The sequence below is a fragment of the Ursus maritimus genome, unplaced genomic scaffold (genome assembly GCF_017311325.1).
Source record: "Ursus maritimus isolate PB19 unplaced genomic scaffold, ASM1731132v1 scaffold_2, whole genome shotgun sequence".
NCBI classification, from domain to species: domain Eukaryota; kingdom Metazoa; phylum Chordata; class Mammalia; order Carnivora; family Ursidae; genus Ursus; species Ursus maritimus.
In genome coordinates, this window is record NW_024424452.1 from 15580870 (window position 1) to 15869227 (window position 288358).

General features: G+C 42.0%; 10 protein-coding genes, 1 long non-coding RNA gene, 2 other non-coding genes and 2 pseudogenes across 21 annotated transcripts in view; 7 read left to right on the forward strand and 8 right to left on the reverse strand.

The window, feature by feature from the left end:
* The first annotated feature begins 38897 nt into the window (after positions 1–38897).
* On the forward strand, positions 38898–40459 carry LOC103670184 (annotated as a pseudogene).
* Positions 40460–62562: 22103 nt separating this feature from the next.
* LOC103670243 lies at positions 62563–65768 on the forward strand (annotated as a pseudogene).
* Positions 65769–66812: 1044 nt separating this feature from the next.
* On the reverse strand, positions 66813–83122 carry LOC103670185. Of its 2 annotated transcripts, XR_570513.2 has the most exons (4): positions 82848–83122; positions 81172–81285; positions 79101–79360; positions 66813–66851 (listed from the first exon to the last, which is right to left on the reverse strand). It is a non-coding gene; the product is annotated as an uncharacterized LOC103670185 (long non-coding RNA). The 2 variants fall into 2 exon arrangements; XR_570514.2 differs by lacking the exon at positions 82848–83122 and having other exon boundaries at positions 81172–81659.
* Positions 73871–74807, forward strand: NUPR2 (nuclear protein 2, transcriptional regulator). Its single transcript, XM_040635010.1, has 2 exons — positions 73871–74247; positions 74580–74807. The coding sequence occupies exon 1, from the start codon at positions 73942–73944 to the stop codon at positions 74239–74241; it is 300 nt and encodes a 99-aa protein (XP_040490944.1). The 5' UTR covers positions 73871–73941; the 3' UTR covers positions 74242–74247; positions 74580–74807.
* A 99-nt stretch (positions 83123–83221) lies between the features above and the next one.
* Positions 83222–87117, forward strand: CHCHD2 (coiled-coil-helix-coiled-coil-helix domain containing 2). The gene is made up of 4 exons (XM_040635009.1): positions 83222–83380; positions 84972–85221; positions 85958–86117; positions 86817–87117. Exons 1-4 carry the CDS (start codon positions 83331–83333, stop codon positions 86825–86827), a joined length of 471 nt encoding a protein of 156 aa, XP_040490943.1. The 5' UTR covers positions 83222–83330; the 3' UTR covers positions 86828–87117.
* Positions 87118–90277: 3160 nt separating this feature from the next.
* PHKG1 (phosphorylase kinase catalytic subunit gamma 1) lies at positions 90278–99040 on the forward strand. The gene is made up of 10 exons (XM_008698596.2): positions 90278–90428; positions 92615–92728; positions 93234–93412; positions 93862–93916; positions 96407–96472; positions 96729–96892; positions 97256–97346; positions 97463–97616; positions 97792–97917; positions 98274–99040. The coding sequence occupies exons 2-10, from the start codon at positions 92646–92648 to the stop codon at positions 98517–98519; spliced, it is 1164 nt and encodes a 387-aa protein (XP_008696818.1). The 5' UTR covers positions 90278–90428; positions 92615–92645; the 3' UTR covers positions 98520–99040.
* SUMF2 (sulfatase modifying factor 2) lies at positions 98906–109811 on the reverse strand. Its single transcript, XM_008698595.2, has 9 exons — positions 109668–109811; positions 108004–108160; positions 105166–105280; positions 104714–104758; positions 104199–104349; positions 103304–103359; positions 101339–101423; positions 101024–101168; positions 98906–99767 (listed from the first exon to the last, which is right to left on the reverse strand). The coding sequence occupies exons 1-9, from the start codon at positions 109729–109731 to the stop codon at positions 99683–99685; spliced, it is 903 nt and encodes a 300-aa protein (XP_008696817.1). The 5' UTR covers positions 109732–109811; the 3' UTR covers positions 98906–99682.
* A 258-nt stretch (positions 109812–110069) lies between these two features.
* CCT6A (chaperonin containing TCP1 subunit 6A) lies at positions 110070–120413 on the reverse strand. Its single transcript, XM_040635011.1, has 14 exons — positions 120176–120413; positions 119670–119733; positions 117987–118121; positions 117039–117212; positions 116436–116539; positions 115721–115831; positions 115276–115435; positions 115110–115192; positions 114093–114189; positions 113629–113776; positions 113082–113215; positions 112233–112335; positions 111342–111414; positions 110070–111047 (listed from the first exon to the last, which is right to left on the reverse strand). Exons 1-14 carry the CDS (start codon positions 120310–120312, stop codon positions 110975–110977), a joined length of 1596 nt encoding a protein of 531 aa, XP_040490945.1. The 5' UTR covers positions 120313–120413; the 3' UTR covers positions 110070–110974.
* Positions 113446–113585, reverse strand: LOC121104087. Its single transcript, XR_005836465.1, has one exon. It is a non-coding gene; the product is annotated as a small nucleolar RNA SNORA15 (small nucleolar RNA).
* On the reverse strand, positions 117310–117443 carry LOC121104091. The gene has a single exon (XR_005836469.1). It is a non-coding gene; the product is annotated as a small nucleolar RNA SNORA22 (small nucleolar RNA).
* A 125-nt stretch (positions 120414–120538) lies between the features above and the next one.
* PSPH (phosphoserine phosphatase) lies at positions 120539–166383 on the forward strand. 7 transcript variants are annotated; one of them, XM_040635012.1, is made up of 8 exons: positions 120539–120717; positions 150515–150643; positions 153528–153660; positions 160383–160541; positions 161237–161371; positions 162032–162177; positions 163563–163711; positions 165900–166383. In XM_040635012.1, exons 4-8 carry the CDS (start codon positions 160402–160404, stop codon positions 166005–166007), a joined length of 678 nt encoding a protein of 225 aa, XP_040490946.1. In that variant the 5' UTR covers positions 120539–120717; positions 150515–150643; positions 153528–153660; positions 160383–160401; the 3' UTR covers positions 166008–166383. The 7 variants fall into 7 exon arrangements, with proteins under 7 accessions (XP_040490946.1, XP_008696822.1, XP_008696824.1 ...); XM_008698600.2 differs by lacking the exon at positions 120539–120717 and adding an exon at positions 134255–134289; XM_008698602.2 differs by lacking the exon at positions 120539–120717 and adding an exon at positions 153829–153965 and having other exon boundaries at positions 150373–150643.
* Positions 166384–171984: 5601 nt separating this feature from the next.
* Positions 171985–207671, reverse strand: NIPSNAP2 (nipsnap homolog 2). Its single transcript, XM_040635014.1, has 10 exons — positions 207494–207671; positions 191908–192047; positions 191780–191825; positions 188724–188818; positions 188312–188382; positions 187369–187509; positions 186422–186453; positions 180059–180153; positions 174602–174685; positions 171985–173153 (listed from the first exon to the last, which is right to left on the reverse strand). The coding sequence occupies exons 1-10, from the start codon at positions 207583–207585 to the stop codon at positions 173089–173091; spliced, it is 861 nt and encodes a 286-aa protein (XP_040490948.1). The 5' UTR covers positions 207586–207671; the 3' UTR covers positions 171985–173088.
* A 2598-nt stretch (positions 207672–210269) lies between these two features.
* MRPS17 (mitochondrial ribosomal protein S17) lies at positions 210270–213862 on the reverse strand. Of its 2 annotated transcripts, none has more exons than XM_008698606.2 (3): positions 213713–213862; positions 213043–213182; positions 210270–211227 (listed from the first exon to the last, which is right to left on the reverse strand). In XM_008698606.2, exons 2-3 carry the CDS (start codon positions 213163–213165, stop codon positions 210958–210960), a joined length of 393 nt encoding a protein of 130 aa, XP_008696828.1. In that variant the 5' UTR covers positions 213166–213182; positions 213713–213862; the 3' UTR covers positions 210270–210957. The 2 variants fall into 2 exon arrangements, with proteins under 2 accessions (XP_008696828.1, XP_040490950.1); XM_040635016.1 differs by lacking the exon at positions 213713–213862 and adding an exon at positions 213429–213673.
* Positions 213863–232034: 18172 nt separating this feature from the next.
* Positions 232035–271014, reverse strand: ZNF713 (zinc finger protein 713). Its single transcript, XM_040636556.1, has 6 exons — positions 270945–271014; positions 270499–270819; positions 262529–262617; positions 244180–244306; positions 243752–243844; positions 232035–233496 (listed from the first exon to the last, which is right to left on the reverse strand). Exons 1-6 carry the CDS (start codon positions 271012–271014, stop codon positions 232430–232432), a joined length of 1767 nt encoding a protein of 588 aa, XP_040492490.1. The 3' UTR covers positions 232035–232429.
* SEPTIN14 (septin 14) overlaps positions 270808–288358 on the forward strand; it is a 108250-nt gene continuing 90699 nt past the window's right edge. The window contains exons 1-2 of the mRNA XM_040635015.1: positions 270808–271062; positions 286409–286470. The gene's annotated coding sequence lies outside the window, so the exon portion shown is untranslated. The remainder of the gene's footprint in view (positions 271063–286408; positions 286471–288358) is intronic.

The window sequence follows — 288358 nt, forward strand, 5'->3', positions numbered from 1 at the left end:
GGTTTCAGCTTAGGTCATGATCACATGGGTCATGGGATGGAGCCTTGTGACAGGGTCCCACTCAGTGCAGATCCCGGGGCCACGATAGAGCCCCTCCACGGTAGAGCCCCAGGACCATGAGGCCCCCTAGCGGGCTCTGTGCTCAGTGGGGAATCTGCTTGAAGATTCTCTTCCTCTGCCCCTCCCCCTGCTCGCTCTCAAATAAATAAATAAATCTTTTAAAAAAGGATGAATGGATAAAGAAAATGTGATACTATACATACAATGGATTATTATTCAGCCAGAAAACTAAAGGAAATCCTATCATTTGAAATAACACTGATGAATCTTGAAGACATTACCATAAGTGAAATAAGTCAGACAGAGAAAGACAAATACTTTACAATCTCACTTGTTTGTGAAATCTAAAAAACCCAAACTCAGAAACAGACAGTAGATTGGTGATTGACAGGGGCTGGAGGATGGGGGAAATGGGGAGATGTTGGTCGAAGGGTACAAACTTCCAATTATAAGATGAATAAGTTCTGGGGGTCGAAGGTACAGCATGGTGAATGTACTTAATAATACTGTATTATATGCTTGAAAGTTCCTAGGAGAATAAATCTTAAACGTTCTCACCACACACACACAAAAGGTAATTACATGAGGTGATGGATGTGTTCATTGTAAACTTTTATTGTGGTAATCATCTCACAACACATGTGTATATCAAATCATCATGTTGTATACTCTACACTTACACGATGTTAATGTCGATTATTTCTTAATAAAGCTAGAGGTCATTCTCCTGCAACCCACCTCCTTCTACATTCCTTTCCTGATTTGGTGAGATCCGTTGATCATCTGGCTTCTTTCACTCATCATTATGTCTGTGCAGTTTATCTACGCTATTGTACATAGCCTTTGTTATTTTTCATTGCTGTCCATTATATGAATAACCACTATTTTACTTTAATACCTTATTCTTTTGTTTCAATTTTTTATTTAAATTCTAGTTAGTTAACATATAGTGTAATAGTAGTTTCAAGAATAGAATGTAGTGATTCATCACTTATATATAACATCCAGTGCTCATCATAACAAGTACTCTCCTTAATACCCATCACCCAGTTAGCTCATCCCCCCACCCACCTCCCTCCATCAACCCTCAGTTTGTTCTCTGTGGTTTGCTTCCCTCTCTCTCTCTCTTTTTTTTTTTTTACCCCTTCCCATATGTTCATCTGTTTTGTTTCTTAAATTCCACATATGAGTGAAATCATATGGTGTCTTTCTCTGACTGACTTCTTTCGCTTAGTATAATACACTGTAGTTCCATCCACGTCATTGCAAATGGCAAGATTTCATTCTTCTTAATCGCTGAGTAATACTCCAGTGTGTGTGTGTGTGTGTGTGTGCGTGTGCGTGTGTGTGTGTGTGTGTGCGCGTACGCGCATGTGTGTGTACGCACCACATCTTCTTCATCCATTCATCAGTTGATGAACATTTGGGCTCTTCCCATAATCTGGCTACTATGGTAAGGCTGCTATAAACATCAGGGTGCATGTATCCCTTTGAATCAGCATTTTTGTATCCTTTGGGTAAATACCTAGGAATGCAGTTGCTGTATCATAGGGTAGTTCTATTTTTAACTTTTTGAGGAACCTCCATATTGTTTTGCTGAGTGGCTGTGCTAGTTTGCATTCCCACCAACAGTGTAAGAGCGTTCCCCTTTCTCCACATCCTCACCAGCGTCTGTTGTTTCCTGAGTTGTTAATTTTAGCCATTCTAATAGGTTTGAGGTGGTATCTCATTGTGGTTTAGATTTGTATTTCCCTGACGATGAGCGATGCTGAGCATATTTTCATGTGTCTCTTGGCCTTCTGGATGTCTTGTTTGAAAAAAATATCTATTCATGTCTTCTGCCCATTTCTTGACTGGATCATTTGTTTTTTGGATGTTGAGTTTGATAAGTTCTTTATAGACTTTTGGATATTAGCCCTTTATTAGATACGTCATTTGCAAATATCTTCTCCCATTCCAGAGGCTGCCTTTTAGTTTTGTCTGTGTCCTTCGCTGTGCAGAAGTTTTTTATCTTGATGAAGTCCCCATAGTGCATTTTTGCTTTTGTTTCCTTTGCCTCTAGAGACGTGTCTAGTAAAAAGTAGCTATGGCCAAAGTCACAAAGGTTGCTGCCTGTGTTCTCCTCTAGGATTTTTATGGTTTCAGGCCTCACATTTAGGTATTTAATCCATTTTGAATTTATTTTTGTGTACGGTGTGAGAAAGTGGTCCAGTTTCATTCTTCTGCATGTTGCTGTCCAGTTTTCCCAGCACCATTTGTTGAAAAGACTATCTTTTATCCATTGGATATTCCTTCCTGCTTTGTCAAAGATTAATTCACCATGTAGCCATGCGTCCATTTCTGGGTTTTCTATTTTGTTCCATTGTTCTATGTGTCTCTTTTTATGCCAATACCAGACTGTCTTGAGACCACAGCTTTGTAGTATAGCTTGAAGTCTGGAATCGTGATGCTTCCTGTTTGCTTTTCTTTTTCAGGATTGCTTTGACTATTTGGGGTCTTTTCTGGTTCCATACAAATTTTAGGATTGTTTGTTCTAGCTCTGTGAAAAAATGCTGGTGGTATTTTGACAGGGGTTGTATTAAATGTGTAGATTGCTTTGGGTAGTATAGACGTTTTAACTGTTTGTTCTTCCAATCCATGAGCATGAATATTTTTCCATTTCTTTGTGTCTTCTTCAATTTCTTTTCAGTGTACAATTCTGTTACCATCTTTGGTTAGGTTTATTCTTAGGTATGTTATTATTTTAGGTGCTGTTGTAAATGGGATTAATCCTGATTCTTTGGTTTCTTTTTCTGCTGCTTCATTATTGGTGTACAGAAATGCAACAGATTTCTGTATGCTGATTTTATATCCTGAGACTTTGCTGAATTCATGTATTAGTTCTAGCAATTTTTTGGTGGAGTCTCTCGGGTTTCCTACATAGAGTATCATGTCATCTGCGAATAGTGAAAGTTTGACTTCTCCCTTGCCGATTTAGATGCCTTTTATTTCTTTTTGTTGTCTGATTGCTTACGCTAAGTCTTCCAGTACTATGTTAAATAATAATGGTGGACATCCCCGTCTTGTTCTTGACCATAACCGAAATTTTATCTATCCATTCTCTCCACTGTTGATAGACATTGATCCTGTTTTAGCTGTTACGAATTAAGTTGCTATGAACATTCAGTAAACGTCTTTTGGTGGACATAAGCACTCATTTCTATTGGGAATACATCCAGGAGTGGGATTAGAGTCAGACAGTATTAGTACAAACTGCCTCTGTCAATTCAGATCTTCCACAATGCAGATCCCAAGGGAGAATGAGATGTGCAAGACATTTACAGGGGGCAATGCCTGGGAAGGATAAAGGAGAGAGGGAGCAAGAGCAGACATGGGGAACCTCCAAACCACAAACAGGTCTGACCACTGCAAAATCTCTGCAGTCTCAGCCAGGCTGACAGGGAGCCCAGTGTACAGACTGTCCATCATAGGCACTGTCTGCAAGGCAGCATGGCCTGGAACTAGCACTTCTGTCATGCACAATCACTAACTGGGAGCATCCTGGAAAAGGCATGGCCTCAGCATGAATACTGGGGTGGACCCAAAGGTGTGGCAGCCGGAGGCTATTGGCTGACTAGCCCCTTGCAGCGGGCTGTCTTGAAGGGAGATCTGAGGGGTGTTATCACCAGGGCCATCACACTACCAAACAGTTTTCCAAAGTGGTTATACCAATTTAAACTCCCACTAACAATGTATGAGATTTCCTTATACTCTACATCCTCACCAACACTTGGCAGTATAAATTGTCTGTCTTATTGGATTATAGAAGTTCTTTATATATTTTGGATACAAATCCTTTGTCAATATGTGTATTGCAGATATCTTCTCCCACACTGTGGCTTGCCTCTTCCCTCTCTTAGTGGTCTTTTTGCTGAACAATAGAAGAGACTTTGAATTCCTCACATACATTCCACTGCCTCTCACCTTGGAGATTTCAAACTCCTACTTATTCACAGCTTACATATCTCTTTCTTCTGGAAGGCTTTCCCAATTCTGTTGTAATAGTGAGGACTCTGGGGAGCCTGGGTGGCTCAGTCAGTTGGGTGTCTCCTTTTGGCTCAGGTCATGATCCCAGGGGCCTGGGATCCAGCCCGCATGGGGCTCCCGGCTCAGTGGGGAGCCTGCTTCTCCCTCTGCCTTTGCCATCCCCCCTCCCTTTGTGCTCTCTGACTCTATCTTTCTGTCAAATACATAAATAAAATCTGTAATAGTGAGCACTCTGGTAACACACACCAAGTTCACCAGGCCAGGGACTCAAACCCCATCAGGACTCTCTCTGTCCATCTCCTACCTCTCTGTGCTGATTTTGTCCTCTCAGGACAGCTTTGTGCATTCAGAAGCAAAAGTAACCACTGTAGTTCCTCCATCTTGCATCTTTGTTTTCTCCTGCCTATCATCACTTCAATCCAATTTTTAAAATCCTGATGAAAAATTCCAGGTTGACCAGCCTTAGGTAGAAAGAGTGCTGGGATGGCAGCCCTGCACACCCATAGGAGATCCTACGAAGGAGCAGTCCTCCCAAAGAACAAAAAGTGCTAGTCCCAGAAGCAGGAAGAGGTCACTGCACAGATAAAGCAGGAGGCTAATCCATTCATTTACCCCACAAATATTTATTGAGCACCTACTATGTGTCGGAACAACCGCAAGAGTTGGAGCCATAGTGGAGAAGACGAGCAACGGCCCTTACCTCACAGAGTTCACGTGGTGGGAGAAGCTAGGTGAGGCTGTCCCTGTTGGGGGTTCACAGAGGAGAGCCCCTGTTGTTGTAGACAAGAAACCACTCCGCTCCCAGACAGACAAAGCTGTTCATCAGCCTTTCTGCAGTACCAACGGGGAGCTAAGGTCTTCCACTGGTGGGCACAACTCTGGGAGGTTGATTTCCAATTCAAGAACGTAAACGTCAAAATGTATGCACAGATGGAAACTTCATACATTGCTGGTGGGGAATGTAAAATGGTGCAGTCACTTGGAAAACAATCTGGCAATTCCTCAAAATGTTAAACACAGAATTACCATATGACCCAGCAATTCTACTTCTAGGTCTCTATCTAAAGGAATTGAAAACATGTGATCACACAAAAACTTATACATGAGTGTTCATAGGAGCATTATTCCTAATGGCCAAAGATGTCCATTAACTGACAAATGGATAATACAATGTAGTATATGCATAGGTTTCAATATTACTACTCAGCCATAGAAGGGAACTAAATACTGATACATGTTACAACATGGGTGAACATATTTAGGGAAAGAAGACATAAAAGGCTACCTATTGTATGATTCCCTTTAAATGAACTGTCCAGAAGAGGCAAACCCCTAGAGAGAGAAAGTAGCTGAGTGGCAACCAGGGGCTGGGGTGATGGAAAATGTGGAGTGCCTGCTAATGGGTACGACGGAGTTTCTTTTTGGGGTAATTTAATGTTCTGGAATTCACTAGTGGTGGTGGAAGCACAACTATATGAATATGTTAAAACCACTTTAAGGGGCGCCTGGGTGGCACAGCGGTTAAGCGCCTGCCTTCGGCTCAGGGCGTGATCCCGGCGTTCTGGGATCGAGCCCCACATCAGGCTCTTCAGCTATGAGCCTGCTTCTTCCTCTCCCGCTCCTGCTTGTGTTCCCTCTCTCACTGGCTGTCTCTATCTCTGTCAAATAAATAAATAAAATCTTAAAAAAAAAAAAAAAACACTTTAAAAGGGTGTATTTTTCTGGTATGTGAATTATATCTCAATAAAGCTGTTTAAAAAGTGCGCAAAGCGTTTCCGCATTGTGCTTGCTCACTTAATGTCGGTCTCCACGAACTGCAAATTCCATGAGGCCAGTGGTTGGGTTTTTTCTACTCCCAGTAGTTGGTGCAGTGCCTGGCACAGTATTTGGCCTCATTCAGGACACCTCCCACTCTGTGCTCCCAAAGACTCTCTCCTCATTCCCTTTCATTGGAGGGACAGATTTAGTCTGGCGGGGGTCTCTGGTCTAGCTCATCGCCTTGGTTTCTGGGGCCAGCATCCACGGCCACACACCCCCGGGCCACTGCAGCTACCACTCCCTCCATTCCGCAGGCCGGTTTTAAGGTCTATCTTTCATCAGCACCTGGGGATGGGCCTTTCCTCTGCCAAGCTTGGCTATGTGATGAAGTTTTTTTTCTGACAACGTTTTATCCAGTATTTCTGTATTAGTATTTTTGTATTTTCTGTGTTGGCTTAATCTACCATGCCAGAACCAGAAATCTGAAAAATGTGTCCATAAGCTTGTTCATGACCTCAGACTTGCTTTGCTGAGTTAGAATGCTATGCTCGACATTTTTTGTTTGGAGAAAGGTCACAGCAAGGATCTAGCAGGACAGTATTGGAAGCAGCTGGCCAGATATCTTTCTACCGCAGAATCTGTGAAAGCCCAGGTCTCCCAGGGCCCTTCAGGAAAACACCACTCAAAGTAAATGTCCTAGCAAGAGAGGATGGATGTGTCATTTTCTCATTCAAGGGATAGTGGATTCTGATATCATCTCATAACTATCAGTATAGAGGAAATGCTCATTTTTAAATACTGATGAGGAGTGGACCAGGACACATCCTATGTATACAGGTGACTTGCTGATCCACCAGGTGAAGAGGCCATCCACTGAGTGAATGCTAGATACTGTGTCAGCCTCTTGATATGGTATATTTAAACTTCACAAGATCCGGGGCGCCTGGGTGGCTCAGCCGTTAAGTGTCTACTTTTGGCTCAGGTCATGACCCCAGGGTCCTGGGGTTGAGCCCTGCATTGGGCTCCCTGCTCGGTGGGGAGCCTGCTTCTCCCTCTCCCACTCCCCCTGCTGGTGTTCCCTCTCTCGCTGTGTCTCTCTCTGTCAAATAAATAAAATCCTAAAAAAAAAAAAAAAATCTTAAAAAAAATAATAAACTTCACAAGATCTGTATAAGGTAAGTATCATTATCCCCAGTTTTCAGAAGAAAAGTAAGTCTCAGAGGATTAAGTAAGTTGCCCAATTACGTAAGAGGTAGAGCCTCACCCTGGGTGTCATATGGAAGGGTTGAATCACTACATTGTACACAGGAAACTCATATTACACTGTATGCTAACTGGAATTAAAAAAAAAAGAGGTAGAACTTCAATGAGAACCCAGACCTGTCTGATTCAAGTGCTCTCCCTCTTTCCACCTATGTGGCTTCCCTCTGGGAAACCATCTCTCCATTTAACTTGGATGCTCTTCTTGTTCCTAGGGGATTACTCACCACCTCCCCCCTTCCGTTCTACTCTATCAGTATAACTAAGTTCCAGGGTCTTGTTCTTGCATCAAGGTGAAAACAGATTATTTCCCTGTGGTCTGCAGTAGGCTGAACCCAGGATTAAATCCTGAAGTCTGCTGAGATTTCATCTGCATACTGCCATCCCACATAGTACCCTGGGGCAGCCTGAGGACCCTTTGATATGTCTTCCAGGAGGTCCTTTCCTCCCAAGATCCATGAACCCCAGCACAGGTATCCTGACTGACAGCCTAAGCTTGGTCCCAGAGCTCCAGCAGGAACTCTGCAGCCTGTGACTCCCCCCACTAGGCCTCATGTCCCTGTCATCCTGTTGTAAGTTCTTTCCATGTATTAACTCATTTAATCCTGACAACAACTACGGTTTACAGATAAGGAAACTGAGAGAGGCCAAACATCACATAGCTAATAAGTTGCAGAACTGGCATTCAAGCCCCAGCAGTCTGGCTCCCAGATCCACGCTTTTAGCTCCTGTGCTATGATCTAATACGCACAGAGAATTTGGATTTTTTCCCTTAGTATTTACCATTATATAACATAATATGCATTATACTTTTAAAAAAAAAAAAAACCTCTTTTATGTTTGTCTCTCCCATTAAAATACAAACCTCACAAGGGTAGAGATCTTTGTCTGCTTTGTTCACTGCTGTATCAACGTCTAGATCAGTATCTAGAACAGACCTGACCAGGGCACCTGGGTGATTCAGTCGGCTACCTATCTGACTCTTGATTTGGCTCAGGTCATGATCTCAGGGTTGTGAGATGGGCTCCCTGCTCAGCAGGGAGTCTGATTCTTCCTCCCCTTCTGCCCCTCCACCCCACTCGTGTTCTCTCTATCGCTCTCTCTCTCTTCCAAAAGCAGAAAATAAAAATTTTTTAAAGAATAAATAAATTAATTAAATTTAAAAAATAAAACAGACCTGGCCAGAGCAGGTATCTACCTGGTAAATACATTTTGAATGAATGAACGTGCACTGTAAAAATGTTAACCATTGGTATCTTGCACAAGCAATAGGCTCACAGCAAATATCTTTTCCCAAATAAAAGAGAAGTCCTCCCCACAGGGATTACATTTTTTTTTTTACCACCCCAGAACCAAAGGCAAAACTCAGAAGTTTTTACAAGAGTGTTTGTCCTCTCTGCCTTCACCACACCTCTCTCAAGTCCTGTTTTCCTGAGGATGTCAGTGTCCATGTGATGGCCATGCAATTCCCCTGACTCATCGTCCCATATCCTCCTCACCTCTGATCATCTTTACTTCCATTCCATTGAAGCTGCCCATAGGAGTGGCCCTTGTGATCCTTTTGAATGGCTACATTTCTGAATTCTTAAGATCTAGTATTCTGCATTTTGTACTTACCCTCCATGGCAGATTGCATTTTCCAAGATGGCTGCAACGAGATTTCCCCATGCCACATGTTCTTCTTCACTGCGATGTTGACCCTGCTCCGCTCGGGGTGAGGTCTGTGTTCCCTTGAGTCCAAGAGGGTCTGTGACTGTGGCAGAAGTGACCCTCTGTACCTTCGGAGGTGATAATCCTTCTGCATGGTCTTCTTGGGATGTTTGTTCTCTGAACCCAGCAGCCATGCTGCGAGGAAGCCCAGGCCACACAGAGAGGCTGCATTTAGATCTGCCAGCCAACAGCCCCAGGTCTCTGCTGACAGTCAGCATTAGTCACCAGACATGGGACTGTCGAAGGCTTTGCGATAACTCCAGCCCCAACCATAGCAACAGCACAAGGAACCCAAGCGAAAACCACCTACCTGAATCCAGTCAACAACCAGAACCATGGGGGGAAAGAAAAGAGGATTTTTTTTAAGCCTCTGAAACTTGAGGGTTACAGATTATGCATCAAGAGTAACCGAAACACACTCTTCTCCTTCTAGTTCTCTAGTTCTCTTACTCACCAAACCTAGTCTCTCACTGGAGACCCGCTGTGACCTACTCGATGTTTTCCCCATAGTCCCAGCAGGAGATAGGTTGGGGCATCTTCCTGCTCTTCATGGCCATTTCCAGACCATTTTTCATCCTGCTGGGCTACATAAATGTCTCTGCATTCTCCCGCAGTCTATCACCAAGAATATTCAATCCATGTGACTGCAGCAAGCCCTGGTTTTATAGGGTTCTCTCCCTAAGGATTTCTGAGAGTTTCTGAGGAGGCTCATATGCCCCCCTACAGAGGAGAGTTAATTTGCCCACAGTCCATATCCCAGCCAGCAGCGAAGCCGTCTGCCGGCTGTCCCTGGCTGTCCCTGGCTGTCCCTGCACGCCACCCTTTGTCTTCTTGCGTGCGCTTTCCCCACTCTATGAGGACAAGGACACTTTCGAGCTGATCAATGTGTGTGCTTTCTGTTTAAAGCAAAACACATAATAAATAAACTTCTGGCAAGATGCTGAATTCCTAGTGGTACCATGTGTTAAAAGCAGTTGTCTTCAAACACAATTCCTATGAAATTTTATCATTTGTTTATTTATAAACTTCCTAATTAGAGACTTCCCGAGATACTCTATGAACTCCTCACCAATTCACAGGAAGCGCAAGAATAAATAATTCAAAAATCATCAACAAAAGGCTCTATTGTCTTTAATAATTTTGATGGTGATCTTTCCTTGCTGGTACAGAAAATACTTTTTAGAAGGAATGAAGCCTCTTCTAGCAACCTTTTGGCCATGAATTGCACACAGTCCAAGATAAACCTCTTTCATATTAGAAATACATTTCACAAAAGCATGTCGAATAAAGGCGCATCTTAAGCGTCAGAGGAATTGGTCTAGAATAAGGGCAGTGCTGTGTAGGTTAAGAGCGTAGGTTGCAGCTCTGCTTTTTTTTCTCGCTGCTTACGCCTGGAAAGGTACTTAACTTGGGGGATCCCCACCTGGGGATCTTCATCTGTAAAATGGGGATGGCAGTAGTTGCTGCCTTGGAGGGTTTGAGGAGGGTTAAATACATGGTACCTGGCACATAGTAGGTGCTCAATACACGTTGACTATTATTATCTTAATCCCGGTCTCTATGGAGAAAAGAAAAACGCAGCATTCCGTGAACTTAAGTTTTTTTTTTTCCAAAAGCAATGCCTTAAAATAAACTGCTATTTGAAGACGAAGATTATCATATTGGGTAAATGCTATCCCAAACTGAACTGATCTGTGTTCCAATAACTACATGAAACACATCACATTGTGTAGTTACTTAAAGAACATTTAATAACCGAATGTTAAAAGCAGATTCCTGGGCGTTGCTGTATACCCGATTCCCAGCAGAGCAGAAGCCTAGGAATGTGTATTTTTTAAAAAGAGTTTATATATTTATTTGACAGAGACAGCGAGAGAGGGAACACAAGCAAGGAGAGTGGGAGAGGGAGAAGCAGGCTTCCCGCTGAGCAGGGAGCCCAATGCGGCTCGATCCCAGGACCCTGGGATCATGACCTGAGCCGAAGGAAGACGCTTAATGGCTGAGCCACCCGGGCGCCCCAGGAATGTGTATTTTTGGTCAAGCCTCTGGTGATCCTTAGGATCAGGCAAATTCAGGCAGTAACATGGATTGAAGGGTTGGTGAGTGCATGACTTTCCTGGGGAGGGGAATTAGTAAGCCCCACCTTGAGTATTCTCTAGGTTAAATGCTGTTGGTCATAGAGCCATTGTTTTCCAATTCTAATGTTGCTTAAGAATCCCCTGGAGAGTTGCTAAAAATTCAGATTGTGGTCCTACTTTAAGAGATTCAGATTCCGAGATTCAGGTGGCACTTGGGAATCTGCATTTTTTTAACCAGCCCTTCCCCTCTCAAAGACTCTAGGGTGAGTCTTTGAGAAGCAAAGATTTATTTATTTATTTGAGAGAGAGAGAGAGGGCACTGGAGAGCGAGAACTAGTAGCGGAGGAGGGAGCGAGGGGAGGGGCAGGAGGAAAGGAAAAGAGAGAAAATCCCCAGACTCCTCCTCTGAGCACAGATCCCACGACCCGAGATCAAAAGGAAGAGTCAGCGTCCAATCGACCGAGCCACTCAGGCGCCCCAGAGAAGCAGTTTTGACGTTCGTCATTCATATGCTAGAGAAAAGCCAGACATATTTTTTTTTTCAGAAAGGTCTGACTTTCCTATGTAATTTGAATATCTCAGCTTTCATCAACTTGTACGTACAAATAAGGTCGCAATAAAATTATAACTGGATCTTGTGAATTGTGAACACCGGATGATTACGCAAGAATCAGTTTCCTTCTCCTTGTATATCTGGACATGTCCGAAGAAGTGCTTTCGTGTATGTATGTGTTGTCTTTTCGTTCTCCAGACTGATGGTTCAAATTTCAGCCTCACCACTTGCGAGCCGTGGGCAAGTTGTTACTTATCTGTTGCTGCATTACACAATTATCCCAAAACTTAGTGGTTTAACGCAGCAATAATCATTTTATTATTTCTCATGGTTTCTGTGGTTGGGAGTTTCGGAAGGGCTTGGTTGGCTCGGTGTCTTTCATGTGGTTGCAATCAGACAGTGCTTGGAACTGGAACAGCAGGGAATGGAGCAGCTGGGGCTCGCTGGGTATCTCTCCGTCCCTCTTCACGTAGTTTGGGGACCTCTCTACATGGTCACTGCATGTGGGTTAGTTTGAGCTTCCTCACAGCATGGTGGCCTCATGACAGCCAGACTGCTTCCACGGCAGCGCAAAGCTGCAGGATAGGTGTTTCTGTGAACATTACAAAATGCATCTCCTTTCTGACCTAGCCTTGGAAGTCACTTTGCCTCATTTCTGCTGCATTCTATAGGTTACAAGAGATTCAGAAGACTGCTCAGATTCAAGTGGAGGGGAACACACCCCGTCTTTCAATGGTAGGAGGACCAAAGGCACATTGCAGAATAACCTGTGGGTTAGGAGACATTGCTGTGGTGGCCATCTTTGGAACACGCCATCTGCCACATGCCCTGTCCAAGGCTGAGTTGTAGAAGAAAGATGATAATAATATCTACTTAACAGGGTTGTGAGGGGGCGCCTGCGTGGCTCAGTGAGTGAAAGCACCAACTCTTGATTTCGGCTCAGGTCATGATCTCAGGGTCCTGGGATTGAGCCCCATGCCAGGCTCCCTGCTCAGCGGGGAGTCTGCTTCTCCCTCTCCCCCTTCCCCTCCCTCATGTGCGTGCTCCCTCCCTATCTCAAATAAACAAATAAAATCTTAAAAAAAAAAATAGGGATGTGAGGACGAAGTGAACAAATACATGGAAAGCACTTAGAATGGTATCTGACATGCTGTTATCATCACCATTACCATCGTCACTCACTGAACGATGAACCATGCAGCCAGGGCCCCCAGGGGCCCTTGGAAGTGCCTCTCTAAGGCCTAGTACACCACTGCCTCTGGCCCCTGTTTCCCTGAATCCCCCTCACTGTCTGCATATCTTCCACCATTGCTAGCGTCATGCTGGCTGAGCCAAGACTGCAGCCACTGGTCCCCACACCTTCTCAGAGGTGCCAGCGCCTAGTCCCCCACACCAACTGGCTGCAATTTCCTGCTGCCACTGCCTCAGCTTAAGTATTGCCACCAATCCCAAACTCCAGCAGGCAGCCCAACAGAGTCATCTTTGAGTTGACCTGCCTGCCCACCCCCCTCCGTCTCCTGCTGTCACCCCACCCCCGAGGGGCAAATGCCTGCTGACTCCCCCAGCCACAAATGCCCATGAAAAGAAAGTAACAGAATCAAATAAACAAACAACTCCCTCCCCCAGTACTGTGCTCACTTGTGCAGGCTGGGACACTATTATTTGGGGCCCAAACTGATGGAGAGTAGTAAAACTGTTTTCTTAACTGACAGACATGGTCGTTCTCCCTGGAGCAAAAACACTTCAAGGAGTGTTTCCTATGTCCACCTGCTCCTTCCTCTTTAGCCCGGCCCCACGTAAACACCTAGATGTCACACCACGTACCAATAGGAATGTGATAGTTTCCATAGCCTGCTTCCACTGATCCCAACAAGCCCTTCCTACAAATCTGTCTAGTTCTAAATCGTGAACGAGACTGAAGTTCATTTTTCCCCAGGGTCCCCCCTATATAAGTCAGCAGATGCAGAGGGATACTTGGGAGGAAGGGAGCCATTTAGGCCCAGACACGGAACACACTGAAGTACCAGCTCTGCCTCCCAGGATACTCTGTCACACCTACCAGGACCCCCTGAACCACTTGCTTGTTCAGAAAATAGGGGAAATGCTCCATGGATTTAGGAAAGAGTTTTCAGGATTTTCTTGACTTCCAGTACAGTGGGGAAATTGTTACCCTGGATGGATGAGATGGCTGCTGGAGGAACAGCAGGGGTTTTGGAGGAGGTGAGGAGGGGTATGAAGACATCAACAGGAGTCAGACTTGGTCCTGGGGAGGGAGGAGCCACAGCTCAGGCTGAAGGAGTAGTTCTCACAAGTGCCTCTATGGGCACTGGGGTCCACACCTTGCACTTTGGTCGTGGGGCTCAGAGAAGGCTGGAGTGTCAGGTGGCGCAGGGGATTTAGCCCCACTGCAGTGGACAGCTGGTTCTCTCCCAGGTACGCAGGATCTAAACTGCTCCTACACTGGGCAATCTCCTACCTAAGGAGGCAGAGCTCACCTCCCACTGAAAGAGCTGAAAACACTAGACGCTTGCTTTTCCCAGGTTTGCTGGAAGTGGGGTACAGGGAGACCCACAGGCCTCGTGTTTGGGAGAGTGGATGCATGACAGCATCTCCATCTAGTTTCTTCTGGAGGTGATGGTGACAGGCTTCTAGCATCAGTAGGGACAGGCCAGCTGTCCTGCCAGGGCATCATGGAGAGGGGTTTCTTCACTGTAATAGCCCCCAGATAGGACCTGGACTTCTGTTGCAATCTCTAGAGCTTCCCACCGTGTTTTCCCTGGCCATTCAGGAATTTTGAAAACTATCCAATATCCAATATTGTTTTAATAACAAGTTTCTTTTCTTTTTAAATTAGCCTGAGTTGGGGCGCCTGGGTGGTGCAGTTGGTGAAGCTGTCAACTCTTGATTTCAGCTCAGATCACGATCTCAGGGTCCTGGGGTCCAGCTTCAAGCCCTGAGTCGGGCTCTGCACTTCGCAGGGAGTCTGCCTGAGGATTCTCTCTCCCTCTGCCCTCCTCTTCTGTCTCTCAAATAAATACAAATAAATCTGAAAAAAAAAAATTAGCCCGAGTTGATCGTGATGCTTGCCCATAAGGCTTTGACCAATACTGGCACTTTTAAACATTTTTTAACTCCAGAGGCTTCAGAGCACAGACCTCTCAGCAGGGATACCAGTGTCTACAAGGATGCCACTAGCTCAGCAGGGGCAGGCCTACCAAGGGGCTGTGGACATCAACAGAGGAGGCCAGAGCGGGGGCTGGGGGAGAACACAGCGGATGCCCTGGGGTAGCAAACCTACCAGTTTGCAGGAATACCTGTACGACACCCTAGGAGACTCCCCTTAATGGTGGAAGGATGATTCTATGATAGCAGGTGAGGGTAAGACCCAGAGATGTTTGGGACATTCATGACTATCGATGTGACCTTCCATCAGTCCACAGGCTGATGCGGCCCCAGGAAATCCACTACTTCACAACAACCTCCACGATACACTAGAGAACCCATCAACCAGGCCCTGGCCACAGATTGTAGCCTCAAAACAGGGCTCGCTAGAATGCCTGGGGCTGAGAAAGAAAGAATTCTGGAATTTGTTGTTTGTCTACGTTTTTAACTGAGGTATATTCATCTGGTTTTTGTAAAAGCAAAAAAGAAAAATCCTCTTTTAATGCCTTTGCCTGTAGCAGGTGGTAGAGGAAGGTGATATGAAGAGAGGGAGAAAGGGGCAGAAAAGAAGGAAAATAGAAGAAAAGGAAAGAGGGGAGAGTTTAAAGCCAACAGTATCGCTTTCAAACTCCCCTGGAGAATTTATTTTTTTTTAAAGATTTTATGTATTTATTTGACAGAGAGAGACAGCGAGAGAGGGAACACAAGCAGGGGGAGTGGGAGAGAGAAGCAGGCTCCCCGCCGAGCAGAGAGCCCGATGTGGGGCTCGATCCCAGGACCCTGGGATCATGACCTGAGCCGAAGCCAGATGCTCAACAACTGAGCCACCCAGGTGCCCCAAGAGAGTGAGGATTCTTGCCCATCTTGGGTGATGTGTTGGTTATTTACAGCTGCACAACAACCCCCACCTCAGAATCTTCAATGCCTTAGAACAACAATACTTATCCTCTCACAGTTTTTCTCAGCCGGCAGTCAGGCTTCCAGGAATCCACAGCCTCGCTGCGTCCTCCTTCTCAGGGCTCTTACAAGGCTGCGTCTCGTTGTCAGCCAAGGCTGCAGTCTTATCTGAAGGCTTGACTACAGAAGGGTCTGCCTCAAAGCTCCCTTACATGGTTTTGGCAGGACTCACTTCCTCACTGGTTGTTGGACTAAGGGCCTCCATTCTCTGATGGCTGCCGTCCCTATGGCAGCTTGTTTTATCAGAGTGAGCAAGCAGAAAGAGCGAGAGAGGGTGCCAGCCTGCTAGTGAGAGGGAAGTCCCAATCTTTTGTAACCTGTCATGGAAGTGATATCCCATCACCTTTGTGTATTTCATTCCTTAGAGGCAAGTCACCAGGTCCATTCCACACCTAAGAGGAAGGCATTAGGGGCGCCTGGGTGGCTCAGTCGGTTGGGCGGCTGACTTCAGCTCAGGTCATGGTCCTGGGGTCTTGGGATCGAGCCCCGTGTCGGGCACCCTGCTCAGTGAGGAGTCTCCTTCTCCCTCTCCCCCTCCTCTGCCCTTCCCACAGCTTGTGCACGCTCGCTCTCTCTGTCTTAAATAAATAAATAAATAAATAAATAAATAAATAAAATCTTAAAAAAAAGAAAAAAGAGGAAGGCATTATACAAAGGAGTGAATACCAAGAGGCAAGATTTTTGGGAACCTTGTCAGAAGCTGCCTGCAACAGACATATATAGTAGGTAAGAAAGGGGTCAGAATCATGGAAATGTAGAATTTTCTGATTGAAACGAAGAGGCCTTGTAAATCTAGGCATCCACATGCTGCCTGAATTCCTGATATACCTCCCTGCCAAGGAGCTTTTCATTCTACATCTGCACAATGATGTGGTCAGAAGTGGTATCCTTGTTATACTTGGCTAGAAACCACTTGCCTGTAACATTCATCCATCCATGCCCATGCCGGCACCCTCTAACCTGTGAGAATGGTGGAAAGGTCAGGAGATTCTGTTCTCTTTAAATGATGGTCAACTGCTTTGATGAATGCTGAAAAGTAAATTGTAAATAAAGATTTGGTCTAGGGGTGCCTGGGTGGCTCACAGTGAAGTGTCTGACTCTTGATCTCAGCTCAGGTCTTGATCTCAGGATTGTGAGTTCAAGCCCTGCATTGGGCTCCATATAGGGCGTGGATCCTACTTATTTTTGGTCTAAATTTTAAAGTAACCTGGAACATGCAGAATGTTTCTGCAGCTATTAGTTTACATATTTTGACATATAAAACACAAAAGATCTCTCTAAGAAGCTGAACAAATCAGCAAGTTTTAAAGAAAAAAAGTAGTGGGAGTATCTAGCAATACCAAAACCAAAGTCAGCAGTTAAAAATTCCAGAACCAAGAAAATAAACAGATCAAACAAAAGAGAAGGCCCTAGTGCTTTAATCCTTTGACATTAGGGATATTTTTCCTATGGAATTCTGAATTTGGCAAGAAATGTGAACTGTGGCCTCATGATTGGCAGACAGCATTGCAGAGCTCACAGCATGCTCTCTGTGAAACTGTTACAGCCAAGGTTGTGGCATCGTGTTCGACCACTCACTTACTCCCAAGACCTAGCTCAAATGGCTATTTGTAAATGTCAACTCTAGTCTCAAAAGACAATTTAGGTTATCAGAAAGCAATAAAGCTAGGATGGAAAGAAGGTGGGAGGGAGGGAAGAAAGGATGGAGGGAAGGAAGGAAGGAGGAAGGAAGGAAGGAAGGAAGGAAGGAAGGAAGGAAGGAAGGGAGGGAGGGAGGGAGATCTTTTCCCTCGAATGCCCCCGCTTTATTTTGGGTGATTACAAGATTACAGAAACACACATAAGGCCTACCTTGAGGACCACAGAACTATTTTGGATGGGTGCTTATTGCAAAACAAATCTCACTAATTAACTCATAAAACAGCCAAGATGAAAAGATTTTAGGGAATATGTGTTTTCACCCCAAATTTTGAAAATGAGGAAATTGGGTTCCAAGGAGGCTGAGTAACTCACCAAGTAATTGGAGAAGAATGACACTTAGATCAGCTATTCCCACTAGGGGTCCAATATAGAACAGCTAAAGCCAACTCGGCAATGTCTCCATCTCAGGGGAACAGCTCGTCCTTTGCCTTTTGCACCCACTCCAGCAAGAAGTATTTCTCAACATTGTGTTTATGCAAACTCTTGAGCAGCAGAAACTCCTGAGCTAAGAGGCGCTCCACTCTGTGTGCAATTGAGGGCAAAGGCTGGGATGACTTGGCCCTGCTCCAAAGTCCTTCCCCAGAGGCCTGAGGTGACAGAAAAAGCACGTGTATTTTTCCTAGTGAGGTGAATAAGGACCAGCTCATCAAGGAGGAGTGAAAGTTACTTTATTCTTGAAGTAAATTCAAACCGGAGGAGAGCATTGACTGTTCCCACTTGGTATGAGACTTTACAACTGGTCAACTGTCAGGGAACAGGTGGGCTAGGGGAGAAACCTGAAAAGATACTTGATGTCTATGCTAGTGGAGATGGAAGTAACTCGTCTTTTCTTCTCTTCTTTCCTTTTCTTTCTTCTCCTTCCTTCCTTTCTTCCTTCCTTCCTTCCTTTCCTTCTTTGAAGTTTCAGAGGTAGAGTTTAGTGATTCATCAGTTGCAACGTCTGCTTTTCTATATGCTTTCTCTGAGCCCATTAAACTTAGCTTTTATTTTTCATTATTATTTTTTAAATTTCAGAATAAGCATCCTGCATTTTCCCAAGAAGCTCTACTCTTTCTTTTTTAGTGAATATTTCTTTTACTTTTTTGTTTTAAAGATTTTTCTGTCTATTTTAGAGAGAGCGAGCACAAGGGAGAGGGGCAGAGGGAAAGGGAGAGAGAAAACCTTAAGCAGACTCTGCACTGAGCGTGGAGCCTGACTCAGGGCTTGATCCCAGGACCCTCAAGATCATGACCTGAGCCTAAGCCAAGAGTTGGATGCTCGTCCAGCTAAGTCACCCAGGTGCCCCTGAAACGTAGCTTTTAATTCCAAATGGAAAGTAAACAACATGGAAATACAAGACAGCACATTGAAAAGACCCAGGAGTCAAAGGAGGAAAGGATGAGAACAGAGATGTTTCATGAAATTGGATGCTAAGAGATAAGGAAAGGAAAAAATGGAGCGTGAAGAAAAAAGCAACATTTTGAAAGTTGAGCAGGTATTTTTTTCAGAAATAGTGTTTATTGGACTCTTCTCCATTAAAATATTGCCCATGGAAATAAAATTAACATCTTTTTCCTTTGCTTCCCAGAATACCAAAAAAGGAGGGGAAAGGAAGACAGGGGAGGAAGTGGAGAGAAAATGACTTGGGTGAGAACTGGGGAAATCCCCAAGAAAGTTGGGGGCAGGTCCATGCTTTTGTTTGTCTGCTCTCCCCTCCAATTCTATAATTAGCACAAGAAAGGATTCCGAGCCCTACTTTGGCTTATCTCATATAGTCCTAAATCCATGCCTGTTCCTTAAGTATTTAGTTAGGAAGGAAAGCTGTGAGCTAGTAAAATCTGCTCCCCCACCACCTCTGGTATTTTCCCCACGGAAATAGGACACAATAAAGTCAGACAATGCAAGCATTCACTCCAGGGCAGCCAGGGATGCCTGTGTTCTGGTGAACCAGAATGAAGCTTAACTAAATACGCTGGAGAGCACCTTAAGCAAAGTGGAAAGAGAAAATGATTTTCCACTTCTAGATCTAGTAAAATGCATTAGCAATACCTTTTGGGTCTAAGAAAATCCAATGAGTTACAAATGATCAGTTTCATTATGGCCTAATGAGATCACAGTCGAAGTACGTTAATGACAATTAAAGTTAATGAAAAAAGTGCCTACATAGTTTGTTTTCTTTAAAGTTGTGTCTTTTTTTAGCCCCACTTTTTGAGGTATGATTGACATATAAAAAGCTGTGTGTATTTAATGCATACCACTCAATGAGTTTAGAAGTCAAATCATGTTCTTTTGGGATCATATGGTAATTAGAATGCTTAAACATTTTAAACATACAGAAATACGTGGATCACTTAAAAGGCAGTGCGTGATAATACAAAGTATCTAAATTTAGCTGTTTTGTAAAGAGCTCTCTTTGATTAGAAGGCGTTTAAAAGGCACTAAATAGGAGTACTCTAGGCCAGAAATGATAGCAAGATTGAGACAGTGGCCGTGGGCTGAAGGAGAGGGGAGGCAGACAGGAGAGATGGTCTGGAGGTACAACCAAATAAGACTTGGAGAGCAAGCAGATTTAGTGGGGAGCATGAAAGAAGAGCCAAAGAAGCCTCTCAAGTCCCCGGGTTAGATGGCCAGTATGACACGTGGCATCAGTCACTGAGCTGGCAGGTGAAAGACGAGGAATGCATGCCACCATGCAGCCAGTCCACACGCTCTAACCAAGTGCCCGCAGAGGGCCTTGTGTTCTCCAGATTGCTGCCAGATTGCTGCCAGATTGCTGCCAGGTTAGGGACAACTCACTCACCCCGGCTGCTGATCTTCACCGTTACAAAATGAAGCTTGTTTTCATACTCTGATAACATCATTGTGTTTAACAGTTGGTGTAGATATTCAGAAGCCCTCAGATAACGTGCACAGTAAATGAATTTTATGAGTAGACAAATTAAATAAAATGAACTCTGTGAAGCCAAGAATGATGCCTTTTGCACATCCCATTTGGTAATCCCTCACTCTGCATACTACGCCACTTAACAAGCATGCAGGAAGAGCAGTCCTCGGTGGGGTGGGAGGGAGGGATGACGTGGGGGACAGGAGACTAAGGAGGTGGCAAGGAACAGAGGGACACAGCCACAGTGACACCCTCCTCTGCCTTGTCTCCAGTCTTGTACCCTTCCTTTCTATAATCCAATAATTTAAAAATGGTTTCCCAAGTGTATAATATTTGCTTCATTCAAAGACAGAATAGATACTCCATGTTTGATTTACTGAGAAGAAAAGCAATTAAAATACCATTTGGAAACTTTTAAAAAACATAACATAACAAAGAAACTGAGAAAAAGCTGAATCCAAAGTTATTAGAGAAAGTAAAAACAATTTTAAGGAACTTAGTGTTTATACAACTCAGTCTGGTTGGTTTCTTGTCCTTCTCTCTTTCCCATTTCTTTCTCCCTAAATGTGGGTTTCATTGACAAACTTGGGAAAAGAGATGTTGGGGGAACATTTGTTACTTAGGAACCCACTGCTGCCCAAGGGCTGCCTTGAGTCATAACCAATACACTTCAGCTGGGAGCCGGTAACAATGATTTCTCTTTGTGTGAACTCTTGAGCAATACATACTCCTGAGCTAAAAGGCAGTCCACTCAGTTTGCAATTGGATACAGCAGAGACCATTGTCTCCAATATCAAAGGAATGAATGAAGATATTGGTTTGAGAAGCCAGTGATTTCCCAAGAAGCCTCCACAGCCTGACCCCACTGGGCCTTCACAGGCACTGAATGTGAAGAGGAAGGGATCTGGGCTGGGTCATGCTTTCTCAGAGGTCCTGCTCAAAACTTGGCCTGGAATGATCAAAGGAAATTGATGTGGTAGCTCTTCACCGTTGTCCTGCTCCCTCTCTTGTCCCGCCATGTGCAATTTCTCAACAAGCAGCTAGAATGTTCTTAAAACAAAGACTAGTTACTCGACCCTCCAACAATCTCCAATATTCTTAGACTAAAAACCAAATACCTGGGGTGCCTGGGTGGCACAGTCGTTAAGCGTCTGCCTTCGGCTCAGGGCGTGATCCCGGTGTTCCAGGATCGAGCCCCACATCAGGCTCCTCCGCTGGGAGCCTGCTTCTTCCTCTCCCACTCCCCCTGCTTGTGTTCTCTCTTTCTTGCTGGCTGTCTCTGTCAAATAAATAAATAAAATCTTAAAGAAAAAAAAAAACCAAAAAACCAAAGACCTTCCTAGGGGCTCAGAAACTCTTCCTGACAGGCCCCTGTGATCTCTCAGACCTCATCTCCTGCCTCTCTCTCCTGCTCTGGCCACAGTGGTCTCTCTGCTATTTCTCAAACACACCAGGCATGCTCCTTTCTCAGGGACTCTGCACTTGCTAATCTCTGTGCTGGAAGACTCTCAGATCTTCACGTGACTCGGTTTCTCACTTCATTCAAGTCTTTGTTCAATTCACCTCCTCAGAGAGGCCTTTCTTAATCCTCCCATCTAAACAGCGCCCCCTCACTCTCTATCCCCTTGCCCTGCTTTATTTTTCTTCATAGACTTATCATATCCTAACCTTACATTGTATCTTTAGTGCTTACTGTTTGTTTACCCCCACCTTCTGGAAGAAGGAATCTTGTACTTGATGAATGATTGAATGAATGAATGATTGAATGAATAAATAAAAATGATTAATGACAACCAGCAAAAGGTTATTCCCTTTTAATTAGTTTAGATTCAATAATAGGAAATGCCATCAGATGAAATGTTTCAATGGATAGGTAGGATTTCCATATAAAGGTGGCAAATCCCAAAATCTCCTTCCTTTGATACTCATTCATTCTAAAGACATTATTGTATGCTTACTATGCGCCAACCACTATGCTAGGTTCTGAGAAGGAACAAGATGAAACTCCTGCCATATGGTGCTTATGTTCTAATTCGGGGAGGAGGACATGCAATTTAAAAAATAAATAACAAGCTAATTTTTTAATGTGATTAAGTTAGATTAGTTTCCTCTGCTCTGAGTGAACTAAGCAGGGTGATGGGATGGGAAGGAGGATAAGTGCCTTCTTTAGACAAGGTGAGAGAGAAATACTTTGTAGAACTGGTGCTTGAGCTGAGGCCTGAGAGAGGAGAAAGATCTAGCCATGGCATGGGAAGTCCATTTCATGCAGGGAAGAGCATGTGCAAAGGTTCTGTGGAGAGAAAACACTTGGTATTTATAGGAGCGGAAAAGAAACCCATGTGGCCAGAGCACAGTGAGCAAGAGGGAAGGGTTAGGAGATGGCAGGAAGAACCAGATCCAGGATTTATTTTTATTTTATTTTATTTTATTTTATTTTATTCTATTCTATTTTAAACTCAATTCTAAACCATTAAATGCTGTCAAGTGGAGGAGTGACATAATATCATTTATATTTGAAAATCACTCTATGTATCAGTTATCTATTGCTGTATAACAAACAACTCCGGGCTTAGTGGTGTAAAATAACAGCAACACTCATTATTCTTCTCACAATTCTGGAGGCTGACTGGACTCAACTAGGTGGTTCTTGCTCAAGTTCTCTTATGTAGTTGCCTGTAAATAGTGACTGTGGCTGGAGTCATCTGAAGGTTTCCTGGCTCAAGTGTCAGCTGGGACCTTAGCTGGGGCTGATAGAACACCTATAGGCAGCGTGTCCACGTGGCCCGGGCTCTCTTAAGGAATGGTAAATGAGTTGCAAGAGCAACAATCCCAGGAGAGCCAGGTGGAAGCTATCTCATCTTTTATGACCTAGGCTTGGAAGTCATGGGCATGTGACTAAGTCCATGTTCAAGGGAAAAAGAACTAGGTTCCACGTCCTGATGACACAGTGTCAAAGAATTTGCAGACATGTTTTAAACCACCACATCCTGGTTCCTGAGCGGAAAATAAATTGTATGGGGGCAACGGTGGAGGAAGGGAGGCCAGGGAAGTGTTAGTGCGGTGTCCAGGAAAAAAATGACAATGGAGTGGACATGAAAGACATGCAGAATGTGAGGCCACATTTGGAAAGCAGGACTTGGTAGTGGATTGGATGTGGGGCACGAGAAGGATGACTCTGAGGCCTCTGGTTTGAGCAACAGGGTGAGTATTGCTGCTGTTTACTCTGATGGAGAACACCGAGGGAAGAACAAGTAAATGGGAGGCAGGAGAGGAAAACCAAGGGCCAATGTCTCTATAAGACATTTGGCTTTTACGATGCATATTAAATATACAAGTGGAAATAGCAAGGAAATCCATTGAAATTTAATTTGAGTTCAAAAGATAGGTGTGCTCTTAAGGTATAAATATGCCAGTTGTTAACACATACATAGCAGCCAAAGTCAAAGGTTAGAAGACATCACCCAGCCAAAGGATGTAGACAGACAACAGGACTCATCTTAGAGATGCTACAACATTCAGGACCCTATTTGGAAAGAAAACATAGCCCAAAATTAGAAGAAAATGTCCCTACAAGTGCTGTGCACTACAGATGAATCAGAAAATAAGAGCACGAGGACAAGAAAACAACACCACAGGAGGAGATGAAAGGAAGATTACAGAACCAAGGAAGCCAAGAGAGGACCAAAATACCACCATAAAAAATCTAATCAATTAGAAACAGGAAGAGAATCAATATGATCAAAAATAAAAATTAATCTTGAGATAATCACAGTGAATTCAGAGTATAAAAGAAATAGATTTAAAGCACCCCCCCAATTATTGATTATAGATATTAGAAAGAGACAATTCAGGTTGTTAACTGGTGGCCCTGAGGTAGAGAATGTGAAAAATGAAACAAGAAAAGTTTGCAGAGATATAAAAGAATGTAATCAGCAGTCAAAGGGCACACCACATACCTGGAAAAGTTAATATAGAATGACTGGCCCAGAGCCAATCTGCCTAAGCTATTAAACTTCAAGGATAAAGAAGGCATTCCATAGGCTTTTGGACAGGAAACCATGACCTTCACATGAGAAAAATCTTCAACTAGCCCCAGAACTATGCATAGCCACAACCAGTGCCAGGTGATACTGAAGTCATAGCTTGAAGGAAGACTAGAGTCATAGCTCAAAGGAAGGGAATCTAGAATATTCCACTCATACAGATGTCATCCGAGTATAAAATCATTAAGCAGAAACTCTCAAACATGCACCAACTCAGGAAATAAAGCACATGTGAGCTAAAATGGAAACTGCCCATTATAAAGAATCATCATATTTTCATTATCCTTTTTATAACCTTAATGAATCTTGAAGAAACAAATATCACTTGTGCATAAGCCTTTATCTGAAGTTCAGAAAATCCCCCATCTTTAGTTTCATTTGCTTCTGTTATATCAAGCAAAATTAAAGCTAACATATGCATTTAAAATACATGTAAAATATGTAAAGTTATTTTTAGAAGATTTTATTTATTTTTTGTTTGTTTATTTATTTATTTATTTATTTGAGAGAGAGAGCAGGGGGGAGGATCAGAGGGAGAGGGACAAGCAGACTCCGCACCCAGCTCAGAGCCTGATGCTGGGCTCGATCTCATGACCCTGAGATCACGACCTGAGCTGAAATCAAGAGTTGAGGCTCAACTGACTGAGCCACCCAGGCACCTCTGTCAAGTTATTTTTAATCCCTTTGTCTATCTAGCTATTAAATTACATATTTGCACAGAAAGAGGTATGAAATGATTATCATGTAACGCTAAAAACAAGTTGGTTTTGGGTTTGTTTGTTTTTTTCGTGGTAGGAAATTTCATTTATTTGCTCAGCACCTATTACATACTAGATATTTTGCACATATTGGTTAATCTAATCCCATATAACTCATCAAGGTAGGAATTATAAATTCATTTTCCAGAAGAGGAAACTGAGGTCTATGGGTATTTGTTAATTTTCTAGAGTCACAGAACTAGGAAAGTTGGAGTCAGAACCTTGTCTGATGCCAAAGCCAATGTCCTTCCTACTTGGCCTGCCTCCTGCTGGTTTTATCAAGCTCAACTCCCCACCCCCACCCCCACTTGTGTGCACATGAGAGTTCACACACATATATTTCTGCAATATTCCATCTGCCCAGACCAGGAACTTGTCATGACTGCCAAAGCAATACCCATTTCCTGACCAAAGCTATTATTCAATATCTCTATGATTTGGGAAATAGCTGTTGATTTCACCCTGACAAGGGTCATACTTAGGTCTTAAGACAGGTAGTAATGACACAGCCTTCTGATCTATGTGGAAGGATATGATATTCAGATATATCCAGCCCTTCGAGATGCTCTGTTGGCAGGTGGTTGAAGTGCAAAGTACTATTGACTCATGGTCCTCTCTGTCCATTTTCATTAGTGATGATATTTTGTTCTTCTTTAGTGTTTGTTCTAAGGATGGTTCCAAAGCCCAAGGAAGCTTATCAATTTCTTGGTATTCAAATATCTCTTTCACATTGAATGTTTGTGTGAAGATAGGTACATATCACGTACTCATATATTCATTGTGTATTCATGTATATATATACAAATCAAAAAGTGAATTCTTAATGACAGGTGAAAGCAAATAGCAATAAAGGTGTAATCCATGGTTCCTAGGCCATGCTAATGCTAGCTGGAGAGGAAAAATGAGGCCACCACCATGGTCCTAGGAGAACGTTATTACTTTTGTCCTACCCACCTGTTTTCTGGGAACTCCATCTGCTATAAAATCTTGATCTGCCCAGGGCATGTGTCACATGTGTTCTTGGCTACTCCAGTGGATCTTCCTTTGATGTGGCGCAAACTTAATTATATCTCCTGGCATTGTTGGGGCCCAGTGTAGCAATGACTGCCAGGGTTATGGTCCACCTGAGGCCCTGTTGCTGCCACAATATCCACGCAAAGCCAACCCTACCTCCCCCTGTCCCTCTACAATCTAGTTTGCACAGGACAGCCAGAGTGGTGCATGTAGAACGTGAATCAGACCATGTAATTCCCCGGTTCCAAACCCTACCAAGGCACCCCACTACACACCCTAAATGGCTTGCCATGGCAGGGTCTGGTCCGTCTGCCTCTCTAACAAGTCTAACGTGACTGTGGGCTGGAGGATGGTGGATGATGAGAGGAGCAGACTGAGCAGGCCTCTCAGGATTACTTTTCCCTTGACCCTGGCCCATCACTCTTGAACCAGACATGTGTGCCATGGTTTTCTTCCCTCCTGATGAGTCTTCTATTAACAGACCCTGATAGCCCTGCACCGGTCTCCGGGATTTGCCAAGAGGTGGGTGCTGGGAAGCTTCAATACCCTCATCACCTTCAACATCCTTCACTAAAGTCATGCCGGATAAATCACCATAATCTAAGGGACAAGTCAGGTACCAACAACCTCCTCCAAACCCAACCACCTTCACCCAATTTCTGCCTCTAAGTCTTCTGAGGTGGAGACTCTGAAACTGCCACGGATGAAAACTGCTGTGGAAAAAATATGATAAAAGGACTTTGGGACCAGGGACAGAAGTCTCCAACTTCAACAGAAAAGTAAAGACGATGGCATAAGTCTTAAGCTCAGTTTTAATGTCAAAGAAGAGTCATCATGAGAGCTTTGTATGTCAAGCTAAGCAGTTCTTTTGTCCAATTAGTTAGTGGTATCTGGAGTAGGCAAACACTTCCCAGGAGATTCCAAAAATAACTATTGAGGGATACAAAGAGAATACTAGAAGTTCTATTTATATTTATTTTTACTTGGCCTATTTCATTCCTCTTTTTGTACATATTTTATACTCATAATTTTGAGTAGAACATGTATATAACTTAATGTACATACATTGTGGCTGCATGGCCAAAAACGTGTTACTGATGGGGGTGCAGGGACAAAGTACAGAGACTACTGCTATCAAAAATGGGAACCCATTTGAAGAATTTAAGCCAGGGGGTGACAAGATCAGATTTTATTTTGGTAAAATCACTCCGTCTGAAGAGTGGAGAATGAGTTAATTTGAGATGAAAATACAGGCAGAGGCTCTAGGTTTGGAGCTATCCAAATCCTCCAAGTGAGGCTTCAACTGAGGCAGTGGGGATGGGAATTGAGAGGGGGCTGAGGATAGGGACAGAGGGAACAGAGGATGAGAAATATTCAGCAGACAGAATCAGCCTGACCTGATGATCAATATATAGGACAGCAAGGGAAACAGAGAAGTTTCTTATGACTCTCAGGTGTCTGGCCTACTTGACTGAGTGGAACCAGCATCCAGGATACGGAAGCCACCCATGAGGCAGGAGATGGATACTAGAGAAACTGCCCATGTTACAGAAGTCTGCCAACAGGAACAGATTAGAAGCAAGAAGGAAAACTTCCTGCAATGTCTTCTCTGTTACCCTCTACTGATAAAGTTGAACATCATACCAGCTGGCCAAGAAAACATATTTAAAGGGCCCATCTTTACTTCTGCAGAGCAGGCATTGAAGAACGGCTTTGAGCTGAGAGGCAATAAATTACTAACAATGCATAATTCACCTTTGGCTTCTCAGGTTCTGTGAAAGACTTAGTTTCCTCTGGGTCCAAATATATGTTCCTATTCCAAGTTTTAGGATCCCATTCTTTACCAAGTGATGCCCCAACTTTTACATAATTCCCCAGTTTCACATGGGAATTTTTTTACTTTCATTTAGTGAGACTCTAAATTCTTGTTGTAATTCAGCAACCCACATACTTAAATTTGTATTCAATTTTCAAAAATAGCCCTATGGATACAAGAAATAAGGAATTCTTTTAAGGCTGTCATGGCAAGTCTTGGGTTCGAAGACCATGACTCAAGTTGAGTGCTAAAGTCTTGAGATTGTTGTTTTTCCCTCTGTAAGTGTTCAAGTGCATCCATCCCACACCACAGTCTTCCTAGTCATCATTACTGTCATAAAGGTCAAGTGCAGCAGCCACTTAGCCTCCAAGGCATTTGTTTCAGTTGGTGTTTCATCACAATAAACAACAAGCGATAGCTTGATTAACTGTGATGTCACTTCATGTCATACATTAACCACATCCCATTTTCCAGTGACAAAGAGCTCAGCATTGCACAAGGGCGAAAGCATGACCAAACTCGTCACCAAATCCCATCTTTGTGGGTCTATCACCTGGTACAACTCCTGATACCAGTTCTGTGTCTGTCAGGGTCTAATCAGGAGGCATAAACCACACAGAAGTTGAACAGGTAAAGTTTAATATAAAGAATTATTAAAACAGAGGATCAGAGTAATGAAAGACTGGCTATTAAAAAGTAAAAAGAACTTTAAAGAATATAAGAATAGCAGATATAAGGAGTAGCCACTATCCCTGGGTTGACATGGAGTGCCCAAGGGAGGGATTCCCTGCCCCCACCCCCCCCCAGGGCTGAGATCAAGACCTTTTGGAGGAGACACAGTTGTGGGTTATTGAAGGCAGAGAAGTCATTGTAGTGCAGCCCTGGTGGTGGTGCTAGAAATCTGCTCTCTGGAACTTGCTGGAAATCTATCCTTCAGGATCTTTTTTTTTTTTTTTTAAGATTTTATTTATTGGGGGGCGCCTGGGTGGCACAGCAGTTAAGCGTCTGCCTTCTGCTCAGGGCGTGATCCCGGCGATCTGGGATCAAGCCCCACATCAGGCTCTTCTGCTATGAGCCTGCTTCTTCCTCTCCCACTGCCCCTGCTTGTGTTCCCTCTCTCGCTGGCTGTCTCTATCTCTGTCAAATAAAATAAAATAAAAAAAAGATTTTATTTATTGGGACGCCTGGGTGGCTCAGTTGGTGAAGCATCTGCCTTCAGCTTGGGTCATGATCCAGGGTCCTGGGATCGAGTCTCACATCAGGCTCCTGGGATCGAGTCCCACATCAGGCTCCCTGCTCAGTGAGGAGCCTGCTTCTCCCTCTGCTTTCCACTCCCCCTGCTTGTGCTTGCTTTCTCTCGCTGACAAATAAATAAATAAAATCTAAAAAAAAAAAAATCCTTTCTCTTGCAATGTTTCTCTAGCATCCTCTACTGACCGTGTTTCATATTGTGTCAGCTGGTAAAGGAAACGTTTAAAGGACGCACCTCCATGTTCGCAGAGCAGGCCTGGAAGGGTGAATTTGGAACTTAGAGGCAATCAACTGATAACCAGTTACATGATACATCGTTTCCACCTGCCAAGGAAAGAAGGGAAGAAAGAAGAAAGGGAGGGTAGAAGAAGGAGACTCAAGGAAGCTGGGTCCTCCAGCTTTGCAGACTCAGTCTGGGAGGGACGGGAGAGAGACCATCATAACCACACAAGTTGGAGCCACTATAACTCCAAGACTGCCACCCTCCACTGGACCCTTGATGCTTCCAAGAAGCGGTCTGCATGTCTGGAGCCAGCTTTTTATCTCTCCTGTTCCTCAGACGCTTCTCTGTGTTCTTCATGTCCCTAGCCCCAGGAGTCTGCCCCTTACTTGCAGACAATAACTCCATCTCCTATTTCACAGAAGCTTGGAAACCACCACATAGAAACTTCCTCAATTTTTTGCCCCTAAATCTACCTACTATCCTTTATTTCATCTTTTCCACTTGGGCTATAAAGCAAGCATTAATCCCCCATCTGGTGGACCCCCTCTCACCTTCTCTGGGACCTCACATCAAATGCTTTCCCACTTTCCTGTATCTTTAATTCAGCCCTCTTTTTTAGTTATTTCCCATTAGCATTTAAACTACTCATGTTTCTTCCATTTTAAAAAGCCCTCCCTAAACTCAATGTGTTCCCCTGTTGCTATCCCTCTCTTTCCTCCACTTCACAGCCAAATTTCTTCATGGAGTTGTCTGTGCTTGCTGTCTCTGCTTTCTCACTTCCCATTCCCTCTTCAACCCACCCAATCAGTTCTCATCAATGATCTCCATGGGCCCGGATCCGCCAGACCCTTTCTAGAATTTACATTACTTGTTCTGTCAGAAATAGTCAGTGTCTTTGACCACCCCTGCCTTCCCAATACAATTCTTTCTTTTGGTTTCCACTATACTTGTGTGACTCTCTCCTATCTCTAGCCCCTCTTGTTTTTCTCTGTGTTTGTTAATCTACATTCTAATATATGAAGAAGAGTTTATTTGTTCTTTAGATCATGAATGTCTGTATTTTTCAATTGGTTTTAACAAGTTATTATCATTATTTACTCTGACGGTCAAATTGTCCCAGATTTGGCAAGTGGGAGCTCCTTCAAATTACCTTTTGTGTCTTTTAATTTTAAAGATTTATTTATTTATTTTAGAGAGAGAGAGCAGGAGAGTAAGTGCAAGTGAGGGGATAGACAGAGCGAGAGAATCTCAGACTCCTCACTAGGCGAGAAGCCTGTCATGGGGCTTGATCTCATGACCTTGAGATCATGACCTGAGTCGAAATCAAGAGTCAGACACCTAACTGACTGAGCCATGCAGGCACCCCTCTTCTGTGTCTTTTGACATGTTCCCATCATTACTTGAACATCTTCTTCACAACAAAAATTTTCAGGTCCATCTTACAAATTCTCTGTACAAGCCTTGTCTGAAATTAGTCATTTCTCAAGGAGCTCTGTTTTACTTTTAGTGGGGAGTAGTATTTAGAAGCTAAGATCTGAGCACTAGGCATGTTCATTACTATTAGCTGTCACTGCTCCCAGGCCTTCTTGGGACAGCACAGGGAATAACTGTATATGTACCACTCCCCAACACACACTTTTATGTCTATACTTACATCTCACTCTTAACCATTAGCCACTGCGAGGGAGGGAACAAAATAAGCAATTCCCTGAATTTCCTAAAAATAAAAATAAACCAGTGTGCAATAAGAAATATAACTAGTGCTGGTACTGACTTCAGAAAAGGTTTCCTGTTTAGGTCTCACAGGGGAAAGCCCCCATGACATCACAGGGGTTGGGAGGCCAACAGAACTTACTCCATCATAACCTGGTTCTTGCACTGAAACAACTTCATTAAGATCTGTAAGTCTCAATTATCTTGTCTCTTAAGTGTAATAATCCTCACTCTCCTTGGGTTACTGTGAGGTTAAAATAAGGGACCATGTAAAGCACATTTTATGGGAACAATTTCAAGTAGCTATTGTGAGTGTCCCCAAATCAACAAACTGTTCCGTTCTCAGGTGTGTAAGCCAGAAGCTTACAAGTCATTTACACTGCCCCTTATTGCACTTTTTGAAAAATAGCAGCCTTAATGAAAATGATCCAAAACAATGATCCAAAACCTCTGGGATGCAGTAAAAGTGGTTCTAGGAGGGAAGTTTATAGCAGTACCGGCTTACCTCAACAAGCAAGAACAATCTCAAATAAAAAACCTAACCTTATCTCTAAAGAAGCTAGTAAAAGAACAACAAATAAAACAAAACAAGCAGAAGGAAATAATAGATATTACAGCAGAAATAAATGATATACAAACTAAAAAATAATGTAACACATCAATGAAGCCAAGAGGGTTTTTTTTTTGAAAAAAACCAATAAAATTGATAAACCTCTGGTCAGACTTGTTAAGAAAAAAGGAGAAAGAACTGAAATAAATAAAATCACAAATAAGAGGGAAGAAATAACAACCAACACTACAGAAATACAAATAATCATGAGAGAATATTGCGAAAAACTATATGCCAAAAAATTGGACAACGTAGAAGAAATCAATAAATTCCTGGAACATTATAAACTGCCAAAACTGAAATAGGAAGAAGCAGAAAATTTGAACAGACCAATAACCAGCAAAGAAATTGAGTCAGTAACCAAAAACTCCCAACAAACAAAAGCCCAGGGCCAGATGGCTTCCCAGGGATATTCTATCAAACATTAAAAGAAGAGTTAATACCTGTTCTTCTAAAACTATGCCAAAAAACAGAAAAGGAAGGAAAACTTCCAAATTCATTCTATGAGGCCAGCATTACCCTGACACCAAAACCAGATAAAGATATCACTAAAAAAGAGAACTACAGGCCAATATCTGTGATGAACATAGTTGCGAAAGTTCTCAATAAAATACTGGCAAACTGGATCCAACAATACATTAAAAAAAAATCATTCACCACGATCAAGTGGGATTTATTCCTGGGTTGCAAGCATGGCTCAATATTCGCCAGTCTATATGATACATCAGATCAATAAAAGAAAGGGTAAGAACCATATGATCATTTCAATACATGCAGAAAAAGCATTTGACAAAGTACAACGACGACTCATAAAAACCCTCAACAAATAAGTCCAGAGGGAACATACCTCAACATAATAAAGGTCTCACATGAAAAACCCACAACAGATATCATACTCAATTGAGGAAAACTGAGAGCTTTTCCCCTGGGGTCAGGAAAAAGACAAGGCTGTCCATTCTTACCACTTTTATTCAACATAGTACTAGAAGTTCCAGCCACAGCAATCAGAAAACAAAAAGAAATAAAGGACATCCAAACCAGTAAGGAAGAAGTAAACATTTCACTATTTGCAGATGACATGATATTCTATATAAAAAACCCAAAGACTCCATGAAAAAATTGCCAGAACTGTAAATGAATTCACTAAGTTATAGGATACAAAATCAATGTACACAGATCTGTTACACTTCTATATGCCAATAATGAAGCAGCAGAAAGAGAAATTAAAAAAACAATCTCATTTACAATTGCATCCAAAATAATAAGATACCTAAGAATAAACCTAACCAAAGAGGTAAAAGACCTATACTCTGAAAACTATACAACAGTGATGAAAGAAACTGAAGTAGACACCGAAAAATGGAAAGACATCTCATGCTCATGGATTGGAAGAACAAATATTGCTAAAATGTCCCTACTATCCAAAGCAATCTACACATTTAATGCAACCCCTATCAAAATACCAACAGCATTTTTCACAGAAATAGAACAAACAATCCTAAAATCTGTATGGAACCACAAAATACCCTGAATAGCCAAAGCAATCTTGAAAAAGCAAAGCAAAGCTGGAAGCATAATTCCAGACTTCAAGTTATATTACAAAGCTGTAGTAATCAAAACAGTATGATACTTGCACAAAAATGGACATACAGATCAATAGAACAAAACAGAAAATCCAGATATAAACCCACAATTATATGGCCAATTCATCTTCAACAAAGCAGTTAAGAATATCTAATGGGAAAAAGACAATCTCTTCAACAAATGGTGTTGGGAAAATTGGACAGCAACATGCAAAAAAATGAAACCGGACCACTTTCTTACACCATACACAAAAATAAATTCAAAATTGATTAAAGACCTAAGTGTGAGACAAGAAACCATTAAAATCCTAGTGGGGAACACAGTCAGCAACCTCTTTGACATCAGCCATAGCAACATTTTCTAGATATGTCTTCTGAGGCAAGGAAAATAAAAGCAAAATGAACTATTGGGACTTCATCAAATAAAAAGCACAGTGAAGGAAGCAATCAATAAAACTAAAGGCAACCTACGGAATGGGAGAAGATACTTGCAAATGACATATCTGCCATAGGGTTAGTATCCAAAATATATAAAGAACTTACGCAACTCTACACCTAAAAAATGAATAATCCAATTTAAAAATGGTCAGAAGACATGACCAGACATTTCTCCAAAGAAGACATCCAGATGGCCAACAGACGCATGAAAAGATGCTCAACACCACTCATCATCAGGGACATACAAATCCAAACTACAATGAGGTATCACCTCGCATCTGTCAGAATGGCTAAAATCAACACACAAGAAACAGGTATTGGCGAGGCTGTGGCAATGGAGACTGGTGCAGCCACTCTGGAAAACAGTATGGGGGTTCCTCAGAAAGTTAAAAATAGAGCTACCTTACAATCCAGCAATTGCACTACTAGGTATTTACCCAAAGAATAAAAAAATACTAATTCAAAGGGATCAATGCACCCTGATGTTTATAGCAGCATTATCTACAGTAGCCTAATTATGTGGAACCCAAATGTCCATCAACTGATGAGTGCATAAAGAAGATGTGGTGTATATATGCAATGGAATATTACTCAGCCATACAAAAGAATGAAATCTTGACATTTGTAATGACGTGGATGGAGCTAGAGAGTATTATGCTAAGAGAAATAAGTCAGAGGGGCGCCTGGGTGGCACAGCGGTTAAGCGTCTGCCTTCAGCTCAGGGCGTGACCCCGGCGTTCTGGGATCGAGCCCCACATCAGGCTCCTCCGCTATGAGCCTGCTTCTTCCTCTCCCACTCCCCCTGCTTGTGTTCCCTCTCTCGCTGGCTGTCTCTCTCTGTCAAATAAATAAAAAATTAAAACAAAAAACAAAAAACAAAATATGCTTTAAAAAAAAAGAAATAAGTCAGAAAAAGACAAATACCGTATGATTTCACTCATATGTGGAATTTAAGAAACAAAACAAACTAGTAAAGGGGGAAAATGAAAGAGAGACAAAATAAGAAAGAGGCTCTTAATTACAGAGAACAAACTGATGGTTACCAGAGGGGAGGTGGATGGGTGGATGGGTTAAACGGTGATGGGGATTAAGGAGTCCACTTGTCGTGATGAACACAGGATGATGTATGAAAATGTTGAATTACTATATTGTACACCTGCAATTAAGATAACACTGTATGGAACTAAAACTAACTGGAAATAAAATAAAAACTTAAAAAGAAAAATATCAGCCTTTATTCGTATTGGCCTTTGGAAAAAAATGTCTAGCATAGCTAGACGGACTTCTCTGGGCTGGAGTCTGAACCATTGGTGGGTCTTCTATATTGGCTGGTGAGTCTTCTCCTATCTAACTGTGTCTTCTAGTTGTGGGTCTCCCATTGGATGGTGACTAATGGATCCAATCAAAACCCAAAGAAGGGCTGATGATGGAAATCAGAGAGAGAAGTAAAGACCCCAAGAATAATAGAGTAGCTGGCTGGGTACTAGAATTCCTTACAAGAAGTCTCCCAGTCTTCAGATTGCTCAGTTCTTGTAACCTGAAAAAGCCAAATGGAATCAGTCCCTCAAAAAGAGAGCACAGGCTTCTCCCATCGCCAAACCATTCTCCGTGTGGGGGAGGGGCACAAGGACATATCAGGAGCAAGCCAGGGTCTACACAAACAACCATGCACATACTGTAAGGGAAGTGTTATTACTCATCTTTCACAGATGGGAAAACCGAGACTCAGAAAGAATAAACAGAAGTGGTAGAATGCAGACGTATGCAGTTCATACCTTGAGTTATAAGCATAGTATCTGTTTTTATATCATTCTCCTGCACGACACTGTGAGCTAGTTGAAGTAAGGCCAGTCCTACTAAACTTTGTGTTTTCAGCTCCTGGCACAAAGCCTAGCACACAGTAGCTCCCACTAAAGGCTGAATCAATTAGTCGACAACTAATAACTCAATAACTAATTGACATGATTAATAATCATATGTCCCAGACAGATACAATATTATATAATCCCACCCAACGCATATATCCAAACTCTAATAACCCTTGGGAATCGTCCCCTGGCTCCGCTATAGCTTCTAAAGAATACTGGGATCCCATGGAGCGGTCTACAGACTCTTGGTAGAAGAAAATGCATTACCAAGAATGTCAGTCCAAGGTACTGGGACTTCCAACTTCATTTCAGGGCACTGCATGCTTAAATTACTCAGGTCATGGAATAGTCAAGCAGATTTCTTTTTACTTAAGATTATCCCTCCCTCCACTCCCCACACAAGTCCATCAAAATTGTTGTATATAATTTGAATCTGCCCCCAGTGAGAAGTATGATTTTTTTAGGTTCCAAGAAGCAAAGTGTTTCATGGTCGTCTGATGTGTTGTGTTTTGTGCCTCGTTGGCCCCAATAAATAAGCTGCTCCTTCCCGTTGGCTTAGTGCTCCTCTGTATCACAGCTGGTAGGCTCTATTCCTTCACTATGGCCAAGCCTTCCCAGAGTGTACCATTTTATATATTATAAGTCAGGAATATTTTAAACTGAGTGCCTGTTGCTATAAAGGCCCAGTAAGTACATTTATAATTTTCCTATTTTCATGACTTTTGAAGAAACCAAGACCACAAATAAAAACTTTCGTTTTGGGGCGCCTGGGTGGCACAGCGGTTAAGCGTCTGCCTTCGGCTCAGGGTGTGATCCCAGCGTCCTGGGATCGAGCCCCACATCAGGCTCCTCCGCTAGGAGCCTGCTTCTTCCTCTCCCACTCCCCCTGCTTGTGTTCCCTCTCTTGCTGGCTGTCTCTATCTCTGTCGAATAAATAAATAAAATCTTAAAAAAAAAAACAACTTTCGTTTTGTTTTGCTTTATGATCAGCTACTCTTTTTAAAACAAGATTTTATTTATCTATTTATTTATTTAGCGTGAGCCAGGGGAGGGGGAGAGGGGGAGAGAGAATCTCAAGCAGGCTCTGCACTGAGCACGCAAAGCCTGGTGAGGGGCTCCATTTCACGACCCTGAGATCATGACCTGAGACAAAACCAAGAGTCAGATGCTTAACCCACTGAGCCACCCAGGTACCCCTATGATCAGCTACTCTTAAAAATAAAAATTGATACCTCTGCATTAATTTATTACTTCATGGTTTATTAGAAAGTGTTATCCCCTATATTGGTTTATTTGGTCCTTGAAACAACCTGGGAAGTGTTATTATCTCCATTTTACAAGTGAGAAGTCAGAGGTTGAAAGACATTTTATAATTTGCCCAAGGTCACACAGCTAATAACTGGCAAAGCCAGGACTAAAAACCAGGTCTTTGAATAGCAAATAGCATTCTCTTTACATTGGAAAGAACCTTAGTGATATTTAATTCTGAGCCCAAAGAAGAAACTGTAGCTCGGAGAGGCTCAATGACCTTCTCCAGCAAATCTGTCTGGCAGATTTGCTCGCAGCAGAGAAAGAACATTCAATCTCTATTCTTTACAGTCTACCTTAAGGATCTGCCATGTTCGAAATCACACATATACCTGGAGGTATAGAAATGATTTGCATTCTTAATCATTTAGTGATTAGGCTGAGTAAACTGAAAAATACTGGCCACATTCCTTTATCACAAACCTCCAAGGGATTCTCCAAATATCTCAGCTGTGCTAAAATATTGTACTGGAGAATGTTTTAAAAACAGGCCGAAACCATTTTTAGATGGTGCTGTGATATTTTTGCGGCGCTCAAATAGTATGTACTTTTCTGTAATTTGGACAGTGAAATTGATGCTATGGGGATTTTGTGACTGCTATGCCTGGTGCCAAAGTAGATATGCCCTAAGAGAGCAAAATCCATGGACATTCAGGAAAGGAGGCACCGAAAGAAACTTCTTTAATGGAAATACAATGAGTATTATTTTGATGTATGCTATGGAAATTCAAGAAACATCATATTACTCCATTTGTTCTAAATGTTCACTGAAGCACTTACTCTGTGCCAGTCACTTTAAATGTATCAGATAAAGTCCGTTTGCCCCTCGTTGCTCGCTGTCTTGAGTCATACAACAATGTAGGATTATTGGCAGGGCTTTGGGCCATGTGGCTCCCCAGCCACCACACAGGTCAGCTTCCACAACACCCACCCCCACGGCCGGCTCCCTGGGCCAGCTGGACTTTCTCAGGAGTCACGTGGCCATAAAGCCCAGGTCCCAGACCCTCACTGAACCCAACCCCAGAGGCCATCCCCAGGACTCCAACTTTTGAGTTTGCCATTCCACTTCCTCCAGCCTCACTACAGTCTATTTGAACTGATTCGTACCCTCCCAAACAAAAGCCTTATGGGGTGGGGGAGCAGGGTAAAGACTCCTGGAGCTATAAATTGTATCCTCCACTTAGGGTTGTAAAATTGAGCAAATATAAATACAGAATGTGCAGCTAAATTTGTATGTCAGATAAACAAATAATGGGGGGGTCTTATACTAAAAATTATCTGTTGTTTATCTGAAATACAATTTAACTGGGCATCTCATATGTTACCTGGCAATCCTACTTGCACTCCCTCTTTTCCCGGCTTTACAACATAAAAGCCATCAGGAACCCTCTAAGGATGGGGAGCACAAACTCAGAACACAGAGGCTTCTTGGATGGAGAAGCAAAGAGTATAAAAATATCTCACCTTTGCTTGAGTCTCCTACGGCAGTGAGACTAAAGCACAAAGGAGTAGCTCCACGATTACCCGGCTCCCCAAAACAAGGTGATCGTTAACGGCAGGATTTTTAAAATACTGTCCCTGTGACAAGGCAAATTTGGGATTCTAACCTAGAGTAGATTCTTTTTTTTTTTTTTTTAATTTATTTATTTGACAGAGAGAGACACAGCCAGCGAGAGAGGGAACACAAGCAGGGGGAGTGCGAGAGGAAGAAGCAGGCTCCCAGTGGAGCAGGGAGCCCGATGCGGGGCTCGATCCCAGGACCCTGGGATCACGTCCTGAGCCGAAGGCAGACGCTTACGACTAAGCCTCCCAGGCACCCCTGGAACCTAGAATAGATTCTTGGCATTCACAGGTCCAGTCCTGAGACCTTCACAAATCCCCAAATTCGTGAATATTACTTCAGTCTAGTTTAGCTGAAATTTTTAAGTTATCCTTCAGACTCGTAATGATTCCTAGACATACAGCATTTGAAAGTTATAGTCTTCTGGCTAAAAAATCAGTAAATGCCTCTTAGCTTTTCCTAAATTTCAGTCACCAGATCTAGCGCTGACTTTCATTTCAGGCCATTTTTCATTAAGAAATAACGTTTTGATACTGTGCGGCTCATCCCTGAATCCGGATCTGGCCACGGCCAGCAAGTCCGGGGCTGGGGCAGGAGCCGCGATGTCTCAGGCTGTGCAGACAAATGGGACTCAACCAGTAAGCAGAACATGGGAACTCAGCTTTTATGAATTACGGTGAACACCTCAGGAGGCAATAACGGATGGGTTAGAATTTGTGGTTTCATCTCCAAGTCTACACAGTGAATTCATGTGCCCAGTTTGTGTGGATACGTTGAAGAACACCATGACTGCAAAGGAGCGTTTACGTCGTTTTTGTGCAGAATGCACTATTACAGCCCTCGGAAGTGGCAATAAAGAATGTCCTGGGGCGCCTGGGTGGTGCAGTTGGTTGAGTGTCCGGCTCTTGGTTTCGGCTCAGGTCTTCATCTCAGGGTCGTGAGATCAAGCCCCACCTCAGGCTCCTCGCTGAGCATGGAGTCTGCTTGGGATTCTCTCTCCTTCTCCCTCTGCCCCTCCCACTTGTGTTCTCTCTCTCTCTCTCTTTCTCTCTAAAATAAATAAATAAATCTTTAAAACAAAGAATATCCTACCTGTTGGAAAATGCTAGTTTCTGAAAGATCACTAAGGCCAGACCCAAACTTTGATGCACTCATCAGCAAAATTTACCCAAGTTGTGGTGAGTATGAAGTTCGTCAAGAGAGAGAACTCGCCACGATCGGCAAGCAGTCAGCGACAGCACTGGGGAAGGACTGAAGATACAGGCCATGGACAGATGACAGCAAGGCAAGAAACAACAGACTGAACATGGGAGTCGAGCAGAAGACAGGACAGCAGTGATAGTGCTCACTGTAGCAGTGCTTTGAGACACAGTAATCAGGAAGCAGAACCTAGTAGAAAACGGACCAAAGCATCTGATGATCCGCGGTGTGAGCTTGATAACAGCAATGCAAGAGTGGCCACTGATCCGGTACTTGACGGTGCAAGTGAAATTGAGTAAGTATTCAGGCCTCATTCCACACGAATAGAAAAAGGTGAGAGTGCTCAGACAAGATAATGCCCCTGTTGATCACGGATCCAAGTATCTGGCTGTGAGGTCAGCTTTTTTTTTTTTTTTTTTTTTAAAGATTTTATTTATTTATTCGACAGAGATAGAGACAGCCAGCAAGAGAGGGAACACAAGCAGGGGGAGTGGGAGAAGAAGAAGCAGGCTCATAGCAGAGGAGCCTGATGTGGGGCTCGATCCCATAATGCCGGGATCACGCCCTGAGCCGAAGGCAGACGCCCAACCGCTGTGCCACCCAGGCGCCCCTGTGAGGTCAGCTTTAGAAGAACTTGGAAGCGAAGGAAAACCAAACCAGATGAACCTTGTTACAGCCAGTGAGAAGCCGTAGTATACCATTTACACAGCAACAGCCAGTGGGCATTCACTGTATTAAATGGTTCTTTTTCTTTGCAATTGATCAGTGAGTAATATTGGAAAGGGAACAAACCCATGGAACTTTATTATGCACCCGCAAAAGAGCACAAATGAGCTTTTACTAAAACCATGTCTAGGAATGAAGTTTTTTTATAGCCTATTTCTTTCATATTAAAGATGTAATTTACTTTTATGGACAGAATCTTGGATACTTTGTTCGGTTTGCTTTCTGAGCCAGGCTCATTTATACTATTAGAATCTTTTCCCCTTTATTTAAGATTTCCTTTTTGGAAGGAACTGTAATTATTTAGTACTTTTTCTTTCCTTTTAAAAATATATCTAAGTTGTATGATTTCACAAACTATGATTCCACTTGGAGCACCCTTTTGACCCAGCAATTTTTCGTAGTTCTGTATTCTTTATTTTTTTTAAGATTTTATTTTTAAGTAATCTCTACATCCAACACGAGGGGCTTGAACTCACAACCCTGAGATCAAGGCTCACATGCTCTACCAACTGAGCCAGCCAGGTGCCCCCATAGTTCTATATTCTTAAGTGAACATTCAGTTGGCTATCCTTTTTCCTCCCCTCAAAAGTTTTCTAGGCCTACAGAATGTTAAACAATATGTATTTTGACTTTTCTTCCCAGAGTCTTATATATTTATAGTTTCCTATATAAGCTACAGTATCTTCATGAAGACTAAGGCTCAAATTTACTGTGCCTAAAAAACAATTCTCATATTATTATGATTATTTTCATGGTATTTTCTTCCATAATATCTCATTTTTTTAAAAAGGGTCTTTATGAACTTAATGTCCATTTGTCACACCATGTTATTTTTTTCCCCATTTTTTCCCTTGAATTTTGGAATTTCTGATCCTGGGAAAAAGAAAATAAACAAAATGTCAAGTTCTATGAAAACCTGGTGCACTTACAGATTTCACTGAAGAAAAAAATTAAATTGGTCTTCTGTAGTCTTCAAGTATGTATTTATTTTTTTAAAGATTTTATTTATTTGTTTGAGAGAGACAGAGTGAGTGTGCACACAGAATGAGAGGGAGAAGCAGACTCTCGCTGAGCAGGGAGCCCAATGTGGGGCTCGATCCCAGGACCCTGGGATCATGACCTGAGCCAAAGGCAGATGCTTAACTGATGGAACCACCCAGGAGCCCCTCTTCAAGTATATCTTTAAAGGGGCTTTTTTTTTTTTTTTAGCTTTACTGTCACTTCAGTTCCTTTATACGTTTGATGTTTTTTCCTATTAAAATATGGAAATATTTTGCACTTCAGTCTTGACAAAAAGTTCAAAGCTTCCCTAATTTTTTTCTTATAGGTAACCATGTAAGTTTCAAGAATAACATGGCACAGGGAACTAACAATTTGGGGGGGGGGACGTTTGCTTCTGTTTGCAAAGTGTGTTCAGCATTTTGAGTGGTTCTATCAGTTTATAAATTTGGTGCTCTGCTAATCACACCCTAGAGAAGCAAGTTAACGGAGCTTGAGCCTTGCCTTAGTGAAAGATAATTCTGTAGGATGTCAGCAAGTAAGAGTCATTTTACTCTTCTTAATTTAGTTTTATATTGAGGGACAGTGTTGGGCATTTGGCGCCAGAAAGCTTTATGAAGACAGATCAGAAATAAAATTGACTTGTGTATTATTTTTCTTCATTGTCTTGATTCCAAGTCTATATTATCACAGTATTTACAAACACTTGTTTGCATTGAGAAATTAAACCCAAAGAGATTTGTTTGTTTGTTTGTTTGTTTGTGTTTGTTTTTTGCCAGGGGTGAATAGTCCTCCGGTACCATTGCAATTAAATAACCTGTCTAGTCATTGTAAATATTTATCTGTCGTTTTTTACTGATTGGGGCCAGCCTGATGTTTTAAATCTTCAGCCCAACATGAAACCTAAAAGGCTCATTGAATTTTTTAGCATTTTATTGAAACTATTTAAAATCTGTTTTTTACAATTTTATTGGTAACCCTTGCCATGAAATTTGATGACCACCAAAAATCAAGGGAAATTTTGTATTCAATTCCTTTTCTGGTTGTAACTTTAAATTGTATAGATTATTAACACATGTCTACTGATTTATAACCCTGGTTTTGCTTAGATTTTATTGGTGACCTTAGATTCATGGCTGCATTAAATAATTAAATTCCCATTGTGATTAACTGAGAGTTTGTTTTTTGGTTTTGTCTTTTTTTTGAGAGAGAGAGAGAGAGCGAGAGATAGTGAGCATGAGTGGGGGGGAGTGGGGCAGAAGGAGAAGGAGAGAGAGAGCCCCAAGCAGGGCTTGATCTCACGACCCTGAGATCGTGACCTGAGCTGAAATCAAGATTCGGATGCTGAACCAACTGAGCCACCCCAGCACCCCCCGCCCATTGTGATTAATTGGAAATAAAATACGTTTTATCATTTCACACTGCTAGGATTACTATAATAAAAAAGACAAATAATAATTTCGTGAAGATGTGGAGGAATTGGAACACTGACATATTGCTGGTGGGGGTGCAACAGCTTTGGAAAGCAATCTGGCAGTTTTTCCAAAGGTTAAATATACAGTCACCATATGATGCAACAGTTGTACTCCTGGGTTTATACCCAAGAGAAATGAAAACATACGTCCACACAAAAGTTTGTGCATGAATGTTCATAGCAACATTTTTCATAGTAGCCCCAAAATGGAAATAAACCAAATGTCCATCAACAATGAATGAACAGGGGCACCTAGGTGGCTCAGTCAGTGAAGCCTCTGCCTTCAGCTCAGGTCATGATCCCAGGGTCCTGGGCTCGAGCCCCTATTGGGCTCCCTGCTCAGTGTGGAAGGAAGCCAATCACAAAAAACCTATCGTACAATTCCATTTGTTTGAAATGTCCAGATTAGGTAAATCTATAGAGAATGAAAGTAAGGTAGTGGTTGCCTAAGACACAGCACAGAGGAATGGGAGGCAAGAAAGGGTAGCGGGTTTCTTTATAGGATAATAAAATGGTCCCAGATTGTGGCAATGGATGTACAAGTCTGAATATTCTAAAAACCACTGAATTGTACACTTTAAATAAGTGAACTGTATGGTATGTAAATTATAGCTCACTACAGCTGTTATTAAAAAGCAAAGCAAATTTGGGGCACGTGGCTGGCTCAATCGGTTAAGCATCTGACTCCTGATTTCGGCTCAGGTCATGATCTCAGGGTTGTGAGATCAAGCCCCCAGTCGGGCTCCATACTTGGCACGGACTCTGCTTGAGATTCTCTTTCTACCTCTGCCCCTCCCCCCCGCTTGCACACTCTCTCTAAAATAAAATAAACAAATAAAATCTTTAAAAAAAATAGCAATGCAAGTTTTTATCACTGTGACCAAGTTTGAGGAGGAGTAGAGAAAAACAGAAGAGCACTAAGATATAACGCTGGGTGGCTGGTTAGCTAAGTCATTAGCTAAGTGGCTTCTGAAACTTCGCTAGTAAAACTACAACTCTGGAAGGCAGTCATGCAGAGTCAAATTATGAATGCTAAATCCATTACAAATGCCAGTAGTCTACTTTATGTGCCTTCCAATGAAAAAAATTCAAAGCCCCTAAATAGCAAGTGATGTGAAATGATAGCAGCTGGTCTTTTAAAAATAAATATTTATTTATTTGAGAGAGAGAGTGTGCATGAATTGGGGGGAGGGGCAGAGGGTGAAGCAGACACCCCACCGAGCAAGAAGCCTGAGCGGGGCTCGATCCCAGGACCCTGAGATCATGACTTGAGCCGAAGGCAGACGTTCAACTGACTGAGCCACCCAGGCGCCCCAATAGCAGCTGTTTTTTAAAGACCATTTTTTAAAATGACATCTTCTTCAATAATGATACCTAGGGGGCGCCTGGGTGGCTCAGTCGTTAAGCGTCTGCCTTCGGCTCAGGGCCTGATCCCAGCCTCCTGGGATCGAGCCGCATCAGACTCCCTGCTCCGCTGGGAAGCCTGCTTCTGCCTCTCCCACTCCCCCTGCTTGTGTTCCCTCTCTCACTGGCTGTCTCTCTCTCTGTCAAATAAATAAATAAAATCTTAAAAAAAAAAAAATAATGATACCTAGAATGTTCCATGCCAAAGAAGCTGTAATTTCACATTTGCTCAAGTATTGATTTGATTTAGCCAATACGACACCAATTTTGGATAAAGTATGCAAACAACTTAATTTCATTTCCTCATTAATCAAAACTGAGAGGGAAAAATCAATGAGATGTTATACACTGTTCGAAGAACCCCCCAAAGCACATATGTATAAGATTATCAAGGATGACAAAATAAATTTGATTCAATTTAATCGACGACGTGGAGGTCTCCTAAGCCTTAGCATCACAAACCCAACTGCATGGCTGTAGTGTTGCAAGGGCGCATCGCCAGAGAGGGGCCGATCTGACCCGAGATTTCTTTAATCTAGCTTCCTGTAGTTGGTCGGCTTGGGAAAGACAGTATTATTTTCAAAAATCACTTAAGAATTTCACAAGACTAAAACTCAACCTTGACCCCATCTTTCCTCATACCCCACATCTAGTCCATCAGGAAGGAAATCCTGTTGATCTTCAAAAAGTATCCAGGATCAGACCACTCCTCTGACCCTGGGCAGAACCACTATCGTGTCCCACCCAGACGCTGCTATGGTCTCCCTGCTTCTGCTCAAATCTTCCTGCAGTACCTTTTCTTTTCTTTTAAAGGTTTTATTTGAGAGAGAGCGCTCATGAGCGGGGGGAGGGGCAGAGGGAGAAGCAGACTCCTCGCTGAGCTGGGAGGCCCAACTGGGGGCTTGTTCCCAGGACCCCGGGATCATGACCCGAGCAAAGGCAGCCACTTCACCGAATGAGCCACCCAGGTGCCCTGCAGTCGCTTTTCAACTCAGCAGCCAGAGGATCCTTTTAAATCAGAACCCAGATTGTGTCACTTCTCTGCTCTGCTCGGAACCCTCTTGTAATTACCATCTCAAAGTCAAAGCCAAAGTCCTGGCAATGACTTCCAAGGGCTCACATGATCCGCACTGACCCATGCTTATCAACCTCCTGGCCTCCTCCCCTACTTCTCCTTCACTCTCCCTCTTCTGCTGACTACCTCCCTGAGCTTCAGACACACCAGAGAGATCCTAGGGACTTTACTCTGTTCCTTCTACCTGAAATGCTTTTCCCCCAGGTACCCCCTTGGCCGGCTCCTTCACCTCCTGCAAGCCATTGCTTAATGTCCACTTCATTAGGGCCAACCCACTCTATTTTATATTGTTTTCTGTGCCCATTCCCACTATTAATTTCTAATTGCTGCTGTAACAAATTACCATAAATAAAGTGGCTTAAAACAACACAAATTTATTATCTTACAAATTTATTATCTTCCAGAGGTCAAAAATCCAAATTAAGTCTTATAGGACTAAACTCAAGGTGTCAGCAGGGTTGCATTCTTTCTGGAGGCTCCAGAGAGAATCTGCTTCCTCGCCTTTTCCAGTTTTGAGAAGCCACCTGCATTCCTTGGCCCACGGCCCCTCCGTGTTCAAAGTCAGCACTGTGGCATCTTCAGATCTCTCTCTTACCCCTGCTTCCATTGCCATGCATATCTCCTTCTCCAACTCTGACTCTCCTACCTCCCTCTTTCCCTTAAAAGGACCCTTGGGATTGCATTAGGTTGAGCCAGATTATCTAGGATAATCTCCTCGTATTAACTCCTTAATCATATCTGCAAAGTGCCTTTTGCTATTTAAGGTAAAATACTCACAGGTCCCAGGCATTAGGACATGGGGGACATCACTGAGAAGCCATGACTTTGTCTTGCATTAATGATTCTCTTATCCTACTCAAGTTTTTCTTTCTTTCCAAAATACTTATCAACTTTAACATGCTTTACGTATCTACTAGATTTATTGTTGATCATCCCCGTGCCATAATGTAAGTTCCATGAGGACATGAATCTTTGTCTCTTTTTTGACTGATATGTCTCTAGCAACTAGAATAGCCTCTGGCATATAGTAAGTGTTCAATGAACATTTGTTGATGGAAAGGAAAGGATACTCATTTAGACAAATCAAGAACAAAAAAAAAAATCTTTATCTTTCCAAATATGTCAAATGGGAGAGGAAACCAAAGGAACCACCTTTTTGAACCAATCTGTAAACATGAGAATCTAGCAGTTCTCCAACTTCTCTCTCTGTGTACAAAAATCACCTGAGAAAATTATTTACAAATTCAGATTCTCTAGCCCCATCCTTCCCAACCCCAGATTTAGATGTATTAAATTTTGGGTGGGGCTCAAGCCAACTCCACTGGACTGAGGGCTATAATCAGTAGGTGAGCAAACATTGTTGGCTTCTCCCTGATAAACCTTCTAAAGCAGGGGTTCTTGACCTTTGCCTGCACATTGGAACTTCCTAGGGGTTTTCATAAAATACCAATACCCATAACCTATCCCCAGCAATTCTGATTTATTTGGTCTGGGTGCAGCCTGGGCATTGGGATTTTTGTTATTTAAATGAATTAATTAACATATAGTGTATTATTAATTTCAGAGGTAGAGTTTAGTGATGTATGAGTTGCATATAACACCCAGTACTCATTACAGCAAGTGCCCTCCTTAATGCCCATCACCCAGTTACCCCATCCCACCACCCCTCACCCCTCCAGGAACCCTCAGGTTGTTTCCTATAGTTAAGAGTCTTTTATAGATTTATCTCTGATTTCATCTTATTTTATTTTTTCATCACTTCCCCTATGTTCATCTGTTTTGTTTCTTAAATTCAACATATGAGTGAAATCATATTTATCTTTCTCTGACTGACTTATTTCACTTAGCATAATACCCTCTAGTTCCCTCCATGTTGTTGCAAATGGCAAGATTTAATTCTTTTTGATGGCTGAGTACTATTCCATCATGTGTGTAGTATATATATACCACATCTTTAACCATTCATTCATCAATGGACATCTGGACTCCTTCCAAACTTTGGCTGTCGTGGACATTGCTGCTATAAACACTGGGGTGCAGGTACCCCTTCGGATCACTACATCTGTATCTTTGGGGTAAATACCCAGTAGTGCAATTGCTGGGTCATAAAGTGGCTCTATTTTCAACTTTTTGAGGAACCTCCATACTGTTTTCCAGAGTGGCCTCACCAGTTTGCATTCCCACCAACAGTGTAAGAGGGCTCCCCTTTCTCCACATCCTCGCCAACACCTGTTGTTTCCTGAGTTGTTCATTTTAGCCATTCTGACTGGTGTGAGGTGGTATCTCATTGTGGTTTTGATTTGTATTTCCCTGATGCCGAGTGCTGTTGAGCATTTTTTCATGTGCCTGATGGCCATTTGTATGTTGTCTTTGGAGTAATGTCTGCTCATGTCTTCTGGATTTTTTGGTTTTGGGTTTTGCGTTTGATAAGTTCTTTACAGGTTTTGGATACTAGCCCTTTATCTGATAAGACATTTGCAAATATCTTCTATTCTGTAGGTTGTCTTTTAGTTTTGTCTACTGTTTCCTTTACTGTGCAAAGGCTTTTTATCTTGATGAAGTCCCCATAGTTCATTTTTGCTTTTGTTTCCCTTGCCTTTGGAGATCTATCTGGCAAGAAGTTGCTGCAATCAAGGGTGAAGAGGTTGCTGCCTGTGTTCTCCTCTAGGATGTTGACGGATTCCTGTCTCACATTTAGGTCTTTCATCCCTTTTGAGTTTATTTTTGTGTTGGTATAAGAAAATGGTCCAGCTTCATTCTTCTACACATGGCTGTCCAATTTCCCCAAAATCATTTGTTGAAGAGACAGTCTTTTTTCCATTGGATATTCTTTTCTGCTTTGTTGAAGATGAGTTGACCGTAGAGTTGAGGGTCCATTTCTGGGTTCTCCATTCTGTTCTATTGATCTATGTGTCTGTTTTTGTGCCAGTACCATACTGTCTTAATGACTACAGATTTGTAATACAGCTTGAAATCTGGAATTGTGATGTCACCAGCTTTGGGTTTTTTTTTGTTGTTGTTTTGTTTTTTTTGTTTTGTTTTGTTTTGTTTTTTTTTTTTTTTTTGCAACATTCCTTTGGCTATTCGGGGTCTTTTCTGGTTCCATACAAATTTTAGGGTTCTCTGTTCCATTTCTGTGAAAGGAGTTGATGGTATTTTGATAGGGATTGCATTGAATGTGTAGATTGCTTTGGGTAGCATAGACATTTTAACAATATTTGTTCTTCCAACCCATGTGCATGGAATGTTTCTCCATTTCTTTGTGTCTTCCTCAAATTCTTTCGTAAGTGTTCTATATTTTTCAGAGTACAGATCTTTTACCTCTTTGGTTAGGTTTATTCCTAGGTATCTTATGGTTTCTGGTGCAACTGTAAATGGGATAGATTCCTTGATTGCTTCATTGTTAGTGTATAGAAATGCAACAGACTTGTGTGGGCATGGGGATTTTTAAAGCTCCTACATGTTTCTAATGTGCAGCCATAGTTGAAAACCACTGTTCTGTAGTAATCAAACACACTCTGATTTTACATGGCTGTCCATGATAAAGAGTATATTTTTAAGTCTCTCTCGCGCTAGAGGAGGCCAAATAAGATTTGGACACATCAGGCAACCTTCCTCAAAAGATGGCTCATACCCCTCCCTCCTCCTTTTTCTCTTCCCCCCCTCCTGCTGTCTAGGATGCAGATCCTTCCCTCTTGAACAAGACCACAGAATGGAGTAACTGTACGGAAGAATCTCAGGCAACAAAAGCAAAAACAGACTACATCAAACTTAAAAACTTCTGTGCATCAAAAGAAACAATGAAGAGAGTGAAAAGGCAACCTACAGAATGGGAGAAGATATTTGCAAATCATGCATCTGATAAGGGATTAATATCCAGAATATATAAGGACCTCCTAAAACTCAACAATAAAAACAAAATAATTTGATTTTTAAAGGGGCCAAAGGACTTGAATAGACATTTCTCCAAAGAAGAAATACAAATGGCCAACAAACATGTGAAAAGATGCTCAACATCACTCATCGTAAAAGAAATGCAGATCAAAACTATCATGAGATATCACTTCACACATATTAGGATGGCCACTGTGAAAATAATAGGAAGCGGTAAGTGTTGGTGACAATGCAGGGAAGTTGGAACCCTGTGCGCTAGTGAGAATGAAAAATGGTGCAGCCATCATGGAAAACAGTATGGAGGTTTCTCCAAAAAGTTTGAAGAAGAATAACCCATATGGCCTAGCATTCCACTTCTGGGTATATATCCCAAATGTCCATCAACAGAAGTATAGGTAAAAAATAAAAATGAGGTATAGGGGTGCCTGGGTGGCTCAGTTGGTTACACGTCTGCCTTTGGCTCAGGTCATGATCCCAGGGTCCTGGGATGGAGTCCCACATCGGGCTCTCTGCTCAGCAGGGAGTCTGCTTCTCCCTCTCCCTCTCTCAAATAAATAAATAAAATATTTTTTAAAAATGAGGTATAGGGGCGCCTGGGTGGCTCAGTCGTTAAGCATCTGCCTTCAGCTCAGGGCATGATCCTGGCGTTCTGGGATCGAGCCCCACATCAGGCTCCTCCGCTGGAAGCCTGCTTCTTCCTCTCCCACTCCCCCTGCTTGTGTTCCCTCTCTCGCTGTCTCTCTCTGTCAAATAAATAAATAAAATCTTTAAAAAAACAAACAAACAAGGAAATTCCCTCACATGCTACAACTGGATGAACCTTGAGAACAATATGCTAAGTGAACGAAACCAGTCACAAAAGCACAAATATTTATGACTCCACTCATATAAAGCATCTAAAATAGCAAAAATCATAGAAACATTAAGTAGAAATATAACAGCAGGTGGGGTGGGGAGTAGGGAGGAGGAATTAGTGTTTAATGGGCATAGAGTTTCAGTTTTGCAGGATGAGAAAGTTCTAGTGACCTGTATATATTTAACACTAGTGAACTGTGGGGCGCCTGGGTGGCACAGTGGTTAAGCGTCTGCCTTCGGCTCAGGGCGTGATCCTGGCGTTGTGGGATTGAGCCCCGCATCAGGCTCCTCTGCTATGAGCCTGCTTCTTCCTCTCCCACTCCCCCTGCTTGTGTTCCCTCTCTCGCTGGCTGTCTCTATCTCTGTCAAATAAATAAATAAAATCTTAAAAAAAAAGAAAAAAGAAAAACACTAGTGAACTGTACACTTAAAAATGGTTAAGATGGTAAATTTAGTGTCGTGTTTTTTACCACAATAATAATCTTTTAAAAGCTTTTAATCTAGTTATCTGAATTATCCATCCCTGATGATGATTTCCTTGATTGTTGACCTTATTCTCCTGGAATTTAATGTTTTCCTTCCATGTGACACAGGCTCTTTCATCATTTTGCACCCTCAGTGCCATGCACAGCAGTTCATAGGCAAGCCCAGTCAGCTTACTCCAGATCACCTCAGCCCCCTGGGCCCCGGATTCCTGCTTGCTGGGTGAAGGAATGGGCACTCTCTGCAGCCCCCTCATTTCTCCACTTCTAGCAGCTCCTCCAGTGCCCACCTGTGAAGGCGATACTCAGCTTTCTGGACTGTGTTCCCTTTATTTTTTTTTTTTTTATTTTTGCTTCACTATCTCCTGACAAAGCTTCAATGGCTTGCTCCCTATCTGCTTCCAAATCCATCTTTTTAGCACCAAGTTCATTTCCAGATATCTTCTAGTCTTATCCAGATAGATGCCATGACCTCCAAGATAACAGCTCACCAGATAGACTCAGTATATGCACCCCAAAACAGATTTGTTTTTTCTCATCAAAACTTCTTACTCTTTCACCATCCACATCAAACCAGTCGTCACAAACCTCGTTGATTCTACCTTCTAAGAATCTGTGGGTGCCTTCTCTTCAATTCCACAGTTATCATCTGGGCTTTTGCAACGGAAATTGCTGAATTCAGTGTGTGGCAATAATTAAAATCTTAGTTAATAGTGCTTGGCTAATTTCCTGCCTTCCTCTTTCTCTCCTTCTCTCTTTCCTTCATCTTTCTCTTCCTAGCTGATCCATCAACATACTGTCACCAAAGTTATTTTCTAAAAACCAGATTTGGTTGTTACTCCAAAATCTTTAGTGGATCCCTGTGGTCTCTAAGAAAAAGTCCAATCTTAATATGACATACAAGTGTCTCCCCTACCTGGCCTGTCTACTTTCTTCACTGATGAGGGGCAGTGCCTGGTCCTAGTGAACAAAGCACACTTGAAAGTTGGACCATATCCTAAATTTGACTGCTTTAGAATCTATATGAGCTTGAGCAAATCACTCATTATCCCTAAGTCTTTTTTTTTTTTTAAGATTTTATTTATTTATTTATTTGACACAGAGAGAGAGAGACAGCCAGTAAGAGAGGGAACACAAGCAGGAGGAGTGGAAGAGGGAGAGGGAGAAGCAGGCTCCCAGCAGACCAGGGAGCCCGATGCAGGGCTCGATCCCAGGACCCTGGGATCACACCTTGAGCCAAAGGCAGACGCTTAATGACTGAGCCACCTAGGTGCCCCTCATTGTCCCTAAGTCTTAATCACCTCATCTATAAAATGGGGATAATTATGGCAGCTACCTATGGTTTTTGTGAGCATTAATGAAATATTATGCTAAATGTTATTGTGATTATCATTACTCTCTTTCCAAAACATTCCAGCCACACTTAACTCACCATGCCTTGAACAAAGTGTACCATCTTAATTGTCTAGGTCTTTCCAGGGTTGTCTTCCCTACCTGATTGGCTCCCTCCACCCCCATTCCATTTCCTCTCTGACTCTATACCTCTTCCCTACCTTTTAAAATCCAGCTTAAATATCATCTTGTCTGTGGAGCTTTCTCTCACTTTCCCATAACTTGATTCTCTCCATTAAGTTTCCCATAGCACTTGACACACACTACTATTTGACATTCTTGAGTTACTGCCCATCAATGACATGTTGCCTCACCGTGAAGACCAGGATAGAGATGAAGATAATAAAAGACATCTTGAGAAAAAAGAGGAAGTAAACAGACAGATATTAGCCCTTAAAAGTTTTAAATAGTATGTGAAAAGTTACGAAAATTCAAAGGCTTATGGGGAAAACCCAGGGAGGAAAATGTTACCAGGAAATATGATACAAGTTTACTTTTTAATTAAGTAAGGCGCTCATAGCAGATTTGAGAAGGAGCCTACATGCCAACAGGGGTTGGTTAGTAAATGATGATACATCCATAAAATAAAACACTATGTAACCATGAAAAAGATTAAGGTAAATTCTTAGGTGTTAGCGTAGGTGTCCATGATATATTAAAGTGTGAAAGTATGAAGTGAGATCCACTTTGTGTGTCTGTATCTAGAAGAATATGCCCCAAATTGTTAATAGTAATTCTTTCTTTAAATAAGAGTATGGAGCTAAAGTGTGAAGACAGATTTTTACATCTTCTTTCAAAAGTAACCATTTACTATTTTTATGATTTAAAAAATTAAGTAAACAAATAGACCACCAAATTGGCAAAAGATACATTAACTATGAATAAATGGGGGGAAATGGACAGATGACTTAGAAAAGAAATAGAGCTAATAAATGAACATAAGGAAAGATACTGATTTTTGTCAAGTAGTGATGAGGTCTTTATCTATTAAAAATAGTCCAAAAAATAACCTACTAAATTATAATACCTTATGTTGTCAAAGATGCACTAAAACGGGCACTTTCTTGTGTTTTTAATGACATTTATATTTTATATAAGCCTTCGGGGATAAAAATTAGCAATTTGTATCAAGGGCAACAAGAATGTTCTTGTCTTATGACTCACTTACTTCTGGAAATATCTCACTTTGGAGCTGATTCAACTTAAAGAAAGGTCATATGCATAAAGACAGTGAAAAACTGGAAGCAATTTGAGATAGAGTGGTTAAGTAAAATAAAGTTGTGAGAAATTAAGCAGTCTATGGTATTTATAGGCACATAGTAAGAGCTCATACATGTTAGCTACAGCTATTATTATTGTTGTTATTATTATGACAATTGTACTCAATATAAAAATTATGTATCACTAAAAATTATCATTGTCAAGTCTATGAAGAAACAATGTGTCCTACAGTCTAACTATGCAAAATCATATAATATTAAAATATTGAAAATGAATTTACAAAATGATCATGGATGTGTTAGGATACCAAAGTAAGGGTGATTCTTTTTATTTTCTTGTGTTTTCTAAACTCTTGATGATATTGTCATATATACCTGTAATTTAAAAATAAAGTTTCGCAAGTAATGAATCATGGAACTTTACATCAAAAACTAGGGATGTACTGTATGGTGACTAACATAAAATAATAAAAATTATTATAAAAATAAATAAATAAAAATAAATTTTAAAAAATTCAGCCCATTATTCATCTAGCCTCAAGCCCAAATTTTAAAAGCCCTATATATCTCCCAAAGTTAATATTATCAAAATGTTCAGAACCTAGTAAAGAGATGTTTAGAACTATTTTGAGTTTGTCACACACTCAGTTGTGACACTCATAATATAAAGAATAAAGTTACTGTCTAAGAATTACACCAGTAGGGGCGCCTGGGTGGCACGGCGGTTAAGCGTCTGCCTTCGGCTCAGGGCGTGATCCCGGCGATCTGGGATCGAGCCCCACATCAGGCTCCTCTGCTATGAGCCTGCTTCTTCCTCTCCCACTCCCCCTGCTTGTGTTCCCTCTCTCGCTGGCTGTCTCTATCTCTGTCAAATAAATAAATAAAATCTTTAAAAAAAAAAAAAAAGAATTACACCAGTAAACAGTAACACAATGAAAGGAATCTATGAAAAAAACCTAGCTTAGTACACTTTTTGAAATTTTAATGGAGGCTTGAGAAACACCTGAATCCAAATAAGGTGAGTAGAAACAAGTTGTATATGTAGATGAAAAAAGCTGTAGCTGAATTAACTTATTGAAAATTGGACAGAGACTAGCATAGTAGAGATGTGTGGGCTAGGTTAGCAGTTCAAACTTAAGAAATGCACTTACATCTTGTAAAGGAAAAATTATGACCCTCAAATGTTGACCTATATTATCTTTATGATGATGATACTTAATACATACAAATAGAAAACTAGATATAGGGATGCCGGGGTGGCTCAGTTGGTTAAGTGGCTGCCTTCAACTCAGGTCATGATATCAGGGTCCTGGGATCAAGTCCCACATCGGGCTCCTTGCTCAGCGGGGAGCCTGCTTCTCCCTCTGCCTGCTGCTCCCCCTGCTTGTACTCGCTCTGTCTCTCTCTCTGACAAATAAATCAATAAAATCTAAAAAAAACCCTAGATATACATGTGTTCTTCTTGTTTTTGTACCATTCTTTATGTATTTATTCATACATTTGATAAAAATATCACAGTTAGAAGTGAAATCATTACAATGACGTAAGTAACTGTACAGACCGACCCGAGTGTAGAGTCAAGTTGCCAAAAATCAGAACACAAGCAGCATGCAGTTCCTTAACACCCGTGTACTCTCACACTCTTGCCCACAGCCATCCATGCATGCTCCAACAATCGCAGGCACTAAGTTCAGACATAACCTAGGGAACTTTTCCCTGGCTTCTGTCAAGTCCTAGGGGTGAGAAGAGAGAAATGATCAATGAAAAGAAGCTGGTGTGGCTCAACACGTCTCTGTTCTGTCAATGACTCAGACAAGGCAAGACATGGAACACTGGGCAGTATTTCCTTATAAATGCCCATTCTTATGGTTGCTTATACAGGTATAAAACCAAAGCAGATTTTAAAATTAAATGTAATTGTACAAAATAAGTAAGATTCAAATGCATAACATTAATTTAATATGATGGATGATGTTTTCTGAAAAGGAAATTAAAATTAAACCCACGAGATACCATTTCCTACCCACTAGAATGGCTAACATTAGAAACAATGACAGGGAAGTAGAGCGACTGAAACAATTCTTGGCCAGGAAGCGGAGAAACTGAAACAATCACACATTGTTGGAAAATGTAAAACGGTAAAACACTTCGGAAAATGTGCAGTTTCTCATAAAGTCAAATATCATCTACATTATGACCCAGCAATTTCACTCCTAGGTACTTTCCAGAAAAGAAATGAAAATACATGTTTCTTGGTTTTTTTCTCTCTCCCCACCCTCCGCCATGTTCATTTGTTTTGTTTCTTAAATTCCACATATGAGTGAAATCATATGGTATTTGGCTTTCTCTGACTTATTTCGCTTAGCATTATACTCTCTAGCTCCATCCATGTCATTACAAATGGCAAGATTTCATTCTTTTGTATGGCTGAGTAATATTCCATTATATATACATTTATACACACACACACACACACACACACACACATACACACACACACACACCCCCCACATCTTCTTTATCCATTCATCAGCTGATGGATATTTGGGTTCTTTCCATAATTTGGCTATAGTAAAAAATGCTGCTATAAATACAGGCGTGCATGCATCCCTTCAAATTAGTATTTTTGTATTCTTTTTGGTGAATACCTAGTAGTGCACTTGCTGGATCATAGGGTAATTCTATTTTTAATTTTCTTTAAAATTTTTGCATAAATTTTATATTATATAATAATGGTTTTTTTTTTCTTGCAAATTCTACTTGCCCTCATCAAAAGTATATACAAAATACCTTTTTCACAATTAACAGAAGTCTAGGTAAAACTGCCTTCATAATTAAGATTAAGTACATTATACTTGCAAATATCTCAGTATACTAGCTAAATAAGGCATAAAAACCTATACGGTAGAGTGTAATCACAATTTATGATAAAATGAAGCTACCCTACTTATTAATAAGCAGGTAAGCAGGTGATTATTATTAGTTGGATTTAGATTTTAATGATAATTTAAATAAATGGTCTGGAAAAGTATATTTACTTATTATCTGATATTTGCAAAGTATAGATGCACACTTCAAAGTTTAATTCTCAAAAGACTATATTATACATTAAAGCAGTTATGTGTCTCTTAACATCCAAATTACCTTTGAGTTCCTTGAATCCCCATACTTTCTTTTTTCCTTCATTTTTAATTTTTTAATTTTTTATTTAAATTCAATTAATTAACATACAATGTATTATTGGTTTCAGAGGTACAGGTCTGTGATTCATGAGTTGTATATAATACCCAGTGCTCATTACATCACGTGCCCTCCTTAACGCTCATCACCCAGTTACCCCATCCCTTCCCCCCTTCACTCCAGCAACCCTCAGTTTGCTTCCTATGATTAAAAGTCCCTTATGGTTTGTCTCCCTCTCTGGTTTCATCTTGTTTTATTTTTTCCTCTCTTCCCCAATGATCCTCTGTCATTTTGTTTCTTAAATTCCACATATGAGTGAGATCGTATGATAATTGTTTTTCTCTGATTGACTTATTTCACTTAGCATAATACCCTCTAGTTCTATCCACGTCATCCCAAATGACAAGATTTCATGTTTTTCATGGCTGAGTAGTATTCCATTTTGTGTGTGTGTGTGTGTGTGTGTGTGTGTGTGTGTGTATCACATCTTCTGTATCCTTTCATCTATTGATGGACATCTGGGCTCTTTACATAGTGTGGCTATTGTGGGCATTGCTGCTATAAACATTGGGGTGCAGGTGCCCCTTTGGATCACTACATTTGTATCCTTTGGGTAAATACCTGTAATGCAATTGCTGGGTCATAAGGTAGCTCTATTTTCAACTTTTTGAGGAACCTCCATACTGTTTTTCAGTGTAGCTGCACCAGTTTGCATTCCCACCAACAGTGTAGGAGGGTTCCCGTTTCTCCTCATCCTTGCCAACTCCTGTTGTTTGTTGTGTTGTTAATTTTAGCCAAATAATGTATTTTTAAAATACTGTATTTTCTAAAACAAAAAAATAGTGAGAAAAGTGGGCTTATTTTTCATTTCTGCATGTCTCTATTATGTCTGGCTTAATAAAGGACAGCTGGATTTTCGTATCAGCATTCAATCTGTTGTGATATCACACTTCATGTAGCCTCTGGAAAATTCCACTCTACACTAACGAGAAAACAAGAATGAGAGGCAGATAACATCTTTAATATTGTTATCAAAATAGTTTTCACTTTGTGGATTCCCTTTGCTCACAGTTTGAAAACCACTGACCTAAGCCCTTAGACACACCTAAACTTAGATGGAGTTGGTCAAATAAAAAAATACCTGGGTTATACCTTTTTAAAAATAGTTTTATTTAGGAACAGTTAGCTGTTAAAATGTAGAGTTTGAATTCTGCTTGAACTATGGGGAATCCACACTGTGTACTTAAAGTTGTCTCTTGCAAAATGGGTTTATTAATTAATTTATTTATTTATTATTAATAATTTTTTATTATGTTATGGCAAAATGGGTTTATTATTCAGGCACTCCTACAGCATTACTTGGGACTGCTGGTCCAATACCAGAAACTTGGTCTTCCACTATTACTTGCTTTTACTTTAAATGTTATTTATTTGTTAACTTTAGAGAGGGAGAGAGAGCATGCATGGGGGGAGGGGCAAAAGGAAAAGGAGATAGAGAATCTCAAGTAGACTCCAGGCTGAGCAGGGAGCCCAACTCAGGGCTCCCTCCGACCACCCTGAGGGAGCTTACCTGAGGGCATTACCTGAGACAAAACCAAGAGTCTGATGTTTGACTGAGCCACCCAGGTGCCCCCATTGTTACTTGCTTTTTAAGCTTTGTTTAGCTCTTAAAAGAAAATCTGTTTATGGCACTATTGGCTTCAGACAAGTTATAGGTTTGATTTACAACTTTAAAAAAATCACATTTAGTTTTATGAAAAAACTGTCATACTGTCTTCCAGAATGACTATACCATTTTATATTCCCACCAGCAATGAATGAGAGTTCCTGGTGCTCCAAACCCTCACCAACACTTGGTGTTGTCAGTGTTTTGAAACGTAGCCATTCTAGTAGGCATGCAGTCATGTGTCATTGTTGTTTTAATTTGCAATTTCCTAATGATACATGATGTTGAGCATATTTTCTTTTTTTAATTTTTTTTAAAAATTAAGTAGGCGCCACACCCAGTGTGGGTCTTGAACTCATGACCTTGAGATCAAGAGTTGCATGCTCTACCAACTGAGTCAGCCAAGCACCTCTTGAACATGTCTTCATATGCATGTTTGCCATCTGTATATCTTCTTTGGTGAGGTGTCTGTTCAGATCTTTTGCCCACTTTTAAGCAGACTGTTCATTTTCTTATTGTTGAGTTTTAAAATCTCTTTGTATATTTTGGATAGCAGTCTTTTACCAAATAATCAAGTTTTGCAAAGATTTTCTTCCAGTCTGTGGCATGCTTTTTCATTCTTTCAACAGTGTCTTTCACAGAGCAGTTTTTAATTTTAATGAAGTCCAACATTAATTTTTTCTTTCATGGATCATGTTTTTGGTGTCGTATCTAAAAAGTCAATGCAAAGCCCCCGGTTACCTAGATTTTTCACCTATAGTATCTTCTAGGAGTCTTTTAGTTTTGCCAGAGGTTGGGGGAGGGAAGGACAAACACGTGCAGTAGGGGCATTTTTAGGGCAATGAAACTATTCTCTGTGATACAGTACTGATGGACACATGTCATCAGACATTTGTGAAAACACATAGACTATAGTACACAAAGAGTGACCCTTAGGGGCGCCTGGGTGGCGCAGTCCTTAAGCATCTGCCTTCGGTTCAGGGCATGATCCTGGTGTTATGGGATCGAGCCCCACGTCAGGCTCCTCCGCTATGAGCCTGCTTCTTCCTCTCCCACTCCCCCTGCTTGTGTTCCCTCTCTCGCTGGCTGTCTATCTCTGTCAAATAAATTTTTAAAAATCTTTAAAAAAAAAAGTGACCCTTAATGTAAACTATTGGACTTTAGTTAATAATAATGTGTCGATATTGGCTCATCAGTTGTTAACAAATGCATGACACTAATACAAGATGCAAATGCAGGGGAAAGAATGGGCAATATGTGGAAATCTTCTGTACTTTCCCATCAGTTTTCCAGAAGCCTAAAAGAGCTCTAAAAATAAACTCTATTAATTTTTTAAATTACAACTACCCCCAAAACTACTACCAAATAAGCAAGTATTACAAAATGAAATTAATAGGGGTGCCCGGCTGGTTCAGTTGGTGGAGCATGTACTCGGGGTTGTGGTTTGGAGCCTCACGTTGGGTGTAGGGATTACTTAAAAATAAAAAATCTTTAAGAAACGAAATTAGAGATGCCTGTGTGGGTCAGTCGTTAAGCGTCTGCCTTCGGCTCAGGTCATGATCCCAGGGTCTTGGGATCGAGTCCCGCATCAGGCTCCTTGCTCAGTGGGGAGATTGCTTCTCCCTCTGCCTGCCACTCCCCCTGCTTGTGCTCTCTCTCTCTTTCTCTGTCAAATAAATAAATAAAATCTTTTTTAAAAATAAATAAAAAATGAAATTAAATTCAAGTGAGGCTTTGTTTGTTCAAGATTATCAGAACTCCTACTTTACCAACACTGTGCACAGGCAATTCTTGAAAGCCCGATTTGAAAGGATCCACTCTTTATCTTCATGGAATTGTTCTGTTCACTTCAAGATACGATTAGGATGGTGACATATGGAAATCTTCATGAAAATGATTATTTAGTCCAGCTCATGCTGGAATTGGGAACAGAGAATTTGTTCATGAAGTATTTACTACTTCATTTGCTGTTATAAACTGTTGCCAGTGGTGTTTACAAAGCAAAAGCCTCACTCCAGAACTACTTGCAGGGACAGGTGGCATCTAGGGCACAGGTGTTGAGGTCAGCATGCCTCAGCTGTGGGTGCTGAATGGGACACATTTGTCCACCATCTTTCTCTAGCCCAGCTACTGGGAAATGATGGCTCCTCCAGCTTGATAGGGTATCATTTGCTTGTACTTGGCAAGAACCACAAATGCAGGAATGGCCATGAAAGCACAGGACGGTCCTTGTTCTTAAGGGAATCTTGAGCTTAGGTGAAGTTTTGTAAAGGGAGAATTAAATTGTTGAAAACTCACCCCAGTCTGTCCAGCCTTGGTTGACAGAAAGGATCTTCTGGTCATTTAAGAGGTGTGTTCTTTTTTGGAATAGAGATGGCTTCTTTCTGATCAGCAGCTTAGTTTTCCAAGAACACATACCCTGGGACAGGAGTTCTTGGAGAATGGGCTTGAGTTTTGCAGCAACTACAGGGGTAATGCCCCCTCTATAAATTAAGAAATGGACCATGTGGCTTAAAAACCAAGGAGTTTCTTTTAGAAAAAACCTTTCCCTAAAACCCTATCTATGTTGGAAACATGAAAAACTAGAGTTCCTGGACCTATAATATTGTGGGCCACGTTCTGGACCGTGGAGACCTCATCAAGGTAAGGCGCTGCCAAAGCACCAGCCCACTGCCTCTATGGGTCACCGTGTGTGTCTCTGGCCGTCACTTCGCCCAGGAGATGCTGTATTCCAGCTCTTCCTTATGCTCTGTATCCTGCACGACTCCTGGCAGAAGGCCTTGCGACATGGCAGGCTGCTGAGTCAATGCTGATCTACCGCAGCTCTGATTTCGGATTCCGTCAGGGCAGTTTCTGTTTCAGAAAGTAAACAGGAGAGAGTGGACCCAGCCTAGCCCTGGCCAGCTTAACAGTCTAAAGATACATGCTGTTCAAACTGTGGGTCATTCTTCTGATTTTCTGGGTCTTTCTTTGATCCCAGGGCTCTTCAGACAAAATAAATTCACTTCTCCCAAGGAACTCTCAAAAATACACTCCCTACTGAGGGTGGATCCATCTATCTTTGTCGAACGCATATCTTCAATCCCCCTCTTTTAGTCTTCCCCTCCTTAGGCTACCTCCCACCCATCTGCAGGGATAGCAAACACAGAACTCAGTGGGGCAGACAGCCAGTTTAACCGAGGGAAAGGCGCCTGTTAATACGGGGACTGGTGGGAATTGTGGCAAACTGAAAAGCATTCACATTTGAAAGTTTTTTAAAACTGTCCTGGTCAAATCAAATGCATGAACGGTACGTGCAGTGCAGTCATCAACAGCCAACACGGGATGCTTGATCTACACCGTACGGCATAAAATGCTTCCCATGAACAAATACGCCCTTCCCAACCTGGCCTCCGACAGCCTGCCCTTCAAGTCCAGCCGCTCCTACCCACGTCCCTACACTCTGCTTATGTGACAGACTTTCACGCATACTCTCCCTGTCACTTTTGCTTGTGCATTCTTTTTGTTCCCCAACATTTACCAAACACCTAATGTGTATCGGCACTACAACAGATGCTAAGGAAACGACGGTGAACAGAAGTTTCTGACTTCATGGAGTTTATAGTGTAGTGAGGAGACATATATGTTAGACAGTTACCAGCCTGTGATAAGGGATATGAGAGAAGTAGAGGGCGTGACCGAAACATACACGATGTCACAGAGAGCAGGCTTGGAAGACTTCCCAGAGGAGTAGATAGCCTCCCAGAGGCTAAGGATGAGCTAAGGAAGCAAAGGTGAGAATGAAAGGGCAAGGGTGGGGGTAGGGAGAGGGTTTCCTGGAAGGGGAGCAGTACTTCCATAGGTCCCTAAAGAAACTGGCATTCCATGTGGCTGGAAAGCACGGATGTTAGAAGGATGGCACAAGATAAACCTGGGAAGGTGAGCAAAGATGAGATATTCCCAAGCTTTGTGCCCGAAAAAAGAGTTCCGATTTTGTCTAAAGGGCAACGTGCAGCCACCAACAGGTTCTGGTCAAAGACCATTTTGATCCAAATTTGCATTTTAGAAGAATCCCTCTGGCGTCAGTGTGGAGAACAGGCTGAAGTGAGCAAGCCTGGAAGTGAGGAGGACAACTTCAGGGTTCTCATAATAAACCAGCCAGAGATGGTGGTGGCCTGGCCGGAGGAGCAATGGTGGGGTGGAAAGCATGGACCAGACCTGGGAGACAGAGTTGGTATAATTCAGATTGATTATGAGAGCATGAGGAGAAAGACAAGAGGAGGTGTTAATGATGAACTTGGAGTGCGCTGATCGTCTACTCCTCCTTTCAGCTTAATTCTCTCATTAGTCCTCATGGACCCGCTAGGCACCTTTTTACCTGCTGCCCCCAGCACTCTGTCCCACTACTGGTTTAACACAACATATTGTATGATGGTGAGAGGTTGTATGTCCTTCTTCCTTGTTGTGTTGGGCAGGGACCCTGTATCAGTCAGGGTCAAATTAGGAGATGGAAGCCACACAGTAATTTTAACAGCTAAATTGTAATGTGTAGAATTATTAACTGTAACAAGGGATTTGAGTAATGAGCAAAAAGTAAAGAGAACGCTAAAGAATATAGGATCAGCAGATATAAGGTTCACAGACCACCTCCGAGGCTGAGGTAAAACACCCAGACTGAGAACCAGACCTTGTTGGAGGGGACATGGCTGTGGGTAATTAGGATGGTACAGAAGTTGCTTGGCGCTGTGCCAATGGTAGTTGCTGGAAATCTGCCCTCCAGAATTTGCTGGAAACCTACCTTCTGAGCTGCCAAAGAAAGTCATTTCATAGAAAGGTGTCTCACTGGAGGCACCCAGCTACAAAGCCAACCAAAGGGTGTTTCAGGGAGAAACTACTGGTTCCTGGGTGCTGCTAACAACTGTGACTGTGGGAGCCACGTTTTGGAGGAGCTGCATGAGCTGCAGAACCACGGTGCTGGAAAAGCCATCTGCACTGCAGGAGCTGGGCGCTGAGGAATCCATGCAGCCTGCAGGAGCCTGCTGGAATACACCAGAGCAAGAAGGAAAGCCCCTTCCTCATGCAATCTCTCTCCAGCGCCCACAGCTGATTTCAAAGCTTAACCCTGTACCACCTGACAAAGGAAAAATTACTTTTCTATGGTCCAGCTCCATTTTTGCACAGCAAGCAATGAAGAGTGAATGTGAAAACAAGAAGCCATAAGTGTGTAAACAGCAAGACCCCTTCCTGTTGCTCATAGCTGCTGGAGTACCACAGAGGCTAGAAATCAACATGGCAAGGAAGGTTCAGAATGAAGAAGTGTATACTCAAGGCCTTTGCCCATTTTTTAAATTGGGTTGGGTTTTTGGTTATTGTTGAGTTTTATACATTTTGGATCTAAATCCCTTATCAGATATATGAGTTGCAAATATTTTCTCCCATAATGTAGTTTGTTTTTTCACTCTCTTGAGAGTGTCCTTTGATGCACAAAAGTCTTCAATTTTGATGAAGTTCAACCTAACTATTTTTTCTTTTGTTGACTGTGCTTTTAGGGTCATATCCAAGAAATCATTGCCAAACCAATGCCATCACTGGTATAACCAGCTGAGGCACCCCGAGACTTCTATTTTCTTACTGATCTTTTTTTTCTGGTGGTTCTACCCATTACTGCAAGTAGGTATTGATATGTCCAGCTATTATTGTAAAGCTATTTATTTCTCCTTCAATCCTATCATTGTTTGCTTCATATACTTTGTATCTCTGGTATTTTGTACATGTATGTTTACAATTATTGTATTTTCTTGTGAATTTATCCTTTTGTCAACATAAATGTTCTTCTTTGTCACTTGCAATAATCATTGACTTAAAGTCTATTTTGTCTGATATTAGTATAGTTACCCTAGCTCTCTTCTGGTTACTATTTTTTAAAAAGATCTTATTTATTTATTCAAGAAAGAGAGAGAGAGCACAAGCTGGGGAGAAAGGCAGAGGGAGAGCGAGAAGCAGGCTCTGCTGAGCAGGGAGCCTGATGTGGGGCTAGATTCCAGGGTCCTGGGATCATGACCTGAGCCGAAGGCAGATGCTTCCTACTGAGCCACATGGGTGCCCTTCTTCTGGTTACCATTTACATGACATCTCTTTTTCCGCCCTTTTGTTTTCAACCTATTTGTGTCTTTAGATCTAAAATGAGTATCTTGGAGGACATCTGGGTGGCATCTGACTCTTGATTTCAGTTCAGGTCATAATCTCAGGGTTGTGAGATTGAGCCCTGAGTTGGGACCATGCTGGGTGTGGAGCCTGCTTAAGAATGTCTCTCTTCCTTTTCCTCTGCCCCTCCCACCCCTGCTTTTGCTCCTTCTCTCCCTCTCTCTCTCTCTCTTTTTTAAAGATTTTATTTACTTACTTTAGAGAGCGTGCAGGGATGGGGAAGGGTAGAGGGAGATGGAGAGAGAGTCTCAGGCAGACTCTGGGCTTAGCAGGGAGCCCCATGCCAGACTCAATCTCATGACCCCAAGATCATGACCCAAGCCGAAGCCAAGAGTTGGATGCTCAATCGGCTGTGCCACCCAGGTACCCCCTCTCTAAAAAAAATATAAATAAATAAAAACAAATAAATAAAATGAGTATCTTGGGCTTTTCCTCCTGCTCCCTGCCTCCCCCACCCCCGCCCCTGTCCCGACCTCCCCACCCCATGCTCCTGTGCTGCTTTGATAGCACCGTGCTGGCTCAGAGCTCTGGCTCCTGCTAAGCCAGTGCTGCCGTCATCTCTCTGCAGCCGCAGTCACAGTCATCTACCAGCACCTCATCAGCCATGATGAGACGTTCTCCAACATCTGCAAGATCTAGGACATCACAGACAGGCTATGTCCGGAGGTGGAGGAGTCAGTAGGACAGAGGGTAACACTGATGACTGGTTCATTAGTGGATATGCCTCTGCCAAATACCCCGAGGGTGGAAGTACCACACCACAGTAATCACTGGTGTTGGTATTGTCACGAACCATCACTTGCAGGAAACCAGCTTCACAAAAGAAGCCTATAAGAAGTATATGAAGGGGCACCTGGGTGGCTCAGTTGGTTGAGCACCTACGATCCAACCCTGAGCCAGGCTCCCTGCTCAGTGGGGAGTCTGCTTCTCCCTCTCCCCCTGCCCCTCCGCCCCAGTCATGCTCTCTTTCTCAAATAAAAAAAATATTTTAGGGGCACCTGGGTGGCGCAGTTGTTAAGCATCTGCCTTCGGCTCAGGGCGTGATCCCGGCGTTATGGGATCGAGCCCCACATCAGGCTCCTCCGCTATGAGCCTGCTTCTTCCTCTCCCACTCCCCCTGCTTGTGTTCCCTCTCTAGCTAGCTGTCTCTATTTCTGTCAAATAAATAAATAAAATCTTTAAAAAAAATATTTTAAACAAAGAAGTACATAAAAGATTACATGAAGTCAATCAAAGGCAACCTTTAAGAACGGAGGCCAAAAAGACTAAGAACTTTTATGACAGGGGCTGCAGAACAAATCAAGCACATCTTTGCTAATTTCAAAAACTACCAGTTCTTCACTGGTGAAAACATGAATCCAGATGGCATGGTTGATCTGCTGGACTATTGTAAGGATGGTGTGACTCCACCTATGCTTTTCTTTTTTTTTTTCTTCAAGATTTTATTTATTTATTTGGCAGAGAGAGAGCACAAGCAGGCAGAGCAGCAGGGAGAAGGAGAAGCAGGCTCCCCACTGAGCAGGGAGCCCGATGTGGGGCTTGATCCCTGGACCCTGGAACCACGACCAGAGCCAAAGGCAGAAGCTCAACCAACTGTGCCACCCAGGCACCCCTCCATATATGATTTTCTTTAAGAATGGTTTAGAAATGGAAAAATGTCAACTACTTTGGCTATTGCTTTGGGTGTATCACCTATGGTCATAACTGGCTGCTTCTCTTCATCCACACAGCACCAGGACTTAGACGAATAGGACTGATGTCATCTTAAGCTCTTCACTAATTTGACTCTGATTTATTTGGAGCAGAGGCATTGTTTTTGAGAAAAATAAACATGTCGTGTAGGTTGTCTAAAAATAAAATTCATTTAAACTAAAAAATAAAATAAAATAATAAAATAAAATATAGGCTATAAGTGGCTCATTTAAAAATATCTATTCTGCCAGGGCGCCTGGGTGGCTCAGTTGGTTAAGCGTCTGCCTTTGGCTCACACCACGATCTTGGGGGTCCTGAGATCGAGCTCTGCATTGGGCTCCCTGCTCGGTGGGGAGCCTGCTTCTCCCTCGCATTCTCTCTCTCTCTCAAATAAATAAATAAAATCTTTTTTAAAAAATCTATTCTAAAAAATAAATTAATAAATTAAATAAAATAAATTTTAAAAATCTATTCCGCCAATCTTTGTCTTTTGATTAGGGAGCGTTGTCCATTTATGTTTAAAGTAATTGCTGAAAGGGAAGTACCTACTTTTACCATTTTGTTATTTGTTTTTGTATGTATTAGATAAAATTATACACATTATAGCTTTTTTGTTCCTCATCTCCTTTATTATGGCTTTTCTTTATGTTTATTTTTTTTTGTAGTGACACTTTTGATTCCCTCCTCCTTTCCTTTTGTATTCTATAAATATTTTCTTTGTGGTTACCATGGGGATTGCATATCAAAGTTGTAACAATCTATTTCAAATCGATACCAACTTGACTTCAATCACACACAATCAAAAACTGCACTGGATACAACTAATACTATCTGTTATTGAGATCACAAATTACATCTTTATGTATTGTATACCCTTTGACATAGATTCCTAATTATCCCCATGCATTTGTCTCTTAAATCCCGTAAAATAAGGGGCGCCTGGCTCAGTCGTTAAGCATCTGCCTTCAGCTCAGGGTGTGATCCTGGCGTTCTGGGATCGAGCCCCACATCAGGCTCCTCCGCTGGGAGTCTGCTTCTTCCTCTCCCACTCCTCCTGCTTGTGTTCTCTCTCTCGCTCGCTGGCTGTCTCTCTCTCTGTCAAAATAAATAAATAAAATCTTTAAAAAAAATCCCGTAAAATATAAAAAGTGGAGTTACAAACCAAAATTGTAACAATACTGGCTTTTATATTTGCCTATGTATTTACCATTCACACAGATCTTTAAATCTTTATATGGCTACAGGTTACTGTCTAGAATCCTTTCACTGTAACCTAGAGGGCTCTCTGGAGCATTTATTGGAAGACAGGCCTAATGGTAATGAGCCCCCTTAGCTTTTATTCATCTGGGAACGTCTTATTTTCTCCCTCATTTTTGCTGGATATAGAGTTCTCAGTTGACAGGTTTGTTTGGGGTTTTTTTCAGCACTTTAAATATATAATTCCACTCCTTTTGGGCCTCCAAAGTTCTCGCTGAGAAATTGGCTGCAAATATTTTTTTAAGATTTTAAAGTAATCTCTACACCCAATGTGAGCCTTGAACGCACAACCCCGAGATCAAGAGTCTCGTGCTCCACTGACTGAGCCAGGCACGTGCCCAGGCTGCAAATTTTACTGACGCTCTCTTGCACCTGATGAATCACTTTTCTCTCACTGCTTTCAAGATTCTTTGTCTTTTCTTGTGATAGTTTGATTATAATGTGTTTTGCTGTAGTCTCTTTGGGTTTAATCCTATTTGGAGTCATTGAGCTTCTTGGACTTGTACACCCATGTATTTCCTCAAATTTGTGAAGTTCTTGGTCATTAGTTCTTCAAATAATCTCTGCCTCTTTCTTCCTCATGTCTCCCTCTGGAACTCCTGTAATGCATATATTGGTCTGGTTGATGATACCCCACATGTTCCTTCAGCTCTGTTCACGCCTCTTCATTTCTCTCCTCAGAGAGAATCTAGTTCACTGATTCTTTGCCTGCTCAAGATCTGCTATTGAGCCCCTCTAATTTATTTTTAAATTGTTATTATATTTTTTAGCCCAAGATTTTTTTAGTTCCTTTTTATAATTCCTCTTTGTTGATATTCTCATTTTGTTCATATATAATATTCATGATTTGGGGCGCCTGGGTGGCTCAGTCATTAAGCATCTGCCTTTGGCTCAGGTCATCATCCCGGTGTTCTGGGATTGAGCCCGCATCATGCTCCCTGCTCCACGGGAAGCCTGCTTTTCCCTCTCCCACTCCCCCTGCTTGTGTTCCCTCTCTCACTGCCTCTCTCTCTGTCAAATAAATAAATAAAATCTTTAAAAAAATAATAATAATATTCATGATTTCCTTTAGCTTTTTGTGTTTTTATTTTGCTCTTTCGGGGTACTTAAAAAGTTTTTTTAAAAAAAAAGTATTTGGCGGGGCGCCTGGGTGGCACAGTGGTTAAGCGTCTGCCTTCGGCTCAGGGCGTGATCCCAGCGTGATGGGATTGAGCCCCACATCAGGCTCTTCTGCTATGAGCCTGCTTCTTCCTCTCCCACTCCCCCTGCTTGTGTTCCCTCTCTCGCTGGCTGTCTCTATCTCTGTCGAATAAATAAATAAAATCTTTTTTAAAAAATAAAAAAATAAAAATAAAAAAAGTATTTGGCTAGTAAATCTGATGCTGCGCTTTTTCAGGGATGGTTTCTGCCAATTTATTTTCTTCCTTTAAATGGTGTTCTCCTGTCCTCCTGTTTCTTTGCATGTCTTGTAATTCTGTTGATGCTGTTGAAAATTGGGCATTTGAAAGAACCCATCTCTCCTAGTCTTTGCAGATGGGTATTGCACTCAAGCATTCCTTCTCTAGTTATCTGGCTCTTCTCTAGTCCTTGAGATCAGCTCAAGGTGAAAGCTCAAGGTCTTCTCATGTCTCTTCGGAGTATGTGTCTTCCCTCAGCTTGTGGGGCTTTACTAATTCCCCTGTATACATGGCTAATTTAAAAATGTCTTAATTTTCCAGAGTCTCATCCAGCTTTTCGGGGCTCTAGATGGTCTATTGTATATCTTCACCTATAATCTCTTCCCTCAGGCATCTGCGGGTCTGTAGTCCCTCTGCAGCTTTCTTGTGCAGTGCCCACCACTTTTCCACCAGAGCTTTTGGTTAGACAAAGCAGATATAAGTCCTTCAACCTTCAGGCAGGTTAGAATGTTACAAGTAAGTTCTGCTCTCCTCTCTCTGGTTTGAAGGAGGGAATTGGGGACTGGGCAAGACCGTTGCTATGGCATGAAAGATGTGGGGCAAGAACAAGTAAAAACAGTACAAAATTTTCTACTGTTTTGAATGTGACTTTTTCTTGATTGGGTATTTACTTAAATGTTTACCAGAACTCCTATAGGATTATTTTAGCCAGTTTCTGGGTTTGGGGAGTTTTATTTATTTGTTTGTTTGTTTTAATGTCTTCTCGTGGGAACAAGAGTTTGGAGCTTCCTAGTCTACTATTTTGCTCATGTCACTTTTGGTATCTTCATTTTGCCCTTTGCTCCAATACCACTTCCCCAAAAAGAACTTCCATGTCTAAAATATCACATTCACGAAATTTTCATGCTTCATATTTCTTAATTGCACTTATCACTGAGAGATCATATATTACATATTTTTATTGTCTGCCTCTTCTAGAATATAAAATGCACGAGAGCAGGGAACTTTATCCTGAAAGTCTAAAGCAATATTGGGCACATGGTACATGTTTAGTAAATATATTTTGAATGAATGAATGAGGTTTAAACTATTATATAAATGTCACTCATTTTCATTAAGTTTTTAATGGTTTTGGTTGCTTATACATACATATATGTATTTATATAACAGGCATTTATTTTATACCTATGGTGAGCTGAGGATAGGGGTGGGGGTAAAGGTGTTTCTAATCTTATAGGGGAGCTATACAAATACGTAAGTAATGCAAATGCGTGAATGAATGGAGAAGAGAAAGAAATGTTGAATATAAGCTATAGTCAGCTCTGAGTTTGTGAATGAGTGCCACCTAAGACTCATCAGAGGGATCTCAGAGACAGTGGCAAGCTCTGCTATGGCCCAAATGCAGACACGGGGAGTCGCTCCACTGTAGGCCTTGGGCAAGCCATATGACCTGGCTGAATCTCCATTTCCCTTTCTGCTACCTTATGAGATAGTTGCAATAATTCTTTAGAAAATAATGAGATAGAGCTTTATAAACTGTGCATGGCCGTGCTAACATGAGGAATTAAAGTCTGCTCCTGGGGGCGCCTGGGTGGCACAGCGGTTAAGCGTCTGCCTTTGGCTCAGGGCGTGATCCTAGCGTTATGGGATCGAGCCCCACATCAGGTTCCTCTGCTATGAGCCTGCTTCTTCTTCTCCCACTCCCCCTGCTCGCTGGCTGTCTCTATCTCTGTCAAATAAATAAATAAAATCTTTAAAAAAAAATAAAAATAAAATAAAGTCTGCTCCTGAAGCATGATTGTTAGTTGTTTATCCCCTGGATCTGGAGTCAAACCACTCAACAAGGTACAAAGTCCGTTTTAAAATCTTACTGCAATGATCTCATCAGAATTAATTTGGAGTTCTGGGGCAAGAGAGCAAGACAGATGGTGGCACCTGCTTTTAAATATCATCTCAGAAGCTAGGAGGGCAGGAACGTTTAGCAATCTGTGAACTGACAAGTGAGGAATTTATATGAAGAGGCATAGTCAAATGGAAGAACCAACTACCTAGGGGTCAGAAGATCTCACTCCTCGCCTGGATCTGCTTTTTATTAGTTACATAAGCCCAGGGAAGTTGTTAATCTGTTTCTTCAACTGGAAAATTGGGACAGTAATATTTCACAGGGTTTTTGTGAAGACCAAGAAACATAATACATGGCCTGAAGATCGTTGGGTCTAAATCCATTCTCTGCACTGAAAGATCAAGGACTCCTTGGGGAAATGGCTGATTCCGGGTCTGGGGCATACAATGTGTAGGATGAGCCTGGATGGACATCTTGGTTTTACCAGAAAACTAGGGCATTCTCCGAGACTATTAGGTTAATGCCAATAGAACAGAGGAATCACAGGAAGGAGCTCCTACAGACCAAAGATGGAACAAGTTGAGCATTAAAAAAGAATAAAAATGAATGAAATTGATTAAACACATTAATTGTTTTAAAAAGATCCATGAGTTAGTTCATAATGATTCTCAAGAGGAAAAAAAAAATAGAGTCTATTAGAATTCTAAAGGACCCATCTTTAAAAGGGAATTAGGGGCACCTGGCTGGCTCAGTCAGAAGAGTATGTGAGTCTTGATCTCTGGTCATGGGTTCGAGCCCCACATTGGGTACAGAGATTACTTAAATAAATAAATAAGTAAATAAGCTGTATAAAAATAAAAGGGAATTAAACATTTGTTTTGCCTTCCTTGTCAAAATGTATTTCTGTGTAACCGAATGGCCTAGATTCATGAGAGAAAGAATTCTAGCAAATAAATGTGGAAGGAATGATTGAATTGGAGAATTGCATTTCATAGCCCATAATGAAATAATCGCGGGGCCCCTGGGTGGCTCAGTCGTTAAGCGTCTGCCTTCGGCTCCAGGCGTGGTCCCGGAGTCCTGGGATCGAGCCTCACATCAGGCTCCTCCACTGGGAGCCTGCTTCTTTCTCTCTCACTCTCCCTGCCTGTGTTCCCTCTCTCACTAGTTGTCTCTCTCTGTCAAATAAATAAATAAAATCTTAAAAAAAAAAAGAAGAAAACAAATAATCGCAAATGAACATAATAGCAAATAAAGCAATAAACTATAGATGAATCGTTAGATAAAAGTTTTTGTGGAACTTCACAATTTCAAGGAAAGACTGTTACCACCTGAGCTCACTGATCAGTCATAGCATCACTAGAACTGGGGGGACAATGAACTATTGTGGATATCGGGCTGTGATGCCAACACACATCACTTCCTACGAAGTTTTCTTGCCCCCCAAATTGAATCTGAGTATAAACAAGCCTCTAGATCCAACCTCAATTTACAGGAAATATGGAAGAGAGAGGAACAAGTTAAATGACACCACAAAGAAGCAGACAAATCCACAAAGTGGGACATTTTACAGAACAACTGACCCAGTTTCTACAACAAGTCAATGTCAGGGGAAAATGAAGGGACAGGAAGGCTGCCCTAGAATATGAGAGACTTCAAGCAAGTTTCATGTACAGATTTCATGTATATTCTGAATTGCATTCCGATGTCTTTTGGACAAGCAGAGAAATGTGATTCTGGACTGGGTACTAGCTAATAACAGGACTGGTTGATTTTTTTAGGTGTGAAAATAACACTGCAGTTATGTAAGAAATAAGTCCAGTTTTTTAGAGCTGTATATTGAGAAATATAGGGGTGAAATGACATCAGGTCTGCAGCAGAGGAAAACAGAAAGGGATATATAAAGCAAATGTGACAGGATCTTGATAATTGTTGAATCCGTGTGATGGGATATGGGAGTTCATTGTTCTATTCTTTGCACTTTTAAGATATCTGAATATTTTCATAACAAACTCTTCAGAGATTATTTTCTTTAAAGATCATGCGTGGGAGAGTAGTAAAAGGATAAATATTAGTTTTTCTTTTTCGCAATAGCAAATGTAAGACGTGGGTGGAAGAGAAAATCCTCTTGGTGTTTTATTAAAAACACTCTCCTGGGGGCGCCTGGGTAGCGCAGTCGTTAAAAGCGTCTGCCTTCGGCTCAGGGCGTGATCCTGGTGTTCCGGGATCGAGTCCCACATCAGGCTCCTCCGCTATGAGCCTGCTTCTTCCTCTCCCACTCCCCCTGCTGTGTTCCCTCTCTCGCTGGCTGTCTCTCTGTCACATAAATAAATAAAATCTTAAAAAAAAAAAAAACACTCTCCTGGGACTTGTTCATTTAAGGAACCACCAAAATTGCCCTCCGAGCAGGGTATGTAGGCCACGCCCCACCAGGGATATGGCTTCAGAGTACGGAAGAAAAAAAACTCAAAACGGCAACAAACTCAGCAAGATCAAATATCTGCGAAGGCCTTCTTCTTCTTTTTTTTTAAGTAGGGAATTATTTTTGATCTATTAAAAAGAAAATCCCCGAGAGGATAGCTGCAATTTTTGTGGGAAGAGAATTATCTGGGCTAGTTAAACCTCACCAAAACAAAGGCGTTCTTCGCAGTAACTCCCTGAGAGCAGCGTTTAGAGAGACAGTAATTAGGTAATTAGACCTGGGAGTCGCCGCAGAGCCCGGGGTGCCTTGGAGCGTAATGATTCCCGCCCTGCGGTGCACCTGCAGCCCTCGGAGAAGCGGGAGACCTGGGCTTTTCAGGTGCAGTCACCGGGCCTGATCCCTGTTGCCGCCCGGGCTAGCTCGAGGAAGCCCGACCCAGTGTGGACGGGCTGGCCTGACGCTCGGCTCGGGCTAATTCCCCTGCACCGCCTCCCCCTACTTCTGGCCCTCACCCCAAATTGCCGGCGTGCCAAGTTAACAAGTTAAGCGTCTCCCGACCGGAGGACGTGGACACCCGCGAATAATCCGCAATTGCGCGCCGTTCCAGGCTTTGTAGCCGGCCTTTATCATCTCTCGCTTTTCCTTTTACAATCCTTTTCCTTTTATAATCTCTCGCTTACTACACTTCATTCATACTCCGTATCGAAAACCGGGACGGTGGAAAGGAAAAAGAGCCAATGTATATATGTGTGCCCTTTCCAGCCAGAAACAGTTTTAGCATTTTGATGGACTTCCTTTCAATCTTTTATAGAGACAGATGTTTTAAAAATACGCTACTGGGATACCAGAGATATTTCTTGAAAAGCGAGTTTTTCACTTTACATCGTTATCGAGCACTTTTCTCCTATCATCAAACAGCCTAACAAAATGTTTACTGCTGATAAAAGTCCTCCGGAGGAATGCATAGCCCGTGTTCTTTAAGCTGTCCCTCACTGTCCAGACTTGGCTGGTTTTCCAGTTTTGGCCGACAGAAACAGATTGCTCAGTCGGATTCTGCCAAACGTCCCCTCGCGCCGGCGGCTCACCAGCCGGGGCAGAGGGAAGGGTCACTGTTCCTGGGACTAGAGCGCCGGGGGCTTCGCGCGGGACTCCTTCCGGGCTCTGTGACGTCATCTCTAAGCCCCGCCCCCGCTGACAGAGCCAATCGAAACGCGGGACAGGCGCCTCCAGAAGCGCGCGCGCGGGCGGAAGGCCCTGCGGCCCGGCGCAATGGACCCGGTCCTTCTCAGCGCCGCCCAGGCTCAGGTCCGGCCGCAGCCGCCCGAGGGGTGGCCGCCCGTGAGCTCCGAGGAGGAGCTCTACGACTGCCTGGATTACTACTACCTGCGCGACTTCCCGGCCTGCGGGGCCGGGCGCAGCAAGGGTCGGACGCGGCGCGAGCGGGAACTGCGCACCAACTGGCCAGTGCCCGGCGGCCACGAGCGCAAGATCGCGCAGAAGCTCCTCAACGGCCAGCGCAAGCGTCGCCAGCGCCAGCTACAGCCCCGGCCGCGCACTCGGCTCGTCTGAGCGCAGGTGCGTGCGGGCCGCAGCCGGCCAGAACCCTGGCAAGCCCCGCGAGCACCCCGGCCGCCCGGGCGACTCTCGCGTCGGCCCCCTGCGACTGCACCCGGGCGGTGTCGCCCCCTTCCGAGGCTGCTCCGCGTTGGCGAGTCGTGGCTGGACTCCCTAAACGCCCAACTTCTTTCTGGGCTGCGGTTAGAATAGTGTAAAACTTTACCTTTTGGATTTTATAGTTTATAGAGAAGAGGCTAGGAAATGCAGAAGCATCTTTTAAAAGTAGAAGTGAAGAATGTACTTCCAGTGCCTGTGCGTGGGCTAAAGAGAATAATTTATTTTTTTGTCAGTTTTCTGCAGGATACCCGAAGGCCCTGATAAAAGTATTTTCTCTGACTCCACCTGTAACTGTGGTCGTAAGGGGGAGAATCCATGGTGGTCAACATAACTTCTTTTCGACATCGCTTAAGTTTACCGCTTAGGTATCTTTTCCTTACTGATTGTTAATTAAGTAACATCCAAGTGTCCAAGTGGGTATGCCTTTTTAGGGTTTTTAATTAAAAGCAGTAAGAACGGCATTTTAACTCTTCTGGTGTTTTTTTTTCCCCCAGTTGCTATGGTAACTCGTTTCAAATCTACAAATGAACAAATAAGTTCAGCTTATGCGTAAAGATGATGAATGGGGTTGGGGGAACGAAGATAGGGATCTGCACAAGACTTCATAGATGTAGTGTGCAAGCTTAATATTTGTCAGAATAGGAATATTTTCCTTTGCAATAGTGTATACTGAACATTTGCCAAGTTCTCTGCAATGTTGATATCACAACAATTCCTTCAGGTGGACGCTATCTCCCATTTTACATAGGGGATTCGGAGGCAAAGGAGTTCAAGTCACTTTTCAGAGGTCATACAGTTAGTTACAAAGAAGACCATGTATAGCAGATACTCGAAAGCGTTCACTCCTTCCAGCATCACAGTTTTCCTCTACCGTAGGCAATACGGTACTGTTCAGAACCAAACCCCACAAACTCCCTGCCCAAGGACAAGAGTTGAATTGTGGCTTTAAAAATTATACACGATATGTCAAGGTGACTGTCCTTTCTCTTCAGCCTGCATTCCGTTAGGCCTCTGTGCCCAGTGGTGAGTCCTTGGTTAGAAGAGTGGTGTGTCCTGCTAGGAGCAACCTGAATTTTAATCCTCACTGTGACTGTTCATCGCTGTGGCAGTCAGCAAACTTCTGAGGTAACTACTTTCAAATTACACCAAGCCTCTGGTTTCTCATTTGTAAAATGGAACTGATAGTGGATTACTTTATCAAACTGTGGATTATAGATTAAATACATAAAACATATCACACAGTTAAGGGCCTCGCACATAAGAGGTACTCAATAAATAGTAACTATTTTTAAGTTTACAGAACACAATCCCTTCTCCTTCGTCTCTAGTCCAAGTGTTATAATTCTTCATTTAATATATTCATTCTTTTGAAACGTCTCAGGTGGTGTGCTATAGGAGTCCTGGCTTTGAGGACTCAGACACCTGTATGAACTTGGGCAAGCTGCTTAAACTCTTAAGTTATCTGTTCCCTTATCTATAAAATGGGTATAATACTGTACCTATTTCACTTCTTCTGAGGTGTAAATAAAATAACACACGGAAAGCTCTTAGTGCCTGGTATATGATAGGCACTCACATGATTAGTATTTGTGCTGCGGAAGCAAGCAAGGCACTTACATCATTAGTAATGTTCCCATCGCCACTCTTGGCCTTCAGGATTTTTCCTTACCCCTACTCTCCTGCTGTGTCTCAGGGACACTATGTCCAGATTAATCTTTCTGAAGGCCATTTTAAACATATAAAAACCCTCAAGGACTGCTCAAACCCTGTAGGATAAAAAGCCTAGATTCCTTATATTGTGCTGGAAATCATCTGTTAGATTTTCTTAAATTTTGTCCTGTAACTTCCAAAAACACACTGTAGTTCTTGACACAGATCTTCTGTCCTTCTGTCCTCACCATATTCGATTCTGCCTCTTGGTGCGAATCTGTGCTGTCCTACTTAGCATGCCTTTTTCCCCTTTATCACTTTAAACTTTCTAAAACAAATTCCACCTATACTTATTTTAAGTTCCACTTTCTCTCCGAATCTTTCATCCGCAGTGAATATCCATTCCTTTGAAATCCATAGAACTTCATTTAACCACCACCTAACCATTTGTGTATATAGTATTTTGTATTTTTAGATCAACAGTTAAAAATTCATTCATTGGTTCATTCTTTTTTGTCTGGTACGTGCAAGGCATCGTATTCATATAAGTATGTCTTAGTTACCCAATGGAAAAAATTACATTTAGAGTGTAAGGACCTTAGTGTCTTAAACATCTCAGTTTGTACACAATTCCCAATTCACAGTCCCAGACAGACATAAGCCATGTTAAAGCAGCACTCTGTAAGGTGTTCTAACTAGATTTTGCTCACCTTAGATACTAAAACTTTTACAGTTTAAATACAGTAACTGTAGAAATTGTGTATTAGTTACTTATTGCTGTGTAATAAATTACTCCAAAATCTAGTGGCTTAGAGCAACAAATATTATCTTAGTTTCAAGAGGTGAAGAATTCAGAAGTGGCTACAGGGTGGTTTTAGCTAGGGTCATGATGTTGGAGAAGAAATTAGGCTCCACTTTTCGAAAGAAGTGTCAATCTGTGGACCTATTTTAAACCATCATGGTATGTTTAATTAGTGTGTGTTCATTTTAGACAAATTGGAAAATATGAACAAGCAAAAAAAAAGTAAGAAATCACTATCCATTATTCTGGATGAATGGTTTAAAATAGGTCCTGTTTCTGTACGTTATAGGTATCTTAAGAGAAATATTACTTAATCTGGAAGAGTAAACATTAGAGAACCAGCAATATTTCAAACAAGAGTCACAATACTATAATCTCTTTAGTTCCTTTAGTCCCATGTTACTAATTCTTGTTTAATTTGAATGCAGCTTTTTAGTTCTGGCAATTCTTACCCATTTCAGTTTTGATCTTAAAGATACTGAATACCTGTATTTGTCCTAAAAGTCCTTTTTATGAACTTCCTTGAAGATGAAACTCATTTTGCAAGACAATAAGAACAGTTATAAATGCCAAAAACTCAGAAATGGACATTGTTAATGATCCGAGAATTCATTATGATGCAGTTGACAAGGAAACTCGGTTATCTGTGTGACACATAACACTTCAATAGCCAGAACATCCCGTGATAATGACCTTATACCTGAACGTAACATACCAAACAAGCAAGCCTAGTTAGTCAAGGAGACTTTGTTCACGATACAAATCTTGGGGAAGTTTGTTAAAACCTTAGAAAGTTTTAAAGCACCTGCCCAAACAGGATTAGGGATGGTCAAAGACCTGATAAAGGCAAAACAGATGAGCAGGCAAAGAGAAAACAACTATTTACATTTTCTTACCAAGAGCAGACCAACAATTCAAGAAAAAGAAAACTTTATCTTTTTAACAGAGAGAAAGCAGACTTTCAATCTTATACCAATGTACTTTTAAAATCCATTCATTTCCATCTTAGTCTGGCCTGACCACACCTAAAATTCCTTTCCAAGATTTCCCTTCACAAACCTACAACTTTACTTTGCATTCAGATTTTGTCCCGAGCCGTTTCTTTCCAACCAGTCTCATTTAGGACAAAATTACCTTCTTTTACCTTCAACAAAAAAATGCATTTCCATTCCTTATGATGTGGGAAACAAAGGCAGAAGAAAAATTATTAAATTTCCTTACTACCCAGGGACAAGTCCTTGAAACAGGCAGAGTGACATTCCTCTAGGGACCCAACTGCCTTGATACTGACACTTGGCTAAAGGCCAAAGACAATGCTACCCTGACCCCCACACCCCAGGATCCTATAAGTCTCCTTTAACATATAAAAATTCCTTTAGAAATTTCCTTTATCTCTAAACCCCGCAAGCATATGGCCCACCGATATACATCTGAAGGGTCTCATGACTAAGGTTTTATTAGACAGTAATGAATGACATTTTCCCAACAACAGCTAGCCCCTCAAGGTCCTGGAAACCTTGCTTCCAAAATTCCTTAGACACTTACGCTATCCCTAACCTCCTCCCAACTTGGAAGTATATAATGGGCCGCTCCTCGTGACCCGTGGCAGCTCTTTGTGCCCATGGGTCCTGTCCCCATGCTTAAATAAAATCACCTTTTTGCACCAAAGACGTCTCAAGAATTCTTTCTGCTACATCACTTGTATCTTTCTTACACATACAGAGTTGCTTTTATTTCCATCAGTCTTAATTACAGTTAGAATTTTTTCACTTTTAGAAACCTTAGTCTCCAGAGAAAACTAAGTAGTAACCAATTATGAACTGTTTCGCCAAAACTTTTTGGACGGCAATTTTACGAATCTGTTAAGTACAAAGCATGTTTACCGATAGACTCAAATATCCTTAGTTTCTTTGCAATAAGAAGTCAAAAGTGCAAACCTATATTCAGTAATCAATGATTTAGCACCTTATCCTATTTGGAAAAGACCTAGATGTCCAATGAATTTAATCCCACTAATCATCCAAGCAAAACTTTAGTTTCAGGCTACCAAAGACTTTGAAAGCTATCTTAACTACCCATGAAAAGTTTCATGAGACAAATAACCAACATTTTAGTCATCTTTTTACCAACAAATTACAACAGAGACAACATGAGGTTATTTGACCTTCGGCAAACCTCGATAGAATAAAGTTCCACGTTTAGTGCTAACTTTAAAGACGTGTTTAGCTTAAACCAACAAACTTAACTTCGTTTAAATACTGAATTATGTTCCACCTGGATCCTCCCCATTGTCAATTTTTACCTGAGACACTGGTGGAGAGATCTGGAGTAGGCGGTGTTAGACCCAGGAGGTGCTCTTCTTGCCTCTTGACAGCGAAGGGAGGAGCCATGCTTGCATGGAGGATGTATAGAAGCCAGTTACGAAGGCCACACCCAAGGTGGTGCAGAAACAGGAGGTGGGAGAAGGGGAGGCAGAAGAGGCGAAGCGCTGCCGAAGGCAGAGAAAGGGTTCCCAGTTCCAGAGCTCATCAACTCCAACAGAGGAGCAGACGCCATGTTTTCCTGCCAACAAGAGGGAATAGACAGTCCATGTAGGGCCAGAGAAGACAGGGAATTTCCCCAAAACAAAGGGAGTTTCAGCAGCTGCTTGGGAATATTCCTTTAAGTCCCCATCTCGAGGTAGAATAACCACTGTTGGCTCCATTTATAGCCATTAACCCGGGAAATGACTGAGGAAGAAGCCCCCACATCTATTAGGAGGAGGAACAGTGAGAGAGAGTCAGCGTCCTCTTTGCTAGTGAGGGCCTGTGTTTCCTCCAGCAACCTGGGTTTATTTGGAGGCCTATTTAGATAATTATCATCCAATAAGGGGGAGGGTGGTTACTAGCCAGAATGTTTGGGCAAACATTCTGCAAGAAGCGCTAGGTCGAGGTCCTGGTGTAGAGCTATGAAGGCTAGTTTGAGCAATGAAGTTACCCTAGGTTCATTCGCCCTATTTCCTGCAGAGGAGATCTGATCGATTCCACTGAGGCCATGCAGTGTTACAGGAGCTCAGTCCTTTCCTAAGTTTTGCAATCTGAATTGTTTCCAGGGGGTTAAAAGGCACCCCAAGGGAGAGTCCTTGGGAATTGAAGAAAAGAGAAGGTCCATTACCTTGAAAATCCCCCTGACCCCCACCCCCCAACTCCCAGGTGGTGTTCCACCCACAGGATATGTCAGAGGTTCCTGGTGTCAAAGTGACCCGAGGGGTTTCCCGAACAAAATCGCTATAACCACCACCGCCAATAAAGGCCCCTGTAGGAGGGATACTAGTGTCCCCCCCACTTCCCCACTGCATCCTAGGCTACAGATGGGTGCCTTCAAGGTCATGCCATAGAAGGTCATGCCTTATTTTACCTTGCCTTGAAGAACCTGCCGTTTTTAACGCATGGAGAACACTTGAAAAGTTTTACAAGGGGAAATTACCGAATTTTGTAGCTTAAGTAGTTAGTAGAGGGCACTACCAGAAAACAGTAAAGATAGAAATCCATCATGATCTAAGCGACATTCCAACACATGTAGTCCTTACAGCCAACTTCCCTAGGAAACAGTCCCCAGGTGCTGGCTCCCAGTGGAGGTCCTGTGGCCAGAAGTGGCTAGACCAGGGATGTGAAGGGGATCACATTAGATCAATCAGGAGGAAAGCTCACCTTGTAGTCTTAAGATTGGCAGCCGTCCTGGTGACTTAGGTGGCTGTCCTGTGCCCGAGACAGACAACTTTATAAGGACAGCAGTAAAAAGAGGGCATTAAGTTTCTGAGTCTTATTACCATTCTGGCCAGGGTACTAACTTCCAGGCAAAAGGCAGGCTTTCTCCTCCCCACAGAGTAGCCACGGGTTACAGGATTACAGCCTGAGCAATCACCGTGAAAGTGTTCCAATAAGACCGTACTCCTTGGGGAGCCCGGGTGGCTCAGAGGCTCAGGTCATGATCCCAGGGTCCTGGGATCAAGCCCTGCATCAAGCCCCGCATCAAGCCCCGCATTCTCCCTCTCCTTCTGCTACTCCCCCTGCTTGTGCTCTCTCGCTCCGTCAAAGAAATAAAAAAAAATTTAAATGGGGCGCCTGGGTGGCACAGCGGTTAAGCGTCTGCCTTCGGCTCAGGGCGTGATCCTGGCGTTAAGGGATCGAGCCCCACATCAGGCTCCTCCGCTATGAGCCTGCTTCTTCCTCTCCCACTCCCCCTGCTTGTGTTCCCTCTCTCGCTGGCTGTCTCTCTGTCACATAAATAAATAAAATCTTTAAAAAAAAAAAAAGAATTTAAAAATAAAAAAGACTATACTCCTTGAAGGGCCCCTGAAATGAAAGTAAAGGAAGAGGAGGAAAAGTACTCACCAAGTTTGCACCAAAGCTCAGAGTCCGGACGAAAAGACTCGGAAGCCCCACGTTCAGGCGCCAAATGATGTGGTTTTGAAATATAGTTGAGGTTTGGTGGGGTGGGGTCCAGAGCTGACAACCAAGAAAGAATTCTTGAGACATCTCTGGTGCAAAATGGTAGTATTATTAAAGCACGGGGACAGGACCGGTGGGCAGAAAGACCTGCTGCCCGGAGCAGCTTATTTATTCCTTTTTATAGTTGCATATTATATGATGTGACTTTTAAAAAAATCAGTATTCTACTGGCAGGAATTTAGGTTGTGTCCAATCTTGTACTATTACAAAATAACCTTGTACAAATAGCTAATATTCTCTCAGTGAAGGAATTAATGACTTAGCCAGGTATGACTAAAATTGTCTCTGTTCTGGATGCCTGTCTAAACTGTCTAAAGTTACGCTCAGGGGCGCCTGGGTGGCATAGCGGTTAAAGCATCTGCCTTCAGCTCAGGGCGTGATCCCGGCGTTATGGGATCGAGCCCCACATCAGGCTCCTCCGCTATGAGCCTGCTTCTTCCTCTCCCACTCCCCCTGCTGTGTTCCCTCTCTCGCTGGCTGTCTCTATCTCTGTCGAATGAATAAATAAAATCTTTAAAAAAAAAAAAAGAGTTGTTTTAAAAATAATAATAATAATAAAGTTACGCTCATTCTAGGCTTTTCTTGTGCCAGGATATCCTTTATAAGGCTCCTTTACTCTGTCCCTGTTTATTAATTATCCAAAGGGAAGTACAATGTCATACCACTTGTGAAGCTTTCATTTAGTTCTGTGAAAATAAAACTTTGTTTTTCATGAATAGTTTTTGCATTATTTACCCTTTGGTTCCCCAAACATTCTGCTGTTACTGGAAAGAATGTGTTAAACTCTGCTACCTCTCTCTGGTGGAAGGGGAAAACTTCTCTTTGACATCCAAGCAGCAATGGAAGGAACACCTCTGCTTTTTCTCCTCCATAAATCCCACCCCATCCCAAGGACCTTCCTATGAAACGCTCCATGAAATGCCACAAGCCAACTTTTCCCCTACTGTAGAGGTTCTAAAACATTACTGTTACAAACATGCCACACCAAGTCACTAAAACACACACCCTTGGGGCCTTCACAATTGCTGTTCCCTCTGTCTGGCATGCTCTTACCCTTAATAAATATTTGGTTTCAGTGCTTCCTCAAGGAGTCTATTCAAATGCTGCCTCTTCAAAAAGTCCTGCCCTCTCCAGCCTCTAACTTCCCATCTCATCTACCCGGCTTTTGTTTCCTGTCGCCACTACCTGATTTATGTAGACGTTTATGTCTCCCCCTCCTTGAATTTAAATTCCACGAAGGTAGAGTCTTGTTTTATTTGGTGCTGTGTCTATCTCCAGAACCTAGCCAGCACTTGAAAATCATCCAGAACACTTTTAATTACCAGTGAATGAATACTATCCCAATTATGGGCACAAATTCTATGACACATATGAAAAGGGTGTGAAAATGTATAGTAATAAATGTAAGGCATTATTACAATCTCAACTTTTGTTGCCTGAATCCAGATAATAGAAATACAAACAGCATCAACTCAGCCCTGTCGACCCTGCCTAAAGTATTCGGTTTCCTTCGTTCAGTTCACATTATGTGCCCATACTGTGCCTCCAAAAATGTTTACCTAAACAAATAACTTAATGCAGAGAAAAGTTAACATGTCTCAGGTCCAGTGGCTGTCGCGCCAGATATCGGCCTCACTCTCAAGGTTGGATTTGTCTACCACGTTAATAATACAAACGTTTGAAGGAAGAGCGACAGTCCTCGTGGCCTAGGACGCAAACAGCAAGCAGCTCTGACTCAGGCTAGACTGGGAGAACAAAGCTCGTGGGGCTAAGTTCAAGCACTTCCGGTCTCCTGAATGAGCCTGGCGCCGAGCTCATGACGCAACCGCGTACGGCCCGGCGCCGCCGTGACGTCCTGCTCTTCCAGTGACCTTCAGAGCCCGCGGAGACGTCGGCGAACGAGCGGCCTCTGCCTGTGCGTTGATTGGCCACGAGCCGAGGCCAACCCCGCCCCCTGTTTTCCGCTCTCTAGGTCTGCAGAAGCCGCTGGGGTCTCGGCCGGATCTCGAAGCTCTAGACGCCGAGCTACGCTGCAAGTAGTCATGCCGCGTGGAAGCCGGAGCCGCACCTCCCGCATGGCCCCTCCGGCCAGGTGAGGCCACCGCGGGGGTTTGGGGCCCTGCCGGCGCCGTGACGCAGACGGAGGCCGCGCTAGGCCTCCCCGGGCGGAGGCAGGTGGAGGCCACGGGCGGGGGCGTCCGAAGGCCGGTGTGGCGTGGGCCAGCCTCCGCCCGCGGCAGGCTGGTTGTAAATGGGCTTTAGATTTCCCGTTAGCAGCAAACTTTCTAATTTCGAATGCCCATTAAAATATTTTAGAGCTCATTTAAAAATGTTTTTTTTTTAAGTTTACTTACGTAATCTCTACCAACATGGGGCTGGAACTCACGACCCCAAGATGAAGACGTCCACGCTCCTCCTCCGACTGAGCCAGCCAGGCGCTCCTAGAGCGCATGAAACGGTCATATTCTAGAAAGAAGTGGGTTATTAAGTGTAAACCGGTGGAAACGCCAAAAGTCGCCAAAAAAAAAAGAAAAAAATCCTAGTGTCATAGAAAAGTAATATAATCGGGAAAATGATCTCATTTCAATAAACTGGATAATCTTTGAGCACGAGCAGTGAGCGTTCCAGGGGCTCGGCCCAGTTGGGGACGCAGTTACTGAAGCCTCACGTGCACATGACGTTTTCTAGTTCATAAAATGCTTTAAAATTACACTGCTAATTACACTTTAACCTTAACACCAGTAACTTTAGGGATAGATATTATTCCTGTTTCCCAGAAATAAGGAAATGGAGACTCAGAATAAGTGACTTGCCCAAGGTCACGCTACCAGTAAGTAGGAAAGCCAGGTCTGACCCGAGTTTTCCAATGACCAGTTTAGGACGTTTAGCACAATACTACATTGCTTCTCTGGAGGAAGGTGGATTGTGTTCAAACAGTATGCTAGGAGTGCAAGAAAGTGGTTCACTTAACAGGAAAAAGCTGCTCTCCAGAGGACAGAAAACCACATTTTTGTGAAGTGATCCCAGATGCCATCTGATTGGAAGCAAAGTCATAAACTTCTGACCTAGCCTTATTTGGGGGAATAGCACCCAAGGAAACAGTCTAAAAATGGCCAGAGGGAACATAACGTGAAGATTTTTATTTTATTTTTTTAAGATTCTGTTTATTTGACAGAGCACAAGCAGAGGGGAGCGGCAGGCAGAGGGAGAGGGAGAAGCAGGTTTCCGCGGAGCAAGGAATCCAATGCAGGGGTTCGTCCCAGGACTCTGGGATCATGACCTGAGCCGAAGGCAGGTGCTTAACCCACTGAGCCACCCCGGCGCCCCCATATGTGAAGGTTTTTAAAGCAGTGCTGGACATGTTAGTGAAAGCCTACTGTTGACTAGAAGCCTTAGCAATAACATAAACAGTTGTGTAATAGGTATTTTGTATGTTATATTATTATAATACTGTATTCTTAAAATAAAGTAAGCTAAAGAAAAAAGGTTACTAAGAAATCATAAGGAAAATACATCCAGTGCTCTACCTATACTGTATTTATCGAAAAAAATTCACCTGTAGGTAGACCCATGCAGTTCAACCCTGTGTTGTTAAATGGTCGACAGTACAGTTTTCTTTAGGTTGACAATTTCCAAACCTGGTAGGAAGTGGGCACTTCATACTTTGTTCTTTTCTTGCTTAGCCGGGCACCTCAGATGAGAGCTGCGCCTAGACCAGCGCCCCCGGCTCAGCCCCCAGCCGTGGCTCCGCCGTCTGCTGTTGGCTCCCCTGCTGCGGCACCCCGGCAGCCAGGTCTCATGGCCCAGATGGCAACCACTGCAGCTGGCGTGGCTGTGGGCTCTGCCGTCGGGCACACGATAGGTCATGCCATCACCGGGGGCTTCAGTGGAGGAAGTAATGCTGAGCCTTCAAGGCCTGACATCACTTACCAGGTAAGATTTGGGGCAGTGATTTCTTTCAGGGGTGCATTATGAGAACACGTAGTTATTTGTTAGTTCTTTATGAAGAGGAACTGTCTGTAATTTTAGAATCCACAGTGCTCTTAACAGAAAATGGTTTATCAAAAGCCCATGTTTGGCAGTTGAGTTAATGCCTTAGACCAGCAACATCAAGTACGATACAAACTGTATTTGTTTCCAAGGAGTAGAAGAGCAGTTCAACCTGACTTCACTGTAAACAGCCATTTTCCCCTTATTTTAAATTTAGTCTCAATCTTGGTTAAGTATTTAAAAATCTCTTTAGTAGCCCTATGCTCTCTGACCTCTTCTCTGATATTTGCCACCGCCCCTCTTTCTGAAGTATGTGAATTTTCTCCTCTGATGAGCATGAGCGTTTAGTGTGTACTGTCGTATTTCTGGTGTATTTGATCCCCTCATCTATTTTTCTATAATAGTCCCACTTTCTCCTCCATGAAACATCACTGAACCCCACTGGTACATTGCATCTGTGTTCTTGAATCTTTCTGATTATAACTGGGATTTTGTTAAAGCCCATTTGCTTTCTGCCTTTAAAAATTTTCACTTTCCATGTTATTAGATGGAAACTTCAATTTGCATCTAGTTCTAGTTATGTTTCCCCAGTTGACCTCAAAGACATTGGATATTGTTCTTTGTTCAGGTGTAAATCTGATTTCCTTTCCCAACGGCCCGGAATGTTATGCCTTTGCAGGAGCCTCAGGGAACGCAGCCGGCATACCAGCAGCAGCAGCAGCAATTTGGCCCTTGCCACTACGAGATGAAACAGTTTCTGGAGTGCGCCCAGAACCAGGGTGACCTTAAGCTCTGTGAAGGTTTCAGCGAGGTGCTGAAACAGTGCAGATTTGCAAATGGTAGGTGATACATCAGTCCCTCATTGGACCTGCATCTGCTCAAATCACAGCATGATACTCCTGGGCCCTGTAGAACTTGGGGCGTCTGTGTAATAAATTAAACGGACAAGTTAGAGATTTTGCTTACATTCTGAAAATAATCTAGTTCTTCTAACAAAGAGCTGGTCCAGAGGTTTCTAGTCATTATCTTAAGCTTTTACCAGTTACGTTGTGAATCTGGTACTTCCTGAAGTGGCTACAGATCAGTGTGCCAGATCTTGCTCTGGTTAAAGGATGTGGGTAAAATAAATATATATTACATATATATATTTATTTATATATATATATATTTTATATATATATAAATAAAATAAAAAATTGCATTCCATTTTCACCAAAGTCCAAGATTGGATATAAAGACTGATAAGTTATTGGCATTCTTCACACCTTATTTGAGAGAAGAGTTTATTCAGTCCCTCAGTGGAACTCTGGGATTTGGGCCCTCGGAATGTTAGCAGTGAACTTGTTTTTATGTAATTTCCTCCTATTGACCTAAAAATTCACCATCTAATAAAATGCTCATTTTCCTCTTCGTACCTTCATTTAGGCAAGAAACTGATAACCTTGGGCTTTTGTCTCTCCTTTTATCATTGGGAGGGCTTCTGTTTTGCTAAGAATGTACAGCTGTTGCTCTTCTAACTCAGCCTTCTCTGTTTGCAGGATTAGCCTAATCAGGAAGTTCACGTTGAAGATGCGGAAAATCATCTCTCATGACCAAGTTAATTTAGCATAAAAATATAATCGATGGTGAATACATACAGTGTAAAACCACCAGTTAAACCTCTCCTTCGTCATTAAGTATAGTTTTCTTCAGAATTGGAATAAAAAGGGTGTTCTGACTATAGAGAAGTTCATTGAGACGGGTTGAGTTTGGGGCTGGGCAGATGTTCATGTGCCTCCTTAAATCACCTTTTGTGATGTTCTCATTTGTGAATTAGAATAAAGTGATTTTCTCCCAAAATGTGGTGTCCTTGAAGCATAAGGTTATAAATTAGATACGGTATTTGCATTTTGCGAAAGAGCCCAGTTGTCTCCACATGTCTCTAAGCGTATCTGTTTTATAGTCTCCGTATTAAATTAGCATCCATCTGGAGGGTCCCAGCAGTGCTCCCCGAGGAGCTTTTGTAGAGAAGTGGTTCTGTAAGGAGTAGCTCACTATCCAACATCGTGCTCATTAGAAAGTTGCAGGTGGAAGGCCAGTGTTTGGGAGAGTGAGCAGGAATGGGAAACTGTTCTAAAGTGAGTGAGAAAGGAAATGTGAGAATAGACCTATTACATGAGTGGGTTCCTGCGGCCAGGTCAGCACTACACGTCACTTCTCCTAGAATATCCAGTTAACTGGTCTGAGATGAAAACCAGTCTCATTACAGGCAGTTCCCCCGCAGATGTCTTCCCTCTATGTAAGGCGTTGTGGCTTCCCTTTCCTGAAAGACTCAAGCTAGCTGCAGCTGCCCACTCCATGTTGGCTTTGAGATGGACTCAATTTGGGTGGGTCATTTTTAAAAAATGAACCCAGCTACATTCCTCCCACCTCAAAATATCATTCACTTCTGGGATCGTGCTCTGCACTTTTCCTACTTTCAAATGGGCCTTTCCGAAGCTATCTGATTTCCAATTTAAGTTGCAGACCCGAGTTACTGCAAGGTGAGGAAAGTGCTATTGAGTAGATTTTTCAGTTGCCACCTCCTATTCTCTGTTGTTCTTAGAGTGCCCCACTCATTTTAAGTTTTGTGTTTTTTTGTTTTGAAGATTGTATTTACTTGGCAGCACAAGCAGGGGGAGCAGCAGGCAGATAGGGAGAAGCAGGCTTCCCACTGCAGAGAGCCCTATGCAGGGCTCCATCCCAGGACCCTAGGATCACGACCTGAGCCACCCAGGTGTCCCTAGAGTGCCCCACTCTTACTGAGTTCCTGAAAGGAGCCAAGACCACCTTGCCTGAATCACCACAGACAGTTCGCTCCTGGCAAATCCCCCGCCATATTTCCTTCTGGATTCATTAGTGGGTTCCTTTGCCCATTTCTGTGAAAACTGAGGACTTCTAAGTTCATAGTGTCATTGCCCCTTATATCCAAGGTGTGATAGTGTATGGTGGGTACCCTAATAGTGTATTGTTGAATCAGTGAATCAAGGAAAATGGGGCACCTGGCTGACTCAGCGGGTAGAGCATGTCACTCTTGATCTTGGGGTCATGAGTTCAAGCCCCACGTTGAGCATAGAGTTTATGTTTAAAAAAAAGTAAACAGCCATCAAAAAGACTGAAGTCTGGCTATTTGCAATGACATGGATGGAACTAGAGGGTATTATGCTAAGCAAAATTAAGAGAAAGACAAATACCACAGGATTCCACTCATGTGGAATTTAAGAAACAGGTGAATATGGGGAAAGGGAAGGAAAAATAAGATGAAAACAGGGAGACAAACCATAAGAGACTCTTAACTATGGGGAACAAACAGGGTTGCTGGAGGGGAAACCGGTGGGGGATGGGGTAACTGAGTGATGGGCATTAAGGAGGGCCCGTGATGTAATGAGCACTGGGTGTTGTATGCAACTGATGAATCACTGATACTAATAATACAGTATATGATTATTTCAAATTAAAAAGTAAAAAAAATTAAAAAAAAAAAAAGGAAAATGAACTGCTGACATCAATAAAATGCAAGTCTGGCTGGCCGGCCTCTCCCTAGTAGAAGCCATGGCTACACACAGAGGGGCACAGGGAATAATCTACTAGATACATTGGCCTTTTGCCCTGAGGTTAGAAGGGATTTTGTTAAACATTGAAAGTATAAAGCAGAAGTCAAGTCCATAGCTTAGCACCAGGACAACAAAAGGGAGCGGGGAGCTTAATGACAGTAAATGAAAGGAGGAGACTGAAGTGTTTTCATCCTTGGAGCCAGATGTTGTATCTCAGTGAGCAGAGGCCTTTATGCATAGACCCTAAGTCAGTCCCAACTCCTGTCTGTGTAGCAATCCGGCAAAGTGTCTCCCCAGAGTGTGAGAAATAGATGGTCAGCATGAATAATGGAAACAACGCTTGGGCCCACACCTGGGGTTAGTCTGGGCCCTCCTACTCACCTATTCGGTGACCTTGAGCAAGTCACATTCTCTTTACAATGGGCTTAATACCAGAGTTTTGGGGTGCAAGTGAAAATGTGCAAGTGCTTTGTGAAATGCAGATCAAATGGGCACTTGGGGGCTCACCCTCTGTGTGAAGCACTGGATTACCCCTCCCTTCATTTGTCATATTAGAATTAGGGGTTTGAAAAAAGGTAGCTTAAGGGGTGCCTGGGTGGCTCAGTCAGTTAAGCAACTGCCTTTGGCTCAGGTCATGATCCCAGAGTCCTGGGATCGAGTCCCACATCAGGCTCCTTGCTCAGCAGGGAGACTGCTCCTCCTTCTGCCTGCTGCTCCCCCTGCTTCTGCTCTCTCTCTCTCTCTGACAAATGAAATCTTTTAAAAAGTAGCTTTAGAACGAGAGAGCAATAAGTGTCTACTGTGTGCCAGCATGTTACGTACATTATTCCCAATTCTGTCAACCTCTTAATCATACTGATGAGGACCCTCACCCAAAGAGCCCAAAGGTGCACACTGTTGGAGCCTGTACGCTTTTCCCGGCACCCAGAGCTCCACCCAGTAGCCCACCGGCTGAAAACCAAATGGGTTAAGGATGAAATCACGGAGGTAGATCAGAGATGCATTCCTAACGGGGATGTTCCCTAACCTTGAAGGTCTGCATTTTGCAGGTCAGCCACACAAACCATTCCTGAGTGGGCCCCAATGTCTGGGTCCCCGTGGCAGCCTGGGCTGCTCTCTGGGTGTTCCAGTGCTGGAGTTTCTCCAGAGCCCTGCTCTCAGCATATACAGAAATGGCTCCCAGAGAAGTGAATGCATTCCCACCCAGGCTGGCTTTTCTCCCCTGGGCCTGGAGGCCAAGGGAGCTCCAAAGGGGAGACTGGTCACCTCTGCTGTCCTGACCGCTCCCAGGCCACCCGAGCTTCCCTCACCCTCCAGCAGAGGTCACCTCCTGGAGAGACTTGGCCCCTGCCAGGCCTTGGCCTGCATCCCAGGTTTGCAGTTGTGATTTATTTCTGGTACGTCAGCCTTCCGACACCAAGTAGCCAAGCCCAAAGGACAAGCAGCAAGATATCCTACTGTGGCCACGAGTGTCTGCGGGGGACCTGCTTCAGCCCTCAGTTGTCCCCACTCCCCAAGGGGCTCTGAGACCTTTGGGATTCCTGTCACATTCACTCAAGGGCTTGCGAGGACCTAACAGTGAGTAGCTGGGCCAGTGATGGACAAAAGCTAGGCGACTGGCAGAGAGAGGGAGAGGCTCTGCGGCAGAGGAGCAGAAACCACAAGAGCCGTTAGACCCACTGTTGCCTTCTGAAGACAGATGGATGCAGAGTGACACCATTGACTCTTGAAGCCCCCCTCAGGGTATTTGCCTACAGAGAGTGGGTTCCCTGTATTTTCAGACTCTCTTAGCTTGGGGGAGGGATGTTTTGTTCCAAAAAGGACCAGGTTACCGACTGCCATCTGGGAACAATTTCCAAAGGAGTCTTGGGAAAGGTGTGGGGGGTGTGGGTGGAGGCAATGGACAGAGGCACAAAGATGGCCCCAAGTTAGGCCTAGCACAAGGGGCTGGCCCTCCTGCCCCACCCCAGGAGAGGTGAGTACAGCCAGAAGTCTGTGAAGCTCGGTCATGCCAGGGAATGGAGCCCCCAGCCTGGATGGCTTCTTGGGGTGGGTCCAGATATACCCTCTGCCTGTAGAGGGCTGGGGAAAGGGAAAGACCGTGTGCTACCCAGTTTTTTTTGGGGGGGGGCACAGATGCCCATCTTGGGAACTGAAAAGGACTTGCAAGGAAATGGGCTTGTTTTTCCAGGAACAGATATTTCTGTGCTCAGTTGGGGTTGCTGACTGGGAAGCCTGTGAGCAGCCCAGGCGCCTGCTGTTGGCAGAGGGGACTGTTGTTATTCTAATTCTTCCTCTGGTAACCAGGCACCCAGCAGTGGGGACACCAGGCTTCCTGGAACAGCTAGCCCCACTTGGCTGGTCAGCAAATTGGCCCCTTTGATAGGCCAGGCCTTCTTGGGCCCAGAAAGGGCAGTAGAAGTGGGACTAGAGGCCACTTTGGCCCTGCTGAGCACCCATTTTCTGTCTGCCCCTCTTCCTGGCACTAGAGGATTTTCTCCATCCCTCAAATCCTGTATCTGAGGTAGGAGTTTGGTACCCTGGTGGCCTCTATATTCCTGAGGCAAAGCCGGCCAGCTCAGCAGCTCTGTGTCCAGGCCCGAGTGTCCTGGCTTTGTACTGCCCCACACTGCGGCAGGATCACCCAGGGCTCACTGGCCAATATTTTGGTAGGACGTGGGGCATCCTCAGGACAGGCCCAACCTGCCGTCAGGACCCTGAGCCAAAGGGATACCTCCAACCATTGACTCACATCCAGGGAGAAGCACTGGGCACAGCAGGGAGGAATGGCTGGGACATCCCAGAGAAGAGCAGTCTAATGGACAAGGTGACACCACACACTGACAAGTGATACCAGAGCCTGGGCCCGTTAGGCTCTGCATCCCTCGGAGCACCTGGCAGAGTGCTTCTGAAAGAGCATGAAAGAAAGAGGAAGAAAAAAAGAGAGAGAGAGAGAGAGAGGGAGGGACAGATGGACAGAGGCAGGCAGGCAGGAAGACAGGAAGGAAGGAAGGAAATGAGGAAGGGAGGAAGGAAGGTTAGGAAGGTCCTGGGTAAGGGCAGAATGAGTAAGGAAGAATGGGAAGCACTGGAAGGAGGGAAGTTTCCAGGGGAGGACAGTTATGACTGCAGGGGGTAAGGAGAGGCTGTAGGACTGCCATATGAAAAAGATAAAACAATGAAGCTTCTCATCTTTTCCACAAGTGCAGAGAACAAGCAGAGGGAAAACAGGACCAGCCTCATCTCCTCAAAGAGAGGAAACAGCCCTTTAATTTGTCCTCTGCGAAGTCTCTCTACGGTTCTTTCTAAAATCCAGGGTGTGCCAGCCTTGTAGGAGCTGATCTTGGGGGCTGATGGCCCAACCTCTTGCCTCCGGCCTGCACTTAGGCCTGGCCGACCATCTGCTGTTGCTACTAGGGGAACGGCAGCTTACACCGAGAACATTCGGGGAGCCACATGGTTGCCTGGGGTTCACAAAAGTTTACAGCCAGTGGGAAGACGCTGGTGGACTCTTTCCAAAGGGTTCTTCAATTCACATTTCTTTTGAACATTCACAATAGGCCTGCTCTGTGCCAGGAGACACAGAGGGGCAAGAAAGGGTCCCAGCCCTCAAAAAGCACATCACCTAGATCACGATGGCTAATAGCTTCTTCTTCTCCTTTTAAAAAAATTTTTTAATTTAAATTTAATTTAGTTAACACGTAGTGTATTATCAGTTTCAGGGGCAGAATTTAGTTGACAGTTTCTTTCTATTTCTCTCTCAGAGCCCTTCAGCCTTACCCTGAGCTGCTGAGCATGACCCGGGACGAGGCACTGCCGGACTCATACTCGGCACAGGGCTTCTATGAGAACTATGAGCCCAAGGAGATCCTGGGCAGGTAAGGCCCGGACCTTCCCCAGGAAGTGCTGTCTTAATGCTCTAGCCAGTTCCATGGGCCCTGAGCACTGACCCTTTTCCATCCCCAAAGCACTGTCCACTTGGAGAAACCCTTAGTTTGGGGTCCTGCCCTCCTGAACCAGACCAGATGAGAAGGGCATAAAAGCACCCAGGTAAGAGACCTCTCCCAGCAGAGCTCTCCTGGTGCTATTGACAAGCACATCTGAACCCAGCTTTGTGCTAACTGTCAGAGATTGGGGTCAGAGGGAAGATTATGGCCTTAGGTGCTGAGAAAGAGCACTGAACTAGGAGTCAAGGGTCCCAAGACCAGGCTTATTACTCATCAGCTCCAGACAAATCACCCTCCATCTACCTTCCTCATCCTGCCATCCCCAAAAGCTCACAGCCAATTGGTGGCTAAGGCAGGACATCTCCTTGGTGGCTTGGACCTGGGATTCTCCCTGGGGTGAGGGGCCCCTGGGACCACCTGTCCTCCGCACCCCCAGAGGAGTCAGCAGCGTCGTCAGGCGTTGCATCCACAAGCCCACGTGCCAGGAGTACGCTGTGAAGATCATTGACGTCACTGGTGGAGGCAGCTTCAGCCCCGAGGAGGTGCAGGAGCTGCGAGAGGCCACACTGAAGGAGGTGGATATCCTGCACAAGGTCTCGGGGCTCCCCAACATCGGTGAGTAATGGCCCCAGGCCCCACAGGGTGCTCCACCATGATTCTCTGCTCCAATCACCCAAGTCAGGGAGTGCGGCCCACTGTGCAGCTAGCCAGAGCCACCAGGGTGTCTCCTGCCCCCTGCAACCCCAGCAGCTCTGTGCCCGAGGCTTGAGGTTCCCAGCTCCATGCTCACTGCTGCGGAGATCCAGCTCTAAGCCTCCTCCTCCAGGCAGACAGAAGGGGTTTCAAGCAGGAGTGGGGCTGGTTGCGGGTCGGGGAATGGGAATGTGAGGAAGTCCTGGGGCGGGTCCCTCCCTTAGGGGTCCTCCTTTGAGCACAGTTCTGATACCCCTTCCAGCTTTTGAGGTCGGTCCCACGCAGCTTTAATCCTGTTGCCCCCGTCCCCCTGCTGCCTCTCTGCCCAGGCTCCTCTGCTACCTGAGACGAGTTAGTCATTTCCATTTCAGTACAGCTGAAGGACACTTATGAGACCAACACTTTCTTCTTCTTGGTGTTTGATCTGTAAGTACCCAGCTCTGGAGCCAGCTGCCCTGGGGTCTGTCAGAGAATCTCCTATTGTGGTCCCCCATCCAGTGCTTCCTGGAGACCAACAGCCAGCTCCCTATGCTCTGGAGGCCAAACAGGGTCACCAATGCTTTAGATAGACCCGCCCTGGGGGTCGAGCTGCCAGGTCTTGAATCCTGGGTCCACCATTTAGAAGCTAGATGATTTCTTTAAGTACCTGTTTTCTCATGGGTATTACAGAAGTAATAATAGCACAGCAAATGGCACAATGTAAATGCTATAAATTATCGACTACAATGATGATGACAAAGGTGGTCATTCAATATTCATTCTAGATGCGGAGGATATAGCAATGAACCAGACATATAAGGTCCCTGACTTCATGTAACAATTTTCACAGAATGAACAGAAAGCAATAAAATAAGCCATAATTTATGCACGTAGTTATGCACATGTACAGCTACCTAAAGCAGAACGGGGGTTAGAGAGACGTGGGGCTTCTTGAGATGGAACGGTCAGGGAATGCTCTCCGGAAGGCAACCTGAGCAGAGAGCCGGGTGAAGTGAGGGAGGGATCAGAGCCAAGACCTGGAGAAGGCTGGCGGAAGCGCAGAAGGAAGAGCCAGAGCAAGGGCCCTGCTGGATGGGCTTTGCAGATTCCAGGATTGGCAAGGAAGCCAGGGTGGGGGAGGGTAGCGAGCCTGTGGCATCGGCAGAATGTGAGATCGCTCTGTACTGAAGACGAGCTTTTGCAGGCATGTTAGCCATGGTATGGGCTTCGGAGGGATGAGAGTAGGAGGGTGACGGGATCTGATTTACTTTTGAAAAGCATCCATCTAACTGTACAGAGGCAAGAGTGGAAACGAGGAGGCCCGCAGTATTGAGGCAAGAGGCCCAGGGAGGCAGGTGGTAAAGGCTGTATTTGGGGTGTGGCTCAAAGATCGACATCATCGTCACCATCGATGTCACTATTCCCCTGCTTCTGCACCAACAGGGCTCACAAGATCAGCTCCTTGTCACAATGGCCTACTGCCCACAGTGACCTTTTAGCTCTGAGAGCCTCTGTTTTCTCAAGAAGGGAAAAATGACACCAACCACTCTGCCTATCTCCCCAGGCTCTCAACATTCAATTCCAACAACACAAAGTGCTCTGTGAACAATGCGTTCACACCTATGACCATTTTTATTAGAAAAGCTTCCCAAGGAAGGGAGCACTCCAGCTCCTTGATCCCCCACTCCACTCTGAGTCCTCACTAAAGAATGCAAATCTCCGCGGCATGAATCACTGTTGTGGGGGTGTCTTGATTGCTCCATGCGTAACAGCTAATTTAGGGACTGGGTTTACTTGAGGAAATTATTCAAGGAGATTTTGTATTGTTAGGACGGTGCACACTGTAGCCATACTGAGTATGTGCCCGGTTATTTTACTTGGAGACACAAGGTCACTTGGTCCGTGGGTACAATTAAACTGGCAGCCCCAGGAATACAGCAGCGGGCTGCCCCTTGCACAGTACCCCGTGTTTACTGGTAACGCTTTCTGCAGTTGCGAACAGTGAGTTCTCCTAGTGTCTTTAACGTGGAAGTAGAATGCTAAAAACTGGATTCACACATTGCCTTTTAGGAACACAGTACAGGTGTTGTATAAAGAAGGCTCACCTCTATAAATTCTAGGTTATCTCCTCAAACAGAATCCCCCTCCTCGCCCCCCCCCCCAGCTAAGCTCAAGGGTTTTCTTGCCTCTGTGCCACCAGCCAAATTCCTTGTGCCTTAGGAATCCTACCACTTTCCCTGGGGGGTGGGGGACTGGGAGGGGGCAGGCTGAACCTTTCCTCTTTAACCAGGGGAGACTTTCCCAGGACCCCCAAGACTTAACCAGCAGCAGCTGTCCCAACTCTGCTCAGTGGCACGGTCCTGTGGAGCCCTTGGGGGCAGCTCAAATATCCCTAACCTTTGAAGAAGTTGCTGGGGGAAGCTATTTTTAATGCTGTCCTCGGTTGCCCTCCAGAGAATAACTAGACTGTTCTAGCAGAGACCTCTTTCTACGTCATCCCAAGAAGTGAGAAGATTGAACCGTAATTCTTCACCCTAAAATAAGCAAACTTTGCTCCCCTGGCACTTGCACTATTGCTCTACCATTCGTTCCTGGGAAAAATCAGGCTACTCCTGTCCTTCTGCTCTGAATCTGTGGCCTTGGGCCAGCGGCTCTGGGTCCCTCTTTCACCTCCCAGACCTGATTTTCACCCTGACAGATCCCAGTCCATGCTGTCACTTCCACAGACAGGGGGACCCTCACACTGATGCCATCCCACCCCTTCAGCATCCCCTGCTCTTCTAATCTTCCTACACAACCTCTCACTCACTCCCCCAGCTTTTCCCTTCATTGTGGCCCAGTTGCCTCTGGAGATATGATGGTAGGAAACAGGTCTCTGGGAGCAGGATAAGGAGGGGGTGGCCTTGGGACCAATGCAGCTACACTCTGTCCCCACAGGATGAAGAGAGGGGAGCTCTTTGATTACCTCACTGAGAAGGTCACTTTGAGTGAGAAGGAAACCAGGTAAGGATCCATCTGCCCCCATGGCCATTTCCTGCCCCAGAGCACGAGTGGTACCGCCACCAGGGTCTTGAAAGGGGCATAGCTTGCAATTGTCTGGGCTGGGGGTGTGCACTGCAGGCTTTGGTAGCCTTCCCCCAGCCTGTCTCGAGTCCTCCCTCACAGGCAGCCTGGTGGGTATATGGGCTTCGGTCTCCCTGCTAGTGGCCTGGTCCCGCAGAGGAGGATATAAGAGTAACATGTGCCTGTCCCACTCCAGAAAGATCATGAGAGCCTTGCTGGAGGTTATCCGCAACTTGCACAAACTCAACATTGTGCATCGGGATCTGAAGCCTGAGAACATCCTCTTGGACGATAACATGAACATCAAGCTCACAGACTTTGGTTTTTCCTGCCAGCTGGAGCCAGGAGAGAAGCTGCGAGGTCTGGTAACATGGCCTTGGCCCATGTCAGGGGCTCAGGCTCTCTCATCCACGCTCCCAGGAACAGAAAATGCCTGCATTTCTCCCCCAATTCCAGCCCCCCCCCCCCCGGAATAAAAATCCTACTGTTTCAGGCTGGGTGTCTCTTCAGGTAAGCCTCTTCCCAGCGCTGGGCCAGGTTCCCACTGCCCGAGTTCTAGGCCAGGAAACAACAGGCCCAGGCAGGTGGTCCTAGGAGCCAGCACCAGGCCCCTGCCCTTGGTCCTGAAGTCAGTGTTAGAAGAGTCCTAGCCCATCGGCTCCATTGTTTTCTTTGCACCTTCCTCTTCCAAGTGCCCCCTGCTGACCTATCCTATTCCTGCAGAGGTCTGTGGGACCCCCAGTTACCTGGCCCCTGAGATCATCGAATGTTCCATGAACGATGACCACCCAGGCTATGGGAAGGAAGTGGACATGTGAGTGTGATGGGGAAGGCAGGGACCCATGGCGAAGAGCCCCTGGCCGGGGAGGGGAGGAAATGGCAGGAGCTACAGCCAGCCCTCCTGCCTTCCTCCCTGTCCCCCTATGCCAGGTGGAGCACTGGGGTCATCATGTACACCCTGCTGGCCGGCTCCCCGCCGTTCTGGCACAGGAAACAGATGCTGATGCTGAGGATGATCATGAGTGGCAACTATCAGTTTGGCTCACCTGAATGGGATGATTATTCAGACACTGTGAAGGACTTGGTGAGAGGCCGGGCCTGCTGGCTCTTCTGCTCAGGCGAAGGGAAGTCCACAGCCGGGGGGGGGGGGCATACTGTGCTACAGAACGGAGGACCCTGCTGGGAAGACCCTATGTCTTTTCAAGTGCCAGAGGGGACCGTACCTTGATGTTGTCAGCTCCCCTTCCTTATTCTCTCAGGTTTCCCGCTTCTTGGTGGTGAACCCCCAGGGCCGCTGTTCAGCAGAAGAGGCCTTAGCGCATCCCTTCTTCCAGCAGTATGTGGTAGAAGAAGTGCGTCACTTCAGCCCCCGGGGCAAGTTCAAGGTACTGAAGCTCCCCTCCCACCCAGGGCAGGACTCCTCAAGCCCAAGCCCCCAAGTCCCCTCTCTTCCCCCAGGGACTCCTTTCACCCACAGGGTTTCCAGAGCACCTGCCCTCCCCCTCCCCACCCATCCCCGTGATGGTTCCAGCTCAACTTCTGGTTCAGAGAAGGCAGATGTCACCCATCTGGCTCCTACAGCCTCCATCTCTGCAGATGCTGGAGGGGTCGGGATGGTAGGGGGAACGCGAGGAAGGGCCCAGCAGTAGGCACACCAGGCTTCACGGCAAACAAGCTCCGGAGGGGGAAGGAGACAGGCCGGCAGGGGCTGGGTCAGCTTCTCAGCTCTGGCTCTCCACAGGTAATCGGTCTAACAGTACTGGCTTCAGTGAGGATCTATTACCAGTACCGCCGGGTGAAGCCCGTGACCCGGGAGATCGTCATCCGTGACCCCTATGCCCTCCGGCCTCTGCGCCGCCTCATCGATGCCTATGCTTTCCGAATCTATGGCCACTGGGTGAAGAAGGGACAGCAGCAGAACCGGGCTGCCCTCTTCGAGAACACACCCAAGGCTGTGCTCCTCTCCCTGGCTGAGGAAGACTACTGAGGGGCTGGCAGGCGGGGTAGGTGGGGTAGGGGGGCAGGCAAGGAGGGAAAGCCACAGAAATGTAAGTTGAGGAGTGAGATCATGTCCAGGCCTCTGTCCAGAGGGGGCACCTGGCCCTGGCCAGGACCCCTGAAGTGGGGCGACCATCCCCTCTCAGAGGCCCTGCACAAGAAGTGCAGGGTGGTCCCACCACATGTTGGTAAGTGTGCTCGGAGCGAGGCCCTGCGGAGGGGGAGCTAGAGGTGGCCTGAGAGCCTTCCTGCTTCTCTACTTCCCAGCTGTACCACCATCTCAGGTCCTTCTCATGGGAGGCCCAGAGTTCCTGACACTCACGCGTACTTCCCTTAGGGTCCCAGGGGGAGGATAACAGACAGGACGGTCTGAGATACACAGGCATGGAGATTTTACTGACCTCACAACATCCAGTGATGCCATGGGAGCAGGTTCTTTTCCAAGGACATGTGTTTACAGGCATATGGAAGCCCTCGCATAATTAACAATAGAAAGGGAAGGTTCTGGTATTTGTCTCTCTGGCGTTATTATGTACTTTGTGACTCCCACAATGCAGTTTTGTCTGGTACATAATTCGGTTCTCCTAAACCCATTTAAGACTCACAGTGTGCTTTAAAGAGCCCAGCTACTGCATTCTACACACTGATAGCAGAAATTACGTTCTTCCAGAGACACATGAAACACCACAAATGAGGCTAATGAAGGAAGTCTCTTCCTTCTACAGCAGTTTGCTGGGAAAACAAAGAAAAATGGGGAAATTCCGCCTCAAGAAAACAATGCCGGATCCCTGCATCAGACACTGAGAAAGAGGGAGGGAAGAGATTTAAAAATTTTGAACAAAGTGCCTTTCAGAGCACTCTGCCCCAACTGTTTGAGGACTGGCCCCTATCTGGTTAATATTGGACCTCTAAGAGAAATGCCCAGCTCCCCGGCCACCATCAGTTAAGTCAGGCCCCTTCTTCAAGAGACAACAGTACCCCTCCTCCTCTGAGGTCAGAGTCCTCTCCTGGCCTGCTGACAGATGCCTGCCACAGAGGGATGGGGAAGGGGAAGGAAGTCATTCCTGAGGCTAAAGTTTGGCTGTGTTTGGAATGTGACCAGGGAAGGACACGGGTACCACGGGGCTCTTCTTCTTGGCTCTGCATGGCTGTTCACAACTCCCCAGGCAGTCGGCCTGCACTGGAAGCACAGCGGAAGCCTAGGTTATCTGAGGCTGAGTCTGGAGTGTTGCCCATCCTGCCACCAGAGAAGAGGAAAGAGAATGGACATTCGTTGAGAAAGCAGCCTGGAGCCTTACCCAACTCTCCTGCTCAACCTCCTAGGGCCTGCTGTGGTCTGGGGTGCCTGAGGACTGAGGGCATGGTCTAGAAAGAAGCCTGGGATGAGGACACTCCTGGGGAGAAGGGGATAAGAAGGGACCTGGCACAGGGTGGGGGAAGCATGAGTGAGCAGTCATGAGAGTCTGCTCTGGACGGCAAGAAAGGCAATGACTAGTAACTTCAACTGCTCACAGTTTAGAATAACTCAGCCGAAAAAAACCTGTCAGTACGAAGGGAGAAGATCATGGTGCCAATGAGTACTTCACACTTTTCAAAGGACTTTCACATATATCCCTTCATTTGCCATTTCTCAACACCTCTGGCAGGCAGGAATCGTTCACCATTTTACAGACCCAGAATCAGACACTAGGAAGATTTAAATGTCTTGGCTAAGGCCAATCACTGCTCCATGAGCACAAGAGATTCAGTGGCAAACCCAGCTTCCTGGTTCCCAGGCCCCTATGTCCTCCACTACTGTGTCCTAGAAAAGGAGGTGAGGGAAAGCCGGGGGCCTCAGTGTATCAAAGAAACATCCTGGGAAACATCTGCAAACCTGACTTCCTGAGGTCACAGAAACCGTGGTCTCTTTCTAGACCTTATGGAACCCAGGAATGGGAGGAGTCAGAGGGAGATCACCAAAATAAATCTACAGATGAGCAAAGCAGTGAGAGTCCCAGCAGGGGACTCAGGAGTCTGGGACTCTAACATTCAGGTGCCTGCACTAACCATCTGTGTGACCTGAGCAGGTCCCAGCACCTCTGCGAATCTATTTTTCCTTAACTGTAAAACAAAATGGTTATAGAAAATGGTTCTTCATGTGCTTTCCAGTTTGAAGAGTGAATATTTCCAGGACTACAAGCCATGACCTATCATTATTGATGTGGCCATTCCACTCCCCTGCCTCTGCACACCTAGTTATGAGGACGAGAGGAGTAACCCTTACAATGCTGCACACGAAGTCTCTCTGGGTGCTGAGAGCTGGCAAGAAAAGGCACACGATGTCCTAGGCTCTTTTGCTTCTCACGGCAAATGCTGCTTATTCTCTTTTCTGTACCCACAACTTGGGGTGCACAGAGGGGTGGAAGCAGCACTAACACCAGCTCTGGGGCCGGCCGCCTGTGCTCTGGGAGACCAGGACCCAGACCCTCAGCCCCCAGTGACCAGGCTCCTCACCTGGTGGTGACCCGGGCCCGGTGATTGGCGGAGCCATCAGCTGTGTCGATCCAGGATGCCCCCCGAAGGACACGCATGTCCTGCTCAGCAGCCTGGTATGGAGATGCTGTCCACTCCCACACGTTGCCCATGAGGTCATAGAGCCCTGCAGCATAGCAGGTGGGTCAGTCCCAGGCTGGGCAGCACCTCCCCCCCCACTCCCCTGCCCCTAGGTATCAAAGGCTTCCCTGGTGGTGTTTCTCTCTGCCTCATCCTTCAGGCAGAATGATCCCACCAACCCATTTGCGAGTGTGGAGCAACGTGATAAAATCTTACCATAGTTATTCTGTGGGGGGAAAGCGTTCACTGGGGAGATGCCATGGAAGCCATCCTCAGCCTTGTCACCCTTGGGGAACTTTCCCTGAGGGGGAGAAATTTACGCTAAAAAACGTACCATCCTGTTCCAAGGCGGTATGTTCCTGCCTACCCAAAGGAAAACCAAGGTCATATTGCTGTGTCATCTGGGGTAGGATGAAGGGCATGAGGCAGTGCGCTGAGGTGCCCAACCTGAGCTCCCAAACTAGTCAGCTCATGGCCTCTGCCATGACCTCCTGGCTGGACTGGGAAATGTGTGGTCTCCCCTGTGCCCACAGTGGTCTATGTCAAGCCCATCCCACTCCCACTTTCTCCACTCTCAGCAGCTTTCCCCGCTCTGCCTTGAACCCCATGTGCTCCGGTGCCGTGGGAAGGCTCCCCCTCCCCTCCTTTGTGCTCGGCACTCCCTCCCTGTCTTCTCAAGGATGGCTGATGCCTGCCCTGTGCTCTGCTGTACCATCTCTTTCCCTTTTACCACCAACGGGTTTAACTCTCCCTCCTCTGCCCTGACTCTACCGTCCTCACCTGCTCTTTACCACCAAAATGCTTGAAAAAGGAACCTGTATTTGCTGATGTAATTTGTTCAATTTGTTCATTCTTCTCAATAAAACTGGGCTTCGGCTCCCCCTAATCTATGGAAACTGATCTCACTAAAGCGAAGATGAAGGGGTAATAATTTACGCCACAGCTACTATGTGCTTGGGCTGCCACCTTTATCTCTTTTAATTTAATCCTTACAAGGTTGTGAGGCTAGTATTTTCTCCCTTTAAAAAACTGACAACTGAGGCTCAAAATGGTTAATTTATCAAAGATCACACAGTGAATAAGACAGATCTGTCTTTTTGCAAAGCTCTGATCCCAAGATCATCTAAAAGATCAGTTACCCCTTGGGTCCTTTTTAATGCTTCCCCCTGAAATGCTGATGCTGTGCCCCCTTCCCTCTACAGAGTCTCCTTGGGGAATAACACTCTTGCCTAAGATATATACTGATGACTCCCAAACCACTTGCTCTAACCCAGACCTCTGCCCTAAGATCCAGACTCATATTTTCAACCTTTAGCACATAAATGACCTTAAACTAAGCTGATGAGAAACTGATCAAGTTCTATCCCTCTGACCCCAAATGCCTATCATCTGTTCTGGATAATGGTAGCACCAATACCCTGTTGCCCAAGCTTAGATTCATGCCTGAATCCAACTCCCTTTCACTTCTCCATATCTGATTAATTACCAAACCCCATCTGTCTTTCAGGCATGCCTCTCCCATTTGGCTTCCCCTCCATTCCACTTCTTAATTCCCGTGTTCATAATCCCCTGGGCCATTGCCACAGCCTCAAACTCAGAGACACCTCCCACCCCTGCTCAGCAGCCTGCAGCTCTACTTCATTTAGGCCTGCACAAATTAGCAACTAGCATCCTCCCCACATCAAATGATGCTGTTAGTCCCCCGTTTAAAAACCTTTATCGGCTCCCCACTGCCTACACGGGAAAATCTAAAATCGTATCCTGGCACATCCAGTCCTTCATAATCTGCCTACGAGCCACTGTCTACCTCATCTCCTACAACTCCCATTTCCCTGTGCTCCAGTGTCTCTGAATTTGTCCCATCTCTGAACACACAGCACCCTTTCCTAATCCAGTGCTGACACTCATGTTGTTCCTTTGCTGTGGGCACCCTTTCCTCCACTTATCACTCCTATTCCATTGGCTCAAATGTCATCTTCTCTGTGAAGTCACCCTCAGCACTCTTGGGCAGTCACTCACTTCTGCTTCAGTACGTAGCGCTACCACACTGTTGCTTTCCCGGTTATCAGTCCCATTAGAACACAAAGCCCTCTGCAGTCCCACAGCCCAACACAAGGCTTAGCTTCAGGAGGTTCAGCCAGTGCTTTGAGAAGGGACAGGGGTGAGGAATGTGTGTCTTACCTGCCACAGGTTGGTGCGGTTTGGCTGGAACTGGTTTCCCCATGGGTAAAGCTGACCTGCCAGGAAAGCAAGGAGATAGCAGGGGAGGGGGAGGCGAAGGGTTGCAGAAGAAGGGAAAGACAGAGAGAGTGAGGGAACCAAAAGGAATTCAGGAGGTGATGAGAAAAGAAGACAGAGATTACTTACTTTTATTTCCCATACCTGTCCCTTCCACTCACTGTCCTGCATTCGGAGCCCCTGGCCTCCCGATCTGCTCTAGGACAGTGCCATCCCAGGTGTGGTTCTGACTAATGCCAGTCTGTAAACTATCTGTTACCAGATCATGTCCAGACAAGAACAGAAATTAAGAGTAAGATTTCAGAAACTTGTCAACTGGACTTAGCTTGGATAAATAAACAAGCCACCTCATTTGTCACATTAATAATTCTGGCTACTGGTATAGCTGGAGTTCAAAGAGTAGCAGAGGTGGTGAATATGGGGAGTTGCTGTTTTCTTCTCCTAACTTTTTTTCAGTTAGGATCGCAGAACTTTGTTGTTTGTATGAGTCCCTTCACACCCACGGAAAAGGCAGTCTGGGTAATTCTTCTTCTTCCCTGTGCTATGCTGTTCTGAGTATACTCACTGAAATGTAACATGTCTGGGTGGAATCTCCAAGAATAACAAATTTTATGTCTGTTTCTTCAATCCAACTTTCCAGTTATTCATTTTTGTGGCATTTTACACAAGTGTTGGTCTGAGATGGATCAGAACTGAAAACAGTAACACCTGGCCCTCCGCAACACAGTTTAAGAGGCGCTGCTCTGGGGAGTTGTGGAGCCTTCCCACCCTTCAAAGCCCCCCATGCAGGGCAGGATGGGGAGAAGAATAAAGGGAAGTCGCCTTGCCATCTCTATACCCTTCAAGCCCCCTCGGGCAGCAAACTCCCACTCTTCCTCGGTGGGCAGCCGTTTCCCCCGCCACGCACAGTAGGCACGGGCATCATTCCAGCTCACGTGTAGCACTGGGAGCTCCAGTCTCTCTCGGATGCCAGAGCCAGGACCTGCAGGCTGACAGCCAGGATGAAGTGAGACAGGCTTCTGCGAGCTCACGGAAGTCTGAGGAAGGCTAGGCTTAGGGTGCCTGGGTTCAGCTTTTACCACTAGATGGAGCAAGGAAGTTAGAGGAGAGAGCCTGGTGAGTGAGGAGAGGCCCAGAGTCAGAGGGAGAATAAATATGAGCCGGGGGAGAAATGGGGTGGGCAATGGGAAACAAGACCAGGGCAGAGGAAACAGTGCTGCTTGGCCGTTGCCTTGAAATTTCTGTCACCCTTTTAAATTTCGTATCTCTAATGGGCAAGGGGTCTAGGGAAGCCAGGCCTCTAGAATGAGAGTCAACAGGGGTAGAAAATGAGGCAGAGGAACCAACCCTTACCTGCCTCCAGAACGCCCTTTCCACTGGAAGCCACCAGAGGACAGACTGCAAAAAAGAAGAAATATGACTGCTAGATGCTCTGACCCTGCAAGGGCACCTTCTTGACTGACACGCACGAGGCAGAACAGACACTTCAGGCTGAGACTCAGATAGTCCAAGTGGGGCTGTTTCTGGCCCCTTGAAAGCAGGACATCTCACTACCATTATTAGAGGGATGCCAAGCTGTTCTCTTGCCAGTTCAGGGAGTGACTTGAACCCTACACATATCTGGTTCCTTACAGAGTCTCAGTACGCAGAACTCAGCCCGGGAGCATGCGCTCCTCTGACTCTTCCACGGAGGATCGCTCTTGCTCCTTCCCAGCCCGCAGCTCTCAGGTGCGATTCTCTATGGTGGCTCTGGTGGGTCCCTAACCCACTCACATCCCCTAAGCGGCAAGCCCACGTTCTCTCACCTCCATCTGATGGGTCACTTTGTTCCTAAGCTCATCGGAGACAAAGTCCTCAAAGACAAAACTCCACCCGAACATCTCAGCCTCTGTCCGGTACTTTTTTTCCCTGACAAATTCCCTGAAAAGAGATATTTCACTTGGTTAAGCTGATAAGGTTCCATGTCCCACTCTCACCCCCTCCTGCTCCAGAAAACCTCATATATCCTTCTCCTCAGAGCCACACGTCACAGAGTTTCCATCAACAACAAGCAATTAACATGAAAGCCTGAGCAGATCTTCTTTTATAACCTGTTGCTGTACGTGCAATTCACATATAGTAAGGCACTCTTTTGAGTGCATAGGTTTGTGAGTTTTGATGAAGCAGGGAGTCACTATCACAATCAAGCTACACAGCAAGTCTTTCAAACACCTCTAAAAATTCCCTCATGCCTCTGCAACCACTGATCTGTTTTTTTGTCCCTATAGTTTTCCCTTAACCAGAATATAAATTCACATAAACCGAATCATACAGTGTGTAGCTTTTGGGTCTGGCTTCACTTAGCATAATGCTTCTGAGATTCATCCGTGTATTGCCAGGACTGGTACTTTGTCCCTCTTTGTTGCAGAGTAGCATTTCATTGCATGGATGTACCGAATTTTGCTTATCCATTCACCAGGCACAGGTCATCTGGCTTATCTCCAGTTTTTGGAGAGGTTGAATAAAGCTGTTGAAAAGACCTAAGGGTGGGGAATGGGTCTCTTTTCTGAAAGGTCTTCATCATATACCTACCCGCACAACAATCACGAGAGGGAGACAGAACGTGTGTTACTATCTCCATCTAACAGATGAAAAAAATGGAATCAAATAAAAATAATGTGCTGAAATTTGAGCATGGATGTTCACACAGTTTGGTATGGTATAGCAAATCTCAGCAAGCAAACTGCCAGGGTAAGATGGATTGTTTTCATTGGGCTAAAAGTACCCCGTCAGTGCCAGCCCTCTGATATGAGAAGACATTATTCACCCATCAAAAAGGCACTGAGAATGGGGGAGGGGATCAGATTTGGTAGCAATAGTTATTTACCAACCTCAGAGGGTCTGAACGGTTTGAAAATCTTTTACCAGAGAAGCAGAGACCAATCGTGGGTTCTAAGCAAAGTTTAGGGGCTTGCTGAAAGTCTACCATAAATAGGTCATAAAATAAATAAATAAGTGCCATAATTTGAAATATAAAAGATTTCCATCATAAAATAGGTCATAACTTGAAATATATAAAAGTGCACACTGTGCATCTAGCTAGCTAGCTGTTTCTGGTTGCCATGATATAGTGCAAGCCTGATCAGAAGTGATTTCTCCTTCAATTTTAATAAAAATTCTTTTAAAAAGCACATATAAGTAATGCACACTGTATTATAGAAAAAACGAGAAAATACAGGTAGATAAAAACAAAAAAGTTGAAATCATCCATGATCACATCAACTAAGATATATCCGTGTATATCCTTTCCTGTTCTGTCCCCCAGCAAGGATTTTTAAATAGTTTTAAGAAGGTGCTTCCCTGAGGGAGAAAAAAAAAGATGCTTCCCTGGAATTATTTTCATTCGGAAGTCACAAAAACATGGGCAAAATCTGTTACCTAATGCAATGTTTCATCTTCCAGTTCTTTTTAAACACATATACACTCTATATACATATTTTAAAAATAGGATCGTACCCTGTATGTTGTTTGTAAGCTACTTTCCTCACTTAACATCTCACAATTACTTTTTTTTTTTTTAAAGATTTTATTTATTTGACAGAGACAGCCAGCGAGAGAGGGAACACAAGCAGGGGGAGTGGGAGAGGAAGAAGCAGGCTCCCAGCGGAGGAGCCTGATGTGGGGCTCGATCCCATAACGCCGGGACCACGCCCTGAGCCGAAGGCAGACGCTCAACGACTGAGCCACCCAGGCGCCCCTCACAATTACTTCTGTTTGACAACAGGATTTTAATGGCCACTAAGTATTCTGTGATGTTGATACAATATGTTTAAGCGATCCTTATATTGTTAATATTTGTTTACAATGGCATCTTTATAGCTAAATGTTTCTTGGAAGACCTTAATCCTTTCCTTAAGGAAAATCTCTAAAGATGGAATCACTAAGGCAAACGGCCTGAGAAGTACACCAACCATCCTTACGCTTACTTCAGTCTGTCGTCTCCTAAATCAATTTTTCCCCATAACTTTTTATTTTAAAGAGCTGTAAGTCCACAATGTAACATTTAAGTCTTTTCCCACATTTGCTTTGTCTTAATGTTCCCCCCTTTTCCTCCTCCTCTCTCTACATACCTCCTGTATCATTTGAAGGTAAGTTACGGACCTCTCCTGGATCTTTCTCTACTGTAGCCTACACAAACATACATAAAACATACCACCTTGAGGAGACTGAGACAGCTCAACATAGCTTCTTAGACTGAGCTGGAACCATAATGCTTGTCCTAAACTAACGCCATTTCCCTAAGTAAACATAAAGGGAATTTAAGAGACTCTCAGCTACTATGACCCTTCTCCCAATCCTTTCTCCCGGTGGAAGAGGTTTTTGTTGCATGTTTGACTTCTGCCCATATTTCTCAATGCTATACCCTGTGTAATGGAACCCGTTGGCTGAAGAGTCAGGGGGTTTGAGTTCCAGGCCCAGCTCTGCCACTAACATAGAGTGAGTCTCCGGACTTCAGATTCTTATCTTAAAAATGTAGGGAACACTTATCCCACCGTACTATTGCAAAGATGATATGTAATAGTAAACAAGCTACTTTCCTTTTAGATATCAGGAATGAAAATTAGAAAGAGCCTCTACCCCTCCTGGAAGAACACCTGATGTACCTGAAATCTTTGTTGGTGACAGGAAATATGTCAATGGCAAATGGTTTTACTGTCACCTCCCGGACAGGCCCTTCACCATCTCTGCCATCTGGTGAATTTGTTCCCATCTGGAATCTCCCACCTGGTAGCTGGACCATGTTAGTAGTCTGCCCATTCCCTGCAGATAAAAAGGAGTATCATCAGTAATACATGAATAGATATAAAACAAGTGGCAAAATTTGGATTATATGTAATATTCATAAGGGTGTAATGAAAAAAATGCAGGCTTAAAAACTTGGCCTTAAATTCTTGTTCTGCCACTGAATTTGTTGGGTGACTTGAGGCAAATTAGTTAATCTGAGTTTTTATTTCTTTGACTACAAAATGGAGATAACATCAAACTATTTTAATAGTGTGGCTGTATAAATTAAAATTATATGTGTGAAATGTTGTGAGCAGATGGTAATTATTCAACAAATGTTAATTCCTGTCCTTACTGCTCTATTCCTGTATACGAGTCTTTGTCCCAGCTAGGTAAATCTAGACACTAATACCCTGAAATACTTCTAGCATCTTTCTATCCATACTTCTGCTCATGTTTTTTCTCTGCCTCTTCCTCCCCACTTCTTTATGATTTTCACCATTACATCATATGCTCCAGAAAGAAAAGGATTACATCTATTTTCCCACTGTATTCCTGGCATCTAGTGCAAAAGCACAATAATTAGCAAATAATTGACTGAGATCCTTCGTCCTATCTGTCTGAGCACCTCAGACAATCATAATTAAAAGGGCCATTAATTCAACCCCCTTACTTAACAGGAAAAAAACAAGACCCAAAAAGGAAAATCACTTAAGAGCTTGTTAGCTGGCAATAGGGACTTGATCCAGGTCTCTTTACTTCCAGGTCAGTGCTATTTCCAACCCGCCACACTTGTCTTCACACTTTAGAATGTTATGTTTCTACTTAAGGATGTCTAAGTACCATAAGTTCCTCAGTGGCAGCAGAGTCCACAGTTTTTTCATGCTTCTCTATCTTTAGCCCTCTTGTTCTCATTCTGACACACTCACATTGATGATTGCGTCTACTTCAAGGGAGAAAAAAATGAGGCAAGCAGGGAAATCTCAGATTAAAAGGGAATTAAGAAACAACATGCAATTGCAATGTATGAACTTTATTTTGACACTAACTCAACAAATAAACGATAACAATCCCAGTAGGTGAATTTGAACACTTAACCTGATGTTTAGTGATATTAATGGACGGTATTTTTCTCATGACTCTGTCTTTTTGACTTTTCAAAATGAGTATTTACAAATAAAATTGTGTAATGCCTGGCTTCACTTCAAAAAGACCCCAGGGAAATGGGAAAGCGGGAGCGACACCAAAACAGCAAGGTTAGCTATAAATTGGCAACTAAGTTGCGCGACGGGTAGATGGGAGGCGGTGTCTTTATATTCTTTTACTTTATGTTAAAAAAAGTAAAAAAGAAGTTAGATACGACGTGAGCCGTTAACCACCTCGCTAAGTTGGCTGCCTCTGGGAGGCGCCCCCGGCCGCTCCAAACCCCTCCAGGAAGCGGGCGGAGGGGCCACGGTCTCTTTCCCGACGAGAGCGGGGGACCCACCCCCTTCCTGATGTTTCCTGGGGCACACAGGGTCAGGGGGCAGGCCAGCACACTGACCTAGCTCGAACCACGGACCAGACAGGAGCAACAGCACGGTCAGCAGCGGCAGCGAGGAACCCATGCCAGGAACACGAACGGCTCACACGCCTTGCAGCCCTGCTGCGCATGCGCCCCGTGTGCACCACGTCGGCCTCCGTACTGCGTGTTCACGGCCTCCGAGGTTTTTTTTTTTTTTTTTTTTTTTGGCCGAAAGGTGTCGTTAGTCCCAGGGGACAGCTGGGTCCAGAATTTAACGTGTGTGCAGCCAGATAGGCGCAATTTTCTCAGGGCTAGCGTTGAGGGACCAAGCCATTCCAGAAGCCCCTTCGTTACCCTATGAACAGAACATTTTGACTGATTTCCTTCCTTTTTATATTCAAACCCCTTTGGGGCGCTGGAATACCATTTCAAGATGAGAGAAAAGGTTTCAACTTAACATTTATTGCACACATTGTACGCAACTGCCAAGTCCTCAACAATACAAAACTTTGCAAAACACAACTTCCCGGTCAAGGACTGCAGAGATATACCGACTATAAAAACAATTTTGTGGAAACAGGTGGGAGAAAGAGGGCACTGCAGAGTCGGGGATAGATATTTCAGCATAAGCAAAGGTGCAGCGGTATGAAAACATGGTCCACTGAAAATCTCCTTTCCCTTAGCCTCCATGCTTGAAAAGTCTTTTAACCTCTGCGTCCTCTATTTCTGTTTTCCCCACTTCATACTTTGAGCTTATTCAACTCCCTTGCCTCTACTTCACTCATCTTTCTGTTCACTACAACTTTTCCGGGGAGCATTTTAGCACAGCTACTTTGAAAGCATTAAAAGTCCCAATGATCCAATAGTTTTACTCAGGAATTTATACTAAAACAGGGATGCTTTCAAAATTTCAAGTTACTTAAATATTTATAGTAGCATAAAAACTTACAAGTGTTAACAGTGTACTATTGGATAAATTAAAATACATCCATTAGAAGAAATTAGTAAACCATTATAATTTGTTTTTTCAGGAACATTTAATAACAAGGTAGATAACATATACTCATCTAACATGGTATTTTTATATCACTGAAGCTAAAGCAAACATCCTTTTCATTGGGTAAAAACAGCCTGTTTAATGTGTGTACACTGAAGTGCAATTTAAAAAAATAATTAATAATTTCAGAACTTCAGAATTTAAGTGTCAGTTTTCTCTTTTTTTTCATATGGGAAAAGAAAATGCTTTTGAAAATTATTTGGAGCTTGGACAAAAATCCCGTTGCTATATTCTTAGGATCATTCTGTAGAGTCTTCATGATTCGGATGACACGAGCAAGGCTTCCAATTCAACCTTTTAGAGAAGACATTCCAGCTCGCATGATCTCATCAACCAGGAGAATGTTGGTGGCAATCACAGTGCTGAAAAGGGGAGAAAAATCAGATGGCTCAGATTTGAGATATGAACCCTAATTCAACTCAATTTACAAACAAATTACAAATTATATCCAATTAAGTTTCTCCTTTCCCCTCCAAAACACGGAAGGCTGGTTTAATTTCTGTAATTTCAATTGATTACAATTTTTGCAAAACCAAACCAAACCAAAAACACCAAAAACAAAAACAAAAAACCCCAAGTAATTAAACAGAACACACCAAATTAAGAGTATGATGCTTCCCTAAAGGTTATTTTAGTTTTGGCTTTCTCAAACTTACCAGGAGTGAAGCAGCTGTTTCTTTACACAGTAGTTATCCCATATGCCTGCTTCGGCTGCTACCATTGGCTCACCTGCAAGGTAACCCAGTATTCTTAAGTCACACATAGCAGGTTACAAGATCAGAATGCTAAGACCAGAGTATTTTGTGATTTGCTCATCACTGATTATTCTCATTATCCAAAGTTCCTCAATTAATCCAATTTTGCGCCAAACCATTGACTCCTGTATACAGTATCTTTGATTAAGTGGCTGATCTCTACTTGGAAGACTTCTAGTAATAGTAATGCTCTATTTGGTTACCAAATGTTTGAACATCTTAATTTTGGGGGACACATTCTCGTCTGTCCATAGTAAAGTAAAGAACCTGAACTATAATCTGGCCAAAATGGGCTTATCATTTCCCTCATCCCAGAAACCTTTTCTATTAACTTGAATGTAAATGATATTATTGACAACAATAGGTCCTACACATACTGCAAGGGTGTATATCTCAGTTCTCTTTCTTCCACTTTGTACTTGTATATTTTGTGTTATTGCATTTAAGACTAGGGCTTTAAATTATTTCATTAAGACTTGGTCCTGTCTTCCAGCCTTATTTGCTATTCTCAGCCTTTTTTCACCCATGAATACCATCATCTAATGTATTTTCTTATTAAAGTCCCTGATAAAAGATTGAGTAAAGCCAGCCCAACATGAAATCCTTCCATATTAACCTGAGCCACTTACCACTACTCAGCAACATCAAAAATCGAACTCAGGGTTCCCTAATAACATTGGTGTCAAAATGCAAAGCATCCCTCCAAGATCCGTTTGTCTCCATTTTTGATCCTTCTTGGCCTTATCTCCCCTTAATCTAGTTCTCCCCCTACAAACCACTGCATTCTCTTACCTGTGTTCAAGTCCACACCCACAAGTTGACCTGATTCTGAATGTTCTGCTTGAACTTTAACTAGTGTTTCCTGAAGGTCAAAACCAGAGTTCTGAGCAAGTACCTAAAGCAAACAAATTTAATCCTTTAAAGACAGAACCTAAAAAATGATAGTCACTCTACAATAAATGAACCATAATTCCAATTAAGAAAAACAAAGGGGCGCCTGGGTAGCTAAGTCAGTTAAGCATCTGCCTTCAGCTCAGGTCATGATCCCACAGTCTTGGGATTGAGCCCTGCATTGGGCTCCCTGATCAGGGGCAGCCTGCTTCTCCCTCTCCCTCTGCCTGCAGCTCCCCCCGCTTGTGCTCTCTCTGTCAAATAGATAAATAAAAGCTAAAAAAAACTAAACAAAACCAAAACCAAACAAAAAAAACAAAAACCAAACCCTTAATGAAGACAGACCAGTATTTATGTTCACTTCAGAGAATAACTAGACATTTGTTACTAACTCATTAATCCACTCCAAGCCCAGCAACACAGTAATCATAAGCAATACCCCCAAAATGAGCAAACACAATAGAATAAAAACAAAAACCAAGCTGGTACGCGAGTATAACCCCTTTAACTGCAAACCCTCTAAAAATGGTTTATCTCCTGCATCTGACACTTCAGATATTCAATTCCCCTCCAGAGGAACCAAACACATTTGGATGATGAGAGATACCTGCTCTAGCTACATTCAGGAGAAAGGTGAAAAACTGTTTACTCAAAATCTACATTATGAAAAAGACCCCACACAATACACAACTTTCATCTGCTAACTCATTTTGATGTAGTTAAGAACACAGACGGTTAAAGCAGTCATACCTTAGGAATAATGAGCAGTGCATCAGCAAACGCTTGAACTCCCAGTTGGGCCCTGCCCTTTACACTGGGCTTGTACTTAATCAGGGCTTCTGCCATTGCCACTTCCACTGCACCTGCACCCGGAACTACACAGCCTGTGGGGGGCGGGGAGGAGAGAAATGCTAAACTAACAAAGGAAATCAAACTGTAGAATCATTTTTAAGAAAATACATAAAACACAACATAAAAACCAGTAATTTCCTGAGAAAGTAGTAGAGCCACCACAATGTTAATACTGTACTTGAAAATACTATAAGCAACACATCAAATAGCAACGTGGTTCAATTTAACTAGTATTTGCAAGCTCTTAGCATTAGTTCATTTACTTGTTATCCACTTTTAAAAACGATATGCTATGAAAAAGCTTAGCATACCATCACAGGCATTTTCAAGGGAAGACTTTACTTTTGCATGGTGTCTGGCTGTGTAAACTACTGATAAAAAGAACACAGTATTCAGCCATGCCTTTTACACTAGCCAAAGAATATAAATACAGTAAGGACCTTACCATCATCAATAGCATTTTTAACAGCCCTCAAGCCATCTCTTATTGCATCTTTGATCTGTGTGAGCGTGTGCTTATTTGGTCCTTTGATCAATAATGTGACAGAGCGAGGATTGTTACATTTCTCAATAAAAGTGAATTTCTCTTCTCCCTATGTGAAGAAGGGGTAATATTTTCAAAATCAGAATACGGTTGTACAAAGAATGAGAAGAGTAGAGGCCTATGGAAGAATAAATAGCGTATAAGGGAACAACACACCAATCACATAAAAATTACTTCATTAAAAAAAGTCACATATAAAAGAAAGGGGATTTTTCCCATCAATGGCTTATCATTACTACAAATAACCTTCAAAATGTATGTAAACAAAGCAAAAATCTGATCCTAAGTTTGAATGAATTTTTACTACCAAAGAATTCACAAACCAAAAATCATTTTTATTATCTTTGGAAAGACAATACACTTACCAATGTATATTCATAGACAAGCCCTGCATGTCCCAAACAATCAGGATTTAGGTCATCAAAGGAATTTAGAGCTACTCCACCGCAAGCAAGAGTCAGCCTGAAATATTGAAGTGTGTTTAGGGAAATGTGTAAGTGGCTTTATTATGTTCAAAGAGATTATTAATAATTTTTAGGAAGCAATCTTTCAGAATTACATACTAAAATCCTAAAATGTTATTTTAACTTAAACCTTCCCATTCATCTCCAACCAGCTAAAAACCAGTGATTCTTCTAATTCGACATTTAACCCACTCTTTCAAAGTCAGCAAACACTCCTCTGATAAACCTAGAGATGAACAAGAGCTCTTTATCGTGGTGAGATTTGGGGAAAAAGTAGTTCTCTGGAAACCCCTTGATGCTCTCTTCACATGGTAATGTTCATACACATGTCATGGTTTAAAACTAAAGCATTCACCAATGTTCACAGCAGCATTATTCACAATAGCCAAAAGGGAGAAATGTAAATGTCCACTGATAAATGGATAAACAAAAGGTGATATAGCCATACAATGAAATATTATTTACCCTTAACAAGGAACGACATTCTACTATGTGACAACACGGATGAACTCTGAAAACATCATGCTAAGTGAAATAAGCCAGACACAAGAGAACAAATACTGCATGATTCCTTTACCTGAGGTACGAAATTCATAGAGACAAAGTGGAGTAATAGTATTTACCAGGGGCAGGGGAAAGAAACAAAAGTTACTATTTAATGTGCAGAATTTCAGTTTGGGAAGATGAAAAAGTTCTGGAGATGAAGGATGATGATGGTTGCACGATAACGTGAATGTAACTTAGTGTCACTGGATTATATATTTGAAAAAATGAGTAAAATAAATTTTATATTATGTATATTTTATTCATAATAAAAAAGGAAAAACCCAATAATAAGAACAGAGAAAAAAGAAGTAATCCCACTTAACTTGCAAAATAAGTAAAATTTACATCACTAAGGTAATATGCTATCCGTACCTTTCCATATTTCTCCTTTTAGCTCTACGCAGAGCTACTATACCTTCCTTCGCAAGAGCATCTAAGGAAAAGGGGTCAATTCCCTGTAACATAAACAAAAGTTAGTTACAATAGAAGTTACCTTCAAAATAACAAAATGGACAATACAGACTCATTTCATTCTCACCTTTTGATTAATAACAATGAATCCTTTATCTGAATCACCACAGACTTTCTTTTTCAGTTCTATTATTTTTTTAACTCTATCTTCAATGAATTTTCTTTCAGCTTTTACAAGTTTCTCTCTTTCTTCCGCACTCTTGTAAAAAAAGCCAGAATTCACTTCTCTATTAAAAAAAAGTTACAGAAGGGGGGTGGGGGAGAATGTTTATTTTTTGAGAACATAAACCAGCAGTCTCAGAAACAGGGTTGGTCTTGAGATTTAACAAATAGCCACTAAGCTCCAATCCTGCCCCTGATATATTTTCAGAGGTTATTTCCTATAATTCACCCAAGCCCAACTGAGGAACTACTGCCCTCACAGTGGGGAAACTTAAGTCTCACAAGTGACTTGCCCAAAATACCAAACTCCTCCACCTTTCTATTCCATTTGTAAGGGGCTATAAACTCACGTTTTTTCATATTCTAATGACACATTGCACGTGAGGATGTACGCATCTTCTACTCTTTTTTTCATATCAGGATGTCGTGCCCCATGGTCCAAAACAAGACCTCTGATTAAGCTGTGGAAACACATAATAAATTGATTGTTATTGATTTCCAGATGATACATAACCTATACTAATGAAATTCAAATACTGAATTGAGACTACTGATAATTTTCACACAACTTTTATATCTTGAGTTTTTGAAAAAGACTTTTGGGTGAAACCTAGGCATGTTCAACTATAAAAAAGCAGTATCTAGAACATAGTACAAAAACAAGGCATTCAAACAAAAGTAACCATGCTTATCTTCTACAGAAAATTCTGCAGAGAAACAGTTGCAACTGGTAGGCTCTCAAATTCTGATCACCTCCTTTAAAAATCATCTTTGAACTAGGTCTTTGAAATGTTTATATTCTAAATTTCCCAAAAGTCTATTATGCTTTGTAACCTATAGTTTAATAAACTACTGACATAGCTCACGTTCCAGAAATCGTTCCGACTATAAACACATCATACCAGTAACCTCCTTTCAAGAGGAAACACTACTGAGTAAATATTCATCTAGGCAATACACATAAATTCAAAGAAAAAGAAATCGGCCAAATGATATGTACTGTAAAAAGTGCCTGTAAATTTGTAAACGCATTTTGTAAGTATTTCCTAGCATCCTACCACCTACCTTGTATCAGTTTCGGATTTATGTTTCATTTCCATAATCTCAACCATGAAGAGGTCGATAGGTTCATCTTGTTTTTTAATGGCCAAAATGGAGTCCACTACAGCCTACAGTAAGAGCATATCTGTTAGAGGAATTTGATTTGCAGAAGTCCAGACACTTATGTTGCTTGTTCTTCAGAGAAATTTACATTTCTTTAAAATCTGAATCGATCTATGCTTTCTTCTATGAGGTAACAGAATACATTACTTGGACTGAAGGCATTTACATTTCTGACGTCTCAATTTATAATTATTTAAAGAATCACTGACATCCCTACTATTCTATTAAAAATATTGGTAGAAGTTTTTTCACAATAAAATCTCAAGTTTATAAACCTTCAATGAAAACTCCAACTACATCTTTATAACATGGTCAGGTATACTATTATTTGATTTTCTCATTTCACACACATCAGCTGCTCACTGCCACAAAAAAAGGGAAACTACTTATTTCATATGGTATGATACTGTGAAAGTTTTAGATAGCACTCTGTAATTCCACCCAGAACATATGCCAGGGGTTTTCAGTATAGGTGCACACACTGGACACACACATTTAACATACCTCTGTTAAGACATCAGCAAGTTCAGCATGCACTTTAGTACGTAGAGATGTTCTGGCTACATCTATAAGTGTTTCTCTGTCCATTTCTTTGCTTACTTTGACTTGTTCCAAAAACTGAAGTGCCTTTTCCTTTGCAGCTTCAAATCCTTCTGTTATTATTCTGGGATGAAGACCCTAAAATTTACAATTAAATAACCATCACTAACTGGAGTTCTTCAATTAGAAGATAAATTTTTAAAGGAATATTCTGGATCATTCATATGCTTTAATAGAATGTGCTGACTTTTTGAATACATTTAAAAGGATAAATAGTCCTTTCAATGCAGAGGAAAAGAACAGACATTGCTCTAGCACAGAATCAAAACCAAGGGAACTATAAAGCGCACTTGGGTGTTCACTGTGCAGACTACAAGGAATAATGCCCAAAACTTAAAACTGTACTCAATGGGACCATTTATCTTTTCAATTCGCATCATTTACTAACAAAAACAAACAGGGAGACTAAGGGTCCGCTTTTTCTCTCTTCCCAAGAATTTCTTGGCATTGGATTACTACTAAGGTTTTGCCTTAACCTTCAAACTGACTCAGGGCTAAAAACGTTGTGTTATTCTTTAAATTTATGTTTTAGTTGGCTTTTTCCTTATAAATATGCCTAGTCCTGAATATCCTGTTTCTAGATCTCAACCATCAATCTGTTACAGATAGACATATATAAATAATATGAAATGCAACTTGATTAAAAAAACCCCTGCAGGCCAAGGAAGGTTCCTTAATCTGTCCAGGATCACAATAAATTTGTATTAAGACCAGGATACAGGCTCTGGTTCCCAGATTTAAGCCCCCTGCTCTTTACATTCTATTATATGGCCTCAGCTACTATTAACCTCAATTTATATACATTTCTTATATATATATAAACTACCATGGAAACACAAGAATCATGTATACTTCAGAAATGTAGAGATCCGCCTGTTTCAGCAGCTCTCCAATGATTAGGACATTGGAAGTGGTACCATCACCAGTTATGTCATCTTGGGCTGTTGCTACTTTGGCTATCAAGGAGGCTGTTGGGTGCTGAATTTGCTGAAAGTAGAAAAAGAAGAAAATTATTTAAATTGAAATAGTCCAAATATACCTTAAAATGTGTGATGGGTCTCCTTAAGTGCATCTATTTGCATAAATCGCCCAAGTGTTCAGCTACATGCCATACTGATTTAAAATTCACCATTAACTATTTTGCACATCCATTTATGGTAACCCAAACATTTTCACATACAGATTTGAGAAGATTAGCTCCACTTTACTGATGAGGAAATCTGAGGCCTAGTTAAGTTTTACTGAAGATGACGGAGTTAACGGTAAGAAAGAATTTCAAATCCATGCAGGCTTCTTTAGGACTCTTGTGAGAATAAACCAGGTTCCTCCTAAAATTAAAACCTCAGCAGCCTCCAGTATTATTTGGAATTGAACAAAAAAAAATTAAAAAGACCTTTTAAGCAAAGATCATCAGTGAATGCTAAATCACTGAAAGGTTCTGTAAGCACAGGGTATTTATTGTCTCCAATATCACCCACAGATTCTTAATTACAAAGAAGGCAAACAATGCTCCTGAACTGCTTTTGGGTTTGTTTGTTTTTTTAATTCTCCTGTAATCTACAACAGTTTCCCAGCCTTTTGTCTTTGGGGACATTGACAATTTAAAAAATCTAGGCCAGATATTTTGCAAACTATCTCATCTAGATGTGCTGATGTTAAATTTTGGGGGACAAGAATATTACATGGGTTAATACTATACACTTCTCACTGGGTTCATGTGTTTCTCTGAATTTATATTGTATTACACATTAAAAAAAAAAAACTCAAGTAAAATAAGTGGCAGGTCACCACTTAACCAACTAAAACAAAAACTAACTTTCTAGGTTATCTAATCCTTACCGAAGATATTTATAAACACCTGCCTATTGAAGGCATGGTATACCGCTGACAAAACCCTAAATTTTAGGTGCTGGGTGGCTCAGTTGGTTAAGCTTCCCACTCTTTATCTCTGGGTCTTTCAGGGCCCTGAATTCAAGCCCAGCTAAAAGCAAAAACAAAAACACCCTACATTTTATTCTGAACTCATCATTTCCTTTTCTTGGATTTCAAGTGCTGGATTTTGGAAACTTAGGAATGAGTAAAACAATTGCACCTTTCAACGGTCAGGGGGACTTTAACGATAGTAAAGCAAAGAGTTTTATCTCCCCTTCAGTTAGTTGGAGGTGGAGATGTATGCTGACAGACAGAAATCGCTGTTTTAAAAAAAATAGAATCATTTTGCGCCTACCTATGTCAATCGCTTAGTTTTTCAGATTTTAAGAGTTAACTTTAATAACTACAATCCTTTAACCAAGGACTTACATGGCAAGAACAGGGATTCAAAAACAAGTTATCAGACTCCAGGGTTCCTCCCGGCATTGTACTGTCAATACTATTATTGACTGCATTCCTTTTCTACTTCCTCCATTGTCTGAAAGACCTGCTGAGAGCTGACGAATTTCTTCTATCTTGAAAATGAACATTAAAAATCTTCCTGCAAATCACATGCAATACGGAAAACCAAGGCATTTTCGACCTAATATAGCAGCCTCTCACCATTTCATGAAGCAGCACATTGCCATCTTTAGTAAGCTTGATGTCTCCAGCACCAGAAACCAGCCTGTTCAATGGGCACAAATGAATCACAGTGTGACTTTTTCAACGGATACCTAATTAAGAGTCCCATTACAATTGGGCTTTACCCAGAACCTAGGGCGTTGGGGCCACGCGGCTGGTTCTCTCCGCTCGGTAACAGGAATGGTGCAGTGCCCACCCCCTCCCCTCAGAGAAACAGCCTGTCCAACTCTCAGTTAGGGTCCCAGGGCGTGGGGGGAGGGGAAGCCGCGCACGCGGGCAGCTTTGTTCTTCGCAGAGATGGTATCGATTACAAGAGGAAACGGCCGGGGCAGGAAACAGGAGCGAGCCGGGGGTTTGCGGGTAAGTAGGGCCGCAGCGGCGAGCGCAGAGACCCGGCGGCGCCGGGCTCAAGGCCCAGGCCCCCTGCGCCAGGCCCGCGATGGCGCTAGGTGCCCCCCCGACCCTCCCCGCCAGCCCCGCCTTACATCTTCATGGTGCCCTTAGGCCCCAAGTTGGTCCTCAGCACGTCCTGCAGGCCCCGGGCCGCGCTGATGTTCACCGCCAGCGCCGCCTGGGCTCGGGCCACCTCGGCCTTGGGATTCAGGGTCTTCACAGCCGCCATAGCTAACCAGCACAGGAAGAGGAGGAGACCGGCGTGCGGAGCGCCCGAAGCCGGCTCAGCGTGGCCAGGAGGCGCTCGCTACCCGGGGCTTCTGGAAAAGTCGGGCGCGCCCGGCCCGCCCCCAGCGTGCCCGTGCGCCGCTGCCATTGGACGGCGGGTCGGCCGGCGCCATTCATTGGGTCGCAGCACCCTCGGTCCCGCCCCTCGCTGCCGGCCCCGGCGCCATTGCGCATAGGAGGGCCTTGTTGCCGGGTAGTAGGGGTTGGTGGTGGTCCGGTGTTGCTGCCCGCCGGGCCCCAGCTTTGCAGACCGGGGACCTGAGGACGGAGGCGGGGCCTGTGGGCCGCGCGCGTCCGGGCGTGACTGCAGAGCGGGCCGCTCTCTCCTGGAGGTCTCTGGCCGCAGGTGTGGGGTGGGCTTCCTTACTCCCCCACTCGCGCGGTTTGCCCTGCTTCCTCCCCTCGCTTCTTTCCTCCCTGTCACCAGCGTTTTCTCGACTACTATGTGCTTGGAGGGGTTTGAGGTGCTGCGGGGATACAGAAGTGAAGCTGATAAGGGCCCCTCGCCCAGTGTTCTAGGTGTTTTAAGCTTAGGGAAGATGAAGCGAGAATGCAAGGTAGAAGTGCTTGATGCCTTTTTAGCAAGCTACAGGATTGGTGCGGTGGCGGCCGAGAAGTCAGTCAGTCCACCCTTCCCGCTCAGGACACAGTGCTCTCGAGGCAGGTTTTATTTTTTTAAACAACTTTACTTACTTATTTGTCAGAGAGAGAGAGATCACAAGCAGGGGGAGCTGCAGGCAGAGGGAGAAAAAGGCTCCCCTCTAAGCAAGGAGCTCCATGCGGGACTGGATCCTAGGAACTTGGGATCATGACCTGAGCTGAAACCAGAGGCTTAACTCACAGCCACCCAGGCATCCCTCAAGGCAGGTTTTAAAACTCAAACGATTGAGTAGTGGTCCCGGTTCTTTGAGAGGATTGCTTTTTAAAACAAAATTCCAAAAGATGTCTATAATCATTTTCTGGTATCCAGTATTCACCCCCATATTAGATAAACAAGACAATATCTTGTATTTCATTTTTATGAGTAATAACGAAAATTGTTAGAATTCAAAGGTGCCAAAGGGTATATGGTGAAAAGTACGTCCTGTGCTTCTAGTTCAACTTCCTTCAAACAAGCACAATTACCTTTAGATACTCTGAATTTCCCAAATGCTTTCTGAATTTAAATAAATATGTATATAGACATAAGCATTTTCCCCGCATAAAATGTTAATTTATAGTATACACTTGGATGTATTATACTTAAAGTATCTTGGCGATTGTACCATATCAATATGAATAGGGATTCCTCTTTCTTATTAACAGCTGTATGATATTCTTTTAAGAGTGACAAAATTAACTAGTCATTCATTGGTTGATATTTAGGTTGTTCCCAATCTTTTGCTATTGAAGCTGCAGTGAATACCCTGGTATATAAGGCTTTTAAGTGGCTTTGTATATTTGAGAATCACAAAAGCACGTATATAAGTTTGAGTAATACCATTACACAGGAGACTTGTGCTTACCTTATTTGGTATGTATGCATATTTATTTACTGTTACAGATGTGTGGGGAGACATGAGCAGAGATGAAGATTGTGGAATTTTCAGGTGGATCTCCTGAGGTACAAGATTTAAAGGGTCACCAAAATCTGAGTAATTGAGATCAGTAATATTTTAATGCAATATTTTTTTAAAAAATCAAAATTAATGCAAGAAATCCACAATGAATGAAATTTTAATTCAGCGTCTCCATTAACATCACACCAGACAAATCTCAGTAAAACAGAAAGAGCCACATGATCCCTGTAGAGGCAGTCTATTTGCATATATCATTTTACTAATCTCCATTATCATACTTTCAAGCAAATTGTTTTCATTATATGATGCAAAAGAGTGTAGCAAGGGAGTGTTGCCTATATGCTAATGTATGTAAAGAGTAGGAAAACTTTAGCATGTCTTTGGAGACCTTCACACAAAAGGTCATGTGGGAGCAGATCCATTTCAGTCCATGATTGAAGAAATTGAGGTGACAGCAGATGTTTAGCCATTTGATTCAGGAGGGATTTTAATAAAGAATAAAATTTTGAAGAATGAACCCTAATGAGGCAAGGTGGTGTATTAGGAAGAATCCTAGAGTCAGACAATTTGAGTTTGAATTCTAGTTTTGCAGTGTTTACCACTAGGTAACCTTGGTGACCTTGGACAAGTTATTTAACTGTTTTGGACTCTATTTCCTAATCTTTAAAGTAGGGGTAAGTGACATCTTAGAGAAAATTAAATGAAATTGCACGTATAACATGCTTTGTATTGTGCCTGACATGGAAGGTGTGAACTAATTGCCACTTTTGCATTCATACGGTGTAATGCAATATAATTCTTTCTTTTTTTTAGCTATATAATTCTTATAGCACCTTCACATGTAGTGTTTCATTTGATCCTAACATGAATCCTTTGAAATTTAATAGGTCAGGTATAATTAAACCAGTTTCATAGATGATTAAATCAACACAGAGAAAGTTTAAATGACCAACAAGGTCATGCTGTGTTGTATGAGGAGAGGGCCAAAAACCTAGGTTTCACCCTTGACTTCTCCCTTTGCCCCAGCGCCCCACATCCACTTACTCCCTGAACACTTTCACTTTCTAGGTATATCCACTTTTCTCCATCCCCACTTACACCACTCAGGCTTAGGCCATGATGATTTCTTACTCGCACAATTACTATAGTGCCCCAAGTAATTGTTCTGCTTTTATTCCCCATGTTGCTACTGGAGCAATCTGTCAAAAGTAAATAACAAGCCACAGGTCTGCTTATAATTCCTGTTATCCTCAAGACCTTAGACTGAAATATAAATGCCTTAATTTGGTTCCAGAATCAACTACATCTTGTGCCTCCCTCTCTGGGTTAAAACCCTTTCTCTCTCACTCACTCACTTACTCCATGCTCTGGTCTCTGAATTTTTCAGTGCTTGGAACATTCTACCCGCCTTTCTTCAGCCTGAAACACTCTTAAAGGACCACTTCTCTCCTCTCCTCGTTCTTATCCCCATTCCCATCCAGTGGATATAGAAATAAATAAAATCCCTAATCCTCCAGAAAGTGCATGGCCTAGTTAGGGAGATAAACTTGTAAACAGGTCAATGTCCGTAAAGTATAGGATGTTACAGTTGAGATAAATGAAGTACAGTGAACACAAAGGTATTAGCTCTGAGCACCAAGGAACGTGTTTTGGAGGAGATAAGGCTAATGGGAATTTGAAAGATACTTAGATACTTTTTGGAAGAAGAGGGCTTAGGAGAGTGATTCCAGACAGACCAACAGTGAAAGGACCTGGTATGCCCATTGAAAGGTGGTTACTTAGGATGGAGGGAAGAAGGTTGCGAGAGACAAATCTGGAGAAGTAGCATTTCCTGACTGTCGTGTCCTGGTTAAGACATCTGGGCCAGCTGTGGGAACCCATTGAACTAGTGATGGAGATTACTCTGGAGGTGGAATGGAGGAGGAACTAAGGGAGAAGACTAAGGATAGGGCAATCAGAAAGTAGGATGTTGAAAAGTCCATGCAGAAGTTGATGAAGGCATATTAAATGGCATAAAGAGGTGTTCTTGATAAGAGGGAAAAACGTTTTAAATGGCATAAATAATATGTTCTCATTTTTGTAACCACACCCCATGTATCTATACCAAAACAAGGGTATGCATGAAAATATTAAAAAATTCAATGTATTTTTGTTTTTGCAAACCTCCCCAAATTTATGTATCTACAAAAGGGAGATGCAGAAGTATATACATGAAAATATAAAATATACAAAGTATGTCCAGTGTCTTATTTTTGTTAAGTCCCCCAAGTGTATGTGTATATATATGTCTGTGTGTGTGTGTGTATACACGTACACGTATATATACATATCAGTAAAGAATCAGAAGATTATACATCAACATGTTTAACATTTTGTTTTTATGTTTGCCACTCTTATAGGTGAAAAATGGTATCTTAAAATTTTGTTTATTGAGAGTGAAGGTGAGCATATAGCTTATATGTAAGAGCCATTTGTAGTTCTATTTCTGTGAACTGTCTGTTCATGTCTTTTGTCTATTTTCCTGTTTGGCTTATTGTGGACTTGTAGGAGCTCTTTATGTTTTCTGTGTTGCAATTAACTTGTCTCAATACTGTTTGTACAGTATTTTGTATTTATGTCTTTTTTCCAATTAAAAATTTAAAAAATTCTTTTCATGTAGTCATATGTATTTTTTTTCCCTTTTATGGGCATTTGGATTTTGTGCTATACTGTGTTAAACAGGCCTTACGTTCTCAAAAAGTATTCTTAAAGTGCTCCCATGTTTTCTTTTGTATTTTTAAGGTTTTAGTTTTCATTTTAATCCTTGATTCATTTGAAACTTATTTTAGTAAGGAATGAGATAAGAATCTGTGGTATTATGAAAATATGTATTTGGTCTTTGTCCCTGGTTCCTGGCATAGAATTCCTTAACCATGTCTGAGTGTTGGGAGTGTCTTTTGTCATCCGTAACAATCCCCTTAAGAATACACCTGACTATGTGCTAATGACGTGAGTCAAGGTGGGAACCCTGGATAGCCTCAGCATGGGAACTGGTCACTAGAAAGACCAAACAGAGTGATTAAAGGGTGGGGACTCTCAATCCCATGTCCCCATCCTCGGGGAGCAGAGGTGGGCAGCAGATAGATTATAAAAATAATTGAATAACCAGAGTGGGTAAACACATTGATAGCCTGGTAGGGTGGCATACCTAGAGGGCTTGGAAGCTCTGTGCTCCTTCCCCAGTACCTGGTCTTGTGCATTTCTTCCATTTGGTTTCTTCCTGAGTTGTGTCCTTTATGATAAACCATAAACCTAAGTGAAGTGATTTCCCAAGTTCTGAGTCAGTCTCAAAAATTTTCAGACCTGAGGAGGGAATTGTGGGAACCCCCAGATTTGCAGCCAAGTCAGACAGAAATGGAGGTAGCATGTAGACCTGGAACTTGTAACTGGTGTCTGAAGTAGAGGCAATCTTCTGGGACTGAGCCGTTCACTGCAGGGTCTGTGCTAATTCCGGGTAGAATTAGAATTGAATTGAGTTGCTGGACACCCAGTTGGTGTTGGAGAATCAAGAAAGTTGGTGTCTGAGGATTGAATGGGTTATTGGTATTTGGAAAGAGCTCACACAGAATCCAGTTTTATTTTTTTCCAAAATAATTCACATTTTCCACCACTAATATGTAATGCAGTTATTAGCAAATGCTACATTCTCATGTATCTGGATCCAGTTTGGACTATGTTACAAGTAGCAACACCGTATTTTATTTACTATGGTTTTACAGTATGGTTCAGAATTTGGTAGAGCTGGATCCTCTTCATCAATCTTTCTTCAGAAATTTTCTGGCTATTTTGCATGCTTGTTTTTCCTAAATGAAATATAGAATTATCTAGTTCTGAAAAATCTGCTCTTTTGACATATGCTTTCAAAAATAAGCATGTATTACTTTTTAAATAAAACACGTGTTTTATAAGTGGGATATTCAAATTAAAGCAGTGGACATACAGATGGCAAAAGCCCAGGGGCTATAGGCATTCTTGACATAAAATTGACAGAATTTTGAAATGTGTACTGTATGGTTATCATTTCTGGTAGACTTCTAGGAGTCTGAAGAGGTCAAAAAAATCCCAGAAGTGGGGCAGGTTTAGAATGGGTAGGTGGAATAATAGTGTTGAGCTGGGGTAATATTTTTTTGTTAGTGGCCATTCGTTCTTTGAGTGTACGTTGTGGCAGAGTACTGCGCTTGGGGTAAACATATGTACATGAAAAGAGAAGGCTCTTTCCTTTAGGGCCTTCCTAGTCTATTAAACAGACATACAATAAGATACACAATATACACGATGTACTGAACAGCCATAATGGTATATTCTGAGTGCCAGGCTACTAGGGAAGACTTCCCAAAGCAAATCTTTTTTTTTTTAACTGTTAAAATATATATTTACTTATTACAAAGATAATACATAATAATCATAGAAAAAGTAGGAAAAACTAATTTTAAATAAATTCATAAACTCCTTCAGAGATAACCATTTGTGATGGTTAATTTTATGTGTCAACTTGGCTGGGCCACATTGGTTCCCAGGTATTTGGTTGAATGTTATTCTGAAAGTTTTGTGAAGGTGTTTTTTGGATGAGATTAACAATTTAAATTGGTGGACTTTGAGTAAAGCAGGTTATTCTACATAATATGGGTGGGCCTCGTTCAATCAGTTGAAGGCCTTAATAGAATAAAGACTATCCCTATAGCAAGAAGGAATTCCGCCAGCAGACTGCCTTTGGATGCAAACTGTAGCTCTTCCCTGGCTCTCCAGTCTGCCAGCCTATGCTGCAGGTTTTCGATTTACCAAGCCTCCACAGTCACATGAGCCAATTCCTTAAAATAAATTTGTCCTTCAATCTCTCTCAAGAGTAGATAATGCCCTCACTATGACGGGTATATAGATGTATACACATCCTGTTGGTTCTGTTTGGAGAATCCTGACTAATACAGATTTTGATACTAAGAGTAGTTCTAAAGGAGCAGAATCTTAAGGATGAATTCTCTGAATTAGTTCTGGGGTTTCTGGAATTGGCTCTCTGATCTGATTAGATTTAAAGACACTAATGATTCTGTTTCTAGTAATAAAGAGAGTAAAAGTAATGATAAAGTCTGTGACATGATATGAAAATAGAAATATGCAAAATATCACTATTGGATATTCCTAATCAAACACTTCTGTGAGGCAAGGAACCGGATTACCACGTATGTGATACCTTCAAATATTTTTGTCAAACTAATGAGTATAATGAGATTGGCTGTTGCTGCTAATGTCACTGAACAAAGTGGGGGGGGAAAGGAGGTGGTCAGGGATTCAGCCCAAGCACTGTATAAATGAATGCTTCTGTGTCTATCCTGAAAGTTATTCCTGTAGCTGCAGAGCTGAGATTGCTGAAGACCAAAACCAGAATCTCATCCTGTTTGTAGCTGAATTATAGAGCGAATTGAAAAGTGAGGGCATTGATGAGGAAGGAATGGGATCCTGATACTTGGAATGGGACGTATGAGAACACCCTGATGAAGTTGGGACATTGGGCCTCTAAATTCTGTTGTACTTTCTTTGCCAGTAGAAGCAGCCTGTCTACCCCTGTCTGAGGAGATACACCCTGCATGGCACTAGGAAACTAATGGTCTCCCCCAAGGCAGTTGCCTTGAAAGTCACTGCTGATTCTCTTCAGAACCCACCCCCACCACTCCTCTTTGCTTCTAGAACTATAACTAGACTAACATCCTAGTAGCCCCTGGAAGCACAAGTAATTATATGAAGAAGTGGCCCAAATACCCACAGTTCCAACTCCTGCTATCCTACCTTCTCTCTCCCAGGCTGCACCTGTGGCCTTATAGGAAGTTCCCTGTGATCAGGTGACAGAGGAAGAGAAAACTGGGTCCTGCTTTACGAATGGTTCTGCAGGGTATGCAGGCACCCCCCCAAAAGTAGGCAGCTATGTATATCCATGAAAGGCAGTGATAAAGGGAGATCCTCTCAATGGGCAGAACTTAAGGCAGTGCATCTGGTTATTCATTTTGCTTGGAAGGAGAAATGCCCTGATGAGTGATTATGTACCAATTCAGGGGCTGTGGCCAATGGTTTGGCTGGATGGTCAGTGACTTGGAAGGAACATGATTAGAAAATTGGTGACAAGGAAGTCTGGGAAAGAGATACATAGATTGACTTCTCTGAATGGGTGAAAAACATGAATATATTTATGTCCTATATAAATGCTCACCAAAGGGTGACCTCAGCAGAGGATGATTTTAATAAGTGGATAGCAGTTGGCCTCTTCAAGCCACCATTGTCCTTGCCCAGTGAGTTTACTTTAAAAGTGGCCACGGTGGCAGGATGAGGTTATGATGGAATCAACAACATGGACTTCCATTCACCAAGGCTGACCTGGCTATAGCCACTGCCAAGTGCCCAGTCTGCTAGCTGCCGAGACCAACACAGAGTCTCTGATGATGAGCCAGCTACCTGATGACAGGTTGATTACACTGAACCACTTCTGTCATGGAAGAGGCAACAGTTTGTGTTTATTGGAACTGACACTTAACTCTGGACATGGATTTGCCTTCCTTGCACACAACGCTTCTGCCCAAACTACCATCCGGGGACTCACAGAATGCCTTATCCACCATCATGGTATTCCACACAGCATTGCTTCTGGTGAAAGAACTCACGTTATAGCAAAATGAGCTTGGCAATGGGCCCGTGCTCATGGAATTCACAGGTCTTACAATGTTCCCCACCATCCCGAAGTAGCTGGTTTGACAGAATGGTGGAATGGCCTTTCAGACTCAGTTACAGTGTCAGCCAGGTGGCAGTACCTAGTGGAGCTGGGAGAAAGGTTCTCCAGGAAGCATATATGCTCTGAAACAGTGTCCAAGATATGGTGCTGTTTTTCTCATAGCAAGCATTCACCGGTCTAGGAATCAAGGGGTGGAAATGGCAATGGCAACCCTAGTAACCCAGTAAAATTTTTGCTACTTATTCCTACAGCCTTATGCTCTACTAGCCTACTGGTCTTAGTTCTAAAGGGAGACATCCTTCTAACAGGAGACACAGTAATAATTCCAATGAATTGGAAATTAAGACTGTTACTTGACCACTTTGGACTCCTCATGCCCTTGAATCAGCAAATTTGTCTTTTAGCAAAACTAAGAGTTTGTTTTTGTTTTTGTCGTGTGGAGACATTTTTATTTATATGTGGTCAGACTTACTAATGTTTTTGTAAATTTGAGTACTCATTAAAAGGACCTCCTTTACTGCAAAAGTAAGTTTATTTCCCCCTATATCACTCATAATTTTTGCTTTATGAGTGTGATATTTATACAACATAGTTGCTGATACTTATAACTTTTCTCTTCATTGTGAATTATAACTGTAAGCAGTATTTCTCATTTAAAATTTTTGGCCTCCACCTCATCTTCCTTTACAATTATTACTCCTTTCTTTTATTTGCCCTTGACTAGCAGATCTTCAGTCATCCTATTTCAATCTTCTTTTTTTTTTTTAAAGATTTTATTTATTTATTTGACAGAGATAGAGACAGCGAGAGAGGGAACACAAGCAGGGGGAGTGGGAGAGGAAGAAGCAGGCTCCCAGCAGAGGAGCCTGATGTGGGGCTCAATCCCATAACGCCGGGATCATGCCCTGAGCCGAAGGCAGACGCTTAACGACTGTGCCACCCAGGCGCCCCAGCCTATTTCAATCTTCTGAATCACTTTTAGGTGAGCCTCAATAATGCAGCATACAGTTTGGTTTCATTTTTAGATGCAATCTGAAAATTTTTTTTGAAGAATTTCTTCCTTCCTTCCTTCCTTCCTTCCTTCCTTCCTTCCTTCCTTCCTCCTTCCTTCCTTCCTTCCTTCCTTCCTTCCTTCCTTCCTTCCTCCTTTCCTTCCTTCCTTCCTTCCTTCCTTCCTTCCTTCCTTCCTTCCTTCTTTCTTTTCTTTTCTTTTCTTTTCTTTTCTTTTCTTTTCTTTTCTTTTCTTTTCTTTTCTTTTCTTTTCTTTTCTTTTCTTTTCTTTTCTTTTCTTTTCTTTTCTTTTCTTTTCTTTTCTTTTCTTTTCTTTTCTTTTCTTTTCTTTTCTTTTCTTTTCTTTTCTTTTCTTTTCTTTTCTTTTCTTTTCTTTTCTTTTTTCTTTCTTTCTCTCCTGCCTTCCTTATAAATACCAGGGGTATTTACCTAGTAGTGAAATTACTGGGTCATAGGTAGCTCTATTTTTAACTTCTTGAGGAACCTCCATACTGTTTTCCAGAGGGGCATTCCCAGCAACAGTGTAAGAGGGTTTCCCCTTCTCTGCATCCTCACCAGCATCCGTTGTTTCCTGGGTTGTTAATTTTAGCCATTCTGACCTATGTGAGGTGGTATCTCATTGTGGTTTTGATTTGTATTTCCTTGATGCTGAGTAATGTTGAGCATTTTTTCATGTATCTGTTGGCCATTTGTATGTCTTCTTTGGAGAAATGTCTATTCATGTCTTCTGCCCATTTCTTGACTGGACTTTTTTTTGGGGGGGTATTGAGTTTGATGAGTTCTTTATAGATTTTGGATATTAACCGTTTATCTGATATGTCATTCGCGAATATCTTTTCCCATTCTGTAGGTTGACTTTTAGTATTGTCAATTGTTTCCCTAGATGTACGAAAGCTTTTTAGCCTGATGAAGTCCCAATAGTTCATTTTTGCTTTTGGTTCCCTTACCTCTGGAGAGATGTCTAACAGGAAGTTGCTGCAGCTGGGGTCAAAGAGGTTACTTCCTGTGTTCTCCTCTAGGATTTTGATGGATTCTGTCTCACATTTAGGTCTTTCATCCATTTTGAATTTATTTTTGTGTATGGTGTAAGAAAGTGGTCCAGTTTCATTCTTCTGCACATGGCTGTCCAATTTTCCCAACACCATTTGTTGAAGACACTATCTTTTTCCGTTGGATATTCTTTCCTGTTTTGTCAAAGATTAGTAGATATAGAGGTGCGGGTCCATTTTTGGGTTCTCCATTCTGTTCCATTGATCTGTGTCTGTTTTTGTGCCCATACTATACTGTCTTGATGATTACAGCTTTGTAATAGAGCTTGAAGTCCGGCATTGTGATGCCACCAGCTTTGGTTTTCTTTTTCAACATTCCTTTGGCTATTCAGAGTCTTTTCTGTTTCCATACAAATTTTAGGGTTCTCTGTTCCATTTCTGTGAAAGAAATTCATGGTATTTTGATAGGGATTGCATTGAATGTGTAGATTTCTTTGGGTAACATAGACATTTTAACAATATTTGTTCTTCCAACCCATGCAAATGGAATCTTTTTCCATGTCTTTGTGTCTTCCTCAAATTCTTTCATAAGTGTTCTATGTTTTTCAGAGTACAGATCCTTTACCTCTTTAGTTAGGTTTATTCCTAGGTATCTTATGGTTTCTGGTGCAATTGTAAATGGGATTGATTCCTTGATTTCTCTTTCTGTTGCTTCGTTGTTAGTGTTTAGAAATGCAACAGACTTCTTTTTTTTTTTTTAAGATTTTATTTATTTATTCAACAGAGAGAGAGACAGCCGGCGAGAGAGGGAACACAAGCAGGGGGAGTGGGAGAGGAAGAAGCAGGCTCCTAGCGGAGGAGCCTGATGTGGGGCTCGATCCCAGAATGCTGGGATCATGCCCTGAGCCGAAGGCAGACACTTAACGGCTGTGCCACCCAGGCGCCCCTAGAAATGCAACAGACTTCTGTACATTGATTTTATATCCTGCAACTTTGCTGAATTCCTGTATCAGTTCTAGCACTTTTTTGGTGGAGTCTTTTGGGTTTTCTACATTTCCTGTTGTTGTCTGTGAAGAGTGGAAGTTTGACTCCTTCTTTGCCAATTTGAATGCCTTTTATTTCTTTTTGTTGTCTGATTGCTGAGGCTAGGACTTCCAGCACTATGTTGAACAACAGTGGTGAGAGAGTTGACATCCTTATCATGTTCCTGACCTTAGGGGAAAAGCTCTCAGTTTTTCCCCACTGAGGATGATATTTGCTGTGAGTCTTTCATATATGGCTTTTCTGATGTTCCCTCTATCCCTACATTATGGAGGGTTTTTATCAAGAAAGGGTGCTGTACTTTGTCAAATGCTTTTTCTGTATCTGTTGAAGGATCGTATGGTTCTTATCCTTTCTCTTTTATTAATGTGGTGTATAACATTGATTGATTTGTGGATGTTGAACCCCCCCCCCTGCTGCCCAGGAATAAATCCCACTTGGTCATGTGAATAATCCTTTTAATGGACTGTTGGATTCTATTAGCTAGTATCTTGTTGAGAATTTTTGCATTCATGTTCATCAGGGATATTGGTCTGTAATTCCCCTTTATGGTGGGATCTTTGTCTGGTTTTGGGATCAAGGTAATGCTGGCCTCATAGAATGAGTTGGGAAATTTTCCTTCCATTTCTATTTTTGGAAACAGTTTCAGAAGAGTAGGTATTAATTCTTCTTTAAATGTTTGGTAGACTTCAGTTGGGAAGCCATCCAGTCCTGGACTCTTGTTTTTTGGGAGAGTTTTGATTACTGCTTCAGTATCTTTGCTGGTTATGGGTCTGTTCAGGTTTTCTGTTTCTTCCTGTTTCAGTTTTGGTAGTTTTTATGTTTCTAGGAATGCATCCATTTCCCCCAGATTGCCTGATTTGTTGGCATATAATTGCTCACAATATTTTATTACAATTGTTTGTGTTTCTTCAATGTTGGTTGTGATCTCTCCTCTTTCATTCATGATTTTATTTATTTAGGTCCTTTCTCTTTTCTTCTTGATAAGTCTGACTAGGGGTTTATCAATCTTTTTAATTCTTTTAAAGAACCAGCTCCTAGTTTTGTTGATCTGTTGTACTGTTTTTTTTTTTTTTTATTTCTATATCATTGATTTCTGCTCCAATCTTTATTATTTCTCTTCTCCTGCTGGATTCTGGCTTTATTTGCGGTTCCGCCTCCTCCTTTAGGTGTAAGTTTGGGTTGTGTATTTGAGACTTTTCTTGCTTCCTGAGGAAGGCTTGTATTGCTATATACTTCCCTCTTAGGACTGCCTTTGCTGCATCCCAAAGGGTTTGAACTGTCGTGTTTTCATTTCCATTTCCTTCCACGTATTTTTTCAATTCTTCTTTCATTTTCTTCTTGATCCATTCATTCTTTAGTAGGATATTCTTTAACTTCCATGTATTTGTGGTCCTTCCAAATCTCTTATGGTTGATTGCCAGTTTCATAGCATTGTGGTCTGAAAATATGCATGGTATGATCTCAACCTTTTTGTTCTGATTTTTTTTTTTTAAAGATTTTATTTATTTATTTGACAGAGAGACAGCCAGCGAGAGAGGGAACACAAGCAGGGGGAGTGGGAGTGGAAGAAGCAGGCTCCCAGTGGAGGAGCCTGATGTGGGACTCGATCCTGGAATGCCAGAATCACGCCCTGAGCTGAAGGCAGACGCTTAACGACTGCGCTACCCAGGCGCCCCTGTTCTGATTTTTGACCCAGTATGTGATCTATTCTGGAGAATGTTCCATGTGTACTTGGAAAGAATGTGTGTTCTGCTGCTTTAGGATGGAAATGCTCAGAATATATCTGTTAAGTCCATCTGGTCCAGTGTGTCATTCAGAGCTGTTGTTCTGGAGCACCTGGGTGGCTCAGTTGGTTAAGTGTCTGCCTTTGGCTCAGGTCATGATCCCAGGGTCTTGGAATCAAGTCCCAAATTGGACTCCCTCCTCAGTGGGGAGCCTGCTTCTCCCTCTGCCCCTTCCCCTGCTCATGCTCTCTCTAGCTTTCTCTTCTGTACTCTCTCTCTCACAAAGAAAAGTAAAAAATCTTTTAAAAAAATTAAATTTGCAAAAAACCCACAAAAAAACCCAACAACAAAAAAGAAAGCAAAGCCCTTGTTTCCTTGTTGATCTTCTGCTTAGATGAGATGTCCATTGCTGTGAGTGGGGTGTTAAAATCCCCTACTCTTCCTGTATTATTATCAATGAGTTTCTTTAAATTTGTTTTTTTTTTTAAGATTTTATTTATTTATTTGACAGAGAGAGAGACAGCCAGCGAGAGAGGGAACACAAGCAGGGGGAGTGGGAGAGGAAGAAGCAGGCTCATAGCGGAGGAGCCTGATGTGGGGCTCGATCCCCTAACGCTGGGATCACGCCCTGAGCCGAAGGCAGACGCTTAACCGCTGTGCCACCCAGGCGCCCCTAAATTTGTTATTTTTTAAAACTCTTTTTAAAAAGAGTTCATTTATTTGACAGACAGCAGCAGAGGGAGAGGGAGAAGCAGACTCCCCATGGAGCAGGAAGCCTGATGCGGAACCTGAACCAAAGGCAGATGCTTAACCAACTGAGCCACCCTGGCACCCTCTGTAAGTTCGTTACTAATTGATTTATATATTTGGCCACTCTCAAGTTAGGTGCATAAATATTTACGTTGTTAGATCTTGTTGGATAGAGCCCTTTATTATGATATGGTGTCCTTCATCTCTTATTATAGTCTTTGGTTTAAAATCTAGTTTGTTTGATATAAGGATAGCCACCCCAGCTTTCTTTTGATGTGCATTAGCATGACAGATGGTTCTCCACCTCCTCACTTTCAGTCTAGAGGTGTCTTTGGGTCTAAAATGAGTTTCTTGTAAGCAGCGTATCAATGTGTCATGTTTTTGTTTTTGTTTTCTTTCTGATACCCTGTGTCTTTTGATTGGAGCATTTAGTCCATTTACATTCAGAGTAATTATTGAAAGATATTAATTTAGTGCCATTGTATTACCTGTAAAGTTGCTGTTCCTGTAGATTGTCTCTGCTTCTTTCTGGTCTTTGTTACTTTTGGCCTCTTTTCTCTCAATTGGTCCCCTTTAATATTTCTTGCAGGGCTGGTTTAGTGTTCACGAATTCCTTTAGTTTTCGTTTGTCTTGGAAACTATCACTCTTTATATTCTGAATGACAGCCTTGCTGGATAAAGTATTCTTGGCTGCATATTTTTCCCATTTAGCACATTGAATATATCATGTCAGTCCTTTCTGGCCTGCCAGGTCTCTGTGGACAGGCCTACTGCCAGCCTTATGTGCCTATTTGTAGGTTAAGTACCTTTTGTCCCAAACTGCTTTCAGGATTTTCTCTATATCTTTGTAATTTGCAAGTTTCACTACGTCAAGTTGTTGACCAATTTTTGTTGGAGTTCTCTGTGCTTCTTGGACTTGAATGCCTCTTTCCTTCCCCAGATTAGGGAAGTTTCCAGCTACAATTTGTTCAAACGAACCTTCTGTCCCTTTTCCCCACTCTTCTTCTGGGACTCCTATATTATGGATATTATTTTGCTTTATGGGATCACTAAGTTCCCTAGGTCTACCTTCATGATCTAATAGTTTTCTTTCCCTCTTCTTTTCAGCTTCATTATTTTCCATAGTTTTTCCTTCTATATCACTGGTTCACACGTCTGCTCATTCATCCTCATTTTTGTGGTCTCCAATTGGGACTTCATCTCAGTTATAGCATTTTTACTTTTGGCCTGACTAGATTTTAGTTCTTATGTTTCTACAGTAAGGGATTCTCTAGCGTCTTCTGTGCTTTTTTCAAGCCTGGCTGGTATCTTTGTAATGTTGTTTTAAATTCTAGTTTGAATATCTTACTTCTAGCCATATTGATTAAATCCCTGGCCGTGAGTACTACCGCCTATTCTTTCTTTTGGGGTAAATTTCTCCATCTCATCATTTTGTCCAGGAAAGAAAAAAGAAAAAGAAAAAAACAACAAAAACATCAACAACAACAATAACAGAAACAAAAAAACAAACAAAAAACTAGATCCTGGGTGTGTTTTGGTCTGCTTATTAAAAGAAACTCGATCCCAAAATAAGAAAGAAAGAAAAACATATATATGTAAAAATAAAATACTGTGAAAGGAAACTAAAAATACATATACAAAATATATATAAAATAAAAATTGAGAAAGAATTTTAAAAAGAATTGAAAAAATAAAATAACTGAAAGAGTAATACTAAAAGACTAAAGAATAAAAATACAAAGAATGCTAGATACTGTTTTCCCCTAGAGCTGAAGCTTTGTAGCCCTCTATAATCAGTAAACTTGGTGTGAGTGAGTTGTTTGTGGTGGTCTTCTGGGGGAGGGGCCTGTTGCATGGTCTCAGGTGGACTTGCACTAGTGGAAATGTGCATCCGGTGCACACGGAGGCAGGGCTCTGTGTAAGCAGTTCAGGGGTCCACTAGGTGGTGGTGTTTTGCTCCCTGAAGGCTTTCAGCACTGCGGGGCAGGATGAATATCTCCTTATCCAGCTGTCTGGCCCCAGAGCTGAAAATGTGCATCCCCAACTCTTCGGTGAGCCCTCACAGAAGAGGAATCAATCAGTCTTGTCTGCACAGTTTCTGTCAGAACTCTGTGTTCACCCTGCCTGTGTCTGAGCGTTTTTATCCCAAGCATGCACTGGGTTCCAAACTTTTAGGGACTCCTGTGGTGCAGACCCACACTGTTCCTCCCAGGGAAGGTCTCGCCACCTTGCTGCTTTTTGCTGGGCCCGTCCCATGAAAGTGGTCACAAGGCCATGCAGCGGTTCGCAGTTCGTGACAACACGGAGCAGACAACTGGCATCTAGACTCACTGTTCTCAGCGGGCTTTCGTGTTCCTATGCCTGGGAACTGTTGGGCGCTCAGGCACCACGGTTCTTGGGAACCTGGGGATACTCAGACCATGCTGTCACACCTGGATTCCACCCCGCTTCCCCACCTGAGCACGTTTATGCCAGGCACGACCTCCACTGTAACCGACTTCTAAAGGTTCCAATGCTGTGCTCCACTGCGTATGATCCTTTGGGGTAGTCTCCTTAGGCAGGCTCTCTCCTTGCCGCCATAGCCTTAGCTGTATCACACCGGATTCAAGTCTCCACACCTCCTACCTCCCAAGTTAGTGGTGGCTTTTCTACCAATAGACTTGCAGCGTTTGTTTTCTCAGACTTCAGATTGATTTTTTGGGTGTTCAGAATGATTTGAGGGGGCGCCTGGGTGGCACAGCGGTTAAGCGTCTGCCTTTGGCTCAGGGTGTGATCCCGGCGTGATGGGATCGAGCCCACGTCAGGCTCCTCCGCTATGCGCCTGCTTCTTCCTCTCCCACTCCCCCTGCTTGTGTTCCCTCTCTCGCTGGCTGTCTCTATCTCTGTCGAATAAATAAATAAAAATCTTTAAAAAAAAAAAAAAGAATGATTTGATAACTATCTAGCTGTATTCAAGGGATGAGACAAACTTAGGGTCCCCCTACTGCTCTGCCATCGTAACTCCTCTCTTGAAGAGATCTTCAGATCCACGAGAACTAGATGGTTCTCCAGACTGCATCTCTCCCAACTTTCCCCTTTCATTGCTCTGGGCCTGATTCAGAGACCGTTATCTCCGGCGAGGGCAACTACGCTTGCTTTCAAACAGCATTTAGAAGTGAGGACCATGCTATGGTTCATCTTGATAGGATGAGTGTCCTGCAGATGCTGGACAGATCGGGGAGGCCTTGGCATGGAGCTATGACCCTAGGTCCAGGAGAGGGAGGAGCTGAAGAATGATCTTAAGGACAATGAGCTGATGTAAGCACAGCCACTGCCTCCCACCAACAAGGTGAGCAGGAAGCTGTTGATGGTTTCTTCCACTGTGTCTCTCCTTATTTTTAAATCCAATAGCTGTTATTTATGTATCTTTAAATACTTGTTTTATTCTCAAGTTTTGGTTATTTTCTTTGGGAAATTCAGCTGTGCTTTTGCTGCATCTCCCTTGCCCGTTTTCTATACCTGTTATTTTCTCTCTCATTCTCTTTCATTATTTTATATACTTTGCTTAATTCTCTTTCATTATATATTGTTTGCTTTGCTCATTTTTATCCTGTGTATTGGTAAATGTGTTTTTCATAGTATCTATTTTTCTTTCTCTTCTTTTTTAGTGTCATCTTTATTTCTCGATTTTTCCCCCTTTGACTTTTTCCCTAGATTTTATGTTTTGTCTTATGTCTTCCTCTTCTCTTGTCATCTCTTCCCTGAATTCCTGCCTTTGTGTTTTTGTTTGGATGGAGGCAATTCACTGTGTTTTTAATATCAAGACAGAATGTATAATCAATCTTAGTTTTCGTCTTTTCTGTGACTAACAGTTTTCTGGTGTGTACTTTTATCTGTAGGTAAGATATGCTGCCCTTTTCTACCATTCTTATGTGGTAATGTTATATGAAAAGTTGTATTAGTTTGTATAACAAAAAACCACAGACTGGATGGCTTAAACAACAGAAATGTATTTTCTCACTGTTCTGCAAGCTAGAAGTCCAAGATCAAGGTGTCAGCAGGTTTGGTTTCTTCCAAGGCCTCTCTTTGGCTTGTAGATGGCTGCTTTCTCACTGGGGCCTCATAGAGTCTTTGTTCTGTATGTACTCATATTTCTGGTGTCTCTCCATGCATCTGACTTTCCTCTTTGTATTAGGATCCCAGCTGGATTGGATTAGGGTGCAATCTAAAGACCTCATTTTAACTTAATCATCTCTTTGAGACCCTTATCTCCAACTGGTTTCACATTCTGAAGTACTAGAGGTTAGAACTTAAGCGTATGAATTTTGGGGGTACACAATTTTAACTTGTCGCAAAGGTATTTGTCACTTTGTTCTCCTTTGTTTTATTTTTAATCCATGTTTAAATGAGTTGTGTTTTCTAGGACCCACGATTTTCAGGGATCTCCTGTGGAGGAAGGGCAAGAGGGGCCAAGGTAGTTTTCCAGGCTGAAAACAGTGCCGGAGGTTTTAGCTGCCACAGTCCGAGCGTCTCATTCAATGTGGCTTCTCTTTACAGTTTTTGTGTAGCCCGTCTTCCTTTGCTTCTTTGTTCTGAACTGGCCCAGTAGGGCTTCTGCTGTCATACCTGTGCTCTCTGGCATCGTCACCTGTCATTGCACCCAGGAAACATAGCGCCTGCATTTGAGGTGAGCTGTTTATCTACTTTCTGAGATTTACCATATTTGGTTTCCAAGACATTCTTGTGGATACTCTGTACCTTCTCTGTCTACTGTGTTCCTTGTAGCTTCAGCGCAACCTCACTTCTTACCTCTGTGTGTGCTCTGGTTGTTTTGAACAACAAGTTTTTTCATTTTCATGTGAACTTCTCATCCTCAGGGAATCTACTTTCTGGCGTTTTCTGGGATCTGCTGCTGCTGGTTCCCTTAAACACTTCCGAGTGCCATTTCCCATGCAGTTGCTGCCCAATCTCAGCTGCTCTTCGCAGCCCTTACTCAGGTCCTGGAGTCTCCAGTTGCTTTTCATCCCCTAGTATTGTGGAATACAGGATTTTCATGTCCCCCTCAACCATCTCTCTGTTGCTTTGTAGAATTTCTAGGAGGGGGAGAGGGAAGATTCAGTCACGAATTACTGCACTTTTTATATTGTAATCACATTGCTTTGTAATGTAAATTTTCCTATTTTTCTCCATTATAAGGATAGCTTTATGTTTTCCCTAATGACAAACATAATACATAATGCATAACCATGTAGGAAATTCAACTAATACAAAAAGAGTACGAGGAAGAGTGAAGATCATCGAGAGGCAGCCATTCAGCATTTTGGTAAACATTTCAAATATCTTTCAGTTACAGTTTTTTGGCTCGGTAGCTCATTTCTTTTTAGCATTGAGTAATTAATATTTTGTCTGCGTGTACTGCACACATTTTATTTATCCATTCACCCATTTATTTTTTTTATTTTGATTTTTTTAAAGTAAGCTTTATACCCAGTGCATGACCAGGTGCACCCCTATCCAGTCACCTATTGAAGGACATCTTGGTTGCTTCCAAGTTTTGGCAATTATGAATAAAACTGCTATAAACATCCATGTGCAGATTTTTGTGTGGACATAAATTTTTAACTCATTTGGGTAAATACCAGGGAGTCCAATTGCTAGATTGTATGATGAGAGCATGTTTAGTTTTTCAAGAAACTGCCAAACTGTCTTCTAAAATAGCTGTACCGTTTTGCATTTCTCCCAGCAATGAATGAAACTTACTGCGCTTCCACACCTGTGCAACATTTGATGTTGTAAGTGTTCGAATCTTTCTAATAGATGTTTACTGGTATCTCATTGTTGTAATTTGCATTTGCCTGATAATATATGATGTGCAGCATCTTTTCATATGCTTTTTTGTCATCTGTATATTTTCTTTGGTGAGATGTCTGTTAAGATCTTTGGCCCACTTTTAAATTTATTTTTGGCCTATTTTTAAATTGGATTGTTTGCTTTCTTATTGTTGATTCTTAGGAATTCTTTGTATATTTTGGATAACAGCCCTTTACCTGATATATCTTTTGCAAATATTTTCTCCTACTCTGTGGTTTGTCTTCTCATTCCCTTGACATTGTCTTTCACAGAGTAGAAGTTTTTAATCTTCATGATATCCAGTTCATTAAGTATTTCATGGATTATGCCTTTGGTATTGTATCTAAATAGTCATTGCCATACTTAAGATCATGGAGGTTTTCTCTTATGTTATCTTCTTTCTTTCTTTTTTTCTTTTTTAAAAATATTTTGTTTATTTATTTGACAGAGAGAGTGAGAGCATAAGCAGAGGGAGCAGCAGAGGGAGAAGGGGGAAGCAGACTCCTCGCTGAGCAAGGAGCCCTGTGTGAGGGTCAATCCCAGGACCCTGGGGTCATGACCTGAGCTGAAGGCAGATGCTTAAGCCACTGAGCCACGCAGGCGCCCCTCTTATGTTGTCTTCTAGAGTGTTACAGCTGTGCATTTTACATTTAGGTCTGTGATCCATTTCGAGTTAACTTTTGTGACGGGTATAAGGCCTGTATCCAGATTCATTTCTTTTTGCATGTGGATTCATGTTGTTCCAGCACCATTTGTTGAAAAGACTGTCCTTGTTCCAAGTATTGCCTTAGCTCCTTGGTTGAGGATCAGTTGACTGTATTAATGTGGGTCTATTTCTGGGCTCTCTATTCTTTTCCACTGATCTATTTCTCTATTCTTTCACCAATGCCACACTGTCTTGGTTATTGTAGTTTTATATAAGGCTTAAAGTCTTAAAGCAGTCCTACTACTTTGTTCTTTTCCTTCAGTATCGTATTGGCTATTCTGGTCTTTTGGTTCTTCATAGAAACTTTAGAATCAGTTAGTTTATACCCACAAAATAACATGGTAGGATTTGGAGTGGTATTGCACTGAATCTATAAATACGTTGGGAAGGACTGACACGTTGACAATAGTGAGTCTTCGTGTCTGTGAATGTGGAATATTTCTCCATTTATTTAGTACTTCTTTGATTTTATGTATCAGTTTTGTAGTTCTGCTCACGTGGATCTTGTACATATTTTGGTAGATTAATACCTAAGTATTTCATTTTGGGGGAGTGTTAATGTAAATGGCATTTTTTAAAATTTCAAATTCTCCTTGTTCATGGCTAGTATATAGGCAAGAGATGACTTTTGTATATTAACCTTGTATCCAGCAACCTTGCGATAACTACTTACTAGTTCGGTTTTTTAGCTGTTGATTTTTGTCAGATTTTCTATTAGATGAGCATGTCATTTCTAAACAAAGACAGTTTTATTTCTTCCTTTCTGGTCAGTATACATTTTATATCCTTTTCTTGTTTTATTGCATTAGTTAGGACTTCTAGTACAATGTTGAAAAGGAGTGGCGAGCAGTAACGTCCTTGCCTTGTTCTGATCTTAATAGGAAAGCTGGTTTCTCACACCGTTAAGTATAATGTCAAATGTAGGGTTTTTGGGGGTTGTTTGTTTGTTTTTTGGTTTTTTGTAGGTATTCTTTATCAAATTGTGGAAGTTCTCTTTTATTCTAGTTTATGGAGAATTTTTATCATGAATGAGTATTGTATTTTTGTTGAATGCTTTCTCTACATCTGTTGAAATGATCATGTGATTTTTTTTTTTTTAGCCTGTTGATGTGATGATTGTATTAAGTGATTTTCAAATGTTGAGCTAGCCTGGTATACCTTGGATAAACCCCACTTGGTTGTAGTATATAATTCTTTTTATATGTTGTTGGGTTTGATTTGCTAATATTTTGTTGAGAATTTTTGCATCTGTGTCCATGAGAGATATTGTTCTATAGTTGTCTTTTCTTGTAATGCCTTTGTTTTTTGATATTAGGGTAATACTTGCCTCATAGAATGAGTGGAAGTAAATATTCCCACTTCTTCTATCCTCTGAAAGAGAGTGCAGTGAATTGGTATAATTTCTTCTCTAGATATTTGGTAGAATTCACCAGTTATCCCATTTGGGCCTGGTCTTTGGTTTTAGAAGATTATCAGTTATTGACTCAATTTCCTTAATAGATATTGGCCTATTCAAATTGTTTTCTGGTGTGAGTTTTGCTATATGTGTTTTTCTAGGAATTGGTCAATTTCATCTAGTTATCAAATCTGTGTTTATAGAGTTGTTCGTTTATATATATATATACATATATATGTATATCAGTTGTGTTTTCATTTTCATTTATTTCAAAACATTAAAAAATTCTCTTGTGAGTTCTTCTTTGACCCATGTATTGTTTAGAAGTGTGTTGTTTAATTGCCATATTTTTGGGGATTCCAATTATCTTTCTGTCATTGATTTCTAGTTTAATATCACTGTGGTCTGAAAGCAGACATTGTATGATTTCTATTATTTCATATTTGTTAAGGTACATTTTATGGTGCAGAATGTGGTCTATCTTGGTGAATTTACATGTGAACTTAAGAATGTTCTGCTGTTTTTGGGTGAAATAGTCTATAGGTGTCAATTGTATCTAATGGATTGAGGGTATTATTGAATTTAACTATGTCCTTATGTAACTTATTTTTTCATTTAGTAAATATCATGAACATTTTTATCAGTGGGTGTATCCTATACACATAGCTATGGGTGACCATGTATTCTATACAGCATTATTTCATTAACCATGAAATATATGATTTATTTAATCATTCTTTTTGGAACTTCGGATATAATTCAGTAGTGCTAAGTATATTCACATTGTTGTGGGTAATAGATATACAAAATTTTTCATTTTGTAGATCTGAAATTCTCTACTCATTGAACAACTATAAAGCATAAGCTTTTAATATTGATGAAGTCCATTATTATGGTGTTTTTTTTCTTTTCTAGACTGTGATTTTAGTGTCATGTCTAAGAACTATTTGCCTAACCCCAATCATAAGATTTTCTCCTACATTTTTTTTCTCAAAGTTTTATAGTTCAGTGTTTTTATTTAGAGTTATGATACATTCTGAGTTAATTTTTATAAGAAGTGTGAACTTTAGATCATGGAGGTTCATTTTTTTTTTCCCCTGAGCATAGTAAATTCTGATTGTTCCAATCCCATTCATTAAAAAAGATACCCTTTCTCCACTGACTTGCCTTAATACCTTTGTAAAAAAAATTAGTTGATGATATTTGTTTGGGTCTGTTTCTGGATTCTATTCTGCACCCTTGATGTATGTGCCTATCCTTTTCTAATACCTTACTGTAGCTTTGTAATAAATCTTAAAATCAGGTACTGTGATTCCTTCAAATTTATCCCCTTTTTTCTCAAACTTGTTATAGCTAATCTAGCCCTTTTTTTGCCTACTTATTTAAATTTAGAATCAGCTTGTCTATATTTATAAGAATATGCTGGGGATTTGATTGGAATTGCAAGAAATCTATAGATCAATTTGAAGAGAGTTGATTTCTTTAGTATATTGAGTATTCCAATTCGTGACTATGTCATGTCTATCTAATTATTTAGGTCTTTGAGTCTTTCATCAATATTTAAAAGTTTTCAGCCTACAGTCCTGGACATATTTTATTAACTTTATTCAGTTTATACCTCAGTATTTCCTTTTTAAAAAGCTATTATAATTGGTCTTGTTTTTAAATTTTTTTTTCAAATTCTTCATTGCTAGTATGTTGACTTTTGTATATTGACCATGTATCCTATTATCCTGTGACCTTACTAAACTTTTTAGTTGTAGGAGATTTTTTTTAATCCCTTGGGATTTTCTATGTAGATAATCATGTCATCTGAAAAAAAGGATAGTTTTATTCTTTTTCTTGCCTTATTGCACTGCCTAGTGCAATATAATGTTGAATAGGAATGATGGTGAGAGTGGATATCCTTTCCTTATTCCCCATCTTAGGGAGAAAGCATTTAGATTTTCTTAATTAAGTATGAGGATATCTCTAGGTTTTATGTAGATGCCTTTCATCAGAATGAGGAAGTTTCCTTCTATTCTTAGTTTGCATAGTTTGAGAGCTTTTATCATGAATGAATGTTGAATTTTGTCAAATAATTTTTTTGCACCAGTTAATAGGATCATGTGTTTTTTCTTTTTTATATTGCTAACATAGTGTGTTATATTGATTGATTTTCTAATGTTGAGCCAGTCTTGCATATTTGGAATAAATACCACTTGGTTATGGTGTATAGTTCTTTTTATTCATTGCTGGATTTGATTTGCTAATATTTTTTTGAGAACTTTTGTGCCTCAGTTCCTGAGATACCAATCTATGGCTTTCTTTTCTCTTTTCTTTTTTCTTTTCTTTTCCCTCTCCTTTCCTTTCCTTTCCTTTTCTTGCTTCACTTTCTCCCCCCCCCTTTTTTTTGGTACTACTTTTGTCTACTTTTGGTATCAAGTAATATAGGCCTCATGAAATGAATTGGAAAGTATTTCCTCCTTTTTGATTTTCTAGAAGAGAGTGTATAAAATAGATGTTAATTCTTCCTTAAATGTTTGATAGAATTCTCCAGTGAAACCATCTTGGCCTGGAAGCTTTTTTCAAAGGGTACTTTAAAAACCCTGCAGATTAAATGTCTTTCTTTCTTTTTTTTTTTTTTAAGGTTTTATTTATTTATTTGACAGAGAGAGACAGCCAGCGAGAGAGGGAACACAAGCAGGGGGAGTGGGAGAGGAAGAAGCAGGCTCCCAGCAGAGAAGCCTGATGTGGGGCTCGATCCCAGAATGCTGGGATCACTCCCTGAGCCAAAGGCAGACGCTTAACGACTGCACCACCCAGGCGCCCCTAAATTTCTTTAATTAATATAGGAATATCCAGATTATATATTTTTCCTATTGGTTGAGTTTGGTAGTTTGTGGTTTTCAAAGGAATTGGTCCATTTCATCAAAGTTGAATTTATGTGTATAGTATGTTCTGAGTATTACCTTACTATCCTTTTAGTGTCTGTAAGGTCTACAGTATTATTTCCTCTTTCATTCCTACACTGGAAATTTGTGTCTTTCTTTTTTTGGTCAATATTGCTAGAGGCTTTTCAATTTTATTCATCTTTTTAAAGAACTAGTTTTTGGTTTAATGGATTTTCTCTATTTTTTTTTTTTTTTTACAATTTCATTCATTTTTGCTCTACTATCTATTATTTCTTTCCTCCGTTTGCTTTGGGTTTACTTCGTTCTTCTTTTTCTGTACCGCCCTCTCTTGGTTCTTTATTGATCTATCTGTAAGTTCACTGATCTTTTCCTTTGTGGTCTTCTATATGCTGTTAAATCAATCTGGTAAATTTTTATTTAGTATGTTTTATTTTTAGTTCTATATTTTCCATTTAAAAAGCTTCCATTTCCCCCTGAGATTTCTCATCTGGGCAATGACTGTGACATTGTTTTCCTTTAGGTCTTTGAATATATTTAGCTTGAGCTTCATTGCTTTTAAGTCTTGTATGGTAATTGTAACATTATTATCTTGGGGCCTATTATATTGATTGCCTTTCCCCCCTTGATTGTGGGTTACATTTTCCTGTTTCTTAGAAAGTCTTAATTTTTGATTGGATGTTGGACATTTTGGATATTTTGGATTGAATATTTTAGAGACTTAGGTTCCATCATCTTTTTCTAAAGAATGTTTACATTTGTTCTATCAGGAAGTTAAAATACTGGATGATTGCCTTGTACTTGTGGTGTCTTGATATTATACTTTGTTGGGTCACCAGCTGGCCCTGAAGAGGGCTTCACAAGGCATCTGGGAGACACTCTGGAAGCTCAGCCACTCTGGGCTAAACTCCCCAGGCTGAGCCCCACACGGATGTCTGTCCCACTGTCCCCTCCTGACCTCTCAAACAAACCCTTTGAAGACTTGGTCCCTTAGCTTCATCCTTAGCTCTCAGTTTTAGAGCAAATACTTTGTTCTGGGAAATAATGTTTCCTCCTAAACTGTGGTCCTTCTGGGGTTTTAGTGGAAAGCCTAAGATGGGTATCAAACCCCTCTTCTTTGACAAGATTCAAATGACAAACTCTTTACTCTGTGGAGGACAGCAGCTGAAATCTCTCTTCAGCTTTCTTTGGCCTTCCACCTACAAAAAACAGAGGGCTTAACTGCACTGGCCTAAAGATAGGATTAAAAAAAAAAAAAAAAGAAATATAGAGATGGGTGGCTGCTGGTATTGGGAACCATGGTGCAATCATTTCAGAGTTGGGTTGCTGTCATTCTTTTGGTTTTCTTCATGGTTGCAAGATGACTGCTGTACATCCACTCATCTCATTAATATTAGAGACTGGAGGAAATAGAAAGGGAGTAGGCCAGCGATGTTATTCTTCTCATATTGGGAAAGCAAAAGCTTTCCCAGCAACCTCCTCAGCATGTTTCTGTATGAATCTCCCTAATCAAATCAGGAATGTGTGGTCACCCTGAGTTGAAGGAGAGCTGGGAAAGTGGATTACAGGATTTCACAACTGGCTGACACCAGTTAGCAGCTTCAGATAATTTTTTTGATACATAATTATTTGACTTAGCAATTTGAGACATTTATTTATTTCTTCATTTATTTTAGATTTTGTTTTATTTTTTATTTTTTTTTACTGTGGTATAGTTGACATATAACCTTATATTAGTTTCAGGTATACAACATAATGATTTGATATTTGCATGTATGGTGAAATGATCACAATAAGTCTAGTTAATATCCATCACCACACATAGCTACAATTTTTTTCTTATGATGAGAACTTTTAAGATCTACTCTTTTAAAAAAAATTTATTTATTTATTTGAGAAGGACAGAGAGCATAAGAGAGAGAGAGATCACGAGCAGGGGGAGGGGTAGAGACAGAAGCAGCCTCCCTGCTGAGCAGGGAGCCCAATGTGAGACTCAATCACAGGACCCTGGGAATCCTGCCCTGAGCTGAAGGCAGACAGTTAACCAGCTAAGCCATCCAGGCGCCCAAGATCTACTCTTTTAACAACTTTCAAGCGTGCAATCACCCTATGTGTATCTCTTCTTGGGTTGTCCACCTGTACCCTGTAGTAAGCTGGTAGATGTAAGTAAGTGCTTCTTGAGTTCTGTGAGCCACTCTGGCAAGTCATTTAAACCTCAGGAGGGGGTCACGGGAACCTCTGATCTATAGGCAGTCGGTCGGAAGCACCGATGATAACTGGTATCTGAACTGTGTGTGTGGAGAGGGGCAGCCTTGTGGGGCTGAGCCCTTAATCTGTGGGATATGATGCTTTGAGAAGATAGTGTCAGAATTGAGCTAAATTATAGGATAATAGGATACACAGCTGGTGTTGCAGAGAATTATTTGATATGGTGTAAAACTTCCACATCTGATGACCAAAAGTAAAGTATTTTGTATAGGTAGTAAAAGACAACACAGGAGGAAAGAATTGGGTTTTGCTTCCTACATGGGAAGGAAAAAAACCGAGTTTTTCTCTTTTTTTAAATTAATCTATTAATTAATTTTTAGGATTTTATGTATTTATTTGACAGATCAAGTGAGAGCACAAGTAAGCAGAGCAGCAGGCAGAGGGAGAGGGAGAAGCAGGCTCTCTGCTGAACAGGGAGTCCCACATAGGGCTTGATTCCAGGACCCTGGGATCATGACCTGAGCCGAAGGCAGACGCTTAACAGACTGAGCCACCCAGGCACCTGTTTTTCTCATTTTAATTACATATCCATAACTTATTTATTTTATAGCTGGAGATTTGTACCTTTTGGCCACCTTCACCTATTTCACCCTCCCCTTACTCCTAAAGCATTTAGTTTTAATTGATTCACAAATCATTACAAAAGTAATAAATGTTTTTAAACGAATCTCAACCAATATGAAACCAAATACATTAGAAAGGTAAATTTTTCATTCCTTTTACTCTCCAGAATTAACTGCTCACCAGAATTACTATTGACATACACAGAGTTTTCTTCTTTCAGAAATAGGAATCAAACAGTATATATTGTTCTGCAGTGTGCCTCATTCACAGGACATATCATGGACATATTTCCATGGTGTGACTTATTTTGAATGTCAGTGTTTACATTAAGTTGTATTTTCCTCTAACTATATTCTTTTAAAACATTTATATATTTCAGTGTATTGGTATTTAATGTATTGATATACAAATATCACATGTATCATATATGTATAATGATACATATATAACATATATGTAATATATACACATTATATATATATATACACAGATATTTTTAAAAATCTGTATACTCACTGCCATTAAAGAACTCTATAATTTCTTCCCAGTCTCATTTTTTTCCTGTATCCAGAGATAACTACATCCTGAATTTTATGTTGTAAGTTATCATTTATGATATTAAATGATACTCTCTTTTTAAGTTTCTGGTCAATGACTATATGTCTACAGGATTGCTGTGAATATTCCCATATGTGACTCCTGCTTCTGAGTGTGTTCCAGAGGTGGAATTGCTGGGTCACAGACAACGTGCATGTTCAGTGTTACTGAATGATACATTCTCTTCTGGAGTGATTGTTCCAACTCACTCTCTTTTAGAGGGCTATTTTATAAGCACCGAATTATTTTAAAAAAGTACACGATGCTAAAACAGTTCATCATCAGTCAATATGGTAGCTTATAAAAACGTGATCTATAAAAAAACAAAAAACAAAAAAAACCCACAAAAAATGTGATCTATAGGAAAGCTTTCAGGAACACTACCAGCATTACCTGTATTACTTCTTACTGACCAATTATGATTAAAACTCTGCAAATAATTTGCTAATGTTTTTATTATACTACATTGTATCTGGCTCACATGTGCTATTCAACAGTATTTCAGAAGAACAACAATGAAGTATATTATAATCTGCTTGTATAGTTATGCCTTGTCAGGCAAGATGACTTCGTGATGCTTACATGTCTCTGTGACCATCCGTTAGCTTCCTCTGAGCTTTTTTTTTTTTTTCTTTTCTTTTTTAACGTGGATTGTGTCTACAACACTGCCACCTCATGACCACAAGTGTTAGTACAGGTGTGAATGTGAGGTAGGTACAGAGACCATGAGTAGCTGACAGATTTTATTCAGTACAAATATTTTATTTGAATTCTGTTTCATATTAAACATCTATGAAATGTGAATAATAGCAGACATTAATTCTACTTTTTCACATTATTGTAGTTGGGTTTCTTTCCCCCTAGAAATACTCAGTTACCGTTTATACTTACATACACATATTCGGTGTTTAACATCTTGTTCTTTTATTATACTAAATCACTACAAAATGTAAACAGGTTCTTTGTTGTTTTAGACCCCCTTAGTTTGCCCTCCCCCATTAGCGGTATCATTTTTTACCTCATATTTCAAACCATCGAAATTCCTCCTCTCCATCCTTCAGATCAGAACCCTCTTCGACAGATCTGGGAGAAATTAAACCGGTGGGCCCCAAACCTGCAACCGTTTTCTTACTGAACTTCAAGGGCACGCCTCACTGAAGAGCAGCAGCAGCCTTGTTTCCGGATAGAATTGTGTTTTGGGGAGGTCCTGTAGCAAAGGGCAGGGATGCTGTGACCAAGTGTCCTGCTCCAGCAATTTCACCCTCTCTGCCTGAGTGACCGCTTGTAGGGAACGTGCAGAACTGTTAGCCTCAGAGGTTTCAGGCTATGTTTTAGGGCGGGACCTCGCTGCCCAGCTCCAGCCAGCTGAGCCAACGGTAAATGTTGGGAGGTGCTCACCCCTTATTTATTTATTATAGTCAACTTAAAAGTAGCTTGGCAAGTGACACCTAGAAGAAAATAAGATGACAAGAACAAAAAGTAAAAGGATGCAGACTCATTTTGTCACTCATGCCTTTCTGCATTTTGTTGCGAATATACGTTGCTTTGCTTTTGATAATATATATATTTTTAATTGAAGTAGAGTTGACATAGAACATGAATATATAAGTCGTTACTGAAATTCTCTTGGAGACCTACATTCCTAGAAGAACAGGTCAAACGGGGATTCAAAAAAGGTCCCTAAGGAGCTTTCGTTCATTGCAAAATCAGCAGAGATCTCCGGTTTCTCTCTCTCCGGCTCATCCCTGGTGGTGCGGGCGGGGAGCGCTTCGGCCCCTCCTCCGCAGGGTGCAGGCGGCGAGGCTCCGCGTGAACACGCCCACTGCGCCCACGGCAGCGCGAGGCTAGGGCCGCAGGCACCGAGCCCCCGCTGGGAGGAGGGGCGGGCTCAGGGAGCCCCACCCAGGGGGCGGGGCCACGCGCTTCTCTGGAGCTCCGCTCTGTACAGTGGGAATGTGCTGTCTGCAGCTTAGAAAAGCACATGCAAAACCTACCAGAATCCGCCGCACTATCAGCAGATCTCATACGATTGTTGGGTAAAAGCTCTGCGGCTCTGCCCAGGTCACCTCCCTCGGAACTCCGCCGCTGAAGGTCGGAGCCAGCCCTCGGCCCCCTGCTGTGTCGGAAGGTTAGAGCCGCCGGAGCCCGGGAGGCAGAGGCGACGGCCCAGGAAGGAACGGCAGCACCCGGGTGAGTCTGGGCATGTGTTTATCTCTCCGGGGTGCCCAACTTTCTGATTTACCGGTCGGCCTTTTCCGCATCCAGGGCTTCTGATGCTACGTGTATTTTTTCTTAATCGGGATAGTACATTTCATGGGATTTCAAGGCTTTCTTTTCATCAATTTACTTTTGAGTAGTTTTCCCTTGTTTTATCCCACTGGTGCCTAGCAAACAGCATGAATGAATGATGCAATCCTGCATAGGGGAGTCATCAGTACAAGATTGGGAAAATCTTGGGAATTTAGAGTGGCCGTGGCTGTCTGACTTTGTCATCTTCTTTCCCATCCGAATTAGAATTTTAAATTAGCACTTACCATATCTATTTTTGTGAAGAGACAGCTTCAAGTTGGGCTTTAAATAATTCTTTCATTCATAAAAGTTGTTTGCTATATTTTCTTTATAAGCACCTTGCACATTGTATTTGCTGTTAAATATTTGACTGACCGGTATCGGAATGAGGATCAGGAAAGAAAATGATAAAATACAGGATTTCTAAATTTTATTACAGCTACCTGGTAGGTTTTCAGTATGATAATAGTGCTGTCACTGTCATGTTGGTGAAATAAAGTAGTCAGGACATTTTAAATTTTCAGATAATTTGATACATGCCTAATAACTTTTTTAAAGCTAATGTTTTCTCAATGTATACTTTAATGCAATAATATGCACCCATTTTAAGTGTACATTGGATGAATTTTGACAATTGTATACACACTACAATTATAATCACCAGCACAATATAACACTTCCATCACACCTGAAAATTTCCTAAAGCCTTTTTGCAGCCGGGTGGCCCCACCTCTAGCCCTAATGGCCTGATTTTTGTCATTATAGCATTTTTTCCTGTTTTCTAATGTTTCATATAAATGGAATCATGTTGTATGTATCCTTTTATGTCTGGCTTCTTTCGGTATAAGGTTTTTTGTGTCTATCCCTGTTTTGGCATGTAGTACTAATTCCTTCCTTTTTATTGCTGAGTAGCGTTCCATTGTAGAGATACACTGCCATTTGTTTATCCATTTATCTGTTGATGGACATTCTAGTTTGGGGCTGTCACAAATAAAGCGCTCTCTGATTTCTCTTGGATAAACCTCCAGGGTGGGATTGCTGAGTTTTATGGTAGGCATATGTTTATAAGAAACCGCTAAAAGCTTTCCGAAATGGTTGTACCATTTTCTATCCCCCGCAGTTCCAGCTGTTCCATGTCCTCACCAATACTTGGTGTGGTCAGTCTTTTTTTATTGTAGTCATTCTTCTTTTCATTTTATTTTCATATCTTCTTTTTTGGAATGTCTATCCCAATCTTTTGCTCATATTTTAATAAGTTGTGTTATTACTGAGTTGTAAGTGTTCTTTTTTCTGGATACAAGTTCTTTGTCAAATATGTGTATTGTCAATATTTTCTCCCATTCTGTGGCTTGTCTTTTCTTTTTCTTTCTTTTATCTTTTTTTCCATCATGATATCTTTAGTTGTTTTGGTTTATTGTTTTGTTTTTGTTTGTTTTTTAGAGAGGTGGGGACGGGCAGAGGCAGAGGGAGAGAGAGAATCTTAAGTAGGCTCCATGCTGGGCATAGAGCCTGATGTGGGGCTTGATCTCACCACCCTGAGTCATGATTCTGAGCTGAAATCAAGAGTCAGGTGCTTGACCCACTGCACCACCTATGTGCCCCATCATGGTATCTTTTGAAGAGCAGAAGTTTTTACTCTTGATGAAGTCCATTCTATCATGTTTTCCTTTTATTGTTTGTGCTTTTGGGGTTTTATTTAAGAAAGTTTTGCCTACTTCAAAGCCGTTATTCTAGCTATCCGTTGCTGTATAACACATTACCCCCAAACTTAGCAGCTTTAAAACAACATTTATTATTTCTGTGGGTTAAAAATCTGGGAGCAGCTTTAGTTGGGTGGTTCTGGTTTAGGGTCTTTTAAGAGGGCATGTTGGCCAAGGTCAACTTATCTGAGTGCTTTGTTGGGGAAGATCTGCTGCCTAGCTTGCTCACAACGGTTGTTGGCAGGATTCAGTTCCTTGATGGTTGTCGGACCAAGGGCCCCAGTTCCTGTCTGGCTGTTTGTTGGGGGTCCCTTCCAGTTCTGCCAGATGGGCCTCACCATAGGGCAACTGCCTTTCCTTAGAGCAGGGAGGGAGGCTGGGCCAAGATGGAAGCCACATTCCTTTTTTTGCTTTTGAGATTAACTCATAAATCGGATGAGAGAAAGGTTACCCAAGGACTGTATGTTGAACCCTCTGAATTGTTTATTCCCATTATGGTTCCCCTCCTTTTCAGTCTCTTTGCTTTTTCTTGCCTCATCTTCTTCACTGTTTCTTTTATCTTTTTTTCTTCTGAGTTTTGGCACTTTTATCTACTTCTATTTACAGTTTTAATTATGAAGATGTTAATTCAAAATTGTTGGCTGTGTTCCCTTGATATTGGGCAATGGGACTCTTCTGTGACTGTTCTTGGCATATTGGTGACTTTGTCTACTCGTTTTGAAGACAGCAGGATCTGTTTTGCAGAGTCTGGGATATACCTGAGTCAGCTCCTCTGTGTCCGCATCTTACTCTCTCAGTAGATCCTCTTCCCCTTCCCTCTCTTTGGCGTTCTGCTAATCCGGTGTAGGTGATTGCCTGTCAGACCTGAAGCTTTTGCAGAATCAAAGCCAGAGAAAATAATGTGTTTACTCCCCTGCAGTGCTGAAAGGAGGCAGAAGTCAAGCATTTCGCAAGGGAAGCAGTCTTCGGGAACTTTGCATCTGACCCTTCTTCACACCAGTCCTACCAGCGGGGAGAGGGAAGCTAGACAGATTCTCTTTCTCCTCTTGTATCTGGACCTTGATGTTCATTTCCTCCTCTCCTAGGCTCTTCCTCTTGCAGAACTCACAAGATTTCTCGTAAAGAAACTTGTAGTCAGAACTTTATGCTGCATTTTTACGCAGGAAAGAAGCAGGAAGAGAAGAGTGCCGTTTCCTAAGAATCCAGCACTGGAGAAACGTGAGTCTGATTTGTCTTTTGTTGTTGTTATTTATCAGTTACCAGTTTCCTCTTCGCTTGAATAAAATTGTCTGCTGTAATGTACGTGGGACCCATAAAATCTCAGGTTCCCCAGAACAGCTGTTCTTATTTTTCAATCGTAAAATGTACTACAAATGCATTGACCAGGAACCCCAGGCCCAGTTACCAGAGGCTCTTTGACTCTGATCCAGAAGCTTCTCAGGCCGCATTTGTGCAGTTGCAGCGCCCAGAGGACCTGAAACAGGCTCACCCCTCCTACCCAAGGTGACGCCCATCTAAGCCTAGTAAGTTTTGTTCCCTTGGATGTGCTTGATCTCCACAATCTCCACAACCTCTGTACCAGCTTGTATTTGTTCTTACACAAGTGAAGGTAAGAGGTAAGTCCTAACAAAAGAGTAAGTTGGCGAAGGCGATTTTGGATGCCTCTCATGAAATACGTAGATGAAGAAGGTCAAAGAGAGTTTGGGGGAAGAGGTTTTTCCCTCTTATCTAAAATGAGACGTCCTAAGTCTGGTCCTGAAGGAAAACTTGCTTTTGTACTTTTGGAGCTGGGGGTGAGAAGGGGTCATCCGCAGAGCCTTCTTTACCATTTGGCCCTCTCTTTCCCCCAGACGGACCAGCTGGGCGCTGGGTGGATGGGAGACCTGTTCTGAGCCATGGAAGGGCAGTGGCTCAGCGGTCAGGACTGGGCCTGGGAGCTGCCATGTCAAAGCACATACCCTTCCACCAGGGTTTTTTCCACCCCCGGTCCTGTCTCCCTTCCCAGGGCCACATGTGAGGGATCCAGAGTCCATTCACTAGCAACGATTTTTGTGTGTGTGAAATTCTAATGTACACAACGTACTTTGAAGCACCTGAACTTAGTGGATTTCCCCCCCGCCTTGTAGCCATGAGAATTTTGACTGAATTATGAGTGGCTCCTGATGGAGACCTGAAAAAAGAGGCAACCGGAAGTGAACAAGGAGGCAGGGCATTTTCAGTGCGGGCTGGGAGAGGCTGAAGGAGGCTGGGGACGTTTGTTCTGAAGTCTGAGCAGGGAGCTGAAACCTGTGTAACCCCAGGGTTGGAGGGCATATCCCCTGATGTGAACATTTTGTGAGGAAAGTTAAGGTTGTATAATCCAGGTCTGTCTCCTAGGGATTGCATGGAGAGAGAATCAGCCTTCCAAGTAAATTCAGTGCAACTTTTGTCCTAAACATCTTCTTTTCTCTGCCTTTGGTACCACAGTGCACCCGAGGAGATTCATGTCAGGAGTTCTGAGTCATAAGTCAGGACTAGTGTTCATCTGGGGATGTGGAAATCAGTCCTCACTTTATTTGAGGAAATGTGTCTTTCCTTTCATATTTGAGGCTGATGGTCTGCTTGAAGCTACTTCTTTTGTCAGTGGTTGGGGAGAGGCTCAAGCCCCTGGCTTTTCAGACATGAACAGTAATGATTTGTCTGGTCATCTCAGTGAGACTGGTCGCCTCTCGGAGATGGCGCCTGTTCTGTGCTTCTTGGGTCTTAGGCTAGGCACAGGGGGGCAGTGTGGTCTGGCTTTGGTGTTAGGAGTCTTGAGGCTTTCGGAGCCTGTCAGTCAATCTCCAGAGTATTGCCCATTCTTAGTCACATTATATTGCCTTATGCACGGTCTTTAGCCTGTCCCATTTGTCTCATTTTAGCTCTTCTGTTCCTGGCTTTCTCTGCATTTACATGTGACTCGTTCTCTACACTCAGTGGGATTGCATTGCACTAAGCCCTGCATCTCCGCTGACAGACTGCTGTCTTCTAGGCTGGGAGAGCGAGCCTACCTAGCCATGGGATACGAATTGCGTTGGTTCCGTCTGGACCAGAGCCACATGGGTGGTCACTGAGCCATAGAGAGAATGGGATATGAAGCTCCTTGGTATTCCCTGGTTGGGTAGAAATTTGACGATTTATGAAACCTCTTTCTATCTGCTGGTCTCCCAAAGAATGTGCAGACTTTTCTTCTTTCACGGTTAATGAATCATCACCCATTGTGTTGTCCAGCTAGCAGAACTTTGGTCTGAATTCTTTTTTTTTTTTTTTTAAGATTTTATTTATTTGAGAGAGAGAGAGAGAACGAGTGGGGAGAGGGACAAGAGAGAGAGGGAGAGCAGGCTCCCTGCTGAGCACGGAGCCTGACTCTGGCTCCATCCGAGAGCCCTGGGATCATAACCTGTGACTGAGCGACCTAGGCGCCCTGGTCTGAATTCTTCATGAAAATCTGTGACATTTCCTGAGTCCACATAGGTTCTTATCAAATGTTTAAGCTTACTTAGTTCTGCTTAATTTATCTACCCCTCAATTTATCCACCTCCTAATTTATCCACCATGTTTTATGTTGTCTCTGTGCATTTGAGATCCAAGTTTTAGTTTTTTAGCCATTTCTTGGGAGCTGTGTGACCTTGGGTCATTTAACTTCCTTGTACCTCTAGTTGTTAACCTGTGAAATGAACACATTAATATCGTTCCTGCAGAAAGGTATGGGGCCAGACCCAGATGATGGCTTTGAGGTTTCATCCAACTGCAGAATTTATGATGTCAGTTCTGTTTCACTGGTGGTAGTCATCATTGCTGGTTAAGGATTTTAATTTTGGGCTAATAGCACTCTAAGTTGGAATAGTTTCATTGAGAACAATAATCTCAATTCTCGCTGAGTTCTCAATAATTTCTCAGATTCAACTCTGTTTGACTTATGAAACATTTTCTTTATGCCTACTAGGTCCTGGCAACAGAGATGAAAGATATTTCACTCAAGGAGAGGAATGGGAGTGACTAATTAATTCTCTGAAGGAGTAGGAAGGAGATAGTGTAGTATAGGGAAGGTTATTTAATCTTCATCTTGAAGAATAAATAGGAATTTGCCCACTGGATATGAGGGATTAGGTGATTTCAGGCAGTGGGAACAGCATTTGCAAAGGCATAGAGGTTTAAAAAACCATGACATATTTAAGGAACAAGACATCCTCTGTATACCTTGAGCATAAGTTGTGTGTGTGGGCGGGGGGTGCCAGTCTTGCTGAACTGAACCCTTAACCTGTGGAATCTGGTGCTATCTGGGTAGGTAGTGTTAGAATTGAGTTGAATTATAGGGAATTATAGGGAACACCGTGTTGGTGTCTAAGAATTGCTCGGATGTGTGGGAATCTCTCCATGTTGGAACTGGGGTACAGAACCCTTTTTAGTGGGGTTATTGATGAAGCTCAATCTGCTATGATTGTTGAAGCAGGATGATACATGTATGGAATTCATGTATTCATTCTCTCTGTTTTTGTATGTATTTGAAATTCTCCACAATAAAAAGTTAAAATAATTGTGGGTATGTATTTCACAGTTATATCATTTCGTTTATTCATTCAACTTTCAGCAATTCATTGATCATCTACTCAAAAGAGGCTCAAAGTAAGTATTTTGGAAAATTCTGGATCTTGGCATAAAGGGCTTGCAACCCAGGAGAGGAGGTGACATGCACATAGATAAGTTTAAGATAGTTAGGAGAGTATTATGAATTTCATATATTGAGAACACGTCTACATAAAGTACTGTGCAAGTTCTGGGGAGAAATGTTTTCTGGCCCCAGGGAGTCGGGGAAGGCTTCAGAGTGAAGATGGCTTCTGAGCTTTATGCATTCACTTAATTCAGCGAGTATTATCAAGCCCTCCTGTCTGTCCTGTTCTCAGTCCTAGGGCCCCAGCTGTGAACAGAGCTGGTAAAGAGCCTACGCTTGTGAAATTTACATCCGAATGAGGACAGGTAGACAGTACATAATAAACATAACAAGCACATTTTATCATATGTTAGAAGAGGATAGATGTCACAGGAAAAAGAGAAAATAAGGCATAGTGAAGGATGTTAGTAAAGTTGGGTTAAGGATAAGGAGGGCGAGGTTGCAGTCCTAAGCAGGGTGGTCAGGGTTGGCTCATGGAAAAAGGTGATACTTGGGCAAACTCGTTTTTTAAAATTTCTTTTTTTTTTTTTTTTTGGATTGAAGTATAGTTGACACACAGTGTTGTTGGGCAAACTCTTGGTAAGGGATTGGCCAAGTGGGGATCCAGGTGAAGAGATCCAGGGGCACGGCCGGAGCAAAGGCCCTGAGTGGGAAGCCGGGTCAGTGCATTTCCAGAGCAGCAGGGGGACCAATGTGGTTGGAGCAGAGTGAGCAAGGGGGACATGAGTAGGAAAAGAAGTCAGAGATGTAAGGGGAAGGGCGTGGTGGTGGTGGTAGTGGTATCAGGGTGGGGGGGCAGACCTTATAGGTAATTGTAAGATGGGGAGCCATGGAAGGGTTTTGAGCTAGAAGTGTGACATGATTTGGCTTTAGCTTACAATGATCACTTTGGCTGTTGTGTTGAGAACGAAAACTGGGTGGGAGACCTTTTAGGAGGCTCTTGGTACAGTCTTGGCAAGAAACATTGGTAACTCAGCTAGAGTGATAGCAGTGGATAGGGTGAGAAGTGGTCAGATTTTGGTTAGACTTTAAAGGTAGAACCAACATAGTTTTCTGAATGATTGGATATGGGGTTTGGATATGGGCCATCGGGAGAGAAGGAAGGTGCAAAAATGGCGGGTTTGGTGGGACAAGAAGATCCGGAGTTCAGTTTTAGACGTGTGAACTTTGGGGTGTTTCCCAGACACCTGAGTGAGGTCAGGTAGGTGGTTGGAGTTGAGAGTTTGGGAGCGAGGACCGGGCTGCAGGTACACATTTGGCAGTTTCTGTCCTAGAGATGACATTCAAGCCACGAGCCTGGATGCATTCATTGAGGTTAGAGAAGACCAGGGTGGACCGTGGTCATTGCAACATTAAGAGACTGGAAGAGAGGCAACCAGCAAAGGAGCTCAGTCTGTGTTTAGTGGAAACTTCCTTCACTTTGAGGCTGATGTTAGTTTAGAATTTAATACTCTATTATCTTACTGGTTTCATGAATTGCCTTCTCTTTCCCCTTTTTTAGTGGGTCTCCAGTGAAACTCCTGTTTCCCATGAAGAGCACTCTTTTGTAAGGGTTCCAAAGAGCGGTCAGCAAGTTTTCTGCCAAGGGCCAGATAGTACATATTTTAGGCTTTGCAGGCCTTACAGTCTCTGTTGCAGCTGCTCCTTTCCTCTATTGTGCGAAAGCAGAGGTGGACACGTAATCAAGTGAACATGGCTGCATTCTACTGAACCTTTAGTTACGGACACTGAATTTTGAAATTCATGCAGTTTTTGTATATCACAAAGTTTTATTCTATTGATTTTTTTTTTCATTTATTTAAAATGTAGAGGTGTCTGGCTGGCTCCGTCAGTTAAGTGTCCAATTCTTGATCTCAACTCAGGTCTTGATCTCAGGGTGGTGAGTTCAAGCCCTGTGTTGGGCTCCATGCTGGGTGTGGAGCCTACTTGAAAAAAAAAAATTAAAAAAAAATGTGAAAATTAGTCTTACTTCACAGGCTTTACAAAAATAGGCTGATTTGGCCTACTGGCTATAATTTGCCTCCCCTTGCCTCAAAACATTTTCGCACAACTTTGACCTGGATCATTCTGCCAGATGCAGTGGTTAGAAATCAGTTACAAGGTGGGTAGGCCAGGGCCTTGAATCTGTTTTTAGCTCGTGTCTGTTCTAAATATAGGTTATTGGCATCATTTGTGTGGCCTCGTACATGACATACTTGATGAGAGCCCGGTCTAGGCAACCTTTAGGATTCCATTTACCCCAAAGATTCTAGTCCAGTGATTTTCTTAAAAAATAAAAACCCCTCAGAATTCCTTTTGAAACTCTATCCTCCGTAGCTTCTGCAACACTGTGGTCTCTCAGTCTCTTCCTGTGAGTCTCGGCCTCCTTTTTCTTTTCCTTCTCAGGCTCCTGATCTGATCCTTTCTGTTCCTGCAGACTCTGTCCTCAGCCTTCTTCTTTCCCCCCTCCCTCCACTCTCTGGTGACTTTCGTCAGGCCATACCCTCAATTACCACCTCTATACCGGTGACTAACAGATGTGCAGTTCAGCTCTGACCTCTGTTCCGTGGCAAAAAGCCTTTCAGGGTTTTCCATGACCTAGATGTTAAAATCCAAACTCGTCAGCCTGGCCCAGGGCCCGTGCTGGTGCACCGCCTGGCGGCTGGACTCCACTGGGCACCCTCCAGCACGTCAGCCGTCATTCTTGCTCCTTGCCTTTGCCCCTGCTCTTCTCTCTGCTGTGATTACCCTCTCTTCTTGCCTCCATCTCCCTGCCCCCTACCCCCAGCACACACTGAACTGATACCCTGCACTTTGAGAACCCACTCAGGTCACTTACCCTTCAAGATTCGGTTCGGATTCCTGTGCCCCCGGCAGCCCTGTCTCATGGGCAAGTTAAGCATTTTCTCCGTACGCCCGTAGTATCGTTAGTACCTTCTGCACATTTCCACTTCAGCTTTTGCCTTATTACTATACCTGTTAGGTCAAAATAGTTGAATATTGGTCGAACATCAAATATATTTGTAAGCTGGTGCCTTCACTAGTCTGAGTTCCTGGGAGAAGAGTTGGGTCCTGCTCATGTTTGTATCCCCAGAGCCTGACATTTAGAAGGTACTTACTTTGTGTTAAAAAAACGAATGAGCCCATGAGCCCATGTTTATGTGGGATATACTGACTTTGATGTGAATCGAAGCATTTTGGCATTTGTAGGCAAAACTGGATCTTTTTATGATGATGCGTCTTTAAATATATTTATCTTTTTCTGTTGGAGGAGGAGGAGTCTTCCAAGGATGGTCTCCCATTCGGAGTTGAGGAAACTTTTCTGTTCCGCGGACGCAGTGTGCTTTGATGTTGACAGCACGGTCATCAGGGAAGAAGGGATTGATGAGCTCGCCAAATTCTGTGGCGTTGAGGACGCTGTGTCGGAAATGTAGGAGCAGTATTTATTCGCTTTATGAAGTGATACGGAACCGCAAAGGAGGGTGGCTTTTGGATGACATGCAGGACCAGGGCCACAACTGCCCGATTTTCAGTCCCTGACTACGTATCACGGGCAGTAAGCTCCTTCCGTCACTCAGAGCTGAATTTGCTAGCATACATCATCCAGTCGTCCACTTACACAGCTTCTTATGGCAAAAAAAAGTAGTTGCCTCTGACAAATAAATATGGACTACATGCTCTTAGCTCCGTCGGGAAAACGGTGACCATCATTAACCAAAGAAGATGACAGGGTGGGGGATCACCAGGCGTCCCGTGCTTTGTGTCACGGTTGAATGTGTGGCCTTCGCGGTTTGCTAGGAAGCTAGTTTTGGTGCAGAGTCTCTCAGTTTATGCCTGGGTGAGACCCTTCCGTCCCTCCTGCCCTCCCCATGGCTGCCTGCAGTCACCAGGTCGCGGACCATTTCGTGGTCAGCTGCATTTGATGCGAGACGTGGCCGTAAAATATTCATGTGATTCTCAAGCACACTTTCAGAACCTTGCCCTTGGCGCTGTGGCACGTCTGCTGTGTGGTGGGGCTCTAGGCAGCGCCTTCCTCGTGGGTGGACGTTGGAGGAGCTCGGGAGGTGCGGTGTGGACTTCGGGGACGTCTGCCTTGGCTAGCCTGATGGTGGGTCTTCCTCCTAGGACACGGCGGGCCATGGGTGGGGCAGTGCCTTTCAAGGCTGCCCTCACAGAGCGCTTGGCTCTGATCCGGCCCTCCCGGGAGCAGGTGCAGAGGCTCATAGCGGAGCACCCCCCACACCTGACGCCGGGCATAAGGTAAGAGCAGCCCCGCTCTGGGCGCCGTCTCTCTGGCAGCACCTGCGTTTGGGGGCATGTCCTCTTGAGAGTATCTCACCATTGCTCTAGGGCGCCCTTCCGCCTGCTTCCTTCAGCTCAGACGTCCCGTCTGAGTGCTTGGCCCTGCCCAAGTCATCTGCCCTCCCTCTCTCCCCAGGGAGAGCCTAAGCTGCCTCTTCATTTTGTGTTTCTAGGTTCATGGGCAGCATAGACTTGTGGGATGGTTTCCTAAGCAGTCCGGCCCCACCTATAAATTTCTACATGCATTTAGAAAAACATACATGGGGCGCCTGGGTGGTTCAGTGGTTAAGTGTCTGTCTTCAGCTCAGGTCATGATTCCAGGGGCCTGGAATCAAGCCCCACGTCAGGCTCCCTGCTCAGAGGGGAGTCTGCTTCTCTCCCTCTCCCGCTGTGTGTGCTCTCTCTCTCTCTGTAGCTCTTGTCTCTCAAATTAATAAAATCTTAAAAAAAAAAAAAAAGACATACATAAAACATTATAATGAACCAGGCAATATACCTTGTCCAATGTATTTGGGCAAATGCTTTGAGAACAAAAACATGTGTTCTAGTTTCCTTTTCATGTTTCATGTGTTTTCTTTTGTATTAATCAGTTTGGTGTTTTCTGTCTCTTTTTTGCAGGGAGCTAGTAAGTCGCCTCCAAGAGCGAAACGTTCAGGTTTTCCTAATATCTGGGGGCTTTAGGAGCATTGTAGAGCACGTTGCTTCCAAGCTCAACATCCCGCCAACCAATGTGTTTGCCAATAGGCTGAAATTCTACTTTAATGGTAAGACTTCAATGGTACCATTTGCCCTTTCTTGTCAGCTTTAGTGTTCAGTGTCTTATGAAATGTCTGTTGGAATGCAGCTTAAGCAAGGCAGGCTCAGAGTTAAATATTGAGATGAAGGATTCTCTTTTTTAATTTAATTTTATTAATTCAGTTAATTAAGATACAGTGTATTATTAGTTTCAGGGGTAGAATGCAGTGTTTCATCAGTTGCATATAACACCCAGTGCTCATTCCATCACGTGCCCTCCTGAATGCCCATCCCCCAGCTACCCCATCCCCCCACCCACCTCCCCTCCAGCAACCCTCCGTTTGTTTCCTGGAGTTAAGTCTTTTATGGTTTGTCTCCCTCTCCGATTTTGTCTTATTTTATTTCTTCCGCCCTTCCCCTATGATCCTCTGTTTTGTTTCATAAATTCCACATGAGAGTGAATCATATGCTAATTGTCTTTCTCTGATTGACTTATTTCGCCTAGCATAATGCCCTCTGTTTTTTGGGTTTTGTTTGTTTTTTTCTTTTTTTGAGATGAAGGGTTCTCTTGACTGATGTCTTTTGCCCCTTAGTATCCTTTGCTCTGTGCAATAGACGTAGGCCATCATCTCTCCTGGCTTTAGTGTTCATCTAATCTCTCTCGGTGTATAAATGTCTACACTCGATTCCTGTGCGCCCAGGTGACTCATTTTGTTCTGTGTTATATTTCAGTTTTTTGAGAGCTCCTCTGTATTTGAACCAATTTAGGCCCAGGAAGGAGAGTTTGTTAGCAGCGAGTCCCTGCACTGTCACTGCCTTGGAAGTGCCTCCTGGCCCTTCTCTGGACCCTCACAGAGCTGCAGCTGCGTTTACTACCCTCTCACGAGGTCTCCAGTTATGGCAAGGGGTGGCTGTCATCCTTAAAACCAAATAGTGTAAATTTAAAAATGTGAAATGTGCCGATGGAACATTTTTGAAGGGTCTACAGGTAGATCATTAAAAAACGTAGATAGGGAGTGTGGTAGTTACTGTAAGAAAGAAAACTGATCAAATATAAGTGGGAATCTCCTCTTAGATGAAATTATATATTAACTTTAAAAGAAAACTTGACTATATTGTTTCATGGTGTTCTGCCACCTCGGCGAGGTGTGAGAATTACAGCTGTGACAGCTAGAGGACTGACCCCACGCTGTTCATGACCTAAAGGAGTAACCTGGACAAGAGGTATCTGCGACTCAGAGGCAAAGGTTGTTTATGCGGAGAAGTAGGTGTGGAAATCCAGGCTGTGTCATTTACCGAGGGCCATTTGTAGCTTTCTCAGTGACATTTAAGTGAGGGTATCATCTGCGCACGAAGCTGGCCCTCCTGCTGTAATTCTGTGGATCACTGACGCTGTTTTAACTGCTCTTTTAAGGTGAATATGCAGGTTTTGATGAAATGCAGCCAACAGCCGAATCTGGAGGGAAAGGAAAAGTTATTAAACTTTTGAAGGAAAAGTTCCAATTTAAGAAAATAGTCATGATTGGGGATGGAGCCACAGACATGGAAGCCTGCCCTCCTGCCGTATGTATCACGTGTGCTGCTTGCTGCGGCTCGTAGCTTTGCTCGAAACGGCTGGTTCCGAGCTCGGTAAGACTGGTGAGAGTTAGAGAGGGACATCTAGGTATCATTGTGAAAAACCAAAACACTTAAAACAACTTCAGTCTCAGCATGTCAGCTGACTTTTTGCAAACCTAAGGAAGAAAACCGCTTAGAAGTTTACGACCCGTTCCTGTCACCTCTCAGCCCAAGTGTGTGCTCCAGGTTTGCTTCGCTTCCCCAAATCATACCACAAATAAAAAGCCAGCTCTTGTAACTATAACCAAAATTTTAATGTCTTCATATGTATAAAGACATTATATATGTAATATATATATGTATATATATGTAATATATATATGTATATATATGTAATATATATATGTATATATATGTAATATATATATATACATATATATATATTTGAAGATTTTATTATTTGAGAGAGAGAGCAGGAGCAGGGGGAGGGGCAGGGACAGAGGGAGAAGCAGGCTCCCACTGAGCAGGGAGCCCCATGTGGGACTCGATCCCAAGACCCCCGAGATCATGACCTGAGCCGAAGGCAGATGCTTAATGGATTGAGCCACCCAAGTGCCCCTGTCTTTTTATCTTCGATAAAGTATTTCTTCATACATCATCTTCTCCTTTTTAGTGATTAGGGAACTGAGGCTCGTGGAGGTTTGATCATGTGCCTGTGTTAAAGCATTTCATTCTTCTTCTGAATGCTGTTTTCTGAGACTAGCAGGAAACATGCTGTATAGCAAGTGTCCTGAATATCAGATGTGTCCCTTTCATGTAGGACTTTGCCCTTATCGTCTCATTCTAAATTAAGAAAAACTGAACCAAAAATAATAGTGAACTTTTTATTACCTAGTTCCCTGAGATCTAAAAATAGTTGTCTCTGTAAATGATTAACTCAAAGTGGTTAAAGAATCTTTGGATCCTTTAAGTGACTTGAGTCAGTGACTTGAGTCACTTCGATGATTCACAACCCACATGGGGACTGACGAAGCCACAAACGCGGGGCTAGTCTAATGAGGAGTGCGTGGAAGGAAGATATGCAGAGTTCTGTCAGGGAGCTTCTAATCCCGATGTCAAGAAATGACAAAACTATAAATAATGGAGGACCCTACCAGTCATCAGAAGATGACATGGCCTGACTGAACCAAGCAAGCCGGCGTGTAGCCTTCAGAGGTGGTCAGAGGAATGTGTCATCTGGAGGAAGGTTCGCAGCCACCCCGTGAAGGCCTGACAGGACCGGGGAGGGGGGGAGGGGGAGGAAGCTCCAGAGGGAGGGGGGCAGCAGAGCAGAGTGGGGATGTACTAGGCCCAGGTCAGGGTTCCAGAACCGGCAGGAATGGGCTTTCTCTTCAGCTATTGCTGAAGGCTACGTAGCAGGCATTGGGTGTTACCACTAGGTTGTGGGAAGCCCTGGAGGGCTTTGGACAGAGAAGGAGAGAGCCCGTGTGTTAGGACAGCTGAGTTGGTGCTGGCGTCCAGAAAGGGCTGCTACAGAGGCGGGAAGCTCAGTTAGGAGGCTGAGGCTAAATTTAACTGGAAGGTTAAGAATCTCATTATTTTTTCCCCCTTATGCGGTCTGAAAACAAAAGTGAAGAGAAAAGGCAAGTAAAAGAATTTCGAATGTCCAAATCAGGTATAATGTGCCTGTATCCTGGCAGAAAAAGAGAAAATACCATTTTAAAAGATCATTGACTACAAGAAGGTATCACTTGGTAGATATGAAGGAAATAGCAGAGACGTAACATTAAATAACTTTAATGATGGAAAGTGGAGGGCTGCCAGGAGATCATGGGGCTGTCCTCTCCTTCAGCCCAGAATAACACACCCCCTGGGAGGGGGGTTTTATCTTTGATTGTATCTTTGTAAGCAATTGTATTGGTTTTAAGGGGGCTTAAGTTCTCCTTCCAGCCTGCAGTGTCCCGGCCTGAATGGATTTGCGGCACTGGTGGTGCACTGACTCGTTCGTTCTTGGGACAGGGGAGGCAAGGAGGCTCCCAGGAGCTGCAGAGGCACCCCCTCGAGGCTGGGCTTTCCGTCTCTTTGCACAAACAGTTTATTCTTTCAAACAACACTTACTGCCCCAGGCTGCTGCCATATCTTTGTTTGTTTGTTTTTTTAAACTCTTTTACCCCCCCTTTTTTCCCCCTCTTAGGATGTTTTCATTGGATTTGGAGGAAATGTGATCAGACAACAAGTAAAAGACAACGCAGAATGGTACATCACTGATTTTGTAGAGCTTTTGGGAGAACTGGAAGAATAATGTCAATTTTTATACGGTTTATAACAACTTCAGGTTAATTTTTAAAAGTTACCCAGTTTGATACCGTTCGTTTATAATTGCCTATTACGACCTAATGTATAGATTTGGTACTGATTATCTGTACTTCCAGGTAAACTACAGAAAATTGCTGTTTTTTTTAACTGCAGTCCCAGCATTATTATGACCATTAATTATCTGGAGAGTTTTATAATCTGAATTCTTTATGTATTTTCCTAGCGATATTTTATTTGAAACCTTTTAAAGGTGGATAGTAAATTAAACACCTTCCGTATTAGAAATATAGGTTAGGCAGCTTTAAGTGAATGTTGGTTTTCCCTTTGGTAGGTAAATAAAAGTTTATCCATGTATCAGTTCACATTGGCGGCATTGTCACTTTCTGCCTATCGTGTATTTCACTATCAAATATTTCAAGTACTTTCAGTGTTTGAGTAGAAACAACCTCCAGGCAAGGAACCAAGGAGCTGGAGACCCACCCTGAGCACAGGGCGTCGTGCTGGTCACCACGCAGCCCCCGCCAACACTCACAGTGGGCCAGAGGGCTGGATGTGCTTTATTCGCTCGTGGAATTTGTCATATCGGGAGTGTTACAAAGGCTTAAAAAAATGGAGCCTTAAGCAAAAGTAGTGACCTTAAAAAATGGGCATTTGATAGCCACATGAAGTAAAAGAACTCAAAAACATTTTACTCATCCCAAATGAATTTCGCCTTAAATGAATTAAGAAATACCTCCTAATAGCCTATATGAACCATTACAGAGGACTTGGAAAAACCTGAAAGCCAGGTTTGTGTTTATTCTGTGCAGTGCCAAGAAAGAGAAATCTCCGAACATGCTTTGAAAGTAAGCAGTTATATACCCTCCCTGGTAGAAAAATGGGGGAGGATAAAGCACAGGTTTAGGGAGAGGCATGCAGGGGATAATTAAGTAGAAAAGGCCAGAAGGGTTTAATATAGGAAATTATTTGAAAAATTTATAATTTAACAGAATAATCAAATTTGATCAAATAATCAAGTAATTATTTAGCCAAATAACCAAATCAGATGAATCAGATTTGCTTCCAAATCCGAGCTGTGGGAGGAGAGACGTGACAGAGGTTTGGCAACGTTTACACGAGACCCCAAACAACGAGGCGGTTGTTTCACCATGAGAATACTTGCCGGCAGCTCTCGCCTGGCAGCCGTTCTGTGGCATCGGCCCTTTCAGCCGAGCCGAGCTCTGGGCAGGCCCGGGCAGGCCGGCGCTGCGAGGGCTGCAGGCTGCCGTCGCCCAGGCTGCGGGAGCTGGAGCCCGCCGGCCGCGGGTAGGCGGAGGACCCAGGAGCTCTCGGGCCCTAACGCTGCCAGCTGCCAGGCCTCCAGGGCCCGCCCGCCACGGGCAATGGCCTGAACAGGGGGTGCGTACTGGCTTTGGCTCAGAGGCGTCTGATGGGCCGAGAAACCGTGTACCCACGTAGAACCTTTTATACCAGTTGCACAAGCCCTCTGGCCCACGGGCGGCCGGCCCTTAGCCGGCTGCACAACGGCACCAAACACAATCGCTGCTTTGTTGTGTTGGGCTGAGTCTGAAATGACGCCAGCACCGCGCGAACCTCTTCCATGCTTTTCGAATTCCGGACTCCCTGGAAACAGCCCCAGAACGGCCCTCCCGGGAGGTAATGTACGTGATTACAGTAGGACAGGAGGCGGAAAGTGCTGGCAGTGTGACGTGGCTTCCTGGCTTTGTGACGCCCTTTTTCATCCTGATGACGCACACTGCTTATGTAGACAGAGAAAGTTAAGAATTGGGGTCATGAAGTTAAGAATTGAAGTTTTTCATGGTATTAAATTGAAGCAGTAGAAGTCCCTCAAAGCTTTAATACGCTTTAAAAAAAGAGAGAACCCCATGGCATTTATCTCCTACCCCCACCCCCTTCTCTGGTTTGCTGTTAGGATTCTTCTCTCTTCTCCTGGAGACAAGTGTTTCTCCATGACTCCCAGGGACGCCCACCGGGCTGTCACTCCCAAGAGCTGGGCAGAGCGTTCCAGACCTGGGGCAGGAGTATAGGAGGATTCTAGAGGATTCCAGAGATTCAAGTGTTGGCAAGCACAATGGCTTTTTGCCTCTGTGCCCCTCAGAATTGTTACGATCAGGTTCAGAAAACCTGGGCAGTGATCTGACCACAAGTCACACTGCTTACTTTCACATTTCCAAGGTGTTTTCACATGTCCTCATGTGATTCTCAGAGCCCTGAGGTCAGCAGTATAGATACCGCTGTCCTCTTTTTAACAGACAGCAGCGAGCTCACAGAAGTTAATGACTGCTACAAGGTCACATTCAGAGCTGGAGCTCGGGCCAAGGATTTCCACAGCGTTCTTTATCTTGTGGGTTACTAGGGAGTTAACAATTTACTGGGACCGGGAGAATCTACCGTAAGCTAACGCTTAACACTTTGGTCACGGGTATTAATGTATATTAATGCAGTAGACGAGATTTTATTCCCTAGGTTGGATGACCTGTTTTACAGAATATTCAAGTGGTTTCATTTTTAATGGTCACTGAACTCTGCACAAGGTACTAGTTTTAGCACTCATTAATAGAGGACCGTTCGGTACTTTGCCGATCTGTTTCCACCTCTGGACATATTTTGATGTATGTTTATTGTTTTCCTTTTGAATTGTTTTTACCGAGTTTACCTAGGCATATAGCTTAATTTCCAAGATCTCTAGAACTTGCATCAAAAGTAGTCTGAATAAAGACACTGCCCTGTTTTCTGAGAGCCTCAGGTATTTTCCAGCTGGAACGGACAGTCTCCATACTTTCTCTTTTCCTATCTTCCTTTTCTCCCTCTCTCCGTTTACTTTCCCTCTCCCTTCCTTCTGTCCATTCTTCAAGCACATTACTGAACATCTGGTGTGTCCCAGCCAGAAACTGAAGGTATAAATTTAATAAATATAATGTGGAACTGAAGAAAAGGCTCTTTCACATGTAGCCATGGGAATAAGGGGGAAAGAAGTAGGTTCGGTCAGTGCTGGTTTTAGGAGAGCAAAGTGTGGGTCCTAGAGGGCTTTTAAAAAGGAGCAGGGATGATATCACATGAATGATAATTAAAAATGAGTTGGCTTGTGCAAGTAATGTTCACCAGACTTACACCCAACAAATGGAAAATTAGTTTGGAAGTTTTAAATATTCCCAATGAAAATTCATAGTAGGGCAAAATAATACAATTTGTTCTTCTATGGGAGTTTAATGAAAGGATTTGACAAATTGGGCAGGAACTGGTAAAATAAAGTGATTATTTGATAAGTTATCGTAGTAAGAGAACGTTCTTGTGAGTCACCAAGTGACCGCCATGTTACTCAATTAGTGGCCGGTTTTCAGACCTCATCTAACCCAGTCTTGCTGCAGCATTTGACACGGGTGATCTCATCCTTGATGGACATTGTTCACTTAGCTTTCATGACATCCCACTTCCTTGCATTTCTTCCTGTTTCCCTGACGGTTTTTCGCTCTCTTCCTGGTTCCTCCCTACCCTCTTCTCTGTCTACACTCACTCCCCATCAGACTTGAAATTCTATATACAGACAATTCACAAATGCCGATCTCCAGGTGAGACGGCTCTCCTGAGCTGCAGAATTCACACGTGCCTACGTGATATCTCCACCTGGGTATCTGCATGGGCCATCTCAGACTCGGTGCGAGTTCCTGGTCTTCCCGTCCCCAGATCTGTGGCACCGCTCCACCTGTAGCCGTCCCCACCCTTCCAGTTGTGGAAGCCAAGACTTTGGTCACTTGATTTTTTTCTTTCTTTCACAGTCTGCAGTCATTCGTTCAGGAAATCATCTTGGCTCTGCCATCAAGATATATTCAGAATTTCCCCCTTCTCCCTACTTCCACTGTCACCACCTAGTCCAAGCCACCATTTAAAGTGTAAGTCAGATCATGGCCTTCATCTGCTCAACACCTTCCAGTGGATCCCATCACAAAGTAAAAACCAGGGTCCTTCCAACAGCTCCCGACACTCTGCTGATCCTGCCCCATGACCTGTGGCTTCTCCCACCAAGTCCTCCCTCTCTTCTGTTTCAGCCAGTGGTCGCCACTGCTCTGGTGCGTGCCGGGCATGACCCTGCCGTAGGGGCTCTGTTGTAGCCATTCCCCCTGCATGGTGGGATTCCTTTGCAAACACTAGCTAACTTTGTCACCTTCTTCAAGTTTTTGCTTAAATCTCAGCTTTTCAGTGAGGCCAACTCTGACAGTACTGCATACTCTCCCCGCCCACCCTTGGATTCCTGACCTCCATTACCCTGTTCTACTCTCCCCCACTAGAGCGTGTATCAACTTCTACCATATCATGTAACTTACAGTATTTTACATATTAATTGCCAATCTCTTCTCACTGGACTGTAAGCTTCACAAAGGCAGGGATCATGTTTTGTTCATGACGTTATGTGTCTGATGCTTGGCACATAATAGAAACTCAGTATTTGTTGAATTGAAGGGAGACCAAAGCCTAGCGTGAGGCAGGCTGCTTTGTGAAATCCAGTGACTTAGGACAGAAATTCCTCTTCTAGAGTAGGGTATATTCTGAAAGAGTTCCGTTTTACAGTCAGTTCATTGCTCTGTGCTTTTCTGAACAGAAAGCTCCTTTAAGAAAGCAACACAGAAAGAGAAAAGCAAAGTTTCTAAAAGGAAACTTAATTCTTGCGTATTCTGTTAGGCATCTGGACACCACGGTACTCGCCAGGTATTGAATGGCCCCGGGATGGGGAGTTGGGTGGATGATGCAATTTGGGGAGCCTCATGGAACTCATCCACCAACCGTGAGCTCAGCTGTGATGGTTAATTTTTATCGGTCAACTTGACTGCCTAAGGGATGTCCCGATAGCTGCTAAAACATTCTCTCTGGGTGTGCCTGTGAGGGGTGTTCCTGGAATATTAGCATTTGATTCAACAGAATGAGTCAGCACATCCATCCTCATCAACGTGGGTGGGCATCAGCCGATCCACTGGCGGCCCAAGTGGAACAAGGCAAAGGAAGGGCAAACGTACGCTCTCTGCCTGAGCTGGGACGTTCATCTGCTCTCAGACGCTGGAGCTCCCGGCTCTTGTGCCTCTGACCTTGGACTGGGAGTTAAACCATCAGCTCTCCTGATTCTCAGGTCTTTGCACTTGGGACAGAATTATACCATTGGGTTTCTTGGTTCTCTAGCTGGCAGATGGCAGATTCTGGGACTTCTTGGCTTCCATAGCCACATGAGCCGATTCCTGCCTCTTCTTATGTATACCGTATCTGGATATCCTATTGGTTCTGTTTCTCTGGAGAACCCTAACACCGCAGTGAATGATAGAAAATTCCGGACTTCTGCAGGGGTCAGTTCAAGTCTGCACAATTTGTAAGTGAAAATTCTCTCTGTTCCTAGCAGTTTTTTCCCAGTTCTGAATAGCCAGATCACCAGTAAAGGTAATTCACCAGTAATTTTCTTTATATAGTTTAGAAAGCAGTTTCATATAAATAGTTCTTGCATTCACACCCTGCGAACATGTCCTGAGCATCCAATCAGTACAACTGCTAAAATGCAAGTTTTCTATGCTGGAGCTCACCATACCCTCTCTCTCCTACTGCTTCCCGTGGCACTAAGAAGTCACAAAAATTCAGAGCTGAAGGATGTTAAATGCCATCGGATTCCACCTCCCCATTTTATGGATTCAGGGAACTGAAGACCAGAGATGGGAAGTACGTCGTCAAGGAGCAGAGCCTGGACTTGAAAGTGCCTTTTCTTCTGCCAGCTGCCCCAACCCCCCAAACACCATGCCCTGGTACACAAACACCCAGTCCTCAAAACCCTTTGCTCCATGACCAGGGAGAAGCTGATGAGCTTATGAAGACTCCCAGATGCCCACTTAACAGGGACAAGCTGTTTTTCAAGAGGGACAGGCTCATTTTCAGCACAAGTTCCTAAAAAAAGGATCACAAACAAGGAATATGTGAAAATCAAGAGGATTTTATTGATTTTGATCGGTTCTCGGAGAAAACCATTCACGTGTAAAAGTTTGACATTTGATATGAGATTTATTCACACTTTATTTTACACATAAATTCTTTAATTGGGGGTCAGACAAAATTTTTCACTTCAACGGGACTTTCACGTGATCACAGTCACAAAATAGGCACACGGTATTAAAAAACTAAATCAGAGCTAGACGGAGTACGTGCTTTATTCCGGCTTCAATCTCAACATGCACCACCCCTCATACACGGTCTTGGAGTATCTGCTGCGAGCTTACTAAAGTCGTAACTACAGAATGTCTGAGGTCACAAATGATTGTTGACAAAATAAAACCTCTTTTCCTAATGCTACTCATTTTATTCTAGAAAAATATTACAAATAAAAATTAGTGCTATTCAAGGTGTTCTTTTCAAAATCACATATGATACACAGGTTCAAGCCATTATCCCCGCCCCCCCGAGAGCTATTACAATACACGGTGTGAAGACGCAATTACAGATGAAATGTATCTTAGCAACCACGACCAGCTTAGTAATGACATGTCGCTGACTATGCCAACTGATGAAAACTGACAGTGAATTAAAACATTTTCAGGTATCGGGGACGCTCTTAAATTGTTCCTAGTCTGAGGCTCAGAAAAACTGCTAGAGTAACATGACAAAATTTATATTTCTTCCTGATACAAGAAATTTGTCTAAAAATCTGTAATTATAAAACAGATTTGCTTTTTATAAAGAAATTGCTAACTTTTTTTCCCCCATGGTTAGGTTCCTGTTTGGAGAGGATTCAAATTTTAATTTGGGCCCTCTTTTCCCAGAGGGTGGAGAGCGGTGGCTGGTAGTATGCGGTGTATTGACAAACAGAGGGGTGTTTCAAAGAGGACTACAGAGCACTGTTACAATCAAACTGTAATAGTTTCCTTTCTTGTGATTATGTAAATTTTAAAGAAAAGAGGTCTCTCATAAGCTATATACAGCAGTTTACACTTCAGTGTTCCTGTTTCACTTGATATACAATTAAAATTAATTTATGACAAATATCTGTCACATAAATTTGTGTAGGCACATCTAAAATCTGCTTACTGGAGGGGTGAGGTCTTCAGTGGGATCATGATTCTGGATTCCATTTCCTGAATAAGTGGGACTGAAAACAAGGATTAGGATTATTGTGCTTGTTCTTTCTTTTTTTTTTTTTAAATATCTTTTTATTTTTTTAAAAGATTTTATTTATTTATTCGGCAGAGATAGAGACAGCCAGCGAGAGACGGAACACAAGCAGGGGGAGTGGGAGAGGAAGAAGCAGGCTCATAGCGGAGGAGCCTGACGTGGGGCTCGATCCCATCATCGCCGGGATCACGCCCTGAGCCGAAGGCAGACGCTTAACCGCTGTGCCACCCAGGCGCCCCTGCTTGTTCTTTTCTAAACAGATTATGGTAGAAGTACAGTAACAAACAGGTTGCTGAGAACATTCAGAAGACATGCTGCTTGGAATCAGAGTAGTGGAAAAGAGAGCACTGATCTCAGGGACAGAAATATACGTGCTAATTGTAGATCAGTTAACGTCCCAGGAGATGATTTTAAAATTAAAGCGGATTCAGTCTGGAGATCTGTTTCATTTGCAGAACTTAGGAAAGTCCACATTGTAAGAAAAGTGGTGCCTTTTTAAAAGGCTGAGAACTCTGAACTAAAATAAAGTTATATAAAATCAGATAACACTGCATGTGACGGTACAGACAGCACTTCTAAAACTGTCACCGCTGAATAAAATACGCCTCTGGGAACTAATGAACATGTAAGAATACACAACCGGTCACATACAATTATATGAAGTTTTGAACTAAAAAAAATAATAATCTTATTTTCTACAACAAAGTACTCTTTGATTTTCTTAGTAGCAGATGGGCTTAAATGGACCTGACATACAACATGATCGGTACTTACTACCGGTGTCAGTATTACTGGGTTGTATTCAGCCCAATTGTTCTTATAAAAATCAAGCCACCCGGATTTCATGGCACACATGTACGTGGCTATCCATGCCCATGCACACGCGTGTACATAAAGTCAAAACGTCAAGTTAATTTTCAAAATTACTTTTTAATTGCTATATTAAATTACAATGTTTTGGGGGCTAGATAACTGATGAGAAAGGGAGAGCTTAGAAAAAAATTGTCATAAATATTCAGAGAATATAGAAAAGTATGAAAAAAGGTAATGATGTAAAATTTACAACATACAAGGGTCTGAAAATTGTACCAGACCACATACACACTTGTTTTGTTTTTTAAGATTTTACTTTTAAATCATCTCTACACCCAACGTGGGGCTTGAACTCACAACCTCATGAGATCAAGAGTCGCGCACTCCACTGACTGAGCCCGCCAGGCACTCCCCACACATACTTGAAAGAATGAAAGCTCCTTACTGAAAAGAAGGCATGTAACTATTAAAGAAAAACCGGACTATTCTCCATTCCCCCAACCTAGAGCAACGTACTATTTTTTTTTTAAAGTACATATTAGTCTTGGGGGAAAAGAACATAAAACGGTAAGAAGAGAAGAATGACAGGTTTCATGTTTACGACAGTATTACCTGTATAATACACCAATTCTTCCCAGCCGTGTTTATGCCACGCTGCGTTCCGTATATCTTCCCTGCTCTGCAGATCCTTGTAAGCTGAGAAAGAACCACACAGAAGCAAGGCTAAACCAAACAAAATGTCCCGCACTCCACCAGCATGTCCGTCCTGTACTGAGTCAGCGGCTCAGCTAGTTTTCTCAAAGACACCACCTTGGGGATTTATTTATTTATTTATTTATTTAAGATTTTTTTCACTTAGTTGACAGAGACAGCCAGCGAGAGAGGGAACACAAGCAGGGGGAGTGGGAGAGGAAGAAGCAGGCTCATAGCGGAGGAGTCTGATGTGGGACTTGATCCCAGAACGCCCAGGATCATGCCCTGAGCCGAAGGCAGACGCTTAACGACTGCGCCACACAGGCGCCCCACACCTTGGGGATTTAATACTAAGCCGAGTCCCTGTGAGCTGATCACCCTGAGCAAAACTACATCAGGCCTTGTGAGGGAAGCAAAATAAACAACGCTTTAAGTTTGACAATCTAGGGATCCAAGACCTGCCTTTCAAGCCAAGTGAATTTCTTCAATAACATGTTAAATTCATAATCAGAAAGCAATATTCGATTCCATCTTGCCCAACATTTCCAGAGCACTACAGTGATGTGGGTGACAGACGGTTCAGTGCAGTGGAGAGCAAGAGGGCAAGTAGGCAAGGTCAGCCCCTGCTGGGCACTGTGGTGGACTTGAGAACAGAGCCCACAAGACAGGGAGGAATGGAGAGAATGGTCTGGGGGTGTGGTTTGATCAAGTGGGTCTCGAAGGTTGAAAAGAACGGCATCAATAGAACAGAAGAGAAAGCTGCTCCAGGGGGAGAGAAGAGCATGTCAAAGACATCAGTCCTCGGTGTCATGTGGTACAATTCGGGTGTCTCATTCGGGTACCTTGGTTTCTGATTCCAGCCTAGGCAACCTCCTTCCAACTACTCACCAGGCAAATACCTCCCAGGCATCTTGACGGGGGGTCAGTCAAGACTAAAAGGACAAGAATTAGGGCTTCTGGTTTCTATTCTGCGACACACGCCTGTTCTCCACAGGACTTCGTTTTCCTGATAAGAAGGCCTACCCTTGTAACAGGCCTAGGAGTTTAACCATCTAAAGATAAAATTTCCCTCAACTAGTAATGGAGTATACATTTATTACATGCAATTTTGAAGATGCTGAAAAACACAAGGAAAATAAATCTTGTACCTCTCGCTACCCAGAGCGAAACAGTTAGCATTAACGTGACCAGCAGCAGCATTCCAACTGAGGTCAGGTGCACGGCCCGTGCACTGTGTGGTGATCCCCCTGTAGGGAACCCAGGTTGGGGAGGGCTGTGCTCTTATTTTTTAATTTCAATTTTTCATTTTCTTAAAATTTTTTATTGTGGTAAAATATACACAGCAAAATTAACTTCTTAAAAAAGATTTTATTTATTATTTGAGAGGGAGAGAGCATGAGAGGGGGAAGGGGCAGGGGCAGAGGGACAAGCAGACTCCCTGCTGAGTGGGGAGCCTGATGCGGGGCTCTATCCTAGGACCCTGAGATGATGACCTGAGCAGAAGCTAGATGCTTAACCAACTGAGCCCCCCAGGCGCCCCAGCAAAATTAACTTTTAACCATTTTGAAATGTACAATTCAGTGGCATTAAATACCTTCACAATTGTCCCCCTTTCATTATTATCCATCTCTCAAACTTTTCAGCATCGCAAATTAAAACTCTATCCGCTGAACACTAACTCCCCATTCTCCCCGCCCCCCAGCCCCTGGTAACCTTTACTCTGCGCTGTGTCTATGAATTTGCCTATTCTAGGCACCTCATCTAAGTGGAATCTAATGTTTTCAAGGTTTATCTATGTCGTAGTACGTATTGGCATTTCGCTCCTTTTTATGGACGAATATGTAAATACCACATTTCGTTCATCTGTTCATCCGTCAATGGACAATTGGATTTAGGGAGGCTTTTATTATTGTGCTTCGTTGGGGAGGCTTTTAAAGGTGGGAGGCACCTGAGAATGTACTATTACTGAGGGAGGGAGCCCCTAGATGGGCTGGTGGTGGAGCAAATGGATGGAGCAAGGCCTTGAGGAAGGTGAGGAAGGCGTGGCATCAAGTGCAGGGGTAAACGGAAGAGGTGTTACGTCGCAGAAAGATCTGCTTTGAAGCCAGACATGCCCAAGTTGGGGCCTAGCTCAGTGACTCAACAGCTGTGGATGCTGGGTGACTTATGTATCCTCTGTGAGTCACAGCTACCCGTGGTTTGCGGCTGTAAGGATTACGGGAATGATGCTTAGGACAACCAACACAGGGGCGCCTGGGTGGCACAGCGGTTAAGCATCTGCCTTCAGCTCAGGGCGTGATCCCGGCGTTATGGGATCGAGCCCCACATCAGGCTCCTCCGCTATGAGCCTGCTTCTTCCTCTCCCACTCCCCCTGCTTGTGTTCCCTCTCTTGCTGGCTGGCTCTATCTCTGTCGAATAAATAAATAAAATCTTAAAAAAAAAAAAAAAAAAAGACCAACCAACACACCGCAGGGGCCCGATCAATGTGCTTCTCTAAAAAACACAGAAGAGTGAGGGTAAGTTTTGGGGCAGGCGACTGAGAATTCACTTCTGCGTATCTCAGTACTTCTTCCTACAGAGAAGGAAGCAGGCAGGGGACATTTGGGACACTAACGGGACAACAAAGGAAGGCAGAGAAAGGCACCACTCAAGAAAAGATGCGAGCGGCAGTCTGGCCACCCTCCAGTGCCAAAGCGCACGGTGTTCCCAGCCTCTGCGGCTGCGCACGGCGGCCATCTTGGCGGACCCCGCCTCACCCGGCGGCTGCTCTGTGAAACCTCAGTCCTTCCCGCGGGACAGAGCTAAGGGCCTGTGACCCCCTGGTGCCTGCCTGTCTCCTCCTTCACCTGGGAGTCCCCATCCAGACACACTGTAAACGCGGACAGGGGTGCAGTCCCCGTGCTCGTGGACGGGGTGGGGGGTGGGGGGTGCAGGCGCCAGGCCTGAGAGGAGGCGAGCGAGGGAACAGGTTTGACTTTTCGGTTTATAGCGTCCAGACAGACCACATGCTATTTAAAAAAATAATAATAGTAACAACGATGTCACCCCTCCCTCAAACCCAGAAAGGTTAAATTACGTTTAGCATCATCTCTAGAGGCAGATTTTAAAGATTTGTTTCCAAATCTATGACATCTGAGAACTCTGATATTTATGGAGTCAAATCAAAGCTCGATAGAAAAGGAAGGTCCCCAGGACAGCGCTGCACCTGCCACTGTGGGGAGCTGAGGGTTACTTGCGGCATTCGTTATTTGCTTTTCTTTCTTTCTTTCTTTCTTTCTTTCTTTCTTTCTTTCTTTCTTTCTTTCTTTCTTTCCCAAAGCTCGATAGAAAAGGAAGGTCCCCAGGACGCGCCTGCCCCTGCCACTGTGGGGAGCTGAGGGTTACTTGTGTCATTTTCTTTCTTTCTTTCTTTCTTTCTTTCTTTCTTTCTTTCTTTCTTCCTCTCTTTTTAAAAGATTTTATTTATTTAGAGTGAGAGAGAAGGAGAGAGAGAGCACAAGTGGGGGGAAGAGCAGAGGGGGAGGGGAAAAGATTCTCAAGCAGACTCCATGCTGAGCATGGAGCCGGACCCGGGACTCGATCTCACAACCCTTTTCTTTCTTTCTTTCTTTCTTTCTTCCTCTCTTTTTAAAAGATTTTATTTATTTAGAGTGAGAGAGAAGGAGAGAGAGAGCACAAGTGGGGGGAAGAGCAGAGGGGGAGGGGAAAAGATTCTCAAGCAGACTCCATGCTGAGCATGGAGCCGGACCGGGGACTCGATCTCACAACCCTGAGGTCATGGCCTGAGCTGAAACCAAGAGTTGGACACTTAACCGACTGCATCACTAGGCGCCCCGAGATGCAGGGTTTTCAATCGCTCACACTCCCGAGAAGCCCAGTATGTGCTGAGACGAGCACCTGGCTGAAGCAGTGATTGGTGGGGCTGAGAATGGGGGTCTCCTCCCCAGACCCTGAAGATTTGGGGGGAAAGGGGTTCCCATTCAGACTTAGGCCCTGGCAGCTCTCCTACCATTTAGCCAGTCTGCACGATTTCGTTTTCTGACCACTCTTTATAATCTCCCGTTTTTCCATCACTGTTCTAGCCCTTCCTTTCTGCCTTTACCCGCCAACCCATTCAGATCCTGAAGTCACCTTTTACTCATGTCCCCCAACTACATGTAAGTTTATATCCCCTTAGGTGCTGGGAGTGCCCTGAACAGAAACCCCTACGTTACTGATCACACACACCGCCTCGTGGCATGTCCCTTGCTTGGCTTTATTCCTCCTTAGTCCCATGACCAACCTTTGTACACCTGCCGTGCGTGCCGTGCGAACACAGCAGGCGGACAGGGTCCAGCACTTGGTGGGACCGAACAGGTCAAACCAATATCTCAGTTAATTAGTAAAGTCTAGAAATGAGTTATGCTTTTCACTTTTTTAAAAAGTAGGCTCCACACCCAGCATGGAACCCAATGCAGGGCTTGAACTTATGACCCTGAGATTGAGCATCAGATGCTTAACTGACTGAGCCACCCAGGGGCCCCTTCTTTTTTTTTTTGAAGATTTTATTTATTCATTTGACAGAGAGAGAGACAGCCAGCGAGAGAGGGAACACAAGCAGGGGGAGTGGGAGAGGAAGAAGCAGGCTCCTAGCGGAGGAGCCTGATGTGGCGCTCGATCCCGGGACTCGGGGATCATGCCCTGAGCCGAAGGCAGACGCTTAACGACTGAGCCACCCAGGTGCCCCATCATTTTTTAAACTTTAATAAACATACACAGATGTGCCCAAAATGTACCAAGCTACCACTCAGAGCCAGCTCCTGTTCTAGCAGAGAGAAAGACACAACAGCCACAGTGTGACAACCCACATGATACCAGGCTCTGGGGGCTCAGGAGGAGAGTGACGTTCCCTGGGGGGCGAGGGGGCACACCTGAGTCAGGCCCTGAGAGGTACCAAAGATGACGCCAGACAAAAGGGGGGGGATGAAAAGGTGACAGGAGAAGGGCCTCCAGAGCGATGGACTCAGACACAAGGCAGGCAGTCAATGAGCATGTGGGCAGCAGCCTCTCCGGAGACAACGCAGGATAATTTCTGAGGCGCCATGGGAAGCATCTAGAAAGTGTCCCTCTCCCACGGCTGCCCGCCTTCCTTTCTCTTGTTCCTTTCCCCATCATCCCCACTCTCATGTCAGCCTCCTGAGGTGCCCCGAGTCTATGGGCCTTTCACTGTGGACCTACTTCCTTCTAGAAGGCCCAGCACTGACTTTCTGTGACGTCTGGATTTGCCACAGGGTTTACAATTACTGACCTGAGATGTGCTTTACTGCCGAGGGCAGCTTATTTGGTAACGGACTCTGAAATCCTAGTAACACAAACAGGAAGGAAAAAATACATACCCCAAAGATGATGTACCATGTAGAGTTGCCCGATCTGAGAGAAGAATCCTCCCACTGCTTCACTACCGTCCTGTCTGAAGCGAATTGCACGAGCCCTGTCAGGAAAAATGACAATGTTCAGATACTGAACGAGGTAGGTTGAAAAGAATCAGATTTCTTCCACCCTCAGAGCAAGTTGTACGATATGAAGACGAACTGTTTTTTAATTATCAAGTGCAGTAGAAAATGATTGGAATGTAGATCACATATATAAGATGTATACTTTTCTGGAGCTGTAACAGTCATTTTGGGGGGAAGTGGACAGTAATGAGCAACGTAAAATCAGTGCTTGAGAATAGTCAGTCAAGCAAATTGGCCGAGGATAGGACCCACCAACAGAAAAAGAACTGCTTCTCCAAGAACGTGCTCAGAGAGTGAGGGAAACGTGGATGCTAGAACATTCAAGATGCCAGAAGTTACTGTATCTTAGGGAGACAGGGACCAGCCCTGGAGAACGGGGTTTAAGACAGAGCTGAAGGGAGCACACCTTCAAAGCAGCTGCAGACCATGAATTCCGGAAAACACACCGAAGAACCATGAACGTGGAGCTTCCTGGCAACACACCACCACTATCAAAACGGAAGCGGCCTTGTGGTACTGTCATAGTGCTGTGGTATGGTGACAGACGGCAGCTACGCTGGGGGTGAGCACAGCGTAACGTACACACTAGTCAAATCACTGCTGTACACCTGAAACTAGGTTAACACGTGTGTCAACCACCCTTCAATAAAAAATGACACAAAGAACCCCTGCCTCTTTCTTCTTTCCAGAACAAACCATCAGGAAAATGAGTACCAAATGGCATTCCTATGTGTGGAAGAATGTGCATATATGTGTGTCTATGTGTATAGCATGGCATTGTGATTAAGTTGGCTGAAAATTGGCACTTGTCTTAAACTTGCCTTTTTAAGATTCCCTACTGCAAAACGTATCAGCTCCTTAAACACCGTCCTTCCTATTTGCACCAGGTACTTTATTTTTCTATTTGGTGAGGCATCGGAAATCCTAAAATGGTTTAAAAAAACATGTACAGGGGCACCTGGGTGACTCAGCCGGTTAGCCATCCCACTCCTGATATGGGCTCGGGGTCCTGGGATCGAGCCCCTCATCAGACTCCACACCCAGTGGGGAGTCTGCTTCTCCCTCCCCATTGGCCCCTCCCCCAGATCGAGTGTGTGCATCCGTGCTCTTTCTCTCTCAAATAAATAAATAAAATCTTTTTAAAAAACTGTATGTTTTCCAAAAGCAGTTTTCAAGAAGCAAACTTGCAAATGAAGGGAGGGGCTTGAAGTGATACAAGGAGGTCACGCGGAAAAGCACAGCTGGGGTCTCTCAGAGACTCTCAGTGTATTGACATGAACACTGCCCAGGTCTGGGGCTGAAGTCTGTCACATCAAGGTACCAGAATGGACGGGACTTGCACAGATGGATTCATTCTCATTAATTTAAAGGAGCTGGAGGCAGATGAACAAGGATTCTTATCTAGTAACATCTACAGTGAGACCTAACTCTTGAGGGACAAGAGATTTGAGTTGGCTTGACCAGTACATCCTCGTCCCGGAGGCAAACTTCGTAGCAACTGAATTGGAACATCTCAAGACAGTGGTGGGGACAAGATGAGAGCGAGGGCAACCAGAGCAGGAGTGATAAGTCCGGACTCCTCAAGAACGATTTGTAATTCCCGGCTCTCATCCCCATGAGGGGGACCCAACCTTTCAGGTCCTTTTGTGGTGAAGGAGGGATCTCTTGCCATTGCCCCCAGGGGCTGCCCCCAAATGGTATTAAATTCTTTAACCCTTGTATTTAGAATTAAGTGATCGGTAACTTCACAAAAATTAGAAATCTGATTGGTAAATTACTGAAATTAAGCAAATCACTTTAACGTGCACTCTAACTCAGAGAAAAACTGTCTTTCATTGATAAGTGATAAATATTCAGGATTATTCATTCCATTGTCAATTTTTCTAATTCAGTTACAGTAGGCGAAGAAAACATACCTGCCTTAGCCTGGTAATAATCAGAAGCATGTACTGAAGAGATCACCATCTTAAATAGTTACCTATGTGCCAAAATATAAATTGAATGCTGAACTGGCTTTATACATACTTGTTTAAATAACTTAAGAATAACCTCAGTACTTCCTTGTGAAGTCACGGTGGGCAAGCCTGAATTAGTAATGTGCAAAAACAGAACTAACGAATGATCCTATTCTGTGGGCAACTAAGTTATTACACTTCTAAGGCCCCTCCCTAAAAAAGGTCCCTTAATAAAATGGTGCCTATAATAGTGGTATCCAATTAAATATGTATGTGCTAGTTTTCAAATTAAAAAAAATTCTAACTTGCATTATGTAGCCTTTGATGACCCAAGAAGAAAAGATTTATTAGAAATAAGAATCACAGGGACCCCTGGCTGGCTCAGTCCGTACAGTGTGTGACTCTTGACCTCCGGGAGTAAAAAGTCGCAGATTCTCATTTAAAGATAAGGAAGCCAAAGGGTTTATATCTCACTAATGGCCGATAACCTACTCTTGCATCCCTCTTAATTACCGAGGCTTTATATTACTATAACTTCTACTTGCTTTTTTTTCTCACAATAGGATTTTCAAAAACTATATAAAATTAGGATGATAAAATTATGATGATAAAAGCTGGTGTTTCGTGAGCATGCTTTCTGTGTCTCACCATTAAGTTTAATGTGGCTGTTAAGAGAGAAGAAATGGATGGTTTTATCATTTAGATCGGGGCTCCCGAAGCAGACCCTCAGACTGAATCCCACCTTCTTAGCCTGCTCTCATGGTAAGAATGACTTCTACCTTTTTAAATGCTTGAAGAACATCTCATGCACAGAATAATATTTCATGACACAAGAAAATCACGACATTCAAATTTCAGCATCCGTAAAGTTTTGCTGGAACACAGCCAAGCTCATCCATTTACAAGTCACTCTTGGCTGCTAGAACAGACTAGAACAGCAGGGTAAGTAATTGTTTTGGACGCAGAATGGTGCACAAAGCCTAAAATATTTACTATCTGGTCCTTTGCAGAAAAGTTTGCCAACCCCTGATTTAAATAAAATATTCTCTATTCCTAATTTTTAAAGTGTTTCTTATTAGAAATTAGTGTCACTAATAAAATAAAACCGGTACTGAATCTACATTTCCCTCAGACACACGGGTTGTTCACAGGTTTGGCAATTATTGACCTTTCTTTCATACGTAACCACCCGTTTCCGCCACCCATTCGGCGTTTACCAACCCCCCAGGATGTGCCAGGCCTTGTAGACAGAGTCGTAGAACTGGAAACCGGAGCCCCCCTGGGGTGACAAGTGCCCAACAGAGGCATGGAGGCAACGTGCTGGGGTGCAGAGACCGGACGCCGATTACACACCGGACTGTGTTGTGTTTGTCAAGTTCCTCATTCCGAATCCCCTTGGATTCGTGGTATAAACTCTCCTCAGTAAGGCGTGTCATCTGCAGCCTCACTGAGGTATAGTTCATATACCATAAAATCCAATTTGGTGTCTAGTACTTTTTTTTTTAAGTATTTTTACAGACTTGCGTGATCATCACCGCAATCCAGTTATGCTAAGATCCCTTGTGTCCATCTGTACTCATTTCCTGTTCCCACCCCAAGCCCAGGAAACCACTCATCTTTCTGTCTCTATAGATGAGACTTTTCTGGACATTTTGTACAAAAGGAATCATGGACTATGGGCTCCTTTGGACTCGTTCACATAGCACGTATTTGAAGTGCGTATCAGTTCACTCCTTTGGAGAGGAAAAAAGATGGCGGAAGAGTAGTTCACTCTTTCTTACTGCTGAATAGTATTCCATTATGTGGATATACCACAGCTTCTTTATCCGTTCCTCTGCTGATGGGCATTGAGGTTGTTTCTGCTACTTGGTTATTATGAAAAATGTTAGGATCATTGTATATGAGTTTATATGGTGCATGCTTTCATTCTCTTGGGTATATACCCTGGAACAGAACTGCTGGGCCGTATGGTCATTCCATGTTTAACATTTGGAGTAACTGCCTGTTTTCCCAAGTGGCTGCGCCATTTTACATTCTCGCCACAGTGTATGAGGGCCCCGATTAATTCCCAACCTCACCAACATTTGTTATCATCTGCCTTTTTAGTTATAGCCATCTGAAGGGGTGTGAGTCTTACCCCCTGTGGTTTTACTCTGCATTTCCTTAATCACTGAGCGTGTTGAGCACTTGTCTGTGTGCTTATTAGGCATTTATTTATACCTCTCCTTTGGTGAAATGTCTATTCAAATCCTTTGCCCATTGAAAACATTTTTAAAAAATTTATTCTGATTATTATTTTGATTATTAATTTATTATATTTTATAAACACTTCAGCCACCTCACAGTTCAGTAGAGTCAAGTACACTCACACTGTTGGGCGAGAGATCTCCAGAACTTTTTCATCATGCAAAACTGAAACCTGACACCCATTCAATACCAAGTTCCCTTCACCTGCACAACTATTCATTTTCCATGACTGTGACTTTGGCTACTTTAGATATTTGCATTAGTGGAATCATATAGTATTTGTCCTTTTATAACTGGCTTATTTTAACGTCCTCAAGGCTCATCACATTGTAGCACATGGCAGAATTCCCTTCTCTGAAAGGCTGCAGGATATTCCTTTCTATGTATGTATCACATTTTCTTTATCCATTCATCTGTTGGAAGGATATCTGGGTTGCTTCCACCTCTTGGCTACTGTGACTAATGCTGCAATGAACATGAATGTGAAAATCTCTGACATGCTGCTTTGAATTCTTTTGACTATATACCCAGAAGGAGGATTGCTGGGTCATATGATAATTCTATCTGGAATGTTTTGAAGAACCCCTGTACTGTTTCCACAGTGGCTGCAACATTTTACATCCTTACTGACAATGTACAAAGTCCCAATTTCTCTGTATCTTCATCAACACTTGTTATTTCCTGTTCTTTGGATAACAGCCATCGGAGAGGGTGTGAGACAATACCTCCTTGTGGTTTTGATTTGCGTTTCTCTTATGATTAATGATGCTGAACGTCTTTTCATATGCTTTTTGGCTGTTTGTAGATCTTTGGAGAATTGTCTATTCAAATCCTCTGTCCATTTTTAACTGGGTTATTTGTCTTCTTATTACTGAGTTGTAGGATTTTTTTATATATGCTGGATACAAGTCCTTTATCGGATATGATTTGTAAAATTTTCCCCCAGTCTATGACTTACGTGCCTTTTAATTTAAAAATGATGCCTTTTGAATTATAAAAGTTTTTAATTCTGATGAATTATAATTTATCATTTTCTTTCACGGACTGTGGTTTTGGTGTTGTGTCTAGGAACTCTTTGCTTAACCCTAGGTCACAAAGATTCTCTCCTGTGTTTTCTTCTAAAAACTCTGTTACGGTTAATTTTGGTATATATGTGAGGTGTAGGTGTCTAAATTCATCCTTTTGCAAAGATATCCAGTTGTTTCAGCACCCTTTGTTGAAAAGACTACCTGTCCCCATTGAAGTGACTTGGTGCATGGACTGAAAACAGACGGCTCATATGTGAGTTTATTTCTGGGCTTGTATTTCTGTTCCACGGATCTGTATGCCTGTGCTTAGGCAGGACCACACCGTCTCGATTACTCTAGCTTTGGAGTCTAACTCTGAAATTGAGAAGTGTGAGTCCTCCAACTTTGCTCTTCTTTTTCAAGGTTGTTTTAGCTATTTTGGGTCCTTTGCATTTCTGAAGCCTGCTGGGGTTCTGACTGGGATTGTGGTGAATTTATAGATCAGTTTGGGGAAAACTGGTACTTTGCTACTTAAATGAAGAAAACAACAACAACAAGAAGCAACTGTGTCATTGTGGTGCTGTTTATATGACAAAAACAACATTTCAAAAAACGTAATATCCCGGAATATGAAATAACTTAATGCAACATTGGGGTTTTATTAAAAAAAAACCCCACAGAACCCTTACCCCACATATATATGTAAAATATGTGTAGAATATTTATGGATGAAATGACATGTTATTCAGGATTTACCTTCAAATAATCTGGGTTGGCAGAGTTAGACCTAAGCAAGATTGGCCATGTGTTGGTAACTATTGAGGCTAAGTAATGGGTATGGAAGGTGGGGAGGTCCACAATATTATTCTCTCTAGTTTTGCATATGTTCAAAAAATTTCATAACAAAACATCAAATAAAACAGTCTAGTATCAAATCATGGCTTTATCCCCAGATTTTCCTTCTAGAATTAACACTATGACCTAAAATAATCTAATAGTAAGATTACAAACTCACCATCTGGTAATATACTCACCAGTAATTGCCCCACTCAATCATAGTTCCTGGCTGAAAAGAGATTTGGATTTTGGTTTGTTAGCTCTTCTGTGAAGAAATATGGAAACAGTAGTATAAAAAATATCCAATGACAAAACGAACTTAAAAATTACTTTTAATAATGTGAAGTGTAACAAATAAAAAATGTAACAAATTAGCAATTATTCACCATGCTCCTATCTATCCCATAGTGGGAGTAATATTCTCTTCTATTTCATATAAGAAGGCAGTATTGACAGTAAGTCATCCGATTATGGTTATTAAACCACAGTTAGGCTCATTCTCTAGATGTACTGAACTCATGATTAAACTGTCGGTACCCATTCATACTTTATTGTGAAATTTGAAAAAAAAATTCAATTTAATTGAATCACTATTTTTTCCAGTATAATGGTGAGTATCAGACTACTAAGATTTACTGTTGACATGTACTCCTTTTAACCATGTCGCTATGCTGCTATCTGGGGCTTGCTTTCTAGTAGTGCTTAGTGGGGAAACATCATGGAAGGCTTACAAAGTACTCTTGCCTGTGACGCTTACAGTGCTGTGTCACTCATTCAGCGCCTCGCATTTATAGCGGCTCTAGTGCAACTACAGCAGATGCTATATATTTGAGCTAGTCCTGCATTTTAGGTCTTTCCTCTTCAAAATAGCAACGCTATATGGAAAAATGTCAAATAATGAACATTATACATAAGATTATAAAAAACAAAGGAGCTTAGCGGAAGAGAAGGAGTGAGAGAGAAGATGATTTAAAAAAAAGGAAAGAAGAGAAGGACCGGACAGCGGAGAAAACAAACCAATCAAAATATTATGCCAAACACACGCCACAAGACGTCGACGCAACTTTTGTGGTTGGCACTGAGGGGTGCTCACGCCTCCTCACAGAAGAACGAGAGGGCCGTGAACCCGTATTCCGGGACTTACTCGGAGCTGGTAAGATCTCAGTTCATATATATTAGGTCCTGACCGTGGGACAGGCTCGTTCCAGAAGCTGAACTCCAGCAGCAGCTGGTTCCTCCTCGAGAGAAGCATGTTGTTTCTTGCCTTGCGGAATTCCACAAATTCCTTTGAGGGAAAATAAAAAATGTGCTCATGATATCCTCTAATATTTACATATAAATCCACTTTAGTATCATTTATGTTCCTCCTATAATACTATCATAAATAGGGTCCCAGGTGGCCTGCAACAGCCCCCCCCCCATTTACATTTTGTTGAACCAGCATAATAACTAGAAGCATCCGCTTTCACTCTCGAAAGCATCCAGATTTGGATGACAGACTACACGGCCATCCTAATGATTTAAGTAACAGTGTAAGCAAATTTAATTTCCTACACGTGTAAGCTCCTCCGACAGCATCTGACAACGTATTACTAGAAGTGACATAGACCACAGAATCTTCTCTTACAGAATATATAATATCCACTTCTATTTGGACTGGGAATCTGCGTGAAAGGTTTTCTTTCCTAATAACGTATGGCTGTTAAAATGCTCTTCATTGACCTGCACCTATTACCGAAGGGCGTGGGGAGGAGAGGGAAGTCAGCCCCGGGGAGCGCCGAGTGGCCGGCAGTTCCCGGAGCAGATCCGCGTTACCTAAAGCGCGGCTGACTGTGTCTACCATCAAAGTACCAACTCGTCAGTTTCAAAGTACAACTGATTTTTACAATAAGAACAGTTAGGTTAATCGTATTACAACTGGTTAATTATGTTTCAATACGACTTTAAGAACCTAAATAATAAAACTTTAACTACAAAGAAGTTTATTAATGTTAAAAAAAATGAGGACAGGAAACAGTCATTTAATTCTGTACTACCATTTATTACAGCATTAGTCTGAATAAGGAAACATTTCTCCAAATCATTACCTGATTTTCTCTGAGTTTATTCATGACCTCTGTGAGGGCTGGATAGCCTCCTTCATACCTCCAGAGGTGGACTGAAATATATTTTAAAAGAGAATATTCATTTAGAGTTTCACGATACTCTTACCTTGAAAACAGTTTACAGACACGTACTGTTATCACAATACAGAACTGGAACGGGCCATGTGCTGGCAGACGAGTCACACCATCAAGTTTCAGTAACGGATTCAAATGTTAAAAACAACAACAAAAAGTAGTTTTTGGAATCAATTACTGGAGAAACTACTTTAACCATAAAACTAGACTGAGACTCGGAAAGCTCTGATTATAAAAGCATTACACTGAATATTATTTAAGTCATCAACAATAAAGGCTTAGGGAACAAGTGTTTATTCCAGAGACTTCTGCTTCCTACCAGCTTGATCCTGCTCGCCATACCACGTGTTCCAAGTCCCCACCAAAGCACAAGGGTAACTCTTATCTTCATGAATCTTTGGCAACACCTCTTGACTTAAAGAGAAGAAATAGCAACACTCATTAAACAACTGACAAGATTACACCAGGCAGACAGCACGTGATCAGCAATAGGAAAAAGGTCATCTACTCTCTTCCGACAACTGACCTCAGAGTATATTTACGCTAAAATTATGTGCAGAATTAACCTTTTAGCTGAATTCTACTGGCTCTAATATCCCACTTATCAGAGGCTTAGGTTTCTGTTACCCTCAACTACCTAGAACAGTTGTAAACAACTCAAGTACAGTGATAAAAATGGATAAAGAAGAGCCAAAGGTCCCAGGATTCCAGGAACTACACGGGTCTACTATTTGCTATTTCAGCGTGGGGGCGGGGGAGGGGGGGAAGAAGTACCTAGGAATGGTGAAGTTTCTAAGAGCTAAGTTCTGCTGGTTCCCAAGATAGGAAGGAGAGAAACAGGAGTAGCAGAAAAAGAACATGGGAGAAATAAGAGAAGGAAGTAATGTTTAAGATCGGGGAGATGACAGAGGTAGCAGGGGCAGAGAACAAGTTGGCTGTAAGGAGGGAGGAAGAAGACAGAGCTAGAACCCAACGCAGTCTGGAAGCAACCCAGCTCTAACCGTCCCCGAGGGCATCCACATGGCCGAAGAACCCAAATTAAAGATACAACATGGAGTGTAAATTAGGTTCCACTCAATTCAACCCGCTGAGGGGATTTAAGAAGTATCATATGATCCCCTGTTGCACCCCCCCCCCCAGTTCATTACTAGTGATTGTACAGGACCAGTGGCAAAGCCATGACCATCATGGTAGTATATTAATTTAACAGGTGCCAGAGCTTGGCTCCATGGAAACCTCCCTATGGTACAAGTTCTAATATACAGAGCGAGGCAGAAGGAAGAGACAGAACCGTGCCATCCCAAAATAAAAGCTAAAACCTGCACACTTTTTGAATAGAAAAATTATGATGAAAAAGTACAACACAGATTCAGCAATAAATGCAAAAGGATATCAAGGGTCGGAAATGGAACCTGTTCGAACTATCTGCTGGCGCTGAGTGAAAGTAAGTTAGTGATCACCACCAGAGGCTGGGGCACCGGAACTCAGTGTGTATGCAGCTAACAGAGAAAAGCTCCGAATGGTCTTGGGTCTAACTAAATGAAAACCCACACATGTTTATGACCCAGTACAATGACCACACCATGTGTATTTTTTGAAACGCCACCCTTCAAAAAATACACATGGTGGGATCGTTGTACTGGTCAAAAACGACTTGTGTTAGAAATAACACGGGGACTGATGGAAATCAGAGGTGGGGAAAGATGGATTATGTGAAGTTACTAGAAATGGATTTCCTTTTTTGTCCTGACATAAACAACCCCGAATCAGAGCCAGTGCAGAAGAAAATCTGTACAGATGACCCACGTGGGGTCCAGAAGGGGCCGGGGCCTGACGATGAGGCCTAGGTTTTTCGCCAATACGAAGTCGTAAGTGCTTTGCTGGGGACGCCGATGCTGCTCTTGGAAGCCCCGCCTTCCTTACATGAATGACGGCTGTATGGCAGGTAGCGCTTGTACCCAGAGCTGGGCTGGGGCCCCTCGACACCAGGCGGGAGTTAAGCCTTTAGGTACTGGAAACAGAGAGCTGCTGAAAGTTTCAGAGAAAAGGAAAAAAACACGATGAAGGAGAAAGCGGAACTCAGGGAGATGAGCTGGACAAACTTGTAAGGAATGGACTGGGTGTGGGGTAAGGTACAGGGACCGCCTTGAGGCCAGGAAGGCAGTCAGCAAGGAGGTTACTAAGAAATGGGGCTCACCGGGCTACGAGAGGCAGATGGAAAAGGAAATGAAATAGAACCAAAATGCATGTCAAATGAAGACTGCACGGCTCTTAGCAACCAATTGCAAAGAACTCAGGAAAAGGTTAAATGAAACCATGGTGAGTGACGCATGTGGGAAGTGGGAAGAGCCAGGTGCTGCTACGTGTTGAGTTTGAAGGGAGAGGAAGACACCCAAACGGAAATATGAATAGACAGGAAATGAAAATCTGAGACAGGAGATGAAGTGATAACAAACAGGACAGGAAAGAAAATGCAGGGAAACGATAGCATAGACAAGAAATTCCATTTTATGAGAAAGGATTTAGAAATAAGCATCTGCTTTATTTTAGGACATTGTTTAATAAAGAGAACTGTGCTGAGGTGATTAAGAACCTCTCTGCTAATGTTCTGGTTCATGAACCGCCTCCCCAAATAAAACAACAAAAGATTTTTGCATCTGAAAATTATGCTGATTCTGGTGACAAAATCATTTGCTTTCTCATGAAAGTAGCAGATACGAAAGGTAAAAAAATGCTTTTTAATGATGTTTGCTCACAACTGATCATTAAAATACAAGTTGTTAGCTTAATTAAGAATCAATGCACTTAATTCTCTCTTTGAAGTTTACAAATTCTGTAAAAGCATATGGATCTCATTATCCTTGGAGAATCAGCCAAAGGGACTTGAATCCTGGTGAATGAAGACCCGGGCAGAAATGGGCCTACGTTCACCTTCAGGATTGGCATGTGGCAGTTTTACTTAGGAGTAAAACTGGAAACAACGGAGATCATGGGGATGTGAGTTCTAATTCCTAACGCTCAAGGCTATCCAGAGATGGGACGTATGAATGTGCTTAAACACCAGTCAGGAAGGTCTGCAGAAAGGACTCATGCATGGATGAGGAGATGGACTAGACGGCCTTATAAGGTTCCTTCCAACCTTAAGAGTCTAGAACATTCTAACGTCTGAGAGCTTACGTGATGAGTTAGCCGTGTGAGGCCTTAAAATCAAAACGCCCTTGGCAATCCCATACAGAGCTCAACTTAAGAGCCTCTGAACATTCAGCTCCAAGAAGAGGGATCAAAGATCTCACTTCTGTTAACCAGTGTTAGCTGAACCAACAAATATTCAGATTGTTAATTTTCCCCAAGTAAAGGATAGTCTGGTATACACACCAAATTTTGTTGTATGCTTCTAGGCATTCCGGTTTAACATTGTGAACTGAAACAAAAGAAAATTCAACGATAAACTTATGAACAAAGGGAAAAAAGCCAACTATGAAGATAGCCAACCTATAACTCACACTGCAATTTGTACAGACTGCTTGTCTCCTTTTTGGCTAGGAGATTAGAGTGAGCATCTTTTCTTGGATCGACTTTCCGGACAAATAAGGATTTTAACCAGCTGTCTTCTCGGCGTCGATTACTGGACGACGTCAAGCTCCTACGGAATAACAAATTTAAAAATCTGAGTCTTATTAGCGGTATGAAGAGTTCAGCGTCTTCAGGTAATGTCACATAGTACCCTGTTTTCATAAAATCAATCCATTCGGCAAACATGCCTTGAGCACCTGTTGCAGGCACTGTTACAGAAGCTGGGATACCACGAAGTGTCCACTCTCCACTATGACAGTGCACAACCCAAACAGCAGGGGTCAAGTGTAAGAGATGTAACTTGCGGTTCTCCTAAGAGAGGGTTTTTCTTTTTTTTAAGTTATAGAGTTGGCATATAATGTTATATTAGTTTCAGGCATACAACATATTGATTCAACAATTCTACACATTAAGCTATATAAGTATAGATACCATGTCATCGTTCAGCATTACTACGATATTATCAACTACATTCCCCATGTTGTACTTTTCATCCCCGTGACTTATTTATTTTATAACTAGAAGTTTGTATCTCTCTTTTTTTTTTTTTTTTAAGATTTTATTCACTTATTTGAGAGAGAGAGAGACTAGTATGGGGAGATGGGCAGAGGGACAGAGAGATTCCCAAGCAGGGTCTGTGCTGAGCGCAGAGCCCGACATGGGGCTTGATCTCATGACCCTGAGATCCTGACTTGAGCCCAAACTGGATGCTTCGCCAACTGAGTCACTCAGGCACCCCTGGAATTTTGTACCTTTTAATCCCTTTCACCTATTTTGCCCATCCCCCCTCCACCCACCTCCCCTCTGGTAATCACCACTTTGTTCTCTATAGTTAAGAGTTTGTTTCTTTGTTCGTTTTTTTAGATTCCACATGTAAGTGAAATTGTATGGTATTTGTCTTTCTCTGACTTATTTTACTTAGCACAATACCCTTCAGTTCCACCCATGTTGTCACATGATCTCATTCTTTTTTATGGCTGAATAGTATTCCATTGTGTGTATGTGTGTGTATATATATGTAAAACTATATATACCATATCTTCTTTATCCATTCATCTATTCATAAACATTTGGGTTGCTTCCACATCTTGGCTAGGGTAAATAATGCTGCAATAAACATATGGGTGCATAGATCTTTTTAAATTAGTGTTTTCATTTTCTTTGGTTAAATACCCAGTAGTGGAATTACTAGATTGTATGGTATTTCTTTTCTTTTTCCCTATATTTCTAACGCTGTACCCTTCGTCCTTGGGACTTATTCATTCCATAACTGCAAGCCTTGTACCTCCTACTCTCCTTGGCATTTCTACTTCTAATTTTTTGAGGACCCTCCATATTGTTTTCCACAATGGCTGAACCAATTTATATTCCCACCATCAGCGCATGAGGGCTCCCTTTTCCCCACGACCTTGCCAACAGTCAGTATTTCTTATCTTTTTGATACCAGCCATTTTGACAGGTGTGAGGTGATGTTTCATCGTGGTTTTGATTTGCATTTCCCTGATGATCAGTGATGCTGACCACCTTTTCACAGAGAGTTCGTGTTTATTTTTGCATTTCTGCTATGTGTTTTTCCCTCCTCCAGAGCAATTTCTGACATAGAAAAAAAATGGTAACCTAGAGTGGTCAAGTTCATAGAGAAAGAAAGTAGGATAGTGGTTGCTGGAGGCTGAGGTGAGAGGAGACTGGGGAGTTATCGTTTAATTGGTACAGAGTCTGAGAAGATGAAAAAGTTCTGGAGATGGATGGTGGTAACAATTGCACAACAGTGTGCGTTTACTTATTGTTACCGCTGAACTGCACACTTAAAGATGATTAAAATGGCAAGTTTTATGTTCTATACACTCTACCACAATAAATACATGTGAAAATACACAGGGGAAAGGAAGTAATTCTTTCTTTAAAAAAATTATACTGGGGCACTGGGGGGCTCAGTCGGTGAAGCGTCTGTCTTCGGCTCAGGCCATGATCTCAGGGGCCTGGGATCGAGCCCCGCATCGGGCTCCCTGCTCAGCGGGGAATCTGCTTCTCCCTCTCCCTCTGCTGTTCCCCCTGCCTGTGCTCTCTCTCTGGCCCTCTCTCTCTCTCTCAAATAAATAAAAAAATCAATCTTAAAAAAAACCCAAAAAACCTAAGAATACAAATTTCATTGACACACAATTTTCTAATTTTCATCTTATAACTGAATTTCTACTATACCTACTGTGAGAAAGTGAGGATAAATTTGAAGTAACAAACTATACTTTAACTCTGAACTTTGAAGGGCATGTTTAACTTCCATACGCTTGCTAGTGGGATTCCACATCTCCCTGGGGGGCAGCGTGGCATTATCTGCACCAAAATTAAATCTGTGTGGGCCTTTCAGTCCAATAATTGTACTAGTAGTCATGTCTTACAGGCAGCATTATTTAGACGACTGCACAAACTTGAATGCACAAGAAATTTTACTAGCGGCATGTTTCCAGTTTTTTCCTGGTATGGGCAATTTAGATATCCACTAACAGGGACTGGTCAAATAAGTTTGGCATATCCAAAATCAGAATAGAATGCAATCATTAAAAAGGATGAAGCAGATCTACACGCAATGATATGTTGATATTTCTGAAAATAAATTATGTGGAAAAAGCAGGTACGGAACCGTACCATAAATACACAAAGTGAACTGTAATAGTAGTGATATCTGGGCAACGTGACCGGGCGTGGGGTGGGAGTAGAGTTTTTCCTTTTCATTGTATAGCCTTCTGGACTATACATATACTCTTACATATATTATTTTTGTACTTAAAATCTCAAAGTGCATGTTTAGAGACTCTTTTATGGGAAATGTATAGAGGTGTATATAACCTGAAAACAAGATTTTAAAATTAGAGCCTGGGTGATAAAATACCTCAGAATAAATTAACCAAGGAGGTGAAAGATCTGCACTCTGAAAATTATAAAACTTTGATGAAACAAACTGAGTGACACAAATAAATAAATAAATGGAAAGACAGTCCGTGCTCATGGATTGGGAGAATTAATACTATTAAGATGTCCATCCTACCCAAAGCAATCTACAGATTCAATGCAATCCCTACCAAAATACAAATAATCCTAAAATGTGTATGGAACCACAAAAGACCTTGAAGAGCCAAACCAATCTTGAGAAGGAAGAACAAATAATTAATTGGTATCTGCTCCTGGATTTCAAACTATACTACAAAGCTACAGTAATCAAAAGACTATGCTACTGGCATAAAAACACACAGGTCAATGGAATAGAGAGCCCAGAAATAAACCTACGGCTGTATGATCGATGAATCTGTGACAAAGGAGGCAAGGATACACAAAGGGGGAAAGGACAGTCTCTTCAACATACAGCGCTAAGGAACCTGGACAGCTACATGGAAAAGAACGTCACTGGACTGCTTTCTTACGCCATATACAGAAACAAACTCAAAATGGATTAAATACCTTAAGGTAAGACCTGAAACGATAAACCCCTAAAAGAAAACATCGACAGTAAACTCTTAGACATGAGTCGTGGTTTTTTTTTTTTTTTTTTTTTTTTTTTTTTTTTTTTTTTTTTTTTTTTTTTTTATAGATTCTGTTTATCTGTTTGAGAGAGAACGAGAGCACGAGCAGGGCAAGGGGCAGAGGGAGAAGCAGATTCCCTGCCGACATAGGGCTCGATCCCAGGACTCTGGGATCATGACCGGAGCTGAAGGCAGACGCTTCACCAACTGAGCCACCCAGGTGCCCTGACATCAGTCTTAACAATAAATTTTTTTTGTATCTGTCTCTTTGGCAAGGGAAACAAGAGCAAAAATAAGCAAGTGGGACATCAAACTAAAAAGCTTTTTCACGGCAAAGGAAACCATCAACAAAATGAAAAGGCAACCTACTGAATGGGAGAAGATATTCATAAATAATTTATGTAATAAGGGGTTAATATGCAAAATATATAAAGAACTTATACAACTCAACACCAAAAACCAATCTGATTAAAAAATGGGCGGGGGGGGGGGGCGCCTGGGTGGCTCAGTCATTAAGCGTCTGCCTTCAGCTCAGGGCGTGATCCCGGCGTTCTGGGATCGAGCCCCACATCAGGCTCCTCCGCTGGGAGCCTGCTTCTTCCTCTCCCACTCCCCCTGCTTGTGTTCCCTCTCTCGCTGGCTGTCTCTCTCTCTGTCAAGTAAATAAATAAAAAATCTTTAAAAAAAAAAAAAAAAAGGGCAGAGGACCTCAATATACATTTTTCCAAAAAAGACATAGAGATGGCCTAGATCACAAATTATCAGGGAAATGTTTATCTAAACCACAGTGAGATCTCACCTCACGCCTGTCAGAATGGCTGGTATCTAAAAGGGCAGTAAAAAACAAGTTTGGCGAGGATGTGAAGAAAAGGGAATCCCCGTGCACTGTGGTCGGGAGTGCAAATTAGTGCAACTACTACAGAAGAATGTGGAGGTTCCTCCAAAAATCAGAAATAGAAACACCATACAATCCAGCAACCCCACTTCTGAGTATTTACCCAAAGAAAATGAAAACATTAATTAGAAAAGATATATGCACCCCTATGTTCACTGCGGCATTATTTAGAACACCCAAGACATGGAAGCAACCTAAGACCTAAGCCCACTGCTGGATGAATGGATAAAGAGAGGCGGTGTGTGTATATCTATACCATATACATATGCAATATTACATATTGTAAGACACACACACGTGCGTGAAAATTATTCAGCCATAAAAAAGAATAAATTTTTAAAAAAAGATTTACTTATTTATGTCAGAGAGAGAGAGAGAGAGACCAAGCACACAAGCAAGGGGAGCAGCAGGCAGAGGGAGAAGCAGGCTCCCTGCTGAGCAAGAAGCCTGATGCGGAACTGGATCCCAGGACCCCTGAGCCGAAGGCAGACACTTCACTGACTGAGCCACCCAGGCGCCCTCCATAAAAAAAAGAATAAAATCTCACCACTTGTGACAACATTGATGGATCACAAGGGTATTAGGCTAAGTGAAATGTCAGACTAAGAAAGACAAATACCATACAATTTCACTTAATCTAAAAAACAAAACCAATGAACAAAGAGCACAGAGACATAGATACAGAGCACAGACTGGTGGCTGTAGGTGCAGGGGGAACGGTGAACTAGGTGAAGGGATCAAGAGGTTCAAACCTCCATTTATAAAATAAAATAAGGGGGTGTAAAGTACAGCCTAGGGAATACAGTCACTAATACTGTAATAATTTTGTGTGGTGACAGATGGTAAGTAGACTTAGGGTGATCATTTCATACTGTATATAATGTTGAATCACTAAGTAATACGTGAAACATATAATATTGTAGGTCAGCTACACTTCAATTAAAAAAAATCAGAACATGGATGAGACTCATCTTCTTCCTAATCTCACATCACCACATTCAAATGACAAGCTGTATCCTTTTCTCTTCTTCATTTTAATTCAGATTTACATACAGTGAAATTTACTCTTTTTTGGCATACGCTTCTACAAGTTTTGGCAAAATGCAGTTTTGTAACCACCACCATAAGAAGATACGGACCAGTCCCTAAAATTCCCCTTTTTGGGTGTTAAAAATTGAAGTATAGTTGGGGCGCCTGGGTGGCACAGCGGTTAAGCGTCTGCCTTCGGCTCAGGGCGTGATCCCGGCGTTGTCCTGGCGTTGTGGGATCGAGCCCCACATCAGGCTCTTCCGCTAGGAGCCTGCTTCTTCCTCTCCCACTCCCCCTGCTTGTGTTCCCTCTCTCGCTGGCTGTCTCTATCTCTGTCGAATACATAAATAAAATCTTTAAAAAAAAATTGAAGTATAGTTGATACACATTGTTACATTACGTTCACGTGTACAACATAGTGATTCAACAAGTCTGTACGCTGTGCTCACCGTAACTGTCGCTACCGCTTGTCACCATACAATGGTATCAGAACACCACTGACTCTATTCCCCATGCTGTACCTTCCATACCAGTGATTTATTCATTTCACAACTGGAAGCCTGTATCTCCCACTCCTTTTGTCATCAACCCTTCTCCCCAGTTCTGACTGCTAACAACCACTGATCTGTTCTATGTCCTATAGTTCTGCTTTTTCCAGAACGTCTTGTTTATGGAATGATACAGAATGTAGCCTTTTGAGTCTGTGCCCATTCTTTTTGCACAGTCCCTTTTATAAGGGATGACCGTCATCTCTGGTCAGGGCTATTACAGCATATTTGTAATTCTGATCTTTAACTTGATCTACACCAAAATGATCTTTTTTGCCCTTGGCTGGATCGTGCTAGGAGCGCTAATACACTGGGATTCCGAACAGCAGGCAAATGCTCAGGAGCTTACCCAGTGCCGCAAAGCAAGGTCGGGATGCTGACAGGCTGGTGTGAGCCTTTCCTGGGGCTTTCTATGCAAACACTGCGTGATTTTCTACAGATTATTTCCAATTGGTTTATCAGGTCTGTTTAAGGCCACAGACACCACAAAGCATCGCAGGAGGAAAAGAGTATTAAAGGGCTTAAAGAAGAGGACTGGGAATTTAACAAGAGGCAAGAAAAACTCTCAGGATATGCAAATTCCCCATTGCTTTATCAGATGAACCAGTGCAGTCTACATTACAATAGTACAAATTCCTCCTCTTTTTCAACTATGGTGCTTTAGAAATACTACTACTCTAAATTTCAAATGTTCTATTAGTAGGCTTTTTCTTTGCTTAAAAAAATTAACAAAAACATTCCAGAGCAATTTTCTCCCCATAAGATGTTCTTTAAAAAAAAAAAATGTTCTTTTAATTTAAAAACCAACTCATAGGATATTAGCTAAAAACCAGATAAAAACAAATAGCTAAAAACCATATAAAAAGACTTCTGAATGATGCAAATATGCAAACATAAAATATGCAAATATTAACAGTAAGATGTTTTCCATAATAATCAAGTAATATAAAAGTACTTTTTCAATCCTTCGAAGATTAAAAAGCAGCAAACTCATAGTAAAAAGGTAAAATAATTAGTTAATACTAGTATTGTTCATGTCATTTTTCTTGTAAGTGCATAGGACAAAAATATATAGTTCTAAATGGCATTTGTAAAAACACGTTGGAAATTCTTGCACATTGCTTTTACTAGATGTTAAAATTTCTTAGAATTAGCCAAGTGTTTATGGTGGTATCCCTCAGGGAGGGATGGAGAGAAGGCAGAAGAGATACAGCTTTACCCATCTAATGTGTGTACTGACTTTTTTACTTTTGTGTGTTTGCATATATATATATATATATATAAATTTGAGCAAAACTGACACACAGTGTTACATTAGTTTCAGCTATACAACTTAGTAATTTTTTAAAAAAGATTTTACTTACTTGTCAGAGAGACAGAGAGCGCGCACAAGCAGGGGGAGTGGCAGGCAGAGGGAGAAGAAATAGGCTCCCTGCTGAGCAAGGAGCCCATTGCAGGACTCGATCCCAAGACCCGGGGATCATGACCTGAGCCGTAAGGCTGACGCTTCACCAACTGAGCCACCCAGGCGTCCCTACAACTTAGTGATTTGACAAGCTTTATACGTTATGCTATTTCACCAGCAAGTATAGCTACCATATGTCTGGAACGTCGCTCCTACAGTATCATTGGTTGTATTTCTTACGCTGTGCCCTTACTCTTGTATATTTTTAAGTACGCAGTCAGCCACATAGCACTTAGGACAGCGCCGGATATACTGTGAAAGTCTAAAAAAATTAAGTTTTTAAAACTACTTTTTCAATAAAAACAAACTTTTAAAATTAAAAGCAATAAATTACACATAAAATCGTTAGCCTTTTAGCAAAACCCCAAACCATATGGTGTTTGTTTTCGATGTATTCTGATTATATAAATAAGTTAATTTTGAAGGCGCAAGTCTCCAAATGACCACAGTAAAATTTATGTCAATAAAAACAGTTTGTCAATTTGGTTAAGTGTTTTAAACATACCACATTTTGGGATATTTGCTTAAAAATATCATGAAGCCCAATGGCAGGCAGACAAAATTAGTGATATACAAAGTAGAAAGTTTTACGATTTTTTAATAAGACTATATAATTCCTGTTTTTTTATTTATTTCAGATTTTAAGTTCACCAGACAGAAACTGTGTTTAAAAATTGGGGGGGTGGTTAAATAAATTGTAAGAGCTTAGGAATAACTACTATGAACGATTAAGAAAGGGGTACAATGAAAGTTTCTAAAAATATCAGCATTAGGGAATTTCATTTAAAATAACAAGTATTCACCAAAGCAACCACTACTAACAGTTTTTAATTCCAGAAATGCATAGACATGCATCATCATGTGTACATACATTTAATTTCTATGACATTTGATACTTTATAAACTGAGAACATTTATTAGCACCTTGTTTCCAGTTTTTTCCTGGTTTAGGCAATTTAGATATCCATTAACAGGGACTGGTCAAATAAATTTAGAATATCCAAAATCAGAATAGAATGCAATCATTAAAAAGAATGAAACAGATCTACATGCACTGATATGTTGATATTTCTGAAAAAAAAAATTATGTGGAAAAAGCAGGTACAGAAATGTACCACAGTAGTGATATCTGGGGAATGTGACTGGGCGTGGGGTGGGAGTAAGATTTTTCCTTTTCATTGTACAGCCTTCCGGACTACTTGACAATTTTCCACATACATATATTATTATTATTATACTTAAAATTAGCTATAAAAGTGCACGTTTAGAGAGTCTTTTATAGGAAAGGCATATAGGTACATTGGCGAACTAAATTTGGAAGGGGAAAGATCCCAAAGTAATTTTTTCCCCTCTTCTTTAGAATTTAAGGGGATTACAAATTAATGAATACATACTTCCTGTTAGGCACTGAATTAGGTAGCTTGCCTACGTCACCTCATTCAATTCCCAGCACAGCCCAGCAAGCTAGGCATTACCACATTGTAAAGCTTGGCTCAGAGAGGTTAAATGACATGAGAGCTAAGACGTGGCAAAATGAAAACAGGAACCCGGATCTGACTATAAAGTTCAAAACATTCTCACGAATAAGGGATGCCCCCCAAACATCAATCTCCCCAGTTGAGCATTTTCCCAGGTTTTAATAACACCAACGGGATTTACTTTAAGATGGGTAAAATGAGGTAAAGTATACGGAAACACTCTGTAATCTACAGATGAGCCCAAGAAACAGTCAACATCATGGGACACACACAAGAACCCGAGCGGCGTTTGCTTGTCGACTTGGGTAGCAAATGTCTTGACGACTGAAACACAGTCCAGCCCAGCATGACCCCCGGTTGAGTCAAACTCGGAAATCTTCTCAGCATCAGGTGACCAAAGCTGACGAATGTGCCCTGTCCAAGCTGAACCCCGGAAGACAGCAGAAGCAGCTAGGCCAACAGCTGTCAGGGTGTAAGACCCAGGCTGGGGTTCTTTTTTGAGAATGACAAACAGCACCATCCGTAGTCTTTATAACATCATACATATGTTGGGTGGCACTTTACAGAGGGTGGGGTACGGGGCAGTACATTCTACAAAACATTAGACTTCATTTTTATTGTGATTTCCCAAAGATTTTAAGTAATCTCTAGCGTGGGGGCTGGAGAGATCAGGAGATGCCCGCTCTACCAGCCGAGCCAGCCAGGCGCCCCACAGAATATTGGACTTTAAATAGAAGAAGCACTATGTGCCACGGAGCGCCTGGGTTAAGTGTCTGACTCCTGGTTTTGGCTCAGGTCAAGATCTCAGGTGAGACTGAGCCCCGCGTTGGGCTCCACTCAGGGCAGAGTCTGCTTGAAACTCTCTCTCCCTCTCCCCACTGCATGCTTTCTCTCAAAAATAAAAAAACAAATCTTAAAAAAAAATAAGCATTATGTGCCAGGCTCTGTGGATATAAAGGTGAACCAGATGCTTCGCTCAGATACTATAGATTTACACACACACACACACACACACACACACACTCGTGCACGCACTGTGGGAGCTCAAGGGAATGAACCATTGGCTTGGCCTGTGAGGAGAGGAACTCCAGCAGAGACATTCTGGCTCTGTCTTGGAAGGTGACGCAGACTTGTGGACAAGGCAGGTGTAATTCCAGTGAAAAGGAACAACATGTCCAGGGGCCTGGAATTGTGAAACTGTATGGCATATTTCTGGAACAGCAGAGAGTTCAGCAAGGCAGGAGAACAGCATGTGGGAGGATGGTAAGAGAATGGGAAGGCAAGGGGGCAGAGTGGTTAGAGCCTTGCGCACCACATGCCCGTCAGCCAGATTTTATCCCGCACATGGGGCAGTGCTAGCGAGCTTGTGAAAAGCAGCCTGGCAGTGGTGTGGCGGGTGGACTGCAACAACAGAGGCAGGGAGCATGGTTCCTGGGCTTCCTGCTGGTGGCCATGCCCAGCAGTGCCAGCCACACAGGAGGAATTCGCTACTCACTGGAAGGACCGAAGGACAGTCCTGGGTTCCGCTTAGGGCAGTAGGAATCAAAGGGAAGGAATACATACCTTCAAGACATATTCCTGAGGTGAAGAGCAGGAAGACAGGGTCCTGACGAGGTGTCTAGACAGACAGTGTTGCGGGTTAGCTGGAGCCAACCGCAGATGGGAAGTACGGGCAACACTGAGGCCACAGGATAAGGCAGCAGTGGTGAAATGGACTTCATTCGAGCACCGAGTACCTACGGACCGCGCGCTGCAGGTGCCAAGCCCTGGGCCAGGCTGAGGTTGTAAAGACAGACAGCCCCGGCCCTGACCCCACGGAGCGGCCTGCGGGTGGGAGCAGATGGACGGCCGCGATCACAGCCCAACGTGAGATAAGCTTCTCATGGACACATAAGGTAGTGGTTGGGACACGGGTCGGGGCGGAGGAAAAGGAGTCTAAGTTGGCCTGGGGGGAGACATGAACCAAGTCTCTGAAGAAGCACTTGAACTGAAGACTTGAAAGATGAGGAGCACCTGTCCGGCGGAACACCTGCCATTTTGGGAGAACTACACCTGCCAAGGCCAGGAGTATGTGGGTATAGCAGGAGATGAGGGGGAGACAGGAGGCTGAAGGGCCTGATCCAAAGAGTCTTGCATGAAAGCAGTCACTGTGTGCTCCCCTCCTCACCGCCAAACCCTCTGCACCCCAATAAACCTGTCTTCCACACTGCTGCTACAGAGAGCTATCGCCTAACTTTTCATTTTTACAAATGACACAGAAGGGTGCCTGAGTGGCTCAGTCAGTTAAGTGTCTGCCTTCAGCTCAGGTCATGATCCCAGGGTCCCAGGATCGAGCGCTGTGTCAGGCTCCCTGCTCAGCAGGGAGTCCGCTTCTCCCTCTGCCCTCCCCAAATCTTGTATGTGCTCATGTTCTCTCTCCCTCTCAAATAAATCTTTAAATAAAATAAAAACTGCACAGAGATGAAGGAACAGTATAATGAAGACCTCTATACCCTGCCTGTAGGTGAAAAAAAAAAATGAACATTTTATCATTTTAAATCTTTCTATATGTATTTGCTTTATTTTACCAAACCATTTGAAAGCAGAGTATAGACATTATGATGCTTTATCCCTAAATACTCCAGCATGCACCTTCTAAGAACAAAGAGAAAACCATGATATGATTTTTACATCTGAGGAAAAGAATTCTATCTAATATCCATTTCATATATTAAACTGTCCCCAGGGGCGCCTGGGTGGCTCGGTTAAGCAGATGCCTTTGGCTCAGGTCATGATCCCGGGGCCCTGGGTTGGAGCCCCCTATCAGGCTCCCTGCTCGGCGGGAAGCCTGTTTCTCCCTCTCCCTTCCACTCCCCCTGCTTGTGAGCGCTCTGCTCTCTCTCTCTCTCTCTCCATCAAATACATAAAATCTTAAAAAATAAAAAACCAAAAACCGTCCCCAATATGTCTTTCATAGTTTTTCTTGGCAAGGGTAGGGTGGGGTGGGAATGGGAAAGAAAAGGGATTAGCATCCAGTCCACGTTCGTGTCATAGATCTCTAATAGGAGAAAGCTCTGCTCGGAATTCTTGAGCTGTCCCCTTTTCCTACAGGTTCAAGTCCTTACTCTTCACAGGATGCCAGACAAGTGTTGCCAAGAGCTGAGGTGGGGAATGATGAGACAGAAGGTAGAGTCAAGACCTGCTGGAGGTAGAAGTGAAAGATCTGGCAACTGGCTAGCTGGGAGAGAGCAGGAGGGGGTGGGCATGGGGCCACGAAATGGAAGATGGACCATTACTGGAGAGAGAACCCCGGAGGAACAAGCAGGTTCTGTAGGAGGAAGACGAGTTAAATCCTGGGTACGTAAGCATCTCAAGCACCAGGAGGACACTAGCGCAATGTCCACTAAGCAACTGGAACTCCAGGCCTGGCACTGAGCACAGCTAAGAGGTGCTGGCAGTTAAGTCTCCTGGCAAGGCTTCCTCCTTCCCCTCTGAAATCCCTCTCACAAGGTCACTCAGAGTCCTGTTGGCAAACCCAGTTTTCTGTCCTCTTAACTTTTTAGCAGCATCTGGCACAGTCGACCACGACCTCCTTGAAACACCTCCCCTTGGGCACTGCCACAAACAGTGCTCACTGGCTGCTCTCTCCCAGTCTCCCTGGCTGCCTCTCCTTCCTACATCGAGCCTGTGAATTTTTTTTAATTTAAATTCAAGTTAGTTAACATATAGTGTAGTACTGGTTTCTTGATGAATTCATTGACTCACCACTTACATATAACACCCAGTGCTCATCCCAACAAGTGCCCTCCTAATGTCCATCACCCATCTAGCCCACCCCCCCAGCCCTGTTTGTTCTCCATATTTGATTCTCTTACAGTTTTCCTGTTTTTATCTCATTTTATTTTTCCTTCCCTTCCCCTGTGTTCATCTGTTTTGTGTCTAATTCCATATACGAGGAAATCATATGGTATTTGTCTTTCTCTGACTTATTCTGCTTAGCATAATACCCTCTAGTTCTATCCACGTTGTTGCAAACGGCAAGATTTTATTCTTTTTAATGCCCGAGTAATATTCCACTGTGTGTGTGTACACACACACACACACACACACACACACACACACACCTTCTTTATCCATTCATCAGTTGATGGACATTTGGGCTCTTTCCATAATTTGGCTAGCCTGTGAATGCTGACACACCTCAGGGCCTGTTTCTTAGCCCCTTCTCTAGTCACACTCTTCAAGCAATCGCATCCATTCCTATGGTTTTAAAAAATGTTTTATTAAGAATAATTTCAATTAAATGCAACACAGTATAATGAAACCCACGGATCTATCAACATTGAGCATTCCTATATACCCACAACTCCCAAATGTAACCTGTGGTCCAGGCATCTCCTTTGAGGAGTCACATAGATCAAACAGGCCAAATGCCTTTCCATTTGAATAGCTCACATGCACCTCAAACTTTACCAGGTTCAAAAGTGCTCTGGAATCCCCCCTCCCCACCCTGTACCTGTTCTTCCTTCTCTGAATTAGGAGCAAGCTCCCAGATGGCAACGACTTTATTCACTGATATTTCCCAACAGCGCCTGGCACATGGTGGGCACTCATATGCCTGAGGAACAGGGACTTTCAGTAAATGGCACCAGCAGCTGCTCAGTTGGCCATCACCCTTGGTTTCGTCTCTTTTCCAAAATCAGACTAATATGTTAAAAACATAGATCAGATCATGTCACCCTGGAATGTATACCTTTAAATGCCTTCCGTGGCTCTCAGTATAAAATCCAACCTCTCTAAACTGGCTTGCAAGGCCTGGAATTATGGGGCTCCTGCTCCTTGCCCCCTGTCTTCTGGCCTGTCTTCCCTTCACTCCCATGTTCCATCTTCCTAGGCTTTCTGAAGTGTCCCGGTATGCCTTACTCCTTCCCGGTCAGGACTTTCCCGCACACTGACCCTAGGTCGTAAAGGCACCTTCTTGGAGACGCCTTCCGTGATCTCACGGGGTAGGTTCCCTGCTCTTCTCTCATACCACCTACCTCCATCTTTAAGTCTATATGGATTTTTACCTCTGCCATGGCTTCCTGGGGACAGTGACCACGGCTATGAAGCGGAGTTCCACAAGGCTTCAAAGACATCGTATACATTCAATTTATGCAGACTTAGTGAATTAATTGGGTCGAGACTGAGTCCCAAAGAACTCCTACAGTTAAGGCAGTCAAAAGATACAGGGGGCCTGAGAAAGTAATCCAAGAGCCAACAGGTTGGGCTTCCGTTTCAAGAGCATTTGGCCCCAGAAGGAAGTGGGGTGCTGGGCAGACCCAGGTCCAAATCTCCAGTTTACTAGCTTTGTGACCTTGGGCACTCTGAGTGAGTATGTTGGGTGAACACCTTCAGCCTCAGCTGTCTTTTTTGGAAAGAAGAAAATTTGAATTTCACAGTTTCTTATCACCTGTGTGAACAAAAAACAAAAACAAAAACAAAAACAAGACACAGTAGACGCTCTATAACAGAATAAATATAAAAGGAGGCTGATTTGTTCATCAACTTGGAAACACAAACATCAAATCTGGAAATACAAGTTGGGCACCAGTCGTAGGAAAGCCGGATAAACTTGAGTTCAAATGCCTTTTCTAGCCGGAGGTCTCACCTGAGGTCCCATCTCACGGGTAAAATGCAGATCCTGTTACTTGAGATTGCTTCTAGGATTAGATTAAATAAACTCTCTGGCGCATAGTAAGAGTTTAACAAACAGGCAGTCCCTTTACTCTTTCGTTAAGTGACAACTGAATTTTCTAGAGGCTCATTATTTAGCCACAAACAGATAACGTTTAAATTACTAATGTGCAGAAAACATGAAAGCAAATCTACGTGTAAGTCAATATGAGCTTGGTTTTTGAACATGGAAAACGGGGCACGGATATGTCAAAGGGATAAAGTCGGAAAACCAAATATTTAATACAATGCGTTCCGAAGAAAGTTTAAACTTGAACCCAACGCCTACTTAGTGCTGGTAACTTCTAAATACTTTCTGATCCGTTGCCTACTTTTCCATGCAAGTCAGACTGTTCGTAGCGACTTCCCCACTACTCCCCAGCGCTTCACGAGGGCTCACCGCGGACGATGAGTGATTTTATTTCTTGTTCACCACCTAAGACATTAAGTAGTCTGTCTACGGCCATTTGCAGGGGCAGACACCGTGGCTTCGCGCGGACGCACAGCCTTGTCCGGGCGCCCGCGAGAAGCCGGAGGCCGAGTCCAGGGCCTGGGGCCTGAGCCGCGCGCGCGCCCTCGGCCACCGCTCGGGTCGCGCTGGGTCAAGGTCCCGCAGGCCGGGCCCGCACGGCGCGCGGACGTGGCCCTGGCACCGAGCGCCGTCCCCGCGGTGACCTTGAGCCCGGCAAGCCGGGAAAGCGCTCCGACTCCGCCGAGGCTCCCGCCCGCCCCGGCCGACCGCGGCCTCGGCCCCCGCCGCCCCGCAGCCCCGGCGGCCCTGCCCGAGGGAGCGCTGCCGGGCCGGGGCGGAGACCCGCGCCGGGGGACCCCGCGCCCTCCGCCCCGCGGCGGCCACTCCCCGGCCGCTCCCGGAAAGGGCGGCGCTGCTCACCGGAGCGCGGGCTGGAGGCTGCAGGGGGCGGCCCGCCGCAGGAGACCGCCAGCCGAGGCCGCTCCGCGGGCGTGTAGTACTCGCGCCGCCATCTTGCTCTGGCGCCTGGGCTCCCACCACCCGGGCCGCCGCTGACGCCGCCGCCGCCGCCGCCGCCGCCGCGACCCCTCCCCCGGCCGGGCCCGCCGAGGCTGGGGCGGGGCGGGGCGGGGCGCGCGGCCGCGGCGGCAGCGTCGGGCGCCGCCGCCAGGGGGGGCAAGGCGCACGGTGCCGGCGCGGGGAGGCCCCGCGGCTGGGAGGAAGGAGCGCCAAGCCCGAGAGGGCTGCGCTAGGAGACGAAAATCCCCTGCGGAAGGAGCTGGGTGTCCTGAACTGGGTGCGCAAGGGGAACGTGGACAAGGCTTTAATGTGCGTGGACAGATCCACAGGAAAAGAGTAACACTGTGTTAAATCCAGGCTTCTCCCCCGGTACCTTTCGTATCATGTAAATTTATTACCTTTTCAAACCAAAAACAGACCCAAAACAACGCTTTAATAAAAACTTTCTGGATGAAAACATTGTAAAGTTATCGCGTAGTCTCGGGACTACATTGTTCCTGTTCAACACTGGCGGGCGCAGATCGCGTCTCCACTGTCAAGCCGTCCCAGTCCAGTGGGGCAGGATGTGAAATGATGATTGGCTGAGTGTGAAAAGTGTTGAAACGAAGCGATTCACGAGGCGGGAAGGGGGCAAGGACGGGAGACCAAGTAACTGGCGGTGGCTGTGAAGCAGAGGCTAGAGCCCGAGTTAGTTGCTGGCACAACAGGGCAGTACCAAGCGAGGAGGAGTTGACCAGTGGAAGGGAGGACACCTGGCCAAGGAAACAAAGGCGTGGGTCAGGATGGCAACTGTTTAGGGAAAATGTATCCTGAGTAAGATAAAAGGGCCACAAGTGTAACCTTGAAAACTGCAACCAAGACGGGGTGGGCAGAAAGGGAGCGAGACAGTGAGAGAAGAGGGAGGAACAGGGAAGGGTAGAGGCCCCAGCCAGCAAGGGGAACATTTGAAGGACAATGCAAGAGTCTGCATTTTCCTGCAAGAGGAAAATGCCCTCAGGACTGGGTAGCTGGGAGGTCTCTGTTACCCAGGCGGGTCTCTGCATAAGAGGGTGGGGGCAGGAACTGGGCTTCTTGGAGGCATTGGAGCTTAAGTGGTGCAGTTTTCTGATTGAAGGAATATTTGAACATGTTAATATGTCAAGGAGCCACCAGGGAGGACAGAAAGGGGTCCTATGGATGGAGGAGTGGCAACAAGGATTTGCTCCAGACGGGACACTTGTCACTTGGAGGCCAGTGGAAAGACCAAGGGACACAGAACAGGAGGCCGGAGGCTGTGTGACTGAGAAGGTTCCTGATCTCAACAGGCTTCTGTTTAATGAGCCTGTAAGAAACTGGATAGACCCAAAAGGAAGGCTGAAGGGAGCTTTCCGAGGGCAGAAAGGACATGGCACAATCCTCCACTGCAGGAGGCAAGCCTCTTCAAGCTAGTGGTGTCCCTGTGCCCTTGTGACTTTCTCACATATTCTCCCAACTTCTCAGCTATTTTTCAAGAGACAAATGCTTTCAAATATATTCTCCTGAGCTACAAATATTTCTTGGGTTGACCTTGCTTTTGTGCTATTTAGTACTAGGCCACTTGTTCTGCATTTTTTTTTTTTTTCTTTTTTTCTCCACTATCATCTTGCTCCGGAGTTCTATTAACCCAATGCTTTTTACTGGGCGAGGTACTCTTACTTCACAGGTGTATAGCTTAAGTTACTCAGTGCCATAGAGGAAATATTGGGCATATTCCTGGAGCATAATTTCTACACCAAGATTATTAGGAAAATATCTTAAGATAAACAAGAATACATGTAAACATTTTAAATAGTTGAGGTTTTTGAGATGGCTTGTACAGGTGTCCTGTTTCTACCAGGATAACGGGTTCCATATAGCCTCACAGTGGGAGACCTAGACACCCTTTTGCTTGTTGGAACATCATCTATCCAATCTCCTTTCCTCTTTTCTTATCCAGCGTAGTTTAGGACTTAGGACTAGTTTTCGAATAAGTCTGTCTCCTTCCTCTAATCTTTCCCCTTCCAGTCCCATTCTCTACTGATGCTATTATTTTTACAGGAGCGTGAATCTATTTATATCATTCTCTTTAAAAATGTCAGATAACCCACAACCACTTAAGTGTAATTTCTGCCTATTTCTTTTCTTTCTTTTTTCTTTTTTTTTTAAGCGATAGAAGTTTAAGAAAGGATACAGGAAAACCTTTCAGGAGTGAGAGGAGTCCCGGCAGGGCTGCCCTCCACCTATTTCTTTATCTGAGCTCCACTCGTGTACAAAACGTCCCAGCAGTCCTCATCCACTTACAGAACCCCTTGGTTATGCTCCCTTCTCTCATACTTTCAGGATTTTACACTCGTCCCTCTGCCTGGAATGCCCTTTCCACAATCCTCATTTCCTAGGTGGAGACTCTTCCTTTAAGATTCAGTTCTAGCACTATCTAGTCTCTTCCAGAAAATTATCCTCATTTCATCCCCACCCATGTGCTTCTGTTTGCTATGAAGGAAGCTGTGCATACTTCACTTACTAGATTTTGAGCCCTGAGTGGGTGGGCAGCGCTTGTGGTTACCACTGAAACCCTGTGCTTGTACAATACACAGATTAGTTGAGGTTGAAATATGCTCCAAGTCTCTTTCTAGGAGACAGGAAACCGAAATATATAACTCAATGTTTCTTCAGGTCAAAATCTAGGTTCATAGTTTATTAAAAAGCAGCAACAAAACTGAAACTCTCCAACACAACTGCACAGTGTGAGAAGTTCTAAAGCTTCATCAATGTATCAGATTGTATGAACTCAGACCTATTCTACGCTAGAATACAGGATAAAAGAAAAGTGACACAATCTTCAAGCTTTATTTTCTATGTGTCAACATTCAGAATACAGACTTTAATGTGATAAAGTCTGACCCCAATGAGACTGTTGATTATTTCCATTTGTAACTGGTTAAATCAGAGAAAAAAGTTTAAGTTAACTTCGAATATATGCCACCAAAAATAAATATTCACTTAATGAGGTCTTATCTGTTTTATATCAAAAGATTTTTCCTCCCCAAATAAAGATTCTAAGATAAATTCAAGATTCCTTTGAATGAAAAAAATACATACCTTCTAAAACAGAGAGCTTACAAAACAATGCAGGGGATTGCTAGGCACACTGACTGTAAGAAGAACGTATGTCCAATGAAAGGAAATTTAAAACATGACCTTAAACTTTTATGAAAAATTTTAACAAGGCCTTTACTTCATTTACTTTTCGCTATTCCATAAATACCAGAAGAGAAATAGGACAGTTTGTAATGAAGCTTGGGAAAATTTCTTTTTCCATAAAGCAAACTTATAAATCTTTCCCTCTGGCTCCTTCTCCCAATCCTCCTTCACTGTGCTGAAGAGCTATTGAGTTCTTCCAGATTTTTGGTTAGGCAGGTGGTTTCCAAGCTGACTGGGCTTTCCAGGTAGGTAGTGCCTGCACAGGGTTTTCCGGTCACTGGATCTATGACTTGTCCAACTTTGAAAACGATCTCGGCCAGTTCATGTTTCACACGCTTTGCTCGTGCAACAGGCAGAGCTCTGAGAAGCACAATATCCCCAACTGTGCACTGCTGAAGAGCATCGTGAGCAAAGTAGGTTTTTCGCTTATTAAAATACTGTGGAAAGGAGGAGCAACAAATCAGTAGTTCCCATCGGTGATCTGATAACACAGTACAGAATATGAAAAAGTAATGCACAGAAAACAAGCAGGGACTTGGGGAAAAAAGACAGTACACACTTAAGGAGGCTTCTAATACAAAAATTAGCTGCTTAATTTCTGGAAAACAGCTAAATTCTAGAGTGGATCATGTCCCTGAGCTCTCCAGCCCATTACCTGCAGCATCCTTGTCTATCAGTCATCAACCTTCTTTACCCTTATTTAAACTCTTCCTTCCTAGTGGAGCCTTCTCTCCAGCCTATAAACATGCTACTTTCGCTACTAGCTGTGTGATTTGGGACAAGTCACTTAATCATTCCAAGCTCGGTTTGTTTTTTTTTTTCCCCAACATAAAATGAGGCTCCAATATCTGCATCTCTAAAGTTATCCAGAGAATCAAATGTTATGATATTCATAAAACACTTAGCTCCAGGTGTGGCTCAAAGTACTGCAAACAAGCCACAGATGGTCATAAACAACCTTGCTACATAAGGTATTCTCATTCTACATATAAGAAAACAGGCTCTGGAGAAAGGTAATGGGCACAGCTAGTAAACAACAGTCAACATTCAAGCTAAGGTCTTCTGACTCTCAGGCCAATGATCATGCTGTCACTCTTCAGCTTGCTCCTGTGTTTTTGTTGTTGTTGTTGTTAATAAAAGACCACTTTATTTTGCTCCCTAACCCACCTGGTGCCCCCTTCCCTCAACTCTGTCACCTCTGGGGGCGCCTGGCTGGCTCAGTCAGTTAAGTGCCTGCTTTCGGCTCAGGTCATGATCCCAGAGTCCTGGGATTGAACCAGCAACTGGCTTCCTGCTCAGTGGGGAGCCTGCTTCTCCCTCTGCCCCTCCCCCTACTTGGGCTCTCTCTCTCTCTCTCTCTCTCTCTCTCAAATAAACAAAAAAACAAAAACCCTGTCACCTCTGCTCCTATGTTTTTCATCCTAGATAGCAAAGAGCATTTCTACCTACCTGTGTGCCTAACCCTGAATGCACAGCCAGCCTTGGCACTTTCCTCTTCCTTCCTTGCACATCTAACAAATCAAGGACTCGGTCTTTTCTTTCTGAAATCTACTTTCCCACTCCATTCCCACTGCTCCAAGGACTGTTCAGGTCCTTATATCCAGTTCGAGATTTTTGCAATAGCCTTCTTACCCACTTCCTTACCTCCAGTCCTCACCCTATGTCTCCAAGTCTGCCTTCCTTTGCTTATAGGATGAAATCCAAAAATACTACATCCAAGACCTCTCTCAGTCCAGCTCCCAGTGTTCTTGCCTTCACTCAACAACAGTCAGTGACTACTTAGGGTCAAGCTCTGGGCCCGACCTTGCCAAACCACTTGTTGTTCCCGCACAATGTCACACCCTTTAATGGCTAAAAGAACTTCCACAAAGCACTCATCATGGCCTGAATGACTCCCCCAAACCTGGGCCTTTGGATAAAAGCCTTTCTGAGATTCAGCCCAAATGTCTCTTAACTGAAGGATGCTCTCCTTCAGCCATGTGGGAAGAAACAGGTATCCTGCTCTCTGCTCCCAGTACTTTGCACAGAGAATTACTACAGCAGTTATCAGACTGAGTTGAAATTAACTCTACGTGTCCCCAGAATTTGAGAATGATCCATGATCAATTCACTTTGTTATACCCTTAGATCAGCAGTGTCTGGTTTGCAGCAGAGGCTCAGTGCATCTGTACTGACAGGGAATTGTTTCTCTGCTCAGAACCCATAACATGCTGTGATTTATCAATGCCATCTGAAAAAGGGATATCTCTCACCTTTAATAAATAGGGATCCAAAACAAGCCTGGTCACTCTCACTTTAGCTGTTTTTTGCATTGCTGTTCCAATCACCTTCCCCACGACCCATTTGGCGTGGACGGATGAACGAACTATTGACATTATCTGGTTTTGGTCACCTGAAAAACAAATTTCAAAGTTTAATATGCTGGTTGTTATGACTCACCAAATGAATTTTGTTACTAGAACTGCTGAAGTTCAGAAACAGCTTTTGTTGGCCTTCTGGAATCACCACTTTGGAGATGCTTACACGTTTCACTATTTCCTTACCCCAACCTTTCACCTTCATACTGTTTACAAAGCTGTCATTTCAAAGCCTCAATTCCCCCCTGTGCAAAACGGGAATAAGAACAGGGTCTACTCACAGGAGCCCTTTGAGGGTTTAACCTAGAAGACGCTCAATAGCGCTAAAAAAGGTGGGTCTTTACTGGCGTCTCTTATTTCTTTCCTGCCGCTGGGCGTGCCTGTCCCCGAAGGCTCAAGCCCCGCTACCCGCGCGCTCAAGGCCTAGGCGGAACGGCAGGGGTGTCCTCTCCAACTTGGGGCTGCTTTCTTGATCGGTTAATGCTGAGTCCATCCGGCCGGGCCTGGGGTACGTTGGGGTGATTGACCCTCCCGCCCCGCACTACCCCGGGGTCAGGGCACTCGCCTCGCCTCCAGGCTCTCACGGGGCGGCGTCTCGCTCCTCCGAATTCGACCCCTGCAACCTCAAGGCGTCACAGAGCTCACCTCTCGACTGTATCTTCCCTGCGCGTGTCGTACGGAGGGGCGGCCCGAGCGTCTGCCGGAGCGGGATGACGTCACGCCCTTGCCAGTCGCTGCGCACGGGACGGCTCCTCTCATTGGCCGCGTGTACTTCCAGCCATGGGCGGGCGTAAAGGCACGACTCCGCCCACTTCCCCTTAAAGGGAACAGCCGACCGTGGGTAAATGGGAAACCTGTACCTGTCTTTTCTCCACGCGCGGGACCACTGGAGCGTAGAGGATTCCGGCCTTTCATTTATTCGGTTTCCTCTTCTTCCGCTGAGCTCCCAGTCTTGGACAAGGCCTTCCAAATCAGAGGAACCTCATTCATTCATCAAACACCGAAACACCGGACACTGCTGAATGATAAGACTTAAGCATTCTACCCTCACAGCGGCTTTAAAGATAAACTTCTGTAGGTTTTTGTGCCCAATTTGATTGTAGGTGTTATTTCTCAATATCTGTGAGACGGAGAGAAGTCCAGCGTTGGCATATAAATATGTGTGACAGTTATGAAGAGGTTAGATGGGCCATGAGCAGGCTGCTTGATGGCGCCTTCTCAGATAGAGGGAGGACTGGGGATGTATTAGGAAATTAAGAGAAACAAAACAATAGGCTACTGGCACAGACAATTTGAGGGCCAAAAAATGGGTATGGTACATTGTCTTTAACTACCGAAACATCTTAGCGACTGGTGAGGGAAGACTGGGAAAATAAGAATTCTCCCATACATTAGTCTGTCCAACACTCATTTCTTTCTTACCAAACAGGTATGAACACTTCTTAGACTCTGCGCTAGGCAAAAAAGATGAATCAAAGGAGACTCCCGCTCTCAAAAAGCCCACAGTCTAGTAGGCACAGGTGAGTAAAGAAAAAAAGTGTAAAACAACTGTAGGTAATGGGAACCTTGAAAAAGGAATGCATAATTTTGCGGAGAGAGGAGACTTGATCGATACATAGCCCTTGACCAGGGGCTATATAGCTTGAGAGGAGAGGGACGTGGGATGTGGGAAGGGCACATGAGGCAGAAAAGAGAGCATGTGCAGGGGTGCCGGGGTGTGAGAGACAGTATGATGAGCAGGAAGCTGATACTGCCAGGATATGCGGTCAGGAAAAGAATGGCAGGGATCGAGGTTGGTTAGAGATAGGCCTCTACCTGGGAAGCATTTCTTGTTAAGGGCCTGGCCTCACTTTTTGTTCTAAATGATGAGAAACCTTTGAGAGATATGAGTAGTTTGCTAGCCTTCAACATCATTGTGGTAGGAGTGTGGAAGAGAGAACAGAGATTGGAGAGCTTGGAGGCAAGATGCTTTGTCGGGGGATGGTGAAAACCTACATTGGAGCAGTGGGAATGGAAGAAAGAAATTGGGTTGGAGAAGTGATTGGGAAATTGGCCATGTGAGGCAAGGGGACAGAGAGGAGGTAAGAGTGTGTGTAAGTATGGCATAAACAAGAGAAATTTATTTTCTCACAGTTCTGGAGGCTAGAAGTCTGAGATCAAGGAGGTGTCAGGATCAGTTTCTTGCTATGTCCTCAAATGGCCTTTCCTGTGTGTGTGTGTGTGTGTGTGTGTACAGGGAGAGAGAGCACAGGCCGACTGGTGTCTTTTTTTTCTTTTCCAAGATCGCTAATCTCATTGGATTAGGCCCCACCCTTATGACCTCATTTATTTATTTTATTTTATTTTAATTAAATTTTTAAAAAGATTTTATTTATTTATTTGACAGAGTGAGAGAGAGCACACAAGCTAGGGGACTGGCAGAGGGAGAGGGAGAGGCAGGCTCCCCACTGAGCAGGGGTGCCAATGTGGGGGTCGATCCTAGGACCCCGGGGTCATGACCTGGACTGAAGGTAGATGGGTAACCAACTGAGCCACCCAGGTACCCCTGACCTCATTTAATCTTAAGTACCTTCTAAAGGTCATGTCTTCAAATACCATTACATTGGGGGTTAGGGCTTCAACATACATATGAAGTTTTTGTGGGGGCGGACACAATTCGGTCCATAACAATGAAATTAAAGAAGCAAAGTGAAAGCTTTGTAATCTTAAATTCAATTTGGGAATACAGTATGAACTCATGATTTATTTTTCTCAAAAAAAGTTTTTCCTAGAAAGCCTACAAACCCAGTATCAATCAGTTCCAAGCACCCAGATTGTGGTATTTATATACCATTTTTCTCTGAAAGTAACAAAGGATCCTTGAAAAATCACTGACTTCAGGTCTGGAGCAGAAAATATGTGAGTTAAACTTGGGACATCTTGTGTCCGTAATCAAGAGAGCTATTAAAGATGAATGGGGTCAGGTCAAAACCCAACCTGAAGGGGTTCCCACTGAACTAAGATGAAATTATGTGAGGCTAAAGAGAATTATTGAATGTATTGAAATGTATTGAATGTATTGAAAACCATAAAATATATAAAAATCCATGAGTTCATAAACGTACTTAAAAGTAAAGCCTCCGGGGATGCCTGGGGGGCTCGATCAGTTGGGCTTCTGCCTTCAGCTCAGGTCATGATCTCAGAGTCCTGGAATCGAGTCCCACATTGGCCTCCTTACTCAGCGGGGAGCCTGCTTCTCCCTCTCCCTCTGCTACTGCATCCCCTGCTGGTGCTTTCTCTCTCTCTGTCAAATAAATAAATAAAATATTAAAAAAAAAAAGTAAAGCCTCTGGTTGCTTTTGGGGAGTCCTAGGGCACCAAGTCAATAATTTGAAAAATAAAAGAAATCAATATATCATGAAGTATGATAAAAATGCATTTCAGAATGACCAAATAATTGATGCATAAGGAATGACAGAATTAGGAAACATTTTATTTTGCAAACTCTAATGAAATGATGAATAATATCAACAATGGTTAACAAAATCATTGAAAGATTGATGGGAACTTTATAATAAAAAGCAGAGTAATACCACCTGAGTCACCAATTAATCTTACCACCAGTAAAAGTGAGTCAACTGGACATTATATACCTTTTGATGTGAAAGAAAAGAAAGTATATAGCACTGACTATAAAATATTAATGTATAAAAGTAATCTGAATCTAATCAATTTTCTAAATCTAACCACCATTTTACAGTGAATACAAGAGATAGAGGAACAAGTTAACACCAGGAGCAGGTAAACTTTGAAAATAAAAAAACTCAGTAGATGGGTTTTAGGCAGATTAGATAGTGCTGAAGAGAGACTCAGTAAACTGCAAGGTAAACCAGAAGAAATTATACAGAATGTAGCAGAGAGGAAAATGTGGAGAGTAGATCGAGATGTTCTCACATTTGTCTATTACGAGTTCCAAAAGGAGAGAATCAAGAAAAGAGAAAGGCTTATTTCTTAACTAAAACAATGGAAGTCAGTGGCCACATTAGGCAGCATGGCGGTACACCTGCTCATTCAAACAACCTCCCTGCTTCTTCCCAGGGAATAAGGGACAGGAGGGGAAAGATAGCTAGGGGCCAAGTGATCAATCTCAAAGAAATCCCCAAAATGTGGAGGTGTGGGGAAGCCAGAAATAAGGGAACAAACCAGACCACCCTGTGCTAGGCGTGTGGGGCGGGTGTCTTTTTTATGATCACTTATGACCAACAAAGAATAAGGAGAGTTTAGGGGGAGGTGGGCCACTGAAGGTGTTATCACTAGTCCTTGCTCAATGCTGATGTCAACAGAGATGTTAAAAGGATTTAAGGTCCCTGGTTAGCTTTCTATAAAACACCAACCCTAAAGGCCCTCTTTGGCAGCCCTGTTGGGACCCCTCTCACTGTTGAGAGCCTTTTCTGTATCTTCACCTTACAAACTTCTTTCGCTTTACTCACTCTCCTTTGTCCACGAGATTCATTCTTTGACTCTGTGAGATAAGAACCTAGCTCTCCCGCGTCATTTTGGTGCCGAAACCCAGGATCACTTCCACCGAAGGGTGAGTAAAAGCGGACTCTTTTCTCTTCTTTCCTGGGAGACGTCTCTCCCTGAGATGACCTCTTCTCATAAACAGCAAACCCCGGGCATCTGTTGGCCAGTTAAAGGCAAATAGTGCGGCCTCTGGTCTTAAGTCTCAGGTGACAGGCTTCTGGACAAAGGCTTGGTTAATCTACCTTCCTCAAAAGAAGGGTATGTTGGCCTAACCCTACGGCGTTCTGCTTCCTGTTCATTGGCTTATCTTAAATGGCTTTTTCCCACATCAGGGACTTTGCCTAGAGTAGGGCCCTTTCAATCTCCGGTGATACTCTGCCCTTTTAATCAGGGATTCATTTCGGGAAGAGTGTTCCCTATGTAGATACAAGGTTTTTTCATTTAAAGATGTCTTTTGTGAGAACAGGTCAGGAGGAGAATCTTTGCCTCATTTCGCGTCTCATTTTGTTTTTCTGCTAACTACAGTTTAGGTTTAATTAGGGCCAGGGATCAAAACACAAGTTATCGGCAAGCAAGATTAGAGCTATCTCTTTATATGTTAAGTTGGAGGGAGCCGAATATTTCCTGGGCATTTACTCCCCCTGGAATACTTTGGGCATTAAGGAGGGAATTACAAACCCCATTTCCTCGATTGGTTGCATTAGCGGCTGGGACTTTAATGGGTCATATAATTGAGGCTTTCTTGTTCCAACAACAGAAATACGAAATTATGATGATGCTAAATCTTGGGGTCTGTACCCCTCAACAGGGCCATGCTTGCAGATGGGAACCTCAGGTATACGGACGGAAAAAGCGCCCAGGGGTAAGGTGAGGGAATGTAATTGAATCAAAGCTGAAGCTTTGTTAACCTTGATAAACTGTTATGTTTGGGCCAAATTTGGGGGGGGTGAATCCAGAGAAGAAAAGGAGGATCAGGTGACAGACGGGTCAGAGTGGCTATTCCCACCGGCTTGAGCCCTCCTCAACCGAAGATGCTATGGGGCGCCTAGGTGGCTCAGTTGTTAAGCGTCTGCCTTTGGCTCAGGGCGTGATCCCGGCGTTCTGGGATCGAGCCCCACATCAGGCTCCCTGCTCTGCTGGGAGCCTGCTTCTTCTCTGTCAAACAAATAAATAAATAAAATCTTAAAAAAAAAAAATAAAGATGTTAGGCCACAATTTCACCTTGGATAGGAAACCATGGGACGCCTTGGTTCACAGGAGAGAGCTGGTACGTAGGGATGCCTTCACAGTCACTCTCTATTATAGGTACGGGGTAACTCCTAACGGGATCTTGAGATGGGAAACCATTCTCTGCGGGGACTCCTGGATTGGGTACTGCAAAACTGGGTAGTTTCCCCTTGTGAAACTTTTCTAGTGTTTTCCATGGGTTAAACAGCAGGTTCTTCAAGGCAAGGTAAAAAAAGACGTGACCTTTGTGGCAAGGCATGGTCTTGGACTCTCCTTTGGGGTGCCTTTTAACCCACTGGAAACAATTTGAATTGCATATTTAGGAAAGTATTGAGCTCCTGTAACACTCACTGCATGGCCACAGTGGGATCAGGTCTCTCCTGTAGGAAACAGGGCAAATAGGCAGGTACCCTAGGTCCATCCAGGCTTTCAGGGCCCTAAATCAGGACCGAGCCCTAAGGCCCTCTTGCAGGACATGTTTGGTGGTAACCAGACCAGTAAACTCCCTGACATACTGGGTGATTGTCCAAATAGGCCTCCTCCAAATAAAACCAGGTTGCTGGAAGAAACACAGGTCATCCCTAGCAAGACAGGGTGGGGGTGGGGTGCTGACTCTCACTCTCACTGTTCCTCCTAATAGTTGTGGGGGCTTCTCCCTCATTTCCCGGGTTAATGGCTATAATGGGAGCCAACTGGGGTTGCTGTGGCCAGGACTTCAGTACTATGTTAAATAATAGCGGTGAGAGTGGACATCTCTGTCTTGTTCCTGACTGTAGAGGAAGAGCTCTCAGTTTTTCCCCATGGAGGATGATATTAGCTGTGGGTTTTTCATATACGGCCTTTATTATGTGGAGGTATGTTCCCTCTAAACCTACTTCCTTGAGGGTTTTTATCATAAATGGATGTTGTACTTTGTCAAATGCCTTTTCTGCATCTATTGAGAGGATCATATGGTTCTTATCCTTTCTTTTATTATGTGATGTATCATGCTGATTGATTTGTGAATAATTGAACCACATTGTAGCCCAGGAATAAGTCCCACTCGATTATGGTGAATGATTTTTTTAATGTATTGTTGGATTTGATTTGCTAGTATTTTGTTGAGAATTTTTTTTCTCCATGTTCATCTGGCTTATTGGCCTGCGGTTCTCTTTTTAATGATGTCTTTATTTGGTTTTGTTATCTGGGTAATCCTGGCCTTGCAGGATGAATTTGGAAGTTTTGCTTCCTTCTCTATTTTTTGGAATAGTTTGAGAAGAATAGGTGGTAACTCGTCAAGTGCATGGTAGAAGTCACCCATGAAGCCATCTGGCTCTGGACTTTTGTTGGGAGTTTCTGATTACTGATTCAATTTCTTTACTCGCTACGAGTCTGTTCAAATTTTGGTAGTTTGTATGTTTCTAGGAATTTATCCATTTCTTCCAGATTGTCCAATTTGTTGGCATATTGTTTTTCATAATATTCTCTGATAATTGTCTGTATATCTGTGGTGTTGGTTGTTATTTCTCTTCTCTCATTTGTGATTTTATTTTTTGGGGTCCTTTCTCTTTTCTTTTTGATAAGTCCGGCTAGAGGTTTATTAATTTTACTATTTTTTCCCCAGAGAATCAGCTTGTGGTTTCACTGATCTGTTCTATTGATTTTTTGGTTTCTATAACATTTATTTCTGCTCTAACTTTTATTATTTCCTTCTGCTGGCTTTAGGCTTCTTTTGTTCCATGTGTAGGTGTAGATTTGTTTTATCCATGAAAGGAGATGAGTCAGGATCTTTCTATGCTGCCATCTTGAACCCTCTCCTTCCTGTTTTCCTTTGCCCATTAAGAAATTTGAGTTATTTGTTATTTTGCTATTGATTTGTAGGAAATTCTTATATATTTTGGATATTAACCAGTTATTGGATGAGGATATTGGAATGTTTAAATCTATTTCTGGGTCATATAGTAACTCCATGTGTATCATTTTGAAGAACTGCCAGACTCTTCCAAAGTAGCTGCACCATTTTACATTTCCAACAGCCTGAAGGTTTCAGTTTCTCCCACTATCCTCCCCAACACTTGTTATTATTTTGATTGTAGCCATACAAGAGGTTTTGCAGTGGTATCTCATTGTGCTTTTGATTTGCATTTCCTTAATGGTTAATGATGTCGAGTGCCTTTTCATGTGTTTATTGGACATTTTTATATCTTCTTTGGAGAAGTGTCCATTCAGATTTTTTTGCCCATTTTTCATTAGGTTGTCTTGTAAAAAATATCTTATTTATTTGAGAGAGAGAGATAGCAAGAGAGAGCATGGGCGGGGGGAAGGGGCAGAGGGAGAGGCAGACTCTCCCCGCCGCCACCACCAACAGGGAGCCTGATACAGGGCTCGATCCCAGGACTCTGGGATCATGGCCTGTGCCGAAGGCAGACGCTTAACTAACTGAGCCACCCAGGCGCCCTGATTAGGTTGTCTTTTCATTGCAAGTTTTCCATAATAGTCTAGTAGATCTTTACATATTCTAGATAAAAGTCCTTCTTCAGATATGATTTATAGATTTTTTTTTCCAGTCTGTGGCTGGTCTTTCTACTTCTTGATGATTTCCTTGGCAGCACAAAACCCTTTACATTTTGATAAAGTCTGACTTGTCTATTTTTTCTTTTGTCACTGTGGCTGTGGTGTTGCATCTAGGAAGGCTTTGCCTAATTCAAGGTTATAAAGATTTAATACTAAATGGTTTTTCTCATTTGTGTATTTACCATTTTTTTAAAAAAGCTTTATAGTTACAGATCTTACGTTTAGTAGGTCCTGGATCCTTTTTGAATTAATTTTTGTGTGTGGTGTAAGGAAGGGGCCCAACTTTATCTTTTGTATGTGGATTCCAGTTGTTCCAGCATCATTTGTTGAAAACACTCTTCTTTCCTTATTGAGTTGTCTTGACACCCTTACTAAAAATTGATTGACCATCATAAATATAAGGGTTTATTAATGGACTCTCCGTTGTGTTCTATTGATCTGTATGTCTAACCTGTGCCAGTACCATTGTGTCTAGATTACAATAGTTTGTAGTAATTTTTGAACTCAGTAAGTGTGAGTCCTCTACCTTTGTTCTTTTTTGAGAATATTTTGTCTATTCTTGCTCTTTGCATTTCTATATGAATTTTAGGATTAGTTTGTCAATTTCTGCAAAAAAAAAAAAAACAACAAACCAAGCTGAGATTTTATGAGATCTGTGTAAGATCTGTCTTCTGTCTTTCTTAGCCACTGTTCATTTCCTTCATTCAATGAAAACTTTCATTATCCTTTTTATTAAAATATTCTGGTTTCATGGGGCGCCTGGGTGGCACAGCGGTTAAGCGTCTGCCTTCGGCTCAGGGTGTGATCCCGGCGTTCTGGGATCGGGCCCCACGTCGGGCTCCTCAGCTGGGGGCCTGCTTCTTCCTCTCCCACTCCCCCTGCTTGTGTTCCCTCTCTCGCTGGCTGTCTCTCTCTCTGTCAGATAAGTGAAATCTTAAAAAAAAAATTTTTTTGTTTTCATGTTTCTCCTAGATGAACTGTTCGACTTATATAAGAAATGTGTTCATCTAACTGTGTAACTATATAACTAATATAAGAGTGACACAAATGGGCCCAATAAAATATCTTTCTTTCTAAGGATATTGGAATGTTCAAATCTATTTGGAAATATTTTGGTGCATGTTGGCTGATACTGTACGTTACAAAAAATCATAAGAAGAAGATACAGCTTCTTTAAGGACAAACATTTCCTTTTTTTTTTTTTTTTTTTTAAGATTTTTTGTCTTCATTTAAGAGAGAGAGAGAAAGCACGTATACACAAGCAGAGGGAGAGTCAGAGGGAGAAGCAGACTCTCTGCTAAGCTGGGAGCCTGATGTGGGGCTCGATCCCAGGACCTGGAGATCATGACCTGAGCGGAAGGCAGATACTTAACCATCTGAGCCACCCAGGTGCTCCTAAGGGCAAACGTTTCCAGACAAAGGGCCTGTCTGTAGGTTCACTCCTTGCATTCCTCTTGGCAGTACTCCTGCCCTATTTGTCATGGGGTGTGAGATATTATTGTGATGAGGGGATTGTAGGGTATGGAATAATGTCTGACCAAAATTCATGTCTACCGAGAACCTGGGAATGCGACTTTATTTTGAAATACGGTCTTTGCAGATGTAATTAGTTAAGGATCTTGAGATAGCATCATACTGGATTTAGGGCAGGCCCCAAAGCCAATGTCCTTAGAAGAAGAGAGGACACAGAGATACACAGAGTAAAGGGCCACGCAAAGATAGAGGCAGAGGCAGGTGGTGCAGCTGTAAGCCAAGGATTATTGGGAGCCAGTAGAATCTAGGAAGAGGAAAGATTTTTCCCTAATGTCTCAGAGAGAACAGGGCCCTGCTGAAATCTGGGTTTTGTACTTTAGCCTCCAGAACTCCGAGAGAATACATGTCTGTTGCTTTAAGCTACTTAGTTTGTGGTGGTTTGTTATGTCAGTCCTGGGAAACTAATAAAGGAGTGTATGTGAAATTATGAAATACTGTGACGGTAGGAGATTTTGGTGGAATAAGCACTTTCAAATATACCATTAAGGTTACTTTAGGGGTCAGCAGACTATAGTCTATAAGCTATATCTGGCCTACTGCGTGCTTTAAAAAAAATTTTAATTCCAGTCTAATTAGTATACAGTGTTATATTAGTTTCAGGTTTACAGTATAGACTAAACCATTCTATACATTACTCAGTATTCTTAACCCCTCTCACCTATTTCACCCATCCCCCCACACACCTCCCCTCTGGCAAACACCAATTTTTCTCTATATTTAAGATATCTACTGCATGTGTTTGAAAATAAAGTTTTACAGGAACACAGCCCTGCCTATTCGTGAGCGTATTTTCTATGGCTGCTTTGCTGCTGCAGTGGGAGAGTTGGGTAATTGCAGCAGAGAACTGTATGTTCCACGAAGCCTAAAGTATTTATTATCTGGCCCTTTAGAGATAGGGCTGCTGACATCTGGCTTACATCATCAGATTGTCTACTCACTTCATGACCACAGGCTTCATGATGGTAACAAAACTTTAAAAAGATGCTGTTGTATTTGGTAGAATGAAGTCGTCTATGAATGCATGATTCTCAAAATAGCAGTGACTTAAAGGAGACGGTCTATTTCTCTCATTTACACAGTGCAAAGCTGGAATGGCAACCTTATGATCATCAGGAACTCCGGCTCCTTCTGTATTGTTGATTTTCCGTCCTCAAAATACAGTTTCTACAGCATAAGCCAAGATGCGGCTAGCAGATCTATATTCTAGTCAGTAGGAAAAGGGAAAGGGAAAAAGAACAGCCTTCCCTTTAAGGACTCTGCTAGGAAATTAGTCATACTTCTACTTATATCTCATTTGCCAAAAGTCAGTCATGTGGCCACATGTATCCACAAGGGTGGCCAAGAAATTTATCCTGAGAGGCAAAGTGCGCAGTTAAAAATCTGTGGAAGGAAAGGAAGACAGACTTTAGGGAATGGACTTGTGATGTCTGCCTCAGCTGTGAACCAGGCTGGCTTTTGTCCTTTCTGTTACTCAAGGATCCGAGGTCGCCACTATATCTCAAATAAAGTTGTAATGATATTAACATACTTAGACCTGTTGAACAAATGATCGTGGTCTGTTTCAGGAGTCCCACTGGGAACATGGTCAAAGATGTGAATCTTCAGTGATTTCAGGGAGGCAGAATACACAGGACTTTGTAACTGATTGCACGTGAGGTGGAGGGTGAGAGAGAGAGAGAGATCTAGGGTAACTCTCAGGTGTCTGCCTTCAGTGAGTTGGTGGAACTTGGTGTAACTGGCATTTGAGAGGTGAGAGATGAGGAGGCTGATCAGTGTGATTTACTTGTAAGGTTTTAAAAGTTTTTTAATGGGGGCGCCTGGGTGGCTCAGTCGTTAAGCATCTGCCTTCGGCTCAGAGCGTGATCCTGGTTTCTGGGATCGAGCCCCACATCAGGCTCCTCTGCTGGGAGCCTGCTTCTTCCTGTCCCACTCCCCCTGCCTGTGTTCCCTCTCTCGCTGGCTGACTCTATCTCTGTCAAATGAATAAATATAATCTTTAAAAAAAATTAAAAAAAAATAAAAGTTTTTTAAGGTTTATCACCCCAGGTAATGCTCAATTTCTCTACCCTTTAGTCCAACTGAATATTTTAAACTTCATTTTACACATGGCTATGTGGGCCTCAGAGACAAATTGTTCTTGCCTTCTATGTCTGTCCTTCTTTCTTATTTGAGCTCCTTCCATGTCACTCAGCTCTCTCTCATCTCTTGGCAATTCCAACATGTCTGGCCCTGATAAAATACCAAAACATTTCTATTTCTGGACTTTCTAGGTTTCATCTTATTGAGAGGGTATCATGCTCTAAATTAGAGCATTGTCATTATGTAAAATTTAAATGTGTAGTTTATATAATTGTGTAAAATGAAATATCACATTACTGTGATATAGAGAAAGAGAAGGGTGGTAGTTGGGAGTGTCAGGGATCTTGTAGCTGATTGGGTAGTCATGTTATATTCCAAATGTCATTATCATGAGGTGTGTTCTTATGGGGTTTTGCTCTAACTTATAAATTCTCAGTTCAATAAAATGATCAAATTCTTTCTACGTTAGATTGCCACTTCTTTCATCACCTGATTCTTTTTTATAAAGTTAAAGTTTGGGCCCTTTTTAAGGTTCAGTGAATGTTGCTTTTTAAAATCAATTTTTTCTTAAAAAATTCAAACCCACAGAAAAATTGCAGTAGTACAATGAGCAACCATAAACCTTTCATTCAAATCCATGAACATTTCACTCAAATATTCACCAATTGTTAACATTTTGTGTGCTTTTTCTCTCTTGCTGTTATATATTATACATAAACACACACAATCACTTGATATATATATGTACACGTGTGTGTGTGATATGTATTTTTTGGAAACCATTTGAGTTTCTTGCAGACATCATGACACGTCACCTCTTAATACTCCATTTATCACACAGTGAAGTTATAAAATATCACATTGATACAATATTATGAGTCCATAGCCACAATTTCTTAATCATCCCAGTAATGTTCTTTATAGATTTTATAAAAATCGATCCAGGATTTAACCAAGGATCATGCATTGCATTTAGTTGTCGTGTTTCTTTACTTTCCTTTAAGTCTTCTTTTTCTTTTTCTTTCATGACACTGACATTTAAAAAGAGTGCAAGCCAACTATTTTGCCAAATCTCTCAAAGTTACTTTGCCTGATAGTTTCCTGATGTGTGAGTTCAGGCTAATATTATTTGCAGGAACATTACATATGATGTGTCCTTCTCAGAACATTATTATCACGGGTCACATGATTGCAGTGTGTCCCATTTTTTTTACTTTAAAATTTTAATTAATTCAAGTATAGTTGATACACATTGTTACATGTTTCAGGTATACAATACGGTGATTGGACAACTCTGTATCTTAGGGTGTGCTCACCACAAGTGTAGCTACCATCTGTCACCCTCCAACGCTGTCACAGTACCATTGACTATTTTCCCTGTGCTGTACCTTTTATTCCTGTAACTTATTCGTTCCGTAACTGGAAGCCAGTACCACCCACTCCCCTTCACCCATTTTTGCCCATCCTTCCACTGGCCTCCCCTCTGGCAACCATCAGTTTGTTCTCTGTCTTTCTAGGTCTGATTCTGCTTTTTGTGTGCTTATTTTTTTTTTTTTTTAGATTCCATTATAAGTGAAACCGTTTTTGATATTAGTTTAATCTTTGGTTGAGGTAGTGTCTGCCAGATCTCTCCATTGTAATTTCCTTTGTAATTAATAATTAACGATTAATATTAATATTTAATACTATTAATTATTAATATTAATAATGGGAAATTAATGATTAGTCATTGCTAGGGAGATGCTTTTGAGATTGCATGAATATACTGTTCTCCAAACATTCAGCCAACAGTTTTAGGATTCATTCATGGTTCTCAATTATTACCATCGTTGTTACGAAATAGTAGTTTTTCTATTTCTGTTAACATTTTTAGTTAGCATTATTTTGCAAAAAAGAGCTTTCCCTTTCCCCCACATCAGATTTAAACATGATTTTTTAATTGAGATGTAATCCACATACAGTGAGATGCATATATAGCTTAAGTGTTCAATCAGTTTTGATGAATTAACACACACAACTCAGACCACTATGAAGACAGAACATTTCCGTAAGTTCCCTCATTCCCCTTCTAGTCAAGCCATCTCCTCCAGAAGCAACCACTGATCTAATTTCGATCAGTATACATTAACACTGCTTATTCTAGATCTTCATAGAAATGGAATCAAATGGTATCTATTTTAAGTCTAGCTTCTTTCCACTTAGTATGTTTCTGAGATAGACTCATTTTTTTTTTGCATTCACACCTTTTAAAAATTTAATAAATTTGTATGGACTAATAGATTTTTAAATGTACTGTTTTATTCCTGCCATACATTTCGAAGTCCAAATTTTTCCAAAATTAGCTAGTGAGAGCCTTGTGAAGCTGACGCCTGTGTCTTTCTGACTTGCCTCCATTAGTTTTCGTGAATTTCTTACTTCCTGGCAAAAAAAAAAAAGTGTGATCCAGGTTTACCTGTACTTTTCATGTCTCAGTTATTGGTTCAGCAAATTCTCCAAGAGGTTTCAGTGGGGAATGGTATTTAGAAACCAGGATCTAGGTGCTAGGTGAGCGCCTTGCTACAGGAATTTTTTTTGCTTGCAGGATATTTGAGAGGATGTAGCTATATGTTCAAATACACATACAGAAGCCTGTGTGCACACATACAGGCACACAGCACAAACCTCTAAAAACCAGTGAGTTTCTTCTTTTCCCCCGTTCTGTGTTTGTATCTCCTTTCCCCCACAGTGAAAACCCTGGTCCCCACTCCAGCAACATCAGTGATTGACTTGCCAGCTGCTACAACACAGACTAGATACTTTTGGAATTGTAGTAATAATATCACCATTAACAACAAACTTGCTAAGTATAGCTTGAAATTGCTTTTTGAATTAATTTTTTTATCCTTAGTGCCTACAGTGACAGCACTGTGTGTTAAAAATTTATTGGGATGATTTTTTTTTCTGTGTGATTAGTATCAATATTCTATATAGTTAGGTTCATTTGTATTTGTATACAATTTTGTATTCAAGGATGGGGGAAACCTATCATTTTTTATTTAATCTTCGTTTTTGAATCTGCAAGTCATTAAAATGATTCGAAACGTAAAACTATTAAAAGGTGTATTCAGAGAAGTTTCATTCCTTTCCTGTCCCTTTAACCCTGTTCCTGTTCCCATAGGTGACGTATTTATTAGTTTCTGGTTAGTCCTTCTTGTATTTATTTTTTCAAAGATAATCAGATACATGTGCATTCTTTTTCTTTCTTACAAAAAGTAACATAATATATATGCTTTTTCACACTTGTTTCATTTAACATATTCTGAAAGAATCATTCACTCCAGATGAGTTTTTTTTCAGATGCGTAGAACTTTACCCTTTGGATGTACCGTAGTTTGTTGAGCTATATTTCTTGTGTAAACATTTAGTTTTTTCCTCCAGTATTTTAATAACTAACTTTGTGCATATGTACTTTATTATTATTAGTGGTGTATCTTCAGTGTAAATTTCTAGAATGGGTTTGCTGAGCCAAAGGATAAATGAATATTAGGTTTTGCTCTATACTATTAAATTCCCTTCCACAGGGGTTGTGCCATTTTGCATTTCTACCAGTAATCTATAAGATAATTTTTTAAAAAGCTTTAAATAATGCTAGGCAATAAAATTCCTATACCAAAATGACAGGAGAATGAGACGGATGGTTTGGGGAAAGTTCAAGAGTCAAAAATTTCAAATCTAGGGGTGCCTGGGTGGCACAGCGGTTAAGCGTCTGCCTTCGGCTCAGGGCGTGATCCCGGCGTTGTGGGATCGAGCCCCACATCAGGCTCTTCCTCTATGAGCCTGCTTCTTCCTCTCCCACTCCCCCTGCTTGTGTTCCCTCTCTCGCTGGCTGTCTCTCTCTCTGTCGAATAAATAAATAAAAAAATCTTAAAAAAAAAAATTTCAAATCTATGCAAAAACAAGGTCTCAAAATGCCCCATGACATAATAAGTAATAATTTGTTATGAAAGGAGACCAAGAAAAAAAGTTGTTTGGTCTGTGCAACTAGGTTCTATGGATGACCTAAGAATCAGCCAGTTGCTAATCTGTAAATTGCAATTTAATTTGTCTGACGGTATTACTCGTATTTTGGGTTAGATAAGATTACTAGAACCCAAGGAAGGTTGTCAAATAATACCTGGCAGGAACAGCCTAAACCTAGAAACAAATGAAAAACTGAAACCCTGGGAAACTGTTCAAATAAGGATATGAAAAAAAAAATTAAATCCATGTAGGTAACATTTTAATGGTTTTGGTATAATTAATATTCTGGGTACATTTTACCTTTTTTTTTTTTTAAGATTTAATTTATTTGAGATAGAGAATGAGAGAACACGAACGGGAGGAGGGGCATGGGGGAGAAGCAGACTCCTTGATGAGTGGGGAGCCCAATGTGGGGCTCTATCCCACCACTATGGGATTATGACCTGAGCTGAAGGCAGAGATGCCCCTTTTTTTTACATTTCTTAAGGTATTTAAAATATTTAATACAATCTTAAATTTTAGGCTTGTGATTTTATTGAAATGTTTAAATCTGAAATCAGTGCTTTAAAGAGTGGGGGTATCTAATTTTAGAAATTCCTAAGCTTTTGTTCATTAGTTTCACAGCTGTGAATAATTAAAGGAATACTGGCTGCTTAAAGAATGCATTTCTTCAACTAATAAATTAAACATTAATCAAAATACAAATAGTAATGGATATATTTCTCCGTGCCCACAAGGCCTTTGGACATGAGAATCTATCAACATGGCAATCCTTCAACAATCTGAAGTTCTGAGAAAGTCACACAGATTTTAATGTTGAGCAGCACCTTTTGCTTTATTAACTTTAATATATTCAACAAATATTTACAATGTGTTACAAAACACTGTTCCAGGCACTGGAATCAGTAGACGATCCATGTGCTAGTGACATTTCTATTGAGAAATCCTGAATAAATAATTTATTATCATGTGTAAGCTTAAATATCTCTTTTCATAAAAGAAAGCCAATGACACCTGGTTGGATGGGCCAAATGAACTAATGCTTGTGAAAGGGTAATGTCTTGCCCTCGCAGACAGAAATAAGTCATAACTGACGGGTTTTTCAATGAGTGCTATTCCTCTGGTTTCTCTACTCCAAGAGCAAGTATTTTGATGTCATCAGTATACTTAGAGTTCACTCCTTAACTTGCAACATTTTGAAGAGAACAAAGGACATGAAAATAAATTCATCCCAGAATGACATAGTTTACTCTACAACTGAGATAAGCATCATCATTTATGACCCTAAAGAATATTTAATAAGCTTCTACTTTTATAATTCCTGTTTATTATGAAGAATTGGTGAAAATCTTTGGCCAACTGTGGTCTGGTTCAGTCCAGACTCTTCTTTTCTAGGATTATCCAAGTTCTGCTGAAACTCTTTGAAAATCCCATTGTTTTCATTTTTCACCTGTGTCGATACACTGCCTGTATGGGAGCCCTTAACACTTTTTGTGGATACGTCTTTTTTTCTTTTCTTTGCTGGTTGCAAAATTAAACTTTGATCAAAGCCTTTACCAATTGTAATTAATCATTACTTCTTTTAATACATTCCTTTACTGCCTAAGATTTCACCTTGGCTCACTCTCTTTCTGAAATCTGAGTACCCTTCTTAAGGCAAATGAATGTTAAATGTAGCTCATTTGGGTGAAGAGATAATTTCCAGAACGGATCTGCCCTGAAAATGGATCCCTACTACACGGATATTTGAACACAAAATACTGTTAAAAATCCTTCTTGACTATAGTAACTCAGGATTTTATTAACTATTTCACATTCACTGATGCGTGGGGCATAAACGTACTTTGAAAAGTTTAACGTCTGTGATGAAATGAGTTCATTATTTTCTTTGTTTTTAGTGTTTTAGGTTTTTAAGTGTCTTTAGATCATTTCAGCTTTGACCCAAGAACTTTATAAAATGTAGTCTTTCAGAGGGAAAAAGTCAGAGAAGTCTTTGAGCTGGGAGCTATGTTGGAAGAAAAAGGGTGAGGAAGCAAGGGGAAATGCAATCCTACCTTAGACTCATGGCTTCTTCAAGCCATGCCTGAGGAAAGAGACAGACAGAAAATCAAGAAACTGGAGAAGCCCCATAGGTGCAGATATTTGTGGCTTATGACAGTTTACATTTATAATGCTTTGTAACATCAAAATGTGATTGTTTGCTCAACAGGGCAGTGTTCACGAAAATAAAATTTAACCACCTTAAATTCTTTTTGGAAAAAGGTGTTACATAAATATATTTCAATAAATAAAATACATTATTAAGCCAATTAGTAATACTTTCTTTGTTGTTTATATAAGCCAGTTGGGCTCTTCCCTGGTTCTTATCCTTATCATCGTACCACAGCTTAACATCTGGTATAGTCTCCTACTTCTTGTCTTTCACAGTTGTGCAGGGAGGTGTAGGGACTCTCAGCCCCTGGTGATTATAGAAAAACAAAGCAACACAGAACAACAACAAAAAACTCCTCTCTCTTCAAACCCACAAACATAGCAGAAATACCCATTTTAGTGAGAGCAATCTATTTGCTATAAGGAAGTTTAAAACTAGAACAAGAGGATAGAAAAGTAGACTTCTCTGAATCACTTTTTAAAGTTCATCACTATGACCCTCAGTCTCCTCCAAGACTCTTCTTAAAGTGATTCTAGGGCTCGTTTGATGAAAATGCAAAAGTTGCTAAAAAACAAACAAATCAACAAACACTGTCAGATCCTGTCACATTGTTTCTCAGATGAAGGTACAGAAGACTTAGGTGGTACATCAAATGGATATTTTTAATTTGGAAGTTAAATATTTTGATAAATAAGTATGTTTGTTTATTTTAGAACAAATGTAACTGACATATAAAACTCATAATTTCCACAAATACTATTTCCTAGGACAAGATTAAAAATTCTGAGTCCCTTTAAAGAAAAATATTAAGTAAACACTGAATATGATAAAAACTGTAAAGGAAACACACAAATGACTGAAGTTTGAGAAATATTGCTTTTATGTTTATTTCAAGTTTATGTGACTGGTTACACTGCATTGTTGCCTTAATCAATGTTTACATAATTTAAAAACTTTATATCATAAGAGTTACAGGTGAATAATTACAGATTATTGCCTACAAGATTTCTGGTCATTAAAAAGAGTTTTATATCAGATTTGGAACATGACTCAATTTAATTTTATAAAATAAATTATTTTCACTATCTATAACCTCTCCTGGGAATATGCTACTAATTTAAGACCTAAATTTATTTAGTTTCTATGCATTAAAAATTTATTTATAAGCTTTCTCTCCTCTATGAATAATTTGATATTGAATGGGATGAAAAGAGCTGACCAAAAGTTTTCCCAGATTTATATATTCATATGATTTCCCCCCCCATGAGTTATGTGCTGCTGAGTAAGTGAAGGACTGGGACTTAAGGTTTTCTCGCATTTATTATATTCACATAATTTCTCCCGAGTATGGATTTTCCTATGTTGATTAAGGTGTGCACTTTGGCTAAAGGCTTTCTCACATTCATTACATTTATAGGGTTTCTCTCCTGTATGAGTTCTCTCGTGCTGATTAAGATGTGTCCTCTGGCTGAAGGCTTTTCCACAAAAACTACATTCATAAGGTTTCTCTCCGGTATGAAGTCTATGGTGTTCAGTAAGGGATGTGATACGGCTAAAGGCTTTACCACATTGATTACATTTATAGGGCTTCTCTCCAGTATGAATTCTCAGATGTTGAGTAAAGGATGAATGTTGACGGAAGGCTTTCCCACATTCATTGCATATAAAAGGTTTTTCTCCTGTGTGAATTCTCTGATGTTGAATAAGATGTATCCTCTGGCTGAATCTTTTCCCACATTCATCACACTTATAGGGCTTCTCTCCTGTAAGGACTATCTGAGGTTGAGTAAGAGATGAGTTGTGGCTGAAAACCTTCCCACATTCACTCGGTTTCTCTTCAGTATGAATATGATTGGTAAGAAGAATATGCTGATTGAAGATTTTTCCACACTCATTATATTCATAAGGATTCTTTCTTACATAGTTTCCCTGATAGTAAATCAAGTCTGAATTACGTTTGATGCTATTTCCTTGTGTGTCAGAATTAAGGGGTGTTTTAATGGAAGGAATTCTCTGATGCATAATAAGGTTTGAGTTCACATTATAGTTTTCTCCAAATCTATTACAGTCATGGCTTCTCTCCTGTGTGATCTTTTTGTGGGTGAAAGATACTTGTGCTAAATGTCTCTGCTGGTTTTCTTGGTTAAACTCTAACTGGTAATCAAAATCCCAGAGTCCTCCCAAGATGGAGTACCAGAAACTATCTCCTGTTAGTCTCTCCATTATCATGTCATGATTTTGAGTTTCATCAGAAATATTCTGGTTTGGAGTTGATTTTTTGATTTCAGGTCTACTCTCCCCATCTAAAAGAAATTCAGAACATACAAATATTTTGCCATCTTCTCTGTTTTGAAAAAGAAATTTTTGCACAGTGAATTTCCAAGTGAAACTTTTAGTAATGTGGACAAGGCATATGTGGCATAAGTTTTAAAATATGGCCGTGGAACCAGGAAGACTAAAAGGATGACAGAAAGCAGTGAGCAGGGGGAAATTTTAAAACCTGTATGGTAATCATAAGAAGAGATCATCCAGGAGTATCTCTGGCAGAAAGAAAAAGGAAAGGAGAGTGAGAAATATCAGAGAAAGATCTGTGCTTAGAGGTGGGAGATGTTAGAGGAAAGACTTGGAGAAGACAGGTCCAGGATTATTCTATTGTAGTGCCAGCTACTTGTTTATTTAAAAAGTATTTCTTCTTATTTTCAATCTTTTGTTTAAAATGATAAAATGAATACTTGCTTATAATAATGCATTCAAATAACGTGGAAGTGCATAAAGGAAGAATTTCACCCCGTTAGAGGTCAGTATTGTTAACAGTTTGGAGCCTGTCTTGCCAGATTTTTTCCCTGTTCATACAAATATAAATGTAAATCATGTTTTGAACAACCATGAATTGTGATAAAAACAAAATTTCATTTCAGTGTCCTACCACTTCTTTAAACTTAATGGGGGCATTCTCATTCTGCTTCTGGATGAAGATTTGGGCAGGTTTGGTGGTTCCCCCTAATTCTTAGATAACCGATACTCCTACTGTTACAGTAAGTTATAAACACAGTCTCTATTCAGTAATTAAAATGTTCAGTTCACCTGTTTAATAATCAAAACTCCAAAATTAATTCATTTTCCTTCCCCTGGGCTGTTAGAGTCATATTCTTCCTTTCTCCCCACCACCTGTGTCTTTTCTCCACCCTACTTTCTTCCTGCTGGTTTTTTCCCCTATTCTCTCACTTCTTTTCCCACTTTAACTTTTTCCCAGGCCACTTCTTTCTTCACTGTCATTTAGTTTCCTTCTTTTTTGGAGGAGGGAGGTGCAGAGGGAGGGGGGAGAGAGAATCTTAAGCAGGCTCCACACCCAGCACAGAGCCTGATTCTGGGCTCAATCTCATTACCCTGATATCATGACCTGAGCCAGAATCAACAGTTGGACACTTAACTGACTGAGTCACCCAGGTGCGGTGGTTAGTTCCCTTCTAACAAGAGTTTGAGGATAGAAGCTGTGTGGAGGGAGGGATTAAGAGACAGGCCCATTTTGGTGTGACTGGGTAGCTTCACATTCTCACCTTGGCAGAAGATTAAATAGGACTCACTTTGGGAACTCTTATGACTCTTGGGAGGTTTTAGCTGGACCTCTCTTTCTTCTTTCATTTCCATGATCTGGATAGATAAATCTCTATTTTGGATAGTCCCTTGGGACCAGCCCTACAGGCATGAATCCTATTGGACAAGATCGAAGATGTTGGATGACTCATAAACACTCATGATACCTTCTCTTGACCAACTTGGGTAGTGCAAACAGATCCTAACTCAACCGTTTCTCCTGGCTCACCTACAAAAGTCATTTCATCAGTCAGCTGTTCTTGGGCCTTGGACTGCTTTAGCGTTCTCAAATGTAAGTCCTGCACTAGTCTTGGTCTTTCAACCATAGGGAATGTATATAAAAAGCTGAAGAGTGTTTCCTTGAAGCTGGCACATATGATTATCATCCTAATTAGGACATTTGACAGTAAAAGGGAGCACCATTAATAATTATGCCAAGAATCATCCTGGAAAAATAAAATGGAATTACACCATAATACTGTTTTGTGTTTTTCTTTTTCTTTTTTTCTTTTCTTTTCTTTTTTTTTTAAAGAGAGCGAGAGCAGGGGAGGGGCAGAGAAAGAATCTTAAGCAGGCTCCACAGTGGGTGGGGAGCCTGACATGGGGCTTGGTCTCACAACCCTGAAATCATGACCTGAGCCAAAATTAAGAGTCTGGAGCTTAACCAACTGAGTCACCCAGGAACCCCTGTATATTTCTTTTTTTTTCATTACTGCATATCATGAACATATTTTCATGTCGACAAATACATTTCCATAATTTTTAAAGTTTGTAAAATACCCAATTTTATGGATATATCAAAGTATTTTTAATCAATTCACATTTAGGTTGCATTGGACTTACTGTTACCACAAACAGCATGGCAAGAATAGTTAGTTGGCCAAACATGAAATAGAAATTGTAGGAAGAAAAAGAAAGAAAATTGTGAAAAACAGATCAATATGCTTAAAGATATACAAAAAGATGTATAAACAGAACTTACTCTGGTCTAAAATTATATGTGGAAAAAATAGTGATTTAAAAGATTTGTTTTAAAGATTTTATTTATATATTTGACAGAGAGCCAGTGAGAGAGGGAACACAAGCAGGGGGAGTGGGAGAGGAAGAAGCAAGCTCCCAGGGGAGGAGCCCGATGTGGGGCTCGATCCCAGGACTCTGGGATCACGCCCTGAGCAGAAGGCAGACACTTAAGGACTGAGCCACCCAGGCGCCCCTAAAAGACTTGTTTTAAACCAATTGACCGATTCAACCAAATTATCGACTGGATCACTATTTTCAGCCAAAATGCTTTTGTCTGCCTAAGGACTTTGGCTCTGGCTCTAAAATGTTTAGAATGACTGGCTGGAGTCGGAAGACACAACTCCTTCTGCCTAGGAGTAGAATTCAGGGCCTTCATTCCCTATGGCCTAGCTTGCAAAACTTTGGTTTATTCCTGGAAACACTGCAGCTTGATCAACACACTCATGGCCACTTTTGTTGACTGCCTTCTTTCCATGTCTTGCTTCTGAGTGAAAAGGGGAAAGTGCTGCTGGTTGGCAGACTTGTCATCTACTGATACCAGGAGGAGGAGTGACAATGCATGGATTATACAGGCATTGTTCCCCCACTGTGGATACCCTCAAGGCACATCAGATCTTCAACCACAGGGCTACCTATCTACATCCCAGTGGGATGCCAAGGTAGAGTCTAGACTCCAGGTTGAGACACTGATTATCTTGGGCTATTTGTGAAGAAAATTTGTGAAGAACAAACTCTAATCCATTTGTTCTAGCTCCTTACCTAACTAAGCCCCCTTGTTAGTAGATGTGACTGCAACTTACCTTAAAAGCAGGGTGGGCACTTATGAGGATGAACACGTTCATCAAACTATGTATATGAGAGCATGTAGAGGTGCTGTGTTCTCTCATTATCCACTGCCTACGTTCTTCCTGGTTTGGCCTTACCTGGCTAGAAACCCAGCCATTTACTGAAGCTCCCAAGTCTTTTTTTTTTAAAGATTTATTTATTTGACAGAGAGACAGCCAGCGAGAGAGGGAACACAAACAGGGGGAGTGGGAGAGGAAGAAGCAGGCTCCCAGCGGTGCAGGGAGCCTGATGTGGGGCTCGATCCCAGGACCCTGGGATCACACCCTGAGCCAAAGGCAGATGCTTAATGACTGAGCCACCCAGGTGCCCCTGAAGCTCCCAAGTCCTTCTTTATACTTCTGCTGAGTCAATCCCCTATGACATCTTATATTGCCTATGCCTCTGTTATCTGAGATTATAGAAAAAGTGCTACTTGGGAAGAAAGTGTTTTCAGACATGGAAGTAGAAGAGCTTCCTGTGCCTACACTGTGAGAATGACATGCATTCTATTTTGTGCCCAAGTTCTAAATTAAGTAAATGCATGCAATATCTTGGTCATGGCTACAGAGTAAGGCTCTTTAGCTCTACTGCAGGAGTTCATCAGGCTTTCATCATTCTTGTAGGAGCCTAAGGGCTCTACATCAAGAAAAACCGGGGATTTGCATAGACTTCTGCAGGCTCAGTGTGGTTACTATTTGTCCCCACTGACTCCATATTCCCTGGATCAACTCTTGGGGTTATGAGCCTTTAATAAAATTGGATTTCTAGGGTACCTAGACCTCTGATGTCCTTTGTATCTAGGAAGGGGTACCTTCTAGATAGGATCTTTTTTTTTTTTAAGATTTTATTTATTTATTTGACAGAGATAGAGACAGCCAGCGTGAGAGGGAACACAAGCAGGGGGAGTGGGACAGGAAGAAGCAGGCCTCCAACGGAGGAGCCTGATGTGGGGCTCAATCCCAGAACGCTGGGACCACGCCCTGAGCCAAAGGCAGACGTTTAACAACTGAGCCACCCAGGCGCCCCAAGATAGGATCTTAATATAAGCATCTTATGATGCCACTGGGCAACCACAACATCTTGAAGGGCCTTCTGCACTACTGCACACATCACCTAGCAGACAGCTCACCCTGCTCAGCCTCATCCAGTGCCTTTTGAAATAAATTATTTTGAAGTAGGAAGAAAGGAAGCGAGAAAGGAAAGAGGAAGGGAGAGAAGGAAGGAAGGGAGGAGGGAGAAAAGAAAAGAATTAGGGACAAAGGGAGGGAGGAAAACATTTTTAAAAGTTTATCCTTTTTTTAAAAAAGATTTTATTTATTTATTTATTTATTTATTTATTTATTTATTTGGTTAGTTAGTTATGAGAGAAAGAGAGCACAAGCCGGAGGAGAGAGAGAAGCAGGCTCAGTCCCAGGATGCCAGGATCAGGACCTAAGCCAAAGGCAGACACTTAGCCAACTGAGCCCCCCAGGTGCCCCAAATTTATCCTTTCTATGTGTAAAGCACTATTAGCATTTCTGGTTCTCTTTTAATTAAAAAATATAGTGGGTTATAATATTAATTTAGTGGATAGAACAATAAATTAAAACTGAAACAATAGGCTAAAAAAGATTAGAAACTATCAGAGTTCAGACATAGCAGTAAGGATAAATGTTGTTTGGTAAGACTTTGTCTCAATTTTATAGATCATACAGATCTTACGGGTTGCAATAAAAACGAATTTCTTAATGAGAGTGGTGGTTATAAATAATTAAAAACTAGTGTTTGGACAGAGGTTGGTAAGTTTTTTCTGTAAAGGGTCATATAGTAAATATTTAAGGTTTTGTGGGTCATATGGGCTTTATCATTTACTCAACTCTGCCATAATAGTGTGAAAGCAGACACACACAGTATGAGTGACAGAGCAAGTGTGGCTGGGTTCCCATAAAATTGTTTACAAAAACATGTGACTGTAGACAATGTTTTGTTCATCCAAAGAGTCTACAACACCACACAGGGTTATCTGGAAAGGGAACCCCCCTTGATAATGTAAGACATCCTTATGTTGCCCGGTGGTTCATCTTACACTAGCAATGTAGGAGAGTGCGTTCTTCCCTACAGTCCTATCAGCAGTGTGTGCAGACTAATTTTTGGACTTTTGCTAAACTGATAGGCAAGAATGGGTAATCTGTATTTTCAATTTGTGTTTCTCTTATGAGTGAGGCTGAACATTTTTTCTTGCATTAAACGTATTTGTATTCCTTTATCTAGGAACTGTTCAGACATGTGTATGCTTCTGTTGGGCTGTTGGCCTCTCACTGATTGACAGGAGCCTTTTATTAATGGGAGCTTAGCCATTTTGATATAAATTGCAGATATTTCCCTTTATTGCCATTTGCCTTTTTACCCTGCTTATTATGCTACCCCATGCAGAGTTTGGGGATTTGTATCTGTTGAATGTATACACCTTTTCTTTTATGGCTTCTAGACTTTGAATCATAGAAATGATTTTCCTGTTTCAAGGTTATAGAAGATTTCTCCTGTGTTTTCTTCCAGGTGTCCTATGGTTTCATGTTTTACATTTAAAGTCTCTGATTCCTTTGGAGTATCTTCATTTAAGGGGTAAGTTATGGATCCAATTTTATCTCTTTCCAGATGGGTACTCACTATTCATTAAAGGGCTACCTTTTATAACTACACTTGTGGTGAGCGTAGCATAAAGACTGATCGCTATGTTGTGCACCTGAAACTAATGTAACATTGTGTCAATTATACTTAAATTAAAAAAAAAGGTCTACTTTTTAAATACCAGTTGTCTCAATACCATTTTATTAAGATGTCCACATTTTCCCTCCTGATTAGAACTAATGCCTTTATCGTATACTAAACTCCTGCATACATCTGGGTCTATTTCTGGATTTCCTATTCTGTTCAGTTGATCTGCTTTGTAGTAATAAAATTTTATTGTATATTATCTAGTTGAGATAATCCCTCTCATTGTTTTTCCTTTCAGAGTTTTCTAGATTATTTTTGTTTGACTTTTATTTTTTCTCTTATTTTTTTAATATGTTCAATTAGTCAACATATAATCAATTTGAACTTTAGAATGAGCTTATCTAGAGCCCTCTAAAATCTTGAAGGCACTTTTTATGGGATTACATTACATGTATATTAGGGACACTGACACCTTGGTATGTCCATTTATTCAAGTTTATTTTTGTGTCTGTCAGAGTGTTTTCAAGTTTTCCTCATGCAGGTATTGCACATTTCTTGTTAGAAGTTTATTTCTAGTGCACTTAATTTTGCTCCCTAATTGTTTTGAATTTCTCTTCCATTTGAACCCTGTATCCTGATGGCAGGCCTTTATTTCAAGCAAGCACTGGAGTGTGTGTGAGTCACAAGGTGATTAATTTTGGCTGTGTGTAGATTGGGAGAAGGCAGAGAAATGCTCCGCCTGGCTTGTTTCCACGTGGGCCTTTGTAGCACTGGGTCTGCCTTCCTTCCCTGAGACCTGGTGGCTCAGAAACAATAGATTCTACTTCATGCATAGAGTGCTCGTTTTCCTGGGAAATGCCTGGATTTACTGTACTTGGAGAGAAAGAGAGAGAGAGCGAGCGAGAACAAGCCGGGGTGGGGCAGTGGCAGAGGGACAGGCAGAAGCAGGCTCCCCACGGAGCAGGGAGCTGATGTGGGGCTCCATTCCAGGACCCTGGGATTGTGACCTGAGCCGAAGATAGACTGAGCCACCCAGGCGCCCCATCCACATTCTTGATAACGATTCTACAGTAATCTAATGTATGTGCATGCCATAATTTATTCAACCTTGGTCAACATTTAGGTAGTTTACAGTCTTGTTGTTTCCCCCAAAATGAATATCCATGTCTATAAGTCAGTTGCCACATGGGACAGTTCACGTGGGTTTTGATACATTGTTCATAGGGACTCTGAACACGCAGTGCTTCCTGTGACTTATATTTATTTTGTGCATAATGACGACTAGAAACCAGCCAACACCATAAATATCTTGATTGAGTAATAAAGGATTTTCTATCAAAAGCAAAAAAAAAAAAAGTTTATTTTCTAGGTGTTTTATTTTTTAGTTACTATTAAATGGGCTCTTCTCTTCCATCGTATTTTCTAACTGGTAGGTGTTTGTGCTTTCATTTTCACTCCACTTCAACAATTATTTACCTGGTTAGTACAGTTATACTCTGAATTTAGATCCATATAAAGACTCTCAAACTCAGTGTCACACTCTCTTGCTCCGTGAGTAGACTATGCCCTTATTCACATTCTACTTTCTGATCTCATCTAGAACTCCACTGTTTCGACTCTTCCATTGTTTTCTAGTTTCCAGTTTTCTTCAGGCCTTATTTTACTTCTTGTCACTTCTTGGACAAGTGACAAGAAGTAAAATCACCTGAATTAACAAACCCTCAGTTTTTCTCCTTTAGTTCCACCCATCTAACAGGCCCTCAGCCTGAGCTCTACAAAGCCTTTCTGGTGCCGTGTGGAACAGGAGAAATGGCATATGCATGATCATGGAAACCACAAATGCATAGAAAATTCTCATTTGGATCCTCAAAGCTGCCTGGTAATCTCTTGATTCATCTTTGGTCAGCTTCCATTGACCTCAGTAAGCCAGAGCAAGTGTTCCTCAAGTTCTGTACTTATCCCCCACCATTCCTTTACATTCAATAGGGGACCTTGCATCCAACTTTACCAAGAAAATAGAAATAACCATGTGTGAACTCCTCCAAATCTCCCACCAACTAACTTATTTACATACAAAATCGCCCTTATCTCCTTCTTTCCAATCCAACACCCATCTCTTCTAGAACCTTGCTCCGTATTTTGTATCTATTTTCTACTTACTCCCTCTTTTAACCCCTCCCCTTCAGTATTAAAAACAAGCTAAAACCATTCCTGCTTAGAGCAATCCTCTTTTGACATTACCTTCTGGTCTCCCATATATCCTCTGTTGTCTCCCTTTCTCATTCTAGCTTCTTGTAACGATACGGCGTATTTATCAGGTCTTTTTACCTCCTGTTCACTCAACAATGTACTGATTGTTCTTCTAATTACTTCCCTGTTATTTCCCTTATTAATATAATTACTAACCTCTTTGCTGCTAAATCCACTGGACACTTTCCAGGTCTTACCTTTGTAAGGAAGAGGTTTCTAAGTAAATAGGCATCAGTAGATGCCAATAAAGCAAGCAGTACCTCAGAGGGCAAGCCAGAATTAGATGCATCCATCAAAAGAAATGTTTTACCACATCCTCATAAGAGGAACCAGTCACTGTGTCCCTGTGTCTTACAGGAAAATGCAAAAATGCAAGCTGTCTCCTTGGAGGAGACTGCCAGGCTGCTTACAACTGACAAGGAGGATATGAGGACATCATTTGTTCAAGCTGACCTGTGAACCAAGAGCCTGAGGCATCCACAAAATAAGTTCTGGAAATTTTCTTAGGTTAGCAATTATTTTCTCTAGCTAGGGATCTGTGGATAGGGACTTAATGGGAGACAGCTTGGATCCTACAAACGGATATGCCTGTGGGGAAAAAATACGTACCTGAGGGAAAGAACAGCTTTGCCTTCTGCTGTAAGTGCCAATGCTGGCAATTCACCTGGGAAGGGAGTTTTTCATTTTCTTCCTTTAGTTTCCTGCTTCCCAGGTTTCAGGGTGTGGAGATTCATAGAAATAGTGTCACCTACTGTTGTCAGGGAAAGTGTTAGGGGTTCCCGAAAAAATGTTTTATTAGCTTCTACCCATGGAATGGCAGCACTCGTCAGACGAAAATTCAGGTTCATTGAGGCTGAAAGAGGAACAGGTTTCCCACCCAAGATGACCTGGAGTGCTAAAAGCAAGGACAGCCAAGTCAAAGCCACCTTGAAAAAGAAGCTGAAGTTTGAATGACAGAACACCAAGTCCAAATGGGAAAACCAGGTGCCAAAGCAAAGAATCGGGGTGGAAATTACATAGAGATGGGGGGCAGGTTAGCCTGGCTTAATAAACCAGGGTGTAAAATACCTAACTCAGTATCTGACATACATTTAAAAGTCAACTACTTACTAATATAACCAGGCAGAACACTGTATAGGTGGTATTCCAACAGTAGGGAGCTAAGGTTTTGGGTTTTGTTTGGTTTTTTTTTTTGGGGGGGGGGTTAAGAACTCTCATATTTAATGGATGCTTTAAAGAGAGAGTATAATGTCAACAGATCCAGGTTTTGAAATAATTAAAATGATAGCATGACATTCATAAGCGAAAATATAACCTAAAATCTGGGAAGAGAGTGTGGGTGAAATCCTGAGGCTAAAAATATAGAAATGGGAAAATGCCATAGAAGGGTTACTTAAAGGCAATGTACTACAGAGATGAACACCAAGTCTATAGGAATACATGCTTTTAGAAGAATAAAAAGGGAGAGAAAGCAGTGAAGGAGCAGATAGAAATACTGGGCAAAGACTACAAGAGGCAAGAATTGTGTAATCACAAGGCAGAGTGGAAGAAAATGTCAAGAAAGTAAAGTCAACACAATCCAATGCAACAAGATGAGAGGAGACAGTAACTGTTTTCTTTTTAAGCCACTGGATTTGACTGAAGGAAGTTATTGGTAATCTCCAGGAAAATGATTTTAATAGTACAGAGAGGATAGGGGTCATATCATAAAGGTAATCAAGAGAATTAAAATTGAGGCTATGGGTTTTAGACAGGTTTAAAGAGTTTGATAATAAAAGGAAAAAGAATGAAAAGTAGATAAAAATGGCAGAAGATCTTTGATATGGAAAAGAAAGATTTAAAGAATACTGAGAGGATGTATGAATAAAAAAACAAAGTGCTGTGTGGAGATTTGCAACAGCAAGGTATTTATGAATGTTAAAATTAATACCTTCACACGAACTTTTGTGTTGTGTGAATTTTTTAATAGTAAGTATATATTATCTGTTTAACTGGAAAAAAAATAAGAGGGCAATTTCCACTTTGGAACAAAGTCAAACAGAAATTGAATTTTTAAAAAAGCCTCAGTATTCTTAAAATCCCAGAGGCAGAGACCTGGAGCACAGTCAGTTGAATATTTCAGAGGCGACTGCTTCTCTTCGCCGAGCAGCAGATACCCAAGTGCTCGCTCCTCACCTGCGTGAGTGTCCAGGGGGCTGCCTCTTTCCATCACCCACTGCTCCTCTTGCTCCAACTGGGAGATCACCTCTGGCTTATAAAGTTGATGCCCTATTCATGGAAAAAATGTATGTCATAGAAGTCTGTACTAGGAACAGAAATTACTCTCAGAACTCATTTCCAACATTTTTCGTCTTTAGGGCCTCTGGATTTGGAAAGGGGAAATTTCAGAGGCAGCAAAATAAAGCTACCCACCTCAAACTCAGCAAAGTCATGATCTTTTACCTGAGGACAAACAGCAGGAAACAGAGGTCCTCTGTCTCCAGAACTGAATAGCATTCCGTCCTGGCCTGAACTATACTCACTGAAGATTTGGAAATTTTCACTACTTAAGGAAATACACCCATTTAGAATGGTTTCTAGTTTTACAGGGACAACATCCTTACCCAGTGCTACCAGATTCCTGTAGTTCTCCAGCATCACGTCTCGGTAAAGGTTCTTCTGCGCAGGGTACAGCTGGTCCCACTCTTCTCTGGTGAAGTTCACAGCCACGTCCTGGAATGTCAGTGATTCCTGAAAATACCAAGTACATCCCTGCTTAGCCGGAAACCAGTTTTTTACAGGGGCCCTTAGGGGAAGGGGCAAAGGTGTAGTAGTGGAAAAGGTCAGGATGTCTGAGCCGTTGTGCTGACAGTCTTTAGGGCTCCCTCCGAGTAATCTAGGTCAAAATTTTTGAAACAGCAATTAGTATCTATTTATCTTTCAAGTCAGACATAAAAACATTCATGGAATAATGCTTGCTTTTAAGCTTTTTACAGTTTGTTGCAAGGGATAGATTCTCATCATCTAAACAATTAAAAAAAACATATGGGAAATTTATGCTGTAAGATTTCACAAATAAAAGAATTCATCGGTTGAAATATTGTAAGGAGGTGTCAAGTTGGTAGATTTTGTGTATCCTTAACAGATTTTTAAACTCTGGACAGAACTGGAGAGATGATATTCCGGTGGGTTAAAAAAAAAAAAAAAAAAAAGAGCAACAAGGGCAAACAGGCTGAGAGTAGAAGACACATGAGGCAGTAAAAGAGACTGCCGCCTTACAGTTAGGAGATTCAAATAAAAAAGGGTCCCCTCTAAATTTTCTCTACTGTAAATGCTTTTTAATAATTCTTTTGCTCTAAGAGACACACAGATACAAACACAGGCACATAACGACCAATATATACCTCCCCCTCTTCCCTTACTACCTAATCCCTCCAAAATACCACCCATTTCATGGGTATAATACCTCAACTCTTCAGAATGAGTGTGGGGTTATAAGTAAGCGCTTTCCCCCATAAGTTAATAGTCAGTATTTAAGTACAGTACTGGCACTTTACTTAAATTTTCAAGCTTTGATAACATATCTTTCTAAAATATATTTCAGTTAAGTGACATAGGCAATTTACAGATGAATCACCAAGGCTGGAAGAAATTAATTTATCCAAGGACATACAGCTAGTAAATAGCAGGGACTGCATTTCATCTTTGATCTTATTCTAAAGCCTGTGCTCTTTCCATCATACCACAAAGATGTCTTTTCTGCATTTATGAATAATTCCCCTTCGTGACTTTTATTTTTAATTTCCATTCTACTTTCCCCATGCTTCTTGAGGGTAGCACCAGGGTGAGGAAAACGAGGAATTTATAGTCTACATTCTTTAATACTTGCATTTGTAGTTCCTTTTGTCTGTGTTAATCAGTACTCTCTCTTTCCTTCTATATCTTCTAATGATTATCTTGCACTTGGGTTACCAGTTTCTTCTCTTCTCTTTTTTTCTTCTTTGAATTATATTTTTAATTAGAATATTACTATATATTAGTATAAAAACATATAAAAAAGTACTTAGTAAAAAAACAAATCTCTCTCCCAGGCTTCTTTCCTCTCTATCCAGCTTTTACTCCTAATCACTATTTATAGTTCTTAGTGTATTACCCCAGAATTCTTTATGCAAATATGAATATAGATTCTCATTTCCTCCCACTTTTTTTTTTAACCTCAGAAGTAATGTATTGTATACATTGTTTTTTAACTTAACAATATAATGCTGGACATCTTTCCATTTCAGACATATTAGGATGTAGCTTCATTATTGTTTTTAAACTCAAAATATTTGGACATAATTTCAGACTTCAAGAAAAGTTGCAAGAATAAAAAAAATTCTTCCCTCTCCTCTCCCTTTTTCTTTCTATAATTTTTCTTTTTTCTTTTTAAAGATTTTATTTATTTATTTGACAGAGATAGAGACAGCCAGCAAGAGAGGGAACACAAGCAGGGGGAGTGGGAGAGGAAGAAGCAGGCTCATAGCAGAGGAGCCTGATGTGGGGCTCGATCCCATAACGCCGGGATCACGCCCTGAGCCGAAGGCAGACGCCCAACCGCTGTGCCACCCAGGCGCCCCTACAATTTTTCTAGACTGTTTAAAAGTAATAAGTTGCAGACCTGATGCCCCTTTGCCTCTAAAAATTCAGTGTTTATTCTCTAAAAGCAAGGCAATCTCTTATGTAGCAATAGCACAGTGATCGAAGTCAGGAAACTAACATAGACAATGATACAGTACTGTTGTCTAAACTATATGCATATTCAGATTTCACTAAATGTCCTTTATAACAAAAGAAAATTCAAGACCATGCACTGCATTTGTCTTCTACCTTTTGTCTCCTTTGATCTGCAACAGTTACTGAGCCTTTCTTTACATTTTATAACATAGATATTTGGAAAAGTTAGGCTAGTTATTTTGAGGATAAACCTCAGTTTGGGCTTCTCTAGTGTCTCCTCATGAGTAGATTCACTACACTTCTGGCAGGGATAGTATGGAAAGGATACTGGATTCTTCTCAATGAATCATATCAGGAGGCACACAGTATTGACTAGTTCCATTACTGGCAATGTTAACTTTGATAATTTCGTTAAGGTGGTTATCTACCAGTACTTTCCGCTGCAAAATTACTATTGCATCCTGTAATTACTAAGTATCTTGTGGCGGAGATACTTTGAGACTGTGTAAATATTTTGTTCTTTCTCAAACTTTCATCCACTAGTTTTAGCACTAATACTTCTTGCCTGAATCAATTGTAATTATGATAGTTGCTAAATGGTGCTTTTCTAAATCCATCATTCTTTGTATAGTTGGCTTTCTACTGTGATGAAGAGGTTTCCCTCATTAATTAATTAATTAATTTATATCGGGTGAATGTGTTCACTTATTTTATTCAATACGTTATAATCATTTTATTTTATAATCATATTATTTTAATGCTCAGATTGTCCCAGATTTAGCCAGTAGGAGCCCTTCAAACTGGCTTCCATGTCCTTTTGACACATCCCTATCATTCTTTTGAGCGTTTTACTTTTGGGGACAGAAAAACATTCCTTCGAGGTACACTTTGTGCTCTTCTGCCTCACAGCTAGAATTAGCCATTTCTCCAAGATCCCTGTTTCCTTCTAATGTTCAAATACTGAACATTATTCTAATGTTTCTGCTTCTAATCAGCGGATCTGCAGGGTTTCAGTCTCATGTTCTGTTCCGTTGGTCAAATACTGAGCATTACGTCTAGTTCCTTTTAATGGAGAATGGCGTTTAAAAATTTAGATGTGGGTACTAGATGTGTTCAATGCCGCTGGAATATTATCGCTTCTAGGCCCTCTCAGTGGTTGTATCTGGGAAACAGGTATGTGTGTAATGATGTATGTATACGTGAACACCCACACAATACCATAACCATTTCTGTACACAGCTATATGTGTTAAGACCCGTGAGTTCACACGGATACCCTTTAATTCTGATCCAACGTGGCAGAGTTCATTCTATCCTCCTCTCTTTTCATGCTAACTCACGCCTCTGCACAAAAGAAGCCTACCAGTTCCGTGGTCAGTGTTCACAGTTGCTTTGCTCTCAGCCTCTGTAGTAGGAGTCCAACTATTTAGGTTTAAAGGTTAACTCCTTTTCCTGTTTCCTTCAGTGTGGCCATACCAGTAATTTGAAAATACAGTTTGGTTCATTTGTTTTTGTTTGCATTCAATTTTAGGCCCTCGTCCCATTCTCCCTCCTTTTCCTTCCCTCACCAACAACCCCCCAATCCTTCCATCTATCTTTTTCACCCATTCTCATTCAAGCCCTGTTGGCAACCAATCTCAGACTGAATTTCAACCCTCTGGTGTTCCTTTGTGCTCAAATGAGCAAATACATGTATGTATATATGTTTTTATTTCCTCTTCTTTTTTACACAAAAAATAGTGCACTATAGATACTCTTTTGCATTTTGCTTTTTTCACTGAACAGTTTATCCTAGGAATCAGTGCATGGATATCTTCCTCATTTTTTTTTTTTATAGCTGCGTGATACTCTATTGTTTGAATGTTACACAATTTATTTAACTAGTCTATTAAACATTTTAACTGTTTTCTACTCTTGCTATTATAATTAATAGTACAGTGAATTGTCTTGTATGTATATTGTTTTGCAACTGTGAACAAGTGTACCTGACGAATCAATTTCCCAAAATAAGGTATCTCGTAAAAGAACATATGGATCTGGAATTCTGACATATATTGCCCAACTGATCTCTTATAAGGGTTCTATTAATTTACATCCTGTAACAATAGATTGTTACTACCCCAAACTACCCCAAAATTTAATAGCTCAAAACAACCACCACCACGTATTTTGCTCACAAAATCTGAACACAGGCGGGACTCAGTGGGACTAGCTTATCTTTGTCCCATTTGGTTTCAGCTGGGGTGGCTCAACTTTGGGCTGTAAATTCAATTTTAAGATGGCTTGCTCATATGGCTGACAAGCGCTGCTGGCTGTCAGATGGGTGCTCAGTCAGGGGCCTTCGTCTCTCTCCGTATGGGCCTTTGAACAGGCTGCTTCTTCATGGCGTGGTAGTTGGATCCCGAGTAAAAATTCGTAAGAGAATCACCTTTTACGATCCAGCCTTAGCGGTCACATCACTCACTTCTCCTAAGTCACAAGCCTGCCCAGATCCAAGGGGAAGAGACAGTCCCTCACCTCTTGATGAAGTTTTTAAGTTACATTATAAGAGGAGTCTGTGGGATGGGAGAAATTATGCCATTTTTGGAAAATACTCTCTGTCACAGTCTACCTTCCAGAATATAAAAACTCAGGGGTGCCTGGGTGGCTTGGTCAGTTAATTGTCTCAGCTCAGGTCTTGATCTCAGGGTTGTGAGTACAAGCCCTGCACTGGACACCACTCTGGACATGGAGCTTACTTAAAAGAAAAATTCACATCCTTCCCACATGCACAAAACACCCATCTTCTTCCCCAAGACACCCAAATTTCATTCCATTATGGCACTGGCTTAAAGTCCAGGATCTTGTCATCTAAATTAGGTCCACATACCAGATCGGGATCTTAGAGTGCAGAGCCTCAGGTTATGGTTCCTTGAATGCTTTCTCTCTATGCCACAACCTGTGGACTAACAAAGTAGTTATTTGGCCCCATCCTCACCCCCGCCCCCCAATTTACAATGGTGGGAAAGGCACAGAAATAACCACTGGACACACCCCCCACTCAAGTAAACAGCTGTTCATCGCAATTCTACAATGCGGCTGAACTGTGCACATGTTGAGAGGTGTGAATGAGAAAGTTTTTTTCCAAACCCAGTAACTCCTAGTTTCTTTATATTTAACAGTTCTTTTTTTAGCCTGTGCTTTTTCTTTTATATTTAACTTAGGTATCCTGAACCCTAAAACAGTTGGGGCTTTAAATTTTCTACCTGAAAATCTCCTTAGATAGATCATTGAGCTTGTAAGTATATTTTCTATTTTCCTTGTTATGAAGATGATAATGTTGCTCAATATTTCTTCTTTGAAGGTCTCCTTTCCCCCAGCTTATAACAACATTTTCTTTACTAGCTTTTAAGCCCTGACAAAGGTCCTTTAGGCTTCCACTAACTCTCCTTGAAGCCCTTCATGATTTCACTAATGGTATTTTCCTTTCTATCCTCTGTCCGTTGCTCAACTGGCTCTGTTTAAAAGCCAATGACATATGTTCTAGGTCTCTGTTTTGGCAGTGCCCCACTTCCAGGTACCAAAATCTGTAACAGCTATCTATTGATGTGTAATAAACCACGCCAACATGTAGGAGATTAAAGCAGCAATTATCATCTGACTTGCTTACAAATGTGCAATTTGGGCGGGACTCCGTGGAGGCAGCTTGCCTCTGATCTATGTGGCATCAGCTGGGAGAGCCTGACTTGGGATTGAAGAAACCACTTTTAAGATGGCTTAGTCACATGGCTGGCAAGTTGGTGCTGGCTTTCAGCCGAGAGCCCGCTAGAGCTGGGAGCATTAGTTCCTCTCCATGGGCTGTCTGGCTTTCTTCGGACAAGGTAGCTGGACTTGGAGCAAGCATCCGAAGAGAATGAGGTGAAAGTCTTACTGCTTTTTGACTTGCCTTGGAAGTCATATAGCTTCACTTCTACTGGTCACAGGCTTGCCCAGATGGATCGGAGGGAATACAGACCTCGATGTCTCTAGATGCAATGTGTATCAAAGTCACATTGTAAAGAAAGTGTTTCCGATGGGAGACGTTTTGGCCGTTTTTCTGAAAATGCAACTTGTCACACACTCATAACCAGCAGTAGAAGAGAGTGCCTGTTTCCCCAAAAGCTTTGCGAAGAGACTAAGTTATCAAGCTTGTGGAAAATACCAAGCTCATGGCACATTTCAGTGATAAAATATCAAGCTTTCTCTCGTTTTAATTTAAATTTCTTCTTGTTATGAGTATAGATGAACATTTTACTTGTGTTTGAGATCTGAATTTTCTTTCCTACGAATTGCCGTGTTATGTTATTTGTCAACCTAATTGGACTCCTTACCTCCTACTGATTTAGAGGAGTGTTTTATATATTTCAAAGATTAGCGCACAGTTAATTTGAGTTGCAAAATATTTTTCTTCATTTGACAATGTCTTTTTACTTTGCTTATAGTTCCTTTTGTTACGCAGACTTTTGGATATTTTTAAGGAGTTGAACCCATCAATCTCCTTTATGGCTTCCGGATTCCCAGTAATTATAAAGTCTTTCCTCAGTGAAGGTTATCAAAGAATTCTCCCATTTCTTATTGAAGTATAATTGAGATACATTATGTTAGTTTCAGGTGTACAACATAATGATTCCACATTCGTATACACTGCAAAATGATAACCATATTAAGTCTATTTACCATCTGTTACCATACAAAGTGACCACCCTTTTTTTCTGATGATGAAAACTTTTAAGAATTACTTTCTCAGCAACTTTCAAATCTGCAGTACAACATTATTGACGATAGTCTCCCTGCTATACATTACATCCCCATGTCTTATTTATTTATTTATTTACTTACTTACTTATTTGCATTTTCTTTTATTTAAATTTTAGGTAGTTAACATACAGTGCAGTATTGGTTTCTGGAATAGAATTCAGTGATTCATCACTTTATATACATCACTAGTGCTCATCATAAAAAGTATCCTCCTTAATACCCGTCTCCCATTTAGCCCATCCTCCACCCACCTCCCCCCATCAACCCTAGTTTGTTCTCTACCCTAAGAGTCTCTTATGGCTTGTTTCCCTCTCTTCTTTTTTTTCTTTCCCCCTTCCCATATGTTCATCTGTTTTCTTTCTTGAATTCCATATATGAGTGAGATCATGTAGTATTTGTCTTTCTCTGACTTATTTCACTTAGCATAATACACTCTAGCTCCATCCACATCATTGCAAATGATAAGATTTCATTCTTTTTTTTCTTTTAAGATTTTATTTATTTATTTGAGAGAGAGAGAGAGCACAGGGAGAGGGAATGGGAGGCAGAGGGAGAAGCAGGCTCATGGCTGAGCAAAGAGCCCGATGTGGGACTAGATCCCAGGACCCTGGGATCATGACCTGAGCCAAAAGCAGATGCTTAACTGACTGAGCCACCCAGGTGTCCCAAGATTTCATTCTTCTTGATGGCTGAGTCATATTCCATAGTATATATGTATCACATCTTCTTAATTCATTCATCAGTCAGTGGACATTGGGGGTCTCTCCATAGTTTGGCTATTGTTGATAATGCTGCTATAAACATTGGGGTGCATATGTCCTTTCAAATCTATATTTTTGTATCCTTTGGGTACCTAGTAGTGCAATTGCTGGATTGCAGGGTAGTTCTATTTTTAACATGTTGAGGAACCTCCATACTGTTTTCCAGAGTGGCTGCACCAGTTTACATTCTGACCAACAGTGCAAGAGGGTTCCCCTTTCTCCGCATCCTCACCAACACCTGTTGTTTCTTGGGTTGTTAATCTTACCCATTCTGACAGGTTTTGATTTGTATTTCCCTGACAATGAGTGATGTTGAGCATATTTTTATGTGTCTGTTAGCCATTGGGATGTATTTTTTTGGAAAAGTGTCTATTCGTATCTTCTGCCCATTTCTTAACTGGGTTGTTTGTTCTTTTTTTGGGGGGGGGTGTTGAGTTTGATAAGTTCTTTATAGATTTTAGATACTAACCCTTTACCAGATATGTCATTTGCAAATATCTTCTCCCATTCCGTAGGCTGCCTTTTAGTTTTGTTGATTGTTTCCTTCACGGTGCAGAAGCTTTTTATCTTGATGAAGTCCCAGTAGTTCATTTTTTTGTGTTTCCCTTTCCTATGGTGATGCCGAGTAAGAAGTTGCTATGGCCAAGGTCAAAGAGGTTGCTGCCTGTGTTCTCCTCTAGGATTTTGATGGTTTCCTGTATCACATTTAGGTCTTTCATCCATTTTGAATTTATTTTAGTGTATGGTGTAAGAAAGTGGTTTTGTTTCATTCTTCTGCATGTTGCTGTCCAGTCTTCCTGACACCACTTGTTGACGATATTGTCTTTTTTCCATTGGATATTCTTTCCTGCTTTATTGAAGATTAGCTGGCCATATAGTTGTCGGTCCATTTCTGGGTACTTGTTCTCTATTCTGTTGCACTGATCTGTGTGTCTGTTTTTGTGCCAGTACCACACTGTCTTGATTACAGCTTTGTAATACAGCTTGAAGTCCAGAATTATGATGCCTTCAGCTTTGAGTTTCTTTTTTAACATTACTTTGGCTATTCAGAGTCTTTTCTGGTTCCATACACATTTTAGGGTGGTTTGTTCCAGTTCTGTGAAAAATGTTGATAGTATTTTGATCAGGATTGCATTGAATGTATAGATTGCTTTGGGTAGCATAGACTTTTTTTTCACCTTTTTTATTATGTTCAATTAGCCAACATATAGTACATCATAAGTTTTTGAGATGTAGTGTTCAACGATTCATTAATTTTGTATAACACCCAGTGCTCATCACCACATGTGCCCTCCTTAATACCCATCACCCGGTTCCCCATCCCTCCACCCCCCTTCCCTCTGAAACCCTCAGTTTGTTTCCTGGAGTCCAGAGTCTCCCATGCTTTGTCTCCCTCTCTGATTTCTTCCCATTCAGTTTTCCCTCCCTTCCCCTGTGGTCCTCCGTGCTAATTTTCCACACATGAGTGAAACCATATAATTGTCTTCTCTACTTGACTTATTTCATTTAGCATAATCCCCTCTAGTTCCATCCATGTTGATGCAAATGGTGGGTATTCATCCTTTCTGATGGCTGAGTTATATTCCACTGTATATATAAACCACATCTTTTAGCATAGACATTTTAACAATATTTCCTCCAATCCACAGCATGGACTGTTTTCCCATTTCTTTATGTCTTTCTCAATTTCATCATAAGTGTTCCATAGTTTTCAGAGTACATATCTTTTACCTCTTTGGTTAGGTTTATTCCTAGGTATCTTATGGTTTTGGGTATGATTGTAAATGGGATCTACTGCTTGATTTCTGTTTCTGCTGCTTCATTGTTGGTGTATAGAAATGCAACTGACTTCTTTGTATTGATTTTATATATCCTGCCATTTTACTGAATTCCTCTATCAGTTCTAGCACTTTTTTGGTGGAGTCTTTTGTGCTTTCTACATAGAGTATCATGTTCTCTGCGAAGAGTGAAAGTTTGGTTTCTTCTTGGCTGATTTGGATACCTTTTGTTTCTTTTTGTTGTCTTATTGCTGAGGTTAGGACTTCCAGTACTATGCTGAACAACAGTGGTGAGAGTGGACACCTCTGTCATATTCCTGACCTTAGGGGAAAAGCTCTCAGTTTTTCCCCATTGAGGATGATATTTGCTGTGGGTCTTTTGTATATGGCTTTTATGATGTTGAGGTATGTTCCTTCTACCCCTACTTTCTTGAGGGTTTTTATCAAGAAAGAATGCTGTATTTTGTCAAATGGTTCTTCTGCATTTATTGAGAGGATCATATGGTTCTTATCCTTTCGTTTATTAATGTGGTTTATCAAGCTGATTGACTTGCAGATGTTGAACCACCCCTGAAACCCCGGGAAAAATCGCACTTGATTATGGTGAATAATTCTTTTAATGTACTGTCGGATACTATTGCTAGTATCTTGTTGAGAATTTTTGTATCCATGTTCATCAGGGATATTGGCCTGTAATTCCCTTTTTTAGTGATGTCTTTGCTTTCAGAATCAAGGACTCATAGAATGGGCTTGGAAGTTTTCATTCCATTTGTATTTTGTGAAACAGCTTCAGAGAATAGGTATTAATTATTCTTTAAATGTTTGGTAGAATTCCCCTGAGAAGCCATCTGGCTCTGGACTCTTGTTTGTTGGGAGATTTTTGATTACTGCTTCAATTTCTTTGCTGGTTATGGGTCTGTTCAGGTTTTCTATTTCTTCCGGTTTCACTTTTGGTAGTTTAAATGTTTCTAGGGATGCATCTATTTCTTCCAGATTGCCCAGGTGTTGGCATATAATTTTTTATATTATTCTCTTATAGTTGTTTGTATTTCTGCCATGTTGGGTGTGATCTCTCCTCTTTCATTCGTGATTTTATTTATTTGGGTCCTTCTCTTTTCTTTTTGATAAGTGTGGCCAGGGGTTTATCACTTTTCTTAATTCTTTCAAAGAATCAGCTCCTAGTTTCGTTGGTCTGTTCTACTCTCTTTTTTTATTTCTATATTATTTCTGCTCTAGTCTTAATTATTTCCCTTCTTCTGCTGGACTTAGGCTTTATTTCCTGTACTTTCTCTAGCTCCTTTAGGTATAAGTTTAGGTTGTGTATTTGAGACTTTTCTTGTTTCTTGAGAAAGACCTGGGTTGCTATATACTTTCCTCTCAGGACTGCCTTTGCCACATTCCAAAGGTTTTGGACGGTTGTGTCTTCATTTTCATTTGTTTCCGTGTATTTTTTAAATTTCTTCTTTAATTTCTTGATTAACCCATTCATTCTTAAGTAGGATGTTCTTTGACCTCCATGTATTTGTGGTCTTTCCACATTTTTTCTGTAGTTGACTTTAAGTTTCATAGTGGGGTGGTCTAAAATATGCCTGGTATGATTGAGGGCTGATTTGTGACCCAGTATATGATCTATTCTGGAGAATGTTCCCTGTGCACTCAAAAAGAATGTGTATTCTGCGGCTTTAGGATGAAATGCTCTGAATATGTCTGTTAAGTTCATTTGGTCCAGTGTGTTACTCAAAGCCCTTGTTTCTTTGTTGATCTTCTGCTTAGATGATCTGTCCATTGCTGTGAATAGAGTGTTGAAGTCCCCTATTATTGTATTATTATCAATGAGTTCTTTAGGCTTGTTATTAATTGATTTATATATTTGGCTGCTTCTAATTTGGGTGCATAAATATTTACAATGGTTAGATCTTCTTGTTGGATGTACCTCTTTGTTATGATATAGTGCCCTTCTCATCTCTTATTAGTCTTTGGTTTAAAATCTAGTTTGTCTGATATAAGGATTACAACTCCAGCTTTCTTTTGATGTCCATTAGGGTGACAGATGGTTCTGTACTCCTTCAATTTCAATCTGGAGGTGACTTTGAGTATAAAATGAGTCTCCTGTAAGCAGAATAGTGATGGGTCTTTTTTTTTTTTTTTCTATCCTTTTTGAATCCCTATGTCTGTTGATTGGAGCATTTAGTCCATTTATATTCAGAGTAATTACTGATAGGTATGAATTTAGTGCCACTGTATTACCGTAAAAGTCACTGTTCTTGTAGATTTCTTTCCTCTAGTCTTTGTTGCTTTTGGTCTCTCTTGTGCTCAAAGGTTCCCCTTTAGTATTTCTTGCAGAGCTCGTTTAGCATTCTTGAACAACTTTAGTTTTTGCTTGTCTTGGAAACTCTTTCTCTCTCCTTCTATTCTGAATAGATTAACCTTGCTGGATAAAGTATTCTTGGCTGTATATTTTTCCCATTTAGCACGTTGAATATATCATGCCACTCCTTTCTGGCCTGCCAAGTGTCTGTGGACAGGTCTGCTGTTAACCTTATGTGGCTACCCATGTAGGTTAAGGACCTTTTGTCTCCAGCTGTTTTGGAATTCTCATTATCTTTATATTTTTCAAGTTTCACCATGATGTGTCTTGGTGTGGACCTGTGTTTGTTGATTTTTTAGGGGAGTTCTCTGCCTCTTGGACTTGAATGCCTGTGTCCTTCCCCAGATTAGGGAAGTTCTCAGCTGTAATTTGTTCAAATAACCCTTCTGCCCCCTTTTCCTGCTCTTCTTCTTTTGGAACGCCTATGATAGGATATTATAATGCTTTGTGGAATTGGTGAGGTCCCTAAGTCTACCTTAGTGATCTAATAGTTTTCTTTCCCTCTTCTTTTCAGCTTCATTATTTTCCATAATTTTATCTTCTAGATCACCTATTGATCCTCTTCTTCCATCCTCATTGTGATTATATCCAGTCACTTTTGCATGTCAGTTATAGCATTTTTTATTTTGGCCTGACTCTTTTTTAGGTCTTTTATCTCTTCAGCCAGGGTATCTCTTGTGTCTTCTATCCTTCTTTCAAGCCCAGCTAGTGTTCTTATGACTGTTGTTCTAAATTTTTGTTCAGCTATATTGCTTATTTCTGTTTTGAGCAAATCCTTGGCTGTGGTTTCTTCTTGATCTTTCTTTTGGGGAGAACTCCTCCATCTTGTAATTATGTCTAGGTTTCTGTCTTTTGTGTGTTATGAAAGCTTGTTATGTCTCCTGCTCCTGCGAGTAATACTGTATTAAGGGGTCCTACACTGTCCACAACCTGGTGCCTCTGGAAGTGTGTCTAGTGTATGCTGTGTGCACTCTGCTGTTGTGTTTTGGCTGCTCTTTCCTTCAGGTCAGTCCTCTACAGAGTTCCTCCTTGCGTGCAGTAGGGAGTGCCTGGATCTTCAACTAGGTGTGCTTTGATTTGTTCGTTAAGATAAGCCTGGTTAAAAACAGAAAGCCTGGTCCTATTTCCATCAGAAGTGATGCTGATGCTTTGGAGCACTCTATGATCATCAGACCTGGTACATTCAGGGGTGCCTGTGTTGGTCTTCTGAGGGAGAGGCCAGCTGCGCTGGGTCACAGTTAGACCTGCCCTTGCAAAGATGCGCCTGGGGGGAGCAGGGGGCGGGGTTTGCTGTAAGGGACTCCAGCCTCCACCAGAGGTGCTGTGTTTCTCTCTAAAGTCTGACTGTGCTGGTTGGCAGGGAGGTGGGTGGTGGAAGATGGTGCCTCCCTCTCTGCGGAGGCGAACTTGGGGCTGCCGCTGTTCAGGAGGCCCTCACAGAAAAGGGAACAATGTACTGTGTTCTAGGCTTTGGTCAGATTGCAGCTCTCAACTTGTCTCTGCCCAGCCATTGGCATGCCCGGTGTCACAGTTCTCCTGTGTTTCATCTCTGGCTGGTGATTGGGATTCAAAACTCCAAATCTTAAAGGGCTTGGCAAGGCTCTGACCTGCTCCTCTTTCCTGGAGGAGAGCCTCACAGTGCACCTGGCACTGTTCTGTCCCAGAAAAGCAGGTGCATGACGTATGCACAGTGGCTGGAGTCTGTCGTGATGCACAGCGAAAGCTGTGACCAGGTCTGCCTGTGCCTCTGTCCCTGCTAATGAACGGTTGCTCAATGGCTCCCTGCAGGCCCTTTGTCCTTAGAGAGGCAAAATACCCTCTTCCAAATGTACTCCAGGAAGGGGAGTGATCTCTTCCGGTGCAACCCAGGGGATCCCCTCACCATGGTGTATTGTGCGAACCCCCCTCTCTCCCTGACTTTGTTCCACAAAAAGGGTTCCCTCCCCTTTGTGGCTTTTCTCTCCCCCAATTCATGGCTCTGAACCTCGCACCTCCCATGTTCGCTCCCTCCAATTGTGCAGATTGTTTTCTTAAACCGCAGATTGATTTCCTAATTGTTCAAAATGATTTGATCTAGCTGTGTTCAAGGGACAAGACAAGCTCAGGGTCCCCCTCCTACTCCACCATCTTAAACTTCTTTCAGATTGCATTCCTTTTTATGGCCAAATAGTATTCCATGTGTACACACACACACACACACACACACGCACGCACTGTATTCTCCTAAATCCATTCATCCACTGATGGACATTCAGGTTAATTCCATATCTTGGCTATTATAAACGATGCTGCAAAGAACATAGGGGTGCATATATCTTTATGAATTTCTGTTTTTGTTTTCTTCATATAGATACCCAGAAGAGGAATTGCTGGATTGTAAGGTAGTTCTATTTTTAATCTTTTAAGCAAACTCCATACTGTTTTCCACAGTGGCTGCACTAATTTACATTCCCACCAACAGTCTCCCCAAGAGCTCTACAGCCTTGCCAACACTTGTTAATTTTTGTCTTTTTGGTAATAGTCATTCTGACAGGTGTGAGGTAATATCTCATTGTGGTTTTGGCTTGCATTTCCCTGATGATTAGTGACGCCGAGCATCTTCTCATTGGCCTTCTGTATGTCTCCTTTGGAAAAATGTCTATTCATATCCTCTGCTCATTTTTTAAATCAGATTGCTTGTTTTTTTGTTCCTGACCTACATGAGTTCTTTATATGTTCGGGTCATTAACCCCTTATCTGATATGTGATTGCAAATATCTTCTCCCATTCAGTAGGTTCCTTTTTTATTTTGTTGATGGTTTCTTTCCCTGTGCAGAAGCTTTTTAGTTTGGTGGAGTCCCATTTGTTTATCTTTGCTTTTGTAGCCATTGCTTCTGGAGTCAGATCCCAAAAAATATCACTAAGACCGATGCTGAGGAGCTTACCACCTTTGTTTTCTTCTAGGAGTTTTATGGTGTCTGGTCTTACACCTTCCATTTTTTTCTTATAAAATTTTAAAAAAGATTTTATTTATTTATCTGAGAGAGAGAGTGAGAGAAAGAGAGAGTGAGAGAGTGAGCACTAGCGCTGGTAGGGGCAGAGGGAAAGGGAGAAGCACACTCTCCTGCTGAGCAGTGAGCCCTACATGGGGCTCGATCCCAGGACTCTGGGATCATGACCTGAGGCAAAGGCAGATGCTTAAATGACTGAGCCACCTCGGCGCCCCTCTTACAAAATTTTTATGGCTTAATTTTTCACATTTAAATCTTGATCCATGTGAAGACTATCCTAGTGTATTGTATGAGTTATGGATTCAACTTTAACTTTTGCCAGATGGCTCCCCAGAAATGTGAACATCAATTACTGAATAAACTACCTTTTTACCACTGATATGAGATGCCATCTGTGTAATATGCCAGTTCCTGTTTGTTCAACAAATATTCAGTACTTCCTCTGAGACAATCATGGTGCTTGAGATATACCAGCAGGGGGAAAAAGACTAAAATTCCCCACCCTTATGAAACTTACATTCTATCAGGACAAAAAACATGATAACTGGGTAAATTACACATTATGTTAGAAGATAAAAGAAGAGTAGAGAAAGAGGGTCTGACAATGTGAGGGGTTAGGCAGTTGCAACTTTACATAGGGTGGTCAGGAAAGATGTCACTGGAGAGGTGACATTTGAAAAAAGACTTGCAAAGTTAGCAGTACAAAGGTCCTAAGGCAACACTGTGACATGTTCAAGGAAGAAGAATGTAGCCACTGTGGCTAGAGTGGAATGAGCAAGGGGTAGAAAAGCAAATGATGCAGGTAGAGGGGTAACAGGCCCAGGTTCCGTAGGACTGTTTAGGCCACCATGAAGACTTTGGCTTTCACTCTGAGTGAAATGGGAGCCATGCATTCTGAGCGAGCAGTGAGTGACATGATCTGATTTACCATTACCCTGCCATTTCTTGGGCTACATCTTTTTTGAAATCACCTTTTTTCTTCCTTTGCCTTTACCACTCTTGCTAATCTCTGCTGTTTCCCAAAACAAAGCCGTCAAAAACCCACCTGTTTTTCTCCACCTTCTAGTTTTAAGCTATTATTTTCTATCATATACAATATGGCAGTAGGTTGCTCAGTGGATTTCTCCTCCTTCCTTTCTTGCTGCTCACAAATTCACTTTTCATATACCACACACCTGGGTGACTTTTTTTTTTAAGACTTTATTTATTTATTTGAGAGAGAGAGCAGGAGGGAGAGGGAGAGAGAATCTGAAGCAGAATCCATCTGAGCACAGAGCCCAATGAGGGCCTTGATCACACGACCACAAGATCACGATCTGAGCCAAAACCAAGTCGAACACTTAATCAGCTAAGTAACCTACACACCCCATACCTGCGTGATTTTTAAAGTAGAATTCAGTTAATTATTATTTTACTCTCCTGCTTAACTGCCTTCCAAGGCTTTCTACTGCATTTAGAATAAAACCCAAGCTTTTCTTCATGGCCACAAGGCCCTGTGTACTTAGGCCCTGCATACTTCCCCAAGCTTATCTCAAGTCATTCTCTCCCTCCCTCCATTCCAACAATGGTGGCCTTTTAACTTCTTAAATATACCCATGGTTTTTACACATGATGTTTACCACATGCCTAAAATGCTTTTTTTTTCCCACTTAGTTTTTATAACGCTTATATATCCTTCTCATCTCACCTTAACTTTTACTTCCCTAGAGAATTCCTTCCCCAATTCCCTAAGGCACAATCACAGCACCTTATTCTTATTTTGTGTAATAAATACCTTAATTTGAATTTTTTACTATATTTGCTAAGTGACTGTTTCTGTTACACTATAGCAACTTGGATTTAGGAATATCTGTTTTGCTTACTGATGTGTATCTGAGGCCAAGCACAATTTCTGGCACATTGTAGCTGCTCAAAAAATACTTGTTGAATGAACCATTTTCTTTTTTTAGTAATAAGTGGTTCTGGAGAATTAAAGCAAACTCCTTTGGCTAGAATGCCAAGAAGCAGATATATCACTTTAGTTCTTGATGTCTTTCTAGTCCTGTCTGTGGGGAGCCTTATAATTAAGGGTAAACTGAATAAATCTATTCCCTGCAACCCAAAGATCCCAAAGCAGTAACATACTGCTCAACTCCAGCTGACAGTCTCCTTATTGTCCCTGCTCTTGCGTAAGTTTTATTTCCTGTCTGCAATGGCCTTGTCTTCTTTAATCTTCAAGTCTAACCAATATCAGCACAAATTCAAACTCCACCTTCTTTATGAAGTCTACCATCATCCTTCTAGTCTCAATCAGATTTCTCCTTTCTCTGAGTACCTCTTGTATTTGTTGTATTTTGTTTTCTTAGTAGCATCCAACATTACACTTTTTGAATGTTGTCTAGTTTAGGTGTGTAAAAATCTCCTCTGATGAGTTTATTGGCTATCTACAGATAATGTTTATCTCATACAATTTGGAACAAGAGAAGTCCTCCTGTCTGAAGCAATTGATACTGGTATCTGGTGTGTTATGCTAAAAAGCTGGTTAAAGTTGAGATCCATAGAAGATATCTTAAACATTTTAATTTGAAATATATAATTGTATATTCATGTGCTCATCTTTTGGTGTGAAACTAAGCCTTTTCTGAGAGTGATTTTAATGACTGAGCGTCCATACCCATAATGCATCAGTTTCTGTTTCATTAAAATGCAACAAGCAAGTGACACTTGGGAAATATTACAGGTGCAGAATCCTCTAAGATTTTTATGATTTTCCTTCAGTGTGTTACAGTTTGCTCGCACATAATTTGATGGCAATTTTTTAAAAAGCGACTGGTATTTATAAGGTCTTTCCAAAGCATTCAACTGGGTTTTACAGGAACAATGCCATGTCATAGTTATACCTCTTCAGTTTACATAATACTTTTTAAAAAATATTTTATTTATTTGAAAGAGAGAATGAGAGAGAGAGAGAACAGGAGTGGGGGCAAGGAGAGAGGGACAAGCAGACTCCTCCAGGGAGCCTGATGTGGGGCTCAATCCCAGGACCCCGAGATCACAACCTGAGCTGAAGCCAGACGCCCAACCGACTGAGCCACCAAGGTGCCCCAGTTTACATAATACTTATTCAAATTATAGAACAGTAACAACAGGCTTAAACAGGTTTTGCAAGAGGTACAACAGATTCTTGATAAACATCAACTCCTGGCAGATGTCCTCAGGCCTGTTTAGTAATGCCATCAGCTCCAAGCAGTCATTGTGACCTGGGCAACATTTGATTGTCTACCGAGAGAACAGCAAGTGCTGTTTCAAGTCTGCTGAGTTGTTTAAGTGATGAGTGATTAAAAGATGGTCTTTAGTTTCTTTTTCTTTTCTTTTCTTTTCTTTTTTTTTTTTACAATATCTAGCACAGACATGAGCCCATGATCTGCTAAAAATGCTGGAAGGAGAAAAGAGCTATAAAGGGTGAATGGGAAACATCCTATAGAAATTATTATCTGTCCCAAGAGCCTAAAGGGCTCTGGATTCACTTCTGAGAACTGAAAAATAAAACCGCCCATATTCTTAGAACTATAACAGCATTTCAGAGGAGAGTAAAACTGAACTTACCTGAGACCTGACTATCTGTGATCCATCATTCATTTCTTTTTCCTCCATGTTCTCCCCTTGGGAAAGTATAGCATTGTAAGAGGGCATAACTGGGAAAAAGAAAACAGAAGCATTTGGTAAGTACATGATAAGAATAATGAAACTAACTCTTGGAATTTCTGCTTCCTATTAGAATGGCAGACAGTTTAGAGAGAAGCCCTCTAAGACATAAGCTTAAAGGCTGGATAACTTACTGAGGAATTCAATGTAAGACTTTCTCTTTCTCTTATCATGGCATATGGGAAGCTCAAGAATGCTCAGTGGTTTTTAGCCCTGATTACACACTTGGGGGATTTTTTAAAAATGCTCAGCCCCTATTCCCAGAGATTTGTTTTTTTGTTTTTTTTTTTTTTAATTTTTATTTAAATTCTAATTATTTAACATATAGTGTGATATTGGTTTCAGGAGTAGAATTCAGTGATTCATCACTTACATACAACACCCAGTGCTCATCATAACCAGTGCTCTCCTTAATATCAATCACCCATCTAGCACAGAGATTTGGATAAATCCAATATTATCCAAATTGGTCTGGGGTGGGCCTGGGAAACAGCATTTTAAATTCTAAAGTCTCCAAGTGATTCTGAGTAGGAAATGAGAACCACTGAGATGAGATGATACAGAAAACATATGTTGAGGGCCTAATCTTATTCTTTAAGGGGATAAATTCATCCCCAAACTCAAAACTCCAGAGATCTTCTCTCCTTCAGTCTTTCTAAGGTGATCTAATACACAAAGGAGATTTCACTCTTCTCATTTTTCAGAATGTTCACCTTCTTTTTTGAGTACCTGGATTCAGGCCTCCACCCGGATTACTACACTTCTTTGCAGTTCTTAAGTTGTAATGTCATCAAAGCTTTGCTCTCTTCTAGAAGGACAGTCGGTCCTTACGTGTGCCATGTGTGGTATATCTCCCCTGCCCCTCCTCTAGAGACAATACCTACTCTTCCTTCAGGTCTCAGGTTAAATCAAGGAAGATTCTGGTATCACAGACCAAGTGAGGTCCCTTATTTACACCTTCCTGTTTTTGCTAGCACTTTTTACCACTGTAATTATTTGTAGTCGTCATCTTTATTTATAACTCCCCACTGTGTGGTGTTAACCTCCATGAGGGCAGGAACCTGTGCCCTCTTATTTACTACTCTACTTCTAATTCTCTCAGTATGTGGCTCATAGTAGCTACTCAATAATATTTGCTAAGTGAGTAAATGAAAGGATTCTGGTGTTTACTCTTCTATTTTTTAACTGTTTATTTTGAACCAATTTTATTTTATTTTATTTATTTTTTTTATAATGATTTTTTATTATATTATGTTAGTCACCATACAGTACATCCCCGGTTTTCGATGTAAGGCTCGATGATTCATTAGTTGTGTATAACACCCAGTGCACCATGCAATATGTGCCCTCCTTACTACCCATCACCGGTCTATCCCATTCCCCCACCCCCCTCCCCTCTGTAGCCCTCAGTTTGTATTTTGAACCAATTTTAGACTGAGAGTAAAGTTGCAAAGGCAGTACACAATTCCCACATACCATTCACTCCACTTGTCCTAATGTTAATGTTTTATATGACCAGGGTACAATGATCAAAACCAGGAATTTTAAATTGGTACAATACTATTAATTCAAACCATTCAAAATTTACCAGCTTCTCCACTAATATTTTTTCTTTGATCCAGGATCTCACACGGCATTTCGTCGCTTCCCCCCCACCCCTTGTCTTCTCCAATCTATACGTTCCTCAGCCTTTCTGTCTTTCATGAGCTTACTACTTTTGAAGAGTACTAATGAATTATTTTGCAGGGTCCCTTTATTTGGGTTTGTCTGATGTTTTCTCATCATTGCAAAGAAGTTAAGTATTCTTAGTGCATCATATTAATGGGTTTATGATGCTGATATGCCTCATGAATGATAATGTTAACCTTTATCGCTGGATTAAGGTGATGTTTACCCCATTTGTCTACTGTAAAGCTACCATCTTTCCCTTTGTAGGTAATAAATATCTTTGGGGAGATACTTTATACAATTATCCGGATTCTTCTCAAACCCACTAATTTTATTTTATTTTTATAGCTTGCCTGAAGTTTTATTTATTTAGAAAATTTTTTAAGTTAACCTATAGTGTAATATTGGTTTCTGGAGTAGAATTCAGTGATTTATCACTTACATACAACACCCAGTGCTTCTCGCAATAAGTGCCTTCTTTAATACCCATCACCCATCCAACCCATCCCCTACCCACACCCCTCCATCAACCCTCAGTTTGTTATCTGTCTTTAAGAGTCACTTATGGCTTGCTTCCCTCTCTCCTTTTTTCCTTTTCCCCCTTCCCATATGTTCATCTGTTTTCTTAAATTCCACATGAGTGAGATCATATGGTACTTGTCCTTCTCTGACTTATTTCACTTAGCATAATACACTCTAGCTCCAATGCCACATCATTGCAAATGGCAAGATTTCATTCTTTTTGATGGCTGAGTCATATTCCATCACAGTATATATATACCACATCTTCTTTATCCAGTCATCAGTTGATGGACATTTGGGCTCTCTCCATAGTTTGGCTTTTGTAGATAATGCTGTAGACATCGGGGTGCATGTACCCCTTCAAATCTGTATTTTTGTATCCTTTGGGTAAATACCTAGTAGTGCAATTGCTAAGTCATATCTAGAAAATGTTGCTACAGTTAATGTCAGAGACATTACTGCCTATGCTCTCTAATAGGATTTTTTATGGTTTTAGGTCTCACAATTAGGTCTTTAATCCATTTTAAATTTATATTTGTATATGGTATAAGAAAGTGGTCTAGTTTCATTCTCTTGCACATAGCTGTCCAGTTTTCCCAATACCATTTGCTGAAGAGACTGCATGACGCTAATTTTCTAATGATATTTAGAGTTTTGTTTTCTGTCCCGAAGTGATATACACAATATTGTCAATTAAAATCCACATTTCAAAAAAGAAAATTATATATGATAATGATATATATATATGTGAATATAATATATACACCATATTATAATATGTGTGTATATTTGCATAGAAAAAGACTGCAAGCACATATATCCCCAAAAAAGTAACTGGTTATCTCTGGGTGATGGTAGGATTTTCTTTCTGCTTCTCTAGATCTACAAAAAATTTTGTTTTAATATTTGTCCGAAAATAAAATGAAGATATTTCCAAGCTAGAGAAGGGGTGTGGAGAGAGATCACTCTGGCTACGGTGTGAAGAAAATACTGGACTCAAGTTAAGGACTAGTTCAATGAGTGTAGCAGTAGTCAAACTGAGAGAGGATAGTGGCTTGAATCAAGATAGTGGAAGTGAAGATGGAGCATTCACTACATATTTAAGGGGATAAATTTACCAGGATTTGACTTTAATTGAAGAGAGAGACTAAGGGAAAGAAAGAGAGGTCAGGAATGGCATTCAGGTTTCAGGCTTGCTGGTGCTATTCACTGAGATAGGGATTTTAATAGAGTTAAGAATAATATGTAACATATAAGTATGGCTACCACGTGCTATTATGTTCTAAATGTTTTCAGAATATTCACTCACTTAATCCTCACAACAAACCCATGAGGTAAGTACTATCATTATTAGTTTTGCAGATGAGGAAAGTAAACCATAGAAAGGTTGATTAACTTAACACAACCAAACTCACACAGCTAGTAAGTTGTGGAGCTGGGAATCCAACCCAATCAGTTTGGCGATAGAGGTGGTATTCATACATACTTCACTCTGTTGCAAATATATGACAAGAGGCTTAAGAGAGAATTAGTTTTGGACATGTTAGGTTTAAGAAATCTGAGAGACATCTGCCTGGGGATGTCCAGTAAGGTGGTTGGGTACGTATGGGGTTATGTAGCTCAGAAGAGATGTTCAGTGAAACCATGGCGGTGGGTAAAGCTGAAGGAAGCCACCTGAGAGTAAACAGAAGAGAATAAATACAAATACTAACGAATGGACCAAACTGTATTACAAGGGAATGACATAACCACACTGCAGGAAGTGGCAAAGAAAATACAAACTCAAATACCTTTGGGAAACACTATCTTGGCTGGATACTATATAACTAAAGACAAAGAGAACTCTACATAAATGCTGTAATCAGTTAATAAATGTCTTTCTCACAGGGATATGAGTTAATTCTGAAACTATGCATACACTAAAATTGAACAAATAAGTAAATATATTGTGGATACTAAGAGTCAACAATTTTTTACTGTTGAAGAAAGAAGTTACCAATGAGGAAAGGAGGAAGACTAAAATGAGCCCTGAGGTACTGGATTGGGATCAGAGGTGTCAATATGAACTAATGGGATTTAATACATAGATGAACACAATAGAAGTATATATGTGTATGATTAACGTGCATTGGTATATATCTCTCCTATCTCTGCCAGAAGGCCTAGGAGCAATGATACCCCACTCGCAATGAGCACACCTACACCCAGATCTTTGTTTCTAAGCATTTCTCCAATAAAAGGAACTCAGGCTCTTAGGACAGGTAGTTGATTTCCAGGGCTGGGAAGAGGGCCTGCTTGCTTGCTTGCTTCTTTTTCTTCCTTCCTTCCTTCCTTCCTTCCTTCCTTCCTTCCTTCCTTCCTTCCTTCCTTTTTCTTTCATTCTTTTTCTTCCTCTCTCTCTCTCCCCTCCTCCCTCCCTCCCCCTTCCTTCTCTCTCTCTTTCCTTCCTTCCTACCCCTTTCTTTCTTTCCCTTGCTTCCTTCCTCTTTCCTTCTTTTTCTTTCTTTTTTTCTTTCTTTTCTTTCTTTCTTTCTTTCTTTCTTTCTTTCTTTCTTTCTTTCTTTCTTTCCTTCCTTCCTTCCTTCCTTCCTTCCTTCCTTCTTTCCTTCTTTCTTTCCACTGTTATAGACAACAGCAAACATTGTACAGTTTTGGCATAATTTTGTCTGATTATTTCTTTAGGATAAATTCCTAGAGGTAGAACTGCTGGATCAAAATGAAGGTAAAACACTATTGAGGAAGGTTGTATCATTTTACTAATTCATCAACAATATATAAGAATGACCATTAGCCAAGAATAATAAGCATTATTCTTTTAAAATATAATACATAGATAGTATATAATTGCTGCTTTAATATGTAATTCTTAGATAACATGGGAGGCAGAACTTTTATATTTTTAGCTTTCATATTTCATCTTTTATAAATTACCCTTTGTGTCATTTGTCCACCTTTCTACCATTTTGCCTTTTTCTTATTGATTTGTAAGAATTCCTTATTACAAAGTATATTGTGCAGGAAAGGATTAACTGAGTGGTCTAGGTGGTCCAAACCTGGTCTGGTTCCTGAGAGATAAGCTATAATGCCTTGCAACATCCTGCCTGTTAAGAGTGTCGCTGTTTACCTGAGGCTTTCGGACAGGTCAGAAAGTTTATGCTAAGATAGGATTTATGGTGGGATTCTTGGGCCATGTGGTATTAACTTGACCTCCGGAAGGACTGGAGACTGAAGGACCAGTAACACAGGTGGTTAGCTATGCCTACATGACCAATTTCCAATAAATACTCTGAATGCCAAAGTTTAGATGAAATTCCCTGGTTGGCAATACTGCATATGTGTTATTACACATCACTTCTGGGAGAATTAAACACTATCTGAGTGCCTCATTGAGAGGAGACAACCAGAAGCTTTGTACCTGGTCTCTCCTGGACTCTGCTCTACCTGCTTTTTTTGTTGCTGATTTTAAGCTGTATCTTTCCACTGTAATACTCATGCTACTGTAAGTATAACATTTTGCTGAGTTCTATGAGTCCTTTTAGCAAATCACTGAGCCTGAGGGTGGTCTTGGGGACCCCTGAACACAGACGGTAAAGGGCAACTCCCCTGTGATAACATAAATAACAAATGTAGTCTCCATGTTATCATTTGTCTTTTATTCTTTGCTGCTTTTTTTAAAAAGAAGTTAATTTAAAAATTTTATGCATCATAAAATGTTTTTTTCTCCCCTGTGTAGCTCCTAAGTGTATGTAAGGGTTTTGTTTTGTTTTTTCCTTATACAGGTTATAGATGTTCACAACTTTTTACACATTCTACATGGAAGCATAAGTACACAAAATTTGGGAGTATATGAGTAAGACTGAGTGACCTTCAACCCCTCTTCTATTCTACTTCCTGCCCTGGAAGTAATTCACCATCAGTCATTTGGGTACATCCTTTTTCTGGCACGTATGAACGTATATAATATAACACATCCCTACTTAACATAACTCACACCATACTATGTGCCACTGTTCTGCAGCATCTTTTATTTCCTAAATATATTAGAGAGCTTTCCTTGTTTGTTAACTTCAAAATAAACTAGCTTATTTTATTGTAGTACGGTATTCTACCGTATGGATCTATCACAATATATTTAACCATATCCCTAGTGAATATTTAAGCTGTACCCATTACTCACAATGGCAAATAATATTGTAGTAAACATCTTCTTACACACCTCCTTGTGTACCTGTGCAAGTATTTCTGCAAGACTGATTCCAGAATGAAATTTCTGAGCCAGAGTGAGCTCATTTAACATTTTGGTAAGTATTGTCAAATTGTCATTCAAAGTGTCTTCCTCAGTCTTACAACTGGTGCCCTTCCCTGGGCACTTTCCTCAACGCCTTGTATATATTGCCAGGCTACTGGGTGAAAAATATCTTTGTCTTCATTTGCATTCTGTGGTTACCTAGGAGGTTAAGCATTAAAAAAAATTTTGTGTGTGTGTTTTGGTTACCTGTATTTCTTCTATAAATTTCCTATGCATATCCTTTGCCCGTTTTTCTTTTTTCTCTCCTTCTCTCTTTCTCTCTCTCTCTTTTTTTTTTTTGCTATTAACAGAGGCTCTTTACATATTATGGACATTAATCATTTGTCTCTTACACATGTTGCAAATATTTTCATGCGTCTTGTTTTTAGCCCTTTGTTCTTTTTGAATACAGAAATTTAAACTGTTGACATAACCAAATTAATGGATTTTTCCCAGAGGTTTTGTGTCATGTTTAAGTAGCTTGGTATGGCTACAGCATGACGTGCAAGGGTGGTAAGCAAAACAGTATGCAATATTAAGATCATAAAGGTCTTTGAGGGCACTTCTAAGGAAGTAGACTATTACCCTGATTGCAACAGGGAAATGTGTAAAAGTTTGCAACAACACAGTGACTTTCAACAAACATTCCTCATTTAATATCTGTTTACTGAGCACCTATTAAGTACCATGATCAAATCTGTCTTTTAGAGAATTGTAATTTTTGTATCTTTACATTTTTTACAATTTCAAATACATCGAAAGAAATAGATCATTATGTCAAAGGACATAATTAAGGGGGATTTGTTCTGCCCCATGTTAAAACGTATTTTGAATTAAAACAAAATGGTATCAGGGCAGAAACTGTCAGAGCAATGAAAGAAATTGTCTGGAAACAGATCCCAGTGTGCAGAATATACACGCCTGCAGAATATAATATAAGTGTCATTTTAATTCAGTGGGAAAATTATTCAGTACCTAACAGCAGGACAACTGGGAAAAAGATTCCTACCTAATAACTTAAAACAAAATTAATACCCAACAAAATATAGGTAGAAATGTAAAAAAGACATTTTAAAAAATCCCTTAAAAGCAGTAGAAAAAAATAAAGGTCGATGTTTTAATGATCTTGAGATGGGGAAAGGCTTTCCAAAAATGATACCCACCCTTGCTCACACAAAAATCAATTGCAGAAGATACCAGAGAAAATACGTTTATAATCTTGGGATGGGGAGGCCTTTCTACCAGAGAAGGGGTGCGGGTCTCCGGGAAGGCTGAGGGCGCTGCTGGGGGACTCCGGGTCCAACGCGAGCGGCGACCGCGACCCGAGCACCCTCGGGCCGCCACCCGCCCTTCCCCCTCGCCCGCCTCCCGGCCCGCGGCGCGCCGCACTCACCAGCCTCCACAGACAAAGGGCGCTCTGGCCGGCTCCGCCCCCTGACGCCGCCGCCGCCGCCGCCGCCGCCGCCGCCGCCCGGCCCGACCGAGGCGGGACAGGGTGATGAGGGCCCTACTGCCTGAGCCAATGACGCCCAGCGGCGGGGCCCCTGGGGCTGGACCAGCCGCCCGCGCCAGCTGGGCTCTGGCGGAAGCTTTCCAGCGATGGCGACCGCGCCGCGCTGGCCTAGGCTCCCCGATACGCATGCGCCAGCGGCAACCGAGGCGGACCGCTTCCCACATGCTGGACTCGGAACTCCCACACGCTCGCCCGACGGCTCTCACTGGAGCGGCGCTCCCCGGGAAGGCTTGGACCTCCGCCCCAGCCCTCCTAGAATTTCGCTTACAGGAGGCAGGGGTGGGGGGCCGAGTAGGGCCGAGGGCCCTCCCATAGCCCCTACCAACCAGAATATCGGACTGCCGCCTTCCCGCCCGCGTAGCGGCTGCATCCGGAGGAGGCGACGACAGAAGTCATGGCCCTCCTGAGTCCTGGGATACCAGTTTCCCGCCCCTTTTTTGTGTGGTGAGACGCAAATTATAATGATAATGAAGGAATACAGTTTTCTTTTTTTGTAATACGGGTCTACTGATGAGAAGAATGAGATTCTTTTTAACAGGGGATAACATTTTGTTGCATTTTCAAAATGTTCTCCGTCACCGAAATCGATCGCAGTGGTTGATCTGTTCATGCTAATCTATTTCATCCTTGAAAACTTTTTGAATAGATAGGTACTGTCAAATACTGACCTTCGCAAGGCTATGATTTAAACTGAACATATTCATTGCTTGGAAGGCATTTATAGACTCCCCTAATTTTTTCTCTTTATATTTGCTTTAGCCTGTCAAAAATGGCAGATTAATCACTTCTAAAGGAAGATTGGGTGGCAGCTCCTGTACTGCACGGTTAAGTGGATTGTGAAATACAGAAAGGTCCTTTGCACGTGCATAAAGCCTTTTTTTAAATTAAGTGAAATTAAAGTTTAATTCCACTAGAGTTAATATTGGTTTACATTAGTTTCAGATGTAAAATATAGTGATTCAATAATTCCATATATTACTCAGTGCTTATCGTGAGAAGTGTATTCTTATCCTCTTTACCTATTTCACCCATCCCCCCACTCACCTCCCATCTGGTAACCATATTTCTTGGTTTGTCTCTTGCTCCCTCCCTTTGCTCATTTGTTTTGTTTCTTAAATTCCACATATGAATGAAATTATATTGTATTTACCTTTCTCTGACTGACTTGTATATATACACACACATACATACACATATACATATACATATACATATACATATACACATAGTACTTTATTCATTCATCAATCATGGACACTTGGGCTGTTTCCATATTTGGCTATTGTAGATAAAGCCGCTAGAAACATAGGGGTGCATGTCTCCACTTGAATTAGAGTTTTTTATTATTTGAGTAAATACCCATTAGTGTCATTGCTTGATTGTTAGGTAGTTCTGTTTTTAACTTTTTGAGGAACCTCCATACTGTTTTCCATAGTGGTTTCACCAGTTTGCATTCCCCCCAGCAGTGCAAGAGGGTTCCTTTTTCTCCACATCCTCCCCAATACTTGTTTCTTATGGTTTATATTTTAGCCATTCTGCCAGGTATGAGGTGATATCTCATTGTAGTTTTGATTTGTATTTCCCTAATGATGAGTGATGTTGAGCGTCTTTTCATATGCCTGTTGGCCATCTGGATGTCTTCGTTGAAGAAATGTCTATTCATGTCTTCTGCCCATTTTTAAATTGGATTATTATTATTATTTTTTGGTTTTGAGTTATATAAATTCTTTGTATATTTTGGATACTAATCTTTCATCAGATAAGTTATTTGCAAATTCCTTCTCCCATTCAGTAGGTTACTTTCTAGTTTTGTTGATTGTTTCTTTCACTGTGCAGAAGCTTTTTATTTTGATGTAGACCCAATAGTTTATTTTTACTTTTGTTTCCCTTGCTTCAGGAGACATACCTGGAAAAATGTTGCTACAGCCAATGTCAGAGAAATTACTGCCTGTGCTCTCTTCTAGGCTTTTTATGGTTTCAGGTCTCACATTTAGGTCTTTCATCCATGTTGAACTTATTTTTGTCATGTTGTAAGAAAGTGATTTGCATGTGGCTGTCCAATTTTCCCAACACCATTTGTTGATGGGACTGTCTTTTTCCCATTGGATATTCTTTCCTGCTTTGTCAAAGATAAGTTGACCATACAATTGTGGGTTTATTTCTAGCTTTCCTGTTCTGTTCCATTGGTCTTTGTGTCTACTTTTATGCCAGTATATACTGTTTTTATTATGACAACTTTGTAATATAACTTGAAATGTGGAATTGTGACCCCTCCAGCTTTGGTTTTCTTTCTCAAAATTGCTTTGGCTATTCAGGTCTTTTGTGGTTCCATTAAAATTTTAGGATTTTTTGTTCTAGTTCTGTGAAAAATGCTGTTGTATTTTGATAGGGATTTCATTAAATGTGTAGGTTGCTTTGGGTAGTATAGGCATTTTAACAATATTAGTTCTTCCAATTCATGAGCATGGAATGTCAATTTCTTTCACATCAGTGTTTTATAGTTTTCAGGGAACAGGTCTTTTACCTCCTCGGTTTAGTTTATTCCTAGATATTTTATTATTTTCGGTGCAATTGTAAGTGGGATTTTCTTAATTTTTCTTTCTGCTGCTTCATTATTAGCGTATAGAAGTGCAGCGGATTTCTTTATATTGACTTCGTATCCTGGGACATTACTGAATTCATTTGTCAGTTCTAGTAGTTTTTTGGTGGAGTCTTTAGCTTTTCTGCAAATAGGGAAAGTTTTACTTCTTTATCAGTTTGGATGCTTTTTATTTCTTTTTGTTGTCTGATTGCTATGACTAGGACTTTCAGTACTATGTTGAATAAAACTGGTGAGAGTGGACATCCTTGTCTTCTTCCTGACCTTAGGAAAAAAACTCTTAATTTTTCATCATTGAGTATGATGTTCATTGTGGGTTTGTCATATATGGACTTTATTATATTGAGGTATATTCCTTCTAAACCTACTTTGTTGAGGGTTTTTTTTTTTATCATGAATGGATGTTGTAGTTAGTCAAATGCTTTTTCTGTGTCTATTGAAATGATCATATGGTTTTATCCTTTCTCTTGTTGATGTGATGTGTCATGTGGATTGATTCGAGAACATTGAACCACCCTTGCACACCAGGAGTGAATCCCACTTAATTGTGGTTAGTGATTTTTTAAATGTACTGTTGGATTCTGTTTACCAGTATTTTGTGAAGGATTTTTTATCTATTTTCATAGGTATTGCCCTGTAGTTCTTTTTTTTTAGTGTTGTCTTTATTTGTTTTGACGTCAGGCTAATGCTGGCCTCATAGAATGAATTTGGAAGTTTTCCTTCCTCTTCTATTTTTTGGGATAGTTTGAGAAGAATAGGTATTAATTCTTCTTTAAATGTTTGATAGAATTCACTGTGTCACCTTCTATTCCTGGACTTTTGTTTGTTGGGAGTTTTTTGATTACTGATTCAATTTCATTGCTAGTAATTGGTCTGTTCAAATTTTCTATTCCTTCGTGCTTCAGTTTTGGTAGGTTATGTGTTTCTAGGAATTTATCCATTTCTTCTAGGTTGTTAAATTTGTTGACATCATTTTTCATAATATTCTCTTACAGTCCTTTGTATTTCTGTGGTGTTAGTTATTATTTCTCCTCTTTCATTTCCTCATATTTTTAAAAATTTCCTCATAGTTTTTACCACAATTCATAATTATATATTTATACAATAAAAAACAATTTTTGTTTATTTGACTCCTCTCTCTCTCTCTCTCTCTCTCTTTGATGAGTCTGGCTAAAGGTTTACCAAGATGTTAATTTTTTTCAAAGAATCAGTTTCTGGTTACATTGATCTGTTCTTTTTTTTTTTTTTTTTTAAGATTTTATTTATTTATTTGAGAGAAAGAGCATAAGCAGGGGGAGCAGCAGAAGGAGAAGGAGAACCAGGCTCTCCACTGAACAGGGAGCCCAACACATGGCTTGATCCCAGGACCCTGGGATCATGACCTGAGCTGAAGGCAAATGCTTAACCGACTGAGACACCCAGGCGCTTCTGATCTGTTCTTTTAAAAAAATTTCTGTATTGTTCATTTCCACTCTGATCTTTATAATAGTTTCCTTCCTTCTACTGGTTTTGGATTTTGTTTATTCTTCTTTTTCTAGAGCCCTTAGGTCTAAAATAGGTTGTTTACTTGAGATTTTTCATGCTTCCTGAGGTAGGCCTGTATTGCTATAAATTTTCCTCCTAGAACCACTTTTGCTGCCACCCAGAAACTTTGGACCATTATATTTTCATTTCCATTTTCATTTGTCTCTATGTATTTTTTGATTTCCTTTTGATTTCTTGGTTGACCCATTCGTTGTTTAGTAGCATGTTTTTTGTTTTTTGTGTTTTTTAAAATATTTTATTTATTTATTTGACAGAGAGAGACAGTGAGAGAGGGAACACAAGCAAGGGGAGTGTGAGAGGGAGAAGCAGGCTTCCTGCCGAGTGGGGAGCCCGATGTGGGGCTCAATCCCAGGACCCTGGGATCATGACCTGAGCCAAAGGCAGACGCCCAACGACTGAGCCACCCAGGCGCCCCTCATTTCTATGTTCTGAAACAGCTTCAGAAGGTTATGTATTAATTGTTCTTTAAATGTTGGATAGAATTCTGGGAGGCAGTCTGGATCTGGTTTCTTGTTTGTTGGAAGATTTTTGATTACTGCTTCAATTTCTTTGCTGGTTATAGGTCTGTTCAGGTTTTCTATTTTTTCCTGTTTTAGTTTTGGTCATTTCTATGTTTCTAGGAATGCATCCATTTCTTACAGATTGCCTAATTTGTTGGCATATAATAGTTTATAGTATTGCCTTAGAATTGTTTGTATTTCTTTGGTGTTGGTTGTGATCTCTCTTCTTTCATTTATGATCTTACTTGTTTGGGTCCTTTCTCTTTTCTTTTTGATAAGTCTGGCTAGGGTGTTGCTTTAGGATGGAGTGCTCTGAATATATCTGTGAGGTCCATCTGGTCCACTGTGTCAATCAAAGCCCTTGTTTCTTTGTTGATCTTCTGCTCAGATGATCTGTCCATTGCTGTGAATGGGGTGTGAAAGTCCCCTACTAGTATTGTATTATTATCAATGAGTTTCTTTAGGTTTGTCATTAATTTATATATATATATATATATTTGGCAGCTCCCAAGTTAGGGGCATAAATAATTGTAGTTGTTAGATCTTCTTGTTGGATAGACCTGTTTATTATAATATATTGTCTTTCTTCATCTCTTCTTAAAGTCTTTGGTTTAAAATCTAGTTTGTCTGATATAAGGATGGCTGCCCCAGCTTTCTTTAGATATCCATTAGCATGATAAATGGTTTACCACCCCCTCACTATCAATCTGAAGTTGTCTTTGGGTCTAAAATGAATCTCTTGTAAGTAGCATAGTGATGGATCTTGTTTTTTTTAATCCAGTCTGATATTCTATGTTTTTTGATAGGAGCATTAAGTCTATTTACACTGAGTAATTATTGAAATATATGAATTTAGTGCCATTGTCTTTCCTGTAATGTCACTGTTTCTGTAGATTGTGTCTGTTCCTTTCTGGTCTTTGTTGGTTTTGGTCTCTCTTTTTGCTCAAAGGGTCCCATTTAATATTTCTTGCAGGGCTGATTTAGTGTTCACAAATTCCTTTAGTTTTTGTTTGTCTTGGAAATTTTTATCTCTGCTTCTATTCTGAACGATAAAGCCTTGCTGGATATTCTTGGCTGCATATTTTCCCATTTAGCACGTTGAATATATCACGCCAGTCTTTTCCAACCTGCGAGGTCTCTGTGGAAAGGCCTGCTGCTGGCCTTTGGTGTCTGTCCTTGTAGGTTAAGGACCTCTTGTCCTGAGCTGCTTTCAGGATTTTCTCTTTATCTTTGTAATGTGCAAGTTTTGCTATAGTATGTTGAGGTGTTGACCTATTTTTGTTGATTTTGAAGGGAGTTTTCTATGCCTCCTGACGTGAATGCCTGTTTACTTCCCTAGATTAGGAAAGTTCTCAGCTGTCATTTGTTTAAATAAACTTTCTGCCCCCTTTCCCTGCTCTTCATCCTCTGGGACTCCTATTATACGGACATGATTTTGGTTTGTGGAATCGTTGAGTTCCATAAGTCTCCCTTCGTGATCTTCGTGATCACTGATTCGCTCTTCTGCTTCATTTATCCTCATTTTTATGGCCTCCACTTGGGACTCCACATTGGTATTAGCATTTTTAATTTCCTCCTGACTAGATCTTAGTTTTTTTTATTTCTACAGTAAGGGATTCCCTAGTGTCTTCTATGCTTTTTTTCAAGCCAAGATAGTATCCTTATAATCATTTTCAGTTCAGTTCAGACATCTTACTTATATCTGTATTGATTAAATCCCTGGCCGTGAGTATTACCTCCCGTTCTTTCTTTTGGGGTGAATTTCTCCATGTCATCATTTTGTCCAGAAAAGAAAAGAAGGAAGAAAAAGGAAAAAAAGAAACAACAACAACGGCTATAACCACCATTACCACCACAACAAAAACAAATAAAAAAAACCTGGACCCTGTTTGTGTTTTGGTGTGCTCGTTAAAGAAACTAGATCTCAAAATAAGGAAGAAAGAAAGAAAGAAAAAAAATATATAAAATAAAGTACAATGGAGGGAGACAAAAATAAAAAATATACGAAGTATATATAGAAATAAAAATTTAAAAAATAAAAAATTGAAAAATAAGGAAATATCTGAAAAAATTCTATTAAAGGACTGAGGATTAAAAATACAGAGAATGCTATATACTGTTTTCCTCTAGAGCTGAAGCTTTGCAGACCTCTGTGATCAGTAAACTTGGTACAAGCTAGTTGTTTGTGCTGGTCTTCTGGGAGAGGGTCCTGTTGTGCTGATTCTCAGGTGGACTTGTTTTAGTGGAAATTTGTCTCCAGTGCACTAGGAGGCAGGACATGGTGTAATAGGCTCTGGACTCCACTAGGTGGCACTGTTTAGCTCCCTGAAGCCTTTCATCACTGATGGGTGGGATGAATATGGTGGTGCCCAGCTCTCTAGCCTCAGAACTGAAAATTCACACCCTCCCATTCTTCAGTGAGCCCTCACAGAAGAGCAGTCAATCACTTGTCTCCCGGTTTCTGTTAGAACTCTGTGTGCATCCTGCCTGTGACCTCGTGTTTTTATCTCAGGCATGGGACTGAGTTTCAAAACTCCAAATTTTAGGGACTCTCATGGCTCGGACCCATGCTGTTTCTCTGGGTGTGTGGTGGAGTTCTCACCACGCTTCTGCTTTTTGCTGGACCTGTCCCACATCACCCACTGTAGCAGACTTCTAAAAGTTTGAGTTTTGAACTCCGCTTCTTATAATAGTTTGTGGTAGCCTCCATAAGCAGGCTCCCTCCCTGCCACAGTATCCTCAGCTATGTCACACCAGATTCAAGTCTCTGCACCTCCTACCTTCCAAATGGTGGTCACTTTTCTACCTGTGGACTTGCAGCGGTTTTTTCTCAGATCTCTGTTTGATTTCTTGGGTGTTCAGAATGATTTGATAGCTATCTAGTTGTATTTGAGGGACCTGATGAACTTAGGGTCCCCCTACTCCTCTGCCATCTTAACTCCTCACCCACCCTATGTCTTTTGATTGCAGCCTTTAGTCCATTTACATTCAGAGTGATTATTGAAAGATAGGAATTTAGTAATATTGTGTTAGCTATAGAGTTGGTGTCTTTTTTTTTTTTTTAAGATTTATGTATTTATTTTTAGAGAGAAAGAGTACAATCAGGGGGAGAGTTGGAGGGAGAAGGAGAGGGAGAATCTCAAGCAGACTACCTGCTGAGCATGGAACCTGACACAGGGCTTGATCCCATGACCCTGAGATCATGACCTGAGCTGAAATCAGGAGTTGGATGCTTTAACTGATTGATCCACCCAGGTGCCCCTGGAAATGATGTCTTCTTGTGTTTTCTTTTGGGACGAATTCCTCCATCTTGGCATTTTGCCTATATCTCTGTCTTCTGCATGTTAGGAAAGGCTGTTAGCTGTCCTGCTCCTGAGTTTAGTGGGTATATTAAAAAGAGGTCATGTACTGTCAGGGCCTGGCAATTCAGGAAGTGTTTTTCGTGCATGCTGTGTGCACAATGCTGTTGTGTTTTGGCTGCTCTTTCCCTCAGATCAATCCTTTGCAGATTTTCTCCTTGCCTGCACTGGGGAGTGTTTGGATCTTGTCCAGTGTGTGCTGAGTTTTAAAGAGTTGTGTTTTGGTCAGCTTGTTGAAAAGGCTAGATCCTATTTCCCCTAGAGCTGAAGCTTTGTAGCACTCCATGCTATAAATAGATTTGGTGCCAGTGCTCGTCTTCTGGTGGAGGGGCCTGTTGGGCTGATTCTTAGGCTGACTTGTTTCAGGGGAAATGCATCTCCAGGGTGCAGGGGGGCGGGGCTTACTGTAAGCAGCTCTGGCCTCCACTAGATGGCGTGCTGTTTTGCGGGGAAAGGCTTTCAGTGCTGAAGGGCATGATGAATATGTCAGCACCCCACTCTCTAACCCTGGAGTTGAAAGTTCGTTTCCCCCACACTTCAGTGAGCCCTGACAGAAGAGCAGTCAGTCACACCACATTTGTCTATGGTTTCTATCTGAACCTTGTATTCACCTTGTCTGTGTCCAAGCTTTTCTATCTCAGGTGCATGACTGAGTTTCAGAACTCCAAATTTTGGGGACTCCTGTGGTATGGACATGGGCTGTTCTCTCAGGGGAGGCTCTTGCTGCACTTTTGCCATTTGTTGGCTGGTCCCAGGAAAGCAGTCGCACGACCACACAGTGGTTCACAGTTTATGGCAAAAAAGAGCAGAAAGCTGGCACCAAGATCCACTGCTTCCATGTTCCTATGTCTGGAAACAGTGCAGTAGTCACTATCCATTCTTCTTGTGACCCAGGAGATCCTAAGACCACCTTATGACTCCTGGGATTACCCCCTGCTACACCATCTGAGCACCCTTAAGCCAGGCACATCCCCCACATTAGGGAACTTCTAAAAGTTAATGTTTTGCACTCTGCTGCTTATAATACTTTGTGGTAGCCTCCATAAGCAGGCTGTCTCCCTGCTGCTGTATCCACAGCTATATCTTCCCCAAATCAACTCTCTGCATCTTGTACTTTCCAAAAGGTGGTCACTTTTCTACTTACAGACTTGCAGTTTTTGTTCTCTCAGACCTCTGATTGATTTCTTGGGTGTTTGGAATGGTTGGATAACTATCTAGCTGTGTTTGAGGGCTGAGACAAGCTTAGGGTCCCCCTACTCCTCTGATGTCTTAACTTCTCCCCTCATCAGGCCTGTTCCCAATCTCATATATTGCACTCGTCATCTCTGATTCTTTTTTATCTCTTTTGTCTCTATGATAAGAGTCTCGCTGATGGGTAATACAATGGCATTAAATTCATATCTTTCAATAATTACTCTGAATGTAAATGGGCTAAATGCCCCAGTCAAAAGACACAGGGTATCAGATTGGATAAAAAAGCAAGATCGATCAATATGCTGTCTGTGAGAGACTCATTTTAGAACTAAGGACACCACCAGATTTAAAGTGAGGGGGTGGAAAACCATTTACCATGCTAATGGACATCAAAAGAGAGCTGGTGTGGCAATCCTTATATCAGACAAATTAGATTTTAAACCAAAGACTGTAATAAGAGATTAAGAGGGACACTATATCCTACTTCAAGGGTCTATCCAACAAGAAGAGTTAACAATTGTAAATGTTTATCCCCCTACTATGAGAGTAGCCAATTATATAAAACAATAACAAAATTAAAGAAACACATCAATAATAATACAATTCTAGTAAGGCACTTTAACACTCCACTCAGTGCCATGGACAGATCATCTAAGCAGAAGATCAACAAAGAAACAAGAGCTTTGAAGAACACATTGACCAGATGGACTTCATAGATACGTACAGAGCATTCCATCCTAAAGCAACGGAATACACATTCTTCTCGATTGCACAAGAACATTCTCCAGAGTAGATCACATGCTGGGTCACAAATCAGGTCTCAACTGGTACCAAAAGACTGGGATCATTCCCCGCATATTTTTAGACCACAATGCTTTGAAACTGGAACTCATAAGAGGAAATTTGGAAAGAACTCAAATACTTGGAGGTTAAAGAGTATCCTGCTTAAGAATGAATGGCTCAAACAGGAAATTAAAGAAGAATTTTAAAAATTCATGTAAACAAATGAAAATGAAAACACAACTGTTCACAGCCTTTGGGATGCAGCAAAAGCAGTCATAAAAGGGAAGTATATAGTAATACAAGACTGTCTCAAGAAACAAGAAAGGTCTCAGATGCACAAGGATCTGGAGAAAGAACAGCAAATAAAGCCTAAACCCAGCAGGAGAAAAGAATTAATAAAGATTAGCACAGAAATCAATGAAATAGAAACCAAAAGAACAGTAGATCAATGAAAGTAGAAGCTGGTTCTTCGCAAGAATTAAAAAGACCAATAAACCCCTGGCCAGAATTCTCAAAAAGAAGAGAAAGGACTCAAATAAAAAAAAACCGTGAATGAAAGAGGGAAGATCACAACTGACACTGAAGAAATATAATTGTAAGAACATACTATGAACAACTATATGGCAAAAAATTGGCAATCTGGAAGAAGTGGATGCATTCTTAGAGATGTAAAAACTACAACACTGAAACAGGAAGAAATAGAAAACCTGAGAAGACCCATAACCAGCACGGAAATTGAAGCAGTAATCAAAAATCTCCCCACAAACAAGAGTCCAGGGCTGGATAAGTTCCCAGGGGAATTCTACCAAACATTTAAAGAAGAACTAATACCAATTCTTCTGAAGCTGTTTCAAAAAATAGAAATGGAAGGAAATTTCCAAACTCCTTCTATGAAGCCAGCATTACCTTGATCCCAAAACCAGATAAAGACCCCACCAAAAAGGAGAATTACAGACCAACACCCTTGATGAACATGGATGCCAAAATTCTCACCAAAATACTAGCCAATAGGATCCAACAGTACATTAAAAGGATTATTCACCACGACCAAATGGGATTAATTCTTGGGCTGCAAGGGTGCCTCAACATCCACAAATCAATCAATATGATACACTACATTAATAAAAGAAAGGACAAGAACCATATGATCCTCTCAATAGATGCAGATAAAGCGTTTGACAAAGTACAGCATCCTTCCTTGATAAAAACCCTCCACAATGTAGGGATAGAGGAAACATGTATCAACATCATAAAAACCATATACAAAAGACCCACAGCAAATATCATCCTCAATGGGGAAAAACAGAGCTTTTCCCCTAACGTCAGGAACATGACAGGGATGTCCACTCTCACCACTGTTGTTCAACATAGTACTAGCAGTCCGAGCCTCAGCAATCAGACAACAAAAAGAAAAAAAAATAAAAGGCATCCAAATTGGCAAAGAAGTCAAACTCTCACTCCTTGCAGATGACATGATACTCTGTGGAAAACCCAAGGACTCCACCCCAAAATTGCTAGAACTCATACAGGAGTTCAGGAACGTGGCAGGATATATAATTGATGCACAGAAATCAGTTGCATTTCTATACACTAACAGTGAGACAGAAGAAAGACATATTAAGGAATCGATCCCATTTACAATTGCACCGAAAACCATACAATACCTTGGAATAAACTTAACCAAAGAGGTAAAGATCTATACTCAGAAAACTACAGAACACTCATGGAAGTAATTGAAGAAGACACAAAGAAATGGAAAAACATTCCATGCGCATGGGTTGGAAGAACAAATATTGTTAAAATGTCTGTGCTACCTAGAGCAATCTATACATTCAATGCAATCCCTACCAAAATACCGTCAACTGTTTTCACAGAGCTGGAACAAATAATCCCAAAATTTGTATGGAACCAGAAAAGACCCCGAATAACCAAAGGAATGTTGAAAAAGAAAAGCAAAGGTGGAGGCATCACAATTCCAGACTTCAAGATGTATTACAAACCTGTAATCATCAAGACAGTATGGTACTGGTTCAAAAACAGACAGATAGATCAATGGAACAGAATAAAGAATCCAGAAATGGACTCTGAACTCTATATAGTGAACTAATCTTCAAAAAAACAAGAAAGAATATCCAATGGAAAAAGTCTCTTCAACAAATGGTATTGGGAAAATTGGACAGCCACGTGCAGAAGAATGAAACTGGATCATTTTCTTACACCATACACAAAAGTGAACTCAAAATGAATGAAAGACCTAAATGTGAGATAGGAATCCATGAAAATCCTTGAGGAGAACATAGGAAACAACCTCTTCACCCTTGGCTGCAGCAACTTCTTGCTGGACATGTCCCCAAAGGCAAGGGAAACAAAGACAAAAATGAACAAGAGGGACTTCATCAAGATCAAAAGCTTTAGCAAAACAAAAGAAACAGTCAACAAAACCAAAGACAATGACAGAATGGGAGAAGATATTTGCAGATGTCTTATCAGATAAAGGGCTAGTACCCAAAATCTATAAAGAACTTATCAAATCCAATGCTCAAAAACCAAAAAATCCTGTGAAGAAATGGGTAGAAGACATGAACAGACATTTCTCCAAAGCAGACACACAAATGGCCAACAGACACGTGAAAAAATGCTCCCCATCACTTGGCATCAGGGAAATACAGATCAAGACCACAATGAGATACCACCTCACACTAGTCGGAATGGCTAAAATTAACAAGTCAGGAAATGACAGATTTTGACAAGGATGTGGAGAAAGGGGGAACCCTCTTACACTCTTGATGGGAAAGCGAGCTGGAGTAGCCTCTCTGGAAAACAGAATGGATGTTCTTCGGAAAGTTAAAAATAGAGCTACCCTACAACCCAGCACGTGCACTATGAGGGATTTACCCCAAAGATACAAATGTAGTGATCTGAAGGGGCACCTGTACCCCAATGTGTATAGCAGCAATGTCCACAATAGCCAAACTATGGAAAAAGCCCAGATGTCCATCGACAGATGAATGGATAAAGATGTGTTTATATATACACAATGGAATACTACTCAGCCTTCAAAAAAATGAAATCTTGCCATTTGCAATGACGTGAATGGAACTAGAGGGTATTACGCCAAGCGAAATAAGTCAGTCAGAGAAAGACAATTATCATGTGATCTCGCTGATAGGTGGAATTTAAGAAACAAAACAGAGGATCATAGGGGAAGAGAGGAAAAAAATAAAACAAGAGGAAACCAGAAAGAGAGACAAACCATAAGAGACTCTGAATCATAGGAAACAAATTGAAGATTGCTGGAGGGGAGGTGGGTGGGGGTTATGGGGAAACTGGGTGATGGACATTAGGAAGGCACAGTGATGTAATGAGTACTGGGTATTATATACAACTGATGAGTCACAAACCTGTACCTCTGAAATGAATAATACATTGTATGTTAATTAATTGAATTTAAATAAAAGAGTCTTCCTGATGTCTTCTGTTCTTCTTAAGCCCACAGGTATCCTTATGATTGTTACTTTAAAGTATCCATCAGGCATGTTACTTACCTGTTTCACTTAGATCTCTGGCCATGGCCTTAGCTTGTTATCTCATTTGGGATGAATTCCTCCATCTTGGCCTTTTCTCTAAGTCTCTGCCTTCTCTGTGTTAGAAAAGCAAGGTATGTTTCCTGCTCCTGAAAGCAATGGCCTTATGAAGAGGAGGTCAGATAGTGCCCAGTGCCTGGCACTTCAGGGCTCAAAAACCAAAAAATGTCTCTTGAGTGTGCTTGGTGTGCTGTCTGCTATGTGTTTTGGCTGCTCTATCCTTCAGCCAGTCATCTGCAGAAGATTCCCTTTCCTGCAGTGTGCAGTGTTTGGTCCCTGGCCTGAACGTGGCAAGTTTTAACTCAGTGTGCTTTAAGTCTGCTTGATACATGGGACCTGATACATTTCCACTGGAACTGAAGCCCTGCAGAAATCTCTGTTTGGGAGATGCGGTGTGGGCAGGGGTTTGTGCTGGTGTTCTGGGGGAGAGGCCCATGTGCTGGCGCTGAGAAAGCTTGAGTGAGAAGGGCAATCCTGTGGGAGTGCAGGGGGGTGGGTTTTGGTGTTAGCAAGTGAGGCAGCCCATGTCTGTGCTGCACTGCTTCCCGTAGGTGGCTCTGTGTTTATGCTGGGGTGGGGGTGGGGTGGGAAATGGCATCAACTGGCTCCTTTGCTCCTGGAGAGGCGTCTCCATGAACACTGCCTCTTCAAGGACATACTGCAAGAAGAGTGAATAACTCCCCACTGTGTGCCCCAGGTGTCAGGTGTGCTTCAGATCACTGTTTCCACACTGTTTGCCCCCGGTCGTTTGCCTGCCTTCTATTCAGGAACAGCTCTATCTCAGGCCTCTATAGCAGCCAAGCCCACTCACCTTTAAAACTCCAGGCTTTAGGGGCGCCTGGGTGGCTTAGCCTTTAATCATCTGCCTTCGGCTCAGGGCCTGATCCCAGGGTCCTGGGATTGAGCCCTGCATCGAGCCCTGCATTGGGCTCCTGCTCCACTGGGAGCCTGCTTCTTCCTCTCCCACTCCCCCTGGTTGTGTTCCCTCTCTCGCTGACTGTCTCTCTCTCTCTAATAAATAAATACAATCTTTATAAATAAATACATGCATACATACATACATACCAAAGAACCCTCCAGGCTTTAAGTCTCACTGGTTGCATGAACTCATGAAGTTTAGCCCCTCTTGTTTTTCAAGCCAATGGCTTTGGGGGAAATGTTTTCCTCATGTGTTCCCCTCTGTGTTCCTCTTTCTCTCTTGCCCTTCTCTGTGACCATTGCTCCCTCCCCTCTGCAGCACGCACAATCCATTTTTCCCCGAACCATGTCTCCATACTTCCTACCTTCTTCGATGCAGCCCCCTCTCTCCCTTTAACTGTGGAGTTTGTTCTGTCAGTCTTTAGTCAATTTCTGGGGTATTTAGGATGATTTGATAGTTATCTAGTTGTGTTCATGGGAGGAGGTGAGCCTAGAGTCCTCCTGCTCCATGCCATCTTCCCCAACTCTCTCTTAATAGTTTTATTTTTAATTTTTTTGAGGAAACTCCATGCTGTTTCTTATGGTGGGCACACCAATTTACATTTCCGCCAACAGTGCACAAGGGTTCCCTTTTGTCCACGTCCTGCCAGTACTTGTTATTTCTTGGTTTTTTGATAATAGCCATTCTGATAGGTGTGATCTGATAGCTTGTTGTGGTTTTGAGTCTCATTTTCACTGGACCTCAGCCTCACACTGCAGGAACATACCCTAGAAGAGTTTGAGAGTGAAGGGAGAAAAGGAGACTGAATCAGATAAGGGGGGCACAGAGCAAGGAGAGGATTGAGGGTCAGGAATTAATGATCCAGCACCTATAAGACCTGAACTTTAGTGGCGGCTGAGAAAACAGGGAAGGGAGGCGTGTTAGGATTGACCCTGAGCAGCTGGAATAGGTAGGAGGCCAGTCAGTCCCCATATTCTGTTTTTCTGGCAGCTTCTAGAATAGCTGCTTCTCCAGCTGCTGGCATATGTAGTGGTAAAATACTATTAAGAGTATGTGCTCTCTCAATCTATTCCTTAGTAGAAGCAAAACTGCCATTGTTACAAATGTGCAAACCAGACTATCTTTTTTATGTAATATAATTGTAATTCTCTGATATCTGCAAACACAACCCAGATCATTTAAGGGGAGAAGTTCCTTCCACTCTTTTCTATGAGATTGGCTTGTATTAAGGGGAAAATAATCATTTGTTTATATAACTAACCAAGGGTCTTTCTGTCCTACATTTTTATCCATGTCACCCTCTCTAGGCCTTCTCAGGACTCTGTGGCTGCTTCCTTTTCCTGACAGACTGATCTATCCATGGATCCAGGTAAGGACTTTCCAAACCACACCTGCCTGTGTATTCCTAACCTGAAGCATCAGAACCCGACAATGCTGTGCCTACGCAGAAGTCTGTCTGGGAAGCCACCAGGTCTGAAACAGACTCTCCTATTCTCTCACTATGTCATTCAAGATCAGGCTTTCCAGAGGAAAGGTATTTGCATCTGACCGCACTGCCCAAGGGATCCATTCTAGATGCTGACTTCTGCTCAGAAATGCAGGTGCTCACAGTCCTCATTCATTTAGGAAGTACTCACGTGGGGCGCCTGGGTGGCACAGCGGTTAAGCGTCTGCCTTCGGCTCAGGGCGTGATCCCGGCATTATGGGATCGAGCCCCACATCAGGCTCCTCCACTATGAGCCTGCTTCTTCCTCTCCCACTCTCCCTGTTGTGTTCCCTCTCTCACTGGCTGTCTCTATCTCTGTTAAATAAATAAATAAAATCTTAAAAAAAAAAAAAAAAAAGGAAGTACTCACGTAAATGCCAGTCCTGTGCCAGTCAGGCTCCGTTTTGGGCAATGAGAACCTATACATAACCATTAAATAAAAAACCTGACAAGGTTTCAGTCTACTTGAACATTACAATCAGACAGACAATAAACCCCCTAAAAAACAGACATTTAATATAATGCCGACGAGTGATAAGTGATAGGATCTAAAACAAAGCCAGATGGCAAGGTTAATAAGGATGAGGATTTGCATTTTTAGCATTGTTGGTTTATAAGCTCCTCTGGAGCTTCCCAGGTGTAATCTCAAACTGGCCCGTATACACGGCAGTGGACAGGGAGAGACCTGCCCAACCTATTCCAGATTGGTAGTTGGCAGGTTTAATAAGCAAGGGAACTTACATATGAGGCTAGTCTTCAGTGACTGCAAGATGAAGAGATCTCCGCACCCATCCAAACCATCTTAAAAGTTTATATAAAGGCCTTGACTGTGTTCAGTCACATTTACCTTCCAGATTGTCTCAATACCACATCGTTATCTCAAGGCCATGTATGTCTTCGGGAAAGCCACTGGGAGCAGGAGGGCAAGTGGAATGCATGTTCCAAGGATGGTGGAGGTGGTAATCTTCAGTTGTTGGAGTCCAGCTCACGTGTGAAATGGCAGTCGCCTCTTCTCAATGACCTTCCCAGTAATCCATCCTTCATGACCAGCTCTTACAATCTTAGGTGCCCCTTTCCGCAATATGCCCTGAGAAGTCAGCAAGGTGTTTCATTAGCACAGAGGTGGCTCCTTTTGCAGCTGGGTGCATTGGAGGCAAGTGCCACAGCACAGGCTCATGTAAGAGAAAACACAGATTAAGACAGTAATTCCCAAAATCAGTGACAGTTTTTCCACCAAAAGCCCCCATGATATGAACCATTGATTTATTAAGTCCTCTAGACCGGGAGTCACATCACTCAGGGTATTCCCTTGTATCCTTGTATAAATTAATTGGAGGATGCATTAACAGAGTTCACCAAATATGAACATACAACATCCTGTTTGGATAATGGCACAGATGCCTTCTTACAAGGCAGTAATAATGCCCAAGGCCATCTTATTTTGGAGAACAGCTTTTTTTTTTATTAGGGGCGTTTCAGTGTTCAGTAAGGACAGGTTCTGTTGACTATTATTTAAACCTTTCTGGGTAAAGTTAGCAAAGGTTTCTACACGTGCTGTAACATACTCCGGGCCAATGCAGGGGAAGAAGACAGCAGCCAAATGATTATTATCAGTGGTAAACAGAACATGCCCACCTGGCCTTGAGGAGCGGGAAGTTTGCAGTTTTAGGAACTTAACCTGGTTGTATATACCATACATACTAGCTAGTGGAGGCAGAACTGTCAGGCATAAAGAGATGAACTGGGGGCAGGATATGCCAGACTAAAACCT

Coding starts and splice junctions, on each gene's coding strand:
- CCT6A (XM_040635011.1), bottom strand. CDS start 120,312: ATGGCGGCTGTGAAGACCCTGAATCCCAAGGCCGAGGTGGCCCGAGCC. Junction 115,436..115,720: donor TCATTAGAATATGAAAAAAC/GTGAGTTTATAG, acceptor TTTTTTTAATAG/AGAAGTGAATTCTGGCTTTT. Junction 115,193..115,275: donor TCATTGTTATTAATCAAAAG/GTGAGAATGAAA, acceptor TTTATGTTACAG/GGAATTGACCCCTTTTCCTT.
- SUMF2 (XM_008698595.2), bottom strand. CDS start 109,731: ATGGGTTCCTCGCTGCCGCTGCTGACCGTGCTGTTGCTCCTGTCTGGT. Junction 105,281..108,003: donor GTCACCAACAAAGATTTCAG/GTACATCAGGTG, acceptor ATCTCTTTTCAG/GGAATTTGTCAGGGAAAAAA. Junction 104,350..104,713: donor AAAGGGCGTTCTGGAGGCAG/GTAAGGGTTGGT, acceptor CCTGGCTGTCAG/CCTGCAGGTCCTGGCTCTGG.
- ZNF713 (XM_040636556.1), bottom strand. CDS start 271,014: ATGACTTCTGTCGTCGCCTCCTCCGGATGCAGCCGCTACGCGGGCGGG. Junction 262,618..270,498: donor CCCTTTGTCTGTGGAGGCTG/GTGAGTGCGGCG, acceptor TCTTTTTCCCAG/TTATGCCCTCTTACAATGCT. Junction 233,497..243,751: donor CCCCCTGGACACTCACGCAG/GTGAGGAGCGAG, acceptor AATTTCTTTTAG/ATGGGGAGAGTAGACCTGAA.
- NIPSNAP2 (XM_040635014.1), bottom strand. CDS start 207,585: ATGGCGGCGCGAGTACTACACGCCCGCGGAGCGGCCTCGGCTGGCGGT. Junction 180,154..186,421: donor ATTGAGTGGGGCAATTACTG/GTGAGTATATTA, acceptor TTTTCCTGACAG/GGCTCGTGCAATTCGCTTCA. Junction 173,154..174,601: donor AGAATTGGTGTATTATACAG/GTAATACTGTCG, acceptor CCTTGTTTTCAG/TCCCACTTATTCAGGAAATG.
- CHCHD2 (XM_040635009.1), top strand. CDS start 83,331: ATGCCGCGTGGAAGCCGGAGCCGCACCTCCCGCATGGCCCCTCCGGCC. Junction 83,381..84,971: donor CGCATGGCCCCTCCGGCCAG/GTGAGGCCACCG, acceptor TTTCTTGCTTAG/CCGGGCACCTCAGATGAGAG. Junction 85,222..85,957: donor GGCCTGACATCACTTACCAG/GTAAGATTTGGG, acceptor ATGCCTTTGCAG/GAGCCTCAGGGAACGCAGCC.
- MRPS17 (XM_008698606.2), bottom strand. CDS start 213,165: ATGTCAATAGTTCGTTCATCCGTCCACGCCAAATGGGTCGTGGGGAAG. Junction 211,228..213,042: donor TGGATCCCTATTTATTAAAG/GTGAGAGATATC, acceptor TCCTTTCCACAG/TATTTTAATAAGCGAAAAAC.
- NUPR2 (XM_040635010.1), top strand. CDS start 73,942: ATGGACCCGGTCCTTCTCAGCGCCGCCCAGGCTCAGGTCCGGCCGCAG.
- PSPH (XM_040635012.1), top strand. CDS start 160,402: ATGGTCTCCCATTCGGAGTTGAGGAAACTTTTCTGTTCCGCGGACGCA. Junction 160,542..161,236: donor GAGGACGCTGTGTCGGAAAT/GTAGGAGCAGTA, acceptor TCTTCCTCCTAG/GACACGGCGGGCCATGGGTG. Junction 162,178..163,562: donor GCTGAAATTCTACTTTAATG/GTAAGACTTCAA, acceptor TGCTCTTTTAAG/GTGAATATGCAGGTTTTGAT.
- PHKG1 (XM_008698596.2), top strand. CDS start 92,646: ATGACCCGGGACGAGGCACTGCCGGACTCATACTCGGCACAGGGCTTC. Junction 92,729..93,233: donor CCCAAGGAGATCCTGGGCAG/GTAAGGCCCGGA, acceptor CCGCACCCCCAG/AGGAGTCAGCAGCGTCGTCA. Junction 97,617..97,791: donor CAGACACTGTGAAGGACTTG/GTGAGAGGCCGG, acceptor TTATTCTCTCAG/GTTTCCCGCTTCTTGGTGGT.